The sequence below is a fragment of the Mastacembelus armatus genome, chromosome 5 (assembly GCF_900324485.2).
Source record: "Mastacembelus armatus chromosome 5, fMasArm1.2, whole genome shotgun sequence".
Classification (NCBI taxonomy): domain Eukaryota; kingdom Metazoa; phylum Chordata; class Actinopteri; order Synbranchiformes; family Mastacembelidae; genus Mastacembelus; species Mastacembelus armatus.
The window spans coordinates 25,680,311-25,943,772 of NC_046637.1; the positions used below are offsets into that span (position 1 = coordinate 25,680,311).

General features: G+C 41.2%; 13 protein-coding genes and 1 long non-coding RNA gene across 23 annotated transcripts; 7 read left to right on the top strand and 7 right to left on the bottom strand.

Moving 5' to 3' along the window:
* Nucleotides 1-50,513: 50,513 nt before the first annotated feature.
* LOC113130868 (protein FAM72A) lies at nt 50,514-54,941 on the bottom strand. The gene is made up of 4 exons (XM_026307822.2): nt 54,227-54,941; nt 53,934-54,011; nt 53,106-53,230; nt 50,514-53,010 (listed from the first exon to the last, which is right to left on the bottom strand). Exons 1-4 carry the CDS (start codon nt 54,376-54,378, stop codon nt 52,916-52,918), a joined length of 450 nt encoding a protein of 149 aa, XP_026163607.1. The 5' UTR covers nt 54,379-54,941; the 3' UTR covers nt 50,514-52,915.
* Nucleotides 54,942-55,479: 538 nt separating this feature from the next.
* srgap2 (SLIT-ROBO Rho GTPase activating protein 2) lies at nt 55,480-104,579 on the top strand. Of its 5 annotated transcripts, none has more exons than XM_026306682.2 (23): nt 55,480-55,996; nt 83,261-83,453; nt 87,989-88,151; nt 90,802-90,864; nt 91,990-92,205; nt 92,549-92,677; nt 93,284-93,505; nt 93,603-93,704; nt 93,808-94,005; nt 94,142-94,226; nt 94,753-94,780; nt 95,022-95,052; nt 95,670-95,730; nt 95,960-96,037; nt 96,153-96,287; nt 96,374-96,479; nt 98,066-98,290; nt 99,216-99,298; nt 99,653-99,851; nt 100,576-100,713; nt 100,864-101,080; nt 101,178-101,288; nt 101,371-104,579. In XM_026306682.2, the coding sequence occupies exons 1-23, from the start codon at nt 55,930-55,932 to the stop codon at nt 101,935-101,937; spliced, it is 3,417 nt and encodes a 1,138-aa protein (XP_026162467.1). In that variant the 5' UTR covers nt 55,480-55,929; the 3' UTR covers nt 101,938-104,579. The 5 variants fall into 5 exon arrangements, with proteins under 5 accessions (XP_026162467.1, XP_033181105.1, XP_026162470.1 ...); XM_026306683.2 differs by having other exon boundaries at nt 55,481-55,996; nt 99,671-99,851; XM_026306684.1 differs by lacking the exon at nt 55,480-55,996 and adding an exon at nt 81,847-82,015.
* Nucleotides 104,580-105,483: 904 nt separating this feature from the next.
* On the top strand, nt 105,484-117,557 carry ikbke (inhibitor of nuclear factor kappa B kinase subunit epsilon). 2 transcript variants are annotated; one of them, XR_003295732.2, is made up of 22 exons: nt 105,484-105,814; nt 106,378-106,477; nt 106,723-106,860; nt 107,461-107,590; nt 107,665-107,846; nt 109,552-109,712; nt 111,943-112,053; nt 112,166-112,345; nt 113,024-113,220; nt 113,522-113,580; nt 113,695-113,786; nt 113,900-114,001; nt 114,259-114,316; nt 114,845-114,957; nt 115,034-115,110; nt 115,202-115,241; nt 115,353-115,454; nt 116,017-116,113; nt 116,360-116,451; nt 116,532-116,603; nt 116,713-117,160; nt 117,540-117,557. XR_003295732.2 is itself a non-coding variant. In XM_026307760.2 (21 exons), exons 1-21 carry the CDS (start codon nt 105,801-105,803, stop codon nt 116,774-116,776), a joined length of 2,181 nt encoding a protein of 726 aa, XP_026163545.1. In that variant the 5' UTR covers nt 105,484-105,800; the 3' UTR covers nt 116,777-117,471. The 2 variants fall into 2 exon arrangements, 1 of the variants encoding a protein (XP_026163545.1); XM_026307760.2 differs by lacking the exon at nt 117,540-117,557 and having other exon boundaries at nt 116,713-117,471.
* Nucleotides 114,320-118,159, bottom strand: LOC113130833 (uncharacterized). Its single transcript, XR_003295733.2, has 3 exons — nt 117,873-118,159; nt 115,297-115,403; nt 114,320-115,055 (listed from the first exon to the last, which is right to left on the bottom strand). It is a non-coding gene; the product is annotated as an uncharacterized LOC113130833 (long non-coding RNA).
* A 358-nt stretch (nt 118,160-118,517) lies between these two features.
* rassf5 (Ras association domain family member 5) lies at nt 118,518-144,173 on the top strand. 3 transcript variants are annotated; one of them, XM_026307117.2, is made up of 6 exons: nt 118,518-119,387; nt 132,122-132,249; nt 140,426-140,539; nt 141,088-141,421; nt 141,511-141,626; nt 141,797-144,173. In XM_026307117.2, exons 1-6 carry the CDS (start codon nt 118,637-118,639, stop codon nt 141,938-141,940), a joined length of 1,587 nt encoding a protein of 528 aa, XP_026162902.1. In that variant the 5' UTR covers nt 118,518-118,636; the 3' UTR covers nt 141,941-144,173. The 3 variants fall into 3 exon arrangements, with proteins under 3 accessions (XP_026162902.1, XP_026162904.1, XP_026162903.1); XM_026307119.2 differs by lacking the exons at nt 118,518-119,387; nt 132,122-132,249 and adding an exon at nt 134,763-135,831 and having other exon boundaries at nt 140,429-140,539; XM_026307118.2 differs by lacking the exons at nt 118,518-119,387; nt 132,122-132,249 and adding an exon at nt 134,766-135,831.
* A 2,045-nt stretch (nt 144,174-146,218) lies between these two features.
* On the top strand, nt 146,219-156,206 carry dyrk3 (dual specificity tyrosine phosphorylation regulated kinase 3). Its single transcript, XM_026307431.1, has 6 exons — nt 146,219-147,001; nt 148,790-148,899; nt 152,177-152,382; nt 152,486-152,789; nt 152,911-153,327; nt 153,431-156,206. The coding sequence occupies exons 1-6, from the start codon at nt 146,959-146,961 to the stop codon at nt 154,160-154,162; spliced, it is 1,812 nt and encodes a 603-aa protein (XP_026163216.1). The 5' UTR covers nt 146,219-146,958; the 3' UTR covers nt 154,163-156,206.
* A 14,263-nt stretch (nt 156,207-170,469) lies between these two features.
* Nucleotides 170,470-195,637, top strand: mapkapk2a (MAPK activated protein kinase 2a). Its single transcript, XM_026306668.2, has 10 exons — nt 170,470-171,209; nt 185,872-186,011; nt 191,658-191,722; nt 191,923-192,002; nt 192,170-192,296; nt 192,427-192,502; nt 192,596-192,720; nt 193,337-193,422; nt 193,550-193,630; nt 193,842-195,637. The coding sequence occupies exons 1-10, from the start codon at nt 170,970-170,972 to the stop codon at nt 193,989-193,991; spliced, it is 1,170 nt and encodes a 389-aa protein (XP_026162453.1). The 5' UTR covers nt 170,470-170,969; the 3' UTR covers nt 193,992-195,637.
* A 3,681-nt stretch (nt 195,638-199,318) lies between these two features.
* il10 (interleukin 10) lies at nt 199,319-201,674 on the bottom strand. Its single transcript, XM_026306669.2, has 5 exons — nt 201,339-201,674; nt 201,104-201,163; nt 200,785-200,949; nt 199,868-199,930; nt 199,319-199,758 (listed from the first exon to the last, which is right to left on the bottom strand). The coding sequence occupies exons 1-5, from the start codon at nt 201,657-201,659 to the stop codon at nt 199,648-199,650; spliced, it is 720 nt and encodes a 239-aa protein (XP_026162454.1). The 5' UTR covers nt 201,660-201,674; the 3' UTR covers nt 199,319-199,647.
* Nucleotides 201,675-211,700: 10,026 nt separating this feature from the next.
* il19l (interleukin 19 like) lies at nt 211,701-216,347 on the bottom strand. Its single transcript, XM_026307203.2, has 7 exons — nt 216,288-216,347; nt 214,192-214,272; nt 213,728-213,904; nt 213,253-213,315; nt 212,924-213,076; nt 212,751-212,813; nt 211,701-212,402 (listed from the first exon to the last, which is right to left on the bottom strand). Exons 3-7 carry the CDS (start codon nt 213,878-213,880, stop codon nt 212,310-212,312), a joined length of 525 nt encoding a protein of 174 aa, XP_026162988.1. The 5' UTR covers nt 213,881-213,904; nt 214,192-214,272; nt 216,288-216,347; the 3' UTR covers nt 211,701-212,309.
* A 49-nt stretch (nt 216,348-216,396) lies between these two features.
* On the bottom strand, nt 216,397-222,929 carry prelp (proline/arginine-rich end leucine-rich repeat protein). Its single transcript, XM_026307202.1, has 7 exons — nt 222,795-222,929; nt 218,872-219,313; nt 218,601-218,786; nt 218,330-218,487; nt 217,996-218,192; nt 217,298-217,373; nt 216,397-217,140 (listed from the first exon to the last, which is right to left on the bottom strand). The coding sequence occupies exons 2-7, from the start codon at nt 219,301-219,303 to the stop codon at nt 217,050-217,052; spliced, it is 1,140 nt and encodes a 379-aa protein (XP_026162987.1). The 5' UTR covers nt 219,304-219,313; nt 222,795-222,929; the 3' UTR covers nt 216,397-217,049.
* A 10,755-nt stretch (nt 222,930-233,684) lies between these two features.
* LOC113130643 (lumican) lies at nt 233,685-240,384 on the bottom strand. Of its 3 annotated transcripts, none has more exons than XM_026307427.1 (5): nt 240,353-240,384; nt 237,292-237,623; nt 236,768-237,092; nt 236,038-236,349; nt 233,685-234,806 (listed from the first exon to the last, which is right to left on the bottom strand). In XM_026307427.1, exons 2-5 carry the CDS (start codon nt 237,595-237,597, stop codon nt 234,655-234,657), a joined length of 1,095 nt encoding a protein of 364 aa, XP_026163212.1. In that variant the 5' UTR covers nt 237,598-237,623; nt 240,353-240,384; the 3' UTR covers nt 233,685-234,654. The 3 variants fall into 3 exon arrangements, with proteins under 3 accessions (XP_026163212.1, XP_026163213.1, XP_026163211.1); XM_026307428.1 differs by lacking the exon at nt 240,353-240,384 and adding an exon at nt 240,189-240,330; XM_026307426.1 differs by lacking the exon at nt 240,353-240,384 and adding an exon at nt 237,721-238,185.
* A 6,461-nt stretch (nt 240,385-246,845) lies between these two features.
* On the top strand, nt 246,846-249,149 carry fmoda (fibromodulin a). The gene is made up of 5 exons (XM_026306350.1): nt 246,846-247,211; nt 247,665-247,787; nt 247,894-248,034; nt 248,313-248,580; nt 248,998-249,149. Exons 1-5 carry the CDS (start codon nt 246,846-246,848, stop codon nt 249,147-249,149), a joined length of 1,050 nt encoding a protein of 349 aa, XP_026162135.1.
* A 3,184-nt stretch (nt 249,150-252,333) lies between these two features.
* On the top strand, nt 252,334-257,208 carry slc6a14 (solute carrier family 6 member 14). Its single transcript, XM_026306365.1, has 15 exons — nt 252,334-252,425; nt 253,121-253,265; nt 253,359-253,490; nt 253,882-254,043; nt 254,296-254,401; nt 254,491-254,623; nt 254,915-255,055; nt 255,133-255,268; nt 255,414-255,506; nt 255,598-255,723; nt 255,828-255,946; nt 256,040-256,139; nt 256,216-256,325; nt 256,599-256,766; nt 256,922-257,208. The coding sequence occupies exons 1-15, from the start codon at nt 252,360-252,362 to the stop codon at nt 257,075-257,077; spliced, it is 1,893 nt and encodes a 630-aa protein (XP_026162150.1). The 5' UTR covers nt 252,334-252,359; the 3' UTR covers nt 257,078-257,208.
* Nucleotides 257,209-258,355: 1,147 nt separating this feature from the next.
* On the bottom strand, nt 258,356-261,197 carry LOC113130062 (acidic mammalian chitinase-like). Its single transcript, XM_026306349.1, has 11 exons — nt 261,173-261,197; nt 261,007-261,036; nt 260,719-260,920; nt 260,512-260,568; nt 260,259-260,424; nt 259,844-259,968; nt 259,629-259,752; nt 259,317-259,499; nt 259,093-259,212; nt 258,865-259,003; nt 258,356-258,782 (listed from the first exon to the last, which is right to left on the bottom strand). Exons 1-11 carry the CDS (start codon nt 261,195-261,197, stop codon nt 258,502-258,504), a joined length of 1,452 nt encoding a protein of 483 aa, XP_026162134.1. The 3' UTR covers nt 258,356-258,501.
* Nucleotides 261,198-263,462: the final 2,265 nt, after the last annotated feature.

Consider the following 263,462-nt stretch of genomic DNA (forward strand, 5'->3'; position numbering starts at 1 on the left):
GTAGGTTTAAACTTGTGTGTGTGTGTGTGTGTGTGTGTGTGTGTGTGTTGGGGATGGGGGGGTTAACCAACTAACTCTAAAATAAACAAATGATGTAAATAAAACATGCAGTGAGCAGAAATTTCAAAACAGAAAAACAGGAAAAGGATGGACAATGAACAAGTACAATTAGAAGTGGGACAATATAATGAGATGTTTATGCCATAGAAAACACCAGGATGTGGAAAAAGAATACGTAAGAGAGGGATAAATGGTAAAAGGGGAAAGAGAGAGAAAGGGAGGAGGTGGTAAAAGATGAGCAGCTCAATTTATCAAACCCCTCTGCTGGGGGAGACTAATTAATTTGTTTGTGTGATTGCGTTTCCACACAGTGCATCACACATCACTGTCACCAGACCAACCTGATGGACCTCAGCACACACTGTGACAAAGTGTACAGCTCTCTCTTTCTCTCTTTATCGTCTTTAATCTCCCTTTTAATATCTGGCTCACCCTCACTATCTCACTTTCCACTTCCTTGTCTTTTGTTTTGTCTTCCTCTCATTAATATCCACATTTCTTTGCCAAATTAAGCCTTTAAATGATCTCCCTAAGTCTCCTGCCCTGAATCGCTGTGCTCCATAAGTTTATTGAGTAAACTGTAATTAGCGCGCCTTGCAACAAAAGTAGATGCTCAAAACAGAAACCTTGAACCCTTCCTTTGCACGAGATCGACCTCAGATCGAAGACGCACAAACAGAAGGAAGATGATAACAATTAAATCTTTTTCTTTGGTTCACTACTGAACATAAATTTCATAAAATAAACATTCAATATTTTCCTGCACAAAATAACCCAATTTATCCGAATGTCCAGAAGAGCAAATATTAATAGTTTTATTAAGGTATTACTATGGTCAATTTGCCCAGCAACCTGAATTGTTTAATAAGAAAATGTAGCAGCCTATACTGTAAGAAAAGCAGGTGAAAGAGGGGGTGTTGTGTTTTTCTTTGTTTTTTAAATAATATTTACGTATTTGTAGAGCACCTTCGGATGTCAATCAAAATATATTAAGGTTGATTTCTCAGAGTCAAATACAATATCTGCCATCATTTTATAATGTTAAAAAATAAGTTTTCATTTTCAACCTACCATTTTATTTACTACTTAAAATTTATGTGATATCATAAATGCGAAAAAAAAAAAAAAAATGCCTAGAAAAAAGTTAAAGTTAGTTAACTTTGAGCAACAATAATACCCAAACTTATTTTTGCATTAAATGCTGATGTGAGTCTTCTTGTGTGTGTGTTTTTTCTTAAGGTAACACACGTGACTTAACGTGATGTCTGTTTCATGTCTGATGAACTGACTGGCAGAGTGGTGGTACTGGACAGCTCAGTGGGGATAATGTATCCAATCATTTTGCAGCAGGCCATTTATCATGCTTCAAATCTGTCTGGAGGCACACAAACAGAGGAATTTGATTAATAGTAATAATTTTCAAGGGGCACAGAGGTGGCGTTTTAAAGCAAATCAGAATGGGTCTCATATGTATCTATCTATCAGAAGACAGCGAACTAGCACGCATATATATATATTTTTTTTAACAAGAAACATTTTGTCACAGAACAGACACAGACATTTCAATTCGTCACAGGAAAAGCACAGGTGCTCCTAATAACATTAACAATGATGAATTCAAGTGTCCCGTGACGGTGTGACAGTGAGCTGGTAACACCAGGACACAGAAACTAAATTGGTTACATGGAATTCAGGCATCCTTAATTTTATTATATATCTGTAATTTTCTTTCTGAGATATGTCAAAATGTCTTCTGGGAAAAAGCCTATAGAGGAAAGCATTTTTAAACACTCATACAGATCGCAAATTGCTTCATTTGCATGTATTCATCTGCATTTGTGTAAATTGTGTGTGTCTTTACTGGGGTGTAACTCAGTCAGTGTTATCTCTATGGTACTATGGTATCAAAATCAATATTTTGCATGGCCTTGGCAATTAATGTACTTGCTTTAAGTGTCGCTATCACTGATTTTACTCACCTTTTTATATTGAATTAAATGTTTTACGCTGCACTTCATGCATAGGGACACACAGTGACTGTCACATTACTATTCCATTAAACATTTGTAAAGCAAAATAGCACAGTGTACGAATGAAGACAAAGATGATGTTGACCACAATATGAGAACAAAACTAAAGGGTCTGAGCAAAGGAGAGGAAAATCAACCAACATGTCAAAGTCAGCCAGGTCAATAGAGACTAACCATGGAGGCTGCTAGACACCCAGCAGACTAGACTCTAAAAGCATCCAACCACCCACCAAGGACACGGACACACAAACAACCATAACACACACAATAACCAGCTACCCACCACCTCCACACCCCCTTAATCCTTTGCAGGTGACGGCAGTGTCTGCTGTTTAGGGAGGAAGAGCCACAGGGAGGAAGCTTATTTGAAACATAAGAAGGTGAGGAAAATGTTTTAAGGGAAAATGCAGAAACTACATTAGTTTAAGAACATTTCTACTTAAAGGTACAACTGTGTGTCATGCAGTCATTTTTGAATGTAGTGCTTCATTACACTGCCTGGTTCACATGTCCATATCACTGTCATTCACAAACATGTAATTTCATTTTGACAACAGCTGTAGCAACACCTCAACGCTCGACTGACCACTGTGGCTGCTCTAAGTAGTGATGCCAGCGTATAATCTGCTGAGTGTGGCTTTTCAAAATTACAACATATGACATTTGCCACCCACATCTTCATCTTTTCAATAGCCCACTATCTTGCTCTTTTAACAGGTTTGAACAACTTTTAACACCTCAAGCTGATTGCTTTATTGAATGTAGTTACAGAGTGATCGATTGATCCTGCATGGAAAAATGACATTGAACATATCTCACCTTGAGGGTGTAAAGCACTCATCATTCATACCATACTGCGTAACATTAAGAAAGCTGTAAAAAAAAACAAAAAACATTTCAAATAAATGTAATGTATCATGGATTACAGTCTGATAATGGCGGTTTAATATTTTTGTAGGAGCAGCAGTTGAGCGAGTGTTTCTGTTGTGAGGTAACAGTTTGGAGCTTGGGCACAGTGGTGTGTATTGGCAGCCAAGGTTCATCGTAACATTTTATGTTAAAATTATCTCCGTTATAAACCGTAGCAGACGAGTCAAATATGTTAGCACTGTTGAGTGACAAGTATGGCCCACTGTGTGGTGGTTTCTATTCAGTCCATGGTCATGTTCTCTTGTTTCTTTCTTTAGAGAAATAACCAGATTTTTAAAAAGTACTAGTTTTAAGGCATTTGTAAAAGAAGAAAAATGGAAACTGTTATGAAGAATGAAGATCTGTTCCTGAGCATAATGCTGGGTGTTAAAGGCATAATTATTATGAATTTTTCTTTAAAGCTGTTTAAAAAAATGTAATGGTGAAAAATGAAGACTTTGTGGGAACACACTTTTTTGCAGGCCTGGACAATGTTGCAAACACTGCAAGAGCGAAAGACACAAATATGTACATATATGCTTGCACCTGTCTGGACAGCCCTGGTGGATTATTGTGCTTTGGCCTCTGGCCACAATTTAATTAAACTGCATATCACGATGTTGCACACACAGTCTAGTGCACAGTGAAAGAAAAAACATCTAGTCTCTAGCTATTTGTCTCTCTACATACTGTATTTAAAAAGAAGCTGTTATCCCCCTTTCCACTGTGTTCTGTTTCTGCCACTAGCTCCGCTCCTCTTTTCACCGGCTCCTCGTGTTCTGTCTCTCCCTGTCTCCCACACACATAGACACAGTACCAGCACGCTAAATCATGCAGCCTAAACTGCAAGGTGCAGAAGTTTCTTCTCATCCTCTCCTCTTTTTCTAGTGTTATTAGGATTTCTGGCAGAGCGGAGCAGTGTGTCTTCCACTGCTGGGTTGGAACTGTAAGGTCACACTGCAGAGCTAAAGCCTCCAGCCTCCACTCCACTTCAGATGGACCACTTTTTATCCTGACCTTCAGGATGCTCAGATAGGATAGGTCACAGCTCACAGAGGCCTGAGAGCTATTCAATTTGAAACAAGTCACTATATGTATGTCTGTTTATAATACCAGAAACACAGTGCCAAGACCTCGGTGCCAATCAAATGTGGAGAAGTGTAGTGTAATGAAAGCAGAGGCTTTATCTCAAATCATAAAAACATAGACCGGCACAACTTGCTATCTCTTAACTGGTCAGACAAGCAAAAAGGCATCTGGATCACTTGGCTCACAGCCACAAACAAACTGAGCGTTAATACACACATTCAACATCACACACCTCTGGCCACTGGTGCCTGGGTGAATCAGAGGGGCCATAATTGGAAGCTGGTTCGCTTCAGAGAGCGTGACACAAAACCAAGAGGGGAACCAAGAGCATTTTCGCACTGTTTGTATGCGGGAGTTACTAGGCACTTGGAAAGGGTCAGAGGGGGTGCCTGGCCCTGCCCAGTGAGGCTCAGGGGTGGGGTAAAGGCGGAGAGGGGGCAGGGAGAGGGTTAAGTCCTGGCTGCCATGGCTAATGCTTCAATCTTCTTGCCCCCCTCGCTACAACAACACAGGATCAACAAAGACAGGATCAACAAAGCTGCAGCCAAAATCCTCCGACGCACTGACACAGAAAATTCCCAGTTCTTCCCGGGCCGCACAGGGAACAGCAAACACACACTTACATGCACATGCACATGCACGCAACACACACACACACGTCTCCAACTGCTTAGGGAACAACAAACAAAGGCAGTAAATACAGCTGCAGACGGCTGGGCAGATAACAGCCAATCCCTATCCCCAACTTGTTCTGTGGCTCAGTGGCTACTGACTGCCCTCTGCAGCTCGCTGCCTTGGCCATGCCTTCTACACAGCACAAACACCTGCTGCTTAATGCTTCAACTCACACAACTACAGCATCCCTCAAAAAACTGCTAAGTTCCTATTCTTCTGGTTGTGTAAAACTTTTTCTCCATCCGTTTTTTTTCTGTGTCCGCAGTTGTATGATCTATTGTCAATTTCCTAATCTGTCAGTGAGTATAACCTCATGCACATTCACAATGAGACATGCACAAATTCAGTATATTCAAACTCTTACACATTCAAACAGAGTACAGAAGCATACAAACACACACTAAGCACAAAAAGGGGAAAAAGGCCTTAAAGCCAGTGTTTTAGTGGTGTAGACAGAGCCGGACGTTGCTGTGTTTGTGCATGAGTCTGGATGGAAAGATGGAGAGACAGGATCCCTACAGCAGAACAGATAGAGGGTAAGAGAAGGGCTGAAAGTGATAGAGAGAGAAGGAGGAGGCGGGAGCTTGGGCAGCCCTACTCGCAGAAAGGTGTTTGAAGTAATCCAGGAAGTTAGTTCAGTAACTCCATCTCTCCGTCCCTCAGTCTTAGTGAAGGACAGGAGAAGGAGGGATGAAGGAGGCCCTTGTCTTGAGAGCCAGGGGTTTTCCACATCTGTCCTCCGCATTGTAGCCAGCCTCTCTAAACAGTCCAGGAGTCTGTTATGGCTGGGGGAGGTACACACTCACACACAGCAGCTATGTCTCAGTGAGCCTTGTGGAACGCTTTAACACTGATTGCAGTTAAGCGTTAAATCATCCATACTAAAGTTACCAGTGAGAGAAAACATCGTTGCACAGTTCATAGCTAGGCGATGTCTGTGTTTAGCGCATGTGTGTGTTTATGAAACTCCAGTCACGCAACACTGCTCTGCTTGCTGAAGGGATCCTTGTCTTTCACTTTTCTCCCTTCCTTCTTTTTTCTCTGGAATGCTCTTTAACATGCGCTCGCCTTTTCATTCTTCGGGATATTTGACCCGACACCCTACTCCACACCGTACCACCAACAACCCACAACCTACCCACCAGTACTCCCAAACCCCTCAGCTGTAATCTGGCAACTCTTTCATACTTTCAGTAGATAGGTGCCAAATAAACAAAGCGATGAGCACATCCACCAACACATTCTCTAGCATAACTCGTGCACTCCACTGGCTAGGCTCTATAGTCAGGCCTAAGGCCTGAGTTGCAAGGAAGGAGGATTCATTCAAATCTGCTCATTTGTGCCCCCTGTGGTAATTAAAATCACTGCGTGCAGACAAGGGTTAGGGTCAGGTCAAGATATTCTCCAAATTCCCACAAATGAGATTGTCTTTAAACAGTATAATGGACCAAAAAGGGTGATTCTAGTAAGAAAAAAAAACACTTCCAATTTCAACAAAGTTAAATGTTACAAGGTGTACATGTTACAAGTTACAAGTAAGATTTACTTTAGGCTGTCATAACCAAAGGTTATTAAATGGTACCTTGCGCAATTCTGGGCTATTTATTTCTTACCTAGAAATTTCTGTGTCAGTTTCTTAGCATGGCAGTGGCTCAACATTATTTCTTTCATTCTCTCAATTTCAACCATTTTATGCTCATTTCAGCAGGCTGACATGCCATTGTGGTGGGCGTTTGACAGTCAAACACATTTCAATGTAATTGCCACCTCATAACGTCATAATTACCATAGATGCTACAGCACTCACTTCTGAGAGGCTTGACAATAATGGGAAAGCAGTAATGATAGGTGTGTATCATAGTGCACGCGCACGCACGCACGCACGCACGCACGCACGCACACACACACACACACACACACACACACACACACACACACACACACACAGAGGCCAAAACTGCATTGTTCCCACATGTCTACCCTGGCCCTGGTTTTTTTTTGCCATTTCTCTCCATGCAGATATCTCCCATTTAATTCAATTAAAACTTTTAAACAACCTAATTGGAAACAACTGCCTGGAAAAATTAAATTACATAAACAAAACTATTCTGACAGATTACGTCTAATATTAGGCATCTGGGCCTTATTAGGCTCGAGTAATAACAGCACCAGCACATGGGGAGGACAGGGGAGCAAGCCATTTTCTGCTGTATTAGTTTTGACTGGCCACGCAACCAGAAGGTGGGCTGTGTGTGTCTGTGTGTGTCTATGGATGTGCACCCCACAACAGAACAGTGTTTATTTATTCTCTATTAGAGCAGCAGCAGACATTAAACCCAAACAGGCCCTGAGTAGTGCTCTCCCCATGTCAATTTCTTCTTCCCTCCCTCTGACCCGATTAAGAACATATGGAAATGGGGCACACTAAAGGTGAAAGAGAGGGAAGGGGAACGCCCGTGAAGTACACATATGTGAAGACGTGTCAGCAGCTATGTACACGCCTTCCTAGAGGCTCTGAATTATGGCTTGGTAAAGTTAAAAGTTTCTTCTCACTTACAGGTGTCATGAAACGCCTAATGCACTGACACGGTACATGGCCTGTATATTATCAGCTTTGTTTGCTACCTCCCTCTATAAGGTCTTCCTGTATGGTGACTCTCAGAAAACAACGAGTGGGCTAAGACCTTTACGGTGGCAGGCAGTGACTTCTATGTTGAAGCGTTGTGGCTGTGGCTGCAGTCCAGTGATGGCCCACGCCTTTATGAGGTGTTGCTACAGCAGTTGTCAAGGTCAAGGCTCTCTCTTAAACCTTCTCTCTAAAACTTTCTCTCTGATCTCCACCTGACCCTCAAACTGCTGCCGCTCACTGTCGGGGTTTCTCCCTCTCTTTCCCTCCCCTGCTGTGGTTTCAGGCCATGTCATCACATCAGAGTCGACAGCTCTAATCACTGTGCGGAGCGGACGGGCTGTAAAACATGGCAGGGACTGACAGCAGGGCTCAACACATGCACCTTTCATCTTCCTCTACCAACACTCTCACATACACGCTCACAGATACATACACATAGAAATGTGTATGAGGGCAAACATGGATGTACATAGTACACTCATTTGCACAAATGCGTGTGTGCGCAAACACACACATTACACAAATTCAAGGAGGCCACATTTTTCTGCAGACCCTCTCAGGTGTGTTGTAGTCATGGTTTCCTGGTGTTCTTCCGTAACCCCAAACACAGCATTACTCACGGAGGAGGCAGGATGTGGAGGAGGAAAAAGGAGGCTCTGTCAATCAATGTCTGATCCACACTAATGCTCAGGTAAGACAGGAGCTTTATGACAGAAGACTGTCGCTGGCCAGACAGAGTAAAACACATACACAAACACGAACATCTGACCCTAGGCGGCAACTCACATCTTTAAAATGTGAATTAATTTCAGGTGTCAGTGGTGAAGATTGGCATGGCTGTTCACTGTTTGGATTTATTCAAGGTTTCAGTCAGAAACAAACCACGTAGGCCACAGCCGGGACAGTACATTTTCCACGCATAACCTTAGTAACCAGCTTAAACGAATTACATGAGGTGCACAAACCGACACTAATAAAGACCGGCACAGATATCTGCATGTGGAAAAAAAGAAAACTTTTTTGTCCATTTTGAAAAAAAAGCAGACGCTACATTATTGTCAGTGTGTTAATATGTGTGTGTATGTGCCGACATCAACACAGATCTACAATTTGAGTAATAATAAGCAGTAAGCCCTTTGTTGGGTTGCACAATTGGTTTCTTCGAGCAGCTTGTTTAAACAGCTTCAATTCGTACTGTAAAATAAGTCAAAGCTGAATTTAAAAAAAAGCCTTTTCAATGTTTATCTTGAGAGACAAGGTTTTAAAGGAACGCAATCAAAAATGTTTGGGTATTTATTATGAGTTTTGCCATTCAAAGCAAGCAAATTTCCCGGTTATATAGGTATTCAAATTATTTTTTAAGCTTGGAGGTGGAAAAAGGACCGGTGCCTCTCAAGGTTGGTCTGATTGTAGTTGAAGTGGGTTGGTGTCCTTGCACTGTCCAGTCCTTGTATTCTCTCTAGTGTTTGTGAACTTGTATGTGTGTGTTTGGGTGTGTGACCATGCATGTGCTTACATGCATGCACACATTAATAAAAAAAATAATAACATTTTTATTGACAGCCACTGTGCTTCCAGTACAAAAGAAGTCTGAATTCCAAGTCTGGAATTCATTAAGGACACCTCAGCATTCAGCAAAACAACAAGATCAAATACTGAATACAGGTTGCATGCTTGAAAGTTTAAACAATTTTACTCACCTAAACTCAGGTTAACACATAATAAAATATTCAAGCAGACACAAATAACTCCCAATTAATGCAGCTATTATCTTGTCACAAACACAAAAAACCAGTGCAAAAAACTTCTCTGCCGCATTATTCAAAACAGTTTTTCACAAATATAAAAGAAAACTGTTGACAAAGAACAGAACTCAGAACTGGTTAAAACAACTTAAATTGTTTGCCCTTGAGCATTATCAAGATACATTCCCTGCAAAATACAACCATGAGGAAAGATTGAGATCCTGAAACCACCTGAGCACCAGACAGAATTTCACCAGCCTCCAGTCACTGAAAATACATCACAATCTCTATTCAGGTACTCCAATGGTGACAGTGTGTCTGGTGTTTGGCAGGAGGAGGAGCAAGGCTACTTCACTAACACTTAAAATGACATAAATTGGCAGGAACATCATGTTTTACTTCAAGAGCGGGCACTATCCAAAAAAACTTTCAATATGGCGAAAACTAAAAATCAGTGCTACCCCCAGTGAGTCAGAACCATAACATCTCTCCTGTAATATAACACACATAGGGGACAGTTTAAGCGATGCACGTATCTTTTTCAATGTCGCCCTAAGGGTTCAGTGGAAAACGGGGAGTGAGAGGGTGGAGCAGTGTGTGTGTGTGTGTGTGTGTGTGTGTGTGTGTGTGTGTGTGTGTGTGTGTCAGGAAACAGGATGGCTTCAGAAAATTTATCACTGCTTGATCAGGTTGCGAGTGAGTTACTGCTGTTACCCCCCTTCCCGTGCCCAGGGGGCCAAGGTGGTATATCAGCCTCTATATGACACATGAACACACAGTCAAACACACATACACATGCATGTACACACACGTTGCAGCACAGTATATCAGTGTGTCTGTGACAGACTGTGTGTGTGTGTGTGTGCGCGTGTGTGTCTCTCCCATCATCTGGCCATTAGACAGTAATGGCCGGGACAGGAGAGTAGGGTTTCCCTGTGGGCTCAATACAACAGCATTTATTACACACAACAGAAGCACCATCCTGGCCCTGCCACTCACAGTGGAGATGGAGGAGGAGGAAGCGGGGGAGGAAAAACAGGCCACACTAAAAAGAAGGGAGTACGTAGGATAGGTAGTGTGTCAGCATTTCAGGAAAACGCTGTGTATTTGCTTGTTTAGGTTTTTATCTACAGAGTTTATTGTGAAAAAAAAAAATACAACTTCTGAAAGTAGAAATACCACAATGAAAGGTCAAACTCTGAAGAAATAAAAATGCAGCCTTGCTCAGTAGCTTTTTTTCAAAGCAGATATTTTGACTTGACAGAGTACGAAAAGGACAGGTGTTACTAGTAACATTAACAGTGGGCCAGTGGCATTCAAGTGTCCCAGCAAGACGTGACAGTGAGCCTTGAAACCAAAGCAGCTTAATGGAATTCAACCATTATTAAGGTTATTATTTATACCTATTATTTCCTTGGGACATGCCAGAAGTTCGGCTTTGAAAAAGGTCTATATGATACATTGTGTTGTTGTTATATGCAAAATACACTTTGTAACTTGATCTAGTCTGATGTCTCAATAAAAATGTCTTTAAAGGAATAGTTCAACAATATTTGTATTTACTTTCTTTCCAGTAATGAAAAGCTAAGCTGGCACTTTAACCCTGTAGTCTTTATGCTAACCTAGGCTAATCATACCCTGTCACCAGCACTGTATTCAGTGCACAGATCATACAGAGGCTCTAATGTCACTTTTGAAAGTGACTTTTCAGCAACATACTGAACAGAATCTTTGGAAACAAAGGTAAATTCACTATGTAATTATGTTGCGATCGGCACAGAAGCTACTGTTTAGAAACGTTAAATATATTCCAGCAGAAAAAAGGGGATGAAGACTGACGCATGCACAACTGGAGTTACAGAAAACAACAGCTACACAAAAGGAGAAGGACATGAAGCCGAACTCTTAAAAATATTGGGACATAGCAAACTTAATGGCCAATAATAAATTTCTTCCTGTGCTCCTGATATCATTCAGGTTCCCGTGAGTGAGCCTTCTCTGTAAATCCCACAGCGGGATTAAGAGGCGTAAAAAGAAGAGTTTCACATGCGGGACACAGGGATGTACATCATGTTAGTGTCGCACTAAATGTGTGAATGGGCTGTAATTCCTCAGTTTAAGTCCCTTATTTCCATTTTGTCATGTCTGAGCGCCTGTCATGCTTTTGAACAAACATTGACATAATTAAAATGCAAATGCAGTTTGGTGGTGGAGGAGACAGAGACAAATCTCTAAGCTGATATGCACACAGATACAGGCACATGGAAGGAGAAACGCACACACAAACTTACAGAAAACACACACAAGCAGAAACTCTGTGTGTCAACGTAGCAAACAATGATAAAGGTTTAGAACAAATTTGCTGTTTGAGCAGAAAACTATTGAGGACCGTGTAAGTGGGTTTTTGTTCTGATCCTCTGAGGGAACTGTTTTGTATGTCTGTATCTGTGTGTGTGCACACAGACACACACAGACACACACACACACACACACACACGACTCCATGGGCTCCAGGCTCCCTAGCCCCTGGCCTTTATTAAGAGCAGTTGTTTGATGAGAAAAGGAGCCGGCCTTCACTCCAGGGCCAGGCAGAAGCCTGGGGAGTGGGTAAGTGGGTTAACCCAGAGGCCCAGACAAAGCCTAAGGAATGGATAAGTGGGTCACCCGCCCTCAACTGAACACTCAAAGGATCTACTCTGACTCCTCTCCTTTTTATTATTAGGGCTGGTCTAATGTGTGAAGGGACCTCAGGAAGGAACACAGCACTCATCTCTGCATGAGCACGTGAGCTGTTGTGTATGGGTATGTGCATACGTGTGTGTGTGTGTGTGTGTGTGCCTGTGTTCCTACAGCTAAAGCACAGAAAACGCAGTGGTCCTTGAGGACCCTAAGAAATTAGAAGTACTAAGTTCAAGGCACGGGAATGTAGTGCTGCTATAGTGTGAACAACACTGGAGAAAGTGATACAGAAGTGGCATCTTGTGTGAAGGATGCTCACACCTTGGCCACCATGGGGTCAGGCACACTGAGGAAATGTAGTAGAGAAAGCCCATTATCATGTTGTCAGTGAGTCAAAACATAGATAAACCACTTCTAATAGGTGTTCTAACATGTTTTTATTTTCAAACCTGCAAATTTATAAGAAATCTTTTATTAACCGCAGATCAGAAGACATAAAACAGATCTGAGATTTTCAGCAAACAATTCCAGCTCAAAAACACTTAATGTGTAGAACAGTTTGTATGTATGAGAGACATTTATTCTGCAACTCACACATTGTGGTGCTGTGCCTAAAGAACATCCTGTGGCCTGATGGTGCAGCATTTCAGGTTCAACTGGGATCTTTACTGCATGTTATTGTTTCTTCAGTCTCACCTGTGCTGATACGAGCAGAAATACAAAATATGCAAATAAAAAAAGTTTATCTTTATTGGGACTATGGACTTGGCAACTATCTGCACAAATGTGGCTAATCGCGTATTTGTTAAAACAAGGTCAAGAAGAAAGATCTAGAAATAGGTTTTAAAGAGGAATTTCAAATGTGAAAAACACTGCACTTTCAATGTGCAATGGTTCAAGTATGACTATCTTTTAAACAAGATTTCTATTGAGCTTTTTCAATACTTGACAGTCGTTTGAGAATTTTATATTGGTAAAGAAGAAAATCTTCACTTGGATCCAATTTAATTTGTGCTTTAAAATTAATCAGACAATCGAAACAGCAATTCTGGTAACACTGTAAGCTTACTTGTCTTCCCTGAAAAACTCAAATGTCATCACTGACAGTTTGTACATAACTTTAATTAATTTCATTTTTAATTCGATCATTGTTTTTCCTAACAACCTGACATCCTCCATAAAATAACACAAATTGAAATAAACGTGCTACTGTATAAAATTAGAGCTATTAAACAATTTCATCACAAAGTGTATCAGCATTTTATTCCTTTTGTTAGATATCAGTTCAGATTCAAGTGGCACCCATGGGTCACCTATTACCAATCATCCAGTCAAAAGCAGCGGTCAGTAACTCTGCTGTTATTTTGTGTAACACAGTCAAGAAGTACAGCCCAACTACTACAGTGCACAGAATTCACCACTACTTGGTGCAGCATTATACACACACACGCGCGCACACACACACACACACACACACACAGTAGCACATACTTCAGTGGAGAGATCAGCAGTTGGATCAAGTGAAGTCTCTTGTGTCATGGAAAGGCCTTTGATGAACACAAATGCCGCAACTACACCAACATCTCACACACACACACACACACACACACACACACACACACACACACACACACACACACAGACACACAGACACACAGAACCACACCAATTCACTAATTTCCTTCTAACTGTAATTATGTTCTCACCACAGTCTTAATAAGATTTACTTTTATTCATCTGGTAGCATCTAGTTTCCTGTCCTTCGTAAGGCACTGTAAGATTAATGAATGACTTTTACTATTCTAATTGTGAGTGACATACAACATGCCCTCACACACACACACACACACACACACACACACACACACTAAGTGTGAGTTCCCACATAAACAAACAGAGTAGCTCTTTGTATTCCTCTGCACATCACCATAACACAGATCAACAGTCCCTGAGGTAACGACCAAAATAAAGATCTCATTACATTACTTTACTCTCTCTCTCTCGCTCTCTCTCTCTCTCCATGGCTTGTCAGCTGCCAGACCCTGACGTCTCCTTTCATGTTGGCCAGGCCTCTGAGAGGAGCTGAGAGATGCTGAGAGGCGCAGAGAGCCTCCCAGGGCTTTGAACAGCATTTGATTCCTGCTAGATAATAGCTGGTTCACTGTCAGCCCCAGGATGATCAGTTAAATCCTTAATCACTGCCTGTCCACTTGCATGACAGTTATTTTAGGGCTCTTTTCTGGACCTTCTCTTCTCTTTTTCCAGATCTCCACCTCTGTCCCTCCCTCCGTGAAAAGTAATCCCACAAGAGAAGCAACAGAAAACAACACGCTGTGAACGGGTTTAGGGATGGAGTGGTAGGAGAATAGAGGGTTGGAGGCAGCTTTCTGCAAGAGGGTATATAGTTAGCTGGATAAAAGATAAAAGCGTTAAAAGAAAGAGCTGAAACTTTTGTATGCTGTCCAATTTTAGTCTATTCTTTATGCTTGAAGAGGGCAAAAGAAGAACTGAAACAGATAAAGGGGAAGCGATTGACACAGAGAAGGAGAAAAGACAAGTGCCAAGACCAAACTGAGAAGAACATGTCGTTGACCTGTCAGCATGAAGACAAGAAGAAGGAGAAACGCTCTCCTTCTCCTCCACCTTCTTGTACCTGACTGTTTTAAAAGGACATTCAAAGGCAGGCAGAGACAGTTATGGCGTTGTCTGTCAGCCTGTCCTGTAACAGTGTCACGGGCTTTAGATGGAGATGAGCATTCCATGTTCGTGTCCAATCCAGGGCCTTGATCAAGGCTGCTCCACAGCCAGGTGCTGCCACTGCTGACAGCCTCACCTCCACCCCCACCTTGCTCTGTCTGGAAGATGGAGGGCATTTCACTTTGACAAAGACAAAGACAAAGTTTGGGGGTTGGGGTTAGGATCATGGGGGATACTTAAAGCACATTTTGACTACTGAGGCATCGCAGAAAGTTTTGAACAGCTTGGACATTGATGCAACAGCAAGTTATCTGATCTTTGAAGCCCCCATAAGGTTCAGAGTCAGGCCTTTCGCAGTTTGCTGCAACCAGATTTTGTAATGATTTAATGTGTTCAAACCAAATAGATTTCAGTATTAAATTCATAACTTGAATGAATTTAAACATAGTTTAGATAGACTGGATCATGTTTATGTAGTTTGGGCAATTATTCAGTTATGACAACATTGTGAGAGCAACACTGTACGGCATCCAATGGAGCAAGCAGCCAGACAAAATTACAGGATAAAATCCAAGTTACAATAAACTGTTATCATAATTTCAGAGGTGAAACTGACTTGGGATTTCAGAAAGTTTGACTTCACAGCTCAGTCATGTACCTGCAGTTTCACTCTACAAAATCCATGTCTTCTGTTTCTCTCGAGTCCTCTCTGCTGTTTGTCTCACCACCACTTTCTCATGTGCACCAACGCGTGCACAGAATGACAGCATTGTAGCTACTCTGACCAGACAGACCATACCCAACTGCCTCATTTCCACAAGTCTCAACGTTTGACCTCTTGATTGTAACTCGCGGTACTTTGCAACAAGGCACAGGGAGCCTTTCAGAGAATAGAGTCAGACCACAACTGGAGGTCATAGGGTCACAGATGCACCATGTATGAAATTCTTCAGAGCCACAGAGGTCAGAAGTCACTTTCAATCACAATCAACACTGAGGAAAAACATCAGCAGGCTCCTACAGCCTCCACACAAGAACAGCGGGGAAAGAAGGAGAACAAATGACACGGCAGGGACAGAAAGTTGTAAATGATTAAAAGTGATCACGAGCTGAGCCTCCATGATGATGCAATAAGGCCTGCATCATCTGAACTGCCTCAAATCATGGTGGTGGTGATATCCATGACCTCTTCATTTCTGAGTTCAAGTCAAGAAATCAATTTATATTTTTGAGATATTGCTCTCAGCAGGATGTTTGCTGAACACCAGCACCTGCTGCTCACATGTATACAGAACACAAGCTCGCCATTGTCTAGTGTGTACGATATATCTCAGCCAATAACAGGATCCATTATTACCATCATAGACAGAAAGTGCACACACAGTTGACCTGAGAACAAGTCACCAAAACATTACCTGAAACATTAGCAGCGATGCTAGCTCAGTGGCACATGTCGCCAGAAGACAACGAAGAAAACCTGGAAGAATCTGTTGAGGGTTGAACAGACTTTGCTCAGAAAATGTCCTTTGGTTGTTGTTGAGAAGTTAGAAATACGATTTGTGTCATTCTGGTCCTATGTTGTTGTTGTCAGCTATTACATATAACTTCCTCAGTGACAACAATATAATATGGTCTAAACTATTTGCACATTTATACACTACTTATTAGTGCTAAATGGAAGGTTAAAATAAAGTGAGCTTTTCTCTTCCCTGACCCTTTAAGTCAGCACCCTCTCTGTGATCCTCTTTTACAAATTAAGAACTGGCTGACTGACAGGGTTTGGAAGGTGTGTGTTGGTGTGTGTGTGTGTGTGTGCGCGCTGTATACATGCATATCTCCGTCTGTGAAGAGTCCCAGAGGTGCCCCAGCTGCCTAAGCCACTTCGGCAGATCTGTTGAAAGATCATCAAGAGACTTTTTCTCTCAGTGTATGGGTGTGTGTGTGTGTGCGTGTTTTCTCTGTGGGACTATGGTGGCTGTGCCTAGTGCTTAACGTTCACTTTCATCACGCACACGCTCAGAAGTGACAGTCCCTGTCTCTACAAAGGGATTTAGAACATCACCAAGAGACCTGCCATCTCTTTCCCACTCACACACAAGCACACACACACACAAACATGTAGAAATATCCGCGCAAACTTGCAACAAAGAGATTCACGATGTCACCCAGAGACGTAACTTAGTTCCACATAATTTCCCATTATTCCTCCTAATGAAACTTAAAACAAGATAGTGGCTGTTAAATTACTCTCCTCTCCTCTTTTCTCCTCACCTCTCCTCATCTTCATTTCCTGTCATCTCTGGCAAATCTCCCCTACATCCCACTCCCTATTGACACGTATCCCCAGAACGCACAAGCAAACACCAGGCCCACAAAGGGCTAAGCGCCTAAGCTAACAACCGATACACAAAAACACAACAACAAAGCAGTTGTTGTCAGGTTGTTAAGTCCCTGCCACTGTTTCCAAGGGTCGGGAAGACGGCAAGCAGACAGAATGAGGGAGAACAGGATGAGATGGGCTTTGGAGAATAAAAGCCGGCTAATCCCTGCATTTGGATATGAGAAACGCAGGCCCGCAGGAGAACGCATCAAAGCCAGTGCTAAATTAGCCTACATACAGAGAGTGAGAGGAGGAGAGAAGAGACGGAGTGAGAGAGAGGCCGCTGATTTGAGACAGTGTGAGAGGAGCAGGGAGAGGTAGTCTCCTAGGGCCCAGATTAGCAGCACACACTCATTATTCTCCAGCATTGCTGTTGCACACAAACACGTATGCACACCCACAGCCATGCACACAGATTAGAAACATACACTCATTATTCCGTCTCAGTGGGACACTAAACCCTAAAATCCAGCGCGCTTGCTGGGAGCACTTGCTCAGAGACTGACTGGTGGAGTAACAGGGTCCAACACTGCCTTTGTAGCTGTGGCTTGTTAGCCACATTAGGCACTAGCATAGGGGGTGTGTAAGTGCACAAGCACGTACATGTATATGTGTGTGTGTCTCTCAGTGAAGGGCTGACGAAAGCGGGCAATTAAGACTAGAGGAGTGTGCTGGTTCATTCAGCTCCACAAGTGGAATCATCCAAAGCACATTAAATAAGGAAGTTCGGCAAGAGAGACATTGTAGGTTGTGACGCCTTTTTGTGTGTGTATGTTTGGGAGAGACAGAAGAGTGAGGTGAGGATAGAAGGGGGGACAGAAAAGCTTGTCCAGAGCATGAAGAAAGATCCAAGAAAAAGAATTTCCGTTAGAGCAAAAGTGCTAAAGATACTGAGATGAATCATGTACAATCATGGACACAAACCAAATTTGAATTAGGCTGACCAATGGAAGGAAGCTGAATTAAGGTACAAAATAACATTCAAGAGACTACAACTAAATATAATATTCTGCACCATCTGCATTGTATTGTGGTTAATGAAACATGTACATCAGGGTTACTGCACATGGTGAAGGAAAACAGGTGAAAATAATGCAAGAGGCTCCTTCAAAGTGCTGTATACATCTTTAAGCTCTCTCCTAGAATGTCAAGCAACAGGCCTTATGTGACTGGATGAGCCGATATGGTGCGGTGAGACATGTGCCCACAGCAGCTGCCTCCATCAACAGCCAATTATATCTGTGTGAAAAAACCTTATGATTCAAACAGCAGAAATGATTTTGCCATAGACGGCAACTTGATGCAGCCTATTTCAATTTATTAAGCATGATAGCCATAGCCTGAGGGTTCATCAGCATTAATATGCGTCTGACTGTAATGTTTTCATCATGATTACTTTCGGTCTAAATCATAAAAAAGAAATTCACTTAATCAGCAGTGTGTGGTGTCACTGTACTGTGGCAGGAGTCTGTGAGGGTTTGAATGATGTTACCCAGCGAGCGCCGCACACTTCAAGCACCTGATCTCTCTCTGGAATTTTAAGAGAAATCTTTGATGCCATAATTTTTACAATTAACAAGCACACTGTATTTACAATAACCGTGTTCATGCAACACTTAAATCTTTTCATCAGTCAGAGTAATCTAAGCCTTTGTCATTACAGTGGCATATTTAAGATATTTTCCATGAGCTCAGGGTGTCCTTCAGTTTAAGAGCAGACAAATGAATGTTGGATCAGTAGCTGTTATGGTAAACTTTTATCAGGGCATTCAATTAGAAAATCAGTTGTAAGATTTTCCAACATTAAGAAACTAGCTTTTCTACAGGGTTTAGTAATAAGACCTAAAAAGTTTTTTTTTTCCTATACAATGCAATGATGTCTTTAAAAGACATAATAAAATAACATACCTTTACTTATTGACAGAGAAAAGTTATAGACCTTGCAACAGCTGAAAGGGACGACTTCTTGTCTTGGCTTAGAAAGAAACAGCAAAGCAAAGAAGCAAAAAAAACTTAATGAGCTCTGGAAAATTTGTCAGAATTTTTACAATTTTATCAACAATAGGAGTGAAATATTTATGGGATTTTATATTGTATAAGGAGTAGAATAATGGTTTGATTATTATCATCACAGGCTTTCATTTTATTTTAAGTATCTTTTCTTTATTTATTCCAAAGGCCAAGCAGAATTGTGAATTTATTGTTAATATAATTTTGATGGTTTCTATCTCTAATTTTCATCAGGTTTATTTCCTTATCTCCTCTATCGTCTTCTCCTCAGGGAGTAGTGGTCTATGCTGAAAGGTGCCTAGCAGGTTGTTCAGCCATCCTTGCTCCATCAGACGTGCAGGCACACACACACACACACACACACACACACACACACACACACACACACACACACACACACACACACACACACACACACACACACACACACACACACACACACACACACACACACAGTAGCAATTATGGCAATCAGCAAGCCGACCCAATTAGTGTTTCCTGCTTGTTAAGCCCTGGGGGTTGGCTGCCCAACCACCTCACTTTGCATAACTTAATCTGCAATGACAGGGTGTGACACCCAGACTTCTGACCCTACCAGAAGCTTGTGTGTCTGTGTGTGTGTGTGTGTTCATCAGTTTATGTGTGAGACCCTACTAGTTGTCCAAATCATGTGTGCTTACAATTTGCATTCACCAAATTGCTCCCAGGCTGAGGCAGTCTCAGCCAGGCTTGTGAGTTCTGGATCCAGAGGAGGAGCGCTCTATCTGGGTGTGATTCTGGAGCGGCCTCCCTTCTCCTGTGGGGTTCTCCTCTGTCTGAGTTAGTTAAAGGCTGATGTACAACTCTGTTAATATGCAGCTTGTGAGGAAAGGTAAAACGAGCTCTTTCCTGCGGTCTGTGAGACACACCAACTACACATGCACACACATACAGGCATACCGCACTCACACTCATCTACTGAGTGTAGGTCGAAAGAGAAAAACTAACTCCTGCTGCCATGTTCAAACTCTGCTCCTCTAAGCAAGTGCCACGACAGTAAAATGTGTTTCATGGTCAAACACTTGTGCTGTTATGAAGTGTATCAGAGGCCCTCCCCTTCTCAGTGAGTGGTTGCCCCGTGACACATGTTGCTAGGCATTAAACCTGACAGAAACCATGGTTACAGAACACAAAAGAACTATTGTGGAGGTGTGTTTGATCTCAGTTTGTGTGTGTGTGTCTGCGCGTTTGTGTGTGTTTGAACTCGGTGCGAACTGCATGGAGTCTGCGGAAGCTTTCTGCGAAGGGAACAAAAGCACAGCGGAGTGTGTGAGTGTGGCCATCACCCTGATTGCCGGGAGAGGAAGCAAAACAACTAATATCTTCTTCAGCTCTCCGAGTTTCTCCCCTCTTTGGCTTTTTAATTTTCTGTTTTGCTTTCTTTCTTCCTTGCCTAATTGTTTTTTGTTGTTTTTTTTTTCCTTCTGTAGTTCAAAACTGGCAGAAGCGGGGAAAGCGTAGCAGGGTGTGTTTTGTGAGTATCTCTCTGGTGCCTATTCCATTAAAGGCAGACTGATAAACAGGCTAGGATAATTAAAGGGGAGTGATAAATAGTGCTGCCTTAATTAAAGGGGAGTGATGAGGACACGTGTCGAAATGTTTTGTTAGCGGGCCGACGGACAGATGAAGGAGGAGAGTAATTGCTTTGGATTAATTATTTGGATACGGGCGGCGAGAGGGTACATACATCTCTTGAGGGCTCTTTCAGGATGGAGGGATGGAGAGGAGGGGGAGATGAGGAAAAAATGTAGACGAGTGGGCTGGTTTCAAGGAAAGATTCATGGGCATCCATCCCTCTACAAACCAAGAACAGAACACCTTCCATCAGTGAGAGACAGGGGAGCAAATCAGTATTAAAGTCATGTTGACTTTGGTATTTTAATTTTTATTCATCTAGGGAAAGTTGACTGAGCCAGTCTTTCGCAGCAACACCCTGCTTCACATTTACACAAGCACACACTTTCACACCTGGGAGCTGCCTCGTACAACCGCACGCTTCAACTGGTGTCCACTGAGAAGCAGTTGGAAGGAAATCACCTCACCTTAGCAGCAGTTATTGACAGAGAAAGGGCATTATTCGTTCGCATTTCCCTCTTATATTGTCTCAGGATTTAAAACCCTGTGGGCATGTCTGTGTCTGCAGTTGGGGCTAAACCTTTAATGAAAATTACTGTACCCTGGAATTTTTCCAGAATATGTTCTGGAAATAATCTGGCTAAAATATAGTGCATGGATAAAACACCAAAAATACAACTTATCAGCTCATAACATTTGATTAAAGCAGCAGAAACACGGTCTGTGTGTCATTCTCCTTTACAATACATTTTTGGCTCGAGGTCAATCGATTGTTGTTCTTTGGTCGATGGCGATGCTGATTTTTAGAAATCAGAGCAGCTGACGGCCAGTTTATGATGCTGATTATTACTGGCTGATTTGTTGGGCTGATTTTGTTTTACTGGGTATTCACACTTTCTGTCTAAACATCAGGGGCGATTCTAGGATCAGACTTTTTGGGGTGCTCACCCCCAAAGCAGAATGTACCATTTATATAGAGCCTGATGTCCAGTGCTCCTCCTGCTGACTCCATCCTGTTCTCTCCATCCTTATTTTTTCATATTGATTTATTTTACTATTCTACTTGGGATATTGGGCTGTTATGAGTAATGTGGTCAGATAATGAAAATATGACTTTACTTTCTCATCTGAACCTGGTTTTTGTCTTTCATAAAATTAAATAATTAAACCATATATCCAACTATGGAAGAACATATGTCCAGTTAGTGAGTGTTTGCCCAATGCTTCAATTCACCGCCCATAAATTTATACATATATAATACACATACAAATTACATAGATTTACAAATATATGTAATTGGATGAAAAAACTGAATGGTATGTGCCATGGTTTACTAACTAGCCATGTGCTTGTGTTGATGTATGGAAATAAGCTGTGTGGAGCAAAGCAATCATTCAAGTATAATGTAAAAATAAAATGCATTTTCTTTCATTTGCTAATGAATAAGAATTACTGCACATAAACTAAAACAATAAAGTGCATCAGTTAGCGACTAGGTTAGCTAACGTTACTTTTACGTGCGTGAGGCAGATGCGCCTGCCTACTAACCAGCTTAATATGCTCAACCATCAGTTATTGCAGATTATGTTAAAAATGACAAAAATCGACCCAGTTAATTGGCCAACCAATTAATCAGTCGACCTCTAAAGTATATAGACACCAAGTGCATTTGGAAAGTTCAGTAATGCCGTGCTGAGACAGTACAACAGCAAACATACAAATAAAAGCTAAGAAACTGACATGTTCAGTAAACTTGCAAAGTTCCCATTACAGAAATCAGCATGGTGCCATTATGTTGCTGCTTCTACACTAAGTGAACTAAGCATTTAATGTTATTTGTTTGCCAAGTTTTTTTTTTTATTCTTCTAGCAACTTGTCTAACATTACTTATAAGTCTTTTTATGTAGGCCAATTTGGCAGTTTATTAGGTACATGTTGTTAAATCTAATGCAGTCTAACACAACAGCCCCACGATAAATCTTGGCTTCATAAATAAAGATAATAAAACACACTCAAACTTGTGTTTTCAAATTATGAAATGGCATCAGTTAGTGAATAAATACAATCACAGAGCACTAAAATGCACATACACTATGAAATACAAATAGACACATTACATAGAGTTAATGCTTTGGGGAAGTTATTTCTAGACAAACAGGAAATCATTTGTTTCATATGTTGTTTTCAGTGTGCTTTTTCCTAATTGTTAAGCTTTTTAATTGTTACATTTTGTTTTACATTTTTTCTGTATTTCTTTTTGTTTGCAAATGTGCAATCGCTGAAAGGTTATTCCCATCTTTCCAAGTCAAATCTGGAGGTTTTTGAGTGTAATTTGTCCATGTGCACATTCAAAGCCCTAGTCCTCCTAACCAAGCCCAGAAGTCAAGCATGTGTGACCTCTTCTCTCAGCGGTGTGTACGTGCATCCCATTTACAGGCTTCAATTCACCATTTCCTTTTTAGCAGTGGCAGTCAGGCACTAAAGCCTTAAAATGTACAGCACATACACACACAGTTCACCACGCGTACACTCACACATAAAAACATCTACCTCACCTCTCCACCTCCAGACTCTGCATGACTCTGTGTGTGTGTAGTTGGTGTGTGAGCAGATAGAACCATCTGTGGTGTAGATCACAGCCAGATGTCCCAGGTTCCGCCACCAGCCAGATCACCTTACATAAATACTTTACCATGTGAGGGAATCATTTAGCCATATTAATTGACGGTAAACTTGCCCTGAAACGAAGGCCCCAGACTCCTGCAGACACGCAGACACGCACGCACACACACACACACACACACACACCCAGCCCTGCATCACAGGTGGGTTCCTTCACTCACAGGAGCAGCGAGTGGGTAACCGGTGGTAACCGGACTCTGATCAAAAGGAAGATTGACATAAATAAAGAGCCTGCAGGAATGCATTGTGCAAACAAAATATGAGCTGGGCCCCACAACATTCCCTAGAGGGGAGGGCTGAGGAGGAGGAGGTGAGGGAGTAAGAGCGGAGGGGCAGTTGAGTAGTTTTCTCCTTTATTCCCTCTTGTACTCGACTCTCCTGTCTTTCATTTCCAGACATGTGTCTCAACATTTAAAGACACATGAAAAACAAGAGCAGACCAGGTGAAACTATCAAGAAAAAAAATGGAAAAAGTAGAGAGTGGTAAATATGATAGATGTTTATTTTTAGCAGCAGCTGCAGACCCATCAAATTTAAACTGGGGAGATTATAACACATGTACTTCGGGGCATAGCGGACTGGGTTTCGCCCCTCTAGTGACAGTCTAATGTTCTGCCACCTATTGTTGTCACTTCTAAACAGGACCGAACTTTCTTTAGCAGGGGAGTGATATTTAATCCCCGCTTACTGAACCTTTGATATGGTAGCCATTACCCATGGGCCTCTAAGGTTTATGTACACACAAACACAAAATGACACACACACACGTATGCACACACAACAAAAACCTGTCTCGGGAACTTCCATGTAGCTTCTGGTGTCTGTTTGTCTCCATGTAAGGCTTTAAATCTAGATAGGAAAACAAAGTGACATAGCCCTCATAGACATACACGCACAAAGTGCTGTACACATGGCCATAACACTACCATAAGAGGAGTTTACAGCTGGCACAGCAGGGTCACTTTACCCAGCACTGGGACATTTTTAGGTTTTCTTTCCAAAACAGACCCACAGACTAATATCACTAAATAGAGTATTGCTAAAATCAGCTGCCTGACACATAAACAGAAACACACACGGGTAGAGACATTACTGTTTACTTTAAACAAAACTTTGTGGATGTGCTCTCTCCTGAGTTTGTGACAGAAGATAATGATATTAAAATAAACTTTTTGGTTTACAACTGCTATGTGCATGCTTCTATGAGATTCCATATCCCAAGGCTTCCGGGACCAGCTGGTAAGGAGAAAAGAGACATAATGGAAGAAGGGAACGGATAAAAGGCAGAACAACAATACAGAGATCACAACGCCTCCCATGACGGTAGGTTGCAACCTCAGGTCTGTGGGGAAAACACACACTAACACATTCTTTTTTAACTGCACTGCAGAGACATTGTGTTCTCTGCAGGGACTCAGAAGAACCCATCAAGTACCTGTTCACCCTGAAATGTAACTGCATGTTTGTGTTTTGGGGATTTGTGTGTGTGTGTGTGTGTGTGTGTGTGCGCCCCACAGCAAGGTATACCACCCCTCCAGGTAAGGGTGACACACCCCTCCGGTGGGGTGAGGGTGTTGAGGGGCAAAGGGAGACAGCAGATCCTATTGGTAAAGGCTTTGGGAGGAACCGCAGGGTGCAGGTGTTCCCACAGAAATCAAGGAGACAGCAGAGAGGTGACACTGAGGCAAGAAGAGAGGGAGAATAAAAAACAGGAGGAGAAAAATATTAAATAGGAAATGAGCTAACAAAAGGAACTGGAAAGTGTGGAGCTGGGATTCTCCTCTCCTCCATACTTGCCACTGTGAAGGTAAACTGATGGTAGAAAAACAACTTCAATGGAGTAAGAGAAAGCAAAAGGCAGGAAAGGGCTGAGTGAAAGGAAAGAAAAACAAGGAATGGTAAATCTAATTAAAGAGGCCAGATATGGCACCAGCTTTGGTTAACGCTTGGACAATAAACACTGCTCCCATGCAACCACAGTCTGTGCATGTGTGTGTGCTTGCATGTGAGAGATAAGGACCAGAGACGGGCAACAGGGAAAGACGAGCCTATGTTGATTTGTACATGGCTGCTTCTCAGGCCCTTGACATTGGCATTCCACACATGCCCCATATACACACATGCACATAAACTTAAACATTGGCATTTCATAACAAGTGAAGGTCAGATCCCAGCACACACCCTGTGGCTAACTTAAGTCCCTGCTGCTGGCCCCAAACCGACATGTAAATACATCAATAAATCATAAGAACACACACAAATACACACACAATGACAACATGCTGGCTTTGACATGCAGCAAAGAGCATCTGTGCAGAAGCTCTGAAGGGTTTTTTTAATTGATGCGGCACAGTCTAAGTTGGAATTATGGTGCTTCCTGCCCAAACTCACTATGTCTGCATGTTGTTGTATGTCATCTATCTCACTCCTCTTCACATGAATGTTCAATGCGTTCACAGCAGGTCTAACTCAATAACACCTGCTTGCATGTTTGACTGCATTTGCATGTGTGTGTGTGTGTGTGTCCCAGATAGACTCACACTGTAACCTAAACACTTGTAAGAGGAGCTTTTTATACAACCAGACATTCAAAACAAACCTCTGCCTCAGCCACTATCTGTCTGTGTGGATGAGTGAGACGTTCTCTAAAGGTGCTTTTACCACACATCAGGCATTGGATGCCTCACAAACTTGGTGATCCAGTCCATGCGCACACACATACAGTCCACCCACCCCTGGTACCCCATCCAGGAGGTCAGCATAAGGAGGGGGAAGTGGGTAACATGCCGCTGTATTAGTGCACTTTTACCGTGGATGAAGAATAGCCATAAAAGGTAAAACCATCCTGCTTGGACTTGCTTACTGTAAACAAGCTGAGAGGAAAGTGGAGCGGGTGAGAGATGCCGTCTGGAGAGGTGCAGAAAATGAAAAAAGCAGTGAAGAGGAAAGGAGAGGGAGGGTGAGCAGTGACAGAGGATAGAGGAGGCCAGAGTTTCAGATTTTGTTAAACTTCGCAGGTAAAAACATTTAAGCTTTCAAAAGAATATGCACTTTTAACAACCAGGTTTTCTCCACTGTGTATGAAGTACCTTTACTCATCTACACTGTAAACTCTGCCGATGGTCTCCTCAGCCATTTGCTCCCTTTTTATCTTGTTGCATACAATATAGGCATTTCATTTAAAACAAAAAAAGTTATAGAAACTGTTGAAAATATTCACATTAACATCTAGAGATAGAAAATCTGAATGGGAAAAGAATTTTTGATATCATTCCTCTATTCAATGCATTTTGTTTTTATCTAAAAATGGTCCAGGTCTTCATACACCGCAAGACTCCCTGCATTGCAGCACATTAGACAACAATAAGCAGTTTCCAGATCTCTCACTGGGCTCTCAGTGTATCTATTATGTATCTACTGTATGTTAGGCTTATAATATGGGCTATTTTTCCAGTTCAGTGCAATAAACACTAAGCTTTACTTTTAGTGCAAACATAACTGTACTGTTTTGCCATCTGGAGCTCCAGGAAAAATTTACATGTAAAGGTCAAAGATCAGTGAGAATGTTCTCAGCCAGTCTGTGTGACATTGAACGTATTTCACAGTTACATCACAGTTAATGACTTTTTATGGCACATTTAGCAACTTGTCAATTATTGTAATCAATCATTAGTTTTGACTTAGACTTGTAACGAAAATTTGTTTTAGTCAAGTTTGATTTGATTTCTGTTAGTTGCAGTAAAGGAAAACTAAAGCCATTTTAGTCTCGTTTTATTCTGACTTCTTGACATTCATATCTTCTAAGCACTTTGAGGCAACAGCTGTCACCATCTTTGTTGTGTGCACTTAACATGGTCACGAGACTTTTGTGAGATTAATGGAAAAGCCCTTCGCTTGTTCCCTCAGCCAGTGATTCAGAAACTGGACTCACTCACATAAAATACTGTTCTCTCGAGTCACTTTGAGAGCAGACGCTTAACTGAATAAGACTTTGCATCAGACTGCAAATTCTTCATGTCCCTTCATCGCATTATCTTTCTGATAGATCTTTTTTTTTTTATAGCTCATAGCATCCTCAATGGCCACTGCTAAACAGTGCAACCAGTAATACTTGGATTCTAGGTAAAGCAGGCATAAAATATTTAGATCTGCCTAATGTGCCCACTGATCATCAGATTATATACTTATGAGACAAAAGGCATTCATTTTGTACATGTTATGAGACAATATTTTCTCTAAAAGCTAAGGGTTAAACATAATATTCCTCATCAATAACTTTTAAAAGTTCTACAAATGTTAAATTCATGGCAATGTTAGTTATCTTCCTCCTTTAACTGGGAACGTGTGGGTTTAGTGTTTGCTGTGAGTTCTTAGGACCAAGAATCCTGTCTCCCAAACATTCCTTTAAGATAGCTCTTCTCTCAGTAGGTAGAGTGTGAGTGTGTGTCTGCATATGAGTGTTGATTAAATGCGTCTGGTGTGTAGGGCGTTAGCTGCAGCTTTAGGTTACTACAATAACACCGGCAGGTTACTTACTGGAGCCTTTAGTAAAAGCCTTGTCGAACAAAAGATGATGGCCAGAAATACCTCTTATAAATCGGCTGGGAAAACATGAGGGACATTCTGTATATTTTAGCAAACCTTTTAAAAGAAAGTACAACAGTATCTACTTATTGTTTTCAAAAAGTATAGAGCGAGAGTTGTGACAAGAATCAAAGCCTATACAGATTGACTCAGGGTGAGGTGGGGCAATGTTGTATTAATGTGTACCCACTCCTAATTCACTTCACAGACACAATTTCACCAATTTCCCCTCTTTCAAGGTGATATATACAAATGAATAGATAGAAAGATAAATAAATAACACTTCTAATAGTGAAATGGCACTGACCAAAAGCATTACATTTTAGAGGAGTAATTGCTTTTAGGGTTGGATTTTTTTTTTTTTTTTTTTGGCAGTTTGAAAGGGACTGATTTGTATATGCACACACAAACACACAGACGCACACACAGGTTGGGCCAGGGGCAATATAACAATGCAAAGTGGAAAACAGGACTCGGGCTGTTGAGGATGAAAAAAAAAAAATAATGTCTTCAAATGAATAGAGTAAACCACAGCATATGAAGAGATGCATCAAGGAGGAGTAGGATAAATGAGAGATGAATAGAAGCAAAAGGGTGAAACAGGGAGAGGCTGATTTGCGTAATCCCATCGTGGAAATTGACTTTTAAATGTAATATTCAATTTCTGCACTCCTGGAAGCAAGATCGAGAGACAGAAAGAGAGAGAGAAGAGCTTTTTTGGCTAATAACAATAACAAAATAATGTACTTGAGACATTAAAGCAAATAGAGAAACGAGACTAGGCGTGCTTTGGAAGGTAGAGACACATTTCTGCAGCACACAAACAAAGTGAGACAGCCTTCACTAACAAGGCTGAGAGAATTAGTTCCACCTTAGCCTTTCAGGTTTCACAATCAGAAAAAGCACACTGAATTTCAATAGTACAATAGTCTGTGCAGATATGCAGAATGGACGATGGTGTAGGGCTCAGCCAGCAGAAAGCTATTGGAAAACAAACCTATTCAAGGTGATATAAAGGTGTGTGTGGATCGGACTGAAAACGTGCCTGAGCTGACTGATAACTGCTTATAAAACACGATCACCACTAAAAATTAAACTTAATCATCTTCCAATTACTGAAGTTTCTGTCTACTCAACGAACACTCACTGCTGTTTAGTTGTTACAGTTTGATAATTCAGTTGTCATTGCTAAAGAACACAAAATAACTTAATGGTAACTTAATGTAGTGCAGTAATGACAGGATGTTTATGGTAAGGAGGCATGGCTGCTCAGAGGTATTCGGAGTGTCTCAATTCAAAGGATGTGGTCTACAGGTGTAACGTGGAACCTTGGTAGCCACTGTTGACTGCATAGACTGAACCAACATGAGACAGGCTAGTCTACGGAAGACCTCCTGTTCCCATTGAGTTAAAAAGCACCGCTCCAGTTGTCTAACAACCATGAAAGCTACAGGTGGACCAGATTCGGACAGCACAGTGGACGTTCATGATGATAATGATGAAGCCAAAAATTTTAGTTATTTATTTAGTTGTTTGTTGGTTCTATGTTCTGTTGGAGGAGAATGTACCATGGAAATGTTCTGCACTGGCCGATGTGGAAGCACATGTTCACTAGTTAGACACATTGGGCCTGCTGTCGTCTGCGTGTGAAGTTCGTTCCAGGCCATAATTTGCCTGTAACATCACACATCCTGCAATGTGACCACTGCACACGTGCACACCATGATGAAAATGCTCAAAACGATATCTCATACAGCCCTAAAGGTCAGGGGCTGCTCATTGCATCTGTGTAACTGATTGTTTGCACAGATAAAAATCCCCAGCATTAATGTAAACAGCACTTAACAGATTTTCAAATGCTGTTATGCTATTAATGGAGTAGGAGCCTCCATCATCAGTATGTTCTCAGCATATAATATAAAGAAAAAAAAAAATCTATATCTGTGAGGGCAAGGTAAAGGTATTGAGCTCAAAGATGCTCAGAGAGGTTACTCAGCTATTGTTCATTTAGTGCTCAATTTACATAGAACCACCTCAATGCCGCTTCACTATGAACTTGTAGCAATAATTTTAATTATAACTACATACTGTTACACAAGAGCTTCAACCTACAACTACAACCAGTCCAGAAAAGCTTTAACAACTGCTGGTCACATGCAGAGTATAATGCAGTAGGTGGAAGCATCTTCTAGCACAGAGGAGATGGTGTGCTTATATTCCCAGCAGTTTGTTTTGAACTCACAGAGGACTTGGATAGTTGGGTAGCATAAGCAGTAAACCAAGAAAAAACTATCTCCATCTATTGATTGATCACCTAGACCACTTATTGTGTAAAGGTGTGTGTGCTGGAACCAATCCTAACCAACACTGGGTGACTCTTGATTTTGACTTTAAATAGTCAAAGTGCCGATCAGCACTGAGTGCTGTGTACACCAAGCTTCACGAATATAGATCTCAGACGATAGAGCCCTGGACCACAACATGTGAAAACAACTTCGCTGTTTGGCAGCCACTGCAGAGGAGAACTAGAAAAGATAACACTAACCTGTCTCTATGCTCTCCAGGTTAAACTGTCTATCTGTCAGGAAAAAAGAAGTAGCTAGTGGGTTCATATTTACACCTAATGCTTTGGGCACCTTACACCACTTGGCAGGTCTTCAGAAACTGTCATGGGACCTAAAACTGGCTATGATTAAATTTAGGAGCAAAGGTAAGTGCCTCATTAAATATGTGGTATCATCACTATCCAGCGAAGTATGGGGAATCTGATATTTTCAATACACGTGAAAACTTACATGCCGTTTTATGTACGTCTGACAAAAATTCACCTTCTTAGACTTAAGAAAATCATTATGAAACAATGGATTAACACAAAAATGCACTTTCATTAAGTTTAAAACAACCCAATGGCTCTCACTCAATGCTGGGATACATAACATTTTAAGGGATTTCACAAACAGTATCTTCTACAATCACTAATTAAATGTGTTGAGATGTCCACGCAGCCTGTTTCACATAAACAGGGCCTCAGTCACTGAGTTTGGTTTTTATTTGCAACAATAATCTGCAATATCGGGTCAACTGTGTCAAGGACCTTTGCAGCAAATATTCCTGCTGTTTGCCTTTATTATTCAGTGAATTTATTAGTTATTCAGTGGCAGGCGCAGAACCATCACAAGAAATACAGAGTACTTGTGACCAGAGTCAGAGTCTCTATGAGAATTTATATGTTTTGCGTAGTGAAAATATGGACATTTTATAATAAGACACTACTTGAACACTACTTGAACTTGAACAGCACTGTGCCAAACTGAGATAAAAAACTATTTCTAAAGAGAAAAATTTGATTCAATAGTTTTGATTCATTTGAAAGAATGTTTCATTATGCATGTATCCAATCCATGTCCCAAGGGCATGTAGTCAATTCAATCTTGGCAGTAATGGATATCAAAGGGTGTTACACTGGTGGGTGTATTTTACGCAGTCTCTAAGTTAATTAGACATTCTTAGAATTTAACTTGAAAAAAAGGTGTATCTCAGCACTCGAGCTGTTTAGAAACAATTGTAATTGAAAAGATGGTCAAATGAAAGATATTACTACACAGTCAACGCTTAAAGCACAGGTGCACACTAGGCATCAGTCATTCACAAACATATACACACACACACACACACACACACACACAGGTCCCCAAGCTCTAGCTGTAATCAGTGTGTTTATACAGGGTGACAAGAAACTTGGGTGCTCTGACAAAAAGCATCGGGTGAAATGAAGAATGCCAAGACAACGCTCTAAACTAGGCACACACACACACACACACACACACACACACACACACACACACACACAAACCTGCTGTCCACCACTGGCTATTGACGAGGACTGATAGAGTGAACGGAGATGAGGACAGAGGAGTCAAACAAAGGAGTGAAATATGAAGACAGGAGGAAACAGAGAGCCAAAATAAGAGAGGAGGAAGCAGAGGGATGGAGCACAGGATGAAGCTGACAGATATTAAAACAGCCAGAACACACCGAGAGAGCTTTCTCTTCCTGAGAGCTAATATACAGAGATTAGTGGGGGTGGGGGTGTCAGAGAGAGACACAGAGAATACCATTCTTAAAACTTAGAAAAAGAGAAACTTCTTTAAACCCTAAACGTCCCTTTATCTGTCTTCCTCTGCCCTTCCTTCAAGTTTTTAAAAAACTCCTTTCTAATTCTGATACTAATCAAGTCTGACCTCCTACACATTCAGTTGGCATTCAGCAGAGAAAGCATATGATTTACTTGCTGTTAATGTAAGTAAGTTTTCAGATGATACTGCTGCTAATAAAATAGGCAAAACATATAAACAATTGCACTACTATTGCAGTAAAATCCCCTTTTAAACTGCTGAGAAAATAAGGCCTCTTTCAGCGTGCCTTCAGCCAACAAATAAAGGTGTAATTGATGTGCAGTGAGTTGCCAGTTCGAGGTTGTTTTATGGCTTAGTGAAACGGTCATGGCAGTGGAATCTCACTGACTATTTTCGCCAGTTGTGTAAGCCTCGCGGGGGACTCGAGGTAAATTTGAGACAAGCTGAAAATGTATCTTTTTTCCGCTGTCTAGCTCACTGCACACTGTCTCAGACATGCACAGATTGCACACACACACACTCGAGCGGAGGCACAAAAACACAGACGCAACTCCGGCCTTCTCTAGTATGTGTGGGTGGGGGAAGGAAGGTGGGGGAAACTAATATTTCTCTTGAGAGAGATTGATGTGATCTGTTCAACACTTCATTGTTTGAGGACGATTTGAGCGAACAGTCTGTTCTCAGCAGACCCAGCCATCTGCCTGTGTGTGGTGTGTGTGTGTGTGTGTGTGTGTGTGTGTGTGTGTGTGTGTATGCTTAAGTGTGAGTCAACAGCACACCATGAGCATTAAGGAAAGAAATTGCTCTATTATTTTAGCGACTGCAACAAATCAGTTGGTTCACCTTTGTCCCTCTCAATTGTTCAAGCGAACATGGACAAACTCAGCCGGCACACACACGGGACTGGCTGCTTGTTCGTGCACTGCATAAGCCCAGCTGAGTGAATAGACCCTTTCACATCCACAGATAAAGGGATGAGGGGTAATAAAATGTGTATACTTTACTGCTAATACACTTGAGCTGGCCTTTCATGCTATTCACCCGAGCCATCTCTGAGGAAAACAGCAACACACTCACACAAAACATTATCAGACTAAAGACTTAAACACAATGGAAAAACTTTATTTGAGTTGCCTGGGCTGTTTACTTAGACTAAACCCATTATGTAATCATAATGGACATCCTCTAATCAAAAAAAGCCAGCACTCCAAACAACAGCTTGAGTACATGCTGTAAAGTCTTAGCGCTAAATATTGCTGCCTCTTTCATGATCATAGACAGTATATAGAGAATGACCACTATGTAGAAGTGAAGCCATAACATTGCAAATACAGAGGCTGCGATTTTGCTTTTGTGACACATTTTTATCCCTGTCAGAGGCTGTCAGTCATCCAGTTTTTATAAACAACCTGATCAGAAAAATGGCCACACAAATCATGTGATAATATTTAGCTTAAATGAAGGAATTCAGCTTTTTTAGTTTTGATCATGTAGCATCTGCTAACATCAAGGAGGCGAAGTTTATGACATATACATGGTAGCAATTTAAATAAAAAAAAAAAAAAAAACACACAACTCGAAGTTCTGCAACAGTTTTTTGAACAGATGAAACAAAAAAAAACAAACAAAAAAAACACTCAAGAATTATGGATGTTCAAATTCAGCCAAATGCATCAACACCCAATGGACAACATCTTTCAGCAGCCCAAGAGTTTTTCAGAGCAAAGAGGCTGACGATCCTTGACTGGCTCAGTCAATCAATTAATTTTGATTATGTTCTACTTGCTGAAGACCAAACTGAAGGCAGAGACTGTGTATCTGGTAAGATGGCTATGGGTTGAAGACTTGGGGCAGTCTCGAACTACAAAGGATTTCTAAATATGATGCTTTTGTTTCAGACCTTGGCACTTCATTGAAGTGTCCAAGGTTTTACTTCAAAGTGAATGTGCTGAATCAGAGAACCTGAAGAACATCAACCCACAGACTAATAGTCTGGATTATAACAAAGGTTAGGGTGCAGGGCCGGCTGTGATACAGATTTCAATGTGTCAAGTACTTCACGGCTATCACTTTGAGAATACAGCGCAGCAACAGTCAGGTCAGTTTTAGTCTGTAACACTTCTTAGCAGGACTCACTATGTGGGTGACAGAAGTCTAAAGGACAACACACACTTTTGCAGCATCATGTAACACACAACCGTGAGCACTGCAAATTAAGGACAAATTCAACATTTCAACCTTTCTAATTTTCATCAATAATATATGATATTTTCTACATAAATTAATTATTTGAGCTGTAAGATAATGTCAGCAAAGTTGATCAACCCAATTTATTTCACTTCTGTGAAAGTCTATCCATCCATCCATCCATCATCTGTACCCCCTTATTCCTTAACCAGGGTCCCAGGGACCTGCTGGAGCCTGTCCCAGCTCTCTCTGGGTGAAAGGCAGGGGTCCACCCTGGACAGGTCCCCAGTCCATCACAGGGCCACATAGAGACAAACAACCTCACACACTCACACTCACTGCTATGGGCAAGTTAGAGTCACCAATCAACCTGACATACATGTTTTTGGACTGTGGGAGGAAACCAGAGTACCTGGAGAAAACCCACGCAAGCACAGGGAGAACATGCAGACTCCACACAGAAAGGCCCCTGATGGGTTTCAGACCAGGAACCTTCTTGCTGTGAGGCAACAGTGCTAACCACTAATCCACCATGCTGCCTGAAAAAGTCTATCATTCATTAAATACAATCTGAGCAAACTGCCTGCTCTAGGTTTGAGGCAAATATTTAAAAAATTGGTCTTTGACCATAGTAATTAGCTTTTAGAACAACTACTAAAAGAAAAACACTCCTAACTGACAGAACAGAAGATGATGACGGTGTGGGAGCTAGGAGGTTTTAATCAGGCGAGTGATTAACGTGCGTCATGCACCACTAGTGTGTGCTGCCCTTGAACAACAACAAGAACCAAGCAAAATTTACAGAACTGAATGCTGGTTGGGAGCAAGGTGTCCATTGCAATGCTGTCATTTGCTCTGAATTAAAGATTCGTTTTCTGAGCCAGCAAAGAGCCAACGGTCATGTCAGGAGTGTGACACGCCGACAGCACAGTGAGACCATAGAAACAAGTGAGACGCTGAAACAACTGATCTGTGGACATGAGTTAGGAATTAGTTTGATTTGATGAGAAAAACCCAGCTGCCTTGGTTGATAGGCTCAACTCTTTCTTTCTTTCTGACAGAAAACGATGAAGCAAGCTGGTTAGGCACCTCCGCTGTGTCATTCAGATGACATTGTTCAAAAATGAAAGCAGCTTGATGAATAGGTATAGTGAGGGCAGAGAAGAGAGAGCATACATCAAAACAGGTTGGCAGTACAGGTCACACTGTGTCACATTAGCAAAAGCCACTGCAAATGTTCCTTTTTTGGCATCTCAGTCATTTCAGGTGAAAAGATGCAAATGACAAATTTAGTGCCAGTTTGTGTTAAGGTACAAATCTGCAGCTCAAACTGTACAACTGTTGAACATATTGTTGCAGAGATTGTGCTTTTTGATGTGCGGCGAGTGTCATTAAAGCAACAAGGTAACAGACATGCAGGGGGATAGAAAACGCAGCAGAAAAGTCTGATTTACCAGAACACATGGCTCATGTGTTGAATCCATGAAGAACACATACACACTTCGTTTTGGTATGACATCTGTTCTGCTTCAAATAAAATTAGCTGAATGAAATGAAGTTGTGTTAAGTCACAATAGAACACAACTCTGAAAGAACACTCAACTTTAGACGTTCAGATGCGATTCAAACTTAGTCACACTGGATACGCCACAGTGAAAGTCAGATTTTTTATTATAGCACCTTTTGCTGGTTGAGTAAGAGGGTAAAAAGCAACCCAGCCCAAACACATGCAGACACAGCACTGACATACCAACAAACCAAAGACGGCACCTACATTAAACTAGAGTGCATGTATCCATAAATACGTTTCTCTCACCCCGGTCCATTCAGAAAAAAACTTTTTTCCTCCCCTAAAATTAAGTTTTTGCAAAACAGCCTCTGGCATGTGTAAATCTGAAACTGCTGCTGAGCTTTAGATAAACGGTGTATATCAGTGATATCATGGCAGCAGCTGCCAATTTGTTGTTTTCACAACAATGGCAGACAGGTTTATGCCAGTGTTGCTGTCTTTGTCTACTTTGACACCCTGTTGAGAGTCAAACAGAGCTGTCATGTACGAGCCGCATACCTACGTAGGACAAAATGCATTTTTTGTCAGTGCTACTGTGCTGCATGCACATTAGGAGAGGAATTAAAAATGTTGGTGTTTTAATGCAAGTGGTGGTAAATGCAGAAATGAGATGTTGGTTTGGAAAAGAAACAGATGTTTTAGAATTTGTTTTCAGAGTCCAATCTAAATAAAATGCATTATTTTGTCATCATTTCACTTCCTGCTGAAGTACTCTGACATCCCGAGCCATAATTACAAAAGAAACCTAAGTTATCTGGACTAAAAATAAGTGACATGATTTTTGTTGGCACGTCGTAAAAATTTTAAAATGTGATGTGTCACTTTCTGCCATTGTCCTCATGAATTGTGCTTACAGTGCTTCATAATGCCTTATGAGCAGCACTTCAGGCGAAGTGTTGGTACTCTGTTCTTTTCTCAGATGCGTCATAATAATGAGAAGTGTCAGGTTCCATCAAGCAGAAGAGGACAGGTCCACATTACAGATGCATACATCACTGCTCTCATTTCGATGTAATAACACCTGTCGGGCCTGATGAGGGGGAGCCATGATGGCTTAGTCTGTGAGCAATAGACAGACTCTCACACACACACACCCACACACACACACACACACACACCCACGTATGCGTATATTCGCACGCAAAAATTATGAAATCAACATAAAACATGTAACACATTATACAGGCCACTGAATACGATATTTTCTGTTTAAGCATATTTACATGCATACCAGTAGAGACGCACATTAGATTGTTTTGAGAGCAGACATCTCCATTATGGCTGATTTGTGGTGATGCTGTGTGTGAAACTAAAAGAGCTGGAAACTTGGTTTCTGATGTCATATGTCCTGTTTTGTCCTACGACAACTGCTGGAGGAAAAAAATGACATGCACAAGGTCTAAGAAGTTAAACTAGGCCTCCAAGTTATAACAACATACAGCCTGTGACTGCCCACCATGGAGGACAATCAGAGAAGACACTGTTACAAATCAAAATCAATCAATCAATAAATGTATTCATGTTCTGATGTTAGCTTTAAACAATACAGAACTATGTTAGAGTTAGGAAAAGAAACTGTAAGACTGAATTAACTCTGAAATAAAATGCTCATTTCAGCAGTGAGATGGAAAATGTGCGAGTTTATCAGCAGTTACTATCCTTAGATCATCATTAGTGCCCCCTACAGGGACATATGCAACAAACAGCATAACTGTTAGTAAACACAACAAACGTTTGTTCATATCAAAAACAAAAATGTACAAGATGCATGACGTTTTATGTCTCAACATAAAAAAAAATACAGTAAAGTTACTTCAAAGACTATACTGCGGTACAGTACAGTACACATTAGTACAAAAAGCTGATAGAACAGAATAAACTATTATTATATCCCAAACCTAAAGGTTTATGTTGACATCTGTATAACTGTATGTATCCAAACACATGACGTCAAACCGTATATGCCACAGACAACAACTACAGCAAATACAAACGAGTCACAAACCATCAACCAGCACATGCAAAACTGAAGAAATTCAACAAAGTCTCTGACCCGAACTGTTTCTGCAAACTACTTCACAACAAAACCACTTTAGAGTCCAAAGCTGCGCGTTTACACACGCTGGTCTCAACCATCACGAAACCAAACAAGACGAACACACAGAAAGGATTTGACTCACCTCAGCTGCCGTCGAGGTGTTTTGTCTTTGACGTAGATGGATTTTTATCCCACTGCGTGTTTTGCTGTTAGCCAGTCTAACGCTAACCAAACTCCGGAAAACCAGCTCCCTCCTCTGGTCTTCATTTCGGTTCAGTCCTTAACGTTATGTTGTTTGTTTTGGCTTCACCCTTCACAGAGCAGCGGCCAACACCGACAGGTCAAGACTCGACTAATCGACGCCACCAGTGATTGGATTCAGGTGGACTTGTAATATCATGTTTAGGCCTCAGGCCTCAGGCCCACAGGTACAGTTCTTACAAGGGGGCACTGTTGACCTGCACTTTGTTTGTTTGCTGTTTGTTTGTTAAAGGCATACACTCACATATCATCCCCTTTCATGGCTTTTATTTTGAATGGTGTTTTTGGTTACCTGGTGTTTTTTGTTACCTGGTGACTGTAAGTCCAATATTCACCCTCCTCCTTCCTTTGTTTTTGGTCTCTAGAGAAAAAATACTTGTTGCCAAAATTATTGCTCGAGTGCTTTCACCAACTAGTCTCTCGACTCATGTCCCCCTGCTGTTTGGTGCCGAGCAGGAAGCCATCAGTGGTTTTTACAGAGCTTTTTCACCACAACAACACTACAGGAGGGGTGATCCAACAGAGCTTCAGCTGCAGCTAAAGAAAATGGCTGAAATTTGCTAGAACGCTCCAAAAAACCAAGGGCAGCTTCAGATTCAGGTGATAATTATTGTTTGATAGATGCAAAAATTATATCTGATTATAGCAGGTTGAAAATCACAGCGATATCTATTTTGTATATAGTTAAAGTCCCAGCTTACTGTGGTTTTTCACTGTATTTGGAGAGGGGGCACAGAAGTGTACAAGCTGTTTGGACCAGAGGGGACTGCAGTCCCACTGGCTGCACACAGAAGAACTGCCACAGGATTTGGATTAAACTGACTATGGTCTTAATCAGCAGATGCAGGTGTCATTTTATGACCTAAGTGTTGAAATTTGGATGTGATAAAAAGTGATCATATGGAGTGTTAGATCAGTAACCAATGGACTTTATATAAGCCTGCTCCTTTCCTCTCAATGATCAAAGCACAGAAGAGCAGGGATTTGGACAATCTCGCATCATTTTCCTGGAGAACATGCTACACAACTATAAACTCTTTATTAGATTATATGACACAGTGTCTGTCAAGTTATTCTGATCACAGACGTTTCTCTTTATAGTAAGAAATAGACAATGTCAGGGAAAATATATAGACCCACTAATATGAGACACCACACACAGGTTTATATCAAACACAGAACTGATCTGAAAGACGTGTCTGACTAACATGTAGCTGTTACCTGCAGTACAAAGATCATGTGCCTGGCGTGTTATGTGCCATTTCCACAGCTTAGGTTTAGTGAAATGTGACCAACAACAACAACGGGTGGGTAAATCTGTGGATAAGCCTGAAGCAACTCTGGAATAGAACAAATAATCTTTCTCAACCTGCCAGTCATTATCATGTCACTTCCCAGTGTTGTATATAGTAAAAATTAAATAAAAAGAAGGGAAAACATCAGCTGGGCCAACTCAAACATTCAGTTGCATTTAAAATACAGCTTAACAGACTCACATTGTAAAAAGGGAAATAAAAAGCAGCCACAGACAGTCACCACCACTTCTGTAATGAGTAATGCCCTGCAGTCCATTTCCAACATTAGAAATTAAGTTTAATGTCTATTTTTATAAACAAAAATGTGCTGAAACAAGACTCCAACAAGTTAATGGCAAGTTTAGTAATACACACGCATTTCCAGTGGCAATGGCTGCCTTTGCCATGTGTTTAAAAAATCATCAAAGTCAAAATCATTGGGTTAAACTTCCACAAAAATATAACACATATATTTCATTATTAAAAGATTGGATCTTGCTGTGGTGAGCTGAAGGGAAGCAAATGGAATAAAACAGAGTTGGTTTGCTAATGGACTTCGTACTGTGGCACACTGGTTCATAACAGTCAGTCACTCCTTGCTGCTGTCACAGGTTTTAAGCTTTTAACCAGGCTGTACGCACCAGGAAATAAAACCCCCTCCAGGAACAAAATGTGTGCAGTACTCTTTTGCAGAGTAGTAATACATGCACACTCACACCTTACTCACATAAGTATTTCCACACATACACTCATACACACAGCAGAAGCAGTAGAACAAGGCATTACCATAAATTCATTAGAGTGGTTGGGCAGTATTTATAAACACGGAGAGATGCTGTTTACAATGTCTGACTGGATGGATTACACATCTACACAGGCTAGTGAACGAAACACTGTTTACATTGGGAGAGAGACAGAGAGAAACAGGGTTTTGAGTATATTGCACCATGAGAGTGGCATGTTTTACAGAGCGAAATAAACATCCAATAAAATAAACACCACTTGGCTGTGCTTTACTGACATGTTCTGTACTGGGACAGCACAGAGAAACGTCTGTGTGCGTCTGTATACTCTACATGTATACGTGTGTGTGTGTGTGTGTCCACAGGTGTGAGATCAGAGGATAAGATCAGTGCATGATCATTTTTGATTTTTTAGAAATAAGCACATGCAGACTAACTTATTTAATAGTAATGACAAAAAGAATTTTCCGTTACCACTGGTTCTGTATAACAATAAAGGGATCTATTGCAATTAAGTGTTTTAAAAAATATTATTTAGGCCCTGTGATGGACTGGTGACCTGTCCAGGGTGTACCGCTGCCTTTCACCCAAAGAGAGCTGGGATAGGCTCCAGCAGATCCCTGTGACCCTGGTTAGGACTAAGCGGGTATAGATGATGGATGGATGGATGAAAAAATACTATTTATTTGGCATAAAAGTGGGAAATGAAATTCTACCCCTGTGGATATACTGTAAATGCATTTTTGAATTAGTCCTATCTGATGCAAAATAAAAACAATACTTCTCTTTTTGTTGAGAGCTAGAGGAGAATAAACCACCCCCTTATCCAGAAGGTAATGAAGCTATTACCAACCGCTGGCTAGCTTAGCTTAGCAAAAAGACTGAAAATAGGGGGACACCACTAGGTGATGACAAGGCTCAAGGAAGTTACTGATCCCAGTCAAGAAATAGTTCGGCCATAACCCCCTGTAAGGCCTTAGATCTAAAATGAATTAACAGTCTAATCTAACATTTGACGAGAAAGCGAATATGCATATGTTTCCAAAATGTTGAACTGTTCCTTTAAATACATTTGGCTGGTGGTTTTCCTCATGATGTGAAACAAAGCTTTCTTATTCACTCATACTTTCACGTTGTTATGGCCCCAAAGACTGTGCTTTGGTTTGTTGACATATTTTTTTTCATTTATAACTTATTCATTTTGACTGATTAAGCCATTCAAGATTACAAAAATAGTATGCAGCAACTGCCAAAAACTGCTGGTATTTCCCTTTAAAACCACACAATGTTCCCAAAAATACTACAATACAACTATTTTATTTGAATTACTGATTGTATTGGCTTTGACACAGGGTATAATAAACCATATCAGGGCAAAAGGAGACAGAAAGGATCTGCAGAAAAAAATGATAAGGGTGTTGATGGGGCAAAAAAGAACAGAAGATGAATTTATTGCTTTGTGGTGAAGCGTATATAGAGGAGATGTGAGGGGGAGGCAGAGGGGGGGGGGGGGGTGGAGGGAAGAGGGAAATCAGACAGGTTGGACTATGAGAGCACACACAGACGCACTCTGTTTAATGTCTCGCTGACATTTCTGCTCTCCATCTCCTCCCCACCGACCCTCTCTCACTAGAGACGATTGGGCAGAGAGGAAAAGCCAGGGGAGAGATAGAGGAGAAAGAGCACAGACAAGAGTCTGGGACGAGACGCAACACTCTGCCTGTACTTCAGTCAAGGTCACAAGCCCCAGACAAAGTCAAAGGTCAGGGTTCATGAGAAGGACAGCCAATCAGAAGGTGGGCATTTCTGAATGAGATTAGGTTTCACTGCCAATGAGGCTCTCTGACAGTCCTGTTATGCTCTGATGCAGCTTCCTCTACTGTCTTTTTGCTCCTGGGTCATTCTCGCTGACCATCTTTTTGCCTTTTTTGATATTGCTATCTCCCATTCTCGCCTTTGATAACCCCATACCTAGCCCTTTCAGCCTTGCATAATTTTTGTTCTTGTTAAGGAGCTGTAGATGTGTTACAATGTGAACAAACAAACAAGCCGAGCTGTTGAAGGTTCCGCTGGGCAGTTTTGAGGCTGCCTAACAGTCCACTCCCTGAGTCCTTGAGTAAATTCCTTCTGGATTCCGTCACTCCATTAACCCATGCAGTCAGGGCTACATATATGTGTGTGTGTGTGCATGTGCATCACCAAGTCTTTCACTCACTGTCATTGCTCTGTGTGTGGTGCTCATTTTCATTGCTCTAAACCAAACCATCTGTGTATTGAGCGGCTGGAATTTCCTCCACACACACACACACACACCGCTGCCTCCACACCTCCCATCCATTGACCCAGCCCTAAATGGTGGTGTCCATATCAGCAGATGAAAGATGTTAGCTACCAGCTTTCTTACTGACACCCATATTTATACATTAACTCAGGCAGCTACTTATCCCTTTTACACTGCAGTAAGTAGAAAACTTGATGTTCAGCTGGACTCTTATAGCAAATATTCACAATTAGACAGTAACATACAAAAATCATTACTTCTGCCCTTTATTGCCCCTTTACTGGTGATAAAGCATTTCTCCCCACCCGTTGCATTGCTATTTAGACAGTCCCAGAGCGGTCTGACCGGGTCAGTTGGATGGAGTAATGCAGCTCAGTGAGTTACAGTGACAACAGGCAGCAGTGTGTGGACTCCTAGCCAGGCCTGAGAACACTTTACTAACCTGATCAGCACCAAGACAAATAGAGGGGTGATTGCTTCCCCGTGGCCCATCTGGCTTCTTTTAGGGTGATGGGAGGGAAGAAGCAGGGGTGGGCGTGTGTGTGTGTGTGTGTGTGTGCTTTTAAAGGCTGCCACTTTACATAGGGCATTTCAAACACACTGCTGACTTGCCGTCCAATTACAGCCAAACGTTGCTGTCGGCCCAACTGCTTTCTCCCGTCAATAAAAACATTTTGGTTGGGACTGCGAAGGCCTCTCTGGACCACAGCCCAGCCCAAACAAATGGCTCGCTTGGAGTTCTGACATTCCAAAACGGAAGCAGCAGAATTCCAGTACAGTCAAATAAAGATCTCTGTAATTTAGCAGCGGAAACCGAGGGGTGAGTTTAGTCCTGGAAAAGGTGAAGGGGGAAATGAGCTGACCATGTAGGTGTAAGTGGGTGTGGGAATGGTTTCTACACAGTAGGTTTGTGGCTCCCTTATGTCCTCATAGCTGTTTTAAGTTCTTGGCAGTGTTCCCATTGCACAGTGATAACCTGTGGCAGCCGCCCCAAACGCAAAAAACTGATCCAGTCAGGACCACCGCAGTTCCACTGGGACAGACTAGACCGAAGCAAATGAACCAAAATGCTTCAACCTTCAGGCCAACACTAGGCCCAGGTTAGATTTCTACTCCATGACTGACTGCTACCCACAACCCCACCTACTGGGAAACCAGAGTACAACAGACAAATAAACAGACAGTCCTAGACAGTTCCAGGCCATTAGCTAAAACATATGTTTAATATAAGGCTCTTTTTGTATCCGCTCATCTCTGCTTTCTGTGTCTCTGCTCTCTGTCTCCTTCTTTGTGTTTCTCTCTATTTTAGCTAAGAGTAAACAGAGATGCAACAGCCTGGAGCTGTCCAAACAGCAGCAGGACAATAAAAATTGTTTGTTGTCACCACGGATACACACTTTCATGTCTGCCAGCATGTGGCTTCTGTTAACTGTATCCAAGCAATATGCAGTACCTGCATACATACACTTTCACCTCCAACCTTTACCTCCTCAAACACACTCACACATGCATACATGCAAAAAACAGAAGCCTTAAAGCAGTTACCACCTGCAGATATACCACAGCACTCTAAGGGTTAATTTTGTGTTCTTTCAGCTCAATGTGTATGTGCCTGTGTATGTAGGTGTGTGTGTGTTTGTGTACATTTAAAAGTGTGTGAGTTTGTGTATGTGCACGCGTGTGCATAGGCTGAGGAATGCCCTTCTCAGTTAGGGAGCAGGGGCCCAGGCTGGGGGCTTTGAAGAGGGGCCCTGTGTGTGCGTGTGTGTGTGTGTGTGTGTGTGTGTGTGTGTGTGTTAGTGAGTCAGTGGGAGCTTAGCAAGGGGCCCTGTGTTTTGTTCTGTTCCACATCAATGGGACGTCAAGCCGGGTTTGGGCCTGACAGCACCCGGATTAAAGGTTTTCTACCAGACACTCTCTACCCCTCCCCCGACACACACTAACTCTCACACACACACACACACACATACAAAATGGCCTGAATGCACAGTCTTAACTCTTGGAGTACTAAATTGTAATTTACAGGTGGCTACAGGCAGTTGGACAGGCCCTCCCAAACCCAAATCCAACAGTATCACCTTCATGAAGGCAACACTTATTGGAGGATTATTGTATTGGGCTACCTTTCTATTAGTTAGATATTCCTAATAAATGCTAACTGCATGTATCTGTGTAAGTATGTGGATGCACAACAACAAATGGGCACAACAAAATCTTACAAGACATTGCTACACTAATAAAAAAAAATTCACAGCAGCGTTTTGTTTAAACTTGCTAATAATCTCCCAGCTGACTTTCCTTCTGCGTCCAAAGCTGCTCATTCATATATAATTTGATTTAGGATGAAACAAATAATACATCTGTAGCTAAATAACTCTCATTAATATAACAAAGACTAGGGAATTAAATGAGATCAACAGAACTGGGAAGAGAAACAAACAACTGCATACATGCAAGTACATTTAAACTTTTTTGTGTTGTAGAAATAAAAACTAAATACTAAATGATGCATGCATGAACTTAAAGATTGCACAAAGGCCAGAATAACACAAGGACAAATTACAATAAACACGATTCATCACCATGAACAGAAAAATTAAGAATGGCCATTACACTTTAAACTCAGTGTGTGTGTGTGTGTGTGTGTGTGTGTGTGTGTGTGTGTGTGTGTGTGTGTGTGTGTGTGTGTGTGTGTGTGTGTGGTCAGCCACAGTTGTCAGTGAATGACATCACACCACCTAATACACACTTATGTAATATATATTAATTCAATGCAAAGACACGATCAGTAAATCCCATACACCTAATACGCATACTTGCATTTCTGTATTCTTAATTCTCACAGTACACATACAATCACAAACACACACACACACAATTTTACAGGTTTAATCTCTTCATTGTCTACTGAGGTCGGAGAACAAACAATAATGATGATGCTTCAGCAGCAGTTATTCAGAGCTGTGACCGTGAGGTAGACAACATTCCACTTAACCATAGTTAGTAACACCATTCTATGAAATCCCTATTGGTTTGTATTTGAAAAATGATAAGTAACACACTGACCCTGACCTGATAGACAGGTTTGCAATTTGTCTGATTTTACAGTGGATATTCAAACTCTAAGGTTCTTTTTAACTGTCCAATTTTCATTGCACTGAGGAAAATAAAAACCTCTTTAATCAGATTTATTTTTCATGGTGACCAATTAAGGTCAGGCCAAAGGCTAAAACACAACAAACCTTTACATTTCACTTTCTGTTTTATTATGTTTAGATGTATTTAATTTTTGTATGGACCTGCCTGGGTTCACCTCTTGATAGAGATACTTTGCACTACTTCTGCGAACATGTTCCAGTATAAAAACAGAGACTCTTTCTGCTTTGACACACAGTCGGTGGCAGTGTTTGTTTCAGACAAAAATGGCATGTGGAGCATCTTTCTAAGCTCTGCTCGGAGCAGTGAGATGGTGGTAAGAGGGGAATAGACAAGCCTGTCAGTACTCAGACTAAGAATCTGCAACTTCTGCCTCTTTTTCCCAGGTGGCTTTGCAGATCCAGCGGTTCATGCCTCTACCGGACATTCAGCTGACAATAAACACGTTTGATGCTGACTGCTGTTGGGCTGTAAAGTTCCTGCTAAACCCCTATGGTCTGGACGTTGGGGAACACATCCATGCCGACCGACTTGGATCCCCCATGACTTAATTAGTGCGCTCTGATTCTCAGCATTAGTTTACTGTATAGGAACAACTTTTATCCTTAACTGTAATCAGCTTGCCCAGAAGAATAGAACACAATAAGAAGCTTGTTTGAAGTTTTCTTTGTGTTATCTCGAGCGCTTCAACAAAAGCCCGCCGCAGCTTGCCTCAAAGTATAATACCAGGCCAGTAGGCAGCCCAGTTGTTGAAAACCTGCACTGTTGTCTATGGAACCTGCAGTTCTGTTTCCCCAGACTACACATGCAAAAATTATTGTTTTTATTATGCCTTAATTATAAAGCTAATGTTCTGAAGCTTGTGGGCTCATTAGTTCCTAAAGGATTTGTTGTTTTTTGTCGATAAGTGATTATATTACATATAAAATTGATTTAGTTAAATTATTTAAAAATTCAAGTAGCCTGGCCCAATAGTCTCAGGAAAGTTTCCTCTTCTGATTAAAGGGATTATTCCTAAAATGAATGAATTCTCCCATTTATTACCATTTGCCCTCCTCACCCACTGAAAAAAGATTTTTGTGATAAATTCTTGAGGTGTCATTAATATGCATAATCAGCCCAATCTGGACATTAGCCTAGCCTTTTAGGTCTATTATCAGGAGATGACCATGACAGACTGCAGAGCTTTTATGAACCTCCTTATATTTCTTATAAAATATTCGTTTCCCTCTGATGACCAAGGTGACCGCTAATTTGATGACAATCCTCTTCATCTGTCCTAGGAAGTATGATAATTACATCTATTTGGAGTATTTAAATGCAAAATTATTTTTATTCCATGTGAAAAGAAAATTCTTTATATTCCATGTGATTTTTTTATGCCTGGCCTTGCTATAAAATAAGATGGAATGATGATTTGGGCTGAGTGAAATCTTTTCAAAAATGTACAGGCCAAACAACCTGTCCTCATCAGTATTCAGATGGTCTTGGTTTTTAATTTTACTGAGTAGTAAAAGAAAAATGTTTCCTTTGGAGCTTCCTGTCATTCCAGAAATAAATCATTACTAGTAGTGATGTGTATAGTAAATATAAATATACATTTTTAGAGGTGATTAGTAGTCTTCATTCCAGTATGCTTCTTTGGCATTGAGGTGTTGTATCCAGCTGTCGTTCTACCCACAGTGTTTCATAAATGGTCCAATTGCCCCATCTAGTGCCAAGATCCCAATGAAATCCTGGCTGTGCTGAGTCCATTAACTGTTCTTTAGGAAATGTTAGGAAAACATGCAGTAGTAAGGGAAGTAACAAGTAAGAAACAAATTTGTTTTTATTTAACACTGATAAGTGATAGGTGGGCTAATCAACCGCTAATTAAATCGTTTGGAAACCACATCTGCTTAATGAATTATCAATGATCCAAATATATACAAACAAATGACTGGTAGAAAATTGTTATAATTAGGATCAATTGTAAAACATTTTTTATTTTTATAAGTCAACCATGTGCCAAGAAAAACATGTAGTCTACATGGTCCGAAGGTCAGACCTTTAATGTGGTAGCTCTGACAGGCTCAGGCCTGTCGTTCGATGTTTTTCCAGTTTTTATTGGGTAGATGTTTGGTATTACATTGTCTTTTGATAACTGTGTTCTACTTGGTTTACTTCGAGTCACTGTTTTATCTGTTTAGCCAATAGCAGTGTCTCTGTCAATGATAATCCACTAATCTGCAAAGCTGTTTCAAGCTATTTATTTTAAAAATCAGTAAGTAAAAACCAGATTCTACATCTAACATTTGGAAATCTCTGCTGCCATCTACAAAATGGGATGCTGCATTTTTGTTTTTATAACATTAACTTACATATGTATTTAATATTGGCTCTGCAATTTACCAATAAATGTCTATTCATTGTAATGTGGCCTTGGTATTATTTTGACATAGTGGGGTTTTCTCTATTTCACATGTATTTTGTTTTGGTTGGTTTATTGCTCCCTGCTCCCTATTGGTTTATTTTTAATCATGGAAAAGTCCTTCCTCTGACAACCTGAATTTTGACAATAATAATGGGGGAAATGACTGAACAACTGAAGGTAAGCTCTTTTTTTAAAAATCATTATCTCAGATTATCTTTTTTCCCTTACAGGCCACCACAGTACTGATGAGAACCTACAAAAGCTGTTATTGTTGTGTGTATTGTGTGTGGCGTTTATAAGCAGCAAGGTTTTGCCTTTAATTATATTTGAGGAGGATCACACATTGATGAAAATCCATTCAGCAGCAGTCCATTAAAAGAAAAGTGTTGTCGTGTTGTACTGTAAAAGGAACCCACTCTATTCTCAGTATACACATCTGGAAAAAAATGAATAGACCAGATCTTTGTTGGTGGACTGTTTCTGTTGTCTTAAGTCTGTGTATGCCATTGCACTTTATATCCAACAGAGAGCGCCATAGCGTTCTCACTGTGACTGTCCATCTAAGTTTTAGGTTATGTATGTGCAATACTATAATGACGCATTGCTGAATAGTGTGGTTTTGGCAAATAGACAATTTACAAACAAATAGATGATTTGACTTATTTTGGGCAGTCCAGACCTCCTCATGAGACTGTGTCGGCATGTAGGCTCTGCTTAATTGATACCTTCCTCATTCACCTCACTGTGTAGTTTTGTTTCACCTATAAGTGCAGATCTAAATACACCTTCATCTTTATTATAAGCACACAGAGCCTTGTGGACTAATGTAACTTTAGCATGGCTTTGATTTGATTCTGTTTAAACAGGTATATTTGGCAGAATCTGGCCATATTATTAGAGACCAACATCCCCAAAGTGAAGTCTTCATTATCTGCAAGAACTATACTTTTTTTAAAGATGAAAATATTTTAAATTAGGAGATTGTACAATGTGCTTGCTTTGTTTTGCCTGTTCTGGAGGAACTGAATATTTGAATGGCTTTGTTTGTGTCTAAAGATGCAATATGAAAAAAATACTGTAATTCTGGACTGTTTTTTGAGACGATGTCACCTTCAAATCATAAACAAAACCTACATTTGATTCCATTTTGGTCACATATTTTCCAAATGTACTTCCCATGAATCATTAGCTTGATTTGCTAACGTGCTGCTAAAGGATGTCGACTGTTCTCCAGCTGGTTGCAAGAGACAACATACTATAATTATACACTAGATACTTTAGTTGACCACTTATTGCCACTGGGCCATGTTGATGTAGTTGGTGTGACATGGCGTGATCTGTCATAGGCCTACTTGTATTAGCTTGTTGTTCTATAGGTCTGATTAATCAGCTCTGGGGTCACTGAAGCAGAGAAGCAATAATCTCTATTTGTTTAGGAGAAACACTCGTGCACACATTGCATATTATTGTTATGCATACATTGTTGTATTCAGCAACCCCCTGCTTCATATTCATTCAGTGGCTTACAAACACATACCTGGGAGCGGTCCAGAACAACCAGTGTCATCCTGTGGACCACTTAGAACATGTTGACTGGTTGAGTGTTTCTTTTCTGGGCAGTGTCTCTGAATATAGTTCTCTGTGTACCCAGGAGAGTAACCCATGCTGTAGGAGAGTGGGACAGGAAGAACATCCAAACCACAGTTTTTCCTGACTATGACCTTTCGCTCTGGCAATCTGTGGGGAAGTGCATGAGGAAGTAATCAAGTTAGAAAACAACATGTTGGTACAGTTTGTGAAATGGTGTAAGACACAAACATGGAGCTAATGTTGTATGGGCATGATTTGTAGTTTGGGCAGATGCTACAAAAACATGTAAAAACAGATCATGCCACAACTATTTGCTTCTGACATTACTTGCCATCTCTAACTAAATTGCCCTGTACATGTCTCAACAACATCAGAGACTTCTGGAGGAAAAGACATGTAAAAACAAAATGCTAAACTTCAGTCGGACCATTACAAATAGTAGCAGTAGTAGTTGGTGTAGTAATGAAAATGGCTTATACTGTCTCATCCTGAATGGAAATCAGAATTATGGACAACTGAAACATACAGGACACAGAAATATCCAGGCTTAAAGTATCATTTACAGTTTTATGTATTGTATATGCTTACTCTACACGTCATGTCACGCATTTATTTTCAAGTCTTTGCCCATCCAGAAAGAGGGAACCTAATTTTTCTTGGTCTTTCGAAGTTTCTCCACTTGTTTTCTCCTTATTCATCAAATCAGGCACAATACAGAGGGTGAGAATGTACGAACTATGAAGCCCTTCAAGACAAACTTAATGCATTGATGATGTTGAATGTGGAAAACCATTTTATAATGGCAATGTTTGCAAATGATATCTTTTCCCTTACTCACATAAGATCTTGTGTGTATCACAGGGTGATGAGGAATTTTTAAACTAAGATACAAAGGTCACTTATACTGAAAAATGTTCATGACAGTCTATAGTTTAACTTATAAGTCATGTCATGTTAATTTATCAGAACTGTCCTGTGATAAGTCATAGATATAGTTACCAGGGATCTAAATAAAAGGAATGTTTTAAAAAAAATCTATTTAATCATGGAGATATTTTGAAAAAAAAAAAACTTTATTAATTTAACAAGCATACAAAACAACAAATATTTTTTTCAAACTACCAATGCAGTTTCAGTGCAATTCCAAAATATACATCTTCAGCAGGTCATGTTAATCAGTTATTCACATCAGAAACAGCCATTTAAATAATTTCGATTATTATTTGACAATTGTCCTAGCCAGAGGAAGCTCACAAATGATACCTTCTTGAGGTAAAACCGTATACATCCAATCATTTAACATACAAAACAGAGCACTACATCACAAATAAAATGTTAAATACATCAACAAAAACATAAGTACTATAGCGCAACACAAACCAGTGCATTTGTAAACAAAGTATGTAAACAAAGAGGAAGTATGTGGTTACAGATATTTGGTTTGTGGATTTAATAAATACATAGCTGATGCACCATATCCTATCAGATTACCACTTAAGACAGTATTTGGTGTGCCAGTGAAGCACTGTCAGTTGTAAGTTTAAAGGTGAAGGATGAGAAAATTTGGAGTGTTTATATACTATTTAAGGGTAAAGCATAAATAAACATATATAGGCCAATTATTGATAATAAAAAGACCAACTTCCTCTATCCTTCAGTTGTGAAGTGACATTCTGTGTTTGGTTCTACAGCAATATTTAATAATACAGGCAGAACTCATCCACTCACAAAACGACTGTTACTTTAAGACAGGATCAGAGTATTAGCAGGGCACAGCAGAGTGCACGAACAAGCGCTTGAAAGTGGCACTGCCAAAAACTGATGGACTGATTTGAGTTAAGTCCCTTGTGACTGGAGGTTGCTGAATCTTGTGTCTGGCTCAACAGGCTAAGGAGGAGGCCTGATCAGTTACTGATGACCAGCTAACAAATAATCAACCCCAAGTCCACATTTAACAAAGGTTCATTGTCAGTAATCACAGCATAGCTAAGGCCAATAAAATGCTGAGGGATGGCCATCTGAATCAACATAAGCATTACTTCACAACAAATTACTTAAAAATGTGAAATGCTATTCCATCAACATAAAATAACTATTTAGTGGGGTAGCCCGCCTCTATGGTCAATACTGATATATTCCATGATTCTTTACAGTTGACTACACTTTTTTCGTCTCCTTATGCTACAATTATGCTGCTACATAAATGGAACCGTATGGGCACTAAAATCACTAAATCACAATTAGTGCTTGTGTTTCCAGTTCTGCTTAATGATCCATATTGCAAAGTTGTGCAGTCTCAAAAATGTGCACCTTTACTAATTTTCATTTTAACTTTCCTCTGTCATTGATCCATTAAGTTTTCACAAATTTGAGGTCTGAAAAAAAGTTAAAATACATATTCAGTTGCTCCAGGAAGCACACCCTATGCATAAGTTAGTATGTTAGTACTGGATACCGCTACAGTCAGATTCATTTCAGTGTTAGACACATACCGTTGCTGTCGAGTGTGTAACAAACACTGTACTGGCTTATAGAAACATCACTGATAAGGAGGTCAGATTGTAAATCAAACCTAAAGCTAATATGCCCTTAAAAGCAAGGAACTCACAGATATATATCATTCAATAATTGTGCTATTACTCCAATACCTGGGATTCAAAAAGCATTCAAACTTTAAGTAAGCACCCAGCCACACTAACAATATAAGCCTTTAGGTCACAACTGTTAATGGGTGTTTTTGCTTATTACAGCATATTCAATGTACAGATTACTGTATAACTGCTATTAAAAAGAAGGTAAGTGAATTGTGGTCATCTTTTCAAAGAACTGGACTTATGTAAATAGCATGAAAAAGCACAGCATTAACCGATGAGTTCCAGTGAATTGTCACATTACACTCAACTTCTCATGAGGCTGATCAAAACCATAAACTCAAAAGTAGAACCAAGGACTCCAGGTGTCTGTTATTTTTTTCAGGCTATTTCAGCCATGTTATATTCCACGCAAATATACAAAAGAGAAATAAAATGTGTGAGTGTGTGTTTTTGTCTGTGCTTTTACCAGTGAAAAGTGATGTGAAAAGGCATGGTCACAGGTTAAAGGGTAATCACACTGAATCATGGAGTGCCACAAACCTCCCCTTGTGCTGTTCTCTGTGGGTTCAAATATTGGAGTATGTTGTGTTTATGGCCACATGAAAATCAGTGATGTTAGAGCAGGTGTTCTCTATCAGCTATCAAAGGCAAAGCACCTGCTGTGACGTCATTGTTTGGGGGTGTGGACAGAAGTGTGCCATGGTTTAATCTCTTAAGCAGATCAGTATACCAGTACTTTGCGATTCAGTGTTCAATTACCCTTTAAGGCTCCTGGTTTCTCTTTCATCTCTGCATGATTTGTGCACTCTTTTAGCTCCGCCTCTCAAATGTTACCGCTCTAGGTCTCACACAATGTCCATTTTCCCTCTATCTAATGCACTCCTCGTCTGATGGGGTTTCTGAGTCTTCATTATCACCGTCATCCAGCTCGGGAAGATCTCCCCACAGGAGCAGATTCAGGCCTGCAGACACGTTGTAGAATGACAAACACAGCACACAATTAACAGACTGGATTGGCAGAGAATTCCAGTTATATCGAGCGGGTGCTTATACTAACCCGTTGCATCCAGCCTGTTGAGAGTAGATACAGCATCACTATTGAACATCCAGAAATGACCATTGTTACAGGAAAGCAAGCAGGGTTTACAGGGGGCCACAACATGATAGCCCACCACATTACCACTGGGATAGAGGGAGAGAAGAAAGAAAAAATATGTGTCAGCACTTTACTAGGAGCACTGAAAGGTGCTAAATCCACTACTGGGTGTCTATTATCTAACAAATGTTTGTCATGTGTACAATAACAAAAGCTAGAGAATACAAAACTGGCTCCACAGGCCTCAGTGTAGCACCAAACAACATTAGAATAATATCAGAAATAAAAGCCAAATTACAAAATGTTTTTTTTTAAATACAGGTGTATAGAACTGCAGCGATTAGCTGTTCTGTTAACATCAACAGAAACCTAACTAAACTTAACCAACTATTTTGATAATTGATACAAAACTGTTCAAGTAAAATAACCAAATACTGTCTAGCTTTAACTTCTCAAAAGTGAGAATTTGCTTCCTCTTTCAGTTTTATTTCACTGTAAATTTAATGTCTTGGAACTGGACTGAAAACAAACTGGAAACTATACATTCTGAAAAAATGTGATGGGCATGTTTTACTGTTTTCTGATGTTTACTACATCAATAAATTGATTTTCACTAGATCAGCTGATTAATCAAGAAGATAATATCAATCAAAATGATTGATAATTGTTAATTACATATCTAAGTGTGACCTATTAGTTTGCTGTGCTTTGTCTTAACATTTCACATCAGCAGATGGTCTTCCTAAGCATGCTGTAAAGCTCTGCAGCATATAAAAGAGTTTCACATACCACTTCAGACAGGCGATGTCTCTCAGTTTGCATTTGCAGCTTTCAGTGGAGTAGCAGCTGGCCACAAAGTCAACAGTTCTTGGGGGAGGATGGAGTAATGACAACATGGTCATGAAAGTTTCCAGCCCAAACAGATTTCATAGTTTCATAGAATAATTGCAGATAATCCCTGTAGGTCTTGGCGTCAAAACAGCATCTGACTTACTTTAAAATGAACATTTAGCCGTCTGTTCGCTACAGGTTTTAAACCATAAACAAAGGTCAGCAGCGTTGCTAACCAGATCAGCACTTACCTGTTGGGAGGTATATCAGTTGAAAAAAGCTCGACCTCCGTGTCTGCAAGAAGTACTGCTTTCATGCCTCTTGTGCAGAGCAGGCTGTCACAGAAGATGCAGTTCACCTGTGTCACACACTTGTTTTTGAAATTAGCGTTGGATGTAGACATCGTTTTCCTCTCGCTCTTTCCGCACCCACACGGCAAATGGGACAAAATAAATGTTGCTGTCTGTCCGTTTAGCTCGGTAACTTCAACGTTAACGCTATAGCTCTAACGTCCTTGTGCAAACATTAGCCTAACGTTTCTTCTAACGAGAAGACGAAAGGCTGCTAATGTTAGCTTGTGTAGGAAACGCTCAGAAAAACATCTACTTCCGCGAAACAACCTCTGTGTAAGTAAAACGGTTTGATGTAATATTAACAAATACACGATATCAGCGAACAACTGGCCTGTTCCAAACAACTGGCTCAGCTTCCATCAGATGTAGTTAACAGCTAACTAAATAGCTGTCAGCTTTGTTTACAACTTCCTGGTATTTAACGGCACTTCCTGAAAGTACATTTAAAAGACCCCAGACTTGACTTTGATTGGATACACGCCATAGTAACCGACACCATTGGACGCCTTTATTACAAAATATAAATTTGATTGGCTAAGAATGTGACTGACGACACCCACTTTCAAAAGCTCTGAGACGCGATTGGTCCGATTGCTTGTTATTCAAATTCCGTTCCTCCAATCGCGGCGTGGGAAGTGTAGCCCCTGTCCTACAAAATTAGGCGGGGCTGCGGTTTGAACAGTAAATAAATAAATAAACAAATAAATAAATAAATAAATGTGGCTGTGACATTACAGCGACTCTACGTTAATTTGTTAGAAATTGTTAAGGTCGAAATACGGTGTCTATACATTTAATTCCCACTGTGCTATACAATCTTTGTGTTTCCTATAAATGTCTATATTCGTACAGTTAATGGTAATAAACTATTAATAAATTATTTTCACTTTACATCTGACCTTTTATCCTAAGTACCCAAGAGAAAATATCTCAAATGTTCTTTTCTGTAAAAACTCAGTTTTTAAAAGTTTGCGCTTTGGTAGTTAATTAATGAAACTGTAGGTCAAACTATTCACACACCTGTCGGACTTTACTTTTCCTTCAGGGGTTTGTGTGCAGCAGATGCGGTTCCTGTACTAACATGAGTGCCCGTCCTGCTCTCTGGGCTGACCAGCAGCCAGCCCCTCCATCTCCACCCGGCTCTTCCTCTCTCTCATTTCAGCAGGAGGAAGAGGAGCAGTTCAGTTCAGCTGCAAGACCAATAGCCGCTCACAGCATTTCATATTTGAAAAAGTTTCTGGAAGCGCCGGCTGACGAGGTTTCACTGTTTTTTAAGAGGGGAATGAATCTTCTTTCACTTGCAGTTGTTTGCACCATAACCGGTTTTGAGGAGGCAGTGAGGCGCGGCGGCGGATGGGAACATAGAGGATCAGCAGCAGCAGCAGCGCCAAACTCACAATGCGCCCGGAGTGAACAGAGGCGAGGACACAATACTGATCCACGGGCACACTGAGGAGCTGCGATCTCTCATCTGGGCTCTGTTTTCCTTCTTCCAAACCTCGTCCACGGTGGCATTTCCTCCTCCACGGCCGATTTATTGATTGATTGAGACAAAACTGACTTCGTGACGAGAGCAAGTGGTTTGATCTCCAAACTCAGCCATGACGTCTCCGGCGAAATTCCGAAAGGACAAGGAGATAGTGGCCGAATATGAAACTCAAGTTAAAGGTAAAACTTTTTTTTTTTAAAGCGTCCCTCAAGGACAAACTGAATATGCCTTTAAATCTGCGTTTTCTTACTATACGGTGTGTTTTCCTTGACTTGGTTCATTACATTGGTTTTCTATAGCCCACCCTCTCCTTTCACGCGTAAAGGATCCGTTTGCCTTTTTATTTCCGCAAACATTTATGAAGGTTGACTGTCGTTGTGCAAATGTTGCATATGGGTAACATATCAATAATCGCAACCCTTATCTTGATCAGCGTGTTTTCAGTCGCTGTGTTCGCTCGGCTTTAACGCAGCACGCAGATGGCCAACAAAGACAGGGAAAAAACGTTCACAAATCAGGATTGTTATCCAGATATGGCCTGATATGGTCTCTAAAGAAAAGCTTAGGTGCATTGGTGTGTGTATGTTGTGCAGACTACCCAGAGGGCCGGGGTTTCGCCATGGAATAAGGCAGGGCGTTTTCTCTCCCTCTCTGTCTCCTGCGTGTCTGTGCTGCTGGTGTGCACTGCCGTTCATGCTGTAAGCTTGTGTGTGTGTGTGTGTGTGTGTGTGTGTGTGTGTAAGGCTTAAACACAGATTGCAATTAAACGATCAATTTGTGTTGTCCATTGATCACAGTTCATTGCTGTTGCATCTTATGGATGATAAAGGCCATCAGAGGTGAGCAGGGTTAGGGGAGCAGATTGTAGTGGTTAGAGAGGGGCGTTCAGATGTTAACTCTTTACTGGCTGATTAGTGTGTGTGTTCCTGTGGCCAGACTGGCACATTGTTTTTCATTTGGGCCCTTTCAGGTTGAAGATCTATATCTATATATTCAGATCTATAGGTTGAGTGATGCACAGTAGGCAGGGGGAGGAGTGGGAAAGCAGAGAGGTGGCAGGAAGACACAGGACAGGATATTGTCCTCCTCGGGAACAGCATGTTTCCACTGCGGCTGCAGTTCCAGATCACTAGATAAGATGGACCACCACCTTCTTAATTACCACTGCTTCTCATTTCCAATTAGGAACAGGACACTGACTCTCTACCTGGCTTTGTCTACACATTGTCACCTCATGACTCTGTTGTGTACAGCCAGCAAGTCAATGAGAAACAAAGTGCATGTTCAGAGTGTTATCATAAATCTGTGTGTTGTCAAACTGGAACGTCTGGTGTTAATATACAGATGGATGACAAATTGAAGGAAAAACCAAGTGTTGTAGTAAAATATGGAGCCACCATAAGCTGCCAAAACTGCTTTAGTGCCCTATGGCTCAGATTCAACAACTTTCTGGAAATCTACTGGAGGGATAAACATAATTCTCAGAAATAATATGCACAGGTGCCCAAATGAGTTCGAGCTCTGATGATTGCAAAATGCAAATCATATGATTGGCAGCAGTTTCATACATATTGAGCTTGTGATTGAGCCCTATAGCATAGCCTTTTAATTTGATATCACAATAATATTGGCAGAGATTTAACTATCCAACTCTAAGATAATCTTGTCATCTGAATTAGCAGAAAGAGTAATCCAGGGTAACTGTTTACCACCTCTTATTAACAGCTTCCTCTTCTTAATCTGCCGATCTGCGAACTCCTTTAGCTGTCACCACAGTAACATTAGTGTTGTTGTCTCAATGTCCCGGTAGAGCGCTGTTTGGGCTTGGCAGCCAGTGTAAAGTCTTCCTGCCCATGCTGCATTGTGAGGGCTGTCTGTTTGTTAGACTGTGGACTTAATGTTTGTCCATCGAGCCTCGGCATCGATTCCTCCTGTCACCTACTCCACTGCTCCCTGGTGAACAGCTGCGTTATGCTGTCTCTCCATGCCTCACTCTGTCCGCACGCTTTTCCACATACCATCTTCCCTATCTGTGATGAATGCATGGCAGGGTAAACCTGTGTATCTGCTTAACTGCTGTGTGTGTTTCAAGATGCTGTTTGCTTGCTGTGGCATTCCCAGCATTCTGCCCCCTGTAGGAGACACAGTCTGTCATTACCCTGTGCACTGCTATTAAAGGTTCTTTAATGGAGGGTATCGAGCAGCTACATGTCACATCTCTGTCTCCTTTGTATTTGTTAACACACGTCTGTCCTGTTTTCCAAATCTTGATTATATCTGCTCTGCTGTTTAAGTCCTGCAAGCCGAAGAACCAGAGACCTGCTCTCTGCTCTAATCAGATGGCAAGTATAGCCTTTACATGCTGCAGCCAAACACTGCAGTATACATACAAATGGCTTATATAAGTAAACTTCTGTAACAGGACAAGAAGATGCTAATACACACACATTCACATATACAAGGGCTTGACAAAGCAACTCAAGCACTTGATCACTGCATTTGCACTGATTATTTTAAGTGTTAACACACTTGGCTCTCAAAATAGAAAAGAGCTCAGAGATAAAGGTGGATTTGTTAGGAGAACAAATCAAAAAGTCGTAGAAGAACAGTGTGTTTCATATTGATCATTTAAGATCCTCCATTGGCATATGTTGTGGTTTGTTTGGCTAAATTTGGCTAAATATACCTCCAGGTTGGTTGGTGATAGGCCTATCGTACACTCCCCTTCCAACACTGTACTAGTTTCAGAATAGTATGACATATGTATTCTCATGAAGTTTTAACATGACAGTCGTGCCAAGCAGACAGGAACTTAGGTGAGATTGAGATAATTTAAGGATTATTCTGTCCCTTGTTGTTTTGACCACTAGACTTTTACAGCTGACAAATACTACTATTTTGTATTTAATCTAATCTGACCTGTCATTTTTCATGATGTGTCGGTTTTACTTTGACTACCTCCATGTCTTTCTGCAGTGCAACGTTTATGTGAATGGCTCCATAGAGTAGGAATGAGGCTGTTACTGGACACTCACCTGTTGAAGCTGATGAACATGGCTTTTGTTAATCCATGAAAAAGATGACAGTATTCAAGCATTAGGGCTTGAATACTGTCATCTTTTTCTCCGTCTGTCTGCTTTCACACAGAGCAGAGGGCTGATACTGTACTGTGGGATTCTGGCTGATGTAAGGAATGTTCCTATTGCTCAGGAAGAGGGTGTGTGTGTGTGTGTGTGTGTGTGTGTGTGTGTGTGTGTGTGTGTGTGTGTGTACGTGTACACAAAGACACAGTAGGACAGAGCAACTGAAAGGTGAGAGTAAGAAAGCAAGAGGAAAACTAGAAATAGAAAGTGAGACACATTTAAAGGGGGACAGGAATGTTGTAACACAGATGCAAATGGTTATACACTGTGCTGAAATGGAGTTAAGGAATGAGCTTATCACCGACCATTTGTAGTTCACAGAGCATTTATTTGGAGTTGATACCAGAAAACTACTTTGCTATTAGAAAGCTGCCAAATTACTCTGAGCTGTGTCACTAACACGGACTCCCTAACATTTATCCAATCAGTGCACATCTACCAGCTATCACGATCTCAAGTTTACCCGTCAGCGACCTCGGCACATTACTTGAAGGGAAAGTTTTAATTCGTACAATGGGACATTTTTAGTGCAAAATTAGGGTGCTGTAGAGTGCTGAGTCTTTAAAAACATTTGACAGATGTTTTATTTTTCATGTGCATACTTCAGCATCTGTCGGGGTTTTACACATCTGGGGAGGTTAAGAGGTTGCCTTTGCAAAATAGCTACCACTGTTGCCGCTGATAAAATGTATTGATTGTGGTGTGTTTGTGGTCTGTCAGAGAAATACAAAGAGGCATGTATGGCCATTCACTCTGATAATGTGCTGAATAACTTATTGATTTTTAGACTAAATACTGACAGATGTACACACACACACACAAAGAGTCGAGCAGCATCAGCACAGGGCTGTGAAGTATTATAATTGTCAACTCATTGAGTTCGCTCTGCAGATATGTTGTTCTGTCTGCCTGAAGAGGAGCGAGTGCCTGTGGACAAAAACCAAGACTGTTTGTGTGCTTATGTGTATGTCACTGAGCTGAGTGTTTATGAGGAAGCCAGAGAAACATATGACTTAGGATAAATGGCTGCTTTCACTTAGACACAAAGGTAGTGAGATTTGTCTGCAAGCAGGATTGTGGGTCTGTGCCTGAATGTGTATGTGAGGTTCTGTGTCACATGAATTGTTATTACCTGATGTGTGTTTGATCAGGAGGAGGAGGGACACTGCAGATAGGTGTTGCTCATTCGTTAAAATCTATGATGCGGTTTGAGACAGAAGAAAGAGAACTGTCAAATCTGGGGGAAGAGAGGAACAGCATTCAACACTGACCCCTTGGCTGCAGTTGCCCTCACATCAGCCACGTGTGGTTGGAAAGATGTGGGAGGACATCTTTAAGCTAATCAATTAGAGGCACTTTGAGGGCTTTGTGTGTGATATTAACTATCCTGTGTCAATTAGGGTTGGACTGTATTGACTGAGTCCAGTGTAGCAATTACCAACCACAAGTAAATCACACATATCTGAATGCTATGTGTGTTTCTACTCACTGTATACTGTACAAGTGTGTGTATGTCTGTCAGGAGGGCTTCACTGTCTTTTTGTTTTGTGAGCTGAAACAAAATTGCTGACAGAACTTAAAACATTTATTCCTGATTGATTATTTTATGTGAGACCGAGGTTCAGGGGTCACACACAAAAACACACTGATTATACAATGAGTGTGCACTTCCTGTTTAGGTCCATAGCTTTGTGTTTGGGGAAGGGGATCAACTATCTTTCACATAAAATACACATGCATACAGTGCGACTATGCTTGGTCTCTTCAGTCAACAGATGAAGGTGCAGTTTTGTGTGTGTGTGTGTGTGTGTGTGTACAGTAGCAGTCACTGCTGTGTCAGCACCACACACAACATGGCTGAAAACACTCATTGATTTTTTTTTTTGTTCCCTTCTACCGATCTGCTTCCTCATTTTTCAGCATTCAATATGACAGTTTACTACATGGATCCTCCTGCACCTGAGTGAAAACACAATGTACTAACGCTGTGCAGAGTTGGCGTCCTTCACTGCAGACACACACACGCACACACACACATACACAGAGTTCTGGTTACAAGTCAGTGAGTGTGTTATTGACATTTGGATTGAGTCATTTAATCCATCTCAGCCCCCATCCCTGCATTCTCTGTACAGTCTCTATGGTATACAGATCAGTCACTGTAGTTGTACAGCAGGCCCACAGTTCATTATTGTGAACAGCGAGATGTACCTTAGATAGACTGGGCTGGAGGATGAAGGGAAAAAAATTCTAACCACGTGGCTAAGAAAAAGGCGGCTGATGAAGCCAAGTGGGTAGGGTCAGAGTTCAGCTGCTAGATGTCTGCTGTTCATTGGGACCAGATGTTCCAGATGCTCTGATTGGGCAACAGATGTTCTGTCTGGCGTGGTTGGCTAATCCTGAAAGTCTGGCTGCCCCCCTTTACTAAGTCTTCAGCACTGTGGAATGTGGGGATTGGTTGAAATCCACCCTCCCTCTTTTCAGGTGCTGCTGCATTAAGGTTGAAGAAGTTATGAGGCTTTTTTGGCTCAGCCTGACAACTTGAAAAAGCTGTTTGAGGGTTTAGGTTAAAATTAGCCTACATTAGGGTTATGGTTGGGGATAGGCATTTAGTTGGCTGAGGTTATGGTTACAGTTGGGGAATGCATTATGTCAATGAGTGTCCTCACAAAGATTAAAGTATGTGTGTGCAATGGTATGTATGTGTGCACTCACAGAAACACTGCCTCTTTTACTGACATTTTGGAACATGATGAAACTGATGTCATGCAAAACACACATATCTGTCCAGTCTGGGTGGCTTTTACCTGCTGTTGGCATTTTGCATAATGTCAACTGTAGCATTCCACCCACACTATTGTTTTCTGTGAAATGAAGCTGCACATTGTTGTGGTGAAGTAGACGTTACGACTCATTCATATTTGTATGTATGTGTGTGGACTAGAGATGCTCAATGCAAATAAAACATTTTTTTATACTATGTGTTTTATATTACGATACAGTGCATTTTCTAAAAATTCAATTAGCAAATGTTCCTATTGATAAAATAACCTAATTAGAGTGTTAGACCTTGTGTATATTGATGTTTCTGTTAAACACACACACATACAAACATACACATTGCAACAGCAGAGCAATTGGTGAAAGTATGTAGAAATATAAAAAGCAGATCCATGCTCTCTACCTCTTTCTCTCTCACACACACACACACACACACACACACACGCAGAGTTTGTCAAACCCTTCTCTCACCCTCTTTTTTTAAAAAATCTTTTTCTTTCTCCCTGCCTACATCCAATGAACAATCAGACCATTGTGAGAAGAAGTGCTGGTCTTCAACTCAAACTCTGTTTTTCTCACTCCTTTTTCCCTGATGGTTGTCAGCCATGATGAAATGTGACACACTCATTTTTGACTCGCCTACTTTGGCAGCTTAAACCAACAAATATCAGTTTATCATTGCAGCAAACATATGTGACACACATTTTGTGTGTGCATGCAGGCGGCCCTCCACCGGACGCTGGCGCACAACCGGCTGAGAGGATGTTTGTGTGTGTAAAGAACATCTTTGAAAGATATATAAAGCCGGGCAGGGAAAAACCCTGTCATATCCTCAGTAAAACAATTAATAGGAGAACAGACATCAGCTGTACATAAATAGGAGAGAGACAGAAAGAAGGGAAGGGAAGAAAACACAACAGTAGAAAGGTTGGATAATGCTCCCAAGAGACAGCAGAGGAAACAGGTTGTGTTTGAACAGTGCTCACGTGGCCAGAAAGCTGAAGGAGAAAAAGTCTGACCAAGGAGGGAAAAAGATGGGGGGGAGTGAAAGAGGAAGGTACAAGGAGGAAAAAGAGGAGGAGGGGATCTGGGAAACACAGCAGTGAGGCCTGAATAGAAGAGAATTTATGAGAAATATAAGGAAGGGAAGAAGCCCTGCGACTTTTATCTGTATGATCCATCTGCTAAATTCAGTGTATATGTGTGTGTACAGTATCCACTTGTATTATCCTTCCTCTCTCCTTCCCCCTCCATCAGCAGCTTCTCTCTGCACGTAGGCAGAGTTGGTTGCTAGGGTTACTGAATTGCCCCCATTTTTCTGGGTTTGTGAGGAGCAGAGGGAAAATCAGAAAGAATAATGTAGATTTGTCTCCCCTGTAGGGCCTGGGTAATCAGGTTACCACTATACACATCCGCACACTTTGATTCCATTTTGAACCTTCAGACTTTGGTCTTTTCAGGTTTTCTCTCTTTTGCTTTCTTGCCTTGCATCCCTGTTCCCCTTATTTGCTCCCCTCCGCCTCCTTTATTTCTTCTTTTTATTGCTGTCTTTCTCCATGGTGTCACTGCTGTTTCCTCATCTCCCGCAGGCTGTGGGGTGGTATGCTGTGTGTGTGTGTGTGTGTGTGTGTGTGTGTGTGTGTGTGTGTGTGTGTGTGTGTGCGTGCGTGCGTGCGCGCGCGCGTGCGTGTGTGTGTGTGAGATGAAGGGAAGTGCAGTTTGGGTAAAGGAAAAGCAGAATCATACTGTTGTTTCTTCAAAGTAATTTGCCTTGTCACTGATGCGTTAACCTTGATATTTATGAAAGCCTGAGGTCACATTTTGAGCTTGCGTTAACATCAAACACTATATATGAGTACCAACTGACTGAGGGTGGGTGGGTTTATGAGGGTATCAAGGAGAGGAATTCACTGTTGTGACAAGTTTAGTTTTTGTGTGTGTTGGAACTGAGCAATCACTGCATGCTGGCACTCACCGTTCGGGTTAACACCTCTGCTAATGCTGTTTTAATGAAGCCATTCATCACCTCATCTCGGCTGAGTCTGCCTCACTTACACCCTAACACAATGACTCTCGCTTTTCTCTCCTCTTTCCTTCTATATGAATGCATGTAAGGACATGGTGTTCTTCCCCTGTTTGCTATGTTGATGCACCAGTTCTATTTTAGTTATTCCCAGCATCAAAGCTGTTGTGGTGCAGATTTCTCCCAGTTTCATCCAGTGCTTGTTCCTGCATTAGCGCAGACATGGAATGACCTATTTGAAACACTGAGTCCTAGCTTTACTTTAAACCTACAATGAATGTGGGAACACTCTAGTTTTCTTTGCCACAGACATCGTGCACATATTTTTTTTCCTACAGTGTGATGATAAAAACAGCACACACTCTTGTATGTGTATGTAGCTGCCCTGATGAAGAGCATCCTTTGCTTTCCAGAACAATAAGGTCAGCCCTTCCCTCTTTGCCCTAACCCTCTCCATATGTCCTAAACCAGATGCACTATAATCCACACTGAACCCCATGTCACTGCACTACAGCATGTAGACTGTGTGGGGTGTGTTTGAGTGTGTGTACTGCTAAACATGCTGACCTCAGCTGAAGGTAACACTGAGGTTACCTTTAGCCTGTTATGTAGCAGCAGGAAGTAGATGCAACTTCCTCCTGTCGGATTCCTTTTTACTCATCCATCTCTCTCATAAGCATTCACCCAACATAGGTTGAAAGTGAGTTCAAGCGAATGTAAAAGTGGCTTTTTGCATAGAGACATTTTATGGGGTGAACAGTCTACAAAGAGCAAGAAAGAGCAACAACAGAAAGACAGTTATGGAGGGTGTGGTTGTATTGGCATATCTAAACGCTAATCTCTGTGAATGCATTTATGTATTTGTGCATGTTGGAATTAAATGTTAGCGCTGGTGTGACTGAAGCCACTCTGAAAATGTTTTTTTACCTGCAGCAGATCTGTTGGATGTTGGTTGGATCTGTTTAGAAGCACCAGCACATACCTGAGGCTTGATATTTATCTCACTGGTTTGCAGACTCTTGTTCTGCCTCTCACTGAGCTTGGCCAGGGGGGCAATGGTGTGTGTGTGTGTGTGTGTGTAGAGCATACTGATATGTGCTCTTTACTCATGCATGTTTAGGCGTGTGCTGAGGCTGTGAAATATGTACTGTCAAAGTCAACAGATACAGTTTGTTTCTGTGAACAAAACATCTGGGACGCAAGGATGGCATTATGATAATGACATAAGTGTACCCTTAATTAGGAAATGTCATTAAATACAATACCGTATGTATGTAATGTACTCAGGCTGCTGTTTGCTTTGCTCTGTCATTGAAAGAGTTGTCATACTTCAGAAGAAACACAGACCTGCTGGCACAGGCATATTTGCATTTTTACTAAGTGCCTGAACTACAGTAAGTGGACATGTCCCTATTCTATTGCAGGGCTGACATACAGAGACAGATGAACATTTCTTTGGACTGTGGGAGGAAACGGAGAAAACTGGTGTCATGCTTGCAAGCTGCAATGATGCATTTGCAGACTGTTAGTCAAGTGAGCCAATAACAGTGTCAGATGATGTCAGCAAAAATCCCACATAATGAGATTGAGTGGATGTTTTATGGCCTGAGTCCACTGGACAAACTGTGTCATCTTCAATGCCTAAATAGTCGTAGTCAAAATATTTTAATTGAGCAAGACAGCAAGGGAGAGTTTAGAGTGCTTAATGAGTCAGTGGCATTCCATCACCAGTGACGATAAATTACAACAACATGTGTCGACATTTTTAAATAATTATCAATACAAACCACAGTAATAGATTCACATACAAAGTAAGTACTGTAGGAATCAACTTAGATACAGTTGTGCTCATGAATTTATGAACTATCTGAAAACTATTGGCTATTTGGAAAATACAGCTGAAGATGCAGAACATGTGTCTGCCTGATTAAAATCATAATGGCAACTATAATTACTAATGATACTATCTCACCACTTTGCTTTGCTGTTTATATCTTTTTAAAATGGGCCGTTTGTGTCAAGAGTAAATTTATAAGCACAGCTGTATGTTCAACAGGTGAAGTGTTGATGTTGTCATCTGTCAGTAGGTAAAGCTCAATATGGTGATGCCGAACAAGCGTTTATTGTATTGCTCTATTCAGGCCTGTGATTAAAAGTGATTCCCTGCCAGTGTCCCCCTCACTGTGCGCTGTGTAGACCACGTGCTGACCTATACTATGGGATGCCCCTCTCAAATTACCGCCTTCGTCTGTCCCCTCATCCTCCCCCTCCCGTCTTACATTCCGACTCAGTCCATGTGCTTCAAACAGAGTGGAAATGGGAACATCCCTCCCCTTATACATTCACACATACACACAGTCCTGTTGTTCAGTGTCCCATACAGGACAAGAGTTGTTGTGGAGCTGGTGGTTGCTTTCCATATAGATTATACACAACATGCTACACTCTATATTGTAACTTTGTGAGCTGAGCACTTTGTTGAAGAGGACATATGCTTTTTCTTGGAAATAAGTGAAGACAGACCTTGGGTATGTAAAAGATGGAGAAGTTGATGGGGAAGAAAAGAAGAGGGGTTACAGAGGTGGGATGGCCTGTAGCACAATGAGCCTTCCCATCCATCACCTCATCACATTTGTGGCCCAGCTGCTTGATGCAAGCATGTTCTTCTGCCCCCCCCCCCCAACTCTTTTTTCTTCCTCTTCTTCCCTGAATCCTCCCTCTTCACTTTCCATTCTCTCTGTGATTTCTTTCTGTCTGAGGGCACTGTTGTGTGTTAAAGGTTGGTGTCCATGGCACATATGCACATACACACAGGCGTTCTCTGTGTTAAGGTTGCAGTGGGAGGCAGCAGGCAAAGTGACTGAATGAGTGACTGGAGCTCTTGTCATGTGCTGGTGGTGGTATTCCCTCTGAGGAATGTGGAGGAGAGAGTTTCGCAGTATGGAGTGGCCGATTCCCACTAAGTATAAGCCTTTAGGAAACCTTAGTCCTTTTCAGACAGCGATCCCAGTATAGTGCCATTAAGCTGACCCATCATTAGAACTGCTTTGCTTATTTAGAGTAAGGCAAATAAAGCAGGGAGGATGACACCGCAGGGTTGTTTTTACAGAGCTGCTGTCATCCCAGCAGTTGTGGTGTGACATTTAAAGCGATGTCTGGCTTGACGTATAACACGTGTCGGAAATGGGAATCATGCTGATGTTGTTTTGTGGATCAGCTGAGAAGATATACCAACATATACAGTCAAACTCTTAGCCAGCCTGTAGATACATTAGTGCATGTTGGTTAATAACAACGTGTCATTAGTAACTTTATAAAATCACTATGGCTATGTTAGCCTCTAGTTGCAAGCTAAGAGCCAATATTACATAAGGTGCTAATTACATCTACCAGTCTGAGTCTGCTAATTACCACCAATGGAATCTCAATACTCAATATTCCTGACTTGGTAACCTGATACAGTGTTTTCAGTGATGTACCTGGCGGAAGCAGAGGTGGTTGCTGTTGTGCGATGCCGGTGGTAATTTGCATATATTTGACTATTAATCAATTTTATTTAATTTACAATGAAGGACAAAGACCAAATGTGTCTTGGGGCCCTTTTCAGAGGTTTATTGGACTATTTTGTGAAAAAAGTTGCTTTTTAATAATACAGGTTTAAGAGTTCTGTTTGTGAACTTCATCTTCTATGTTGTGTACAACTCTTTGATCAAATGGTCTACAATGCAGGACTGCTGAGAGTAATGTTATAAAAAAGTAGCTAAAAGGCCAAGATGTGCAAAAACACTGAATTCAATGTAAATAAAAGGAAAACAAACTTACAGCAGTGTTTTTTTTTTTTCAATGTTTATCCTGTTTTAAAGCTGCTATTGTATCGTCACACAACACCCTGACTCTTAATGGCCATTGTCTTTGTTGCTGATGATGGCCAGGAAGGCTTACAGTATGTGTGAGTCAGGTCCCTGGCTGTATCTCGCACCATTGTGTCCTGCTCTGGCTGGGGTTTAACAATGATGGCACTGTCCTTTGAGTGAAATACATTGCCGTCATAGCTTACATTCTACATGGTCCATATGCATGGTTGTCAGCTGGCCTCACCATGGATTTCACAGCATCAAGGCCATTTTGAATTCATGAATTATTTTGTTGTCTATGGTACAGTGGGGAGAATGTGTCCGACTGGTAGCAAGGAGGGAGGGAGAGTCTGTGATTTTCCTTGTTATGTGAAAAAGTGGGAGCAGAGAAAGAAAAGGAATTAGCTCTTCTCTTTAGCGAGTGAAAGAGGAGCGTACGCCTGATGTCTGGGAGCAGGAGACTCAGAACAGCAGGACTCTGCTCGATCAAACAGGCTTCCGCTGTGGATAAGAAAGCGAGGCGGACGGAGAGAGAGAGAGAGAGAGAGAGAGAAAACCACAAGTAGTGATGGGATAAAGGATAGAAAGGAGAGAGTTTCAGAATAGAGAGATTTTTTACAATAAATGGCATTAATGACCATATCACCTAGTGTCTGACTCATAATGGTCTGTGTGAGTCCACTGAGGCAAGTTTAGAACAGGTGTGGGCCACATGTCTCCCTGTGCTCTCCCATGACCCTTCACCTCTTGTCTTCCCTGCAAGCCACAGACTTTCTCTGGGGATCTGCTGAAAACATTAAAGCCCACTGTTAAGAGGTATGATCATTGTACAAGGAAATGTAAGATCCCTTTGGAATTACCAGGTTATAAAGGTAGCTGGCCATAAAATGTGATCTGATATACATCAGATCACATCAACATGCTAAGTGAGAACAGGTCTCTTCCACAGTATCTCTGTGTTAAAATCTGGGCTCTGACTGCACCACTCCAGAAGGCACATTTTCTGTTTTTGAAGTCATTCTGTAAATTGAATCCAACTGAATCCAACATCTTCTGACCTTCAGCTTGTGGACAGCCACTCTGACATGAACCTGCATGATGCCTGGAGAAACTTCATTTATTCCTTCATTATCCAGGGGCAGTAAGACAGTCCCATCATGATGCTCCATCCACTCCATTTCACTGGTAGAATGATGATTTGTGTGTGCATGCAATATGTCGTATTTATGCCCCATGTAGTCCTGCTTGGTCTTCCCAAACAATTCAACCTTAGTTTCGTCTTTTCACAAAGCCTTTTCCCAGTAGCACTGTGGAGAGTCAGGCTGCTTTTTGGCCAAGGTTCAGATGCATGGTGATGTTGTTTTGGAGAGCAGTGGCTTCCTCTGTGGTCAGCACTGTGATTCATGCAACCATGCACGAATGCATGATATGTGGATGATAACAGATGTGAACTGGCTCCAATGATTTCTTCTTCAGGCCTTTGGCTGTTACTGTCTGTTACTTCCAAAGGGAGTAGCTACACGTCCAAATACTCCACATTTATAGACAAAGTTTGGTTGAAATTTCCAATTCTTGCATGTAAGTGATCAGGTGCTTTTCGTAAGTCCAAGTAGCTCTAACCCTCCACCTCTCCATCTTGTTTCATTGATTGGACTCCAGGTTTGCTAACTCCTGACTCCTATCAGCTTCTATTGATGCAATTAGCCAAGGGGTTCCCATATTTTCCAACCTACACGGTGAATGAAGCCTCATATGGAGAAGAAGCATATATGATTTGTGTGCTATCACTTCCTACAATAATACTAGCTCCAACCGTAAATGGCAGTCTATTTTAAAGACCACTACTTTTCCTTCCACCATGTTTGCAACAAAGTGACGGTGCCAAGTATGTGTTTATGATGCAGAGATTACGCTTTGTGTCAAAGTGCTCTCTCTTGTCGCCCTTTAACTCTGAGGCAGCATCAATAATTCAGCAACACATTGCAGAACAGTGATACACACAGCATTGCTTTTTCTCTCTCTCCGTCTCTCAATTCCTCAGTATTTATATCTTCTGCCAGACTGTTTTTATGCCCCAATTTTGTTTCCCTTGCAACACACCCTCCCCCCAAGTCCGCTCAGTTCTGCCCACTTTATCTATTCTCTGTCATGTTTCCACTGCTACACCTGAGGCTGTCAAACCCCTCACTTTTTTTTGGCTTTCATTAAATGTTTTTTTTATTTCACTTTTTCTTTTTCCTTACTTTTTTCTTTATCAGGGATGTTGTTTTTGATGTGCCTTAGTGTGTGTGTGTGTTTCCACTCTCTTCTCTCTCTCCCTTTTTTTTAATGTCTTGTCGAGGCAGTTTTGAGGGGCTGGTGAGGAGGCCGTGGTGGGGAGCTTGGAGGAAAGGGTGTGGCCGCCCACACTGCAGCAATCTATTGTTTTGTGCGCTGATTCCGACACGTCCTCTCTCCAACACACACATAGCATCACACACTAATTTGGACACACACTCTGTGTAGAGTCATCAACCCCCTGTTCCTCTATCCACTCTTTGGAGAGGCATTTTCTCTTTGTATCAGAGAAGCCTGTTCCTGAGTACAGCCAGTACGGAGCCTAGTACAGATTTGTTTTCCGTCATGTGTCCAAGGCTCATGGGACACCAGGCTCCCATGGTGTCAAAGGGCAGAGGGACTGAGAGAGAAAACTTGAGCATTAGGATTTAGCTACCAAAGCTTGCCACAGGGATGTTAGATGGAGAACGGTGGACGTTTAATCTAACAGTCTGATACTTCCAGAGATTTGTCTCATAATTGACCCTCGTTCACAGGGAAGTCAAAGGTCAGGGTCAGCTACAGAGCAGCCACTCTGTATCCAGCTCACGCCCATTCTCACAGATGCTTGTGATGTGTCATTGAGGACTGAACACTGGCTTTCTGAGTCATGTACGTGTCCTTAATCAATTGACCGCCTGGCTCCGCGTCCAATAAGTTAACTAAGCTGTGTGGGTGTTGCTGCAGGTTCTAGTAAGATAATTAAATATGAACCAGGAAGTCCAAAAAGACACTGCTCAGCAGGTTGTACTCCTGAAGTAGGATTTGATAACTCAATCATGAGAGCAACAGTTATCTTCTGTTTGGGAGGCTAATGGGGGAATTGGCACAATACTACAAGATATTATAATATGTCTGGACAGTGTGTTTCTGAATTGTGTTGGACTGTGCTCAACAAAGTTTGAACCAAGATCATCAACATTTGGTGACCTTGCATTTTCTTGATGAAGTCTGCTGTGGCAGCACCTACGCTGTGCCAAAATTGTGCCCTTATTCACTTACAAAGGATAAGCAGTTCTCAGGTGAGCCTGGGACTCAGTTGGTTCAGTCTGTGTCGTGTTAGTGAGGTCTGTCCCAGTGTGAGTCAGGCTGCACAGAAGTATAGTCAATGGTGCATCTCTGACTGTTGCAGTGAAGATGGTTGTTATGACCCATGAGATGGTGATATCTGAGTGGCAGGGACAATCATGTGGGTGGTATGTAATGCTTGCTAAGTAGACATGTGTGAGAAGGCAAAACAATAGCCTGTATGTGTGTGTTTGAGCAACACAAAGGCTGCATTCATTGTGTGTTAGGGTATCCTCAGGCTGACCTCAGGTGTGTGTTCCTCACCCTGCAGCAGTTCACAAACATATCCTCAAAGCATCGTCTCAGACCTTTGCACTATCAGGGAGTAGTACTCCCAGCTTCCTAGTCAATTCCTAGCTCTGACTTGCATCGTTGTGGTTTTATTTTTTGCTTTCCAAGTACTGATAAGAGGATCTTGAGCTGTCAGTTTTATTTGGGCAGTGATCGTAAAATGACCCAGATTATCAAGCAGGAAGATCAGTTTAATCACACACCTGCCACTGCTCACTGCCTGTTTACTGCATTAGATGCCTTCTTACGCATGAATTGATTTTTTACTTAAAAGAGATTATGATAAAGAAGCTGTAACTGTCAGTCCTCATGTCTGGTTTTGCACTTTTTACTGACATTTCACTGACACTGGCTTCAGGCTGTGACAGTTTACTGAAATGTAAAAAAAAATGTATACTGCTGGCCTGGTTTTTGAGTTTTTTTTCCTCCACTTTCAGTGAGATTTGGCCACTCAGCGGACGGGTAATGTTTGATGTAACATAATGAAGTTTAACCACTCTGTCTCTAAGCTGCAGCTCATCCTCTTAGAGGAATTAGAAACAACTGTAGTGCTTTAATTCTAAAGCCTGCTTCATTCAGTCTGCTGCTGCATTAATAAAATGTAAAAACCTCATTGTGCGTCGAAACAAAACCATCCCAGTTTGACACTATTCACTTTTATTACTTTATTTACTGAAGTATACACTGTGCAGAAATGTGTTATTCAGAAACAATATTAACCCAAATAATAGGTATGATTATTACTTATTATTAACGACTGGCCTGTCTGCATTTTTTAATACTTTGTCTATGTCTAGACACCCAACATATTGATTAAAGTGCCAAACTCTAATGGAAAAACAAATAGAAAGTGCAGTTCATAGCCTTGTAGTGTGAACAGAGTGAGTGTCTATGCAGATGTTCTTGCACCATCCATGTTCATAATGCAAAACATCATAGCTCATGATGTCCATAAATTACAGCTACACATAGATTAGGAGACTTCCTCTGCTTCTTCTACTTCCTACTTCTTTTGTCAGAGGATTACTATCACTGTTAAATCTGAACTGTTTACAACCGCTTTCACTGTAAAGGTGAAAGACCTAGTCATTGTGTGTTTTTAGAAATGAAAGGGAGAAACAGACTGGAACAGGAGCCAATGATATTAAATTACTCACAAATTAAAACCAGTAGAACAAGTTAGATAGTAGCTTTCCCTCTTCTGTGAGGCTTTATTGGATCAAGCAATGCACTTTATGCTTCATGCGTCTAAGTGTGCTTTCAAATGACAGCAACAAAATAATGGATAAAACGTTTATCATATAATAGCTAAGTGAATGAAGCTTTCATGTATCGTGTGTGTGTGTGTGTGTGTGTGTGTGTGTGTGTGTGTGTGTGTGTGTGGTGTTAACAGAAAATCTTTGTTCATCTTTTCATTCTCCTTTGGTTGGGCTTCCTCAGGAGAACTGAGTTGGTTGTTATTATGAAAGGAATAAATGTAAAACCAGCTAAAGGTTGAAGAATGCTGCAGAGAATCAGAATAAGAGGAGCAAAGCAAAGTGAGTATTTTCCTGGATGAATCCCTGGAGTTGTTCATCTGCTGCTCAACAAAACTCTGTTGCTGTGGTTTGTTGTGCTGAGGTGTTGCGCTGTTGTTTAGTTGTCTTCCTTTCTGGGGGCCTCTTGATGCAGCTTGGCCCAGTTTCCCTCTCTTTTACACCCCCTGTTGTCTCTGCAGCACTCAAATACCTGGGTGGGTATATGAGCAGGTGGGATAACAAGTGAGGAGGTATTCAGCTAGCTAGGCAGGCATAATGTGAATATTGCTGTGGGGGAAAAGTCGATGAATAAATGGCTCTGTATCACTGACACACCTATGGCTCTGTAATCCCCCCATTTCTCAGTGACACTAGGCTCTATACCTTTACAATGGGATAAGGGGCTTGTAGGGCGGGGCTACGATCTGTTCTGCTGCCACCTGGTTTAAATTGTGACAGTATTTCATTGGCCAACCTGTTACTGCTGGAAACCCCTGCTCTCTGAGCTGCGTCTCTGCATGAGTCATTACACAGCAGCGTCCCTAGTCCCCAGTGTGCAAACACGCACGTACGTGCAGACGTATAGACATAAACCGGCGTGAGAATGAGTTATACCTCTGGAGCAGTGGGTTGGAGAGAAGGGTAAAACAGAGTCAGAAAAATGGAGGGGGTGGAATTTGTTATTGCAGTTGCTGTGTTGACTGATCCTGATTCAGCTTTTTCTTCTCTTAGGGATGAGAGCCAAACACTGTACTTCTCTGACTCACATGCTACTTTAATTACGATCTACCACTTTTACTTCCATTATAACATTAGCTTTCATAGCTTTACTATACAATTTAATCTTTATTAGCGCCTACAGTAGGCAGGTTATTTAATGTTTGGTTATTTAAATTTAGGGCTGCAACCAATGAAAAATGTTTCTTGATGGATAATTTGATATGTTAATACTTGCATGGGGGTCTACTTTACAATGCCAGGTGTTGTGAGGGCTAGTCGGCAGGTTAGCAACCCGTCCCTGTAAAAACCAAAATTTCTGCACGACATCAGTGACAATGACTGATTGCAAAGAAATTACACTAGACCCGCATGTGCCTGGCAGCCCTTCCACCGCATCAGTGTATCTTAAAGACAGGCCCCATAAAGTCTCGTGTAGCCCTCTCCTCCGTTTGGGGACAAGGGTGTAGTTGAAGACAGCGATGATGTGGATCCGATGATATTATCTCATGTTATCAGCTGCTGTTCTGGGTCTCATCCTTTGTCTGATGGAACATATTCCACTGCTCTTTTCTCTTGGCCTTCTTGCTGCTTTCCACTGGCACCCTGATAAGGATCGGCAGCCATCAGCAGATACAGCCTTTAGCTCGCTGTGCCGCTGCTCGCCCTCTCATCTCGACTCTCACTACATCCTCTATCTTCATCTCTGCCATTTTCCTACAGACATTTTCAGCATGCCACCGATGTCTCTTGGAATGCAGTGATAAGAGTTTACTGCATAAGGGCATACAGTGTAACAGCAGTTACATCTACATTCATTATCATGCATCTTTTTCTCCTTGGGGTTTATATCAGCCTGAGTGTCTGTAGAGAGTTTGGTCTGCGACAGATGCTGCCATGCAAACCTATCACACGCTGGGATGCTGTTGCACATTGTGTTAGGCTTCAAAGCACCGATGCTTCCTTCAGGGGCCCTTTACATACACATGAGTCTTTGAGTTGAATCATTGGTGCTGACCACTCTGAATCTGACAGAGAAGTGTAAGAGACATGAAGAAAAAATGAGAAGGGATGACTGACTGCTTCAATGATGTTTAATCTAGGGAGTCATTACACATTTTCACTCATTCACTGGAATGATGACAAGTGTTAACCTGCTAATATTGATGGGAATGAATCTTTACCCACCCAGTGACGTGTCTGAGCATGAAGGCATCCACGCCCATCTGTCGCTATTTGAAAGTCTTAGATGATTATTGTAATGCTTGATGCTTCGAGAGGGTGCTGTCCTTGACGGTTAAGGTTGATTCAATGTGCTACACACACTGTCACACAGACCCCTCACGCAGACAGACACACTCAGTGGGCTACTTCTCATGCTTGTGTTGTGGATTAGTCAAATCCCCTGATTGACTGCTAAGCTGATTAAGGGGGGTTATACACTGACCATTTGGAGGAAAAAAAACTAGAAATGTTATATGACACACACACACACACACACACACACACACACACACACACACGACTGTATAGTGATCTACACCATCTGTCTGAGTAGGTATGGATAGGTATCAGGCAAAAACGCATATAGATATCATACCATCCTGGGGCTGCAGGAGAGACAGTATTAAGCTGAGCTGTGTGACAGAGCGAAAGACAAGCAAAGGGAGGGTGAGAGAGAGAGAGAGAGAGAGAGAGAGAGCGAGAGAGGTGAAGGCTGTTGGAACAGACTGAGGCCCAGATGGCTGTGTCCAGTGGAGAGAGGAAATAGAGGTGACACCAGGTGGATGGTACTTTTTAATGAACACACACACATTCACACAATTTAGCCCAGAGGGCAGTAATTCAGGAAGGCCTGTCGCAGAGTAAGGTGATGAATTGCAAGATGAAAAAGTCCACCGATAAACTTGCTATAAATTAGTTTATTGAGAGACAGAAAATTAAGCAACTTTAATAAACTATTATATTCATCATTGATGAAACCAGTGTGCAAAATAATTGCTGGCTTTTGTTTTCTATGTTTTCTATTTTACATTGTCGTATGGCAGCAATATGACTAAATGAATGACACATTGATGAGGGATAATGAATAAAGAAAATAATTGTTAGATGCAGCCACAATCTAATTTGAAGTCCTTTCATCCATCTCTCCTCAGTTCTTACTTGTGTGTGAGAAGTACCCCCTCCCCCAACACATGCTCTCAGCTTCTTTTCCAGACTGGGTTAGTAGAGCAGACAGGGGCTGCAACTGGCAAGTAGCTAGTTAACTTTTGATAAGCAGACTATTTCATTATGCATAGATACCCCAGCCCCCAACCTCTTACTCCTCTGGCACCATACAAGAGGAGCATGTGATGGTTGGAAAAGGACGCTGATGTCAGGAGAAGTACACTATACGGCTGGAAAGAGCAATCATATTTATAACAAAAGATTATGATATTTATAAAAGGATGCATTCAGGCACCATCTGTAGTTACAGATACTGAAACTGAGCTTTATTGTTGTTGGTGTTTTCCGCCAGTCGGTTAACATGCAAGACTGACCCCCTCTGGTAGCCTTGTGACCCCCTGACCTCTGACCTGTGCTTTGAGCTCACACAGTGCAAGGAGCCCTGACGAGAGTGTGGACTGCAGATGCATTCCTCTCTCTCTCTCTTGTTGCTGTGTTCCTTCAGCTGCAGACAGAGCCTCTCAATGGCTAGTGAAGGGTTAATGACTTCCCGATCTGAGGAGGTGTGGAATAGTGAAGAAGAATTCACTCTTCTACCCCCCACAGTTACTCGCCCTCTCACTCCCTACCTCCTTTTCTCTCTCCTCTCACCCTTCTCCTCTGCCTACTCTCTGAGTGGAAAAGTAGCATGGAAAAGTAATAGTAATTCCCACATGCATGAGTATATTTTACGGGAGTAGGTGAGATATATAAACAGGACAAGTCACTCAAATTATTTTAGGGTTATTATGACATGCTTCCATAGTAATATGGCATGCATTTAATACTTTTCCATTTTTATTAAGTTCCTCAGCATTTCCTTGTTGCCAGTTTTTTGGAAACAGCTTCATACTGTGGTTGCTCTTCTCATCTAAGAGGAATATTTCCCAAAATTTGGCACTGTTCCTTTTAGGATGTCTGCTCCTTATTTTCTAAAACTGTCCTCATTCATCGCTATTAAGATGTTTACATATGATTATGGGGAATATTTCCTGAAAGCCATTTTGTGGCCTTTTTTTCCCCTCCATAATCCATTTTTGGTTTAATTGGTATTTTCTAAGAGTTTATTTGTTTTTGTGTGTTTATGTTTGTTTTTGGGCCTGGCTGAGTGCATCCTTAGTACTCTGTTCTCCATTATGGAGTTGAGTCCAAAGTGACATCTATTCAGTAGCAGAGAAACAGCCGTAACTTTTTCTATCACCCTCTGAAATCTCCTGTCCTCAGCGCACAGCATGGAAAAGCATTTCTTTCTGTCATATCCTCTGCTCTCGGCCTGTCCCCCTCTCTCCACCCCCCTGCCCTGCACAGTAGGTCTGCTATGGTTTGGCCTCTGCAGAGTTTTCCATGTCTAAAAGTCACTAAGCTCGTTAACTTGCCTTCCTAAGATGACACTGCTTTTCCTAAAGGTTTTAAGCTCTGGGTGAGAAAGGAAATGCCTATATTAGTTTTAATGTGTGTGTGTGTGTGTGTGTGTGTGTGTTTTGTTTTCAGAGGAAAGGTCCAGACCTAAGGAAAAGACATTGGCGGGAATATTTCCATTCCTGCCATAGTTTTTCCTCTAACACTTAATGCAGTGTAATTCTATCTTTTCCCCTACTCCCCTTTTCACCCGCTCGTGCATGTGTACAGTGAAGCATTATTAGGCAGGCATGTCTGGAACTAATAGATTCCACCCTGCTGAAGAATCTTATTAGAAAATACTACCTGCAACCTGAGGCTTCAGACTACCAACTCAGTCAACTGCCTAAAAAAAATCACCTCACACACCATTTGCCCTATTTAAACCCAGCAAACCCCTGGCCCAGTTTCTATCCCCCAGTCTCTCTTTCTCTCTCTCTCCTCTTTTTCTGACCTGGTTCAGGTTTGGAGAGTGATATTGGCGAAGTCCACAGCTGCCTGTTTTTCTTCAGGCCCTTTCATTTGGAGAAACAGACACTCACACACACCTCAGTCCAACCCCCCATCCTACTGCAGTCCGCCTTTATACACACACACACACACACCCTCACACACACACACACACACACACACACACACACACACACACACACACACACACACGCGCGCGCTTCCTGTAGTTGTTTTAGTATGACCCTCCCCTCCTGTGTGCTCCCTACTGGCAACAGACTGGTCTTACTGGCTTCCCGTCTCTCTGTCCTCTCTTCCTGTGTGTACAGGAATGAATGGACATATTATTCACAGTGACGCAGTGCAACCCCCCTCCCCCCTTACTCACCCTTTACACTGCTTTCTGTTCTTTCTCCTTTTCTCTCTGTTTCTTTCATTCTTCTGAGGACAATAGTATGAGCTCACAGTGGTACAACTCAAAACCATTACCACCCCCTTCTGCTCCCCCCTCCTCCTCTCCGCCGCTCTGTACTGCAGTATCAGCCCCTGGAGCAACAAAGACCAGGCTTTACTGCATAAACACTGCGTGCACATGTGCTCACACTGGAACACAAATGGAGCAAGAAGAATGGCTGATATTGTACCTTGCTGGTGGCCGCAACTTCTACTTGAATGTCTTTCATTTCTTAGAACTCGATTGTGGGAGTTGAGTATATACGTGTGTGTGTGTGTGTGTGTGTGTGTGTGTGTGTGTGTGTGTGTGTGTGTCTGCATGTTCTCGGTTCCCACTGTGGTCAGTGATTACCCAGACACTCACACCCACTGCTGACAGTTTTCAAAGGATTATCCTGGATTTCAAGTTTGTTGCTTTGGTCACTGTCGCCATTGATTTTGACAACATACAGTATATCTGCCAGTTGATCAGATCGGGGAATCCTGCGACGTCAAAACAGTTACAAACAGGACAAGAAAGTTTCTGAGCTGAAAGCCAAAATAGCCAAAATGTCTGGACTATTTCCTCTATTCCAAATAAGTTTGACTAACCTTGAGGTTTCCTCAAACCATTTGGTCACTTGGCAGCTCTGGTTTCCTGCCCTCGTCTGACTAATTTTTAGTTAGGTTGCCATGTTCTCAGACACAATAGAGCTGTGATCTGAATTCTCATTTATAAGCTCTGTGGGGTTTCTTACTGACTTTGTAAGTCATAGTTAACTTCTTACCTTATGTTACTATGTACATATTGTCAAAGAACTGGGTATTTTCTGCTTCTGGTGTTCCTCCTTTCTACCAGTAATTAAATTGTGAGAGTTTAACATCCATCTAAGATTCAGAAGTGCTTCACCTGCTGAGAAAATTGATGTGACGTTTAGTTGCAGAAACAGGGGCACCTGAAATCACTTTGCAACTCTGTTAACTCCATGAACCACGTGTTATAAACACCATTAAAGCTATAAAAAATAAGGTTAGACTAAAGTGAAACTATCCTTTAAATGAACTCAGTTGTCGTTCCTTTGTTGTTTGTACCTGCCCTCACGCTCCCTCTCCAAGTTCTTCAAGCTTTGTCTCGAATACTCATAGCGTCTACTTGTAAACAGTTTCCATGTGTGTTGGAGTGTGTATGTTTGCCTGTACAAGCCCAGTGCAGTAATGGAGTAGGACAGATCTGGGGTGGGGCGTCCAGGAGCAGGCTGGATAGCTACTGTCAGAACAGCTCAGACTGACAGTTTGGACTTGTGGTGTCACATTTTGTGTGTTGTGCCCATGGCCCAGGGTGTTTTCAGGTATAATGAGTGCTTGCAGCAATGTGTGCAGCTCTTGTAACTAGGCCAGCTCAGAACAGCATCCAAGCCAAATGTCATTTCTGTCAGCTCCCAACAAAACAGCCTGTAGCTGGTGGCATGTTTGCTACGAAAACTAACTTTTGCCACAGAAGGTGATGTTACAGGAAAAACATGACTTTCTTGCTACACATTGGTCTTGCCGAAATGGGACTCAAGTATCATGTAACTGGTTGGTTTGCCTTTCAGGAGTTTTTTTATTTCCTTTTCTACTTGCACTTCCTTCTCAGTATCCATCTTAACATTTATCTGCAGCAATGTGTCACACTGGTTTGATTTGATGCAACCCAGATCAGCTGCCTTCAGCCTCAGCCCACAGCAAAGTTAAGAGCAAGCACTGACCATGGTGGTGACGTTATTTTAGTGTGGTTACATCATCTCTCACTCTCTATTTTTGTCTTCTTTTTTCTAGGTTGGAATAAGCAAACTAATGAATAATGGATGAGGAGGAGGTGCAGGTTTGGGTGAAATGGACTAAGGTTAAAAAAAACACCTGTGATTCCTCAGATTTCTGCCATTTTCTGTCAGTTTGTAAGGTTGCTGTGTTTTTTAATGGACAGACATATAGATGCATTCATTTCTTCACATGAACCCACCGATTCACCTACACTCCTACACTTAGTGCCAAACAGGTTAACAGGTGGCTGCTGTGACTGGTAAGAGTTGCCATAACAGAAGGAAAAACAAAAATGCTGTTAGAATCAACAGTGATCGAACGGCATGTGGGACTGTCTTCACATGTTGAAGCAGAAATGGACTTTTGTGCGACACGTTCATAGATGAATGTAGCTGTATAGATACAGTGTGCACAGTAGCTCTGCACCAAGGAAGTAATGTTACACTGAACATCCCTTGATAGATGCCTGGTCATGATTAGTTTCTTTCTGTGAATGATGTCAGACATTGGGTTATGTGCTGTCTGCTGCACTTGCCACCGAGGAGGAAGTGACTGCAGTGACTGTGACAACACATGCATCCCTACACGTCGACAAGCACAGGATGTGAGCTGGTTTTTGTTTCTGTGAAGGCACTAGAATATCTACCAGAGAAAAAGAGCTGGGTGTCTTCTGGTTCTTGCTCTGTTGGAGTTTTTTCCTCTCCACTGTCGCCAAGTGCTTGCTCATAAGGGAATTGTTGGGTTTTTAGTTTTAGTTTTTGTAAAGTGCCTTGAGATGATTTGTATTGTGATTTGGCGCTATACAAATAAAATTGAATTGAATTGAATTGCTGTGGTGTGGTGGGGCTGGTGAACAAAGTGAGATGTTTAGGGACAAGGCTCGTGCAGACAGAGCCAGACAGCACTCAGCGCTATGGACAGGGGAGGCGGAGGAGGATGAGGGAGGGAGTGAAAATGGAGAGGAGAGCATCAGTAAAGTAGATTCCCAGAGCCAGATTACAAGACCTGCTCTCATCTGGCTGGAAAATGTGACTGGGTTGTCTGGAGGGGATGAAGGCGTCACATTCCAGTTCACATCGCACTTCTCATTGGCTCAGGAGATGATGACCATTGCAGAAAGACGAGACGGAAAGCAAGACCTGCACTGATCTTTTCAGATGGGTTCTCTCCTCTTTGCTGTGCCACCATTCTCCATCCATTTGTAATCATCACCCTTTATATGAGTAAAAATCATTTTTGTTTTCCAAATCCCTCAAAGAAATTGGGGTTTTGCAGAATTGTAGTAGTATCCAACATCAACATTATGAGGCGTGGAGAGCTTGAGGTTAGCTTTGGTTGGGTTACACAGCCACATATTCTGGAAATGGAGGACGCTGTCAGAATCACTCTTCATCCTTACGTGACTGTTATGGGCCCAAGAGGGGGTTTGAGACTCAAGCAATGACCCCCACCCCGCAATTTAATTTTACTCCCACAGAGGTCACATGAAGCTGCTGGTGGTTTTTCTCTCTACACCCCTTATAGATGGTGCTTGTTTTTTAATTGAAGTGTTTCTGCATGTGTTGTGTGTTGTCGTCTCGGGTCATGTAATTACAAGGCCGCCATCTTGAGGTTTTCTTTCGCAGCCCTGAGAGGTGGGACACTGACTCACTCTCGATCACTGACAATGCTGCGTGATGAGGAAATTACACACATGCACACACTACAAGACAATAACACATTTTGTCAAAGCAAATATTCACACCAGGTCATTATCACAGACACAGGCTGTGTGTATGCAGTTATCTTGTTGCACATGTGAGTGTTTGCGCCATAGTGTCATATGGCTACAAAACTCCTCTGCTCAACATTTTTAATGGGTAAAGAATGAGTGTGAGTGGCCACAGCCGTTGGCACAATGTTTAGGTCTGTGTTTACAAGGGAGAAGTGGGAGACAGGGGAGGAGCAGAGTGGTCACGGGCACATTTAGATATGTCCCACTTCTCTTTGTGGTAATGAGAAACTGCACTCTCAGCTGTTAAACACAAAGGCAGCATCACAGCCACTGTCGTCTGGACAGACGGCAGACTCTGCCTGCTCATGAGGGTGTGTGTATGTGTGTGTGTTTGAAAGTGTGTGTGTGCAATAAGTTTATTTTGCACTGCAGCAACGATGGAGGCCAAAACCATCCGTTTTCTCTACAGCCAGCGTTGTAAAGGTAAAAGCTTTGGTAGACTACACATGATGGTTCTGTACAGTCAGACAATTGCAATGTACGTGTGTGTGTGTGTGTGTGTGTGTGTGTGTGTGTGTGTGTGTGTGTGTGTGCATGTGTTGTTTTTAACTCTTTAAAAGGGTGCATGTGCAGCCTAGTCAGCATTGGCAGGCAGCTATGAGAGCATAGCATTAATCTGTCAGCTGTCAGCACGGATCCAGCTTATCACCATTGTGCGTGTGTGTGTTTGTACATGTCTTTCTATGGTTGTGTGGACACGTTTTAGTTTGATACCATTCTTGTGTGGACATTTTGGGGTTGCTGGATGTTCTGGCTGGACCTCACAGCTTCAAGTGGGAGTTAAGACTTGGTTTAAGAGTTAAGGTCAGAATTAGGGTTGGGCTAAGGTTTGAGTTTAGCTATTTCACTGTGATGATTAAGATAAGGGTAAGGGTTTAGGGAAAGTATTATGTTAATGAGTGTCCTCACAACTATAGTGAGACATGACTGTGGGTATGTGTCAGGTGCGTACATTAGTGCACAGTTTCCTTTGGACACTTTGTGTGTCCTGGTCTGGTCTATAACTGCAATGGACAGGACTCTCCAGAGGACTGTTTTTGTAGCCAGTGATTGAATATGGTTACTGAGTGTGTCTGCACTGAGTGCACGCTATTAATTTGAGGCCAGACTGCAGAGCAGCATGGAGGAGGGAGAGAGGAAGGCGGCAGGAGGAAAATGAAAAGCGATAAGCTGGGATAAATGACTACCTCTGGAGAGCTCTGTGTGTGGAAGACGATGTGTAGAAATATGATGATGTAGAGACACATGCGCTGTGTGTGTGCTTTGTGGGCTGGTGGGAAGGGAATGGATTCCAGCCAGGGCTCCAGACTGATGTGTCAGTCCTCTGCCAGGTGTTTTCACTGCATCTAAATTCATCCACATCAGCTGTAAAGAGGAAGCTGCTTTAGAGTTACACATTGTCGTGGCATGCATCATAATGATAGCACTGCACTGTCAACTAACGTATGCAGCCTACTTCCAGGTTGCATGGATAATTGCATGTAGTTAACATTTTTTTAAAGGAACGAGGCCTTTGATTTTAAAAGTGCATGGAAAGAAACATTAAGTGTAGGATGTCTTTTGTGGCTTCACTGTGTTGATTACACCTGGAGCTTTTTAAACTAATCAAGTGAATGACAAATTCCAACTCTTTCTCTCTCCAACCCTGTTTTTTTTCCCCCCTGGCAGAGATCCGTGCCCAGCTGGTGGAACAGCTCAAGTGTCTGGACCAGCAGTGTGAGCTGAGGGTGCAGCTGCTTCAGGACCTACAGGACTTCTTCAGGAAGAAGGCGGAGATTGAGATGGACTACAGCCGCAACCTAGAAAAGCTGGCTGAGAGGTTCCTCACCAAGACACGCAGCACCAAGGACCATTTACTCAAGTATGACACACACATAATCCACTGGCACACTGGGCTTCATACTTATTACAACTTCGGGTATTGCATACATTTAATTTGAAGTACCCAAGACACTGTCACTTCAACACACTTCCATTTAAAACTTTCAGAATGCCAATTTTTATATTTAGCCGTCTAAAAAGTGTTGGGGATTTCAGAGACCGGTGACCTCATTGCCGAGAAAAGAGAAGTAGCAGCAGGCAGGAAAATGAAACAGAAGGATGGCCGAGAGGGATGGGGACAGAGTGTGTCGGCCTGTAAAACACTAACTTACATCACTCACTGCTTCCCAGTTTGAGCTAATGAAACACCAACTGGTTTCATTGTTGTACATTTCATTAAGATGCTCATTTCAGTTATGGTTGTGTGTATATGTGTGTGTGTGCATGTAATTCTGTAACTTTTGCCAGCAATGACCAGGTGGTGATTTTGTGCTCTGACTGTTCTGCAGTGTCTTGCTGTGTGGATAACCTTGCCCAAAGGGGGATTCTCTGTCACAAAAGGCCTCTCTCTCTCAGTCTAGCTCTCTGTTTCTCGCTCTATCACGCACTCAAGCTCATCAGCTTCAGCAGTGTAATGTGATCTTGTATAATTTACCTGGTGGGAGAGAGCAGTGTGTGGATACACTGAACTGCTAGCACACAAATCCAGATACTTTGAGGGTGTTTTTGGTTGAGCTGCGTCCTTGCTCCTCGATCTTTTATCCTGTGATATATAAACTGACCAAAGTCTATTATCAGTGAGATTGTTTTACTACTTTAAATTCATCTTGGTGAAACAGAGACTTGATTTGGGTGAGAAAACACAGGTGTCTGTTAAGCATCTGTTCATTGATTGATCATTACTGCTGATCTGTAAGCTTCTGCAGTCATCACTGCATGGTAATGCATATTTTTTTGCAGTGCTGTGTTTTTTTAAACGACCCATGGAGAGCAGCTGCACCAAATGTGTCATGATTTGTGGGAAAGCTGTACTTCATCATTAATTCTATACTCATCAAAATGATGCTGGAGCTGGACAGAGGTTACTCCTTTGGTTGATAACTGATCATACAGCACCATTCATGTTCATAGGTTTAGTTACATGAGACAATTATTGCATATGTTTCTCAGAGAGTAATTAGGATTTTTGATGCTTATTTAATTTTACCTAAGAGATATTATTCCAGTAAGTGATTTTTTTTTTTTTTTTGCTGCTGAAGCGAAAAGATTTTGATAGACTGGATTTTCCAAAAATACCAAAACTCCAGAGGACTGGACTTTGTCCTCCTCAGCTTATTTTCTCTCTTCTTTACTTCCTGTTAACTGTGACACTTCTCTGCAGCCACCTTCCTCTTTTCTCCTGCACTGTTCTTTTTTCTTACGCATCATGCACTTTTCCAGAAATATTAATTAATCTGCTGGGGGCGGCCCTCATGCTCCCCGACACGCACGCTGGCACAGACTAAAAGGAATCGATAGGTCCTCTAAATGAAACCCAATTCCAGCCAAGAGGACATACCCACTCCAACAGTCACACATCTACAAACACACACACACACACACACACACACACCCTCCAGCTCAGATCAATACTCAGGCAATTGCCTGTGTGTTTCCCCGAGTTGCATATTGGGGGAGGGAAGGAGAGCAGAAAAGAAGAAGGGCAGAAGATAAAGAATACAATGTGTAGTAGAGCAGGTCAGCTACTGCAACAATAAAACACACAGTTCACTGACTGACAAGTGTTCTTACTTTACTGTTCATTTGTTTTCTGTTCCTCGCCCACTATCTTTTTTGCGTATCTCTTTTTCCAACATCTGTGTATCCAACAGTCTCCCTGCATCTGCTGCTGCTCAGTCTGGGTGCCACGCTGGAATTTCAGCTATTTTCCGGTTATGTGTGTGTATTTCTGTGTGTGTCTGAATAGGTGTGTGTGTATGTATGTGCCTGTGGCTTTTTCTCCATACAGATGGCCGTTGATGGTGCTCCAAGCAATGTGGGGTGTGAGGGTTGTGTGTGTTGATCCCGTGGAGACCCCTGGTATTTCTGCTATTTGGCAGGCTGTATACAGCAGTGGTGGGGGGTTGCACAGTTTAACTGCATTGTGTGTGTGCCCTGAGGTTGACAGGCTGATTGGTCACATGGAGAAGCCCTCACAAGTTGCATGCTGATTCAAAGCCTGCTCTCATGCTAAATATTAGGCCAGTCTCTCTGTTAATAAGGTGCAGCTCCTGACACAACCCATAGCTACACATTGCTTCGTTGTGGTTTTTGGGATTGTATGACCACATGGCCTGAAAATGGCTGTTTTCCATCAGTTGTGGCTATTACTCATTTAAGTCTGTCCACTGCATTTCCTATTTACCCTCACAACAATGTTTGTAGACCTGAAAAATACACAAACAAAATCAAAAATCTGAAGTTTTTTTTTTAATGCAGTACATCTTTATCTGAGTATCAAGAATTTCCTCAGAATTGAAAATTTACTGTTTTCCTTCACTTCAATTCGTTCAGAAACATCCATTCTGAGTCAGCTTTTTGATTTGGATTTGGTGCTCTGGTCCACTCAGCGGTTTCATATGCATCGCCAAATCTGAAACTGAAGTGAGGACTAGGAGGTGATAGCCTAGCAGATCAACATTTAACTGTGATGCAGCTGTTAAAAACAGGAAATGACAACATTTAAACAGTACTGCAGTGTTAAAACCACTGAAAGTCACACAATACAGTATGTAAATGATGATAGATGGCTTTTTATTATATTAAGCTGTGCAATTTCTGTTCTGTTTATACATGTACCTGCATTTCATGAAGCCAAACCTGTCTGCTGTCAGTCAAATTGATGAAGCATGCTGCAACACGTGTATCGTGTTGTCTTAACAGGGCGTTTGCTGCCAATGTTCAATATTCAACAATTAGCCTGTTCAGTTAGCATCAGTGATACCAAACTACCAGCAGCGAGGCCCCCTTTAATACTGTGTGCCTTGATCCCGAATGTAAACAACCATTTGGCATTTTCCTTCTGATGTGAGTCACTTGGGACATCTCACATTAAGGGGCTCACTGTATTGCCCGCGTACACCGTATAACCTTCAGAGGGCCAGTGACATTTCAGTGTTTACCTTGTGATAGTTGGGGGTTGATAGTGGGTGTTGGAGCATTTCACAGCAGTGCCGTTGCCATGGCTGTGATCTGTGGTGGGTTGAGGGTGACATGTCACATGGAGGTGGAGAGCCGGACCAGCAGATAGAGGAACTGTCACCCTGCTCTGATGAAGGAAATTGTTGTGCAACCAATGAAGACAGACACAGCGGAAAAGAAACACACAGCAGGGAGAAGTTTGAGTAGAAAGTGATACAAACACTCATGTGCCTGTGTGACCATTGCTCAAGTTTTTCACGAGAAGTTGTCAGTATTTTGGCTTTTTTATGTGCGTAGGTGTATTCATTTTTCTTTTCCTTGGAATTATTATTATAGTTAGTCAGTCAGTCAGTACCAGTATATCATGACACGGTGTAGGACTCATCCTATCAGATCCTATTTTCCCACACACACACACAGCCTTCCCAGTGGACACCACCTCTAGCCTAGATACCCCCTCGGTCAAAGACTTTGTGTCTCTCTGACCCTGTGTGCGCTTGGGTCACTGCTCTACTTCTCCTGACGCAATGTGCGTGTGTGTGTGTGTGTGTGTGTGTGTGTGTGTGTGTGTGTGTGTGTGTGTGTGTGTGTGTGTGTGTGTGTGTGTGTGTGTGTGTGTGTGTGTGTGTGTGAGAGAGAGAGATGTAATTGCCTTGCAGCCCTTTGCTTTCTATATCCAGTTAAAGCTGCTCTTAACAACACAAAGACCTTCTTTCATTCACGTACACACTCATAATCCATTTTACCCACTAGATTATCCATGGATCACCCATAACGCATACTGTATGCACACACACGAACTGCATGCACACACTCTGAAAGGGGTTGTGTTGTTCTGTAAGCACAGCATTGACAGGCTTGCGTTTGTGTAATGGCTTTATGGATACTTGAGAAAAAACAATGAAGCAGCTACTAAACTGAGCTATTAAACTCTTGGAGAAATCATTAGAGTCTTTAAATCCTTCTCTTTCTCTATTTTCCTCTTCTCTCTCTCTCTTGCTCTCTCTCTCTCTCTTCTTTTTCTTTTATTACTCTCTGTGACAGCTGTGCTTGTGGGGAGTCCTACTTCTTCCTGCTGGGTTTTGTACCCTGGCTGAATCCACTGTTTGGGCTGGCTCATTGGCCCTCGTGTGCGTGTGTGTGTGCGTGTGTGCGTGCGTGTGTGTTAGAGAGAGCATGGCTCTTTTCAGTATTAATCTGTCTGGATATTTTCTCCTGCCTTGTCAGTCGAACAGTGTGTTTCTACATTTTACATTAAAAATCTGCTGTGTATATGAAAATGGGAATTTAGAAAATAAGAGAGCTTTATGCTAGTAATTTATCAGAAATTCTGCATGGAGGTCCTTGAATAATAATAATACAATAATAATAATATTTAGTCTCTCTCTGTTGTAGGAAGGAGCAGATCATTTTATCTCCAGTGAACTGCTGGAACCTGTTGCTGCTTCAGGTGAAGAGGGAGAGCCGTGACCATGCCACACTGTCGGACCTCTACCTCAACAACATCATTCCCCGCTTCGCACAGATCAGCGAGGACTCAGGACGCCTCTTCAAGAAGGTAACACTCAAACACACATAGATACTATTATTTAGTATGTCCAACCTGCACAATGTATGGATAACAATTTGTGGAGGTGTGTTTTGAAAAGTTGCAGCTGGTAGATGGGTGCTCCTCCTTAGACTAATTCAGACACTGAAGGTGCAAGAGAATGCACCAGCTATAGCCTGATGTGATATATCCACATCACATTTTTACCCTGCTGTTTTCTGTCTTGTCTGATATATTGACTGACAGCTGAACCTCAGGCCAGGAGAGTTTATGCTGTCTGGTTTTCATACACTAGTCTTCTTGTCTCCTCTGATCTCTGCCCTGACAGAAAGAAAGAGAAGGGAAAAAAGTGGTGAGGAAGCACAGAAAAAGAAAATACCAAGGGAAGAATTGGAACATAAAGAAGGCGTGTCTTTAGAATACAAGGAAAGAAGGGATGAAGTGATGTCTCTGGAGATCAGACCTTAGTGTGACCTTGTAGAGCAAATACCAGGCATGAGTTCCCCCTGGGACAATCATTCATCTTTAGGCTGGATATATTAGATCAAATACACAAGCTGTAGGGCAATGCATCACATGTAGAAAGGAATAGTAATTTAGTGTGTGTGTATGTTTTTATACTTTGAGTCTCATTTTATCTGTATGGTTGCAGAATATTCTTTGTAAATGCATAAAGATAATTACATTTCATGTTTAGATTTACTTGCATCATTTGTTGTTCTGCTCATATTGTGAGTGAGAGTATTTCTCCAAGGGAAGATATTTTTATCTCTTCACAGGATGTGTTAACTCATATTTGATCTGCATTTAAAATTAGACCTGGGCTTAGATTAAATTATTTATTTAGTATTTTTTATAATTGCTTTAAGGTGAAGATTAAATGTAAGCATTTAGTGAGGCCAGCTAAGGTAAGCTTCAAGAAAAGAATGTAATCTAATCAATTAGAGCAAGATGTGTGTGTGTGTGTGTGTGTGTGTGTGTGTGTGTGTGTGTGTGTGTGTGTGTGTGTGTGTGATGGCAAAGTGAAGCGGTCTGTGAGTGGAATGTCTTTGATCTACATTTACAGTCTGATCGAGAACACACACAAACCTAATTTCACTGCCTGTCTGAAAAACCATTACAAGAGAAATCTTTTTTTCTCAACTTCTCCCTCTTGGTTCAGCCATCGACACTGATTTTTATTTTGCTGATGTCTGATTAAATAGATAATGAGTTAATTTAGAACATTTCCAGTGGTGGAAAACTGTGCAGACTCACACTGTTGTAACAGCAGGAGTCTCAGAGAGAACGCTCTAATCAGTCAAACTGTATTAATGAGGACGTGGTGTTAACCTGTACCTGAGACATCAGGGCTAGTGAGGCGTGCTAGTGGCTAGTTTATTTTGTGCTCCACCTAAGGCACACTAGATGACCACAAGCAAGATGAGAAGCGCAAAAGGTCAAGATCTACGGTTGATAGATAAGCGGGCTCAGTCAAAGCTGATCGCTCTTTGATTGGCTGTAGTCTGGCTGGTTGTCACCTAATACGAGCTTCCTGCAGCACTTTAAAGAGAGAGGGCGGGACACCCTTGGTTATGCTTTCTCCTCTTTCATCTGTTACATTACCCTAAATCTCCCCCCATGTCACTTTCTCCCCCCTGCAGCACGTATCCTTTTGTTCTTGACCTTTCTGCTCTCTCTAGTTCTCCCACATAAATCCATCATAATGATTTCTACTTCCCTTTTCTCCACATCCCCACCAGTCTCTTTCTTCTCACCACCCTTTTTTTAATCAACGCACCTCTGACACCTTGCTATATAGTCCATACCTCTTCTGTGACAGATGCTCAACATGCGCTGACGGAGTCTATTCAAGCTTTTATTCTGCTTATCTGTTTTTGAGTTGACTTTGACTTTTCTCTCTCTCTCCTTCTTTCCCCTCATACTTGCCCCTTGCTTTCTTTTACCTGCCTGCTTTCAATTTAAGTCTGTTTTATTCATATACCTCCCCAAATTATAAATATGTATCATGTCTACATGTCTGAATCAGTGTGCACACATATCGTAGTTAGTTTATGCATCTGTTTTCATCATTATTAAAACACAGTTAGAATAATGTTGTTTTCATAGCTTGGTAAAGTCCACACATATTTATGCAAGAATATGAAGGCATCTGTGTGTATGTGTGTACATTTGTGAAAGTGTGCGGACTCATCAGTTACTAGTGGCTCCCAGCAGTTATGTCTGGAGACTGGTGCTGCCTGTGGTGCTGCCTGTACTCCCTGTCTGCCCACTTTGTCACTTGGTATCTTTCTTCTACTTTGTCATCTCGCTCTCTGTCGTCGGCTTTTTCATCCTCTCGGGTCCTCTGTCTTGCTCATTCTGCCTCCCTGCCATCATTTAGCAATCAGTATCTGTAACCTCCTCCTCTAACTCCACATGCAGCAAACCCACTACTGCCTTGCTCATTTATCTGAACTAGCAACTCGTCCACTACTGTTCCGCCAAATGATCTAGTGTTGACTGATGATGGGGCAGTTGGTTGACCACGTGTCTGAGTGGGTATGGAGGGCGTTAGTTGACAGAGATATGATTGAGTAGACAGCAGAAGCTGCAGGCACTAAGGTGGTGGCTGAAACTTTTCATTCACATTAATCTCTCTCTTTTTCTGCCTCTTCAGAGCAAAGAGGTTGGTGTGCAGCTGCAGGAGGACCTGATGAAGGTTCTTAACGAGCTTTACACGGTAAGAGAACCCAGTTATATTACACTCACCTTATGTGAAGCCATGAATCTGTATTGTAATCTCTTGTATCTCATACAGCTCAATATGCAGAGCATTGCACTAATGCGACTGCCAGGGTTAGCACTTTTCTTACCATCAGCTAAGCATTTTTTCATTCTGCTCACCACTTTACAGTCTGAAAATATCTGATTTAAAGAGTGAAGCTACACCAGCTAATATGTTTTTCTTATTTATTGATATAAATGAGATGGACAGAATAGGAGAAACACCTGTTTATATAATGTAATTCACTTCAGCAGCACAAACCGCATCTTCAAAATTTGTTCATAAAGTTTAATCAACACCTTCCTAAAACCTTTTCAACAAAAACTGAATATGATCATCTTTATGAAGGGAGGACTGCTGAATTAGACTGCATTAGCTCTAGCTGGCTGTACCTAATAAATTGCCAATTGAGGCTTTAGTCTTCCCACACTGTCAGGGGCATTTTATGTCTGGCTACACCTGTCCATGGTACTGCCAGAGAGACTGTGGCAGCACCATCAGGTCGGGTTTCACTGTCTGTGCATGTGTGGGCAAAGGGTCCTACTACAGCATGACTCTGAGCAGCAAGCAACCATGTAGCTTCAACTCAGCCAAGCCCATAAAAGCATGTCTTATGCTGTAATTATAGCATATCGTAAGAGGCAGAAATAGGTTTGGTTTGAGTGACGCGCACATGCTCACGTGTGCTCATAGACAGACTAGAGTGTCTGACGGCTGCGTTTTGAGGAGGGTTTTAGCAGTTTAATGATGGCTCTGGTGGTGGTCACCAGAAGAAGGCTGACACTGCACACACACACTTGTTTCATGTGTTTACCTCTGCATATTAAAGTCATACCACCATGCTCAAACACAGTAGTGTTGTACAGTAGAGGGGGCTGAGTCATACACAGCCAGTGCCAGCGCTGGAGGTTCTTTCTAAAAAACATATCCGTCTGTGTTGTACTGTTCAGTGCTCCACTCTCCCCATGGTGCTGACTGGCATAATCCAACGCTTGATACAGAGGCAGAACTGGAGGAGACATACAGTACTAACAAACCAGACATTTACCATTGCCCACAAATCTCAATCTTTGTTCCCAGGTGATGAAGACCTACCACATGTACAACACCGACAGCATCAATGCCGAGTCCAAGCTGAAGGAGGCGGAGAAGCAGGAGGAGAAGCAGATGGGACGCTCCAGTCGACAAGAAGACCGACAGACGCCACGCTCCCCGGATGCCGTGGCCAGCATCAAGACCGAGGAGAAGCCTGTCCGACGCTCCAGTGTCAAAAAAATTGAGAAGATGAAAGAGAAGGTGAGCAGGTCTTGGCCTGGCAGGGGAGGGGAAATGGAGGAGAAAAGAAAAAATGTTTTAAAAATGGTTCATCTATTGTCACACGGACTTATGTGTGTCTAATGAATGATTTATGAGTGCATGACTGGCTCATTGCTAACCATGTCTGCTACAGCTGGAGCCTGTCACAGCAACATGCTTCTTCACTTCTTATTATCTATAATCAATACTTGGGTGCTTCTCTAACACCTATTATCCCTCTCCCTCCTGACCCTCTCTCTCCCTGTCATTACCTTTGTTCTTTCCTTCTGCCCTGATTATATTTTCTTCTGACTCTTATCCCACATTCTCACCCTCCTATCAGAGACAAGCTAAGTACACAGAGAACAAGCTGAAGGCCATCAAGGCCAGGAATGAATACCTGCTAGCTCTTGAGGCTACCAACGGCTGTGTCTTCAAATATTATATCCATGACCTCTCCGATATCATTGACGTAAGTATAAACACACTCTGTTACTCTGTTGAGTAGACCTGTTATACTTTGTGTGTGTGTGTGTGTGTGTGTGTGGTAGCTAGTGGTGGCCTCTTGGTCAGTGTCTTCACATTAGCTTCAGTGCACTTATTAAAGTCAGTAAACTGGTCTGCCTGTCTCCATGTTTTCTCTTCTTAGTCATTTTGCTTCCCAACATTCCAGCCACTAGTGGTGCAGTGGTTCCCCATAGACAGCCAGCGGCCAAAGCATCTAGATAGCATGGAAACACTTCATTGTTCAATAATAACGCTTCACTGCCTGCTGGGCTGATGGCCCAGTCAGAGACAGGTGTTCATTCCCTCACTCTGAGTGATGGTGCTGACACGCTCACTGAACAAATTGTGCTCTGATGCACCATTAATACACTGACTCAGTCGTTTTTGTTTGTTGTAAAAATGTTTTCGATTTTGCTGTAGAGCCGTTTGACAGGTGGAGACAATGCTAACCTGTACAGGAAAGTGTCACAAAACTGTGTGTGACTCTTTTCTCTCTGTTACATTTTTCTCTTACTGAACCAGTGCTGCTTACATTCGATGCCATGTGTTTCTATGTGTATGTGTTTGGCAGTGCTGTGACCTGGGCTACCATGCCAGCCTGCACCGTGCCCTGAGGACCTACTTATCTGCAGAACAGAACGTCGAGACGTCCAAACACACCGGCTTGGAGACACTGGAAGGAGCTGCAGAGAGTCTGGAGCCCAACGGGGACAAACAGAAACTGATGGAGACCTACAACAATGTTTTCTGTCCACCTGCTCGTTTTGAATTCCAGTCACACATGGGAGACATGGTACAGTTCTTGTGTTTGTGGTTCTTGGAATGGGGGCATTTTTAAATGTCAGTGTTATCTTTGTTAATGTTCTCTATGTGTGTGTGTGTGTTTGTAGATGGGAGTGATGTGTGCACAGCAGCCGCTGGAAGGGGAGCTGCTCCAGAGATGTCAGCAGCTGCAGTCCCGCCTCTCCACACTTAAAATTGAGAATGAAGAGGTCAGACATCTTTTGATCTCCTCTAATATTAACACATCTGTTCTCTTGTGCTGATCACATCTTTTGACTTGAATCTTGTGTTCTCCTCTTTACTGCCTGTCAGGTGAAGAAAACCATGGAGGCCACACTGTCCACCATCCAAGACATGGTAACAGTGGAGGACTACGATGTATCTGAGTGCTTCCACCACAGCAACAGCATGGAATCGGTCAAGTCCACTTTCAGTGAATCATATCTCAGCAAGCCTAGCCTGGCCAAGCGACGGGCCAATCAGCAGGAGACTGAGCAGTTTTACTTTACGGTCAGTGCCTTTTGTTATGGTCATAAATGATTTCTCAGAAACATTAATGAGCATCAAGGCTCTGACTGACAAAGCTGTAATCCTTACTGCAGTTACACGTGAGTGTGATGTGACATGTGTGTGTTATATGTTGTAGAAGCTGAAAGAGTTTCTGGAAGGCAGGAACCTGATCACCAAGCTGGACTCCAAGCATGACCTCATCCAGAAGACCATGGGAGAGAGTGAGTGGGACTGCCAGTGTCCTTCATACCTTTTCGACATTGTCCTTGTGTCGTGTTAGTGTGGGTGTGTGATGGCGCTGGAAGGAGACGGTTTCAGGAACACTGTTGTGCCCAGGGGCAGATTAGGGATCAGAACAGAGATATGAATGATGCAATGGGACACATCAGAACTTGTATGCATGGAAGCAGAATTGAAAATATCAGATAATCACAAGTGTGTGTTGAGTGTGTGGAGGATTAGGTCACAGTGACAGTGACCATATGTGGATACAGCTGTGTGTTTAAGTGCAAGGAGGGGGGGGGGGGGGTTGTTCCTCCGGGCTGAATGTGTCTGATTTTCCACAACCTTACAGGAAAACTGTGTATAGCTTAAGTGGAGAGTTTGTTTCCTTGTCTCTGTTCCATGTGAATCAGTCTCCTCATGTCCTCCTCCTGTTATTACTGCCTATCTCACTCACGCTTTTCTGTCACAACCTCCCTCCCCCTCTCGCTCCCCTCCCCCTCTTCCTGTTTCTCCCTCCTTTAGGTCAGAAGACTGACTGTTGCCTTGCCAGGTAGGTGTGGTGAAGGAAGGAAATATGCACACACTCACACACTTGCATATGCCATAGCAGTGTTTCAGCTTGATTTCTTGGCAGCAAGGGGTATTATTTTCCCTGTCATGCTTTATAGATGCTCTCAACACATGTGCATATGTGTCTGTGTATACAAATGGAGTATTACCAAAGTTGTGAGTATAAATAGGCTTTCTCTGGAGACATAATGACAGAGTGCTGTTTCTTTCTCTCTGTGTAGTGGACGGAGAAACTCGACAGTACGGAAGCAGGTAATTATCAAAAGTGTGCATATGCTTGTTTCTGAGTGGCTGTTTGCTTCTGTCACTGTAGCAGGATGCATGGACACCTGGAATACACACATCTATATTAACAGTGGAGGCAGAACAGTCTGTTGCTGTCCTGCAATCTAAAATAACACATTAATGATTAAAAGAAACTTCTCCCTAGGGAAGTTTCATGTTTGTGGCTCCCCCTTGTGGATGATTTGTGTTTTGGACTATAGCTCTGACTTCACAGAGAAATCGGTTGCTCATTTCAAAATTACAGTCAAAGTGCGACATATGAAAGTGTAATTCTGTTTGCATAACAAAGGGTGCATATACAGTCCAACACACATTCCCCAGCCTCACCTCCCAGAAATTTCGAGAAACCCCAAACAAACAAAGGGGAAGCTGGAAATGCACTGTCTCCTAGCAACAGCTGGGGACTGCACCCACCCTCTCGCCCCCATGTCTGATACCCATTCCTCCTAAATGTGTGCATCGATGCATGTGTGTGTTCAGATGTGTGTGCAGAAATCGTCCTGACGTGAAGCGTGCCGTGTTTCAAACCAGTATGCTGTCTCGTCTCTATTAAACTGGAGTAATTCCTCTCCTCCCTGTTTTAGGATTCTGGTGAGGCCATTCCTCTGATGGTTGAGAGCTGCATCCGCTTCATCAGTCGCCATGGTGAGCAAAATTCTCCAGTGAAGTGATAGGTTTAGCATCAGCGTTTCCTGTGCACTGATTGGTTGTATCGTTATGTCAAGTGTGATTGGTTCTTGATAAAATTATACTGGAAATTTAATCTGAACTTTTTAGCTTAAAACTACAAAAACATAAACTCTCCAGGACTATAACATTCTGAAATTGAAAGCAAGTCTTGATTTAAAGCACCTCTTTATTTTTGTTTATGCAGGCCTGCAACATGAGGGCATCTTCAGAGTGTCAGGCTCTCAGGTGGAAGTCAACGACATCAAGAATGCATTTGAGAGAGGTACAACTACAGTTTCTGCAAGAAACAAGCATTTTAAACAAAGCGTGTTTATTATCGCTTCTCACCCACTCCCTCCTCCTCCCTCCTCTCTCCTCTCTCTCTTCTCCGGATGTAGGTGAGGACCCGCTGGCAGGGGACCAGAATGACCATGACCTGGACTCTATTGCTGGTGTCCTGAAGCTGTACTTTAGAGGACTGGACCATGCCCTCTTCCCTAAGGAAGTCTTCCATGACCTCATATCCTGTGTTTGTAAGTGCTGTGCAGTTTTGTCTCATTTTGTGTGTGCTTGTTTGTGTGATTAATCTCTTGGGTGTCGTGGCTGTGTTCTTTTCCAGCAATGGAGAGTCTGCAGGAGCGAGCAGTCCACATCAAGAAGGTTCTGCAGTCTCTGCCGAGCAAAACCCTCATTATCATGAGATACCTGTTTGCCTTCCTCAACCAGTGAGTGGCAGGACACATGCACACACACGGCAAGATACCAGAGCTAAGGAAATGATAAATAATCAATGTATAGATGCTCTGTCATTAAAATGATTGCCAGATTCTTGTGGCTGTAATTTATTTATGGCATGAGATGACAGGAAAACGGTCAAAGAACTGATTTACAGTTACAAAGTCAGTAACACATTGTATTGCTATCAGCAGTGTGTCAGTACGAAAATATGGTAATCACCAATTTTTATATTTGAGTTTCTGAACATCCTCATGGCTGAAGTGTACCATCCAAAAGACGCAGCATCTTCTGATATATTTTCAGACAACAACCAAAACATGCTTAGCATGGACAATTTATATCAGGAAGACCGCACAAACAATTCTATGGTACCAAAGTAGTAGCTAAATATCAAAAGCTGTTTTCTCAAAAACAGAATGAAACCAGCAAAAATATAAACACAGTCTCGGGGGACAAACTACACGCTAAAAAGTTTGTGTTACTGTTCCTATAATATTTATTAAATCTCTGCCACTAGACTGTTTTTGATCAGTGCCTATGTGTCACAGTAAAATATTCACCTCCAGTATCAACCAATGCACATAAAACCATCTTTCAGTGTGCGTTAGTCCTCTTGCATTAATCACCATAAACCTCAAAAATGGTGCTATCACTTACAGCATATTGATCAAATAAATGACTCTAGGCTCAGTGAGATCAGTACAGTGATACATAATTTAACATAACGAGTGAAAAACCTGAAGCTTTCTTAGCAGTTTAGTAATAGAGCCTCCTCTCTCTCCCATCTACTAACCCATACACATGCAATAGTTTCCAATGAGATCAGAAGGTCTCCCTTTGCCCTTCTCACACCAAATCTAAACATCCTTTGACCTTTGTGGGAAGTTAGGGACTCTAATGAAAGTCCAAAGTGCAAAGAATGTTTCTATCACTTTATTACTCAAGGAGTTGGAAGCTTGCCTCTCTGAGAAATAATCTCTCTCCCACTTTAGGTCGTGTTTATTTGCATAGGGTAATATCATTTACAGTTTCACATCAGGCACAAACCTTAGCTTTTTAAAAAGACGAACAAAACTCACATGGTGGAAAATCAGCTGAAGTAATTATGAATCAAAAGTAATATCAGAACAACTTTGCATATGTCCTTGGACATTTTATACACATTTCCAGCACACATTCCAAGGTGTCCACTCCATGACAAAGCCTAGCAGCAAAGGGACGTAGCAAAAGGGAGTGAAAGTCATAAAGAATCAAGAGAGCTGAAATCTGAGCCTCCTTGGTTAAGTCAAGTGATCCCAGACTGAATGAGAGCTGCTTTTGGTGAAGTGATTTACTCTGCTCCTGCTTTTTCTTGCACATTGAATCACACACACCCATGATCGGTGTCCGTCACCTCATCAGATAAAAGAAATGAATGCTACTTTCAGAGTATATTTACAAGCAGGTGGTGCTGTAGGCTGTAAATACCATGTGATGGTTGTTTGTGTGCTTTGTTGGTTTTGCATAAAGTATATGTTTAGAGAAAAGAATGAGATAATGTCGCAAACGCAACTCTGCTTTCCTTTCTGCCCAGCCTGTCTAATTACAGTGAAGAGAACATGATGGACCCCTACAACCTGGCCATCTGCTTCGGTCCCACCCTGATGTCTGTCCCTGAGGGCCACGACCAGGTCTCCTGCCAGGCCCACGTCAATGAGCTCATTAAAACTATCATAATTCACAATGAAGCCATCTTTCCTGGATCACAGGACCTTCAAGGCCCCATCTATACCATCCCTGGATCAGGAGATGACTTTTGGTGAGGGCTGGGGATGAGACTGTAAACAAGAGGGGAGTGTGATACACTTGATGGGTATGAACTATGAAGCTCCCATGTCCAGTCTAACCTGCAGTGACTATGAGATGAGGAGGAGAGAATGGGACAGGGATTTAGGAGTGGCTGCTGTGGAGTGATGGTGGGCAAAGGGGGGAGTTGGCTCAGCTTGTCTGCTCCGCTCAGGGCCAGGGGGCCACATGGATCAGCTTATCCTCCAAGAGATTAAAGTACCACCTGACCACATCAGGCCGAGACAGCGCAGCAAGCACACACTCAGCACAATGTACACAAGGGCCAACTTTCAATTTTACTGCAATGACAAGCCCTGGCTCCAGTTATGATTGCAGCCAGTCAGTGCATATGTTTAGACTATAAGTCATGCTAGAGGAGCAACATTCAGCCTGGACTTTATAAAGTGTAGACAGAAAATATTACCCCTCTGGCATCGCTGGGCTTTCTTACACCCACGTAGTTTTGCAGTATTGGGAGTTTGCATGCATTTTCAGATAATTCACATTTAGTGTATAAAGGTCTGATTTCTTTATTTTAGACTAAAAAATATCATATATTGCTAAATGAAGGTTTTTCGATTTTTCAAGCAGAAAAACAGGTAGAACAGGCTTTGAGAAACAAAGTGGGCATCCATGTTGGAGGAGGACCCTGTGGCATGTGGGATAGAACACAGAGAAATCAAATAGTTTAAAAAGGATTTAAAGAGTGATTACAACTAGGACACTTTCCTTTTGGTCTCTGGTGCCTGGGGCGGTAACGACAGCCAGCAAAAGCAACAAAAGTGTGACTTAATGGAGAGATATGAGCTCAGGCTTTGAGTCATCAACACGTGTCGTCAGGCTGAGACTTTTTATAGATGTATCCTATAACCTCTCCTGTCCTCTGTTCACCTTAGTGACAGTCCACACTGTGAGCCCCCCCTTGTGGAAGAGCCTGCACCTGACACCACCTGTGTCAGCCAAAACACCAGCGAGGATGGTGAGTAACACACACATATCACACACATATTAAATCTACTCCATGGCACTAGTTTCCTCTTGAGACGAGTTTCTGCTTCTCACCAGTTTATTGGCTCTCACCCTGCTTTCCTCACCAGTTACTGTGGCTTTAACCTTTTAAAAAGCTCACAATCCTGCTCACAGTAAACTTGTTTATTTTGCTGCTTTGTTGCTGCTCAGCGTTTTTTAACCTCACCAAATACAGCAGCGTTAACCTGCTAGGCACTAACCTGGCCCCCCCTCTCCTCCACCTCTCTCTTGTCTGTTGCTGCCTCCTTTTGCCTTCTGCTTCCCTGTCACTTCCTGTCACTGTCCACCTTCCTCTGAATCTCAGGCTCCTTGGCTGTTTCAGAGTCAGACCCGATCGAAGCCATCGCTCGGTTCGACTACTCCGGGCGGACCAGTCGGGAGCTGTCTTTCAAGAAGGGCGCCTCTTTGCTTCTGTACCAGCGAGCCTCTGATTACTGGTGGGAGGGACGACACAATGGAGTGGATGGACTGGTGCCACACCAGTACATTGTGGTGCAAGACATGTAAGATATGTTCCAATCCTAGTCTTCATCAGAAATCTCACACTGTTTTTAAAAGGAAATTGATATTAATCATAATATTTTTAATTTAGGGGAAAGTGAACTCTGGGCAAAGAGCCTTCCACAAAAAAACATACATAGAAATCAACTGTTCATTAGTCTGACCAAAAATAAACACAGAAAACAGTGGAGTGGAAATCCCCAAGCTCTGGTACGAACTGCATATCGCAGCAGATCAATTTCCTTGTCAGCTTTACTCCGTGTATGTTTGTGGGCAGTGTGGTCTGTTTACTTATGTGTAAGGTTTTTTTTCACACTTGTGTGCATGCTAGCCAGTAGCAAACACAAGTAAGGTGGTTTAGCTCCCCAGGTTTCCTGACTGAAAAAATAAAATTACATAGTACACACTGCACTGAGACCCCAGCTCAAGAGCTGCGTGAATGTTAATGTGAGGTTGAATTGTTGGTCTGCATTTCCCAAAACTCTACAGTACACAGTGAGTCAAATGTTATCTTCACTAGCTGTCATAAACTATGCAGGAATTCCCCTTTAATTGGTGTTCATGTTTGAATTATTCACCTACTGCAGTAGAAAAATGGTTTATATCATCGTGTTGTCGATGTGAGTTAACAATAGACCATTGAGTGTTTGCTTCCCAGAAGTAAAGGTGCAATAAAGCTTTCTCTTTCCTAGCAGTGGTTTATAAACTATGGACTGTTTGTTTCAGGGCTGATGGGGGACGGGGAAGTCCAAAACCTGATGTTGACTCCAGGGACCTGTTGGAGGAGAGGGTGTCCACTAGAGGCAGTGCTGCCTCTCCTACTGGAGCTCATGTGGCTGACATCTATCTAGCCAACCTGAACAAGTGGGTTTACTGCTGATTTGATGGATAAATCAAATCAATCATATTAAATTTAATTGTACTTCCAAAATCTGTTGTGGTCTTGACCCCTTAAAGTTGATCATGACACCGAAAATAAATGAAAAATGTAACTGAAATATTTCTTTCATTCAGACTCAGGAAACGTCCAGAGCCCGGGAACATTCGAAGAACTTTCCGCAGCTCAGACAGTGACAGTACGAGTCCAGGCACAAGTGGAGGGGGAGGAGGGGTGAGAACAGCTTCTCTTCCTGTTGGCAGCGCTCTAGTGAAAGAAACTGGAGACAAGCGACCCGTCAGCGCTCACAGCATTCTGAACTCGGTCACACGCCACTCCTCTCTCAAGACCAAGGTACTGTAACCCTTGTAATATTATTTTATGTGTCTTCCATAAAATAATATGGTGAATGGACCGGTTTGTTGAAACTGAGGACGTTATGAACATTTAGGTGGAGAGTCCACAGTTAAGGAAGACAACTACAGCAGGGCGCTCTAAGAGCTTCAGTAACCACAGACCACTGGACCCTGAGGTCATAGCCCAGGTGGAGCACAGTTCACCGGTACTACTCTCACTTACTAACTTTCCGCCTCGTCTGTAACTTCATTTAACTGCATTTACTTATTGTTCCTCTTATGTTACAGGATATCGAGTCAACGATGAGCTCCACCCTGAATGAGCTCAGTAAAATAGAAAGACAAAGCACCTCCAAACATACACATACCCCTGATGTGGTGCTGGACACACTGGAGCAGCTTAAAGGTGTAGGGGGCGGTGGAGGAGGTGGTGCCTCTGAGCCATCTAGTCCACTCCACTCCCGTCTGATGCGAGACAATGAAGGAGGGTCCTCAAATGCCCACCCGCTTCAGCGCAGTGCCTCTTCTGCCAGCGATGTACCCTCCTCCTTCCGCCCCGCCAAGAGCCAGCCGCGGAGCCCCCTGCCCTCCTCCACATCTCCCTCTGTGTCCTCTACCTCCCTCTCCTCCTCTGTTCCTTCCTTTAGAGAGCTGCGCCCTCCGGCAACAAGGCCCAAGCCAGTGGTGTTCCCAAAGACCGGAGGAGGGAGTGGCAGTCCAGCAATGGGCTCCCCAACTTCCACTGTCCCCCCTACACCTCCTCCTCCACCAGCAGGCCACACACACTCCCTCCCTCACACTCCTCCTCCTCCTCCACCTTCACCCCAGTCTAACGACAAATCCTGCCCAGCCTAGGACCCCACAGTCTGAACCACTACACTGATTCTTACAAACTCTTCTCACAATTCTTACTAGGTGCTAGAAGCACTTCATTTGTGTCACATAAGACCCCTAACCCACTACTCATGTGTAGCATTCACCTCTTGGTGTCCAGGTGAGTACTTAAGACACCATGTTCCCTTCTAGAGTGTCAAGATTTTTTTCCTGTTTTTTTTTTTTCCTGGCAGCTCTGCTTACAACAGGTCAGCTACCACATGACGTAGATTAGTGATCATCCCTCAGATACTTCTTTTTTTTTTTTTTTTTGCCACCACTGAGATTCCAGGGATCACTTCTTTCACAAGGGAACAGGACTCAGGATGGACACCTACAGAAATACAGCACCAGGAGCTTACTTACACTAGTTTGTGATGTTTGAAATTGTGTTTGAGTGGGCATGCAAGAGTGTTACTTGCCTTTAAACAGAGATCTAAGTGAGGAACAAAAAGCACTGTTTGATTTTTGTATAGTAGAAACATGACAGGTTTTTTTTCCTTTATAATCACCCCATAACTAGAGGACTGGAAGTGAGTGTTTGATTCCTGAGGATAGACTGTGAAATGCAAAGCTTTCGCTCCGTGTAGAAATGAAACACAACTGACTTGCTGCCTCAGGGGGGGAGGACCGCAGGAAAAGGTGGACTTTTAGGTGATGAAAGGAAAGAAAACTGGGCCAAATATCAGTGCAAGTCATGATCAAGAGCTTTATTTTATTTGTTCCTGCAGTGTTTGATATGTTGATGATTTTTTTTTTATTAATTACTGTTCAGTACTTGTGCCACAGCAGGAGCATAACACCTAACATGGATAACAGTAATTCTAAATCCATATATAGCAATAAAATGATGAAAGCTGGTGGTTTGAGGCATGATGCTGCTTCTCTCCTGCAGCTCTACTATGTGTGTAGGGGACCACTGAAACCCAGCATTTTTATATGTAATGTTGGACTGTACACATACACACACAATTTCCCAGATTTGTGTGTGATGGTGTTATGTGGCAGCTAAACACCTTTCAGGTTTACCTTGCATGCTGGGGCCATAAACAGCAGCCACAATGGCAAGCTGGCTGATTGCATCGGTTTATATGTATCTGCAGTACCAGCTATAGAACGACTTCAAAATTACAGCTTGTTCCTTTAACTATATACGTAAGACTTAACAGTAAAAATGTTTTATTATTCTAATGGTGTGTATGTATGTTTAATAATCATGATGATAACTGGAAGCATGGAGCTGAGGATCCTTCTGAGTGTGTTTAGATAGGAGCACAACCAACCACCTCATCCAGTGCGGCTCTTAAGCAAAATTTCCTTTATTAGTACTTTTTTCCACAGTTGTTTATTACTGCTCAGAATCTTTTATGGTGAAATGTGGAAATGTGTAGATGTCTGGGTGTGTGCATGCGTGTGTGTGTGTGTGTGTGCTTCAGTGTGAGCATGCATGGACGTAGAGTATGTATGCACCTCACCCCACCCCTGCCCACCCATCATAAAGGGATGCAACCCAACATCAACAATTGTGTGGAGACACAAAGAAAAAAAACACTTCTCCAATGGGCTGGAGCAGCAGCAGCAGCAGCAGCAGTCTTAGTGCTGAATAAATATGCACTGTGTACATGTGAGCAGATGAATAGCCTGCAGGGATACATGAAATGTCTTGTCTTCAGTCACTGCTGTGAAAGCACCAGTGAGACCAGCTTTAAATGTAGAGGGGATGAGAAAACCCAAATCCTATGTCTTAATTTGTATGCATGTCTTTTTTCTGATGTGTCTCTAATTCGATCTAATGATGAATTAATGAATTTGTGAATCATTTTGCAGACACTGATTTCAAATATGGAGACCTGCCTTTAAGGGTTAACTTAATAAAGCCTAGTATTTCACCCTGTGGAAAAAATATTGAACTAAATTGATGCAGGTGTCCTTCTGTCACGCCTTTTCTCTTTCCTCAAAACAAAAAAAACAGAAAAAAAACAGCATATACTGCATTCCTGTAAGTTTTCTACCAGGTAATGAGTTATACTTGTTAAGGTTATTTTTAATCTCTGTATAGTATTTGTGTTTTACCTGGTTTATTTGTGTTGCTCATACCTCATCATGACAGCTGGAGGGACTGTGACTGTGAGAGTGTTTGTGGTGAAAGACGAACTCAGCTTATCAACACACACACACACACACACTCTCACACATACAGACATGCATGTTGGTGGTTGGTGTGTTTTGTCCTAGCTGTGCTGTCAAGGGGAGCTGGGACTCTCTGTGATCTCAAATCAATCAACATGCACTTGAACAACTTGGCTTGCGTGTGGACTAACTGCGTGGGGATGATATGTCTGAATTAAATATTGTTAAATATGCATTTTTGTGTCAATTTGAAAACAGCAGAACTAAAAAAAAAGACTGTAATGTCAAATCTATTTATAGCTGTCTCTGTATTACTGGAGAATCCTGTGTTCAGATGTACTTTGTATATACAATGTTGTACATTACAGAGGTACACTCTTTTTTTTTGGTACAATATTGTACAGTAATAGCAATAGTAGTTTAATCAAATAGGCCTTATATAATTCTATGTGTAGTTATTGTAGTAGATCTGTTTTTTAATAAACATTGCTTGCTATAAATACTCTATTTTTCATGTTTGTTGCAAAGGGCGGCAATGTGGTGGTTCTAAACCCAGCAGGGGCTTTTCTGTGTGGAGTTTGCATGTTCTCCCTGCGCTTGCATGGGTTTTCTCCGGGTACTCCGGTTTTCAGCAGATCCCTGTGACCCTGGTTAAGAATAAGCCGGTATAGATAATGGATGGATGTTGTGATAAAAATATATTACAGTGTAATTCAGAAAACAATTTATGAAAATAATAGTAGGGAATAATAAATTCTGTAGCTACAGTAATAATGAAGTCTTACTATATCAGATACCAGTTAAGTGTTTAGCATAATGACTTGTGAATAATGTTAATTCAGGGATTTCATCGACCAAAACGTTAAGCAAGTTGGAAATAAATGCCAAACCTGTCAGATCAACTAAGTACTGTAATGCAGGTAAACAGGTAGAACCTGCAATACTACAGCAGAGAGAAAGTGTGTGTGTGTGTGTGTGTGTATGTGTGTGTGTGTGTGTGTGTGAGAGAGAGAGAGAGAGAGTTATATATTATTTTTATTAGATATTTAAGTCTAGTTTTAGTGAGGCTATTGCCCCAAAAGTTTGTCCTCTTAAGGAAAAGACTGTTCCAGATTACTGATATCTTTAATGGGAGTTATGTCTGGTGCTGTTACACCATAACCAGTGTGTCTCTGTCTCCTAGTGTCCTCTGTAATACGTAAAGAGGCACCAACATGTGACCAAGCAAGGGGAGGATCAGTATGGTGTCCACCTGCTATAACCTGGGACTGGTGGTTGTGGTTAGTTCAGGTGCTGTTGACGTCAGTGTGACGTTGAACAATAGGGCGGGTACTAAACTCAGAGTCAAACTATGAAACTGACATTTTTCTGTATTTCCGCCATCAAACAAAAAAAAAACAAGCCTCTTGTGAAACAGTGAAACAGTGAAACACAGAAACACACACTTCCTAAGTTCAGCGTTACGGAAAGTTTCGCTGCCTCCAAACGCAGCATCGTACCGTCTGACAGCGCAGCCTCCCACAGGTACATTCGGCTGCTTGTCAGTTCCGCATGTAGGCGGCAATTGTCGTTATTTTGCTTTCAGACCAGATGGATTTACCGTAAACCCGGGGAGCGGTTTGACCGGTGGTGGCGAGAAAAAGGTTGTTTGTGACCCAGATTAGAGGCTGCGAGGAGCCGCATACATGCAGCTAGCGTTAGCGCTAGGCTAACTCATGGCTAACTCCAGGTAAGCTAACTTATCTCCAGCACTTACTTAGGAGGGAACAATGAACTTAACTAATTTATTAACGCTTGAGTTACATATCCGCACATTTTAAACAAATATAGCTGGTTAATATAAAGAACTGAGTAAGTGTCATGTTGTCACGTAGCTAAGGCTAAAGAAATCAGATGTTTATCTAACAGAAGTAACTTTTGTTATTATTGATTTGTACCAAATGGTGATGTAGTGGTAAGCACATGTAAAGACGTTTTCATGTGTTAATATACAGTATTCTGTGAAGACACACTTCATTTAGCTAATGTGACGTCTGTTTGTGCTGAGTTATAGCTCTAAAATGTGAAGGTGCTGCGTATATTGTAGGGCTCCAACAACAGTGTCATTATATTATTGTTGTTTGTGTTGTTATAGCCTTAGCTACTGCTTTTATTAGTGATTCACAGTGTGTACTTTGGATTTTTGACATGAGTTGGCTGACACTTATCATCACCCAAAGAGGCCTCATCTGTCTTCCCTCTATTATTTTTCTATGTCTCTGTGTAATTATTCTCTGTCTCATTATCATCCAGTATGTCAGGGATCACAGGCAGTACAACAAACTATCTGTGGTCTTTGCATGACGTCCTCGGTCAAGGGGCCACTGCCAGTGTGTACAAAGCACGGAACAAGGTAAGCCACAGCCACGATAAATTTGTCGTCATAATTTATCAAATTCATCATCAGGACACACTTGTTATTTTTCGATGAGCGGCTCAGTTTCATCACTGCTGCCATGATCGCAGATGTTCCTGACTACTTTTTGGTTTCAGGGGTGATAAGTAAAGGTTGTGGTAGCAGCGCTGGTGTGTGATCTGTTGTTGATGTTTGGATGTGATTCTGTTATGCTGATGTAAATGTGTGTGTCTGTGTAATAGAAATCGGGAGAGCTGGTAGCCGTCAAGGTTTTTAATGCTGTGAGCTACAACCGTCCCCATGATGTCCAGATGAGAGAGTTTGAGATGCTGAGGAAGCTCAACCACAGCAATATTGTCAGGCTGTATGCTGTGGAAGAGGTAAGGCGACCATCACCGTGTTTGCAAGTTACAGTTGTGTAACCTGGTAATCATGGAAATTTAATTTCCTGATATGGGTTTCTCCCAGAGAATGTGAAATTTTTTGCTATGAATTCAAGAAACCAGTTTTATGGTTTACTTTTTACAAATGCGTAAAAAAACGATTGCAGACCAGGAAAGTAGTCCTTGGATGATGTGCCATCATATTTAAAACAATTCCATCCAAAACTCAACTAAAACAGAAAATAATAGGAAATAGAAGCCTGAATAAGTCATTAGGTGATAATTGGAGGAGATGATTAATTTACTTTTTTCATCATATAGCATTTGCACCCTTATAGAGGTACATTGCTGGATGAGTTTTCAGTTTCTGAGACAGTCAACCAAGTTTCCAATACAATCCAACAAGCTAGTAAAGCTAACAGTCCAAAATGATAGACACAGACAAATTATGATTTCTCCAAGACTTTGCAGCATCAGAGAAATGAATTCATTATTTATTTATTATGGAAACTCAGTGAGAAGACCTTACTAATATTTTTATAGTATTCACAATGTACAAAATACATGCAGCTGATCTCCTTGTCCTGGTCTCTCTAGCTGCCCTCTAAACAGAAGGTGCTAATAACGGAGTATTGTTCAGGAGGAAGTCTGCTTAGCATTCTGGAGGAGCCAGAAAATGCCTTTGGCCTGCCTGAAACAGAGTTCCTCACTGTATTGCTGTGTGTAGGTGAGTGTATCTCATTTTCGCCCAGTAATTTTATGTGCCTGTTTTGGAAATATTCTTCCCTCTGCTCTATTCAGTGCAGGGGATGAACCACCTGCGGGAAAATGGGGTGGTACACCGGGACATTAAGCCAGGCAACATCATGCGACAGGCTGGGGATGACGGCAGGTCTGTTTATAAGCTGACTGACTTTGGAGCAGCAAGAGAGCTAAAGGATGATGAGAAGTTTGTTTCTATCTATGGAACAGAGGAGTATCTGGTGAGATAATATGCCCTCACATAAACCTGTCTGTGTTCATAGTCTAGAATGATATTTTTGAATAAAGCAGATGAGTGCATGTTGCAGCCAAGGCTGCACAAGGTTTTACTTTTTTTAAATACTGAATATACAGGATGTAATAAAATTCATTGATTGGATTAGTATCAAAAAGGGCATTTACGACAAATTCAAAATAGCTGAAAATGCTTATAGGCAAAAATTAGCAGGGAATTAAAAAGAAAGATTTTTCCTCAACTTTTTGCCACATTTCAATGAAAGGAAATCTTTTAAGTAGAATTTGATATAACCTGCTAACCAAATAGGAAACTGCTCTGAGAACATAACCCACTTTGAAATGTTTTTGAACATACACATTGTTTTGACTTTGATGTCTTAACAGTTGTGGTCTGGACATTTGTTTCCACCGTATGTTGTTCACAGTGTGTTGTTTTATCTTTACCACAGACCAGCCTAAAATCTAGACTACAAACTCCTTGTAGTCTATTCATTCATGTTTATGAAGATTTTATGAACAGATCTCAGTGGGAGGACCTTGCTGAGAAACTGCATTCACGCTTACACAATGCCCAGTGGATGCATAAACACAACCTGACTGTTGAACTGAACAGCTAAGCAGCTTGCATTATCAAGACTGTGTATCCCTCTAGTGGACAAATGAGTAAATATATTTCCATAAAAAAAGATGAGTCCAAAGTGTATGATAATATTTGTCACTGTCACAATGGACTTAAGTTTTGTTTTAGACACTCGTGGCGGTGGAGTAGAGCTAGCAGGTAGACAATGAAACTCTCAGTCTCACTGGAAGTCCTGTTAGTAACAGTGGACAAGGGGAGGAGGTTAAAGAACAGCTATCAGGGACTGACTGGTTTGAGGAACCCAGGCCCACTGGACAAGTATGGTGACACTAAAATTGTGAATGCAGGAGTTTTGATGGCATGGGAAAGCAGAAGTGATGGAAAAAACGTAGAACAGCATGAAGGATTAAAAAAAGCATATGAGGGAGCGTTTCTTCTTCATTGAACTTTTGCCAGAGCTTCATTAGTTATTATGGGATTAAATGATCGAGCATGGAAGAGCTGTATATGCAGAGCAGTTAGGACAGACTGTCAGGAATAGACCTATGTGACGTGACTGTGTATGTCTGCCCCAGTTTAATTTATATTTCTAACAGATAAAAACATATCTATCATGGCTACAGGATTGGAGGACTCAAATGTAGAGAGGCTTTTGCAGTCAGCTGAATTTACTTACAAGTTACAGGTAACAGGGACAATATCCACACATGCACAACATGCAGACCATGGAGAGCATGGTGAGTGGGTGAGCAGTGGACATTTGTGACTTTTACATTTATTTTTCCATCTAAGAAACTGGTTTTACAGCTGTTATAGTTATTCTGACTACAGTAGGATTATGTGAAGGAGGAATGTCCAGAGCTGTGCAAAAAAGAAACTACACCAGACAGGCATCCGGCTAAGCAGATGATCCCTGATTAAAAAGAAAGAGACTCTTGGGGAAAAGAGTACATGTTATGGCAAAACACTGCTTTCACTTTACATTATGATTATGGCTAAGATTAAATCATAATCTTCAGTACTGTTGACATACTGTATCAGTGTTTGTCTATATGACAGCCACAAGAGTGGAATTTGCTTGTGTCTTATCTGAGCGTTTCTTTATGTAGCACCCAGACATGTACGAACGTGCTGTGCTGCGCAAGCCTCATCAGAAATCCTATGGTGTTAGTGTTGACTTGTGGAGTATTGGTGTGACATTTTACCATGCTGCTACTGGGAGTCTTCCCTTCACACCTTATGAAGGGCCCCGCAGGAACAAGCCCACAATGTAAGTTAATGTAGTTAGGTGTGAAAAAGTAAATCACAATTGTCTGTTTGAAACTCCATCCCTTCATCCGTAGCCTAACCTTAACCCTAAGGTAATGCAGCAATCATGCCAGTTATGCCATGTTTTTTTTTTCTTTCCTAATTCTATAAAATTATTAAATTTTTTACATATTCATATAAAATTCTGACATTGAGTTTGGTCTGAATCCAACCTTTCTGTGTGGAGTCTGCATGTTCTCCCTGTGCTTGCGTGGGTTTTCTCCAGGTACTCTGGTTTCCTCCCACAGTCCAAAAACATGTACAGTGGGTACGGAAAGTATTCAGACCCCTTTAAATTTTTCACTCTTTGTGTCATTGCAGCCATTTGCCAAAATCAAAAAAGTTCATTTTATTTCTCATTAATGTACACTCAGCACCCCATCTTGACAGAAAAAAACAGAAATGTAGAAATTTTTGCAAATTTATTAAAAAAGAAAAACTGAAATATCACATGGTCATAAGTATTCAGACCCTTTGCAGTGACACTCATATTTAACTCACATGCTGTCCATTTCTTCTGATCCTCCTTGAGATGGTTCTGCTCCTTCATTGGAGTCCAGCTGTGTTTAATTAAACTGATTGGACTTGATTAGGAAAGGCACACACCTGTCTATATAAGACCTTACAGCTCACAGTGCATGTCAGAGCAAATGAGAATCATGAGGTCGAAGGAACTGCCCAAGGAGCTCAGAGACAGAACTGTGGCAAGGCACAGATCTGGCCAAGGTTACAAAAGAATTTCTGCAGCACTCAAAGTTCCTAAGAGCACAGTGGCCTCCATAATCCTCAAATGGAAAAAGTTTGGGACGACCAGAACTCTTCCTAGACCTGGCCGTCCAGCCAAACTGAGCAATCGTGGGAGAAGAGCCTTGGTGAGAGAGGTAAAGAAGAACCCAAAGATCACTGTGGCTGAGCTCCAGAGATGCAGTAGGGAGATGGGAGAAAGTTCCACAAAGTCAACTATCACTGCAGCCCTCCACCAGTCGGGGCTTTATGGCAGAGTGGCCCGACGGAATCCTCTCCTCAGTGCAAGACACATGAAAGCCTGCACAGAGTTTGCCAAAAGACACATGAAGGACTCCCAGACTATGAGAAATAAGATTCTCTGGTCTGATGAGACCAAGATTGAACTTTTTGGCGTTAATTCTAAGCGGTATGTGTGGAGAAAACCAGGCACTGCTCATCACCTGCTCAATACAATCCCTACAGTGAAACATGGTGGTGGGAGCATCATGTTGTGGGGGTGTTTTTCAGCTGCAGGGACAGGACGACTGGTTGCAATTGAAGGAAAGATGAATGTGGCCAAGTACAGAGATATCCTGGAAGAAAACCTCTTCCAGAGTGCTCAGGACCTCAGACTGGGCCGAAGGTTCACCTTTCAACAGGACAATGACCCTAAGCACACAGCTAAAATAACAAAGGAGTGGCTTCGGAACAACTCTGTGACCGTTCTTGACTGGCCCAGCCAGAGCCCTGACCTAAACCCAATTGAGCATCTCTGGAGAGACCTGAAAATGGCTGTCCACCAACGTTCATCATCCAACCTGACAGAACTGGAGAGGATCTGCAAGGAAGAATGGCAGAGGATCCCCAAATCCAGGTGTGAAAAACTTGTTGCATCATTCCCAAGAAGACTCATGGCTGTACTAGCTCAAAAAGGTGCTTCTACTCAATACTGAGCACAGGGTCTGAATACTTATGACCATGTGATATTTCAGTTTTTCTTTTTTAATAAATTTGCAAAAATTTCTACATTTCTGTTTTTTTCTGTCAAGATGGGGTGCTGAGTGTACATTAATGAGAAATAACATGAACTTTTTTGATTTTGGCAAATGGCTGCAATGACACAAAGAGTGAAAAATTTAAAGGGGTCTGAATACTTTCCGTACCCACTGTATGTCAGGTTGATTGGTGACTCTAAATTGCCCATAGGAGTGAGTGTGAGTGTGTGAGGTTGTTTGTCTCTATGTGGCCCTGTGATGGACTGGGGACCTGTCCAGGGTGGACCCCTGCCTTTCACCCAAAGAGAGCTGGGATAGGCTCCAGCAGATCCATGTGACCCTGGTTAAGGAATAAGCGGGTATAGATGATGGATGGATGGAGTTTGGTCTGATTCTACGTATCTGTTCTCCACCACATATGTTCCCAATGTGTTAGCCTGACTTAACAGAAACAAATGGTTTGTTGTGTAGGTACAAAATAACTGCAGAGAAACCTATGGGAGCAATAGCCGGAAGACAGCGGGTGGAGAGCGGGCCGATAGAGTGGAGCTACAACCTACCTCACAGCTGCCAACTGTCACAGTATGTCACAGATATACTATGTGAACATGCATCTCACTGATAACAATGTATGCTAATTTTTCCTTCATGTGCTTTTCAGATGAATCATTAACATCTCTCTGACTGTCTATAGGGGTCTGAAGGTACAGCTAGTTCCAGTGTTGGCAGGTATATTGGAGGTGGACCAGAAGAGGTGCTGGGGTTTTGAACAGTTCTTCAAAGCCACCACAGACATACTGCAGCGTCAGCCAGTTCACCTGTTCTCGCTGCAGCAGGCCATGCCTCACTGTGTCTACATACATCACTACAACACGTAAGTCTGGCTCAAACACAATATATGCTCTTCAGACAATCAGACTGTTTATAGTGTAACAGACTGAAAGCATTTTATTGCCAATTATCAGACTTCCAAGAATCTGTAAAACCTGTAGGAAAGAGAACAAGGAGAACATGGAAATGAGTTATATCTTATTTTGTCCAAGTTTCAAAAATGTAGACCTTTACCCATATTTGTCCAGATTTCACTTCTGAAATGATGCTGGTGCCACATGAAAGTGTAGGAATTGTTATATTTCCATGACCTTTAAATGAACCCTGGTCAATTATTTGGTGTTATATTATATTTATATTTACTGACTTTACAGTATATCTCAACACTGGGAGGGAGGGAATTTAGAACAAAGTGCATTAAGGCCAATAAGATAGAGCATGCTGCAGACTTTACAAAATGAGTCAGGTAAGCAAAGATACAATAAAGTAAAACTTTAATAAACCGCAAAGGATTAGTGCAGCAATTGCGTAATTGTGAACAGTGTGTATAATATGACAATGCGAGCAAGTTTTGCTGTGGGCTCAAGATAATATGTAACCCTGAATTGCTTGTTTGAAGACTTTTCTTATCAATTAATTGATGCCTGAGTCACACCTGTAAATATTTTGCTTACATTTTATAGTGTTGAATTAGGAATTAGGTTTCCCTCCTCTCGCCCAGGGTGTCAATCTTCTTTGAGGAGGTGGCGTCTCAGACCGGTATAGAGGTTCAGCAGCAACATCTGCTGTACCTGGGGCATGAGCTGCCCCTGGAGAGCAACATGAAAGTGGTCAATCTCCCACATACTTCACCCGCCAGGCCCCTTGTTCTGTTCAGCTATGGACCTGAATCAAACACCAGCCTGCCTTTCAGAGAACGTAAGACAAAGAAAGACATGTAAATCTTTGCTTTGTTCATGTGACGTCTTGTGGTTTTCTTTTGCTTCTTTGAACACATCCTGATATGAGGTGTCTCATTCGAATCCTCAACACTCAAATACTTTATGAATCAGTTATGCAAGTTGTACTGAGTAATATTTCTTTGAATGTCAGTCCCAGCAAAGACAATGAGTACATAATGAAATTGGTTAAATAGGAAGGTCATATATTTATGAGTACCCAGACAAGTGTGGTTTGTTTCCATAAATCATATATTTTTTCTCTTGTTTCTTCTCTGCAGCAGAGACTCCTGTCATCCCACCCAGGTTTGACGTGATAGCAGATTACAGTTTCTCCAAGGTACTGCTGATGTTCTGTCCCAGCCAACTGTTATGTTCATTTTATTTTTATTTAGTTTGAGTGAGTTTTGTTTAACATAAACCTTCACCTCATGATTTATTTTTTAATCTTTAGGTAATAGTAGGAGTAGTCCACCAGTATCTGAAGATGGTACAGTTGCTGTGCACACACCGAGATCTGCTTTTGCAAGGATACTACAGCTACATGTGAGATGAATTCCGGCTAAAATAATTAGTGTCATTGCACTGAGCTGCATAACTACTGCATTATAAGTTATATGATGACTCCATGTCTCCTCTATGTTTCCATCTTTCTTTAGGATGGCATTGGGAAAGGAGTGTGGAGAAGCCATGCAAAGTATTGCAATGATAACCATTAGGCTGCAATCTTGCCTTAACATAGGGCACAGGATTCATATGATGTGAGTTTACAGTGAATGAAGTTGAAGTGGAACTTTTCACTGATAAATTAACTGGCGTGTGTAAGACGAGTATTATGATACATGACAGTAAGACAAAGGGAGTTATACTTGTACTGACCAATGAGCCTTAGTCTTGTCATATGAATATAGTTGCTGCTGAGATATGTAATTTGTTGACAGATGTAAACACAATAATATTTCTGGCAGTGTCATAATCTAACCTTAGAAATTCCTCTTGTATCTGTTATGATTCACAGGGGCCATTACGCTTCAGAAAGCCAAGGCTCAGCTGATAACCATCAGAAACTGCAGCTGGTGAGTTCCATCAACAAACAGCAGCACAGGCACCAGCTCAGCTAATGTGGTTGCTGGGAGCAGTTCTGGGAACTGGGTTGTGGAAGTTCCCTTTTTTGCCGTTTCTTCCTCATTAATCATTATATACGTTCAGTTTGTAGCTTACTGTGAGCACTGAACAGAGACCCCTGCAGTCTAATAAGACATCCTTGCAATAAATGCTAGTCTGTTTCACTTTTTGTTGGAACTGTTTTAATGACGAGTTGATTCACCTTCATGGTCATTTTGGAGGCTGCAGTTTGTGCTGCTGTAAAATTGTATTGCAATTTAAGGAGTTGTCTAATATTTTGTTCACAGCTTAACAAAAACATTTGGTGCTCAGCTGCCAGAATTCTGACAGAGCTCTCTTCATTTTTTTTTTAAGTGAAAATTGAACTATGAGGAACAAGAAAGAGACAACATACAGATTATGGAGTGGGAATCATGAATCCAATGGCAGACTTGTCTTATTAATATAGGAGGTATAAGAGTCTGTTGCTGTCTCTACAGGTCCATGAACACCTGCCTATATACGCTGCAAGCATTCGAGAATTTCAGAACCGACTGGACCACCTGCAGATAGAACATGCTAAGTTGGCAGAGACCCTGGCCAGTGACAAGAGGTAGTCTGGGAAAGCAGAGAATCAAAGCTTCAAGTGGAGTTTTGATGTTTAGACTTGAACCTTTTTTTTCTTACAGCTGTCAGAAGATGGAGATGCTCCTGCAGAAGATAACAGCAATTCATCAGCATTATCGCAAAGACAAATTTACAAGCAGTATGTGTGTTTCTTTGTCAGTGTGTACTCTGGATTTATTGATGTTAATGTTTGTATACAATTGACAGAACTTCACTTATTTTCACCACAGAGTTGGCATATAATGATGAGCAAATCCACAAGTTTGAGAAGTGAGTATGTGTCTTTGAAAGATTTATCTGTCCATGCAACTGCTGTCCTGCTCACCCCTATGAAGTTATTCTGGGCTCTCCTGTAATCTGCTTGCCACTCTCCTTTCCCAGAATCCACCTGTTGTCCCACATTAAGCAGGTGAAATCTCTCTTCAGAGAGGACTGCGTGCAGAGATACAAAGAGGTTTTGGGTTCAACAAAAACATGGAACAGGTTCTCAACATATTTAAACTTAAAACTAACTTTAGACACCAGATTCACTTCAGGTGTTAACACTGTGACTATTCATAGAAATATAACTTTTAGTTTAAGAGGTGATGCAGGTTTATAGGAATATGGTAAATATTGGACATGAGGACTGTACTAATCAACAGTCCTGCTCAAACAGATAATTTGGTAGTTTACACATCTTGAATCTTGTGACATTCGCTTATGAAGTATTGAAATTACACATTTTGTTGCATTACAATTTGATTTATTTAAGTTTGTATAATATGATTGGTTTTATTTTTGTATTCTTTGTTTTCTGAAATTCCTAAAGTATGTATTGCAATTGTTCCAATCACTTATTTTGCTTAAGAAATGTTAAAATATTTGTTATTTTGTCAACACATTATCCAGATTATCTGACAGCACATTTAAAATAGCATCACTACAGCACATTTCACTCTTTTAGAAACCTTTTCCCCTTTGGTTTTCTCTGCTAATTAACCTGAAAGTGGCACAATGTAGATGGCAGCTTTGACTAATTGATGTGTCCTTCCTGTGTTTCTAGTGTTTTACTGGAGATGCACACCCGACTGCAGGACTTCAGCTCTTTCTCCATAGGCTTGTTGGCAGACCTGGAGATGAGTGACGAGCGCCAGAATAAGGTCAACAATTCACATCCCTGACTTTAAATTGGGTTCTCTAGGCTGGGTTCTCTGGGTTCTCTCTTTTCTGTTTGTGGAAAATCAAGTCTCTGCCAGCATACGGTCTAAAGTGTGTTTGTCACTGTTCTTGTGAATGTTTTGTTTTTGTTTAATAGATTTGAGAGTATATATATATATATATTTGTATATATGTCTTTCACGTAGCCCCTCAGTGATGTCATGAAACATCTTGTCTGCCTTTCTCAGGCTCTAGACAGAATCCTTTTCACTCTGCAGTCCGAAAGAACAGGACAACAGCCTGGAATCCCACCAAAGGACAAGGACTACATGGTCGCCAGGTGTGTGTCTGTGTGTCCTTGTTTGTGTGTGTGAATGCAAAATAGAAACAGTTGCCCAACAACATCTTGCTTCATTCTAGGATGCACCATCTGAAGGAAGAAATGGAGGTTTTGGTGAGGGAACTGCAGTGTAACAACGGCATTATAGAAAGGTCGGTTGAGTGACCAGCTTCCTGTTCATTGTCTCTGAAAACCTCTGTCAAAACTCCCAGTGGACGATACAATATGGTGCTGATTGTTTATTTTTGTTTCGTCCTGTAGTCTGGGGGCTGTAAACTCTGCAGCAGCCCTGAAGCCGAACCTGACCAGACCTTCCACACTTTGACAAATGTGCAGCATTTTTGTATTTTAACTTGCTTAACAAATTTAGTCATAATTTCTCCTACAAACACCTCATGTTAACTGCCTCGATGAACAGTTGTGGACGATGCACTGGATCTTCTTTCAAGGGCAGACTGCTGTGATCTGGATGGGAAGCAACTGAAGAGGATCAATAAAATGTGAAAAAAAGATAAGATGCTCAGAATGGACAGGGAGGAAATGCTGCTGATGGGTTTTTAGTTGGTATGTTTGCGTGCAGGTGTGTGTGTGTGGTTGGCAACTGAGTACAGCAGTTCAATATAAATCTCATCAGTGCCTTTAGTGTTGTTGTATTTCTAATAGGCTGCCACAGTGATGGACTGTCAGGAGAACGAGAACTGAATGCCAGGTCCGCTGGTATAGTGTTTTCTAAGACTGTGTTTCTTCTTTTTTCCCACAGAAGAGATTGTGGAATCTGGGGTACTTTTAATGATAAGGTCAACCACACTGACTCTTTGTGTTTGTATGTGTGTCTGTGTGTGTTTGACTGTGTGTTGACTTCCTTTCTAGATTTATTTCAAGTAACTCATTGTAATTTCAAGGTATACTGATGACTATGAAGCTCAGAAGCTCCAGGCACTGTAAATTTCAATATTATTACATTTGGCTCTGTTCTTGGTCATGGTTTTTGTGGTATTTTTGTATATTTTATTGTGTTTTTTTTTACTGTAAAAGAGAAAAAATAAAATTGGGGAAACTTATGACATCTTTTTTTTTTTTTTTTACAGAACTACTAAAGGCTACCACAGTCCACTGACATTATAGAAAGGTGACAGTAAGAAATGACATCAGCTAGTGTAGTTCCCAGTGTGGGGAATTCCCAAGGTTTGTTTTTGGGTAATACATTGTGAAAAATATAAACCTTAGTTTACTTTTACTCTTTCATGTTTTTAAATCTTGTTTTTCAGAAATGATATGTTCTGAGTTGATAAAGGCTGAAAAATGAAAGTAAGAATCATTTGATATCTGCTGTAATGTGAACATAGAAAACCTCTGAAATGCCAATGAAAACAAATTACACTTCCCCATTCAGTCTTTATTCAAATAAATATTGAACTTACTTTAAGTTGCTTGTTAGTGAAAGGTCCTCCTGTAAAACAGAAAACATGCGAGCTGTTCTGACATTACAAAGCACAGAAAATGAAATCGAAAGTTTTCTGCCCACTCTGTGGAGGAGTGGTTTGGGTGTCCCTGGGGGCTTTCTTGACGTAGGGTGGGGAGAAGTCAACTGTCTTTGTGGTTTTGTTCAGCTCATATGACATGTTTTTGGCAAAGTGGAAAATTTTAGGTTCCTACCCCACACGAACAAGTGTGACATTGTGCTTTTACCACTTTCCTCACACTTCTACATCGGGTCAATATACACTGCTTATAGGTCTTTGTGTGTCGGCCCTGTTTCATAAGCAGCCCTGCATTTCAGTTTCATTAGATGGTTGTTGAGATATTTGGTTGATTGTTTTAAAAGCAATATTTCCTTGATCACGTGTCCTCCCTATGTTTTCCATGTCACACAGCCTTTATGTTTACTTTACCTTTTAAAAGCCTGTTCCTGTTTAAACACAGAGTCAGTGGCAGCCAAAGGGACGAAGAAGGAGAATAGTTCACTGCCAAATCAAAACTACATGGAGCTTGAAATCAGTGCGCGCTCCTGTCGCTTGGTCGGGAGCGCGCCCGCGGTATTAAAGCCGACAGGTCCCTTGCGTCACTACTACACGCTTGTCGCGGGCGTGAGTTGAGTTTACATTCAGGGCACGGAGCGAAAACACGCACTAATACACACTCCGAGCAGCCAGACACACACACGCATCACAAGTGGGACAGGACAATGGCGTCTGTGAGTGTGGTGGGGCAGCACCCGGCTCAGCACAGGCTGGACTCGGAACCGCAGCTCTTTCTGCTGAAGCTGACCGGCGTCAGGAAGAAGATCAGTCCGCTGAGGAGGTCGTCCAGAGAGAAGATGTTGAGGAGAGGCTCGGAAACTCAAGTCTCGTCTCCAGGACCAGCGGAGGAAACGGGGAGGATGATGCCCGCTGAAGGATGCGGAGCTCCGGCCGTGCCTGCTGCGCCACGTAGCTCAGACCGGGACAGAGAGGAGGGCAGCACGGACTGCGACAGGCGCATTGGGGCCACGGTCCAAGAAAGTCGAACCGGGCACATCACCAGCGACCGCAACAGCAACGTCTACAGTGACCAGAACCGTAACACAGGTGGTCGCAGGGGGACTTCTCTCAGGAGCTCGGGGAGCCAGTCGGTTGCGAACGGTCACAAAGCAGAGCACCGGCACCGGGACGCGTCACGCAGGGACAGCGGATATCAGAGCATCTCCTCCGTGTCGGCGCAAGGAGAAAGTGGTGGTCTCCCGCTGGAGCGGCTTACGCAGGGCAGGACGGGAGTCGTGAGGCTGGCACGCACCGGGTCTTCCCGCAAAGAGGCCTGGTCCATCTTTCCCCAGGGGGTGGACCCCCGGGTAAAGACCGAGAGGGGTGAAGGACACCGGTTCGTGGCCAAGCCCGTCACGCAGGACTGGTGTGACGTCTGTAGCCGTCAGGTCACGGCTCAGACACTTAAGTGTGAAAGTAAGTGCAGCCGTCCTACATGTCTGTCTGTGTTTACAGTGGGAATTGATGAAATATTGATCACAGCCATCTATTGGTGATGTGAGTCCAAACATACAATACACACATTTCAGCTGTTTGTGTGTTATGTCCCTTCATAAACTGGTGCAGAATAATAGAACATGTGGTGTTGTGAGTTACAGGCCTGTGTCTTGGTTCTGGGAAACTACTGGGTCATAATGTGAAGTAGCCCATACTGCTGTCTGTGTGTTTGCACAACAAAACAAGAGTGTGAGTCGGTGTAATAGGGAAGGACATTTCCAAGAATTTCTCCATCTGCACAGCCAGAAACTCTTCCATGGAAAGCTCATGTTCCTCTCTTTCAGGCTTTGTCTTCCAGAGTTCTGTCTGTGATTTGAAGCCTGAGCTCAAAGCGTGTGGGAAACATTACAGGCGTGTCTGTAAAGGTCACACGTAATAGTGAGTGTGCAGCAGGACTCCATGTCCTTTGGTGTTTCAGCTTGATGGGGATGTTTTTCTCCAGATGTAATAGGGGACACCCTTGGAAAACATCAGACCTCCATGATTGAATATTAGAAAATACACAGTATTAGATGGTATTTAGTGCTTTTGACTCACGTATCTGAGTGTACTGGGCTTCTGAGAGCTGCTCAGGCTCAGATGACATCATTCCCACCTGCACTGCTCTTAGACACAGAGTTTGGGCCAAGCCAATTTGACCTGGCAGTGTGGATGAGTGTTTAATCTGGATTCAGTACACACACACACACACACACACACACACACACACATATGCACACACTTTTTGCTTGAAACAGAGCTCAGCCGTCAGCTCAGACATTTGTGTGTGTTCTCTCTGCACATACTGTACATGCATGAACTCTGTGTGTCTTGTTAATTTGTGCGGCTGCTGAGCTGGCGTTGTGTCAGCAGCACTCTGCCAGGCTGCGGCTGTAGAACACCAGGAGATAAAGAAACTGAAGGGACTGAAAGCGAGGAAAGAATAGAGGGAAGAAAAAGACAGATAAAGCTCTGACTGGCTGCAATAGGGGAAGGAAACTAAAATGGGAAGGAGAAAGGGTGACAAGTGGTTGGAAACGGGGACTGCAAAAGAAGTGGAAAGTCAGAAGGGGGGTTGAGGGAGGCAGGGTGATAAAAATGAGGAGAGATGGAGAGGAAAGAGAGCTGAAGTGAGGGAGGGATAGGGGGAAAGAGTCAGAGTTTGTCCAGCACTGCAGAGCTGTCTGATTTAGTGTGCTATCAGCAAGAACTCAGTGGAGCGAGAGAGCACTATTCACACACATCCTCAGACAAACACACACACACACACACACACACAGTCATGAGTTTCTTTACAAAGCAAGAACTTAACTAAGATGTTTTTCTCCAGCAGTCTCTCTGTGGGTCCAGCTAGCTGCAGTTTTATGCTGCCAGTAGTTTTTCTGCAGAGCAAACCATCTTGTCTGCGTCCTTTTCCCAGAAAACATCAGGGGTGATTGCAGTCATGGGGTCACCAGGACGTTTATGACACGCGATACAAATTTAAGTATTTCAAGAAGAAACACAACCAGAGCTGCCAAAATAGAAACAGCTCACACACACGCACGCACGCATGCTCTTCTTTCAACTACACCCAGCAAATGACAGGGAGGGAGAGACGGAGGCCTTACGACCACAAACAATCAGCATTTTGTGCCTTTGTCTTGTTGTGTGCCTGTCCCTCTGCCTGTCTTTAATTTTTCACCCTGTATCTGTGTTGGTTTTGTTGCATATAAATCTTACAGAAACAGCCGTGCAGCCCCGGGGCCCCCCTGGGACAGTCGTGGGCTCTCAGGGATTGTTGTGATGTGGCCTTGCCCTAGAGTGGAATCTGTCAATCCAGCCAGAGCTCCCAGTCTCACAGTCGTCTGCTCTGTTGTTGCATAGTCGTCTGAATTTATTCCTCCTGCTGGCTTCCCTCCATGTACATGCTGTTTTTTTATTTCTATGGCTCCTCCTCAGAGTTAGATTTGGACTTTGATTTGTGGTACCTCCATGCTACACAGCAAATACCCCCCCATCTGCAGTAAACCCGACACATATACAGACAAGGGCCAGGTGTAGCATGAGGCTTTAATGGGGCATTAAGGAATGAGCAACATGTCTGATAAGTGTGAGGTCTAGACATGTATGAGCTCCGTTCGTCTGTTACTGACACTAATCTGGATCATTTAGAGACGTAACCTCTGCTCTTCACCCTCCGTTGTTTTGTATCTAAAATTCAAACACCTTTATTCTTTGCACAGAAAGAAACATGTATAAAATATGAATAAAATAATGAATACATACTTGTAAAATACAAATCTATTTTTAAACAACTCTATACCACACTTCTCCACGTGTGACAGTTATATATACTCTAAGTATACAGTTACTTTTAAAGTTGAGCAGTGGGTTTTTGTTTATCCTGCCAGAGGTTGTTGTTTACTGCTCTTCTCATGATTTCATTTGGGATCTGTTCACGCTGTGCCGTTGGTCAGCGAGTGCAGGGAGCGACGGGGAGGATGGCGTCCTCCATAATCCCAGCTCTTGCTGTCTCTCCTCCTCGGGATTATGTCTCAGCCTCAGGGAGGGAGGTTGGGATTACAGACGGGCAGAGTCAGGCATCAGATTATTGTGCAATTAAACCTTTCAGGCAGCCTGCTGGTGTCAACCACCACTTCTACAAGCAGATTTAAATCCACCTGAATAATTACATGTATTTAAAGCATTAATGATGGCTTTGTATATTGTGCTGTCATTTTTTAATTAACTGTGTCTAAGTGTGGATCTTGGACAGCCAAAACCTTCATGTTCCAGCTGCTCATTTTGTCTGATTAAAACCCCTAATTTTACCAAACAGAAGAAGCTATAAAGTCAGAAGAAACCCCAAAGTCAAATAATCTTTAGAACTTGAGCAACTAAATTTTAATACAGTGGATTGTTTGTAGTGGCTATGTTTGTCTTAATTTGTAATATCTTCACCCTTACTGTGAACTTTGGTTTATCGCTGCTCTTGGAAGCTAGCCTCTGGGTCTCTGAACTGTATTGACAAGGCAAATACCCCAGAGATCAGCGTTTCTCCAAACGATTTCACCACAAGAAGAAACATTCACGAAGTACAGCTCACATAGATTTGACAAAACCCCTTTAACAGCATTTGTGATTCAACATTTGCAAACAGAATAGAGGTCCTTGTTGTTATAGTGCAGATGTGGGGGCTATGTGACACATGGCTGCCGGGAAACCCCAACATGCATGAACCTTAAAACACACACTTGTGCAAATGTGCCACAGATCGTCACAGTTACGCTTTATTGTAGTTTTCGTCTCTCATGGTGTTCCTGAACTCTCTAGGGGATGTTTCTTCTCTTAAACTCCATCTCCTCCTTATTTCACTTCTTCCTCTGGTCTACACAGTGCAGGCTTTGTCTCTGGATCCTTCTCATCCGATTCATATCAGTCCTGTCAAAGCTCCATTCACAGTGGAAGTAGAAAACATGGGAGGAGGGTTGTGTTAAATCGCCCATAACCTTCTTGTCTTGGTATACCACTGCTGACTTTCAGCCAGACCTGAGATGTATGTAGTTTTAAACAGACTACAGCAAAAACATTCCTCCAGAGCTCATATGTCTCTAGCTGGGGGCAAATAGACTGTGAATACAAAGCTGCACTGAATATTAAAGGAGAGATTGGGAACAGTCCATCTCACTTGTGCTGTATTCTTTAAAGTCTGTTATGGTTTTTTTTGTTTAGTTTCTTAGACGCAAGTGTTACGCATGGAAAGAGTCCTCACCCACTCAGGCCACTGACATTATCTGATAAATATAAGAAGTGACGAGAGAGGTCATGCAAATAAGGGTTTTGTTCTTGCAGAAAGACCTGCTTGGGGTTTTGTTGCTCTCCTCTCTCTCTGTACATTGCTTCTCTGCTGTATGTATGACAGGACAGCGGGGGATTTTCAAGCAGGCTATAATTAGGTTGCCCTTGGTGGATGGTGATAGCAGAACTGAAGAGGAAGAGTTGGAGAGGGCAGAAAGGACAGGACATAGACTTTCTTAAACACGTTAGTTGAGCACAATTTGGATTTTGTTATATCCAACCTGCACAAAAACATCAGGCACTGCAGTGATAGAAGAGGTGACATCAGAGCAAAACATTCTTATGTCATTGCTTGTGATTAGGTCATATGCTTGTGAGCAAGAGTGGTGAGCGTATCGTTCCTCCAAACCCCTTTATTATTAGAAGTAGGACAGGAGGCGAACTCCCAGTAGTCTCTCTGTCTCTCCCTTTCTCAGTTTAACGGAGCTCAGAACCAACGGACTGTGCATCACCTCAGCCCACGCACGCAAGTGCCATGCCTGTCCTTCACACTGACTGTATATGTCACTGTCGTGGGGTTAGACAGGATGGCTGACTCATTTCCACTCAACTGGGCTGTGAGGTTTCACACCAGGGAGACAGAAAAGGGGGAGAAGTGATGAGGCAGCATCAGTAACCAGCGCTGCAGCAGTCTGTGCCATTTATGCTCTAATGTATGGAAAACCCACTATATCCTCAGCGACTGAATGAAGTATGTACAGTCAACCACTGAAGGAAGGAGAGTGGCTGCAGTTGCTGGAAACAGAGGGCAGATCGGAACGGAGAAGCCGGGATTGAGGTTGTATTTGGGGGTGTCTGTCTCTTTAAGCTGGCTATTTGTTACTGCAGAGTGTGTGGGTGCTGCAGTAGAGGCAGAGAGGGAGAGAGGACGAGGGAGGATGAGGGAGCATTGATAACAGATGTTAGAGAGGAATAAGTAGTGCAGCAGAGAATCAGGGCTCATGTCCACACGCTGAGTTGTGACGGAGACCGGTCAGGTTGACAGCACAGGAGAAAAGAGTGAGGCAAGTAGAGAGGTGAGAGCTTTAGGGAGTGTGTGAGGAGTACAGGTGGAGGGGTGGCAGAGCGAGCGGAGAGGGGGCTGTTTATTCGGAGCGTGGCACCGGTGGCAGAGTGGCTGCGCTGGGATGGCAGAGGGGGGAACTGGGGGGGCTGGCGCTGGGGCAGCCCTCAGAGGGACAGGGGCAGCCGTGGGCAGGACAGGAGGGCCAGCGAGGGTTACGCGCACAGGACAGTGCCTGCTGGATGGTGCCACCATGCTCCATCTATGGCACAGATAGCACCTCTTGTCCCACAGTTGGAGGAGGCAAAGGAGGAGGCAGGGGTGGGGGTCAGGTCCAGAGGAGTTGAAGCCGTCAGAGTGAGCAAGACATATCTTGGCCAGGTGTCGCTGCATCTGGAGGATGTCAGGGGTGATTCAGAAAGGGAGGCTGGCAGCGCCTGCTTCGGTCAGGTGTCACGGCGGCTTGGGCGGCTGCTGAAGAGGCTGCCCAAGTCTCGCTCTTGGAGTGACAGCCTGCGGCTCATCCGACGATCCCCTTCTAACGGATCGCTGCTCAACTCCTCAGGTATGAAGAGGAGCACACACACAAATAATACAAGCTGTGAAATGAGACTTAGAAGTTAAACAACAATTTGAGGTGATGAAAAGAGGGCTCCAGACTTTGGACAGAAAAAAGATGAGTGGACAGGTTGAACAGGGCTGGCCTCCAAAGCTGGCACTGGGCCAAAATATTTGAGTATTGTGTGCATGAGTCTGACTATGTGTGAACACTGTTGCCCTCAAGCTCTTTGTCTATGTCCCCCACAGTTTTTGTGTGAGAGCTCACAGTGTCTATGTGTGAACAGTGAGGACTGAGGCTGCAGATTGGGTGTAAGCAGTCGAATAGTCCAGTAAAAAGGTCAGATGAAAGCAGTAGGATCCACAGTTTATTTTTGCTCCAGATAGCTGTCTCTTTCACATACAGACAGAAAACCTACACATTTATCCGATGTAAGTGGATTATCATATTGACTTTCATATTTGGATCAGGAATTTGAGATAAGAGTGAGCCTGCTGGAGGCTGCATGGCATCGATTTTTCCTGTGTTTTCTCCAAATAGAAGACTGTCTAATGCAGTTTTGTGTGTGTGTGTGTGTGTGTATGAAGTGGTGGTGGTGATGTGTGTGTGTGTGGGGGGGTGAATACATAATGTTTCATTAGAGTGACGTGTGGTTGGGGTGAAAAGAAGTAAAAGCAAAAATGACAACTGCTACAGATTTATCGATTCATTCACAGCAATAGAGTCTCAGCTGATTTAAAAAGATATTACAGTAGGTCTTGTGTGTGTACTTGTGTTGCTCATGTTGTGGGGGGATAAAAAATTGGTTTCTTTCTTTTCTCGACAAAAAGCAAGTCTCCATAAAATAGATCATTAAACTTTAGGCCTTTGACTTGGTTTAAAGGTAGGTTTAGGGTTAGGCAAGTAGCGTTTATGCTAGCGTTCAGTGTTTACAGCCTAGGCTAAGTCAATGTAATGTCCTCAGAAGAGTTGGTAACACAATGTGCTGTGTGTGTTGTGTGTGTCCTGTATAAACCTGATAAGACCCTGACCAAGCATGACTCAGGGAGCAGCTCACCCAGAGCTCAGCAGTCCACCTGAGTGACGTCATGCTGCAGCCTCAACAGCATCCTCAGCTCCAGCTCCCACAGAGAGATAATAGGTATTTTTAACTGGTGCTCCCTGTAAGGAAACCCATTTAATCCTTTTAAGAAGGAACTGGCCCAAACCAGATTCCTCAGTTCCTCTTCTGTTGCATGTTTTATCTATAATTATCTTCTACCAAAGCGTGTCATAATTGTGGATGACGCCAGCTGTCTGGAAATTCTTCTCTAAACTGCTAAGAATATAATAACTTCACTGAGGTTTCTGCATCTCAAATGTGGTTGGAGGGATCATGTGTTTTCAAGGAGGACTGCTGAGCTTGTAGGCCTCAGTTTGGGGCCTAGGTTAAACTGTTGTAATTGACACAACTACAGTTCATAGTTCTCTCAGAGGAAGACTTTTCCAATACTTGATATATTCTGACTGCAGTATTACTGTGTATAAAGTGTTGGGGGTCGTATTGTGACGACACGTTTGTGTTGTGTTATCATTTTACAAAGGTTTAGGGTCCAAATTTAACATGTAACTTAGCAATTTGGAAAGCTTAGATTGTGCTTAGAGATTAAAATGCCTGTGTAACAAAATAGAAAATGGAAGATTTGGTGATTTTGGTGCTTGACTCATACTAGGGCCTAAGAGCTGCTCCAACCAAGCTTTGTTTAATCTGTGTCTTGTGATTCTTCCAACTTTATGGAAGCGCGATACTAAATTGCTTGAGGACATTAACTCAGGCAAAATGTTTTTAAAAACTAAATGGGTTATTAATGCTGTTCAATGAAGATTTGCTTGATTGGTTTTTACTGAATTGCCCTAATTTTGCTCAGTTGTCATGGAGATGGTTCAGCTGTCATCACATGACCTAAGTATGGCGTTTTCATCGCCATCAAGTGATTTTTAAATGGGTCTCGTCTCAGACATATCACTCTGTGTACTGGCACACAGATGGTCAAGTGTTAGAGATGTGAATACTAATAGGAGAAGTTGCTTCAGTTAGGTGTCAAAGCAACGTGGTGATCTTAGAATAAAGAGACATTCTCCCAGTTTTACTTTGGAGATTCAAATCCTGAGCAGCATGTTTGTGTGAGGCTGTCACAAGAGCCATACTGCTGTTACACACGTGAAAGGTCTTGAAAATTCTTTTCAAATCAAATAATGTTGCTTTTAGCTGTATAAAATAAGACAGAAAGCAGCTGAAAGTTGCAGCTGCGAAATGTTAAAAAAAATCCAATTAAAACCCTGTTCTGCTGGTGTTTGTTTGGTTAATTCGGCAAGCATCTGCAGCTGCACAGATGGAGGTATTGAGAGAGGAGGCTAGGGATGCTGCAGTGATGAAGATAAGCTATGCCAACATCACATAGGAAATTACTTTTCACACAAATATGCACAGATGTCAACGAGAGGGGTCAGATCTTATTTAGGTTGTTACAGATCTTTTTAGTCACGTCTGACAGGTCAACATATGAAATGATTATCATAGCAGCTCGCTGACTTGGTGTGTGATTGAGAGACAGTAATCTGAATGGCATTGTGTGTGCCTGAGCCACACACAGTCAAACAACATGGATACTGCAAATGAGCTACGATGGGATCAGACTGGCTAAAGCCCACCAGAGACCCCAAAGTTGCTCTTAATTCCTTCGTAAGACCTGCAGAGCTCACTTTAGGCTCATTAGTGACCGTGTCAATATCCTCGCCGATACATTATAGCCCCCTAACCCCTATTTACCCCATCCCTCCTCACCCAGACAAGAATAAAACAAAATGTTCCTATCTGTTCCATACAGATATCCTCTACTGACCTGAGGAACACTGGTAATCTCTGTCTTTTTTACTGGCCACTGCCTCCCACCCCCACTGTCACACAGAAGGAACAACCACCCACATCCCTTCTCTTCCAATTCCTGTATCTTTCTTTCTCTCACACACGTTTGTTTTAATAAACCTAACTTTAACCTTGAACCAAGCTGTCATCATAAAATTCAGTGATTTTCATGGTGGTGAGCAGGTTTTGGTTCCCTGGAACACACACAAACACAGCACTTCCCGTCCAGTCCAGCCCATCTCAGGTTACAGGGGACGAAAATTGTAATGGGACAATTTTCTGCCTACTTAGGAGTACCTTACTTGGAGAACAAGAGAACAAGATGACAGAGATTTTAGGAGGTAGGAACATGAAAGTGAAAAATATTTTTTTTAGCAGTCAAGGCATTCCGTCTATTCTCTCCCGACTGCCCTGGCAGCGGGCATTATCGATCCAAGCGCATCAGAGGAAGTTAACACAGCGAACACATATAGATCTTTTCACACTGTACATCTAAGTTGATCGCTTTCCGCTGCACTGATGGAGTTTCCTAGTGCTCTTTCTTTCTCCATCACCATCTATTTGCATCATTATCCGGCTCTTTGAGTAGGCACTGTCAGTTTAATAGCAGTCAGACTGAAGTGAGGGGCCTGTGCAGGGGCATTAGAGACCAGTCTGCCATGGTGGCACCAGAGCCTTTCTTCTTGTGGGAGACAACACTCACAGAATCTAGACATTATGGCTCTGTGCAGGGGAGCAGATGCTAAACAGTGTTTATGGTTCAGCTTCATTATAGTTATGTCTTGGTGACCAAATGTCCGGGTGCATTCACTGTCATTAAAGACTCACTGAGGTTAAATATCTCTTACAAGAGCAGCAGCACATAGAAGCTAGCTGTTGCAAACCATAACATCCAGATTTAGGATTAAATAATTTTCAGGTCTTTTTAAAATTAAATAAGATTCAGGTCTGAAGGATTGTATTAAATAGTCTCAGAAATATAATATTGGCAAAGTAAGAAAACCCAATTACACAAGAAAATCCCCTTATAAAATGGAGTAATGCAATCAGTTTAATCTGTTGAAAGGGATATAAAGTATTTTAAAAATTGATGGTTTTGAAAAACAAACAAAGCAAGTACATGGAGTAAAAGGTACTTTCTAGGTAGTAGGTAGAGAGTAGTAGGTAGGTAGGTAGAGAGTAAGTAAGAACAATACAAAAACATGTCTATACACGTGCAGGAACCTGTGGTCATGGTCCAAAACATGTTGCTGCAATTCCTGTAAGTGGACCTGAACACAGCAACTTCTAAAATTCCAGCAAATAGGAATCGGTCGCACTATGTTTAACTACAAGGAACTTCCCCATGTGATAGTCTGTGTAATTTATAAAGAATAGCAAAAGGGAAGCTGAGCAAGTCCTAACTTGGAGTCTAGAGGGGGGATTTTGTCTCAGACATTCAAACCATTATCGCAAAACAAAAGCCAAAAAAAAAAATCTGGCCTTTTTGCTTAATCGCTTTTGCTTTCTCTTTTCCCTCACAGTTATCTGTGACTGTGTCTGTGTCAGCATGCCTTCAAAACCTTCACAGTCTCTTCAGATTCACCACTGACAGTTTCTCTACCTGCTCTTTAGCACTCACACATGCGTGGTACTACATTTCAGGGAGGTACCCCTAATGCTAGGTTTCAGTCTGTGTATATATACAAGAAAAGTCAACATTACTTGTGTTCCTCATTTAACAATATGGCTTTGATTCCAATGAAAGCAGAACCATTTACCTTTATTCTAACATTTATTTAAACGCTCGTGGTCACAAAATTGTACCAACGTGTGACAGAAAGTGTGTCTTGTCTGTGTGAGAATAATTTGGATCCCAGCTGAACTGTGGCCTGCTGCCAGTGGAGCATCATACTGAAGGTGTGGAACAGGAAAGGTTCTCTGCCTCTGGGTGATCCTCCCATTTTCCTTGTAGTTTTTTTTTTTTAATTTTGTTTTTTTTTGTTGTTTTTTTTGTCATCAACTTTAATTATCAGAGGAAAGGCCACAGCCAGTGTCCTCTCTTGAGACTAGCAACAGAAGTGTAATGGTATTGTGTAAAACTTTTTATGTGAGTGAATGTCAACAAAAGTGTATACACACACACACACAATACAAAGAAACACCAAGGATACACAAGTGCATTCTGGTGAGTAACACTGGAGGTAAAATAACTTGGTTACAAAGAAAACTCCTCAGGACATATTTAAAGTCAAATTCAATATTTATGAAAATATGCTTATTCGTGTTGTTGCCAGGAGTTGGATGAGAAGATCTCTGTCTGCCAGCTAGATAAACAGCACATAGACTGGAAACAGCCCTCCTGGCTGTGTCCATTGGGAACAAAATATGCCTGCTGGTATCTCTAAATGATTATTTATTGTTAACTGTTTTATGCAGGTCATGAAGGTGGATTGTGTTACCTCTGCTTAATGCCAGACTAGCTCCTTCCCAGTGTTTTCAGTCCTTGTGCTCAGCTGAGATAGACAACTTCTCATGGAAGAGTCACAGCCATGAGAGTGAATCTTCTCATCTAACTCTTCAAGAAAAGCCAATAAGAGCATTTCAGTTTGGCCACATACAGAGGTAGAGTCACAGTCTGTTGGATGGAGTGAATGAAACAGGACAGGAAAGGTGTTTCTCTTTTCCCTTCCTCTGTGTTTCCTTTCTGAATCTCTTTCTGCAGTGACCTCTAAACTGTCAGGAGCAGAGTATCTGAACTACCCTCTTCCCTCGACACATCGCTGCCGTCAGCAAGTCATCTCAGCCCTTCCCTTTCACTCTCTCTCTCTGCCAGCCTGTCTCTGTCGCACTCAAATACTTACATCTGTGTTCATCTCTTAATACAGTGATTTCTAAAATATCATGAGCAAAGAATCTTTCACGTGAACATCCTGCCAGTAAACCCTGCCCTGTCTCCTTTTACTCTCCTCCCCTTTACTTCAGCATAGACATGGACCATTTCATTCCCAGACACGTGACTGTAAAAATAAAAGTCTGGTTATCGAGCTGAAATTTACAGTTAATAAATAACCAAAAAATAAAACTCCCCTTCACTGACAGTCTTCTACCAGTAGCCTCAGGTAATTAAAGCTGCTTTTTTCTTTTGACAATGGCTATCAAGATGCTTGTTGCCATGGCTACAGCGCTGATGCTGAGTCTGAGAGATGCAGTGGTGTCCCTGTCTATGCAGGAAACAGACAAAGGCACAACAGATAGCAAAACAATCAGGCTTAGCTTAGCTTATTCTGACTGCAGCAACAAAGAGGTGCAGTAGAAAATAACGTCTTTCTTATGAGTAAATATTTATGTTTATTTATGAGTAAACATGAGAATGTGTAAATGGTTTTATGCTTTCATCCAGTATTGCAATTTGCATGTAGCTTTGAGCATGTTATTTAAGAAGCTTTCCTTTGATGACCAGAAAAAGGATCTGACTCAGAGGTTCCCCAAACTACAGTCCTGTCTCTGCCCGTGCGGTTTTAAAATCTCCCTTTTCTTTAGCATGGATTATCTCACCAACTGAGGGGAAGTGAGATTTGAGGCTGTATGGAAAACCCTCTGGCCACAAAAAAAAGTCTTAAAAGCACAAACAAGCTGAGGCTGTTTTACATGGAACCAAATAGAAATTAAAGAACAGCAGAACTATTTTGGTTAGTTTGAGGGAAGTACCCATATCACTAAAGTCTTTTCCAGCTTAGCAGTACAATGGCAATTGCTGCCATACTGTTACAGTTTGTTCAATGTTTACCTCTGCTTATTCATTATCATACATTTTTCTGTATTTCATGTTGTAAGCTAGAAAGTATGTTGTGTCCATTGCTAGACATTGTACAATATGCCCATTATATACTGTGTGCACCACAAGATGTCATATTGCTTTTGATAGTCTGGTGATGGTTGTAAATGTAATATTTGCTGCCATCTGGTGGCTAAAATTTCAAAAAGTATTCAATTGCTGGATTATTTTTCCTTATAATACATGGACAGGTATATTATATGTGTCCAGGGTCCTTATAGAATTATTTTCAAGTTAAACCTTCTTTATAAAAATGTATTTTTGTTGTGTTTGTTAAGCGATTCTCTCTGTGCACTGAAAAGCTTGTAGGTGTAAGTCTGGAATTAGTCACTAGAAGGTGCTAGTTTTCTGTCTAACTAAAACATTTGTATGACTGTGTATATTTTGTGTCGCCCTTAAGTTTGTGAGTTAGAAACAGGAAACGTCACAGAGTAAAGTTCACAAGATTAGATCAAACTTTGATGATGTTTCATTCGCTTCTGGTCATTAATCAGCTGTGTCTTGCCGTTTGTGCTCTTATCACTGATTGGTGTGTTTTTGTGTCTGTTAGACTGCAGCTACACCTGTCACCTGGAGTGTGAGGACCGGGTTCAGCTGGACTGCAACCAGAGGGACAGAAACCCTGAAGAAACTCCATCTCCCAAAAGCCACTGCTCTGCCACCACCCCTAAGCACAAGGTAAGCATTTCGAACATTACACCAGTAGACTTAAGAAAAGGGTCTTTCTGGTGTGTTTAGGGGTGCTGGGAAAAATCAGACAGTTTTAGTTTATAGGGGTGTACACGAGTCAGGAGGGGTAATGTCATTCTGCATCATCGCTCCAAGCCTGCACCTTAACATAACCACCAACCTCTTTCACAACAAGCTGTACCTCCTACTTAGCTGTCTACTTATAAATTTATATATGCGCTCATTTGCTTTTTTCTTAGCAGAATATATTTGGGATAGCATTTGCTACATCACATCAACATGTTATGTGCCTTCCTCTCTGCTGCTTGATGTCTCTCCTGGCCTCTCTTATCCCTCCCTGCCTCTCTCTTATTTCTCTCCAGCAGTATGGTTTGATTTTTTTCAGTCAGTGGTGGATTCTAATGTTCTCACTTCCTCAGCTTCTGTCAGGTGCAGGCAAACTAATTAGGTCAATCACAGTTGTCTGTAGGGGCCTTCATTATGGCAAAGCTATACTGTTAGCTGTTCTCTATGTTTATGGGACACATTTAGTTAGTCCAATACCTCGAAATTCAGAACCAGTAAACCCTAAACTAAAGAAATTCAGCTTTAACTCATACTGTATGAGCCACAAGATATCCAGTGATGAAGTGATTGTGTAAAATTCATCCTCAAAATAGCACTTTGAGCACACTGCCCACTCTTTGTGAAAGTACCTGAGAGAGTGCACACACACACTCACTCACTCTCATGTAGCTGTATGTGTGAAACATACAGCTACACATCATGCACGAGGGAAAGCTGGATAGCCCCACAGGCCTGAGACAGAATGTTGGCAGCTGCTCCATACACAGGGGGCAGATAACACAAAATTAGACCCCTGGTAGTGTGCCAGGTAGTACTCCAGTTCTAGAGAGCATGCACAAATACACACAATCATGCTGCCCTAAAGCATGTTGATGGGGATGGTGAGAACTGGAGTGAGGAATGAGGGATAAACAGGCTAAAACTGGCCAAATGTCATTTACCAAAAGTGTGTTTTGCTTGTTTGGTGGCCAGCAGCAACTGCTCAAACTACAGTTCAGACAGTTTACCTAAAACATGCTCATTTCTTTTAATAAAGCAAATCTACTGGAACAAAATAATGGCATATAGAGTCATTTTTAGTTTCACCACTGATACTCTCAGTGAGTTTAATGACTGCATAGTTGAACATAATGAGCTGCAAGTCAGAATTAAGTGAGCGTTCATGATGTCTGTCTTGGAGGTACAGTATGAGAACTCTGTGTTACTAAGGCCTGTCTCACACACACACACACACACACACACACACACACACACACACACACTCCCCCATTTGTTTTATGGAGCATACAAATACTGCAGACAACAGGAGAGATGACAGTTCATTTCCTGCAGTCCCCTTTCTTCCCTCTGCTGTGTTTTATAGCTGTGGCCGTACGTGTGTGCGTGCGTGCGTGTGCGTGCATGCACGTGTGTGTATGTATTTTTTCTCTTCTATCCCTTTACAGGTCCTTATTGTGTGTGCATCAGCAGAAATTGATTCCCTTTCCCTGCACAATATGTGCATGCTCAAGACTAACCAGGCTTCATCGACCTGAAGCCAGTAAGCGTGTTGTTCAGTATGCATGCCTGTGTGTGTGTGTGTGTGTGCGTGTGCGTGTGTGTGTGTGTGTGTGTGTGTGTGTAGCTTCGTACCCCCCGCACCCTGCCCTCTCCAGCAGCGATTACATTGATGGAAGTGAGGCACAGAGCTGCAGGTAATCAGTCTTCAGCTCAGTCACACCCTACAGAAAGGCACCCGATGAATGGGTGGCACACTTTCTGTCCATGCTGCATCTCTCCTGCAGCATATAGGATTACCTATGTCATATCGCAATTTTAAATCATATTGCACACACAGAAACAGCATGTGCAGACAGTCACACAAATACTCGATCAATCTCAGCAGTGACAAGGGCATTAGCTGCTTTTTGATGGGTGGGGTCTCTGCCAGAGTCAGAGGGCAGATTGTAGGGCCAGTGCAGGGTTAGAGGTCACTCTATCAGTCTCTGTTCTGAGGGCAGTCATTCATTATTTTCTTAATCTCACCTCAAGCACAATTAGCCCACACCACCACCAAGAAATCAAGAGTGAGCCAGAGGGGTTTTTTATTGTTTCTGTCTCCAGTTGCTTTGACTGTGAACAGTCCTAGTTATGGCATGGTCTTATGTAAAAGCCACATGTTTATAGTGGTTAATGGTTTCTAGTTAACCGCTGTATGCTGCAGCGGAATGTCAGTAGCAAAGCAGCCATCTTCCCCAGCCTCTGAGATGCTTCCTGTCCTTGCTACTCTGATGTATGTAAAACAGGAGCCGTGAGGCTTCATATCATTCACTCATCAGTGTTTCTCTTTCTACTTAGCCATGCCTCTCTCTCACTGTAAGAGGAAGTGTCTATGCTCTGCAGGGTGCAGTCGCTTGCAGGAAGAGAGTGGAGGGAGAAGGGGGAGGGTGCTTGCAGGCTGGTAGCATACACAACCACAGATGGTTGAGCAAGACTGCAAGAGAGAGAGGGAGCAAAGCGGGTAAAAACAGACTGAGAGAGAACGGGGACCGGGTGACAAATAGAGAGAGGCTGAGTGGGAGGCAGCTTTTTGATAGTATTACCAAAGCAACGGGAAGAACGGGAGAGAGGAGATAGTACCGGTTTGTGAGCGTCTTGTTGCTGCAGCAAGGGGATCTTCTGCTGCTCTTTACTCCGGACTCAAGGGAATGTACGGATGCTCACACACATAAATGCCGGTGTAACTGAGCTGCTGCTGCAACCAGGATTTGAATTGAACCTACAGCATTGGGTCTTTACAGAGACACAGAGCGAGACGAAAGCAGGATGTGGTATTGCATGCATTTGTTTATGAGCGTTTGTCTGTGGGTATAACAGGTGCTCTCAGGTGAGCAGGGTTAACTTGAAACCAGCCTGTGAAATGACTCCATGACACCAGTGTGTGCTTATGTACATGTGTGAGACGGTTACATGCTGTGTACATGCGTGTATGTCCAGCTGCAAATGATCAGGTGCACATACTCTATGGTGTGTGTGTGACACCGGCGTCAGAGCATACACACATACACGCATGAGGAGGAAGTGACACGTCTGTGCTCACTCTCAGATTTCCTGGTCTCCGGTGGCACGCTAAGGTCTGAATCTGAGCCGAGTTCACCTGTCTTGCCCGCACAGGTGGGACTTAAACTTTCTGGATGCATCAGAAGAGGAGCACTTACTTTTTCTGGATGAGTAAAGGACAGTTAGATGTGTGTAGACTCTGACTGTGGCTGAGCGTCACATCAGTGCTGCCTTTCGAAATAAGCCAGCACTTCCTCAAGCTGTCATCGTGCCGCTCTGGTGCTGTTCTAGTGCTGGAGGCCGTCTGTGGACCTCTCCATGACTGTCAATACAGTGCTGACCCCCTCCATGACCAGCAGTAACAGCATGAGCAGCGGGTACTGCAGCCTGGACGATGAGAGCGAAGACTTCTCTTTCTTCACAGCCAAGACATCATTCTTCCGCAAACCCAGGCATGCAGTGAAGGTACAGAATCAGGATATCAGTCTGACTGAGAGATGTGCTTCTGAGAGTAAAGCAGACTTACATGGGTCAGATGGCTGGTATTTCAGTTGGGCTGGGAGACAGGCCGGCATTTATATCAAAAACATACAACTGAAAAGCAGAAGTATAGAGAGGAAGTGGTGTTTGTTCATGCTTAAGCAGGTCTATAGAAGTGTGTGTGTGAGTGTGGGAAGAGGTTACAGTCATACAACTGTTGTGTAACATTGACCCACTGTCCTGTCAGCTTTGTCCATCAGCCTTGGTGCCTTTTGGCAGCTTGTCATGCGAACTACTGGCATAGATTTAGCATCGTAGTCTGTTTTGACACTGAAGACTTTCTCCCGTGTGCTTTCACTCCAGAACGTTAGCAAGAATCAACAAATATTATGTATTTCTAATGTTTAGCAGAGATACACAGCCTGTGATGTTAGCCTACAGAGTCCACAGTGGCTCGTTCTCTACGCTGCGTGGGAGATGTTTTTGTAGAAAGAAAGCTGATACTTTTGCACCGGCACAACTATGTGTGTATGTAGAACAACTACTTAACTGTAAAACACAGTTTTCCTAGTTACTATAGCAACACATGATTTTGCTGGCACTCTTTGCACACTGCCTGAGATTTGGTTTGGTCTACTTTACATTAGGTTACGTCACATATTATTAATATATCCAGTACTTATGCTCCAAAGGGATACGTGCTATATTTTGTAAAGCGAGTAAAGGGATGGATAGAAATGAAGTGTTTCTTGTTGCCTTCGTGCTCTGGAGATGAAACTCCTGAAACTGAAAAAGACATTTGCATTCATGTAAAACACACTGTCCTTGTCCTGGCAGTGTCTTTGGTGTCTGACTTGGAGACGGTATAATCTCTGAATAATTGACCAGCTGTGTTGTCAGCGTGTGGAATTAGGGCTGCTGCCATGCTGAGACAGAAGGTTGTCAGGGTTAGTCTGGGTTGCCAGCTCAGCCACTTGAGGCAAATTTGTGATTTCTGATATTGACTGACTTGACTTGAGTCTTGAGGAACCACACAGAAATATTGTGCAAATAATATTAATAATAATAAATAAAAACTATCTATAAAATATCAATAATAATATAGCAGCACAGTAAACATGGGATAGAATGGCCCAACATCCTCAATAGTGACTGCCTCTGGCACTAATAGTCCTGCAATGTGTAACATCTTCCAAGAGCAGAGAAAGTGTCCTGTTTTTTTTCCTGTGTTTGAATATGGAAAAGAGATATGCAAAGATCTGCGTGGCATCATGTTGCGTAGAGACACACAGGGAGACACTTAGATTCATGAAAACAGTAGAAAGGGAGCTCAGATCCTCTTTTCTTTATGGTCTATGTCCATAGCTGAACCCTAATGTGTTTTATGTGTGTGCATGTGTGTACCACTGTAGACCAGGAGCTGTGTGAAGGCTTTTCACCACATTTTACATTTTACACAGTCATACACTACACAGTCATGCTCTATGCCCAGCGGATAACAGTGGTGGGAAACAGAGTGCCTGTTTGTTATTGAGGGACACTTACTAAAGTACTCATTATGGTACTTATGTATTGTGCAGCACTTAAATAGAGCTTTCTATGTTGTATTATGTTGCACCTCAGTGTTTTAAAGGGTGTAGTTATCTCTATCATAGATAAAACCTGCACATACAGTTAATACTAAACTGAAACAGAAGCTTTTTGTTTTTCATACTGATGTTAAGTGAATCTTTGAATTCGCAGCCTTAATTATTTGTGCGGTGTATATACAGCATTGTATGCACATTCTACAACAGCAAAAGCTCCAAATATTCCCACCATTGTGTAGGACTGTGTGTGTTTTTGTGTGAGAAAACATTTGAAAGTGTGTCCTGCTGGCAGGGCTGGCACCCTGTGGTCTCTGAGCTGTGTTCTCAGTCACACTTCTCCACCCCGACACTTGTCACAGTAAAGGCATTCAGGCTAACACACACTATTATCAGTTTATCAGTATATCAGTGTGTGTGTGTGTGTGTGTGTGATAGTTTAATTGTGGTCATAATTTTTGGCTCTTATTAATAGTTTAATTCAGACAGGGCTCATGATGTCCTCAGATCTTTAGGCCAATGGTAAATGATCCCACAGTCTAGTGTTTCCTGAAGATCATGATGTCAATCACCAAAAACACACATACTCACACACACACTTACAGGTTTGACTGACAAAATCAAGAATGAGTTCAAGTGTAAGGAAAGGTGGCCAGGTTGTGCACACATACACACAAAGGTTTGACGCTTGGTTTAATACTGACTACTTTGCAGTGACATTGCAGGCAGTTGTGTGACGCCTCTTGTCTGATCTCATTAGGGTGAGAACATCAGTACTTGTTCATGTCATCCTCAGGGTGTGTGTATCTGCATGGCGTGTGTGTGTGTGTGTGACCCTCATGCAACACTTTCTAATTAAGCCTTTCACCAAATGATCAGAAATAAACATAATGTTGTAGACATGTAGAAACTGAAGCCTGTGCAGTTGGTCTCAAATGTATAAAGCACCAAGAAAATCTTTGAAGGTTACCCATCACTTATATTGAATCAATGATACTGTGTGATTATATATGTATGCACACACGGGGCATACAGTAAAAACATATAGTCACTCTTATTACCTTGCACAGTTATTGCTATGGCAACACTCCATGAAAAGCGTGTATGTGACCCAGTGATACACAGTTTTATGTCATATTTTCATTTCTCAAGCTGTTGATCAAGCTGCTAGTCCCACAAAATGTTGGTGTTTTCCTGTAACCACAGTCCAGACTGCACAAGCCTTTTCAGTGTTTCCGTGTCTTGCCGGTCATTGGCTCCCTCCTGACCTGCTGTAGTCGGAGCAGTGTCCCAGGACTTTGTGGAACTCTCAGGGGCGGAAACTGCACTATTGTCCCTCTCTATTGTCCTTCCACCACTCTCACTGGTATGCAGAAAGGGAGGCCAGGGCGCTGCCTCTGATACATTTAGAAACTTACATACAAACACAGGAATTCCTGTAAAGCTTTTTCACTTTGTTGCTGTAGACAGGGAGGATTTTAGCTACAAGTCAACTCTCAATGCCCCTCAGATTCTTTTCTTAACTCTAGATTACACTTTTTCCATTTACTGAGTTTCATTAAATGTATGTGTTTGTATCTCATTATTTTATTAGCCTCTTTATTAGACGCTTTTACCTCTATAATTTAAAACAGACAGTAATTAACAGATTGTGTTACTGCAACATGGGTATTTCCCATGACAGTAGGGCTGTAATTGCACAGAGGAGTAGATGAAGATAAGTGGAAGGAAGAGATAAAAGTAGCAGCAACAACAACAATAAGCTACTATTTGGTAGATCAAATCAAAAGTCTCCCAGTTCTCTGAGCTTCTTTTTCACATATGGAAACATATTTTCAAACATAAGCCTTGAATTTTAAATGTTATCACCTCCATTTGCTAAATGTCAGCCTGGTGTCAGTGAGGATAAGCTAGGCTTCAGTTGTGCTCCAAGTGTGTGTTGTCTATAACCACAATCTGCTTCAGGACATATGTGCACACACATGCACCTATGCTCACTGCATCTGTATTGAATGAAACAGTGACTTCATCACACAACCTGAGGATTCCCTTACAGAGACAATTCCTGCCCTGCATTTGCTCTCTCTCTCTCTCTCTCTCTCTCTCTCTCTCTCTCTGGCCCAGAAAGGGGCAAGAGAAGGAAAAAGCTATTGTGAGATAGAGAGGATGCATCCCACTGTACTAAAAATAACCCAGTTGCTAAGGCTGGCTCAGCAGCCACTCTTTCATCAATTCCTTGCCCATTATTCACTTTTTTCACTGCCTCTCTTCCCCCTTTTATTGTTTGTTCCCTTATTCTCTCCCTCTCTCATTCCTCATCACAGAGGCAAATGTGTAATAGGGACAGGGAGGCAACGCTGTTAATATTCTTGGGTTGTGATGCTGAATGCATGATTTGCTCCATTCACAACATTTCCTGTTCCCATGTAGAGCTGCAGAGTTGTGTAACCATGCTGAAGGAAGAAGAGATAGTGAAACGTCGAGGAGAATTTTCATCAGCTACAGCCAGGGCAGCAGATTTTCTTTGTGAGAGGCAAAGATGAACGACAGGAGACGCAGATGTTGTCACAAGCAATTTGTAGTGAGAGAAACCAAACAGTGCAGGAACTGGCCTAGATGCTATTTAGCCTTATTTTTAACTACATATCACACCTGCTGTGCATGCAACTCAGCCACTCATCGTCTTAAAGGGAGTGCATGCAGGGAGGAAGGATTTCTCTTTATTAAATATAAGATATCCATCCATCCATCATCTATACCTGCTTAACCTATTTAGGGTCACAGGGATCTGCTGGAGCCTATCCCAGCTCTCTTTGGGTGAAAGGCAGGGGTACACCCTGGACAGGGGGCCGGTATTTAGATGTCTATTCATAAATTTTAGCAAAGCAAGAATCAGTGGTGGAATCAGCGCCATCTGCTGGTTAAACTGAAACATTCGTACTATTGGGGCTAGTATTTCATTGCTGATATTTTCTCTCTCTCCTACCCAACAGCAGAATGAAGCAAAGGAAGAAGAGCAGAGAGGAATTAAAGACCTGTCAGAAGATGAGGTGCGCACCAGGATAGAAGAGTACAACGCTCAGGTCTCTGAAAATGGCATGAAACTGGTGAGTTTTGATCACTGTAGGTAGTGATAGTACCGTACTATATAATGTTAACCGAACAATGACAATGGTTTTTTAGAGCTTCCTTGCTTTCTTTATTTTATGCATACAAACAGGAAGTTGAGCTGGGACATAATGTAGCATGCAATCATACAAAAGAAGGAAGGAAAATAAAATATTAGTTTAAAAAGATAAGAAGGGCGTGGTATTGATTGGTCTTTCTATGCACTGTAAATGATCACAGGGAAATAACCACAAAAGATGCATTATTTCTCCAAATTAACGGGGGAAACAGCCAGTCTGCCTTTGTCCAAAGGAACTATTTCTCAGCTGGTACTACTATTGCTGGGTGAGAAATGTTGTTACCTTTTTGTTTTTGAGACAGATCCAGGCTAGGGGTTTGTAGTTTTATGCTAAACTAACTAACCAACTGGAGTGTGCTTCCAAAAATGTTGAAATATTTCTCTAAAGAGCCACATACAGTACTTCTTTCCAGTCCTGCTGTAGCTCACATATGAATGCTGGTTGTCCCTCCCCTCTATGTGCTACAGGCTTCAGATGGTGCCTACACTGGTTTCATTAAGGTCCATCTGAGGCTCAGTCGACCGGTCACAGTCTCCTCTGTAGAGGCGGCAGGCTCAGAGGTAGGGTCCAGGCAGACGGGCGGCAACAATCGAGTACCATCAGAGGAGCAGGAAGGGACGGACTGTGGGCAGAGTGAAAAGAGGACGTCCTTCTACTTACCATGCGACTGTGTGAAGCAGCTCCACATCAGCTCTCTGACCACCACCAGTGAAGTCATCCAGGGCTTGCTGAAGAAGTTCATGGTGTTGGACAATCCCCGAAAGTTTGCGTTATACAGGCAGACACATCGGGACGGTCAAGGTGAGACCAACACACAAGCTCATTGGAAGAAAACAGAGGTTACAGAATGTGTTTCATTAAATTACTAATATGTTTTAATGTGTGTGCAGATCTGTTCCAGAAGCTCCCTCTGTGTGAGCGTCCTCTTCTGCTGAGATTGATAGCAGGACCAGACCCAGAGCAGCTCAGCTTTGTCCTAAAGGAAAATGAAACTGGGGAGGTGGAGGTGAGAAAGAACAGCAATGTTATTTACATATGCACACACTTAGAAGTGTAAGGCTTAAAGGCTTCTGAGGCAATATGGGATAGACATTTGTAAAAGGCTGTTAGCAAAAACTAACTTTTTGCAGTTGAATAATCATTTCTTGATCTTCTTTTTCTCTCCTTCTCCAACAGTGGCATGCATTCTCTGTCCCTGAGCTACAAAATTTCCTGGTAATCCTTGAGAAAGAGGAAACGGAGCGTGTGCGAGCAGTGGAGCAAAAATACGCAGTTTATCGTCGGAAACTACAGCAGGCCCTACAACAACATGACCCATGATCCCTGTACCTGCTACATTATGACCTCATCCCAGGGAGAGACTGACTCCTCAAAACCCTGTGATTCATTTAGAGAGTGGAGTTAAAGCTGAACTTGTTTCCACCCTCCACACATACACACAAGCATATACAGTACATACACACACACACATCACACACAAATGCATACCCTTTCTCAGGACGCATGCAAGCCGCCCCCCCTCACCACCACCATCCATATATCCACTGCCCGTGGAGACAATCAGGGGCTGAAAGCGACATGAAAGGCTGCAGGGTGTGTGATCTGCTGGCTGATTGGACTAGTAGGGTTTTCATTGCCAAGGACACACACAGAAACATCTGAAACTCCAACTTGAGATCTGATTGAATTAGTGGTGTTTTTATAGATTCCCTCATCTTATGCTATTGCTGCTGCTGCTACTGCAAGTGTTACTTATGCATGAGTCTCTCTCAGCTCATCCCCCTCAACATAGAGTTAGGCTTAAAACAGACGTCATGAATACAATTTCTTGAATCTCTTAAGGATGGAAGGACAATCATACTGAGTGGTCTTTAATTATTGGACTTGATGTAAAGGGTTATCACCAGATGTATTATGGAAGATGGGAATTTTTGAGGGAGCTATCTAAGTTCAAAGTTGGATCACTGGCTCTGTCAGAGGGAATGAAAGGATAGCAAAGCGAGAGCCATTCTCTGATTTTTCTCAGGGAACACGTGTTGAGCAAAGAGAAAACCTAAAGGAAGAAAAGAGAGCCCTATTTTAGAACATTTATGTCTGTTCCTATTCGACCACCTAAATGCCATTTGAAAGACGTGTGGAGATGTTGTCAGGTGCTTCACTCACAGATAGATCTTCAGTAAATCGCATATACCCTCCCTCTTCTTGCTCTTCTAAATAGACACACAGTCCTAACCTCTTCTCAAATGAAAACTGTGAGTTCACTTCCATTTGCCCTCCCTACATTAAGACCTAATCAACCTTGCATGAACGCCATCCACAGATGAAGCCTACGGCAGGAGGCAACTCACATACCTTTACAGATTAAACATGTCACATACACTGTTGTTGCAAATGGTTTGTATTTGAATGTGAGATGATCTTTACACCAAAGTTTAAAGGGACAAATCTGCTGAGAGGATTTTAAAGGGATGAGAAAGATTTGGACGTTTTTTTAATTAAAGGCGGTGTATGTAAAAATTAAACCGGCTTCTGTTTTGCACATATAGATGCAGGTCACTGAATGGCCCACAACTCCGGGGCTGGGCATGCATTTCTGTTTTCCCTTCATCCCCACACCTTTCACCCAAAAAGAAAAAGAAGAAAAATATCTAGAATTCATGATAATGGCTATAATGTACCAATGATGTGTTTGCAAAACATTTGTATTGTGTAGACACTGGAAAAAGAGTGACAAGGTTTCACTTTGTTGTTGTTCTTATGAATATTAATAATCTTTTGGCATCATTCCTACTGATTGGTCTATGTATGTGTGTGTGCTCATGTAGGGCAGTGAGGAAAATGTGAATAATGTTTTAATGAGTGTCTGTGTGTCATCAGCGCTCCCACATTGGGTCTAAATGATCAAGTATGAAAACATGCATTGAGTGCACATGTAGTATAACAGATTACAACTGCAAACTAGATCGTTTGGGGGAAAGTACTTTGTGCATGTATCATATTATGAATGCATTTAAGTGAATCATTAAAAAAAAAAATCTTTCACACATCCTTAACATTTCATCGGTCGTATACATGCTGATGAACAAGCACATGCTTCTCAGTGAACCCAACCCAACTCATTTTTAACGCCACCACCCAAAGCCCGAGTTGTTCCTGCTGGCAGTGCCTTTTGTTTCATGTGCCCCTGTGTATCAGTGTAAGGTGTTTCTCTCCACACAGGTGCCTGAGTGTATGTATGGGTGCTTTTCTGTTTCTTCGGTGGCGTTTTAGCTTTTCTTTCTGTCCCCTACCCGTCAATCTCATGTGTCTATCCAGCAAATCCGCTGTGTGTTTGTGAGTGTGTGTGTGTGTGTGTGTGTGTGTGTGTGTGTGTGTGTGTGTATGGTTATTTATTTTATGGTTCACACCATCCACATAATATTATGTCAAGGATATTGAGACTTAATGCTTTTTAGCAACTTATTTTGTTCTATTTGAAGAAGTGTGCATAAAAATATCAGTAGAATTGTACAGAATATAAAAATGAAATAAAAAGGTCATCCCTTTATGGAAATGTTCTTGTTTTGTCTTGTCTCTGGGTTATACGTGGTTTTACTAAACGTATTATTAAACATAACATCAGTGAGACCGGCATTTTTGGAAGTATCTGCATTTTAGGTAATCTCAAATTTCAGTATTTCTGTATTTGTCATGCTCATTTATGTCCCATCACATAGAATATTTCACACATAGAAGCTGACTTACTGAAAAAGTTACAAACTAATGAGGATCCCACAAGAAAGAGAGACAGATGCCTCTAAGTTACCTTAAATGATGAGACATTTCTTCAGGTTGCTTTGTCAAGCAGCTCTTAAGAGACACAGATACATACCACTCACTGCTGAGCTTCGTCTCACAGGAAACTGCCTCGCATTGTTTCCTAATCGCCAGCAGGTGGCACTATTTTGTTGCAAATGCAATTACTGTCCTTCCATGCAGAGTGTATGCTGTGTATATCCATACCCAGATAGACGTGTGATTTGAGTTTCACATGCTCTCAATAAAGCATTTAGGCTTTGCTGTGACACTTGCAGATCCACAGTAGCTTTCCTGATGTGGCTGTCTGTAGGCTGATTTGTTTACAAAGGACATTCAAAATAATGTGTCAGACCAAGAAACTCACAGGTGTCAGTGTCTGTCACAGACTCTGAGACCAAATAGAGTAAGAACCCCCAAACCGTCACAGGGACCTATAGGTAGTTTTGCACCTGGTCTCACTTCTTGCTGTGGTTGTAAATTCCTTGGCTGTGATTAGACTTCACACACTTACACCTTGAACCCTTTTGAGAGGAAAGTGCAATAAGCAGATCAGTTTATAGGTATTGTCACCCCACTCCCTCCATACACCGCCATCTTAGAATAATCAGCATGATTGAGTTGGCCTTAACGGCTGGCTGCTGCCCAGTGGGCTGCCTAAAACTGTGTCAGTATGCTTATTTATGGCAGCAAATATAGACAGACCTGTCTTCTCACCACTGAGAAAGAGCTAAGATTAGCATCACCCTCTGTCAAGCATGTATCACTGTCTGAATTTATCCTGGCCCCCTTCTCATGCCTGACTGGTTTCGCTGCATCTGTCCTCTGCCCTGCCCCTAACTATATCTAGAACTGTACAGAGCTACAAATCCTCCAGTTTCAACCCTCTTCAGTTTTCCTGACACAGTATAGATAATGAATGACCAGCAGCACTGTCTACTTAACCCTATAGGGCTGCAGCTAATGTGTTTTTTAGCAGTTAAGCTGTAGATCATTTTCAAGATTAGTCAATTCTTTGACCAATTGAAAAAAATGGCAGAAAATAGTAAATGAATAAAATAATAAACTGACTTTCAATGTACTGTGATAGAGACCTAAGACATCCAGTAAACATTGATATTATAGAAGTAACCAGTCTACTTTCAGCACTTTACTAAAGGTGAATCCAAACAGATTAATATGAATATACCTATTTATTTAATTGACTGTTTCAGTTCTGCTTTGCCCCTTTAAGCTTGAAAAAACAGCCTTTATAAAGATATAGGAGGGATAACAGAATTTATTTACTGCACTTTGTAGCCATTAATATAGTCAGTTTTGGGGTTGCCAGGTTGTGGATGGACATTTAATGCGTCTTTTGAGATATTTGTCATGTGATGTCTGATCCTTTGGAAAAGTCTTGAGAATCTGGGCCAGAATTAGTTTATTACGAAACTGTCACCATTTGCACATCAGATCTAACAGTTGCAGAACTATATCTTATTAATTATTGCTGTAACATAATGAACAGTTTTGTTACATTCAGTTATGGATTATCAATGAATGATTTGTCTTTAACAAGCTCTGATGCACAGTATACTCAGTCTTCTGCCATCATGAACTCAATTGACGGTGTGCGTGTGTGTGCGTGCGTGCGTGCGTGTTTGAGTGTGTGTATGCGTGTGCGTGCGTGCGTGCTTGAGTGTGCGTGTGTGTATGCGTGTGTGTGTGCGTGTGTGCGTGTGCAATACTGCGGATGGCCGCCGCGGGGCGCCCTGCAGCCTGGTGTCCGGGTGCCACCTTAAGCGCCGCCCCGCTCCTCCCTCTGTTTGCCTGCTGGCTCCAGGCTCAGGGAAGACGCCCTTAGCAACAACACACAGGCTGCGAGAATAAGAGACTCCTGCGGCGGAGCAGCGGGATTAAACACTGCCGTTTTATCGCACCGGTGCAGGGGAAGCCTTTCTGCCGAGGGCAGGCTCCGGGTGTCTCTGCAGGGAGCATGGGCCATCAGCGCAGCTTAGAGAGCTAGCCTCCTCTTGGCTAGCCGTCCCCGAAGACGAGGCGGATCAGCCCCGAGCTCTCCCGAAGGAGGACAAATCCTGGGAGGGGGGGTCAGCGAGTGGTGACCCCGCTGTTTGCTAACTACCGAGTCAGCTAACCGGGAATAAACACGGGAATGGTGCTCTGGATCGACTCGCTGTACCGACAGAGAAAGGCGAGGGGCACACGGGTCAGACCACCAAACTGTGATATCTGGACTCAGACTGTTTTTATCACGGGGAGCGACCGTGTTTTTCGTGGCTGTACGAGCTAGCTGGCTAGCAGGCTGAGGGAGACGACCCCCACCGCCTCCGCCGAGGCTAATGTTAGTTAGCCGGGCTCAACCACACTCACACCCGGGAGGAAAGACCCGCAGCTGGAGGCTGCTGGGGCTCCACGTACCAGCAAACACCAACGATCCCTGCAGACTTATAGATGCCGTTAGCCGAGTCTGCGACGTGACTCTAGCTTGAACCTTTGTTTCCACCAACTTCGGATGCGGGCATCACATTTTCATCACAATCATGATGATCATCAGCAGAAAACCAGAGGGCCCAATTGCAACAGGTAACCACGACAAAGCGTCGCAGCCTGTTGTTGATTTCTGTGTGTTTGAGCCCAAAGAGGCAGATTTGTCTCCTCGGCTCGAAGTTTCACGTCGTGTGTTTCCGTGGGCAGATCGTGTCGACGCGGCGTGTAAACATGTTTTCTTTTGCTTTGCATCTCGGAGTCGGTGACCAAGCTTCTGCCTGGGTGTTTTGGTGGTGAGACGTTGTTTTTTACGTCTTCCTCGTAAACATTTCTTGATAAGCTTTTTAAAAGTTTGTCACAAAGGTCGTTGTTATTGTTTTATATGTTTATAGACGCAGAGTTCACCTTTAATCTGTCCCCGGGTATTTCCCTTCAGGTCTGTAAACTTTTGTCACATGGCTGTGACAAACGTGCATCAGGTGTCGTAACACTGGAGGTTTTTTTTTTTTTTTTTTGTAGGCAAAACAGGAGGACGAAAGCTGTGACTTTACCCCACCACATCATCGTTCACACGTTTTGTGACACATGATCTGCTGTAAAACTTGTTTGTTTGCTTGAACCTTGTTCCCTACCCTTTGCTGTGCGGGGGGGGGGGGGACACCAGCTGGACAAAGGAGGCTGGATGTTTGGTTACATAGAGAAAGTCTGCATGGACAACAGAGTCAGATGTTGTACAGAAAATGCTGAACCCCCACTGAGGCCTAATAGGGTCTGTGCCTGCCTGATACTGTGTGTGGAGCCCTAATGCCTCTGTTTGCTGTGCTGTGCAGGTCTAATACGTCTGTATCCAGGCAGCAGGTCTAATCTGTCCCGGAGCCGCTCTGTTGACGAGCTAGCACTTAGGGACATGGGCTCTGACGCACCTGCACATGGTTACAGCGCTCTCAGGAGCACGGCATCAAGCCTGCCACAGTTTGAAGTTATTAGTTATGAGCCAACAAACACCTATACACCTTATACCAACTGGCTGTTCAACCTTATTTGAGGCTTCAACTGACACAGAAACCTGAGTGTATCCTAGATGACTGTTGAGGTGGACAGTTGGCTGATGGGTGTTTGTCATTTGAGTAGCTGGCTTCTTCCTACAGTCCCTAAAGCTCCTCTCATCCATCTACTCTTGTCTGTATCATCTCACATTAGGTGTTTGGCTTGATGCCACAGAGGTGAGCGTGCACACATAGCACTATTGAATGACAAGCACCCGCGTCCGACCATATGAGCTCTATTTTTGAGCACACCTGGTGTGTGCACTGTTTGACTGGGCCTGAATGGACAGATGGACAGATGGAAAGATGCTGTCGTCACAGAGGCATCTGTTACCCCCATTAGGCCATTAATACCACTTGCAGCGCTAGCTATCTGGGACCCTAAGCCCTATCTAAGCTGGTCAGGTCGGAGCCCTGCCCTTGGATACAATGTGTTGACAGTAGATACAATGGCATCTCTGCTAAGAATGGTCTTTTTGCTGTAAATGTGGGTTTTGCTGTTGAGGCAGAGAAATATGCGTCCCTAATGGTCTACAGAGAACAGTGTCATGACGCTGCCCTGCTGAAACTGGCTCTAGGGAGTTGTCACAACAAATCATTTGTTTTAGTCTCATGGCCGTCGGTAGGTTGATTGATGAAATAATCGGCGCTTCTATGATTGGTTATGAATAAACAAGGGAGAGTCCGCCTCTGTGGAAAAGACTAGATTGCATTCTGTAGATGTTATGCCTGAATGCCACTGTCAGCTTTGATCCCCAAGTGTGTCTGTTTTGCAGATTTTCCAATTGCACATTATGAAACTGATTTTTTTTTTTTGTGTCCATTTCTGTCCCTTCAGCGCGTCATGGTGATGGTCTGTATGACTCCTACATGAGGACAGACCACATCCTTAAAGACGAAGCTGATACAGACAGTCCGTCTGGGCTGCCCCCTATGCCCAAACACACAGTGAGTATACAAACACACACCTATGCCCAAACACACAGTGAGTATACAAACACACACCTATGCACAAACACACAGTGAGTATACAGACACACACATATGCACAAACACACAGTGAGTATACAAACACACACATATGCACAAAACAAGCAAATCCCTGTTTCCTGTGCCGAATGCACACTTTGTCTCCAGACATCCTGTTCCTCAGAGATATTCTCCACTCAGTCCTGTCATTATTATGCTCCCATTTACAGTGTTCTTGCTTAACAGGCTGGGTAGCTTAGCTAATGTCTTTTTTCTCTAACCTGTGTAATAAAATAATCATGTGTGCAATATTGATTGACTGCCCAAGGGGATATGAGTCTGTTGTGTTACACAGAGCAAATCTTCATGACCATATGAGATTAGCTGATGTGAAGTAGTGTTTGTGTGCCTCCAGCTAAAGTAACAACAGAAATCCAACAGCAGTTACCAGCCCCGTGAATCTTTTTTAATGTGCAAAATCTTTAATAGCAGTACTTTTTAAAGTTACATACAAAAGTCTGTACTTGCTTGATGCATAACTCTGCTCAGTTGCTCAACTGACTTGGCAGAAGAACCAGTCATAAACAGTTTTTTGTCTGCAGACATAATCCATGCTGATAACATGACGTTTATGTGCTTGAGTAGATGAATCCATAGATACCACCAGTTCATTTTGTTGCCAGGTTTTGGTTTCACAGTTTGACTACCTATTTGGACTGTTGGTTAGAGGTGATAAGAGCACTGATAACTTTACCAATGATTTTAAAATGTTAAGTAAATCTTGCTACGTGATTGACAATTTTTCTTCTGAAGTAAACGTTAGTTCCTGCTGTTTGCATCTCTGAAAAGCCTCTTTGGCAGAAAATGCACATGCACAGACAAAGGTGCTCCACAACCTCAGGCTCCAGCAGAGGAAAAAGGGCTTATCTGATATATTGTGAAGATTTATTGGGCTTGAAAATGTGACCCACAAATAAAATCACCAGTCAACATTGACCCCCTCCTCTTCTTGCACAATGGACTTGCACAGAGGTTAGGCCAAGTTTTCTATTCTATTCTAGTCCTGTCCTTCTTTCTTTGTATTTTCTGTTCAATGTGACTGACAGTAGCTCGCCCCAGTTCAGCATGTACAGTGCTCAGAGTTGACTTGTGCTCTATTAAAGTAATAAAATGATGTCATCCCTGTTCTGTCAGAGGAAGGGACAAATTAGTAGAATAAATAATAGTAGCACTTAGTTCTGGGTCATAATACGCAGTTAATGAATGGCAGACTAGGCAGCTGTCCTCATCACTATTTTTGTTAACCCAACATATGTGTCTGTGAACACGATTTGTTGGTGTGTGGGGTCGAGAGAGGGAGAAAAGCATACTTAGTTGTTTTTCCACACAGCAAAGAGATTAGCTCTTTCCATCTGTTGCACCGTACAGATTTACACAGAGAGGACTCTCCATCCTCAGTACTACCTGTGTTAAAGAAGACCCATACTCTAGTTTCCATTTGTTTCATATCATTTCATGTCATTACAGTTAGTGCCTCCTATGTATAAGGCTTTGATTTTTCTGCCAACATTTGTGTCTGTGTATGGGCTCAAACAATGACATTCACAGTTTTTGTACGACAGTAGCTACATGGGAGCCTGGATCAGCAGAGGGGATGTTGTACTGAAAGTCTGTACACCCAGCCATATTTTTGGATTCACACGCTACATCCTGGAATATGTCAATACCTACTTCTCAAGTATGTTTCCCTGTGTTGTCTGTATCTGCTGACATGGTTTCAGCCTTAGAGCTGCTCAGCTTTGTGTACAAGCTGAAGCCTATGGCTTTACAGGGAAACATGAACAATAGAGAAGGAAAAAAACTGAATGAGGGAAAATCAAACAACATCAGAATCTCCCTTCCCTCTGAGGGGAGAGACCTCTTTTTCAATAAAATAAGTTTTTATGTGGAAGAAAGGCAGCTTAAAAAGATCCAGTAAATGTTTCTAGCTAGTGTGCATTTGTAGGATGGCCATGTTGTCTGTGCACCTTATTAACAGCCACACTGCTTGTGCAGTTTAAGAATATAAGCTAACTTTAATGACTGTTATTTCCCTTGTGCTCCATAATCTTGCGGAGGGTTATTTCCGCTGGTGAGAGAGAGAAGAAGGAACGGGGAGTGAGAAGGAATGTATTCTTGGGGTTGGTGAAATGAAGCTGTTTACTGCCAGGAGCAAGACTAAGACTATACTCTTGTAACCTTGCAGGTCCTCCCAAGTTTAATGGGCGGATCTGTCACTTTTAAAAGTTTGTGGCAAAATAAGTTCCAAATGGATTATCAAAATCTAGCGATTGTCTCGATTCAGATGTAATTCCTGTTCCCCAGTTGGAATTTATTTTGATTATTTTTTTCAGCTGAGTTTTGGGTTTTATGGATCAGAATGAGTCTTTAGTCTTTCAATCACAAAGTTCCAATCACATTTCACTAAGTTAAATTCTGGACAAATTAAAGGACTATTGCAGTGTTTAGCCAAAGATTGTTTAAACCTTTTACCTAATTGCTAAGAACTAGAAAACAAAAAAGTAGGCAGGGATGTGGGTGGTTGTTCACGTTTTGGGGGTGGGCCCGTTCTTTCATTTCCTACTGGACTAGATCTAGATCCTGTTGTGCAGGTTCATCCACTACATGCTCCAGCTCTGCAGTGGGATTGCTGCCAGTAACTCTAAAGTTAGCTGCTGGAATATAGACCTGTTTGATAAAAGACTTCACATCAGCATACTTAATCTTGATCTGCTGACTAGTTGTGCATTCAACTTTTGTTTGTGGAATGGATCTTGAGTTTGTCAGAAATCTCTCTCTGTAGTCTTTCCTTTAACGCATTTTCTCCAGCCACAGCCAAATCACTTACACCGAGGCACCTTGTTAGTGTGTAGTGGGGATGTGTAACTAGATACAAAGTGCCACCTTTTGTTCTCTGTACCTGCTTGAGCTTGAAAGACTTAGCCTTATAGATTGTTTAGGAAATATTGAACTTCACGAAAAACGTTTTATTTATGCAGCTTTTTCAAAGACACTTTATAAAGCAAACAGCACAACCTATTTACATAAAGATACACACATAAATTCATATACCACCAGGAGCTACACATCTTCTACACAATGAAGTACAATTTGCACAACCTGTTCACAGTCTCAATAAGCTACAATGAACAATGGAATTGATTTCTAATCCCTTTCTTTTTGTCTATTGTCACTGTCTCACTTGTTTCTCTAATAGGTTGTGAGTAACAAGACTGTCATGCGGGATCAGGTAACTGTACGAGGTGGCCAGCTGAAGGTCAAGTACCTGTATGAAGACTCCACCAACAACAGAAAGATCAATGCTATAACCACAGCGACGACTCAGAATATTGGGACCACTGGTCAGATGCCCAGTAAACCTGCCCCTGTCTCCAGCCTGTCCAAGGAGCACAGTGCAGAAAGGTGCTTACATCAAGACAGCAAAACATCTCTCAAAGCATGTTCAGCTGCTATCACGGTAAATTCATACGCAGCAGTAACACCACTTCGTGCTTGTTTTCCACAGCACTGAATCCAGTAAGGGCTCCACAGAATCCTCTGGCACACATGGAAGTGGGAATGGAGGGAACAGTGGAAAGCTGTGTGGCCCTCTCACTCCTGACCAGGCTCTGAGACTGTATCGGTCTCAACTGACCAGCCTAGAGCACACAGAGATCCACTCTTACCCAGACATCTACTTTGTGGGACCCAATGCCAAGAAGAGGCCTGCCGTTGCTGGGGGCAACAACAACTGCGGGTATGATGATGAACAGGGCGGTTACATTCATGTCCCCCATGACCACCTGGCTTACCGCTATGAGTTCCTCAAGGTCAGACACTTGTGTTTCGATACATGTTTTGCAGTTATAATTGATTGTATTTAAAACTAATAATGTTTTTGCTGGTTTTTAGTGATATTCAGATTCTTTATGTCCTTTTTGCCCTCTTTAGATTATTGGTAAGGGTAGCTTTGGCCAGGTGGCCAAGGTATATGACCACAAACTGCAGCAGCATCTGGCTCTGAAAATGGTGCGTAATGAAAAGCGTTTCCACCGGCAGGCACAGGAGGAAATCCGCATCCTGGAGCACCTGCGCAAGCAGGATCGTAATGGCACCATGAATGTTGTACACATGCTTGAAAACTTCACCTTCCGTAACCACATCTGCATGACCTTTGAGCTGCTGAGCATGAACCTGTATGAGCTTATCAAGCGCAACAAGTTCCAAGGCTTCAGCCTGCCACTGGTCAGGAAGTTTGCACACTCCATTCTGCAGTGCCTGGAAGCCCTGAGCAGACACAGGATCATCCACTGTGACCTCAAGCCAGAGAACATCCTTCTCAAACAGCAGGGTCGTAGTGGCATCAAGGTATGACACCCATGACATTCTCAGATGTCTTGTTAAACTATGTACAAGCCCCAAAACAGGCTTTGTACATGTGATTTTGATGTTGTTCTCCTGTCTCTGCCAGGTGATTGACTTCGGCTCCAGCTGTTTTGAACACCAGCGAGTGTACACCTACATCCAGTCTCGTTTCTATCGGGCTCCAGAGGTGATTCTTGGTTCACGTTACGGCCTTCCTATTGACATGTGGAGCTTCGGTTGCATACTGGCAGAGCTGCTGACTGGTTACCCACTGTTCCCTGGTGAGGACGAAGGTGACCAGCTGGCCTGCGTAATGGAGCTGCTGGGCATGCCTCCACAGAAAATTTTGGAGCAGGCCAAAAGGGCAAAGAACTTTATCAATTCCAAGGGTCACCCTCGCTACTGTGGAGTCAATACCCTGCCCACAGGGGCCACTGTGCTGACAGGCTCTCGCTCTCGCCGTGGCAAGATGAGAGGCCCTCCGGGCAGCAAGGAGTGGAGTGTTGCACTCAAGGGCTGTGAGGACCCCACCTTTACTGACTTTATAAAGAAGTGTTTGGACTGGGACCCCTCATCTCGTCTCACCCCTAGCCAGGCTCTTAGGCACCCTTGGTTGTATCGCAGGCTGCCCAAATCTGTACCTGGAACCGAGAAGAGCCAAGGGGCCACAGTGAAACGGCTCCCTGAGCACCACAGCACCTCCTTCCCCTCAATCTTGGCCAAAGGGGGACCTGGCTTAGGCACCGCAACTGCCAACAACAAACTGAGGAGCAACATGTTGGGAGATTCAGGGGAAGCCATACCTGTTCGCACAGTCCTACCCAAACTTGTCTCATAGACAGACAGAGAGAGAGAGTCAGCTAATCTCCTCTCTCCTTCCACTTTCTCCTCAGCTGTGCTCCTCAGGAGGAGGCAGCATAGGAGGAAGTGGAGCTTAGGTTTTAAAACTTGTTTGGTTGTTGTTTTATTTGTTTTCCACTGAGAGGTGTCGACACCCCAGTTCCTGGTTTTTAATAATAGCTGAACAGAGAGACACAATAAAAAAAAAAAATAAAAAAAACTCTAAAAAAAGTTTTTATACAAAGGATTTTCTTCAGTGGCTAAGGAGTTTTACAGCCATTTGATAAGGTTTGATTTAGATAAGGCTTTTTAAGATTTCCTCGTGTGAGTGGACAGCTTCATAAAAGTGCAAACATTTTTAACCTGTGTGTGTTCTCACTTGAGTGTTGTGTCTAGGCAAAACACACTCACCTGCACTTGCACTGTCACTTGCCTCAACTTTACACTCTTATTGCTCGTTAGGATGCCAGCCTTTCTGGGGAAGTGTGTATATGAGTGACACTTAAAGGGCTACAGAGATTACTCAGCAGTTTAGACATAGCAAAGATTTGTTCAGTCAACATGAGTTAATAATAAAAAAAAAACTATCATGCTTTAGTTTTTGGGCTGCACACACTGGCACAGCGATCCCTCATGCGGTATATTACAGCATAAATGCCTTCACACAGGTAATGAGGGATTAGCATTTGCAGTGAATATTTAACAAAACACGTTTTAGCAATAAATCTTCACTTTCTCATCATTTCTTATTGTGCTCCTTTTCTACCTTCCCTGTTGCCTAGTGCTTGAGTGTCAGCTCGGTATGTGACATTAGAATGTGTGTGTGCTTTAGCTTCGTGGTGCTACTGTGGGAGACAGATTAAGAGGGCATAAGAAAACCAAATTACAGCCCCTTTCTCCTCCTCCCAGCTCCTCGATTTGACTGAAAAGAGGGGCGTGGTGGGGACAGTAGCACCACTCGAACTATGTCACTAAGGTGTCACCATCACACTCGGTACTTCGCAAACTGGTTTGTATGAAACTGCTGTGTGAGGCCAGCTCACATAAACTGATAAAAACAGAACGAGGGAGAGCTGCAAGTCAGTGCACTTACACACCTGTGGGGTGATTGCCAGGAAAGTTGTGTTTGGAAAGTTAAGGTTTGCGTTAATGCCATCTCCCCGTGCCCCCAACCCTTAATAGCTGCTGTGATGATCGGCAATGCAGCTTTAATCCTAATGGAAGAGTAGTGAGAAGAAGGGAGAAAGCTCATGGGATAATATGAAGGGCAGTATGTTTGATGTGAGCCAAGTTATTTTTTTTCTCCGAGGGATGGATAGAGGAGTTCACAGGATGGGCCAGTGTCAAAAGTGGGTTTATATGGTACAAAAGAAAGAAGTGTTTCTCAGGGAGACATACTTGATACATCCCTTAATCGTATATTAACCGTGTTTCACTTACGGTCCTCTGTCCCTGCTGTGGATGGACGTGCATGCAGTTCTGTTCACTGACAGCGGGAAAATACATACAAATTTGTATCTGCTAAAGGGGCCTGCATGCTTCACAATCTGACCTAGATTTTCTCTCCTCCCCCACCACGTCTTGTTTTTCTCAACGTTTCATGTAGGGCAGGGAACCTCTTAAGCTCACACACACATATATAGTGAATTATGGTGCTGTCCAAAATACGCACACACAGAAACACATCAGGTGCATGTTGGTATGGACCACACCGCTCAAAGAGTTCTTTCTCTTGTCCCTCATTTTCTAAGTGAAACTGTCAGGGATTTCTACTCTGTCTCCATGTTTTTTAATAGAAGTGGTTTCTATTTGCTAGTCAATCCACAATATCAGAGGGTGTAAAATGAAAAAGTGGGTAAAAATGCAAGATGTATAATCTCATGTTGTACTAGTGGTGTGTATTAGTAGGAGGGTGTTTGGTGTTCCAGCATGAAATCACAACCTGTTATCAGACTGACTATGAGAAGAGAAACTGTAAGTAACCAAATGAAGTTGTGATAGTTTCTTTTTCTAAAGAAAATAAAAATAATTGTTAACTGAAACAAGTTGGTTTTGGTGATTTCTAGTTTTAAACAAATGTTTTTTAAAAAAAAAAAAAACTGGCTAGGTTACAGTATAGAAGTGCAAATGTTCCCTTTTTATGTCAAGATCTGCCAAATCCAGTTTGTTCTCTTCAATGATAGCCTGATAAGATTTTATCCATGAACCTTTCAAAGAGTTTATCTGATTTTCGACTCGCGTCGGAATGTTCTGTTCTCTGGGGAGAATTGCTGAGATAGTGAGACAGTAGATCAAGAGTCACTTTGATTCAGCTGATCAATCCCCATTTGTCACCTTAAACCTGAATGTCTTGTAATCAGTTCTGTTTTTGCTACTTGACTCCTGGAGCCTGTTGGAATACAACAAAAGTGTGTACCAGCCCCCTGGTTCCTCTTCTTTATAGTCACCTGGAGTTCAGCCTGTGGTTAGGTTACACATTCAGTGAACACCAGGATCCTGATGAGTCACAGGCCTGTGAGACAATTTCAAGGTAGCGTGTGATACTGACACTGCCCTGTTATTATGCAAGTCCACAAAAGTCAGAAAGAATACAGAATAAACTGAATGAAGCATGTAACATGTATGTGAGAAGATTTTCAGTCATCCAGCTCGTAGGATATTTTCTTGGAGTGCTGAGGTAAAGTCCCCAGTTGCCTCCTACTTACATAGAACTTAAAAGTAATACCTAAGACGTGTACTGTAGTAATACTTGAATACATTATTCTAGTGGGACTCTTTACAAAGGTGCCACAGCCAATAAAATTAGTGATGGGTAAAGGTTTGTTTACAGTGAGCTCAAGAACAAGTGTTGACAGTACTTGGTATTATTGCTCATTTATAACTGCAGCTGCGTCACCTTGCTGTCACATGTGGAACAGGTGTGTTGGGCATGTACTGACGTCTCTTCCAGTCTGCTCAGGGGCTCAGCGTTGTCAGTCTAGTAAATTTTGAGAGAGCCAGACTTGCGTTGTGACATTCTGGCACTAGTTGACTCCCCGTACAGTTCCTCGGTTCTCAAGTTGGTTGGAAAACTGGACTGAAGCAGGCCTGTTTCAGTGCTAATTTAATATGGGTTCCTACCAATTCAATCAGTCTCGTCTCCTCTTTCTGTGCACTGGCCATATTCATCTTGTTTTCACCCAAATTCTGTTAGTATCTATCTGGGATCATCTATCTTTGATTCATTATGTTCCTCTGCTTTCTTCTTGTCCCCCATACCATCCTGTGTCCAACAGAACGGTTTACAGAACAGATGCCCAGCAGTAGCAGAAATACTCCTGTGAAGAAGAGTGGGAAAAAATGACTTCATCATAATGATGACGTTGGACTGATCATCTCCTGTAACACTGATGATTCAAATGTGTTTATACACACAGGCTGGTGTGAGGGAGGAAGAAGTCAGGTATATATGTGACAGGAGGAGGACCAGAGGAGAAACCGGCTGAGCAACTTCACTCACTGAAGAGTTGCTGCGTGTTGAGTGGGTGGTTGGGAATGTGTAGGGGAATTTGACCCAGGTGGCTGATGCCAGCTGATCTTGAATATATGAAGGATGCCTCTTTACAAAATGACGTGTGTGTTATTTCTCATCAGTCTGGGTGGGGCTCACATTTTTCATCAACAGCGAGTCAGCATTCCCTTATTATACTGTTTATTTGATTTACAATGAGATCAGATTAACCATATAAGCAAGCAGAAATGTATGAGAGAGGACAGACATTAATCTATTTTAGTGAGATTAATGGGGACTTGAGCTTTCAGCTAAAGGCGATGTGCCTTTATATTGCTGTATTAAGCTTTGTAACTTTGTAAAGCAGTTGTGCCATTAGTAGCATATTAGTTCTATGGAATTGGTGTCTATACATAATAACGTTTAATGCTTTATTCCTACTAAATTCTAGTTTTTCCAGAAAATTTCTCGAAAATGTCTAAATGATTCTGTCTTCGCTCCTTCTCTGTCTATTAATGTAAAAGTAGATTAGATCAATCCCATTAGACACAAACCCAGTCACCTTGTGACCATATGGTCTAAAGCTCTTCTGTCCCTACATCCACTTTAGCACACTAACTTCTATTCTGCGATCCGTCATCTGATGGATCCTCTCCCCTTCCCTTTGTAAAGGAAGTTTTCAGCCAGTCTAAGCCTGCCGACCATATGGAGCCTCAGCAGGATGTGGACAAGGAGGCGGAGAGTGACAATTCTCTGATTACCCTGCAGGTTAAAAAATCTTGACCTGCTTGTTACTTCATCTGTGGTTCAAAGTGTAAACATCTGTTTACTTGTCCCTCGATTTCTTTCATTTTCTTGCTGATGTCGTTGTGCTGATGCAGTGTGATCAGATTTGATTAGTTGTGACAAGACACTGTGTGAGATAACTCATGGGTCAGTGCACTAGGCAACAAGAAAACTCATTTTTGAAGTTAATTCTCATCTACCCCAGTTGTGTCTCCATTTAAATGGTTAAATAGTAACATTGCACTCAATGCCACTGTGCAGTGGATATGTCACAACCCAGAATAAATAAACCCAGAATCGTCCTCATCACTAGACACCAAGGCAAGTAAATGAAATATTTTTTTGTTTTGTGGTAATTTTGGTAAACCATTTGTTTTATGTCATGTTTTAACCTACTGAATACAAATACCATTGCTGTAACTGTGATGGTATAAACGTATGTGCAACTAGAACTAGAACTTTGTACTTTTCTTCATTTTCCTTGTAAATGTTCTGTGGCCGAAGACTTTCTTAAGCTGTACTTAGGGATATGACAGTCACAGATGTTTCTTGGCACACCTTCATGTGTGGTTAGTTGACATTTTGTTTCTTCCCTTATTTGCATATCATTTAAAAATTCTTTACATGGTTTATTTGATGTCATTGTGAACACTGTCATGATTCTCAAGAACAGTGACTTACCTCTTCACAGCACACCAATATCTTCTGAATTTCACTTTTACATTTACATAAGCCTTTTTTCCCCCCTTAGTGTCGGAACGGTCAATTCAGACACACACGAAACTATAAACACACACAATCCTGGGTCACAGAGTGCAGACACACTGCAGAGCTATGTGTGTCGTCTGGCTTCAGCCCACTGGGACAGCTGAGGTACAAACCAGGCGATGGAAGCAGCAGGAGAATGTCACATTAGCCCTCCCTGTTGCACCGACACACACAAACCAACACACGCAGAGAAACAAAACACATGCACCCACATGCACAAAAGCAGAATACAGCATATACTGTTTCTTGCTCATACACACAATGACACATTCACAGCTGAGCTCACAGTAGTCACACACACAAATGCACAGCTGAGCACATGTCTGTACAGGCTGAACAGATGCAGATCCTTGGGAGAGGCAGGGCTGCGCTCCAGCAACATTTGCCCACCCAACCCACCAATCTACATTCCACACAAACTGCAGGGTAGAAGAACTGGGGCACACATGCACACTTTTTTTGCCTGTTTTGACAAAAATCATTTTGTTGATACCTTTAGCTTCTTAATGCATGAAAGCTGTCCTTCTTACTGTATTTGGCGCCTGCACATGCAGTCTCCATAGTTTGGTTTTCAGTTTCCTTGTCTTGTTTACATGACCTGGCTGGGTCACAGTTGGGATTGGAATAGAAGATGACTCATCTCCTTTCTACTGAAATGAATCAGACTGTCTGTCTGTCTCTATATGTGTGTGTATGTTTGCATATGTCTCTCCAGTTCTCTTATACACTTTAGGTTGTTATAGCAACATGCTAGGAAGATGCTGCAACAGCACATTAAAGTAATCATTTTGCAATATGTATGAACAGCTACTGGAAAGCTCTGCAGAGGTTCTGATCATTTTTGAATAAATGAACAGAAGCAGATCAATACAGTTTACTTATTATTAAACATGCATTCCAGAGTTTTATTTTGTGATTGATTAAAATATTGTTTTATAATAATACTAATACCACTGCATGTTGTTATATTAATATCCTATAATATACTATACCACACAAAAGCACTCCAACTACTTGTTCACTGTTTTCTCTCTGAGCCATAAACAGGCACATAGCTAATGTTTCATACATAACATCACATGCATCTCTCTTCCCCCAGTGTCTCTTACATATTATATATATATATTTATTTAATTTTCTATTCTTTTCCCATCCACTACAGGCAGGGTGGCATGCTTTTATATATGACATCTTTCAACAATTTCACATAACACAAATGCACCAAAACAGAATATTAAAGAAGCAAAAGGGCAGATATAAAAAGGATTTCAAAAGAGCAAAGTGAAACTACAGTGCGGTAACACGTCCATGAAAGGCAGAAGCAAACAGACAAGGGACTCTACCTAGTCCCTTCTTCATTGTATTTTTATGCCAGTATGCAACTTCTTAGCTTGACCTCTGTGATGAAAGGCAGGTGGGGAGTGTACGAATGTCCTTATATGTACTCCATTACCTCTGAAAGTCACAAACGGCCTCTTTCAACCAGCAGTGCCAAACGACTGTGCTCAGAAGACTTCATAAAACACAACTGAGACAACACTGTGCCTCCTCTTTCTCTCTTCTCTCCATCTGTTATTCTCCCACACAAGCATATCACCCCCAAACCTTCAAGGTTACAGTTTGTACTGATAAGCATGCTGATCCAGGATTGTCCACTGTAAATGTACCACTGTGATGCACCTGTGAATCTGCCACTTCTATGCTGCAAATCATTGTAAGTTGTACTTGGTATGAGACTGTTACTGGCAGGATGAGACTTGTGGTTCATCTGTGGTGAAGCTGTGCTCTCCTATTGTATGGTAAGGCAGTAACAGCCTGGACACTGTTGTTACAACCTTTCTGTTGCTATGTAAATTTGATATTTATGGTTGGCTTCAGGTTTCATGGACAAGACAACCTTTCGCAGGGAACTCTGGGAGTTTGGGAGACAGTGATCTGCTGGTATGAACCTTGGCCCTTGTTTATTTCTCCTTCCTGATCTCATGTCACAACAGGTCATGATATTCAGGTTATTCAATGTTAATTTACATCTGTATAACCAAAAAGAAAAGAGCATGCACATGTCTGCTATCTCTAGTTTTGTGGACTTAAGTGTGCACCATTGGATGCTCAGAGTAAACACAGACTGGTTTGCTCTGTCGGGTTTGTATTCTTTACTGAAACAGCTTTCCAAGTTTCAAACCAATATGTGTTATTCATCAAAAGGAGATTAATTTGTGAAGATTTGGTAAAATTTCTGTTAGACCAGACCAACATCTGTGCACATCTGTGCACCAGCCATCTGTGCTTTGAATTCACCCATACCAGCGGTGGGTAGTTGCTAAATCAATTCAAAGCTGATTATAGTAAATTTAGTCTGAAGGCAAAAGACTACCACTACTTTGTCACTCAGGACAAAAGCTCCATTAAAATGTTCCCTAAAATGATTAAACAGCACATTATATGGCAGTGCTTGCAGGACAGGATGGCACCAGTAGACTACACAATAGATGTCTATGTATATGTTTATATGTTCTGTATTGGTGGAAAGCCCCATTGGCCTCTTTCACTCCGTTGTCCTCTTTCTCTCACCTGTCCCTCTCTACTTTGCAGCAGCTGCTGGGTAAATTGTTGTCCTAAGAGCTTTTTCCATGGCAGAGTGTGGAGAGCCAGGTTTTGTCTGCTGCTGACAGGAAACACACCGAGTTTCTCTCAGCAGCCAAAATGATGATCATACTTTTCTTTGTCCACTTTCATTTTTTCCTTATATTTCCTTCTCTGTTTTTCTGTCTGGCACACACACCTACACATACTCTAAAGGAGAGATGGAGAAGGAGAAATGTTTTAACACACCCCGAGCATCAATAATTCAGTCGTTCCACACTGTGTTAATGTTTGTGTTTCACTCGTGACTGAACACAGAAACTGTGTGCTATATTAAGACCTGGAGCACAATGTTAAGAGGCAAACTAGCTGCTTTGAAAACCAGCACAATACTACTGAGAGCCTTAGGGGTAAAGACATTTCTGAAGTGCTAAAATAATAGAAGATGCTTTTGCAGGGGACACTGGCCTCCAATGTCTGACAGACGACTCAATAGACGAGTAGTTTGACATTTTGGGATGTACGCTCATTCACACTCTGTTTAGGACAAGGCGAGCAGTACCACACTCATATCTATCTGTCCAACATGAGACTACAGTCACTTGGTTGGTTAGCTAAGCTTTCTTACCATGAAGACTCAAAAAAGGGGGAAACAACTATCCTGACTTTCTCCACAATTATCAAAACCTGCCAACTAGCAAGTCTAAGCTCACTAAATAACACAATATGTGCTGTTTCTTTAATTTGACACTTTATGGGGGTTGGGGGCTGAACTATTTCCTTGGCCAGAAACAGTAACTAAATCAAGTATAGCCAGTGATGGCAGCAGCACATTGATTATTGTTATTTAAAAGTTCAATGTGTAATATTTAGAATGATCTATTGTATTCCCATACTATTATCTAGCATTCATAAATTTTTTACAGCAGTACCAAAGTATTAACATCAGAATATACCTGATGTATCAAATGCAGGGTGGCTGTTTATTATCAGCTTATACTTCCTGATGCATTGTGTACGTCATTTGAATGTTGAAGCTGGTTAAGGTGGAGCTTATTTTAACCGCTTTATCTGGGTTTTAATTTGAATGACTTCACTGGGTTGTTGTTAATGTCCCACTGCACAGTAATATGTCATGTGTATGACTAGATTTTGTATTATTCAGCTTATTATAAAAAGTAAGCAGCAAATAAAGTTATCAACTAAATGTATTGGGGAAAAGTGCACTATTTACCTCCCAAATATGTGTGAAATAGCATAAAATGTCAATAAGTAAAGTACAAATACATCAAAATATAGTTACTTTCAACCACAGCAAATACCCATATTAGCAGATATAGCAATGGGAGTAATGTTCCCATCCCACTCTCCACCAGAAAACAAAAGAGTGTATTTTCCAGAATGTCACACTTTCGCTTAAATACCCATCACTGACCCACAGAAGACTGGGCCCCTGTGTTCATTTTTGAGAAGGGTGAAATGTAGCTCAGGGTGGTTACATGCTGCACACAGTCAAGGTCAAAGTCAACAGTTGGTTTAGATACAAACACTGAGACAGATACAAAGGAGTGGGAGGCTTGGTGGATTGAACAGTGGTAGTCCATCCACTATGTTCCCTGAGTGCATTAAGTCCTGAGTTCAAGAGTTCAGGGCTTAACGGTAATAATCCTGTCAGCTGGTGAAATATACACTGGAAACACAAAGCAGTGCCATATTATTTATGTTCAGTATAAGGCAGTATATTCTGAAGGTCCATAATTACATCTATTTATGTTGCTTATGTAAAATGGCATGGGTTCACGTCTTATACATAGGCAGATGGCTGCGTGCTGCATGTGCATGGGGACACGCTGTATGTCAGGTTAAGGACAGTTAGAAGGCGTAAGCCTTGATACTGGCTGAGGTGAATATATGTTTGAGGAGTGGGCTCCAGGAATGGAAATCCACACCAGTTGGGCATGCTAGTCTGTGGGTCATACAACCGTACAAGGGCATAGTAGAAGCAGAGGACCATCATACCAGTCCAACACGCATTTATGTGTGTGCATGTGTGTGTGCGCATTTGTGGTGGTGGGGGGAGGAGTAACACGATGGTAGTGCCAGCTGGGCAACTTAAAAATAGTGCAGAGTGCAAGATTGCAACTGCACGGGACTCTAGGAACACATGACCACCAGTCCTTTAGTAATTCACTGTGGATTTCTCTCAGCTTTGTGATGACTGATGTGACAAGAGAGAATGATTAAACTGAGCTGTCTGTCTGCAACAATTAGACAGTGGTAGTGGTGAAGTGCGACTGCTTGCAGTTTAGGGCTTATGTTAAAAGTGTCATAGGTAGGGCTGTGTTAGAGGTGTCACAGGACCAGTAAGATAAGGAGTATGGAGTCTGTGGTGAAGCACATCGAGCAGACATGCAGGGGCAGTGGGGCAGTAGGTTGAGTGTAGGAGGTGAAACGTGATGGGGATCAGACTGCCGGGATTAAGGAGCACTGACCTTTAATGATGCACAGAACAGAGGGGAGAGATGAAGAAACAAGGGGAGGCTGCAGGAACAGCTGCTCATTAAAGAAGTACCAGCACACTAAGCAACCACGCCATTTCCCACCACTACACATACTATACATGCTCATGTTCCTTAATATGTATGCACAACAGTGAGTGTGTCCATGACAACATGCACGAACATAAACTTATGGTACTCTAAATTGAAGGATGATCTCAAAGTGGCTCTTTCACCTCACATAATCTCTGTTTAGATTATCATGGATTATTGGATTACAAGGGAGGAGGGGGAGAGACAGACAAAGGTAAAAGAAAGATGGGACTGAAACTTACACTTGGAGAATATAGGAATTCAATTATTTCTAAAACTTTATTATGACATTAATATTATGAATCTTAGGTTTTAGGGTACATGATGGTGGGGCAGTGATGAGCTCTGTCACTTCACAACACTAGTTCTCCCTGTTTCTGGTGGTGGGTTTTCTCTGGCTTCCTCACAGTCCAAAGACAATTCTAGGTTGACCAAGACCTGCTACATGATAAGAAGTACAGCTGATGGATGGAAAAAGTGTCAGCCGTTACAATTTATTTTGTTTCCCCATTGCAAAGCGTGTCTACTCATATAAATCTGTTCTGTATTTTTTGTTTTATGTTCTGCTCTGACTGTGTGTTATTAGTATATAAAATAAAGAACAGCAATACGAGAAATACGAAATTGAAATGAGGGGAAAACATTGTTACACGTTAATACTCTATATGGACTTGACACGTGTGTGTGTGTGACCTTTGTCCATAGACAGAACTGCAACAGTATATGTATTATCCTCTTTTTATACACAAAAGTGATATTCACAATGTGAATATTTGTGCGGATATATATGAAAGACAGCGTATAAGCCTCATATGTCCATCATAGTTTTGTCCAACACAGTGAAAGTGTGATGAAGCTTGTTTGTGTCTGATCAAGTGGCTAAAGAGACACAATTAAGTTTCTGTGTGAGTGTAGCTTCTATCCAAGACTGGGTCAGTGGCCTGGACTGAATCATGGAGAGAAAAAGCAGAATGACATTGTTGTGTCTGTGAGGAAGCCAGTGTTATGCCAAAGCACCAATAACTATAGAGGCTCTCTATGTACAGGATAATTGGAGCATCCTGTTGCCCCATTTCACTGGGTCTCCAAGTGAGACCTGCGTGTCTGTGTATGTGTGCAAATCTGAGAAGGAAACAAGAGATCGAGAGAGCTGTGAGTATGTGAGTGAAAGAGAGAAGTGAGTGCAAGTGTATGTGTGTGTGGTTGTTTGTTAGCAGGGTGGAAATGAAATTAGGGCATTCTTTACAGCTGAGTAGGACATAAAAAAGAGCTGGCAAAAGAAATAGGGTAAATATGATAATCATCCCCTGTCATCAAACGAGCTCTTGTTTATTGGGGGGCAAGTGGGGGAACAAAAATGTCCATGTGACTAAAACGTGAGAGCAACTGCCTGCACATAAACTAACAAGTTGCTGTCCCACTAACCTCAAAACAAAGACAGAAAGTTATGCTTTGTGTTTCTAGTCTATTTAACCAATTTCTAATGTCATTTTACAAGGGTTCCATTTAAGATCAATTCCACAGTTCCCTCCATGTCTCTGTGTTTTTCTTTCAGTCACCCCAAACTTTCCCTTTTTGTTCAGCTCCACAGCAGGCCTGGGGTCAGCTTAAAAAAAGTCAGCACACAAGAGCAGTGAGGGCCCTTGTGTCTCTGCAGGGACCTCTGTGGCTCAGTCTGTACTTGCACATGAAAGGCAGATTCCAGTGGTGGTCACATGCTCACTACAGAGCCCTAGAGGAGGCCAGCCATTTCATGGATGACACACCATACATGGTTTCCTTTGTGTGGATGCATGTGCAGATTTCTACTGCATTGTGCAGTTCTGTTAAAGGCGAATGGTGCAGTATGTGTTCCTTTTCATGTTTGTCTTCACACGTGCAGCTGTATGGGACTGAAACAGGGAGACACTGCATGAGAATAATGTAAATGAAACACTATTGCAGCTATACATAAATATATATGAGCTGCACTAATAAATTATAGTCAGTAAACGCCTCCAGCACATAAAAATCACAATAATACCCTGTGGGCTGTGGTGCTCTTGCACCTCCTGAGGCCTGTGATGAAGATACTGGACATGACTTTGCATACTCTGTATCACACTATCACAGGACTGCATTGCCTTGAAGCTGATAGTGTCTGTGGCTTGTTGCTGGGATTTTTACGACTTTTATGTATGTGTGTGTGAAAATGAGAAGGAGAAGGGGACTGTGAGAAAAGATAAGGGAGGTTAGTTGAAGATGGGGCTAGAACTGGGAAACCACCGCTCTTGTCCTTAGAGAGTTTTATCATGCTTCACTGAGGTGAACCAGGCTGCGAGCAAATCATGACGCAAATAGACGAACAAGTTAACAGGCTGACAGACAGAGGGGCTTATAGAAAATATTTCTATAGTTTGTGTTATAGTAAGTGTTTTTTAAGGATAAGTTATGACAGGCTTTGTGTAAACAAATGCATTGCAATGGTTGAAGGACTTAGATAAAGCAGGGTAAAATTAGATCATATGTAAACATGGGTTCTTGGTGCTCTGCATAGCAATTAGAGAGAGACAGAGAAAAAAAGAAAAGAGCAAGAGAGAGAGTGAGAGATCATACAAGGGGGCCATAAAGGGTGTGCGTTTCTGCGTGCATCAGAGGGGTGAGCAGGTTCAACAGGTCCCATGTTGGGTGGGAGGCTTGCGAGTGTTCAGGTGCTAGAATCCTATATCAGAGCCAGTGCTGACCATGGGTCTATATCTAGAGGCAGCTAGGGTTTCAGCCTGGGCGATGATGGAGGATTATTCTGAGAAAGACGGGTTCTGGCCAGCCTGAAATAACTTATCCAAACTCCCTCTGACTTATGCACACTAACGAAGAACAGGAGGGAGGAGGTAGAAAGATTAAGGGAGATGCATCTCCTGCTCCTGAGATTTCCTTCCTGTCAGGAAGTTAAAAGAAGTGCAGTGAAACAAGAGAGGAGGCATCAGGGGAGCATTCTGGGAAAGAGTGAAGAAAAGGAAAATGTCAGCAAGCCAGATTCTGTAGCACTCTGCACAGACTAGGCATCCCTGATGCTCGTAGACAAGGACAAACCTTGGGACACTGGTGCATAATCCATCAGTTATGAACAAACGTCCTCCATGTACAGCTGGTGTGATATGAGTGTTCTAGTGCCTGTGATGATAAATAAAGACATTAAACATCTGAGCCATGACATTTTCTCCAGGTGAACAGTGTAATGACCAGGTCATCCTGAGTGTCTGGGGAGCAGCTGTAAATATGCTTGGAGCTATGCCAAATACCATTGTGTATGTGGGAGCATTTACTCACATGACATACATACATATATATGAAACATATGACGACATCTGATGTGCTACATAAGAAATATAAAAAGGCCATGCCACTTCTCCGCACTGCCAGTAAAATCCTCCATTTACAATATATGTACCACTGTATCTGTATAAAAAAAATCCTGTTATCGTGATTGTGTTATCAGGGTTACTGTTTATCACCTTGGGCTTAGCTGGAATGCAGTCTAACTGCCTTGGGAGGCTTAAAATTTTGAGCATTTTTTGGATCTTGACATGTACTCCAGTAGTAAATGTTTCATGGATGTGAAATACGCAGAGTACTTATTTTTACTTATTTTATATGTGGGTTGTATCAACAAAACAGTCAGCAGTGACCTTTCCTAAATGTTATCTTTAGCTAGAGAAACAATCACTGGTGTCTGTTTCACTGACACTTTGACAGTGGCTGAAAACACATATTCACATATGTAACTTCCATCCATCCATACATTTTCTATACCCTCTTCTTCCTGAATCAGGGTCACGGGGATCTGCTGGAGCCTATCCCAGCTCTCTCTTGGGTGACATATGTAACTTATTTCAGTAATTTTTTATTTTGTTTCAATGCCATAAAATGTTTTTGGATTAATTATAACAAGACCTAGTAGTCAAGAAGAAGTTCTTGTAATAGACTGAAGTGTGTTCCCATAGGTGGTGGAGCTCAGTCTTGGCCTGTCCATCCTATTTATATATTGCATTACACACACTAGACTAGACTAGTGACTAGTGTCTAGTGGCCACAAAATGGCCATATCTCTATGTAATTCTGCAAACATTTCCTTGATCTCTATAGGGTTTCATTGTCATATCATTCTCCAGGGTGTACCTCTGCCGTTCACCCAAAGAGACCTGGGACAGGCTCCAGCAGATCCCTGTGACCCTAAATAGGACTTAGTGAGTATCGATAATGAATGGATGAATGGATGGACAACTGTAGACACAGTCTGCAAACAAACAACTGAGTGTACTGCTTGGCTGACAACAAAAGAAACCAAAGCACGTGCATTGTTGGGAAATGAGAGGTGCAGACACGTTTTACTATTTTTTCAGATTCGGTTGGCAATTACATGTAAACAACTGTGTTATTCTCCTACATTCTGTGGTGTTTCGGCTGCTATTCACCAGCAAAGTAGTGAAGCAACAGTTTGTCAACAGACGTGCCTGAAAATCTATCTTCACATCAGTGTTACCTTTTTTTTTATCAAGACTGGGGTGTTTGGAGTGTATTGCAGCAGACAAATGTCAGACAAATGGTCAGTGAACATGCAGCACCCTAGTTTTAAATGAATTTTAATTTTTTTTGTGATTATATGACTCACACCCTGCTGGCCTGTGTGGAAGGTCTATTCATATGCTATATGCTGAATAGTCAAACTCATTCAACTCTAAAAGCATCCACATTAAGGATTTGATTATGAGAAAAAAATTAGACTGGTTTACCATCTAGTGGTTATAAGAGGCGTTGCATTTAAGTCCATGAAACAGCAGAGCAAATGTTAAATGAATGTAAACAATCCAGAATGTCAGATGTGTGGACATTATAATGTGAAGTAAGAGGCTACAGGATTAAAATGGACAAGCAAATCAATATATTACTGTGATTACTGCAATCTCTGATGATTATACTGGAAAAGTATCTATCTAATAGTCTACATTCTCTAATTTATTATCCCTAATAATTTAACCTTATGAATCCACATTAAGACAAGAGGGTATGATGACACTGGAATCAAGGTATTTTGTCACTGTATATCTTTATATGCTGATCCAGCTTATGCAAGGTAACACAATAGGTTGACACAGTATTCAGATCCAGGGCAATGTTAACCAATTTGTAACTTAAGCTAAAGGTTATTTTCCATTAAACCTGTCAAAAAATGAAATGCAAAAGGAAAATGTAACTGATTCATTTATGTTATTGACATAAAGGTATAATTATTGATTCACAGGTTATATGCTATGACTTAAATAAAATATTCACAGAACTGACCAGTTCTTTGTGGTCATTTTGCGCTCAGATGGCCCAAAGCCCTTTCCACAATGCCATAGACATTAATGTATGGGAATAACATGTATAGAAAGCATAACAAAACAGACACATTTACAAATGAAATACATAGAGGGAGGGAGAGCAAGTTTGTGTGTTTTTGTGTAAATATATAAGCATGGGAGGACACTCAGATTGATGTCCACTGAATTTCTAAAATCCCAGCACCCCTGCAGATGCAAAAAGTACAGTACTAATTTTATAGCGGTTACTTTACTTATACCTGTAGTGTTTAGTAAGGAATGAATTGATTGATTTATCTGCCTGTTATTTTCTTGATTGATCTTGAAAATAGTGAGAAATGCACATCATCATTGCTGGGAATTGACTTATTAAAACATCATGTGTACAAATTGATTAATCAACTAAAGATTTCAGCTCTACCTGAACGTATTTTATATATTACGACTAGATATATTATTTTTTGTAGCCTATGTAAAATCCTAATTTAAAAAGTAACTAGAGCTATAGCTCTCAAACAAATGCAAATAGTAATATTTCCTCTGGAATAGGAAATGAAAGAAAACCTCACCTTTGGGCCTACTAACAGACTTAAGTAATTAATACCAAACTATAAATAAATAATATACGTAGCGCGGGAATCAGGCCCCGTCGTTTTATTTTCGTGAGGCCTGTCCCCTCGGTTTCCGGTGCGCTCGTCTGAGTACTTCTCCTTTAAGCGCTGAAAAAGCCCCGGCCATGACGTCAGCAGTAAAACCTGCTCCGGCTGGCCGTCCGTCGGAGAGCGAGCTGTGTTTGTGCCGTTGCTGTCGGAGTTTTTCCTGTTTGTCTTTCGTTGAATGTTTTTCGTGTTTTTTTTTTTTTAAGTTCATTCGTGAGGTTTTACGCTGTCGATTCAAAAACCCCGCCCTTTAGCCGATTTATGCGATGTTTTAGAAAAGTTCCTGAAGTGCGCTTTGAGGAACCGGTGGCCGTGGGACACCACCGGACATGGATAAGCTAACCGACAGCGGGGTTGTTAGCCGAGACTCATAGGTCAAGAATAGGATCGAGCTAGCATGCTAGCAGCTAGTTAATCTAGCTCGTATCGGCTAAACCTTGTGACTTTGTTACCGTGTAACGTCGTGTTCCCCCGGTTCTTCCTCGGGCCTGGCTACCACACAGCCAACAGTTTGTCAAGGGCCAGCTAACCCAGGAAGAAGCCCGAGAGTGTTATAAGGCAGAGGAGTATTATTGAGACCAGCACCATGCTGTCCAACGCACAGAACCAACCACTGTTTCCCAACCCGGCAGCGCAGCAAAACCCGGCCGGGCAGCAGAACCCAGCGGGCCAGTTCCTGCCCTTCCACGCCAGACCCACTTTACAGATCAAGAAAAACGCCATAACAGACGACTACAAGGTAACGAGCCAGGTGCTGGGGCTGGGCATCAATGGCAAGGTGCTTGAAATCTTCCAGAAGAAGACCGGAGACAAATATGCGCTGAAGGTAAGTTATTTTTAATAAACACCACTAAGTCTGGACCAGAAATCTGGATACTCTGTGGGGAAAAGTGGGAATCTTGTACTCAGCTGTGGGTTTCTGGACTTGTAACCACTTGAAATTAGGAACTATTTAAGCTACAATCCTGAAGACTCCTATAAATATTAATACAAAAATAACAGAGCTGAAATTTTAAGTGGAGTGACACAAAATTAACCTTCAGCAATTTAGAATATTTTCTGTGTAACCTGTTTTTAAGGAAACTGTCGAAAGCGCATTTTATTTTCAGATGACTGTGTGTCAGTATTTACCTGTTTTCTCAGCCTTTTGTAATGTTAAATACCTTCAGGGTTTGAACCTTGAAGACATCACCTAGAGTTTTTGATAAGCAAATGTGATTTATTTTTTAATTTAATTTTCTCCCTTTGAGACATTAACCAACAAAAGAGATAAAAATCTCCACATTAAGTTTCATGATTTATTGTCCTGTGAGAGCCACAGTGACCAGGTCTAGTTAAAAGCTGAGATGCAGAATATTAATTTAACTAAATTATAACACGTACTCCACCTTCTCAGGTGTCACTGAGAGGTACTAACAGTAAAGGCCTGTGCGTGTTTCGGGGAAGGCTATGCAGTGTTTACTTTAATCAAATCTTCTCAAGAATTTTTGCATTATGCTTTGAAGATCATACACAACTTACTGTAATAATTGAAAATTGTGATAAGCAAATATTTTGGTCTGTCAGTTTGTCGTCTGTAGATTTAAATGAACGTACTCTACTGTGACCTGTAAATTAGAAAAAGCTTAGGGCGGGCGTAAAGTGATACTACCTTATCAAGAGTTACCTGTCGAGATCATTTTCTACAGCAGTCAATGATTGATAAAGGACACATGTCACAATAGCTGATCACGCACAGGTAAAGTGAGACCTGTCCAAGTGAAGCCATATATTACCTAATTCAGTTTCCCCCCCGTCATTATAGAAGGGATTGTCACATAATTTTTGTTCAGACACGTCTCATGGTCTATAAACAGTCTGTGAAGTGGTTTGGATTTCTAAAGCTGCTAGATATGTAGGCGACCTGGGCTGACAAAGACAGGAAACACAACAAACCTACTTTACCCTTTGAAAGGTACTATCCCGCCGCGTATGCAGAAAGCCAAAGATTGCAGTCCCGAACTGATTGCACTATCAGACAAGCTCCTAAACAAGCCTTTCGCGGTAATGTTGGTTGAAAAACCAGCTGTGCTGGGTAATATGTGCCTTTTCTGTCTTCGCTGAGTTATGTTATAAGAACCACACCGATGATGTATTTATTTTTTATGTGTGATGTAAAACTGAATATACTGCTGGTATAATTCTGCAATAGCTAATATGTGCATCATAATATGTTATTTTGCGGTGTTTATATACAAGCATATTGTTAACCTGACGCAGCAGATGGTTTGTCACGCAGAACCATCTGGGAGGGCACCTAAGACACCGTTTGGAAAGGGCACGCACTTTGAAATAATTACTTGGCAGTTGATTGGGTAAGCCATCTGTCAGTCACTGGGTAATACCAAGTAATTTCAAAAATGATCAGAGCAACAATTCACATGATGTAGTAACTGTGCCCTGAAGATTAAACGCAACAAATTGCTGTGAAACCATCGATGCTAACAAGCTACGGTTGCTAGCAACCATTGTCAGTGAACATGTTGGTTTATGATTTGTTGTTTTTCTAAGGTCAGTATGCACATAAAAGGCACGTGATCAAACACAAAACATTGTTGTTGCCACCATTGTAGTTTGAAACAGTTGCTTTTGCTGTCGTCACCTTAGGCCATTGTCATGCACCTAACTGATCTGATTAGGTCTCACCACTGGCAGCTTGGTCAAATTGCACTGAGATTTCTCAGGACTTTGTGAATTCAAAATTTTGCGCGAATCCAGCAGCTGTGCAAGGGTAAAAATATTGTAGAAAATATTAAATTATTGATTCCAAAAAATAAATTGTAGTTTAGAACCTTAACAATCTTTTATTTGATTTATTTAGGAAGAAACCCTAAAACTTAATATAAAGAAATTTCAAAATTAAAATGTTGGGAAATAATGGGTGTGGGTGTGTCTGACTGCTACTGTGTAGTCACGTTCTGAATTTTATAGGAGTGGTGAGGGAACCTTGACTGAAGATGGTCATTCTTTCTGCAACACTTGCCGAACTAAAGTTGTTACAAAAACAAATCATCCCTACTGTCTGAAATTTCCCAGTCATCCAGGTGAATTTATCTTCAGGCTGAGTCATCCTTACTCACCTTTCCAATCGCTCACTCTATAATTTGGGGGCCTAGGAGTCAGGGAGAATGTCTTGGTTTGTTTAACTTGCTAATAGCTTGTTAATGCAAAATGAAGCTTTGAGTGTTACTTAGCTATTTTTGTAAAAACATAATTTGTTCTGTATGTGTAAATTGTAAGTCTGCAGACTCTATTCAGCCACTGCACACTAAGACATGATTAATCATATTAATCATCATATTAAATCATGCTTAATCACCAAAGCAACATATACATATATTTTTCATTTAAAATCGGACATTTATCAGTTGTAAAAAGGCTCCAACATGAAACCCTACACATTTTTATGCTGTACTGTGTAAACTGCCCAAAAATTAAGGGAACATTCAATCATAGTATAACACCAAGCCATTTAAACCTCAGGGATATCAGTCTGTCCATTTAGGAAGCACAAGTGATTTTGAATCACCTGCTTTGGTGCAAATGAAAGTGACAACAGGTGCAATGGAGAGGTAAACGCAAGACAACACCCTGAAAGGGAATGGTTTTGCATGTCGTGGCCACAGACAAATGCTCTGTCCTTATCCTTCCTGTCCGATTGTTGTCAAGTTTTATGTTTTGCTAGTGTCCTTGTCACTACTGGTAGTATATAGCAGTACCTGCAGTTCTATCAAGTTGCACAGGTAGTCTAGTTAGTAGTCCATCATGGCACATCAATACGTGCAAGAAGGTTTGCTATGTGTCCCAGCACAGTCTCCAGGAGATACCAGGAGACCACCTGGAGTGATGGACAGGGCTGTAGAAGGGCAAAAACACAGCAGCAGCACCGCTACCTGTTCCTTTATACAAAGAGAACAGGAGGAGCACTGCTAAATGACCTGAAGCAGGCTGCAACCTGTATTCATAGCCCAGCACTGTGCAGCTCGATTGGCATTTGCCAGAGAACATCAGAATTGACAGGTCTGCTATTGGTGCCCCAGTCTTTTCACAGGTGAGAGCAGCTTCACACTGAGAACATGTAACAGGTGTGAAAGGATTCAAAGGCGTTTATTGTCATTCCAGTCAGTTTTTGCAAAAAAAGCATCAGCAATAATAATAATAAAAGCAAACACTAGATAAGAAGATTTAAGATAAAAGGTTCTATATAAATAAGAACAATTAAGATGAAAAGTACTGTATACAAGATTAGACAATTCTAGGGCACAGTGCTGAGCAGCAGATAGAATACAATTAGTGGCATGTGTGCCGAACAGCTTCGTTTAGAGAGACTGGTTAATGTTACGGTGCCTGTAGCATCACTGAGCATGACTGGTTTGGTGGTGGGTCATTGATGGTTTTGGGAAGGTATTTCCCTGGAGGGTCACACAGACCTCTATGTCATAGCCAATAGCACCCTAATTGCTTTGAGGTGCCAGGATGAAATCATCAGACCAAATGTCAGACTTTATGCTGCTGCAATGGGCCCTGGGTTCCTCCTGGTGCAGGACATGTGGCCAGAATGATGAAGACGCTGATGCCATTTACTGGTCCTCACATTCCCCTGATTTAAATCCAATCAGCATCTATGGGACATTATGTATTGGTACAGCCGACGCCGCCAAGTACTCCTTAGGTTGTCCAGGAGCTCACTGATGCCCTGGTGCAGGTCTGGGAGGAGATCACCGTCTACTTACTCATCAGGAGCATTCCCAGACGTTATATATGAGTGTATACAGGCACACAGGGGCCATACACACTTCTGAGTCACATCATGAGTTGTGGTGAAACTGGGTGAGCCTTTAATTTAATGCTTTTACTTCAATTGTCAGTATGATTTTGAATACCGCCCTCTATACGTTAATGATTTTGGTTTTCATTGTCCGTTATCATCTTATATTGTTCTGAACAATTATACAGTTTACATTTATAAAGATTTTTAACGTGAATAATTTGTTCATGAAGAACTGATGTGTGATTTAAGTGTTCCCTGAACTTTGAGTTGTATATTCGTGTCATCTATCAGGCTCACTGTGTCTTTTGTCATTATCTTATTCACTCATTTGTATTATGTGCTCAAATAGAGACTGAGACTGTGTGAGACACAGACTGTGTGTGTGTCACTGAGTGTTTGTGTGTGTGTGTGAGAGAGATAATAATTTGCTCTTCCCTTGTTTAGAGTGGGTATGCAGCAGACAAACCCAGTAATTGCATTTAAAAGCACATTCTAACAATATGTCAATGATACTGACAACTGTAACTATAATTCCGGTCATATTGACTGGGATGATGACTGATTGACAGTGATATTTCAAAATTCAGCAGGCATTGAGGTGGAGATGTTATGGTTATATTGAGGGAAAGTGACATTCCAGTCTTGAAGAAAATTATAATAATATATAATAATCTACCTTGTAGTATTATAAGAAGCTGGAGTTAAAAAAAGAAAAAGATTTCTAAATCACGACACGCTGACCGAGACGATGACCCACTGGACCTCAGTGCTGGTCAACCACAGTTGAGTTTCTATTTCTCAACCATTAACGAAAAAACAAAATATTTGCTTGTCTACAGTGAAATATGTTACTGTTGATAAAGGGATAAAGAAGCAATAAATGATGATGAAAACCGATTTCTTGGCTTGTAGGAAGTGGGGAAAACATTTCGATGTTTGAACTTCTGGACAACATCTGTGAACTCCCTCACTATTTCAAGCTCTGACACTGAAGTTGAAAATAATCTCTATCTGTAAGATAACTGCAAATGTAATGTAACTACACAGACATGCCTGATACCAAGTGATACATAATGTGTTTGTGTATGGCCTTTCATATCATTTCCTTCCATGTTAAGTGCCTGGAGCTGGCACTTAACATGTTGGGTTTACTGGTACTTTCTCATGCAATTCAGACTGACGTAACCAAATATACCTTCAGTGAATGAACTCATGAACTAATGCCCTTTTTGTTCTCTTCACTGACGTCAGCTGAGTCAGCCCTATCTCATCTGTTGTGTTTATTAGGTTAGTGGTAGATAGAGTGACCAGGAATCTATTGGCCTGAGCCAGGGTTATACCACTTTGTAAATCTTTTGCCTGTCTTTTGGACCACATGTTATGTTAAGTGTAGCTGAATATCTTGTAAGTCTGAGGGCCTGTAGGATTGTGAAGGAGTAATGAAGAGTTCCTATTTCTTGAAAAATGTATATATTAGTATCTTGTAAAGCATTATGCTTGATATAATCTGCCACACAAATTCAGTAGATTTTTCCATATGGTTTCTCTGTCGAATGCTCTGTACCCTATTTATTAGGGGTGTACACACTGATCAGACATAACATCTTGACCGCTGACAGAGAAGGTTAGTACAAACCAAAGTGGTCTAAGGAAGGACAAACAGTGAACCAAGGACAAAATTAATGGGCACCCAAGGCTCACTGATGATGAGGTTAACCTACTGTAGATCAAACCTAAATTTCCTTGATTTTGGATATTTGTTAAAATGGTTGAAAAGGTACTGTATATTGGTCTCTCTGAAAAGAAACATTCGGTGGCTGTTGTGGTGATATCACAACCAGAGCTGTTCAATTTGTGAAGATTTTTAACTTATCCTCACGACCACTTTTCACCCCTTTTCATCTGTTGTTTCACTGAGTGGTAGACAAATGTGTGTGCTTCCTGACAGTACAACTATGAGAACAAATGGATGTGCAGAACATGCACATTGAGCTGCAGAGTGACACAAGTGCCAACCAACTGCTGCATTGACTCCTGTATTAGGCACGTGTTCATAACGTTATGGCTGATCAGTGTCTCTCTCTCTCTCTCATACGATTTGATTCTGTTACAATCCGCCACATACTTCCTGAGTTTGGTCTCTTAAATTGGTTCTACTTTCTGTGTAGCCTTGCTTATGTTCTGCTGCTCATGTTTACTTACCCTGGCTGTGTTCACCTGTGTCCTATTAGTGTAGCTCTGCATTTATACCGGCTTTTCACCATGGCCACCTGTCAGATCCTCGTCATGTTGCCAGTGTTACCTTTTGTTCCTGGACTTCACTCTCAAGTTCATCTGCCACATTTCTGGCTCTAAAGTTTATATGATTCCACCTTTTGCCATTTATGTTGCTGAAATGAATGGACGACTTTACATGGGTTTTTATCTTTGTGTTTTTGGATAGTTTTCAGTGAATGTACTCTCAAAGTAAGTGCTACAACTGTTACTTGACTGAAGCTGACAGCTCCTGCAGCTGAGTGTACTATGGCATTTTATTACCTCTGATTCAACACTGTGGCGCCTTCTTAAGCAAGAGGCTAGGTTTGTTCTACTCTACTCTACTACGGTGCTTTGCAGTTTCATCCAGAATCCCTTTGTTGTATTTGCAGTCTAAAATACTTGCAGACCTAGACCTAAGGCTAGCTGGTGTGTTTAACACTGGCCTCTGAAATCTTTTTGCCTTTTGGGAAAGTTTTTTTTTTTTTTGTTGTTGTTTGTTTTGTTTTTTGTTTTTTCTCCACTTCTCCTCTCTTCTCTGCTCAGACGCTGAGTTTGCTAGAAGTAGGCATGGGATGGTAGTGGAGCATAAAGAGAAGGAACGTCTCCAAAGATCAGTGTATGGTCTCCATATCCATTTAATGTTCATACCCCTCGTTTGGCTCGCCTCAAGTGTCCTGCTGCACACACACATACTCAAATGGTGTCAAGCGTCTGCCAGTATCATCTTACAGTGACAGCATTAGATGCACACAGTTAATACAGTTACTGGAAACAAACAGGTTAAGGCCACATTTTGACTGAAAATAGTTTCTTGTGGCAATCCTGTCCTGAGTATGTAGTAGTATATTTTTATGCTCAAGGCAGGTTAATTCTTTTATTAAATAAAACAGAGTTTATTCCTTGCATTAGCCTGATAATCAGGGAAAAAACTTGTTACAGAAGAATTTTTTTAACAGCTCTGATTGCACATTTTTATGTCTGAACCACCACAACCCACTGGCAAATGGTTTCTTTTAATCCATAATCCATGTTCCTATTATTTTGTTAATTTAGTTATTGCTAGCATACAAAACATACCTGCTAGACAAAGATGCAATTTGAGTTGGGCAGATGAAAACTGCATTTCTCTGCCTCTGCTGTGATGGACATTATCCAGATGTTTCTGCCCAGTGCAGGCAATGTTGGCTTCAGTCAATGTCCACAGCTCCTTAGCACTTTTGTGTACATCAAATGGAAAGTAGAGGGGCACGTATTACAGTCATCCTGCTCCAGAAAGTGCTTCAGCATGTGATACACCTATTCCATAGAGATGCACCGATTGACCGCCCAGTGATTGGAATCGGCACGTCACACTTACTGAAAAATCTGAATCAGCCAAGAAAATTGCAATTGGTGCATTTTTACTGTTCCACCTTGCAGGAATGTCATACATCAGTTGGTGTTCTGGCAGCTGCAGCAGCCTCTGTTTTCCTTTTAGTGCACGGTTCACAGTGGTGGGTTTTTTGGTTTTTTTTTTTTTAAATACCAATAAAAGATGTCACTGTGCATCAGTACTGCATTGTCTGTATTGATGTGCATATTGGCAAGGAATTATCAATAATACATTGCCAAATTGATATTTAAATATTGGTTAATCTATTGGTTGTTACTCCTGATATTTGGAAAGGTGTGCAAGTCTCTGCACTGAAATGAACACCTGTGGTTTGGTTGAGTAAAGAGGAACGGGAACTAATGGCCAGTTCAAATAGACTATTTTCACCTGGTTTATTTGGTTTGAATTTCGCAATTTCGTCTTGGTGCTGCTGGAGAGAAGAAAATCTAGACTTGTCAAAATGATGTGTGACATGCAACATAAATTCTTCTGAATTTGGCATTCACACAGTCAGTTTGATAACAGAGATGCAGAGCAAAAGCTTAATGAAGGAAAGGAAGGAAAAGGAGGGAGAGAAAGAGGAAGCAAGACTTTTGCTGATGGTCCTCTTTGAGTAGTTTCTCCACCCCTTTTGTCTAACCGTACCGTTATGAGACTGGTCCTTTGTTTATTGCTGGAACAATATCTAGTGTTGTACTTTCACCATAAAATTTGTTTATTATTTGTCATTTTATCTGTTGTGGAAAATGAGTTTTGACATCACGGTATTGACAGTTTATATATTACAAATACTGTCCTAATGTAGCAATGATTAGGAGTTCAGGAGGAATATTGTTCTTTGTAAGAGAGACTGTTTGAACAATTAAGCTATTCTAAAAGAAAATATTGAGTATATAGTGTGTGTGTATGATTGATATATAATATATATATATATATATATATATGTATGTATTTGAGTAATCAATTAATCAGCGTTTTTCTTTCATATATAATATTAAACTGCTCTATAAAATAGTCACTTTCACTATTATATCAGCAGTTGATCTATTGAGAAAATGATTAATTAATCTAAATACTAATCATTTTTCATAATTAAATGAAAGTGTTTACATTCAGCCACATGAACACAGTCTTTACAATTTTCCTCTACAACTTTTACAATAGATAATTTGACATTATTTGTGAGTCTGTCTTTGCATGTTCCCTGCTACAGATGTGCAGATCTGTGCTGGATGAGAGTCTTTAAGTTAATTTCAACTCAAAAGTTTTTATTTATTGTCCTTGCGTCAGACACTTCAGAGTCTGCCACACTTGTCAACACTAATTCCACCTTTCGATAAGTTGTAAGGGATTCATGACTGAGCAAAGGTCCTGTAAGACTCTCAATCTGATTGACTTAAGTGAATGTCTCGATTAGGAGAAAATATTTGACATTTGTCATAAACAAGTAGATTAGCTGAAATAAAGCTCCTTTGGTAAACATTTATCTTGGCATTGTAAACTCCTTTGACATAATATGACCTATTGGTTTGCAGTTTACAGGATACCATCAATGGTGGTGTGCGGAAGCCAGCCACCCCCCATGCACTGACCTTGTCTTTCTGTTACCTCCCTTTCTGGTGAGGGAAATGTCGGTGGAAGGATGTGGTGTTGTGGTTGTGATACAGTAGATGGACACAAGTCAACTCTCTGCTACAGAGTGATTTCCAAGCTGATGCAGAATGCTGTCATATTCAAAGAGCACTTGAATGGTTGTGGATACATAGTGAGCTCTCTGTGGACTTTTCTTTAAAAAGTGTAATTTCATATCTGCTATATGTTCGACCTGTACCCACTCCTTTTAGTTGCATGCATTCTTTCTGCTCAAGTCTTGTGACCAGTTCCTAATGAGGAAGAAATTGCTGAATAGTGTTACCAGTAAAGGGAAGTTGATGTTTTCTCACTTTGAGTTCATTCATTCAAAACATATGCTCTGTTGCACAATATATACTGTAACTTGAAGCACTCGGTTTATAAAAGCTGTAGTTTAAGACAAAATGTGGATTCTTTTATTTATTAATAAAAATGTTAAACAAATTGCTGTCACCAATTTAATCACTTAACCTAAAAGATTACAAGGTATTTGTTTCAACAGTTACTTTTTTAGCCTCTAACATGGCATGCCATGAGTTTTTACAATAAAAACCTAGTTTGATGAGTATTAGACAGTTAATAGTTTGAAGCTTGTTTGTTTAGTAAGCATATTGAGACATTTTGGGAAATAAATGTATTTGTAAGATGAGAAGATTAAATTCCTCCTCGTATCTTCACGGAAAATATGTAGCTGAGCCAGAAACCGGTTAGGTTAGCATACAAACTGAAAAGAGAGGGAAACTGGCAGCTTGTGGGAGGGTATGAAAATACTTCTATCAGCACCTATAAATTTCAATAGTGAACATGTTATCTCATTTGTTTAATCAGTACAAAAACTGAAGTGTAAAATGACACGATGTACTTTTATAGGGTATTATGTGTGAGACTTTGTCTTGGTAGGGAACTTCCTGAAGGCTTTGCTGGTTGCCTGGTAACTGAAACACCAAATCACTGGCTCACAATGTTAACCTGCTGTCATTTGAATGAAACCGATAACGCACCAGTCTGTTTGTATTTGTTCATTAAAACCACAAGTGTTGTCTGATGCATGAGGCGCAGAGGGGGATTTACACCATGAATCATAAGGTGTTAGTGAGGGTCAGAGACAGACTTTCAGAATTTGGGGGATAGAAACTCTCAGAAAAATGGCAGGTGCGTTTAATTTGTACTGCACTTTTTAGCGATAGTTTTCTGTTCACCATGTCCATTTGTGAAAGTCTCTCTCAACCCTGCTGTTCTTCTTGAGGCTTTACTATTTGTCCTTCTTTATTTCCCTGCTGGCATGTATCAGGAAATGAGACGGCTGCCTCTGTGTGTCATACAGATGTATTCCTCTCTCACTTCCTCCCACTTGTCAACTACTCTTTTTTTTTTTTATGAATGTCTTGTCTGTGTGCTTTCACACCTGCATGCTAATTATACTCACCTGCATCTGAGCTATCTGGCTTGAGGGGTTGGACATTGCCAGTACTGATAGAATCTTTATTCTGACTCATGAGATCTTTAAAACATGGGCACTGTTTTTCAAAAGCATACTCATAATTAGCTTTGACCTCATGTTAATGGAAATTAGCTGGAATGTTTTTACTCTCATTGAGATGTTTTGAGCCCAAAAGGTCTGTTGTACTGACTGGGCAAACACTAGCTGTATGCAATTGTATCTGTAGTGCCAGCTGTATGTGTTTTTGTCAGGCATGATTGACAGATCTCACCAAGAACTCCATCGGTTTCTTTTATTTCCTCTCAGTACCATTTAGTTTCTCCTCTTTTCTCTGATTATTCTGGAAGTAGCACCATGCAGCCTGCATATGGCACAATATTCTCACAAAAGTTACTGAATTTTCATTTGTGTGCACCATTAATTTAGACCTGAGACCTCAGTCTTTGTGTTGTCTTTATATGCAACTCTAAAATTCACTTAACCTTCAGTGTGCACACATTCACATCTCATTGCACTAACTTTACATGGTTCCCTTTTTGTAGCTACATAAAACAGTGTCACCATGACAGGGATTGAAATACACATGAACATACACACACTAATATTTGAGGCTCAGCAAGTGTCTTTGATCAGATCATGTCCTGTGGACAGACAAACATGTTTGCTACTTCGCTGTGTGCTCAGTTAACGTGTCACACACATGCAGAGATAACACGTCTGGTGGGTTGTTTAACCCTTGATGTCACGTTGAGAAGCTTTTCTAACTGGGTCAAGCTAAACCTGTCATCCACCTATAATTTCTCTCCTTCATGAAATTTCACCACCCATTTGCCAACACTGATATTTATGTGCTATCACAATAAAAGCTCTGGGCTTTTACTTGTCTTGTGAGTGACAGGTGGAGGATGGGTCCTCCCCCAGTTTACCCCCATCCCAACTCCCACTGTCCTGTCCCAAGCTGGAGAGCTTTTGTGTTGGCTGGAGGAAGTGTATTGTGTGCCCATCTGCCCCCGTCATCTCCCCTGCTTCTCTTCAGGCTTCACTGTTTAGCCTCAAAGGCCCAACAGCAGATGTGGGGGCTACGCAGTCACAGAAGCACCAACAGAGAAGTGACAGGATGTGTTCTGGTGGTGCACAATTGCGCATGTGTGTAAAAAGACAGCATGAAATCTTTGTGGCGGGATTTTTACTATGTTTAGGTTTGTTGATATTATTTTTGGATATGATTTGTAATTTCAGCACATGCATGTACATATAGTACATCGACTTTTTTGTTCCTCTTTGACAATTCAGGCATCAGGATAACAATTGATGTAATGGGACAGCAGATGTTGAGAAAACAGAAAAGGATTGAGATTCCAAAGATTTTTAAATTTAAAAAATTGACAGCACAACAAAGTGAGCTGAAACGTGCTGCTGAAAGTTCAAGCTAGATGAGTTGGTATAGAGACAATAGCACATGCTTGTTGTATACGTTTATACACAATATGGCTATAATAGTACACAGAAATCATGCTTTAGTGTTTACCTCGGTTTTGATGTCATGGTTTGGTTCATTTTCCCTGTTAACACCATTGTGTACAGATCATAGATAGAACAAGACATTTACACTGTCATAGCTAATGTTGTTTAACTAATGTTTAGTGAGTTGAAGCAAATATGTCTAATACAAATATCTATCTTATCTAACTTATCTAACTTATCTATCTTTCTATCTAGTGGGTGTGTGTGTGTGTGTATATATATATATATATATCCATATCCATATCCATAATCGCTTTAAATGACATGTGACTTGGCTCATGGCATTGATGTCAAGTGTAAAGTTTAGTTTGTCAGGTCTTACCCTAGTGTTGCCTGAAATCTTTGTTTCTACAGGTGTCTGGCTCTAGTCTAATGTAGGAAGTAAAACCCACCCTTGTTTGTTCTGTCTTAAAGGGTGCTTGAACTGTGCTGTGAGTTCAGGGATGAGATAAAGCACAGAAAGACAGCACTACTCCATACTTTTGCTGGTAACAAAGCCAGTCCTCACACTGTTCGTTCTTACCTAAACAAATCATCTTGTTTGTAACATGCCACTATGTAGATCCAGTAGCCAGTATTAGATCTTATGCTCTTATCTCTCTCACCCGTTGGTCTTGTTTTTCCTGACTGCTCACTAAGGATGGTTACCAAATAACAGTATTAAATTAGCACTGGAGCTAAATTATTAAAAACTGTTGTATCAATAAGCCTGGACATTATTGATTCCACTATTGGTACGGGATAAAACAAATTTCCTATTTATTATTGCACACACAGTGTCCCGTTCAGCAAATACAGTCAGCCGACATAATTACACCACTTAACTACTCGAACTTAGCCTAAGTACAGTCGAGTGGACACTAACGATTGTCCATCATAGGTGGAGAAATGTTTTGTTTTCATCTGCCTAGCTCGTAGTTCATTTCTGTCTAGCAGGTATGCCATGTATGTTAAGTAAGCAGCCTGGAGCGTGAGCATGGTCTAACTTAAAATAAAGGAACAGGGATTAAAAACAGGTGAGAAAGCAGAGGCACAGCATGAAAGAAAAGATCTAAATTGGTAATATTTTATAGCTGAATGTAGATTACTTGTAATGCTGAGAGACAGCTGTACCTGTGCTCTCACTGCACTATTAGTCCTTTGGCATCCATCAGCACACACAAATAAAATTAGAAAGCAGATTTTTTTACCAGTAATAGTTAAAGTTAGTCAGTTAATAGTTAGTTGAGAGCCACTGTCTTATGGGAATGTAAGTGTTCAGTGTTCGGTCCAGGCCCAGACAGCAGACTGTATACTCCGGCTCTGTCAGCTCTCATTGCCTGTTGGAGTGAAGCCCACTGTTGTGTTGTGACCGTGGGCAGGGTTGGAATGTAATACACGACGAGATGGATGCTGCTCACTGTCAGAGCTACAAGCCTGAATTCTTTCCACTGACTGATAAGGATATTCTTAGGCTTTTATGCATGGGATTATATTTTATATCGTATAATTAAATCTGTAAGCAAACAGAGTTGTTTACTCAACATTAAATTTACACTACTTCACAACTTATACTTTCTCACATTTGAGGACCTTAAAGATGAACATCTATTTAACTTTTATTACTCTAAGGGAGTTTAGTAAGGCTAGTTTCCTGTGATAATCTGCATTTTATTTTTTAATCTATTCTTTTAAATGGCCAGTCATGACCCTTTCCAGAGTGAGCTTACTTACTATTACTAAGTTCCCAGTTTACAAAACGATTTACGACTGCTAAATTATTAGGTAACCTCGATGAACGTAAAAGCACTGGGTTCCAGAGTAGAAAAAAATATATACCCAGAAAAAAAATGTCTGTTTAAATTCAGTACAGTCAGTAGTGCAGTACTTGATGTAATTACAGCCCACCATAAGGCCTGAGTCATACCAGACACCATAAGGCCAGATAGTGTCCTTGAGCTGCGTTCTGCTGGGAATTTGTTTGTTTATTTGAAACATTTTAATGCAGCTAACTTTCATGTTTGACTTCCTGGTATAGAGTTCCATAGTAACAGGTGTTTTGATGTCAAGGAGTAAGCAATACCAGCACTGAATAGATAGATAAGACACAGTCATTTACAATGAAGGTGCTGTCATTGAATGGTGCACAGACCTTGTGTCACGGTCAGGGGGTGCTACAGTCACACACAAGGACAGGGTTAGAAAAGCAAACCGTCACTTCAGCATTTTGCCAGCTGATGGCAGCACTGCACTTCTGTCTTTACGATTGCTGGCGTGAACTACTAGTGTTGGTTCCCTTTAATCTAGCAGAAGACCACAGTTTAGTAATTCCACCATAAGACAGATTGCACTATGTCTCTACTTTATTATGGGAAAACATGATCAGTAAAACAGCAGTGTTTCATAATTTATAATGGTTTGTAGTTGTTGCTAACCAGCTTCATCCTCCCTGTCTCTGTTATTCTATCCAGATGCTGCAGGACTGTGCCAAAGCCCGTAGGGAGGTGGAGCTCCACTGGAGGGCCTCACCTTGTGCCAACATTGTGCGCATCATTGACGTGTATGAGAACCTCTACCAGACGCGGAAGTGTCTGCTCATTGTCATGGAATGGTGAGTGCACGGTGCCTCGGTGACAAACACTAAATAACATCATCATAAAGCAGTAAATAAAATCGCCACAAATTAGTGCAATTCATTATTGTCCCAAAACATTTGCTGCTACCTGTTGGAGTTTAAGCACTTATTGACTCAGTGAAAGCAGATAAGTTTGGGATGGTCAAAACTGTCCAGGCACCCACAGACAGATACGTACGCTATTTGAGTAAATGTACAAACCTGGGGTGAGGCCACAATGTTTGGATGCTTGTAATTCAGTAATGGGAACACAGTTCATTTATCAAACACCTGTTGAATAAGCAGAACACACTTCATCTGAAATGTGACATCATCATTCTCCCTGAGGTAGTCACAGCCTGCTCCCGGTTCACCCACTGAACACGTGGCGCTTTTTAAATTGTAGTGAACTGTTCTGAATGAGGAATACCTATTCTTAAAACAAGTTAATGTTATGTAACAGTTGTCTCTAGTGAGGACTATAAAGATTAACTTGTACCGATCAGAAAATCAATACAGCTGCATCAGTTCAAAACCACATATTGGAATCAAATTTTTTTTAAAAAAAAAAAATGTATAAAATCGACATAGATCTCATGAACTGATCCCTGGCAAGCATTTCTGCTAGCATCTCTTTGCATGCCTACTTCTAGCAACACAGATGGAAACTAAAAACATTCCTACAAGGCAAAACTTGTCAGAGGTCACTGTCTTCCACACACCAGCTAGACTAAAGCCACAGTGTGGATAATTTTTGGATTATACTAAAACAATGAAGGCATTGTCGATAAATCACCTTTAATACGCATAACATCCAGTTCTTGTTGATGGTGTTGGACCTTGTGTGTGTTTTGTTTTGTCATGTTGAAAGTTGTCCTTTACACTACTAAAATTAAGTTTTAAAAATTTGTGGTTACGGATGCTGCATTGGCTTAAGTTAGTGTTTGATGAATCAATGTAAGCGTGTGTCACTCATGGTTTCTTATGTAATGAAGTTTCTACTCTGAAGTAGAATCTAAAAAAAAGTTCCTGATAACTGCATTCTAAGAATTACTATGGTTCTCATTTATTGCGGGGTGGATTCGCAAAAAAAGCGGAACTTTTCTAAAGGTTTTAAGAAGTACAAAAAGGTCGGAAGATATGTATTGCCTGATGGCTGCAGTTGTACATCTACAAAGCTGGGTTTTCAGTAACTGTAACTCTACAGACAAGTACAGATATAAGCACGATGTCAGGCCTGATCTCCACTTAAAGCTGACATCCATTCAGCTGGACATCAAGACTCGGACAGCTGCTTCTCTATGTACTAACATTATCTCTTCTCTTTAGATCAGTTGTGTAATAATGTGCGATTTATATCAGGTGTATTGAGAAACTGCAGACATGGCCTTGTAGAGATTGAATCTTTTATTAGTGTCACTTTATAGGCTTGTGACTGAGTGTTGTTTCGCGCCTTTACGCCTCAAATATTAAAAGGCAGTGGGATGAACTGTACTGACTGCATCAGAGTGTGAGGGTTGAAAAATGAGTGTTGGCTTGATTCAGCATTCAGATAATATTTTCTTTGTGTTGATATTGGGTTTGAGATTATGACATTTTATGTGTAAACTTCTTATCTAGTGTCAATGGCTTATTTTACAAAACTGTACATTCAATCAAATATTCTGAGTACTGTTTGAATTTTCATGTACAGTCTGTCTTACCCACTCAGTACATGTTAGCAAGGTTAATTATTGTAAATCCATTTTGTATGACCTTTGTTTAAAATGACCCATTTCTTCTAAATCAGCTTGGTAAATTTTCCTTGCATTTGTATTTCCACACTGCAGCACTTTAAACCACCAAACCCCATTTTGTCACACGTGCGCTCATTAGGTTTGTGGTTACCATTGTAGTGCAGGGCTAGTGGACCTGTCTACCTACACTCTTACATGGCAAATGCATGACTAATTTCCTTGTCAAAACCAGCTCGAGATCAAACACCAATAAAAAAAAAAAAAAAAAAAAAAAAACTGTACTTTTGTAGAAGAACGAGAAAAAAAAAAAAAAAATCTTCCTAGAATAGACACAGCAATACAGGGAGATCTACATATTCAGACTTCTTTTCATCTGACACAACAGAAATTCAGTCCCGTGACCTGTATTCTGCTGTTTATTCTCCTGTGATCAACCTTAAGTCTAATAGAAACTTAAGGAAGAGAATATGAAACCTACTAGAAATATTCTATATTTTTATTGCCAAAAAATCCCATAAAAAGCACAAAAGCAGTGATCCATCCATCCATCCATCCATCATCTATACCCGCTTATTTCTTAACCAGGGTCCCAGGGATCTGCTGGAGCCTATCCCAGCTCTCTTTGGGTGAAAGGCAGGGGTCCACCCTGGACAGGTCCCCAGTCCATCACAGGGCCACATAGAGACAAACAACCTCACACACTCACACTCACTGCTATGGGCAATTTAGAGTCACCAATCAACCTGACATACATGTTTTTGGACTGTGGGAGGAAACCAGAGTACCTGGAGAAAACCCACACAAGCACAGGGAGGACATGCAAACTCCACACAGAAAGGCCCCTGATGGGTTTCAGACCAGGAACCTTCTTGATGTGAGGCAACAGGGCTAACCACTCAGTCACCGTGCTGCCCCAGCTGAAGTACAACTTAGCAGTTTTCTCTGTGCCATTGACAACAACCAATGGAGTCACATCATTGCACTGCCACATGTAACACCACTGGGTGACAACATTTTATCCTTGAACATGGGAATGGTATTATTTTGTCAACCCTATTCACACATCAGCCTGAAGAATATAAATACTTGATGGTGCAACACCACATGCATAATTTAAAACTAGAGTGTCCAGCTGTTTTATGAAACGTTTTACTCATCCTTTTTCAAGAAGAGGAGGTTCTTGGATGTAGTGAAGGAGGACATGAGTATAGTTGGTGTGGGTGAGGAGGATACGGAGGATAGGGTTAAATGGAGGCAGGTGATTCGCTGTGGCGACCCCTGAAGGGAGCAGCCGAAAGGAGAAGATTACTCATCCTTTTGCACTATGAAGTAACAAATATATTTGGGATTAGATCTATAGAAAACTGAAAGTCTGAGAGATGGGCTGATGCAATTGTTTTGTTTTTAATGCAATTTTTTTTTTTTCAATTTTATGCAAATTGGTGTTGTGCTGTTGATTTCTATCACATGATGCAACACATTTGGGTTGCCCAATTTCACTTTGCTGTAGTTTTCATGCAAACACTATCCTTCGAGGTGGTCTACAGACAGCCATGTGCTTTTACTTCTTGGTGTTCTCGGGTATCTTTTTTTTTACCAACTTAACTAGACTAAATACTTGGTTAACCAGAAAAAAGCTAACTTAAATTCAGAGATTTGCCTTTGCTCATGCTTTTAATGTGTGATCTCAAGGCAGAAAACACATTCCTAGACAATCAGTGTCTAGGACACATAAGTGTATGTGTGCATGTGTGTGGTTATATATTTATAAGCAGTTTCTGCTAGCAGGGTGTTTTCACTAGATAGGAAAGAAAGTAGGCTGAAAATGTGTAAGGGTGTTTAGTGTGTCTGCTTTGATCGTGTAAGATCTGCACTGTTTAAATGTACATTCTCATCAAAATCATTAAGTATCAATTCTGCTGAGAAGTCGCACATCAGTTATACACGTTTTCACGACAGACCTCAAGTTTATCTGTAACTTTCACCACAAAAGAACAATTGTCAGATCAGTGTGAAAAAAAAATTTGCTGAATTGAGGGATTGCCTCACCTCTCAAGGTTTCTCACACTGCAGTTAATTTGAGGATGTGAAGGGTTGAACTGTTGTCCGTTTCTCAGTATGCAAAATGTGAGTGATTGAGAAGGCCTCAAGCGTGCTGTGGTTTATCAGGGCATTCCCACAGCTCTGTCTGCGGGCTCTGCTTCCATTAACACATGCCTGAAACATCATTCGCACTGTTCTGCAGCTTTAGTCATACGCACACAAAATTGGCATTGATGATTGGACCTGAAACCCATATAGTCATACTGAAGAAACCGATTAAATGAAACCTGTTAGTGGATCAGGGAGTACTGAGTAATACTAGAATAATTAATGAGCTATTCAGTTGTTAGTCACATGTGCATGTGCTTGTAACGTTTTTCTCAATATTAAGCATAGCATTACAACTTTACCATTCTTTAGCAGATCACTGCAAACTTTTCTGTGCTCCTGACCAAATACAGAGAGGACTGAAAAAAACCTTAGTGACCAGAGCCGCCTTCTCCTTTCCAGCTCAATGAAGTTAACTTTCAGTGATCAGTATACTTCCACACTATAACATGTCACAAGTCACTTGACACACACAAAGTGCAGAGGAAACCAGGTTCTGGCTAAATGGCCTTACAGCTCTTGGAAATGCTTGATTTCCTGCTTCCTGTTCAACATGTACTTCACATGTTCTGTCACTTGTAAAGCACACTGATATCAACAGCTGCTGATAAATCTCTCTCTCGCTTTCTCTTACTCATGCTCTCAGCAGCAAGTTAGAATTGAAAGTTGCATCAACCAGTTTTCTGAACTGTTGAAAAGCTGTATGTCACAATTTTTTGTCATCATTTTACTATAGAATATACCAGGGCTGCCCAATATACCAGGGTTGCTCAATCCATGTTCATCAAGGGCCACTTTCCCCACCATAGTCAGGTGTGTTCAGTCAATCAGAAGCTAGAAGATACAATTCACTTTGTCAATTTCCACTCCACCCTCATCTGAGATGGTATCTTCCAGCTTCTGTCTGAACACAGCTGATCCAGTTAATCAGCGGTGGGTAGGGCAGGGATAGGAAAACAAGCAGTACAGTGGTGGTCAAGGACTGGGTTTGCCCACCGCTACAATATACCTTTTTTTTTTTTTCATATTTAATATGAATATACTTTGTGTCTTTGACTCTGCTAGCACTATGGATATGTGATGCACAAATTGCAAAAAATGTTTGAGATTGACATCTTGGCAGTATTGGCCTTTTAATGTCCAGTGGAATACCTGAGTAAAGTACAATATGAAAGTAACATGCAGAGACAAGTTTAAGACATTAAAAATAGCTGGGGTGAGACCTTAGTCAAGTCATTGATGGCTTTCAAGGTAATGTGACTTATCAGCAGCTTATGTAGACTACAGATTGCTGACCTGGCCTGTCGCATGGTTTTATTGGTATGCAAGAGGTATAGATCAGTCACCGACCACAGACCACCTTTACCAACAAAGAGGAAGAGATTTAAAAAAGTCTGCATCCTCTTTGATTTAAAACAGCTGGCATATATTTTCTCTGTTACTATTAGTTCACCACTACAGATGAGCTCAGTTTCTCATTTGTGTGTCCTGTCAGTTCAACAGACCATCATGAGTGTGTCTGGCTGAGACCTCTCTTAATCCAGAAATAAGTCAGTACTTGTCTGTACAGCGATGTGCTTGTTGGCTTCAATTTGCGATTGAGTGATCTTTCATGTGCATTGAAGCTTCAAGATTGTACCTAAATAAACTAGGCTTTGCATGAGAAATATAATGAGGATATCGTTTATCAGAAGATCAGAAGGGTGTCCGCTTAAAAAGCTCACTCGGACTTTTTTTTTTTTTTTTTTTTTTCCAGCATGGATGGTGGTGAGCTTTTTAGTCGAATTCAAGACAGAGGAGACCAGGCCTTCACAGAGAGAGGTAACAAGCTTATGTTGGCTTAAATAATACAGCATTATTGACCAACTGGTTCACATATATCACATCGTGCATACAGACACGTAAATACATCTAAGGATTACTTTTAAGATCCACATCATGTAGTCCCTATTGGTGACACTCTCCATATATGGGCAGATATTTGTGATCTCTGAAAGAGTTTTTTTGTCTCTTTGTTTCAGAGGCATCTGACATCATGAAGAGCATAGGAGAGGCCATCCAGTTCCTGCATGCAATCAACATTGCACACAGAGACGTCAAGGTTTGTGTCATAACTGTATTGTCTATGTTAAGAAATTCACATGTTCCTTATTAGGAAATAACATGAGAAGAAGGTGTATAGTATGACTTTAAAGTTGCAGTAACTAACATCCTCACTAAGATAACATCAACTTTAATTCTGACTCGATTCCTGATTCCTCCTTGCAGCCAGAGAATTTACTGTATTCGTCAAAGAGGCCCAGTGCCCTGCTTAAACTCACAGACTTTGGCTTTGCCAAAGAAACAACCTCACACAACTCTTTAGCTACACCCTGCTACACACCCTACTATGTTGGTAAGGACCTATTTTTGTATGTACTCAAATTCTCCTTCTACTCCTTGTTTATTATTAGATAAGAGACATAACTCTTTTCTCTCCCCTTCTCTCCAATGTTTTTCCAACATGTCTCTCTTTCTATTTGCAGCTCCAGAAGTTCTGGGCCCAGAAAAGTATGACAAGTCATGTGACATGTGGTCATTGGGTGTCATTATGTATATTTTGTAAGTACATCTTTTTGTAATCTCACTTCATCACATATGACTCTTTATTACGCGCCAAGTGTTACTAAAATGGCCATGTTAAACGTTGAACAGGTTGTGCGGGTACCCTCCTTTTTATTCCAACCACGGTCTAGCTATCTCTCCTGGGATGAAGAAGAGGATCAGGATGGGCCAATATGAGTTTCCCAACCCTGAATGGTCTGATGTATCAGAAGAAGGTAAGGCTATGGATGTAAAATGGCCCCATTTCATAGATGTTTTATACATAGTGTATAAATTACTGCTGCATATACGAACTACTGACACTGAGTGTAAATGAGGTGAATTTCTACCTATAACTGACTGAAAATGAAATTGCGTGATGTGTTAATTCAGAATGGATTGTAGTACTTAAGCCTGAGTCATAGTGCTGACAAAGAGAGAAGCACCTGCTGTGTATTGGCGTTAACTGAAATACTTTCATGTAAGTCAGAAATAACATTTCCTCACAAGATTATTGTTTCACAAACTCCTGCAGGCACATCCCCACAGTTTGATAAGCTGATCTTAACTTTCTGACCTAGAAATTGAAACTAATGCAGGTGTTTCACCTCCTGTTTCCTACTTTTACATTCACTACAGTTAAAAGCTGTATCTTATTTCCTGAGTAATATATTTGTTTTGAAGAGAAAAGTGATGCTAGTATTAATAGTCCAGCTTGTCAGAACTGTGCAGGGTTCAAAGTCTCTACCTGTGGTTTCTGAACCCAGGCTGATCTGGCATTCTGACATTTTAATAGTACTGTCGGAGAACCCAGGCCTTTTTCTTCTTGATGATGTAAATTTGTGTTTGCAGCTAAACAACTGATCAGAACCCTCCTAAAGACTGAGCCGACCCAAAGGATGACCATCACAGAGTTCATGAATCATCCGTGGATCAATGTAAGAACATGCAATGTTTTTCCTTTTTCTTGATCACTTTCACACCATCCTTTCATCTCTGTTACTCTGGCTCATATTGCAACAGTGAAGTGAAGATTTGGGCGTGTTTGTGTTTGTCTTTTTAAAGCAATCAATGGAGGTTCCCCAGACCCCACTACACACCAGCCGTGTGTTAAAGGAGGAAAAGGATGCATGGGAGGATGTCAAGGTTAGATGTGGTTCTCCTTTATTTGTGGATGTGGCTATAGTTATTCTATATGCCAACAAAGAGCGAGTAACACTGAGCTGACTTATTAATCTCTAACACCTGTTTCATTAGCTCGTCATGCCAGGCAGCAAAAAGTGAAAATGCCTAAAAACATCAGACCCTGGATGGATAAAGTAAGAGGCCTAATGAACTTATTTCCTTCACATTTCAGGAGGAAATGACCAGTGCCTTGGCAACAATGAGAGTTGACTATGAGCAAATCAAGATCAAGACCATTGAGGACTCTACCAACCCACTGCTAACGAAAAGGAGGAAGAAAGCCAGTAACACCATGGCAGACCCTCAGTCAGCTGCCCACTGAAAGATGCACGCATGCATGCACATGTAAACAGGTTGTTAAAAGGAAGCAATAATTTGTCGACGTGAGTCGCATTGCATGGATTTTCTCAGTATTTTATTTTTCATGGCAAATTCTAATGTTTTGTAGGAGTGTTTGTTTTTCTTACTCTACCATTTTAACAACCCCACCACTCTGTTCTAGCAGAGAGGATACTGGTCTGTGTTTTTACATCATTAAAGAGATTATGAATTCTAGTGGGATAGGAGAGGAAGTGAGAGGAGAGGAGACAGAGTCTGTGAACTCTCTCCTTTCCTCTCCTCTCCTATCCCAATATCAGGTTGGCTTGAATGTTGGATTTGGACGTGGAGCCTTAGTATTAGCTGTAATTCCTACATCGCACAGCCCTGTTCTAGCTCAGTCCCTAAACTTGCGAATGTTAAATCAAATGGCTAAATCCCAAAAATAAAAACAAGGGAAGGTTTCTTTTACATACATGCAAATTAAGCAGAGGTATTTTGAACTGACAAGTGGAATGTAAGGACTCTGAGCCTGACTGTCTGAATTAGCTGGAAATAGTTGTTTATTTCTGGGACATGGGCTGGGAGCGTCAGTCAGGTTCTGTCTGTCCTGGTGAATGTTGAGCAGAGGCCTATGCATTCACACACGAGCCAAGTGCCATTCAAACAGAGCACCTCACTCATGGCCCCTCTCCTACTTTAATCTACACTTGTTTTTCAGGTACATAGATTTAGGGCAGAGGAGGACAGCACGTTTAAGAAGAGAAACTGGCTCGTCTTTCTCCTGCATGTAGCTCATAGGAGAGTAGGAGCCAACCGATACTGTATTTTTTCATGGATTTTATGAACATTTTAGCATAGGCCTTTCTGAGTGTTGCTAAGCAGCAAATGACTTTTATCCCCTATCTACTATTTGGTTCAGGCTTTCACCACTGTTATGCTTCAGAATTTATGATACCAGATTATACTTCAGGTAAAGGCTATGCAGATGTGTTTGTCGGCTTGAAGACCTTTTTGTTGGTGTTGATTTGTGCTTGCAGACGTGTTGCAGACGTGTTGCAGAGAGGTCGAGCAGATATAGGGAGCATTTGTATGTGTATATTTAAGCAGTAGACTCCTGGTTCGGGCCAGTCATTTTAGAGTCACTGTTGGTTGCACCAGCTCGACTGTCAGGAGGCTCATTGTGTTCTCCAGCACTTCACCTCCACACTTATTGGAAGATTACGAGGGAGTAGAAAGAATTCAAGAGCTGCTCCTGTTCCCTGAGCAGAATCTGACGTAACACCAGCAAGCTATCGTCACATTTAAAGAGGATGTGATGGTTAGTTCCTCTTCAGTGTACTGTTGTTGGTGCAACAAGACACTTCCCAGCTCACTTGGGATCATGGGAAATGGTTGTTCATTTTGTCAGTTTGGTCCACTTTGTAAAATCACATCTACCTAACCTATTGCATTACACCTAGAAATCTCTGTAAAAATGTTCAGAGTGTTGATTTGGGTGTTTTGTTTGTTTTTTGTTTCATCTTGACACTTTTTTGTGGTGCAAGCACAAAAAAGTTTTTTTTTTGTTTGTTTTTTTTGTTGTTTTTATTTCCGTCATTAAATCTGTTCAGCTCCACCTGCTGTACTTTTGTCTGCTTCAGCTTTGGATTAAAAAAACACATGAAACACAAACCTGATAACCTCGCATTATTTTCTGAAAACAAAACCACTTTGGCAAGTGAAAAAGGGCTTTACACCTCTTGCACTATCGTTTTTTTACCAAGAAGTATTACAGCACTTAAGTCACATGAAGTGCAATATATTATCTTTTTTTTAGGGCTGGGACTGGGACAATAATGCATTTTTTCCATGTTGCCACAGAAAAGTGTGATTAAATACCTAATTTTTTTAATACGTTATTGTTTCTGTAATTAATTAACCAGCATTAACACATTAAAGTACCAGCCCTACTTTTTTTTTTGTGTAACATTTTTAAAAACCACAGTTGTAGATATTGTTAAATTTGAGTCATAATTTCACTCATTTCATATGGTTGCATCTAATTTTAAATAGCTAATTTGTTTGTTACATGTGCATAACTTTCTCTGAGTTGTTAGGCATGGTTCTGTAATAAAGTACATGTAAATGCATTCTCCATATTTAGCCCTTGGCTCCACGTTCGGAGAATTTTTCAGTTCAGTCTCCAGCTATGACTCAGGTTGTCATGCTGGCTTGGGAATTGTGGCTTTGACACAGAATGCACAGACTCAACTCGTGACAAGCGTCTGTCATTCTTGCTTGCATGAGTGACTCCTGGAATATACACATTTGCGTAGCTGAACAGTGTGGTGGCATTGAGTCAACGCAGATTTGCCAACAATGGGGTGTTTAGAGCAGTTTACCGCCAATGCACAAAGTTCTCTTCAGGTGCAAGGCAGCCATAGCTTCCAGCTTTGAGTGTGATGAAACGTACAGTCATCTCTCAGCTGTACGAGCCTGTCAGGTTAAGTGAGAAAGGGGGTAAATGGGGCTTTAGGGGGATTCCCTTATGTGTGGAGGTCCTATCCCCTTACTCCGCCTACAGTGAACCTCAGGAGACCTGCCCACCGACCACGCTCTTCACAAAGAGAAGGCCTCTCCGGCCTTTGGCATCATATCATCTATGGCGACATGGTGTAAAACTCAGTACGTCATAGGTAAGTAGAAGTCAAAACAACTACAAGTATATGTGTATGGTTTCTGAAATATTCATATATTAACTCAGCAGTTAAATATTGCCACAGGTTTCCATCGTCAGAGTAAATCCAACCACTTGATTACTCACCAATATAAAACCAAGAGATAAAATTAATTTTCTAGGTTAGAAACTTGTCAGCGTGTTGCCCCCAGTTTATTTTTATTTTCTGCACCGTTTTGAAAAGTTTATAGGAAAATGAGGAGGATCACTTTTCAGCTGAGGTGAGACGCACCGCTCACACTTCTTTGAAGTGGCACGCTGTTGTGATTCTTGCACATGAGCACACACCCTCAGACAAGACAAAGTGATTGACCTGCCCCAGACAAGGTAGCAGTAGTGAAATGCCACACATAACCTCAGGAAGAAAGCAACAGCTCAGAGCGAACCTTAGCATGAGCCTCAGACATGATCAAATGGAAAGCCTTTTGTTGTCAGCTTTAAGACATGTACACAAGCAGTTGCTCATCTCACATGTGCTGGAAATCTGATTCTTCTTACTGTCAGGTAGTCTTGTTGGTACATGTGGTTGCTTTGATTATTTTTTCTCTACTTTCTTTCTCTTCCTTTTCCTTTGCTACTTACTTTAAAAACACATTTTTGCAGAAACCATGTTTTTCTTCTAAGAACAGCTCCAATATAGATATATTTTTGTGTACACACACAGACATATACATGTATATATTTCATATTCACATACTGTACATATGTAGTATTTGCCACAAAATTTAAACTCAGCTCTTTTACATTGTTGCAAATAATAGTGAGAATTAGAGGCTGGACACACTTGATTCAGGAAATCAGCAGTGGGTAGGGCAGGAATAGTTGGAAGACAAGGCCCTCAAGGAACATGTGATTCCACATATCAACTTCATGACATTGTTTCTCTTTTTCTAGGGCGTTTTTAATGTTTTAGACGACAGTATATCTTCATTATCATCAAAGTTCAACTTTGTCAAACGTTGCGTGTCCACAAATGATAGAATAAAGTAAAATGAGCAAACAAGATCAGGAGACCATGTCTTCAGTGTAAGTAAAAAGAAGTTCACCTTAGAGATGAACTATTGAACTACTTTCTTGTTCACGCTAGAATTACACAGTATCATCAATTACTCGTCATCTAGGCACTGTGTCACAATTACAGCGGGGTGAGGGAAGTTGTCACCTTGAATTTAAGTGTGTCCACTGAGAACAGCGAAAAACACCAGAAATTTCTGCTGTGGTCACACAGTCCAGCTCAGTTTAAGCACAACCTGATTCAACCTGTCTTTTTTGTGTAACCTACATTGTCAGGAGGGCAGGGGAAAGAGTTGAACCGTTTCATCCTTACATAATTTTGCTTCTTTTTTTATCAGTCCTGGGTCTCAACCTTCAAAATTCACTTTTTTGATATTTTTAGGAGAATAATGTTATTTCTAAGTTGTGTGAGGTTTGAAACCATATTGATAACAGTGTGTATATTTTATAAATCAAATTTAGGATATCAGGTAAAGGTACATGGTACATGACAGTATTAACTGTCAAGGGGAAAGTGGCATGACGGATCCATGTACTAGATATTAAAAGTAACTGTTTTGGCCTTTAATCGTGATCATTCAAAGCACTGATTCGACATTTTGAATCAAGATTCTATCATGTGGAAGCGTCTGCAACTCTCTTTCGTTCTCACCATGCCTCGAAACCATTGCACCCTGAACAGAAACAACCAGTCATTACATAACAGCCAGAGCCGATCCTAACCAGTTAGCAGACAGATGATTCAAAATGTAAACACTAGTCTTACGGGAGACTAACAAATCTACTGTTATTTAAGAAACCAACAGTGGTCAACAAGACTGATCCTTAAGGACACTGCTGTTGGCACTGGTCATAATAACATGGCCATGCTCTATCACACAGATGTTATGAATGATTTTCTTACATAAGGTACTGTCATTGCTGGAATGATACTATTCAGACCCTCCCACGTCGACTAAATAAGTGACTAATTAATTGTCAGAGTAGTTTCAGTGCAGAGACCTGAGTCAAGTCAAGAATCCGTCAAATCGGGAACATTAGACATTTACGTATGTACGCTGAAATATTATAACAAGCTGTTGACTGTGTATGTGCCATTTTTGTAACATATTTTCTTACTGCTCAGATTTGAATTTATTGTGGCACAGCTGATGAGTCGACAAAGATAGCTGCAGATACCCCTCTAAACAACATATGCACAAAACAGTATATACAGCTACAGAAATGAGTTTTTAAATGCACGGCTGTTCTATTCTGCTCTGTGTCGTAGTTCTGCCTAATGTGTTTCTGTGTGTGACTAAGTGAGACTGCACATGTGTGAATGCATATGCAAGTGTGCATATGCCATGAGGGTGAGGCTGGTTAATTACAGTTTTACGGTAAGTTAAGATACGGCAGGGCTGCTGCTGGTAAGTGATGTATATGGGTCACGTTTGAGGTTAGTGCATCAGCCTGTTGAGCTTACACTCCAGTGATTCCCCACATATAGACTGCAGTACTGCAGGATGTTACAAATTCAGTGTTCCACTATTTACCCATTCTTGGTTAAGAAAAAAATGTATCTGACAATTAAAAAATGGCACATCAAAACAACTATATCATTTTCTGCAGTAAATTCATTTATTCATCTTTAGCAGTACAAAAGTAGTAACAATAAATACAAAAATACATATTTTATATGATAGAAAATAAATATGACAGCTTTTTAACGGCCAGTTTTGGTTTTAACTTCATCAGAGCAGGACTCCTAAAACAGGTCCTCAACATAAATTGTCCGCAGGACAAAAACATACAGACAAGTCTCAAACAAAGACATCACTTCAGCAGGCTTATGAAAGAAAAATAAAACATTCATACCAAAAAACATCGATATGAAAGATGCACACGTCAAGGACAAAGTCACATTTTGATTAGAGTCAGCACAACTTTACATAGAAGCCCCTCTGTTTCCTCGACGTTTAGAGGCCAAGTATGTCTCAATGTAGTTGAAGAGCACATCCAGCTCACTTACGGCCTTATACAGACCCTTACTCTGCATCTGTGGACAAACACGTGGTTGGTTAATTAAAAGGACACAAGCTTGCACACATCCACACTGTACATTTTTACACACATTTTACCACTGAGCATGAAAACCTGCCACTCACCTGAGTGTACGTAGCGTTTAGGTTTTTGATGTCAAAATGGTTCTTGCAGGAGAAGTAGTTTCTCTGTAAGAGGAAAAAAGAGATGATGTTACCAAAGAGGTTAGAAGTTTGTTTTTTTTTTTGGACTCTCGTGCCTCTAATTCAACACCCCCCGACCCCTATCTGAGTCTCCTAATCCATAACAAAACTGCAGTTTCTGCAGCCTGGGAGGTCACGCTCAGGGCAAGAAAACTTCTAAAGCAGCTGCATGCCTTCCTTTGTCTCTTCCCCTTTCGAGATGATGCACACGTTAATGTAAGCAGCAGCTGCAGTATAGAAATCATTGATCAATGCATTACTAGGATGTATCTTGTGACCCACCACCAAACTCTTGTCTTTGCCATCACAGTAAAAACTTTGAGGAATGCTGCGACACATTCTCGATGTAACCCACACTGGGCTCTAGAGAACAATGCAGGGCAGGGGTCTAGGGGGACCGGGCATGCCTGACCCGGACTATTGTTTTAACAGTGACATCTAATCACGTGTGGGCTGTTCCTGAGACGCACGACAGCCTGACTGGTAATGGAAAAACAGAAACCGACCTGTACATGCACTTTGTGAGCAAGAACTGGCCCCACTGATCCAAACAACATCGTAAATCCACAAAATTTAATTACTTCAAATGTTAAACCATATTAGGAACCTCCAAAACACATATGTGACACTTTTAATGCTGCTGCTGCCTAATGTAAAGTTTGCGGACCTACTTCTGATCATCACACAAATATGCAGCAGCTTCGCTTGGACGAATTTCGCCGCGTATCGCGCCCTGAGCGCTGTAAAACTGTGCCGGAGCCATCGGCTGCGCTCCATCCGCTCCATGCGTATTGACATTTTTATTCTCCCGTGGGTGTAAACACGTGTCAGCTACTCACACATTTGATGACATCACATTTGACCTCGTCGAAAATGTGCTGTATAGCCTCCATGTGGGGCTTCAAGTTCTTGGTGTCCTCCGTCACTCCGGCCATGGCTGTCGGCAGCACAGTGCTCAGGTAAAAGTTCAGGATGCTGCTGATGGCGTGGCAGGCAAACGGGGTCTGATGAGGGAGGAAAACACCAGCCTGGTCATGTGATGTCGTTTAGCAATTTACTGCTGTGAACGGCGCTCGCTTGTCGGTAAGTTTAAGATATGGCATGGCATCCTATTATTTTTACGCATAAACTTCTTGGATTGTTTTTAGCGGAACTTACTTTGAGAGATTCTTCGATGCTCTGGTCTAGCAGCGCTGTCTCCAAGTCGTTGTTTGCTTCCTGCAATCAGAAAAAGCTTGAGCTCAGTGCGCTGAGAGACAGCAGCCACAGATGCAAACAAACAGAGGCGAGAAAGTGCAGCATCACCTGCAGACAAGAGGCGGAGGGGATGTCTCCAAATGATGCTGCACTGACTCTCAAGGTAACACAGAGCAAATACTCTTCTTTTACTCACGTAGAAGTCTCTGATCTTTGAATAGTTCGCTCTCAGCTTCCTCAGCCTGACAGGGAAGTTATCCACGAATCGGCAGCAATGGCTGTTGCACATCGGAGTGCACCAAGCAGTGCTAAAGAAGGACAGAAGAACCAGGACGGACAGGAGGAGAGACCGGGGAGTCATGCTGCTGGACGAGCTGCTGAAGTCTTGTGGCTGGAGAGAAGTGCAGGAGTGCAGATGCTGCTCGGTGTCAGAGTGGACGAAGATGAAGTTTTCTGACTTCTGAGAGGAGAAGCCTTGGGATGATCTTGCTGAAGAGCTCAGAAGAGATAAGAGCATATATTTGTGCTCATCTTGTGTCTCAATTTATAGCCAGAATTGGGACAGATCCTTGAGGGAGGAGACTGAGGGGAAGTGAAATGGTTAAACATGCTTCATACATGAGGGGATTTTCTTGTCAGAATCATGCCTCACATTTGGACTGCTCCTCCCTCGAACATCTTGACCTCTCAAGGAAAAAAAAAAAAAAAACCTGACACAGCAGGCATGGAAACATGTTCTGGTTTCATTACATAGAAACATGTTTTAGCAGTATTTTATAAATGATCCTAATGCTAATAATAATTATAATATTAATAAAGCATAATATTATTTCTCTCTATCAATGTCTATAGATATACCTGTCTATGTATCTATCTATCTCTCTCTCTCTCTATATATATATATATATAGAGAGAGAGAGAGAGAGAGAGATTTCTTTTATCAATTTTATACTTTTATTTATTTACTTTTATTTTTCAGTAATAATAAGGTGGGTTGTAGTGTCAGAATACCCTGAGTGCTATTAACATTTGAGCTTAACTTGCATTGAATGCAGTAAATCACACTTTACAGTTTGATGTCTAACAAAGGAAGCACTGCCACACATGGAAATGGTATTAAGTTGTGGTTTGACTTTGAAGCCGCTGCGGATTTCTGCTATGTCAGACATGCGTAATAAGTATTGACAAGGCTGAAGACACATGACAGATACACGTCTTTGCTGTTTATTGTGAGTAGGTGATAGGAATCATGGTATTCTCTCTACTGGTTCCATTATCACACTCAGAGAAAATAGCTGGTGAGGTTTGCGTATGAATGGGCAAGCAAATATTGGTAAAATAAGTAAACACTTAGAGAAGTGAACTGGGACTCTTAGTGGTCTTGGTGATGGCAGAGTAAGCAGTAAATTCCCCTCAGTAGTTTTTCTTTTTAATGGAATGTCCATTTATCACAGTGAATGCAGCAGGTTCTGTCCATATCATAGCCTACTTTGTCTTGGGCCACTTATATTGGGCAACACTGGTATTTTGAAAACCGTCGCAGGAAAATCATTCAAAATAATCATCTCTGCACTTCTAGACTTCACAGTCTGTACTAATGACCTGCCACAGTTCAAATAAAAGTTGCTGGATTCAACTTGTCTTACATTGAAGCTAACTCTGTCCCCTGTAGAAACTACACAAATAAAAACAATGGCATGACCTAGTGACTACCTCCTCAGCAATGCAGACAAATTTGAAAAAAAATAGTACCCCAATAATAGACGTTTTTTAATTTAAAAAATTATTTTCTTCTTAAAAAGACTTGAAGATGGCCATCTTACAATACGTAAATAAAAAACCAAAAATAAAACAAAATCAATAGCATCCCTTCAGCCGCTTAGCTCACAGGAAACAGTTTTAATGTGAAAAGCTGTGCCAAGGCTACAGTCGGCTCATGTCAGCAACCTGCCATAAAAGTCTATATTTACAAGGGCAGCATTGATACCTTGATACAGGTGTTAATACCCCATCAATTGGTTCTAACAACAGATTAGGACACATCCCACTGGTACACAGACAAAAGGAAACAGTTACAGGTGGGGCTGGGAGAAGGAAAAGGTCACAGAGAAGTCATCAAATTAGTTCCCATTGTGAAATCCAAGTAAGGCCGAACCAAATGAACTGCAGCAATACGCAGAAAATGAGGTTATTGTACTTGCACATGCAACTAACAGCAGCCAATGGATTGATATAAAGTGAACTTTATTCTGTCACATTTATTCTGAAATGTGAAACATGTTCACGTGTCCTGTTTATTTGGTGAGATGTATAAATTCACACGTAAATAAGTGAACATCCAGTTGTACATATGTACATTTATATATGTATATATGTGTACTGCAGTGTTTTTTGAGAAGATCAATCAACATATACAATGACATTTGATTTAAAAATAATTAATTTTAATTATTTATATATAAATAATAAAATGAATTTGTGAAATTTTAGGTGAGTCAGCAGTAGCCTGTTTATGGGAAAGCCCTCTTTGGTGTGTGTGTGTGTGTGTGTGTGTGTGTGTGTATATGTGTGTATATCCGTGTGTGTGAAAGAGAGAGAGAGAGACAGAGAGACCATGAGGCCCATTGTGGTTTAGTTAGGGATACTTTTTTGTCATGTGTCATTTATTCACACAATAACTCAGTTTGCATCTGTGTGTGTTTCATCTTTGCCCACTCAAAATAAAAACCAACATACCAGAAGTGACCAAGTCATTCGTGAATAAAGTCTCACTCTCTCAGTGAGGCTTTTAGACAGCTGTTCACAGAAATGGCATGTCATCAAACTATCAACATTTCGTCTTTCATTTGTTTGGCAGAAGTGACACTTAGCAATAGCTGTACAAATACTAGTAATCGTAATAGCATTGTTCACCCTGTCATATACATTTTTGTACATTTATTTCTTGGTTTCATCACAGCTAACCACTTAACAACTAAATTTTGCTGCTTTCCTCTAACTTTATTTCTCTCAGATTTTACCATTCATCAACACCAAAGTGAAACAAAGTGTAAACTGACAAAAAAGGTTCTGTTTCTGATCTAAGAGTGTGTGATATTATTGAAACTACTTTGATTAAAATATAGTCCATAATCTCAGTGTGAAAACATGTTGACTCTGTGGAGGCTTGATGTGAGTGAATTAATTTTCATTGTGCCCTTAAGGACTGAGTAGTGGCTGATGCCGATGCCAGGAACCAGTGCCCCTCTCCATGTCCTGTACACATTGCCTCTTCGAAACAAGGCCAACGCTGAATGAGACAAACCTTATCTTACATGTATGACTTTGCTGTCGATCAGTGAGTAAGACGTTGTCTGCTCTGGAGATGATCAGGTGCTAATGTGGCGAGGGTGTCTCTTTGTTCTCGCTCACTCTTGCCCCCTTACCTCCTAAACTCAGTTTCTGATGTTGTCACTAACCAGTGCTCAGAATCTGCAGTCAGCAATGCTCTAGCACATTATCTGAAACCTGACTGCTGATATCATATCCAGGCGGTTCAGCCTCTTCACACATGAATCACTGTGATTAAATTTAAACGATCAACTACACACTGACATCAATTTCCTGTGGATTCAGGTAGCCGTTGTCTTCTTGATCCTCGTGCTTTTCAGACCAGATAAGCTGCATGATGCCTTTGCATCTCTTTCAACTTATGTGTCACATTTTCTGTGTTTTTGTGTGCATATTCTGTGCCTGCATGTACTTGCAACTGTGACCTTTAGAGGAAATCTATCTGTCGTTACAAATATATTCACCACATTCCTCTTTCACTTTCATACCGTTGATCTGCTGAACGCCGCGTGTGTACGTGTGATTTTGTGTATCACTGAATCCTTCAGAGACGTGTTTCTGTTATTGTTTATGTTGAGTGGCTATTGTTACATAAACATGACTAATATTAATAAAGTGTGTTCATGTACTGGTGTTTGTGCCTAGTAAGGCTTCACAGATGCAAAGGAAACTATGAGTGAGAAATGTACATGAGGTGTTCTAAGATCAGTACAGCTGTCCTCTCCCAACCACCTACTCATACTGTACATACTTGCTAATGATGTTCTGGGATGTTGCATGACAGAAAATATCTAGGTGGGCGTATGCCCATTCCAAGGAATATGCAGTTAAGAAAAGGCAGCATTCTTGCAATTTCATCTGTGTTTCCTGTGAGGGACTTAACGTGACGCCTCTGAATCTCACATTCATTCTTTAGTCATTTAACCTTCATTTCAGTTCAACCACCGTGAATGTGAGCCATCATCCAACTGATTCATTCTTCACCTTGTGGATCTTAACAACTGTGTATCTGTGGAAGCTCTATTAACGTACCTCTGATGTAAATAAAATGGCATGCAAATGTGACCTTCAGTACCTACAACAGACTTCCTCAGAAACATAGTTGCTGCAGAGCTGACTAAACACTATTAGATGCCTATATTGATGTAATCTGAAACTGAAGTAGCCCTATCCTCCTGCTGAGCGAGCATCTTTCTGGGAGGAGACAGAAATTTTAAATTCCCTCTGTCCACAATGTTTGACCTCGGCATTATCAGTAATGTTCGATTAAATTAGCTTAAGGTTCTGGTCCAGTCAGGAATTGCAACGCTCCAACGTGATGTGTTAAAAAGTGTGATACTTCATTCTCCATACAGTTTTTATGTGTGTGCGTAAGCACCTGCGTGCGTATGGCCATTCGCATATGTGCCTGGGATGGTGTTAACCGCAGTTATGTAAGTACTGCTCATTGTGACAGCTCACATTTTCCCATGATGGTTAATCATTTTTATGCTGAAGTAGTAAAAGTAAAAAATAACACAGTTTCTTAATGTAATATGAATGATGAATCACAGTTTCACTGATTTGTTTAGATGTTAATTTGGTTCTTGGTATGCTAATGCTCAGATGTCAATTATATAGAGCCTGGTAGAAGAAATGAATAAAGAAGCTGTAGCTTCTCATGTTGTATCCACATGCTGCTGCTGCTGATTATGATGTTGGCTGTGTTACATTTGCTCACCTGCACTGGATCAAAACAGTTTTTAAATGATCACTACCAGAGGTTGACACTGCAGCACAGCAATCACTTGCCCTGCACTGGTTGTAAAGATGCGATGTCTGTGTCCATTATATGTTGGAAAACAACCAGTTTTAATCTCTCTGGCAAAGTCCCCAGGTGGCTGTTAAAGATGTCCCACACGGATCTCTGCAAAGTCCCTTGCTGTTTACTCTGTATGTGTCTAAACATTGCAATGTCCATTTTTGATGCTGATGATGTCTTGCTTTGGAAAACACCTGGACATCTTCAGTTATTTAAAGATGGCTTTAGACACCAAAAAGGCAAATATGTGAATTTGACATGAGCAAAGAAAGTTTTTAATTGCTGTCAAAATTACATGAAAACAAATTGAAAAACAAGAGTTAAGAGTTAAGTTAAAATGTGTAACCTGCATACTTTAAATATGTTGCTTCTCAAGCAAATGACACTTAATAGTTTTTTTTTACCACACAAACATCTTCTGCTAATTACAAATAAATTCAACAACTTCAACGCTACAGTAGATGCTGCTGTGTCTCTGTCCGGTCGGGAGTGTGATTTCCGGTTGAGTCCTTTCTGCCACTCCAGCACAGTGCCCACTTCATGCCTGTTTGTTCTGACTGGTTTATTGGTAGCTGCTCGGAGTGAGGGAGAGAGAAATGACAGAGGCAAATGTAAAAATTTGTTCTAAAATAACTATGACCAAACTGAAACTCTTTTTTTATCTAATGTGTTCCTGTGAGTAGGTTGTTACGTGTGTTTAGTTATGGAAGTTTGAGTTAATGCGTTTCTGTGGGGTATTAGTTAGACACCTTACAGTGTATTTTCCACTTACCGTGATAAATGATTCAACCATCAGCAATTTGGCATCTGCTCTTTTTTTTAGCAGTTTAATTACTAAATCATCCCCACAAAGAAGAACTACATACACACACACACACACACACACACACACACATATATATATATATAACCAATCTAAATAAGGCTTGGGTGTGTCCGGGGTGGATCCCAGTGTCATATGGGATCGGCTCTAATCCCCCCACCAACCTTATTACAGTAGGCAATACAAATGGAGAGCTCAAAGTTATTAAGGACCTCCAGGCAGCAGTTTTCTTTGAAAGATATATTAAAAACCTAACATGTAATCTGACCATTAGGAAAAAATTATGTGATATTTTTTGGTAAAACACAAACTATTTGATGAATAATATATGTATAATACAAAAGTATGAGCCCTAATACATGTAAGGGCACCGTGTTCAGGACACTCAGAGAAAGTACACAGATTTAGTGTTTTTGTTTGTCACATCTTTTTCTTTTAGACATTTTGGGTGAAATCTATAAAGCTGCTTGACAATTTCAAGGAAGTAAAACAAAATGCTCCTGGAGCTGACTCCTTAGCACCCTCTCCTGTCCACTGTGGGAATTTAAAACAAACAGATGTTTGTTACTATATGGTGCAGTGCAGGGGTGGACAATCCATGTTTCTCGAGAGCCACTGCCCTGCCTGTTTTCCATCTATCCCTGCACTATCCATTGCTGATTACCTGGATCAGGTGTGTTCAGCCAATCACCAGCTGGAACATACTATCTGAGATGATGGTGGAAGTTTCAAAAGTTTCAACATACAGAGAATCGAAATCTTGTTAACCTCAGACCCTTGGTGCATACAGACAAACACTAAATACTAAATAGTGCAGTGTAAAAATTACAATAAGGGAATGCAAATATAAACTTAGAAAAAAAAAAAGGCAATGGGCACATGGCAGCTGGGGGAAGTGGGGGAAGACAAAATGAATTGGTACCTTCCAGCTTCTGATTGGCTGAGCACACCTGGCCCAGATAATCAGCATTGATAAGGCAGGGATAGTTGGAAACCAAGCTGGGCTGTGGCCCTCAGTGCCCACCTCTGGTATAGTGAGTGGGTAAGTAAATCAAATATGTAGTAACACAGCAGCAGATGCAACAAACAGCCTACAGTGTCTGACCCTCCTGCTGGAGACACACAACTGCAGCATCCTCACATACTGTTTATGGAACTTTGAGCAGGCTATGACTTATAAGAGAAATAATGAAAGACTTAGACTGAATTTAAAAATGTCTCAGCCATCAAATCATCTTTTTTAACATCTCAACATACGTTAAACTCAGAGGCCCATCTGAAATTTGATCACATGGGCAGGTTTTGCAATGTTGGCACAGCGGGGCAGTGATTAGCACTGTCCCCTCACAGCAAGAAGGTTCTGCAGGTCAACAATTGTCAGGTTTGAATGAACTGGGTTGATGCTACATTACTATAATATAATATAACTCACATAGAAGTCTCTGATGTGTGAATAGTCGTCCATGAAGTCATCCATGAATCGGCAGCACTTTTTGTTGCACATGGGAGCAGAAGCGGTGCTGATTAATGACAGAAGAACCAGAGCAGAGAGGAGGACAGAGAGTGGATGGAGCGGAGTCATCCTGCTGCTGGACGAGCTGCTGAAGTCTTGTGGCTGGAGAGAAGAGTGGGCCGTGCAGGAGTGCAGATGCTGTTCGGTGTGGACGAAGATGAAGTTTTCTGACTTCTGAGAGGAGAAACCTTGGGATGATCTTGCTGAAGAGCTCAGAAGAGATAAGAGCATATATTTGTGCTCATCTTGTGTCTCAATTTATAGCCAGAATTGGGACAGATCCTTGAGGGAGGAGACAGAGTGAAATGGGAAGTGAAATGGTCATGCCTCACATTTGGACTGCTCCTCCCTCGAACATCTTGACCTCTCAAGGAAAAAAAAAAAAAAAACCTGACACAGCAGGCATGGAAACATGTTCTGGTTTCATTACATAGAAACATGTTTTAGCAGTATTTTATAAATGATCCTAATGCTAATAATAATTTGAATATTAATAAAGAATAATGTTATTTCTCTCTCTCTCTCTATCAATGTCTATAGATATATCTGTCTATGTATATATGTACAGTATCTCACAGAAGTGAGTCCACCCCTCACATTTTTGTAAATAATTTATTATATCTTTTCATGTGACAACACTGAAGAAATGACACTTTGCTACAATGTAAAGCTCTATGTCATCATGGAGGAGTGGAAGAGGATTCCAGTGGCCACCTGTGAAGCTCTGGTGAACTCCATGCCCAAGAGGGTTATGGCAGTGCTGGAAAATAATGGTGCTCACACAAAATATTGACTCTCTGGGCCCAATTTGGACATTTTCACTTAGGGGTGTACTCGCTTTTGTTGCCAGCGGTTTAGACATTAATGGTTGTGTGTTGAGTTATTTGGAGGGGACAGCAAATGTATACTGTTATACAAGCTGTACACTCACTACTTTACATTGTAGCAGAGAGAGAGAGAGAGAGAGAGATATTTCTTTTATCAATTTTATACTTTTATTTATTTACTTTTATTTTTCAGTAATAATAAGGTGGGTTGTAGTGTCAGAATACCCTGAGTGCTATTAACATTTGAGCTTAACTTGCATTGAATGCAGTAAATCACACTTTACAGTTTGATGTCTAACAAAGGAAGCACTGCCACACATGGAAATGGTATTAAGTTGTGGTTTGACTTTGAAGCTGCTGCGGATTTCTGCTATGTCAGACATGCGTAATAAGTATTGACAAGGCTGAAGACACATGACAGATACACGTCTTTGCTGTTTATTGTGAGTAGGTGATAGGAATCATGGTATTCTCTCTACTGGTTCCATTATCACACTCACATAGCTGGTGAGGTTTGCGTATGAATGGGCAAGCAAATATTGGTAAAATAAGTAAACACTTAGAGAAGTGAACTGGGACTCTTAGTGGTCTTGGTGATGGCAGAGTAAGCAGTAAATTCCCCTCAATAGTTTTTCTTTTTAATGGAATGTCCATTTATCACAGTGAATGCAGCAGGTTCTGTCCATATCATAGCCTACTTTGTCTTGGGCCACTTATATTGGGCAACACTGGTATTTTGAAAACCGTCGCAGGAAAATCATTCAAAATAATCATCTCTGCACTTCTAGACTTCACAGTCTGTACTAATGACCTGCCACAGTTCAAATAAAAGTTGCTGGATTCAACTTGTCTTACATTGAAGCTAACTCTGTCCCCTGTAGAAACTACACAAATAAAAACAATGGCATGACCTAGTGACTACCTCCTCAGCAATGCAGACAAATTTGAAAAAAAATAGTACCCCAATAATAGACGTTTTTTAATTTAAAAAATTATTTTCTTCTTAAAAGATGAAGATTGAAGATTGAAGATGGCCGTCTTACAATACGTAAATAAAAAACCAAAAATAAAACAAAATCAATAGCATCCCTTCAGCCGCTTAGCTCACAGGAAACAGTTTTAATGTGAAAAGCTGTGCCAAGGCTACAGTCGGCTCATGTCAGCAACCTGCCATAAAAGTCTATATTTACAAGGGCAGCATTGATACCTTGATACAGGTGTTAATACCCCATCAATTGTATATATATGTTACATATATATACATATATATGTATATATATGTTACATATATATATACATATATATGTAAATATATATGTATATATATGTTGTACATATATATACATATATATATGTACTGCAGTACATATACATATGCATATACATAAATAATGAATTTTTCTTTTTTATATATAAATAATAAAATGAATTTGTGAAATTTTAGGTGAGTCAGCAGTAGCCTGTTTATGGGAAAGCCCTCTTTGGTGTGTGTGTGTGTGTGTGTGTATATGTGTGTATATCCGTGTGTGTGAAAGAGAGAGAGAGAGAGAGAGAGTCCATGAGGCCCATTGTGGTTTAGTTAGGGATACTTTTTTGTCATGTGTCATTTATTCACACAATAACTCAGTTTGCATCTGTGTGTGTTTCATCTTTGCCCACTCAAAATAAAAACCAACATACCAGAAGTGACCAAGTCATTCGTGAATAAAGTCTCACTCTCTCAGTGAGGCTTTTAGACAGCTGTTCACAGAAATGGCATGTCATCAAACTATCAACATTTCGTCTTTCATTTGTTTGGCAGAAGTGACACTTAGCAATAGCTGTACAAATACTAGTAATCGTAATAGCATTGTTCACCCTGTCATATACATTTTTGTACATTTATTTCTTGGTTTCATCACAGCTAACCACTTAACAACTAAATTTTGCTGCTTTCCTCTAACTTTATTTCTCTCAGATTTTACCATTCATCAACACCAAAGTGAAACAAAGTGTAAACTGACAAAAAAGGTTCTGTTTCTGATCTAAGAGAACCACTTGCCCTTGCTGTATTATATTAGGGCTATGTTAAAAAGGAGAACAGAGACGTCTAAATAGTTAATAGCTAGTGGAACATCTGGCTAGAAGCTATCAATAAATGTTTGAAAAGAACAAATAAAAGTGGTCTAATGTATAAATGGAAAAGTCTTGGATGAACTAATGAATGGGCTTGTAATGGTTATGGTTTTAAATAACATCCTTGTTAAAAAGAATTGAAGTGGACATAAGGTTTGCATAAAATAGAATTTTTTTTATTTATATAAATGTTAACAGCTTTTAAATAAAAAAAATGCATTATCAAAATAAACTTTTAGAATTAACCCATTTGTTTGAACACATACAATACCATGCAATCATAATTTTAAAAATATAAATACATAAACTCATAAATATTTCATCAAACAATTCAGTCCACAAGTCAGTGGATAAAAAACACAAGTATTAGCTAGTAAAACAGAAATGGTACTGATCCATCCATCCATCCATTGCTGGGACACCCTGGACAGATTTCTAGTTTCATACTGGACTAATTTATAGAGACAAATATTCACACAATCATCTTTCTTGTGTTTGGACTGTGGGACACAGTAACCAAGGAAACCCAACAGAAACACAAGGATCACATGCAAACTCCATACAAAAAGGTCCAGGGTTGAATGGAGTTTGAACCAAGAACTGTCTTGTTTTGAGACTTAACTGCAGCTGCTCCATGTTGCCAGAAATGGCACTGATGAGACATTAATGCGACATATTCACTCTCCTTATAAGTAACAGTTACATGTTGGGACTTCCTTTAACTTAAGTCACTCTGACGTTGCTGAGTCTCAGTCTGATTATGGGTGTATTTTGTGGACGAGTCCCTCCAGCCACTGGAGCAGAGTGTCCAGTTCTCCCACAGCTTTCTGTGCTGCCTGGTTTACTTGTAGCTGCTCAGAGTGAAGGGAAGACAAAAGGAAAAACAAGAGAAAAGTTTGTTTAATGATGAGCAACAAGACATAGAAACAGTTTGTGTTTGCTGAGTTCAGTTGTTGTTGTTGTTGTTCTGTAGCAGACTTTGAATCTCTCTCTAGGTTTGATGGCTGTTTAAAATTGCCATTTCTTTGTCTTTGGAAATGTTTTCACGCGATATTTGATATAATTAGTTAAATCTAATCGCAATTGAATTTGATTTTAATTTAGAATAGCTCACAACTGCTGAAACTCAACACAATTTTTATGTTAAAATCTAATAATTTTAAGTGTTGACTGCTGAGGACTGTGTAGTGACTACATACCTTGATAAACTCAGCATGCAGGGAGTCGATCTTTCTCTGGGTTTCTTCTCCACAGTGGCAGTGCTGCACAGAGCAGAGCACAATTATCAACACAGTGTACAGCTGGCATCAAAATCACGTCTTATTATTGAACATCTTCAACATCTGGGTGGAACAGCGAACAACTAACTTACACATTTATGAATGTCTCTTCTGATGCTGACAAAAGCATTGGCCAGAGCGCTGGAGCAGCGTTGCTGCTGAGGCTCAGAAGAGGCGTAGTTGCTGAACACTCTCTCAACGTAGAAACGCAGCAGAAGACGCATGAAGCAGCATGTTTGCCCCTCCTGACAGAGACACACAGAGGTCAGATTAAAGCTGCTGTTTCACACTCATGTTGCATACCTATATAGGCTACTGCTAATATACTGGTCTATGGCTTGGAAATATGTAAAGTGAATCCAAAGGGATGATGGAAAGCACATAACTATCACCAATTTGCATAAGCAACATAAAAACTCACCTCAACATCCTTTATCAATGATTTGTCCAGAAGTTTTACTCCAATCTCACTGTCTCCTGTGATCTGAAAAAACAAAAGATTTAGAAGATTAAGAATGTTACAGATTAAATATAAGATCAACATATCTAAAAAATATTAAAGAGGAGAGAAAATCATTATCACATCTGAGGAGTGTGTGTGTTTAAAAACAAATAGTAAGAACAAATGGCAAAAACGTATTGTTTTGTTGTGTGTCTGGAGTAAATAAGCTGTTTTTCCCTGTTTTCCACTAACATAAATGTATCATAAACAGTGTGTGCTGTGAATCCACTACTTCCTAATATTTGCATGTGTATTTGTGTGTAGTAAAGAGATTGCCTGTGTCCACATGTTAAGCTGCTTGAGGCAACTGCTTTTGTCAGTTTCTGTGATTTATTTTGATTTAGTGCTTTTGAGGGTGTGTGTGTGTGTGTGTGAGTGTGTAATTTAAACTCACCGCATTTGATCGTATGTCGGAGTAATATTTGCGCAGCTCATGTATGTGAATATTGACAGAACAGGTGTCCAGATGCACAGTGCGGCTCTCCAGTCCACTCAGGCAGCAGAGCAGGAGGAGCAGGCAGAGAGAGCAGCCGAACAGCATCTTCATCACTGTGGTGATCTGGTGGCAGAGCTAACAGAAATATATTGCTGGTTAAAATCTATTCTGATAAAAACTTCTATTATATGTGTTACCCAAAGATTAGTTTGATAACAGATCATTCTCTTTAACATTTCTGGTCAGAAGCCAATAAATTGTCAATTAAAACAAAACATACACAACAATTTCTCATGCTTTGTTTAAATGTCCCAAAAACAAACACAAACACTTTATTCACATAAATACTAACGATAAATATGAACCAGTAAACATATGCCATCTTGCTTCATAAAGAAACAGGCACCTTGGTTTAGACTCACCTGTGTGTGTGTTAACCAGAGGAAGAGTCCTTGGAAGCTTGTGTCTCTGTGTCACCATGCTGTCTCCTCTTATACTGGAGACTGAGGAAAGGGAATTTACACAGTTTACATAGACACATACAGACACACGCACCTGCATGTGCACAAATTAGTTTACAGGAGCAGGAAATATGTTGTCATTAAAGGAACTGTCTGGTGATGTCACATAATTGGAAGAAATGAAAAGGAATAATTTCCTCTTCATTAATTTGTAGCATGGTTGTGGAAAACTACCTTTTGAAATTTTTATTTTGTTGAGTTATTCATTAGACTGTTGTCATTCCACTGCAGAATTAACATATTCTGCTGTTTTTCCCTTTAATAAATTTGACTATGTTGGACATATGTGCTTTTAAAGTGTGTTAGCTATTGTTTAAGAGTGGGAAATAGGTGTGTTTGGCATCAACAACAATGTGCTTGAAGGAGTACTGTCAGACATGCACGTTTGACGTCACTCCTCCCAGAAACACCTACTGGACCTGCTCACCTGGTTGTCTGGTCAAATTAGCTGCTGAAAATATACTTGCCGCTCAGAACATTTAGAGCAGGAAAGTCCAGTGGAAACAGGAATAACCCGTGCTCATACAATAATATGGAGCCAATCAATTACAATATAACTGCAGATGGGGAAGTGCAAAATTTTGGATTTCCCTCTAGGAAGTTGCAGAAGTGTGTCAGAAAGTGTAGTTAAAAATAGCTGACAACACCTTTCAGCTCTGGAATAATTAATGTTATTTTAACCACTAGAGGTCATGTAAGATGGAATTTCTAGTGCTGTGGCACTACGTCATTAGTTTGGGAATGTTTCTTTTACCATGCAGACACTGCAATTAAAGTAAAATTAAAAAGAAAAATATGAAAAAATACACATTTATGTAGTGGAAATATTTTTTTTTATATGTCTTATCATCTTCCAACTCCTTGAATTATTTTATTACTTAGAGGTCTGTGAAATAAATATCCTGTGACCATTGTTACTCTTTGCTACTACTCTTTGTACATCTTTGCTTTATTCATTTTTTTTTAAATCTCATCTCAGGGCAATGTAAAATAAGTAAATAAGTAAAATAAAAAGCCAGATAATAAAATCCTGAATTCTTTGTCAGCTTCTTTGTCAGTACAAAGAAGCTGGTGTCCTTAATATGTCAATAACAATGAGTTTATGTGTATTCTGCATATGCGTTTATTTATATTCTGCATGTTAATATTAAACCCTGTGATGGACTGGTGACCTGTCCAGGGTGGACCCCTGCCTTTCACCCAAAGAGAGCTGGGATAGGCTCCAGCAGATCCCTGTGACCCTAAATAGGAATATGTGGGTATAGATGATGGATGGATGGATCTTAATACTGAAGTTCTTGTTTAACTCATAGACATATATTGATGTGACTAGTGCAAATTTACAACAAAGTTTTTTTGAAAGATCCATGTAGCGTTGTGGCCTTTTATACAAAAAAAATGTTTACTTTAAAAGTTCCAAGTGATTTATTAGCAGAAATGGAAACTACTATTCATAAATATGTTGTCATTGTGAGTCATTGTGAGTCTCAGATCTGTGACTGCACGATAATGTCAGACCTCAGAAGCTAAGGAGGTCAGGGTCTGATTAGTAGTTAAATGGGGGACCATTTAACTAGGATGGACAAACAATGGCTGTAGACAAGGAACCATGTTTTGTTTTTAAGGTGGCAGCCACTGTGCCCTCCATCCTACCTCTCACACTATATGACACTAAATCTTTCTTATTTTACACAATGCACCTTTAATTGTTTCTAACTCAAAACCACTGTGTGAATCCTCAATGCCTAACACATATTGACTGTGTTAACCTCCTTATACACCTTTCATAGAAACAATTTGAAAAATATTATAGATTGTAATTTGTTAATATCCATTGTGCTGAGGAATAGCATAGTGTGAAAACAGCAACAGGAATGTGTGTCTCATCCACCTGTTATTACATCAAACAAAACATAGCTCCTTAAAAATGCCTGTGGTCAAAAACTACAGAGTGAACCTTTAAGAAAAATCTGACTGTAAAATTTAATTTTCCTCACCTCTGTATATCAAATTTCCCCCAAAATTACTGACATAAGTTGGTGTCCATTGATGCAGAGGTATCGATACAGCAGAAGAGGAAGTGGTAAGAGGATCTTAATGAATGAATAAAGTGATCAAAGAAAAGTTTTTCTTTTGTTATTATTTGTACAAAGCTTATTTATACAGAAGACTAAGAATAGAAAGAATAAAATGACATTTTTACATTGAATACCTTCAAAATCACAGTCACATTTAAGCACATTTGGGACAGTGTCAACATGGTAGTCATGTTTTAAATTGGTTCTTCTCACGTCCACTACAGGTTTGCTTGTTCCTTGCAACAAACATAACTACCCTCCATATCTGTAGCATGTCTGTCAATGTGTCTGTGTTTTCAGGCTTTAAACCATTGTAGTTTTTTCATTGTAATTTTATAAACAAAAAATGACTGATAGTCCAACAAAAACCTAAACCTAAGTGTCTAAGTGTCTTTGTAGAGCCACAGTTTACTGGTTTGAACCAATAAAAGCTTGAAGAAAAAGATTTACAGTTTTTCATGTATCTGGAGTCCATCCTTCAACAATGCATTTCCAGAAAAAGTCTGACTGGATATACTTTAAACTTCAATGTGCATGTTTTCCTTGAATTCACTTTAATGCAGTGTGTGTTTGTGTGTGCATATGTGTGTGCGTGTGTGTGTGTGTGTGTGTGTGTGTGTGTGTGTGTGTGTGTGTGTTTATGTGGGTGTGAGTGCCCCCAGGCCTTTAGGCATGTTTCTTCTAAAAGACAATAGAGCGGAGGTGTCTAAAGCACATGATGACATCCATTGGGATGGGGGGGTTCAGGTGATTTCCATCCAAACGCAGGTACCTGAAGTAACAGAACATGCCGTTAAAATGATTCCTGCCTTTGAAAAGCTCATTTGTTCCTGACATAATTTTTGAGTTCCTATTTAGTTCCTGTCAGTCATGCCATTGTACCAGTTTGTATTGTTGATGTTGTCAGGATGTTGCATAATGTGCCATACCTTAGCCTGGGCAACAGGCTGAAGTCACTTGGGTCGTCCTGCAAGCTGTACGGGCAGATCAAGGTGCCGTTGATGTCTGCCAGGAAAACACACAGTTGTAAATGCCAACCCTGGTTTAATCTGGGTAACATATTAATCACTTTTAAATCTTAGCCTGAAGCACTAATGCTGCACTTTTTTTCTTTCTGGCCATATGGGGGCAGTAGAACCAAGCTACAAAAATACACACAGTTGCCTATTTACACATTCAGCATATTGCTGAGCAACTTAGACATTTACTTTGGTTTGTGTTCCTAGCCTTCTCACAAAGAGGGTCTAAGTCTCCTTAGGTTTTAAACAATAGCTGAGAAAAATATTTGGGTGTTCAGCTGCTTAAATGCTCCACTAGTTGCCAGCATTGTCTGACTGCTGCTTGGTGTTACGCAGGTAGCATGTAGTGGGTTTGTTAGAGCTGTTTCACCATAAACATTTGCCTATTGCATCTGGAAACATGAGACTGAGAGCAGTGAGACCGAACCAAAACTGTGAGCTGAAAGATGCTAAAAGGCTCCGTAGGGCTCAGGTTTAAGAGCTGTCCATTTTTATTGAAATAATATTGATTGAAGCTGAGTGTTGTTGCCATGTCCTCTACATTACATACATACATATTGTGAGTATTCCTAAAGTGTCACAAACCCTGAGGATGGTGTTGGACTTACTCTTGATGTTGTTGTGGTTGAGGTGCAGGTGCTCCAGATGGCCATTGAACGTAGGAACAGAAGTGAGCTGGTTGTGGGACAGCTGCAGGTCTAGCAGGCTGGAAATGTTGAACACAGCCTTGGGAACTCCTTTATCACTGAGCTGGTTGTAGTTGAGCCTTACAAATGCCAGGTGAGTGAAGTCTTTAAAGTAGTCTCTGAACAAGAGAGCAACAGAAGGAACATTTCTCAGATTTAACATCCAGTACAGTAACGTGACAATTCATGCAGTGTGTGTGTGCATGTGTATGTGCATCAGCTACAGTATGTGACAACATGAGCTCTGTATACTTGCTTTGGGATGTCATCTATACGATTTCTGTCCAGGAAAAGCTGAATGAGGCCACTGGGTACACCTTCAGGCATCTTCTTCAGAGTGTTTTGTGCCAGATTGAGCTGCATGAGGCTCTTCAGGTCCTTGAACAGATTCTTTCCCAGGTCACTGTCACTCAGCTGAGAAGAGTACACATTGTACATTATGTTATCAGTTGCACCAGAAACTTGTACAGGTGGTTCTCCATGTAATTCGGATGCCCACAAAGATCCTTTTACACAGAAAGGCTTACTTGGTTGTGATAAAGGTCAAGCATAGTCAGGTTCCCCATCTTGTTGAAAGCACCAGCAGGGATCTTAGAAATCCGATTACTACTGAGGCGGAGCTGTTCTAGGCTTGCAGGGAGCCCTGAAGGGATCTCTTTTAGCTGATTATGGTGCGCATAGAGGTAAAGCAGTGCTGGAATCTTCTCAAATACCTACATGAATGATACAGTTCATCCAGAACTTTTAGATAGTTTTATGTTTTGAGATCATGAATATTTATCATGAAAACAGTCTGACCTGTTTGTCTATTCGATGAATGCGGTTGTTTGCCAAGTTGACCCAGCGGACAGCAGTGGCATTGATAAATGGCTCTGCTGTCACCTCAGAGATGTAGTTGTTTTGCAGGTACAAGTAGTACGTTCTGGGTGGGATGAGAGGGATCACACGGATGTTCCGGTTCTCACAGTTGAGTGAATTTGGATAGTCTGGGGAGCATAAACACTCTCGGGGACAGTCGGGAAAGATGGAGGGTGGACCTATGATAGGCGGGGGGAAGTCTGTGGGCTCCTGGGGCTCTGGCTCTGCTGGTAGAGCAGGCTGGGGGAGAGAAGGCTTCCTGGTGGTGGCTGGGCGCTTGGTGGGCCTCTTTGGCCGAGGTCTCTGGGCAAACACTGTCCCCAGCAGGAGGAACAGAGCCAATGCAGAGAAGAGTCCCGCGCCGGCCTTCATCGTCCTTCAACTGAACATTAAACAGAGGTAGGTGCCTTTCAGATTGTATACTGCATATTTAGTAAAGAGGGAAACATGCCCCCCCCCCCCCCCCCCCCCCCCACTGCACAATATGTCATTGCGGTTCTGGTGGTTAGCCAGTATGGTCGGCTAATTCTAAACACACATACATTAGAACAACTGCAGTGCATTGGTCCTGTTGCTGTTTCCTACTCTGTGCAAGCTCTTGTATAAAACCCACCTTCTTGATTGGCAGACATTTTGAGCTCAGTGCAGATCAATACAGTTGTCTGTGAATACATGGAAAACTTCTGTGTGGCTGTTTGTATTTTCCTCTTGATTGTTGTTATTCAGAGAAAGCCTTGGGGAAAATATTCCCAAACTGTTGGTTTTTGTTCCCACTATGTTTTCAAATAGAGCTTTCAGGAATGTACTGGCCAGAATAAGTAATGAGGCAAACATGAAAAAGTTTATTTTGGATCCTAATCATGAAAGTATTTAGCATTTGTTTTATTTTCTTACACGTCAACATGAAAATAATTGCAATATGTACACTACATCTGGTTAACCAAGGCTTTCATTTATAAAGTTTTTCTTAGTGTTTCAGAATCTCTTTAACTCTGCATGAAGAAGATGTGTGCAATGAATTGAGTATGATAAAGTAATATAGTACTACTATAGTACATGATGAAATGAAGTGTTGTGTAGGCGTGGCAAATACTGATATACTGATCCAGGAAATGACTTCTTATGAAGCAGAGGAAAGAAAAGGTTTAGTGATAAAGGCTCTATTGTCAGCACTGGTCCAGAGGGAGAGTCAGGGAGGGGAAGGCTGTAGGTCTTTATAATTAAAGCTCTTTGCCCCAGAAACTGGAACAAATCCCACTGAGATTCTGATGGATTCAATCTGTATCTTGACTGTACATTTTTTTTCATTATTTTTTTTAACTAGGAATATGTTTTCAGTGTGAGCTAGTATTGTGAAATTGTCTCTATGATAAGGTTTTCACATTGCATAATTTAGCACGATACCCAAGAGTTTGAACTTTCACCAGCGGAGCAGAGAGGAGATGATTGGACTTTTTAAAACATATACAACTTAGATCAGCTTCTTGTATATGTACAATGCAATGATGCCTATGGCCTCCACCTGAGAGACTGAAAGATAGACTGAGACATTGCAGATGTTTGACTTACAGTTATTCTTTTGGGCCATGCTGACTGGATCCCTTCATTCTAAAGTTTCTGATTACACAGAATGTCTATTTGTGTGCATTTCTTTTTTGTTGTGTATCTCACAAGCATGGTCCTACTGTAAATAATCATCACACAGCTGTCACAATACATAATGTTTCAGCACAAATAGGCTACATCACTAGTTTCCAATCACTTTCAGCTAGAAACGTCTCTGGCCAGTTTGATAAACATTACTAATGAATCACTGGGCAGGAATGAGGCTTAGGGCCAGAATCTGTCCTGCCTGGAAAAATAAATCTGAACTTTTCTCTGACGGTATTCCTGGCACTGCCCTTCCTTTTCCCTTTCACACATTCAGAGTCTCTGTGCTCGTTTCTCAGAAGCAGAACCAGCTCTCCTTGCTCCAGTGCTGCTGTCGCCATGTTTGGCAAACGACTGAAGACTGAAAGTCAAAGAAGGCAGATTCATTGGTTTGGTTATTATTGACATCATGCGTATCAGCATATCAGCATATCAGCTCTTACTGATGTGGGCCAGAAACTCTGAACTCTTATTAAGTACTTAAAAAAAATAAAATTTGCTTTTAACACAAAAAAAATATTTTAAAAGCAACAAAAAGCAGGTAAAAATAAACAGTATGCAACAGGTTTCAATCATGCACTGGAGTTAGCTCAATGTTCATGGAAATGTAGAATTAGTAAAGAATAAATCTGCACAATATTATGGCCACGTTCTGTTCTATGACAAACTGGAAAACTTTATCTCCTGATGAAGGTCATGTAAACTGATAGAAAACTCCTGAACACCTACTGACACCTACTAAATAAACGTTGTGGTGTTTCAATACCAAAGATCAAATTTGACTTTTTTGTATAAATCAGTTCTGATTATCTTATTGTTTGCCATAACTCTATTAACATACAATAGAAGCATATTTACTTTTTCATGCTTTTTGACAAAATGTTATTGGCACATTACAAATTCAGCAGCACCTATTTTTGCAGGTGAAAACTGTAGTATTACTTCTATTCATAGTTAAAGCTTTTTAAAGAGACAATCAGAGGTTTAATAGCTTCAGTCAACATCAGAACCGTGACTCCTGACTGTTGTTGATAATTCTCATTGTTGAATAGCAGTCAGTTGATTTGTTTTTGGGCTGAAGTGCTGGAAGATTGAATAAGAGTCATGTCATGCATAGCAGACTTCAGAACTCTGACTCAACATATCCGAAAATATGTGACTAACAAGATATTATACAAATATTTCTAAGTACTATTCAGCATGTGCATGCTGACTTGAATGATATAGTAAATTATATAATACATATTGCATGTTCTGAAAAGTTAATTTAAAAGTTCAGGTTAAAATCTGCACTAGAGAAACATAGCAAGAGTTGTAGCAGAACCATCCTTAACAGCAGATATTTGGCACTAGTGCAAAAACATTTCCTCATGTGGGTGTGGCTGTCCAGCAGTGGCTGTGCAAAGCTCTACATCTATGGTATGTCGATGTGCAAATGATGCACTGACAAAAAATAGTTATTAAATGAAAATATAGTGATTATAATCTAAACTAATTTAAGAGTACAGTCAACAAAGTCCGTTCTCCTGGCTGCTTGCCTGATGCCCTGACACTGCCAACTCTCCATATTTGCCCTGATCATTTGCCATCAACTTAGTTTAAGCAATGTTTTCTTTTCATTCTTCAGACACTGCAAAGATGGAAAAGTTCAACCCATTTGTGATACAGTGAATCAGCACAGCATACTTTTTGAAAAAATGTTAGAGATGCCAGCTTCACAGCAGAGTAAGGGAAATTAGTTTTCTACAAAACTTGAGCATCACTTTTATCAAGTTGCCTGAAAAACCTTAAGGATCCGTGTGATGAGGTGAGACAATAAAGATCATTTTGCACCAGCCAATGTGAGCCACAGGGTAGTTTTTATAACCAAGCTTCAATCTCCCCATAGCTTCATTTTCCCACAGGTAGCTCTCCTCACTGACTGATGGACAAAGCAGAAATCAAGGTGAGTGTGCAGGAGCGGAGAACAGCATCAGGATCGAAGTGTGTGGCAGCCGCCTGGAGGACAGAGTACCACTTCGTATGGCACAGCGTTTCTATAGAAACACACCAGCATGGCCAGCTGTGCCAGTGCCAGAATCCCCCCTTAGTCCACAAACACCCACATTGCTCTTTCTGCTTCTCTCTAGCTCACTGTTTCACACAAAATCATTCTCCCACCTGCACTGATATCTTATCGATCAAGTCTCAACAAAAGAATTGGTGTTTCTTACCTGCCTCCGGTACCTGCCCTCTTTTGTTAAGCCACAAGTCTTCTGTCTTTTCTTCTCTCTGCCTCTTTCACTCTTTTTCAACCCCTGCCTCTCTCTCTTCTGTTTCTCTTCGTCCCCAACCCTCCCCTCCCTCTTTCTCTCTCCTTTGGTGGACAGCCTATTGGGTTTGTTCCCTGGCTTTTTTCCCTCTGAAGGTCGCAGTGGTTCTTGCTCCCCCTCTGCCTTGTTCAGAGCCAGAGAGATTTAATCTTAATTCCTTCTGGAAGACTTTGGGCTCTTTCATGTGTCCAAACTGTGTCACAGTTTGTTATTTAGTTCTATTGCAGTAGATCATGAGAGCGTTTGTCTGAAAAGTTAAAAAAAAAAAAAGCATAAGGATGTTTGTATGTTTCTGTGTATGCACAACCATATGTTTCAATATCGTAAGTCTTTGAGAAACGTTCTGAACACTGTGACCTCTGTTAGGGAAAACCCAGCTGCATGTCTCTGTCTCCCACCCACTCCACCATTGTTTCAATGACAACACACAGATCCAGTCATGTGCTTTTCATTAGCAGCATCTCTCTATTGCATCCTCTCTTATACACAGGAGGGGCATCAGTTAAATGCAAGCTGTCTGATTACTGAGGTCCAGCTGAGGCATGGGGAGCTGGAAGGGTCTTTCAGGAAGTGAGACTGTGTGGCACTGCAATTAACAAGTGTAGTCTGTGTATGTGTGTGTGTGTGTGTGTGTGTGTGTGTGTGTGTGTACATGTGTGCTTGTGTGTCACTAGGGGTTAGGAGTTTGATGTGTTTGCTGCCCTGCATTCCTGCAGAGTGAGCTACAGCTGAAGAATAACGAGGCGGACATATGTAGGGAAAAGACTGCAACACACATGTACACATGTGGCTCTTTCTCCCACTTTCCCTCAGGTTTGTTTCTTTATGTGATTTCTCCCCAATGCACTCCAGTCTCCTATACACTCAGCCACCAGAGTTGGGATACTGAGTTCAGCTGGGCCAAACATCTGGATCAGGCTGGTCCCAAATACAAAAAGGAAGCATACTTTAACAGAGAGAGAGAGAAAAATGGGAATAAGTAACAAATAAATCACTTTTTAGGTGGCTGCTTAGAGAGAATGCTATATAATGACTCAGCTTCACTGATCAACTACAAGAACATTATTTCCCTGTAAACTGTTTTATTTTGTGCTGCCTGCAGGGATGACATCATTGGAAATAGTTAGTTCATTAACCGCAATGTTACACGATTTGTTTGAATATTTCCAGTATCATGACCATAATCTAATACCATCAGAAATCAAACGAATGTAGAACAGCATATTAAAAACAATTAAAGCAAAGGCATAAACTGACTCATATTAATATTTGTCTTTGCAGAATGGAGGAAGTTCTTCTGACTCACACAGAAGGAAAAGAAGAACCATGTATTTGTTTTCTTGTAACTTTTTCATCCACACTACCCTGCCCTCTTGTAAACCTGTTATTAACATTTGACTTGACTCACATGTTTACTTTAAGAGCATCGCCTTTTTTTTATTTCCTTACATAAAAATCCATCCTCTATACTTGGCATTTAATTTACCTGAAGTCAGCAGCCTGTCACCCTATGATGCCTCATGTCCATTAGCCCATGGCACTACTTACTCTGACACTGTACAGGGTGGTCAACCCAGGGATAAAACTGTATGTATTATGTTTTTCTTCTTGTATTTATTAGAGTTTGAGTAACTAACAGGGGAAAACCGGGTGGTTTGGATTTGCATGTGAAAACTAAGTCATGTGGTCTGTGGAATGTAACTGTTTGGCCTGCAGCGCGCCGTCACACCAAGTCCGGACAGAGACGGTCGGACGTCAGCGCTTTGTTTTTTAGGCCTTAATTCAACCAGTTTATTCGAGAAGGGAGAGGTGTGCAGGCAGACAACCAGCTTTTACTGCAGGAAATATTTAAGCAGCAGACCTCTCCAGTGCTATTACACATTGCAGAAGCTGTCTTCCAAGCAGATGGAGAGAACGAGGCAGACTTAGGCTCCAGCCCAAAATGACTTGGTGTGTATAATAATCTGAGAATTTCCAAGAACGGTCTGTTCTGTCATCTACAGGATGATGTGGATGATTGAACTGTTTGGCTAAAAGGAGACTCACACAAGTTTCAGTCAAAAATGTTCTCAGAGGAAATAAAGCCAGAGCAATGCTAATATTCAACTTCCAAAGTCAAGTCAAAATTCACAGGTTTGAACCCTCATCCTGGCAAATATTAACAATCTTTCCTAAACCCAAGTTCAACAATGTTCTCATTGTCTTTGCCCTTGAAAGGTTTCATAAAAATGTAACTTTATTGTCTCATAAATCATTTTATTATACACAAATGACACGGTTTTTGCATTAATCACTATTGAGTAAACTTTGTAATTCACTTAAAACAACTCCATGGGATTTACAGCATCAATGGCAGAAGTAAAAACAAACACTGAACACTAACATTCACTGCTTATTTTATCTACCAAAGATAAAGTGTACTGAGATTTCTTCACTGTTCATGGCTTTGTCCATCACCCAGACTAAGGCTATGACATTGCTGGTGCATGACATCACAACAACTCTTCATCACAGAAGTCAGGGAGCTCAAAGGTCCGTTGCTATTTATCTATGAAGTCAAATGGAAAATATTTCTGCCATTGAAACACTGGTAAAATTAGTTTCTTGAGTTTCTGAGAAAATGTACCATTTTATGAAAAAATAATGTAATTGTGAAATACATGGCAGCAACACGTCTCAAAAAGGTTGGGACAGACATTATGAAAGGCTGCAAAAGTAAATGGCACTAACAAGGAAGAGCTGGAAGAACTTCTTGCAACTAATTAGGTTAGTTGGCCATAAGTCAGTAACATGATTGGGTATAAAAACAGCATCTTAGAGAGTCAGAGTCTTATAGAAAGTAAAGATGGGCAGAGGTTCACCAATCTGTGAAAAGCTGCGTCTATAAATTGTTGAACAATTTCAGAATAATGTTCCTCAACTCATCACCGACAGAACATAATGTCATCAGAAGTTTCAGAGCATCTATGTGCCCTCAGATGATTCTGCATTAAAAACAGGGATGAGCTCGCTGTGCCATCCAAAAGTGCAAGTTAAAGCTTTATCATGCAAAGAAGAAGCCTTTTATGAAGAACTGTTCTGTGGTCAGATGAATCAAAATTAGATATTCTTTTTGGCAACAACAGGCGCTGTGTCCTCTGGAGCTGAGGGACCTTCTGGTTTATGATCAGTGCTCAGTTTAAAAGCCTGCATCTCTAATGGCATGAGGGCACATTAGTGCCTATGTAATGGGCAGCTGGCACATCTGGAAAGGCTCCATCAACGCTGAGAGATATATCCAGGTTTTAGTGCAACATAGCCCATCCAGATGATGTATGATAACTGTATCTATGACAACAGCATGGCTTTGTAGTAGAAGAGTCCAGGTGCTGAACTGATGCTGAAGTCCAGACCTTTTACCTTTTGAAAATATTTGGCACATGTTTAGACAAAAAATACGTGAAAGAAGACCCAGCACTGTTGAGCAGGTAAGACTGGGACAACATCACTTTCCCAAAACTGCAGCAACTGGTTTCTTCACTTCCCACACGTTTACACACTGTTGTTAAAAGAAGAGGGGAAGCAACACCGTGGTAAACATGGGCCTGTCCCAACTTTTTTGAGACGTGTTGCTGCCATCAATTTCAAAATGACCTTTTTTTTTTAAATGGTAGATTTTCTCAGTTTAAACATTTATATGTTTTCCATGTTCTACTGTGAATAAATTATGAGTTTATAAGATTTGAAAATCATTGCATTCTGTTTCTAAGTTGATTTTACACAGCGTCCCAGCTTTTTGGGAATTGGGGTTGTACGTCATTCTATTATATATAAACCATCAGTCTTTTGTATACAATATGAGTGAAATGAAAATGTTATAACACACACAAAACACCATTAGTAACTGTGGATCCCCAGGCAGCTGATGAGACTGGGAAGCATTGCGTCATGTGTGAAATCATTCTACATTTGCTGTTAATTGAAAAGCATTTTGTCAACTAAGCATGTTGTCAAACAAACCAGTAGAAAGATGCCACCTGGACATTTGGACAGGGGACATTTCCAAATCAAAGCACATCCCCTAATGTGTTAAATCAAACATTGTCCAGCAGAGACAAACTTTAGCCCGTACACTGAGACAGTTTTCTTTGTTGATCGCTCTGGATGTGATGAGTTGGCACTGTCAAATCAGAAACCTGTCTGGTGAAATGTTGCTTTGTTTAAAGCACATGAACCATATGGGTTTTGCAGCCTTTCAATAAAACGTCATCCAACATGTGTCAGCACCATATGGTCCGGACTAATTTTCACGTGATTCAAGCACCTTCTTTAGTTCTTCGGTTTCCCGACATTATTTTTGATTCGTGTGTTTGGTGGAGAGGTGGTTAGCACTGTCGCCTCACAGCAAAAACTGTTCAGGTTTGAATCCTGCTCGACCTGGAGTCTTTCTGTGTGGTTTGCATGCACTTTCTCTGAGTACTCCAGCTCACTCCCAGAGTCCAAACACATGCATTCGGTGTTAGGTTAATATTAATAGGTGACTCTAAATTACCCATTGGTGTAAGTGCCTAAACTACTTACTGATGCTGTTCACCGCTCCAGCACACTCACCTTGATTTCTGCTTTGTCCATCAGAACTTACTACTTAGTGAACTGTTGAATTTACACTAAAAGTAGTGACTGAGTGAATGAAATTGTGATTTACAACCCGATCACACTGTCCAGAAAACATTTGAACATTTCCAGCAGACTTGTTTTTAAAGCAAGAACCCTTAGGCTTAAATGTGCACTATACCTACAGTCTGACCCGACTAGAGCTTTCAAACTGCACATTTGTTTCTTTGTTTGTTTTGTTTTAACCATAGACTGCATAATTTTAACATGACCTCATGAGAAGTAGTCAGAGAATAAAACCTGTCCTGGCATTGGAAATAATGTGAGGTGAAGATTCCTGTTCAGGGGCAGGATTTAGTTAACATGCATTTTCGCTGTATACTAATTTGGAGGCAGGAAGTAGTGATGATTTTTATGCAGATGGATTCTCTGACATTAAAAAAACATATTAAGCCCATACGCTTTATAACATGTGGTACTGCAGCATGTGTATGCATGTGTCCATATTGTGTTGAATAACGGGCATGTGTTTTACATATGAGGCTGGTACTCAGTTAAATATGGAATGTGTGACACAGACTCCATAAGTAGTGAAACTGTTCTCACATGCAAACGAGCATATTTTGTACGTACAATGTTCAGTCTGGACCATACACTCTCCCTCCCTAATGTTTGGTCAGCAACCTAATGAAAGTGTCAACAGAAGAGCCACAACTCCTCTCTCTGCTCTCTGAGTTGTGTTGCATTATCAGCTGCCTAAACATGGGAGATCACCCAGTCCACTGTGCAGGGACTGTGGGAAAACCTCAGAATATGTTGTGGTAAACAGTCCTGTTCACTATTATTACAAACTCTGCAGACTCAGGAAGTTTACAGACTAAATCCTCAGTCTTTCTGTCAAGTTAGATATCACACTTATTGCAAAAAACTACATGTGAGAAGAAAACCTAGATTTAGCCTTTTTACCAAAAATGCACTTTGTTAAAGCTGAAATTAAATGCAGCCACAACTAAAAAAACATGAGCCTTATCACTTTTGCAAAAATTAGTTTTTACTGTACCACACTGCATGTGTGTAAAATAGTAATGACTCTCTTCAGACGTTAAAGGAAATACAAGACAGCAGAATCAGCATCTGTGTGTGTGATCATGTGTGTGTCTAATGAGAGGGCTGGAGGTTTTAGTCTTGCTTGTAAACAGGCCTGTAAATGAATCTAACGGCTTCCTCAGTCATTCAGCCAAAACCACAATTACCATACAAGTCTGTGATGGATTTAGAGATGATTTCTCCACCCACCACCAGACTTTGGGAGGTCTTAGCCTCTTTTTATATCATTCCCCTGTTAGTCAGTTGGTCCATCAGCCTGTCCAAAAATTTGGTTTTACACTTATTTGTCTTATTTGTTTTTAAGAAAACTGCTCATGTATTCATCTCAGATCTAATCCAAAAATCAATATGCTTTTTTCCAATTCGGTATCCTGCAGCTACTAGAACACTTCACTTGAAGTCAATCATGATCTCAGTATAGCAGCAAGTAGCATTAAAGCCTTTCAGTGCCTGAAAGTCAATAAACTGAAATCTCAAACATGATCCATCAGCTACTGCTAAAAGTCCACTGATTATCTTGGCTTGCTTACACCCACTATCTTTAGCACATAAGCCTACCATTGGCACTGTGTGCTAGGGTTTGTATTAAAGAGGCAGCTTAATTAAATTCCAAACCCCAGCTGCTAAACGAACTTTTTCTCAAAATGTTCTGACAGTTCCTAAACTTAAACCAGCATTATTGGATTGTTAGTCATTTGGTGGCAACACACTTACACAACATGAATTCATCTTCACATAAAGCTGAATACTGTGTAATACTGATGTAGTCTACTGCAAACAGTTCCTGATGAACACATAAAGCAGGTATGGTGCAAAACGAGCACTGACTCATTTTACGGACACAAGCATGAGGAGCTCAGGTGTCATTAGATTACAATGGCTGCAGCCTATTTATGTGTCATGGTATTGTGCATGAGGTTGCTGAGTGACACTGGTGTGACATTTAATGGAGCTCAGCTCTTGTTAATGATCCCAGGCTTCTAAATTTCTGCCCTATTATCTCAGCAGTTAAGATTTTTCTAGAGAACAAATCAAGAAGCAACTAAGAGCCATCTGGCAAAATCAGCAATGCTAATACAGACCACTGACAAATGGGTTCATATCAAACCTCAGCAGAGGGTGTTGTGTTGTTGGAGAGTGGGTGTCTGTGGACAGAGGGATGTGACATGTGATGGCTTTGGAGCTCTCTATGTTGCTGTTATGGCACCACTGAGAGCTTCATAGCAGATTGTTTTGGCTGGTGGTTTCCAAGGCAAGGTTTGCCTTAGAGAAGAGAAATGGATGGAGCTTTAATGTCTCCACCAGAGTTTCAGTCTGTTTTTAAGTTATTGTAAATACAGGCCCTCTGACTATAAATAACCTCTGAACTAACATGAATTATTTTTTTCTCTTACAATCCAATTTTAGGGAAGAGAAGTACTGCTGCTGTTAATAAATGTGTGTTTCACTGTTGATCACTTTGCTTCATGGTTCTGAAGGTGAGGAATGTTGCAGGAGTCTGGTCTAAGTGTTTGAGGATGACTGATTCACAGACCAACAAAAACCATAAAAACACATTAGTTGTAGTTTTTGATGAAAACTACAGCAACACCACATAAATAAAGGAAAGCATGCAGGTGACACTGAAAACATAAAGGTGTCAGAGGGGCTCAGGATGAGTTTTAAGGTGTTAATAGTTGACCTCTACAATAGTCACAGGGATAGTTGAAATTGATTGTTTCAGTAGTTTGATGTACTGAAATTCTGTTTTTTTCATAGTAGCTTCACATCTTGAGCTTGTCATCTAACTCTCAGGAAGAAAGTGAATAAGATTATTGATATTGATAAGATTAGGGCAAAATGTCATGCAGTTTTTTAAAGACGCATAGCAGCTGGACTGCTTGCATTGTGCTTACAGCCTCTCAGTGGCAGCATGGAAGCAGGGAACTTTTTCCATCAACTTGTCTCCTTCCATAGTGACTTTATACACAACTGGTCATCACTGGAACAGACTTTAATAGACTTATGGTTAATATTCGTCGTCCCTAGAAGGAAGTCCGTCTGAATGACTCCTTCCTCTGGTTAAAGTGGGTCCAGACATAGCACAAGTCTGATCAGACCATCAAACACACTCATGGTGTTTATAAGACATTGTGTCACCTGGAAAATATGGCAGCAGCTTTAGTAATGGTACATGGGACAAAGACAGTCTCACACACCCACAAAATAAGTACTGTGTGTAGTTATTAATAGGTAGTTGAGTATTTGAATGAAAAGTATTATGTGTGTATTATGTATTACTCATGTGTCTTCACCTAGAGGAAAAGTATATCTTAGGAAGCCTATCTTGTCACACTTTCACTGTCATTTATTTTTCCACATGTGATTATTTTATCAGTGTGTTATATGTTGAAAAAAATTATCATTAAAAAAAGGATGTTGCAGTTTCCATCCATGGAATTTGAACTGTCAAAGGGGAAATAATCAAAGATATATGTATATTTTTATAATCACATTTATTTTCTTGCGTCTTTCAGTAAAACTGACATTTTGGATGATGTAATTTTTCAGTAAATACAGTGGGTACGGAAAGTATTCAGACCCCTTTAAATTTTTCACTCTTTGTGTCATTGCAGTCATTTGCCAAAATCAAAAAAGTTCATTTTATTTCTCATTAATGTACACTCAGCACCCCATCTTGACAGAAAAAAACAGAAATGTAGAAATTTTTGCAAATTTATTAAAAAAGAAAAACTGAAATATCACATGGTCATAAGTATTCAGACCCTTTGCAGTGACACTCATATTTAACTCACATGCTGTCCATTTCTTCTGATCCTCCTTGAGATGGTTCTGCTCCTTCATTGGAGTCCAGCTGTGTTTAATTAAACTGATTGGACTTGATTAGGAAAGGCACACACCTGTCTATATAAGACCTTACAGCTCACAGTGCATGTCAGAGCAAATGAGAATCATGAGGTCGAAGGAACTGTCCAAGGAACTCAGAGACAGGATTGTGGCAAGGCACAGATCTGGCCAAGGTTACAAAAGAATTTCTGCAGCACTCAAGGTTCCTAAGAGCACAGTGGCCTCCATAATCCTCAAACGGAAAAAGTTTGGGAGGACCAGAACTCTTCCTAGACCTGGCCGTCCAGCCAAACTGAGCAATCGTGGGAGAAGAGCCTTGGTGAGAGAGGTAAAGAAGAACCCAAAGATCACTGTGGCTGAGCTCCAGAGATGCAGTAGGGAGATGGGAGAAAGTTCCACAAAGTCAACTATCACTGCAGCCCTCCACCAGTCGGGGCTTTATGGCAGAGTGGCCCGATGGAAGCCTCTCCTCAGTGCAAGACACATGAAAGCCCGCATAGAGTTTGCGAAAAAAAACATGAAGGACTCCCAGACTATGAGAAATAAGATTCTCTGGTCTGATGAGACCAAGATTGAACTTTTTGGCGTTAATTCTAAGCGGTGTGTGTGGAGAAAACCAGGCACTGCTCATCACCTGCCCAATACAATCCATACAGTGAAACATGGTGGTGGGAGCATCATGTTGTGGGGGTGTTTTTCAGCTGCAGGGACAGGACGACTGGTTGCAATTGAAGGAAAGATGAATGCGGCCAAGTACAGAGATATCTTGGAAGAAAACCTCTTCCAGAGTGCTCAGGACCTCAGACTGGGCCGAAGGTTCACCTTTCAACAGGACAATGACCCTAAGCACACAGCTAAAATAACAAAGGAGTGGCTTCGGAACAACTCTGTGATCGTTCTTGACTGGCCCAGCCAGAGCCCTGACCTAAACCCAATTGAGCATCTCTGGAGAGACCTGAAAATGGCTGTCCACCAACGTTCACCATCCAACCTGACAGAACTGGAGAGGATCTGCAAGGAAGAATGACAGAGGATCCCCAAATCCAGGTGTGAAAAACTTGTTGCATCATTCCCAAGAAGACTCATGGCTGTACTAGCTCAAAAGGGTGCTTCTACTCAATACTGAGCACAGGGTCTGAATACTTATGACCATGTGATATTTCAGTTTTTCTTTTTTAATAAATTTGCAAAAATTTCTACATTTCTGGTTTTTTCTGTCAAGATGGGGTGCTGAGTGTACATTAATGAGAAATAAAATGAACTTTTTTGATTTTGGCAAATGGCTGCAATGACACAAAGAGTGAAAAATTTAAAGGGGTCTGAATACTTTCTGTACCCACTGTACCTCTGTCATAATAACTACCTTAATAACAGGAAAGTGGTAGTGCAATTATCAAGTCTTCACCACATTATTAACAGGAAGTATTGTCATTATGAGAAAAGCAACACAAGATTATGATCAGTATGATTAGATCAGTACTCACGCCTTTTTGATTCATGGTATAGAAAGGAAATGTAGATGGTATTAGTATTATTATTATTGTGCAGGTGTTTTATAACTCAATGATTTTATAGATAGAAGCAGGTTATGATCCACTTAACGCTGCTCCAGCAGACAGAAACACATATCAGAATAAATTCATGTCTGTCATAGTTATAATGCGGAATCTGACAAGATCTGGAGGCCATTATGATGAGATATGTAAATTATAATAATATTCATTCCATTTCTGTCTTGTTCTTGTTGAAATTTGCTGGAGTTTTTGAAAGGTTCAAATCAAACTCCCGCACGTCAGCGGTGACGCTGACATGTGTGACACAAACTAGATAAAGTTTGTGTGAAGTGACAAAAGATGACATTTATATTGTGAAGTGACTAATTTTCACTTCCAGCAGTTTGTGTCAGGATTTTTCTTTATCACTGAGATCTGTGTGTCTCTGCAGAGTATGAGCTCCTCCTCTGTCAGCTGGACCCTTCCTCCAGTATAATAAACTGAGATGACATCCTGACAAAAAACAGGCTCAAAAACTATTGAGCACAAATGTCGGACACATAGAAATCAGCTAAGGAACAAATGCTTTAATACAAATGTCAAAGTGCCAAAAGACAGTACAATACTGAGCCTCTGCTGCTACATGGGTCTTTTTTCTTTACGTGTTTGTTCTTTCTTTTTTATAGTACATGCACATTTAACTGTATAACTTTACACAGAGGCTTATATTTACACTGTATGATTTGTTGTTTAATGTTTAGACCCTGGAGTCTTCTTGTTACACATATAGTATTATTAATTTGTTCTGTCCATAAGGTAGACTATAGAAAATTTAAAAACCTTCATTTGGGGAGTTGATTGTTCTTCAAGTCAAACAATTTATTAATTTATTTAAAAGAAAAACAAAATCTAATGAATATATAAGGAAATTTTCTCACCTTGTTTTAATTTGGGCTTTGACTTCATGTCTATTGTGTACATTCACTCAGTTTTAAATATACATACGTATAGGATTATGCTGAACTGCATTTCATGGTATTGTCACATAATGACACATAATGAAAGTGACGGAGACCAGTTTCCAAAATGAAGTTTGAATTTTACTAAGCTGTTTTGTGACAGAGCAACTTGAAGATTTCTTTGAATAATTTTTTTCGAAATAGTTTCGTGCTGAACCCAGCTGCACATGTGGACTGTTTAACACTGTCCAGCTACATAACTGAGTCAGATTCTCTCGAGGGAAGCTACTGAATTTAGCCATTTATACATAGACAGCCCAGTTTAACCAGAGTGCATTACTCTGTGCCGTCAGAAATAAGACACAGTTCTTATCCAGTAACAACACACAGATGTACGATCCTGCTGAGGCTGCAGAAGATGCAGTGAAAGGGAGAAACTCATGGGAATGGTGGTATGACGAATGCTTTGATCAGAAGTTTTGGCATTATGATAAAATAACACTGGTTTAGAGTACAAATTCATGCACTGGCATCATTTGAAGGTCAGTTTTCCCATCAGTGCTTGGCAGCATATCTACATATTAAAGACATAACAAATTAGCTTCTTCTTTTCGAGTGTGTAGCTTTAAGGCTCCTTTGTTTGAGTTCACAAATAGAGAGCTGGGTAAGTGAATAAAAATTTAAGTTGAGTCACGTTTTTGTCTTAGAGGAGGTTGGCCAGCCACACACAGTAAACCCTTCTTAGATGTTCAGAAAGTGGAGTCAGATGTAAATACTTTCAAGTACTCTAAGGCAGAAGACCCAGTCAGGGGGCAGCTGGTGGTAGAATATTTTGTTTCCATCCAATCGCAGGATCTTCATCCTGGAGTAGGACAAGGGTCCCACCTCTCTGCAGAAACTAGTCAAGGGGAACTCTGGTGAAAAGACAGAAAACAGGCTTTTTGTTTTCAAACAAGTAGAGACTATGTTTTAGTATTAGAGATCCTTTATTTACCAGAGTAACAACCATCTGCTAATTGCTGTCTAATCAAAGCACAGTAGACATTAAACCACACCCAAGGTTTGATTTCACATCATGTACCATGTGTTCATCATGTGTAAATTATTATGATGAAGTCATTCGATTACTTGTCTTATTTACAAGGCCATGTGCAGTCTGCAAATGTTGCTCTTCTCCTCACACACTCTGAATTTACCATTAGCTCTCTTGCAGGTGTTGTGAAGCAAAGGAGGGCAAGAAAATCCTCAACACCCTCTTTTGCTGCCCTACTTTATTTCAGTAGTAGAGCTTCTTTCAGCCCTGTAGGCTTTGGCAGACAGAATCACAGTAGCTGTCAGGCTGCTAGCTAGACGATGAGGTGGATGTTATTGTGTAACGGTCTTGCCATCTGTCTGTCCTGTTGGTATACAGTTCCACTGTCTGCTGCATCAAACACTTAGAAACAAAAACACAATTTTATTTTTCCAAAGCCCATGAGCCAAAAGTGCACAGTCATTGCTGCTGGATGCTCTTGTGAGTCAAACTGTGGCTCTTGGCTACAAGGCTCCTGCACTGTGATACAAATCCTAGCTGTCTGAAAAGGGCCAGAATGAAAGGACAGAGAGTAAAAGGAAAGGGGAGCCTGAAGAGGGGAACAGCATGTGCTTCTGGCTCATCTGGCACTCTTACCTCTGAATCCATCACAGATGTTTTCATACCACTCTCTGCTTCTTTTCCTAGCTTACTTTCCCTTCCTCCAAACACCCAACATTCCCTCCTTCTTCTCTTCTCCACCCTCTTCTCACTTCTTTTCTTTCCATGTCTCCCTCTGAGTCCCTCCACTCCCTTCATTCTCTCTCCCTCCATTTCTGACTCGTCTTGCCTGCAAGCTGCCCAGTCCTTGCCCCTCCCATGTCCATATGCAGAAAACTGGGTAGGATGTGTAAAAGGAGGAAGGGGCTGTGCAGGTCTCTGTACAGTTGTTTTCCAAGTTTTTCACATTCCTTCTTGTCCCTCACAGCAGGGTTTGGGTATTGGACCTCCCCAGGTGGTCAGCCACATACCTTACCAATGCTCTGCTTACTGTCACATGATATGAGTTTGTTGAATTGTAAAATGTCCATGACTACAATGCTCTGCATGAACAGTCTGAGTGTGGGCCTCACCTTGTATTTCATTGGCCTCCATGTAAAGGTACTGCAAGGTAGTGGGGACTGTGGGAATGGTAGTAAGTTTGTTGTAAGAAAGATCCAGTTCAATCAAGCTGGAGAAGTTGAAGGCCTGTGGGTGGATGCTCTGCAAACCACAGCGACTTAGACGGAGGTACTTAAGGTTGAGAAGCTTCTTAAAACTGTGCTCATCCAGCCCAGAGAGAGAGTTGTTAGACAGATAGAGCTGCTGGATGAAGGGAGGTAAATGCCTGGGGACAGTCGAGAACAAATTCCCACTGAGGTCCAACAGGTTCAGACTGACCAGACCTGTAAGACAAAGGGCAGATACACGCATACAAAAAAATACTGACAAATGTGTGACTAATAGAAAGGATCAGATGGATGAAAAAGGTACCATGTTAGGTACAGTAGCAATCATTGACACCGGTCTGTGCAGCACACTGAGCTGGGGTCCATGCACAATTTCACAAACACACTTCTGTCTGATAAAAGTTATCACATTAAAATATAGAGACAATGTGAGTTGTTGTGACTCATTACAAATTTGCTGAAAGACAAATTCACTTCACGGCTGAATTAAACACCGTTTTTATTTCAACCTCCTCAGATGTGAGCAGCTATAAGACAGCAGGGCAGAGCTGTGCTGTATCCTGATTTAACATCCAAATTATGCATTATGTATAATATATATGTGAGAAAGGAAATGACACACACATTACACTACCTTTAAAGTCTCCCTCTGTGATGGTCTGCAGTCTGTTTCCCTGCAGCAGCAGCAGTGTCAAGTTGTGTAGGCTGTGGAAAGCCCCCGGGCTGATGCTGCTGATTTGATTGTGGGCCAGTCGCAGTTGTTTGAGTCCAGCTGGTAGAGCGTTGGGCACTGAACTCAGGTGATTGTGGTTGGCAAAGAAGTAACACAGCTGGGCCTGGTTCTGCAGCACAGCCTGGTCCAGTCTGTCGCTCTGTAGCTGGTTGTGGTCTAGGATAAGCCACCGCAGCCCAGTAATGTTGGACAGAACAGAGTGTGATATGGATGAGATGTTGTTGCCCTAACAATAACAAAAAACAACAACAAAAACATGCTTGATGGATATGTCTTTTCACACTTCCCCTTGTAACATATACAGTATAGCACAGTGATCACCTACTGTGGAACAGTACACTGTGAACAGGAAATAAAAAAGCACTGCAGGGTCATGACAAACCATAGTAAAGACAACACACATTCAGTACCTGTGTTTTTCCTACCTGTAGGAAAAGGTATTGAGTTCTGTCTGGCAGGCTGTCTGGGATGTCAGCCAGGCCTCTGTGGTCACAATAGAGTGCTTTGGGCCACTGGATGGGGCATTCACACTGCTGAGGGCAAGCCTGAGGGTTGTTGGCTCTGAACCAGGCTGTGTCTATGCGACCCTGCAGGCTTAGTACACTGGGCTCATCCAAAAAGCGATTGATCCACAGTGGAACACCTCCATAGTCCATGTCAGACACAATGGTGGCTAAGGCAGAATGAAAAACACACAGCAGCACCAACGCAGCACAGCAAAGAAGAGCCATTGGGACAGCTGGTGAGAAATGTATTCCTGCAAATTAAACATCAAGACAATTTTATTAAATGTGAACTGTCAAACTGTCAAAAATGTGAAATGTCAAAGTTGGTTTACTAATCATGGTGATTACCATAAGACTGCAATTTTGTATAATGTCTTCTGTAGCTCTGGAGGAGCTTTGTCAAGTTGATGACTTCAAATGATTTATGTCTGAATATGGCAAGAGAACCCTACAAACTTTGGGCACTGAGTTGCTGTCGGCTCCAGTAAAATACGTCTGCTTTCTGAGAAATATGTCTAGTTCAGTAAAATATGTCTGGTCCAGTAAAATACGTCTGGTCCAGTAAAATACATCTGGTCTATGAAAAATGCATCTAGTCTAGTAAAATACGTCTGGTCTCTGAAAAATACATCCAGTCCAGTAAATTACATCTGGTCTCTTAAAAATAGATCTGGACCAGTAAAATACGTCTGGTTAAGTAAAATACATCTGGTCTCTTAAAAATAGATCTGGACCAGTAAAATATGTCTGGTTAAGTAAAATACATCAATACAAATACATGGTCATTAAAATATAAAATGCATGTGGTTTTTGAGAAATATGTCCGCTCTCTGAGAAATATATCTAGTTCAGTAAACTATGTCTGGTCCAATAAAATACAGCAGGTCTCAGAAAAATACGACTGGTCTCATAAAATATGACTGGTCCAATTAAATATGACTGGTCTGAGAAAAATACGACTGGTCTCTGAAACATACAACTGGTCCAATTAAATATGACTGGTCTCAGAAAAATATGACTGGTCTCTGAAAAATATGACTGGTCCAATTAAATATGACTGGTCTCTGAAAAATACGACTGGTCCAATTAAATATGACTGGTCTCTGAAAAATATGACTGGTCCAATTAAATATGACTGGTCTCAGAAAAATATGACTGGTCTCAGAAAAATATGACTGGTCCAATTAAATATGACTGATCTCTGAAAAATACGACTGGTCCAATTAAATATGACTGGTCTCAGAAAAATATGACTGGTCCAATTAAATATGACTGATCTCTGAAAAATACGACTGGTCCAATTAAATATGACTGGTCTCTGAAAAATACGACTGGTCCAATTAAATATGACTGGTCTCTGAAAAATACGACTGGTCCAATTAAATATGACTGGTCTCAGAAAAATACGACTGGTCTCATAAAATACGACTGGTCAAATAAAATACGACTGGTCCAATAAAGTACGACTGGTGTCTGAAAATACGACTGGAATTAGAAGAATACGACTAGTCCAATTAAATATGACTGGTCTCTGAAAAATATGACTGGTCTCTGAAAAATACGACTGGTCCAATTAAATATGACTGGTCTCTGAAAAATACGACTGGTCCAATTAAATATGACTGGTCTCTGAAAAATACGACTGGTCCAATTAAATATGACTGGTCTCTGAAAAATACGACTGGTCCAATTAAATATGACTGGTCTGATAAAAATACGACTGGTCTCTGAAAAATACGACTGGTCTGAGAAAAATACGACTGGTCTCATAAAAATACGACTGGTCTCTGAAAAATACGACTGGCCCAATTAAATATGACTGGACCCAGAAAAATACAACTGGTCTCATAAAATACGACTGGTCAAATAAAATACGACTGGTCCAATAAAGTACGACTGGTGTCTGAAAATACGACTGGAATTAGAAGAATACGACTGGTCCAATAAAATACAACTAGTCCAATAAAATACGATTTGTCCAATAAAATACGACTGGTCCCTGAAAAATATGTCCGGTCTGTGAAAAATACATCTTCTTCTTTTCCTTTCGGCTGCAGGGGTCGCCACAGCGAATCATCTGCCTCCGTTTAACCCTATCCTCTGTATCCTCCTCACCCACACCAACTATCCTTCACTACTTCCGATCTCTGAAAAATATGTCTGCTTCATTAAAATACATCTGACTCTGAAAAAAACAACTGGTTCAGTAAAATGTGACTGGTACCATGAAGGCATACATGGAGCACATACTGGTTAAACTTAAACAACTGAAAATCTTAATTTTAAATAGTTTCAGTAAAACTTTAAAATAAAATACAGTTTTATTTCAGTCTCTTTCAATCCCTGAGATTAATCAGTTTTGAAAACATTGAAATTGTATGGCACTATTTAAAATGAAACACTAGTTGAGGTGGTTACACCTGAATTCATGTTTTTATGCAATGAAATTTCCATCTATGAGAGGAAAGCATATAATTTTTTTTCCCTGCATGCACAATTGAAAATGGTTACGATAATTCCCACAAAGCTGGTTTGCACAAAAGCACACACGCAGACACATACTGAGACGCTCCGCTACTGTATAACACGGAAGTTAGTAAGAAAGGTTTGCGTCATCAGGAGGTTTGACTTGATCAGCATGTTTGCAATCTTGCATTTTACTTTACAATGCACCACATGCTCAAAAGGCTGCCAAGAATTACAGTAGCTGTGATATGCACAGGTCATCAAACCAGCTATGGGTTTGGACATTTCTAGTTTGGCTTGTCTTGTACAAAGAGGAAATGGGAACAGTCAAGAAACAAACAGACACTTACCTGAACCACGACAGGTTGTTTCAAGTTTCCAATAAAACCTCGTGAGCTGTATGTAACAAAGTGGTGTTTCAACGTGTCTGCATTTATGTGTGTGTGTGTGTGTGTGTGTGTGTGTGTGTGTGTGTGTGTGTATGTGTGTGTTTCAAGCTACCAGCTCAGTTTACCCACTGTCTAATACATTCCTCCTCTTCAAATGCTGCCCACATCCCTAACCCCAGACCTCCTCCTTAAGTTTCCCCTTGCGCTCTTCTTCCTTTGCTTTGTCTCAGCCATCTGTGACATTTGTACCCACAGCATTTGGTGGAAACATGTTTGCGTTTATCACGGAGATGCACAAAAAAAACACACAAAGAGACTGAAAAAGGGAAGAAGGAACAGGACAGGAAAAAAAATCAATTTAGGGCAACAAATAAGTTGGAATATGAGAAATGTCTGATCAGCAGTCAAGCCTTTTATTTTTCATGTGTGGGTATAAATACATATGCATCTGTGGTTGTGTGATTGGGTCTACAGTATGTGTTCTGCCTGGACTCATTCAAGCCACAAAGTACCTGGGGAGCCAGAGAGACCATTCTCTCTGTATCTTTGTGTGAGCATCTGTGTCCATCTGTTTGACTGGGCTGGTATTGCTCATACTGTGGGGACACAGTCACACTGTGGGGACTTGGCATCCTTATGGGGACAAAAAGCAAGTCCCCCAGACCTAAATACTTTACTTTCAGGACGACAGGGTCAATTTTAGGTTTAAATTAATGTTAGTGTAAAGGTTAGGATTGGACAAGTAATGGTTGCATTTAAAGTTCAGGAAAGCCTCTGGGAAAATAATGAAAGTCCATGTAAACTAAACTAATGGAAACCCATGGTGTGTGTGTGTGTCTATGTGTGTTGAAGGAAGAAACTTCTGTCACGCATCTGAGCAGAAGCAGAGGAAAACAATTCCAGATTGACCCTGCCCCCCTTCCCAAATTATGAGGAAAAGCTGTGAGAAAAGAGGCAAAGTGGAGATGAAGAGGGAAAAGCAGACAGTGTGTTTTGATCAGAGCATGGAGAGAGCTCTCTCTGGGAACAGCATGCGGAATTACAATTAAGCCAAATTTATTACATAGGCTTAATGCTTACCTTTATGTGTTTTTGGATACAAAAGATGTGAATGAAAGGAACATTAATTATTACAGTGTATGAAATTCAGAAACATGTGCTAGTGGCTAGCAGTTGTTAGACACGTGTGACATTTTCAGTACAACCGCATTAAATCTGAGAATAATACGAATTTCATAAGTACTGAGATATTTAAGTGCATCAGTAATAATTCTGACCTGGTGCTGGCTCTTGATGACTAATTTAGCACACTTGGTGATCCACGTGTGTCACCTTTCACAGCGTCTGAGACATTTCAACCTGATTCCTCATTTAACATTTAGTTTGGTGACGTAGATAATTAACGAGATACTAAGTTGAGGTCGTGACTAAATAATGAGATACTTTAATGAGTTAGGGACATTTTAGTGCGTAACAAAAATTACACAAGACACAACACAGTGTTATCTCCTATTACACCAATAGTACCGTAATATAACGTCAATTGTTTAGCAACTTTTGAGAAAAACATATTTCACAATACAAAGATTAATCACTTGGTTTATGCAACTTGCAATTGGATGAGATTTCATGTTTACTAATTTACACCATCTCACCTATGGCACAGTTTCCCTATGGTAGTACTACTTTAGCTCTGAGATGACTTAGAGCTGATTAATGGTTAGTTAGTGTTATCCATGGTTCGAGTGCAGGCATTATTTTGTACCATGTTTGTGCCTCTGTAACTTTGGTTCACTACCTTGTTTTCTTATTCTGACTTTTTGGTTGTAAAATTAAAGGTTGTAACAAAAATGACTGAGCACTAACATTTATCATGTTGGTATGTGAGCTTATGCACAAAAACAAATGATGGCTTGAAAGGGGTTAATATATTTGTTAGAGTCATCATCTTTTAATTTTTAAATTTTTGCCATTTTTTAATTATTATTCTTTGACAGTGATTAACATTTCTCAGAAAAGACTTTGCCCGCAGGTGGTTTCCTGACTAGTAGCTGGCAGGTACAGCAGATCCTCTGAGTGCTTGTCAGATATTGTAAAGGCATGTCTAAACCAGAGCGCTGAAAACCACTGAACCCTCCCTTCAAATACTTGCTGTTATTACAGATGGTATTACACTTCTTTTCACCTGCTCTGCTTCACATGTGCATCTTAAAAGAAGGGGTTAGACATTTTAAAAGAAGCTGCCAACATGCCATTTTATCAGTAATTACAGAAGGCAAATATCTGTCCTCAAATCTCTGTCATAACATGTAATACAATATAAATATCGTGTTTGCATGTAATAGCATGTAATTTGGATGCTGGTCCCAACTTTTCTGCTTGTCTGATCAGCTTCAAACTTGTCTTTACCTTGAAAACAACTGACAAAATGATCTTGCTTCAAGGTTACTGGCTGCTGCTTCATCATGATACAGATGTTCAATTTTCCACTTGAGTTTGTATTTATGTGTGTTTCAGTAAGTCAGTATAAACTCCCCATGAGGGATGGAAGCAAAGATTTGTGTGATATTTCTTCAGAACAGCCAATAAGTGGAACTTGAAACAACATTATTACCTGTTATCTGTCATCAGTATTTAAAAAATACAGTTATATATATTTTTAGAATAAAACAATTTTATTTAACTTAAGGCTGTTTCTCTTCCACATTTTGTTCCTCCCTTTACATGATTCCCTTGATCTGCTCAAGAAATTTTTTTCCAATAATATTTCCTGTTACAGACACTAGAGGGCTCCATTTCATCAATAATCAACAGCACACACAAGGCTGCTATAGTTTGGACTAAACTAAGGTCAAAGTCTGTTTTTGTACACTTAGGATCAATGCATTAATACTAACAGATGACATATATCTATTTTGAGGATGGGATTCATTTTTATAAAGAAAACTATTATATATTATATTATACCAACTATTTTAATAATGAAATTCACTTCAGGGTTGCAACTAGCGTTCTTGGTTGGAAGTATTGTCATGTTGCAAAGTAGAGATGTCTAGCACTTGTGGGGTGGCATTTGAATGCATCTCAGATCAGATGCCCTACAGTGTATTTTTAATATTTCAAATTTAGCATTGGTCATATAAAAATTGCTACGACACTACACTGATTTAGATCAAACCTATAACACTGTTACCAACATACAGTAAATTGACAGTATGTTTTTTTGTATGTGAAAAAGATTAGCTTGATGTGGTGTAAGAACATCTGTATGTGATTTATGCATGAGTGTGTGTGTGTGTGTGTGTGTGTGTGTGTGTGTGTGTGTGTGTGTGTGTGTGTGTGTGTGTGTGTGTGTGTGTTTGTGCACGAACATCTGCTTTGTATTGCATGGTTCATACTGCCCCTGTGCCCTGGGGTGCCATGGTTCAAGTTACCTTAAGGACACATTTTCCAGGGACCAGAGCAACCAAATGTGTGCATCTTCTAACTGAGTGTGTATGTGTTATTTTATGTAGTGTAATGTTACATGACTAAACAATCTCTGTGTGTAAGTTGGAGTTCAGAATATTTACTGTATGCATACAGTACATACATGCCCACAGCATACTATTGAACTGGTAGCCACAGGGTGTGTGTAATCATAAATCACATTGTGGAAACGAACATTTGGCTCCCACAAGGTTAACCACTAAATAATAGAGTTTGGGTTTATGTAATGTTACAGCAAAGGTTAGGGTTAGTGTCTTAGAAACTAAAAGAAGTCAATGCAACATCTTCCCAAGTGCTGAAAACAGGTTTTCTTGAGTTGAGGAGATGTAGTGGGGGACACGCAAACATAGTAAAAGATACACTCATGCAGACTGCAAGCTGGTAACAACTGAGGCAGGGAAAACCATAACTAGATAGTAGATAATGGTAGTATTCTCATGTGTTACATACTGCTTATTTTATTGTGATGCCGTCTGTCTTATTGAATTTTCAGCTTTTTTGTGGCAAGAAACAAAACACATTTCCATGTCGTTTACGAAGAAGAACACTGCATGCTTTTTTTATGACGCGTTAACATGGTCATTTCATCCTGTATGGATGCCATACATCCATAACAAGAACATTTAGTTCATTTCGAGCCACATGATGGTTTCCAAACAAAGTGCATTTTTCCACAATGATCTGAGTTTTTTGCTGGAGATTAAAACATTTTTGATGCCCTGGACAAAACTAGATGTTTTGTATAGTTTTTGTCTATTTCTGCATGTAAGTGACTAAACTAATGGAAACAACTATGTGTGTAAACAAGTCATCTAAAGAATGTAAACACCTGTGACATTCCTGGGTTTATGGCTTAAGTAGAAAAAACTGGGTCCTCTGATCTTCTGATCCCTGCTCAGAACTAATCATGACCCAGACGGGGGTGGGGGCTGAGGGTGTTTGGGGCAACCCAGAGTCAACCATAGGCCTCTGCCTTTGAAGTTCAGGTCAGGAGGAAGCTGTGGAAGCTGGCAGGGCCTGGAGCCAGTCCAGAGTGGGATGTTTCCAGGCACTCAACTGCAAAAATACTCCAGTAAAAATCACAATGTGTCATTTTACACTTCGGATTTTGTACAGATTATACATTACCTGTTGACTGGTGAGTGTTACAGATACTGGTATGTTGTCTTTTTTCACTTGTTTCCAGTTTAGACTAAGGGATTGTATGAAAATGGTTCAAATGGGAGCAAAGAACAGAAACTTTTCTTTCAGTCATATATAAGGCAGTGTAACATTTATGTTGTGAGTTTTGCCTGGAGGTTGTTGCAGTTTTTTCAGACAAGTGTAGGTTTCCCTCACTGTCTTGTGGCTCATTTCTAATTCATAATTAGGACTGTACATTAACATGAAATGTCACATCTAAAGGAAACACTTTCTTTACTGTGTTTGTTGAACAATCATTATGTATTTTTTCTCACAGAGAACTATTCAATGTTGCCAAATGCTAAATAAGTCCCAGACACATCATCATCCTGTAGGAACATATTTATCTAGTCAACAACACACAAACGCTCTTCCCTTGTCACATGATAACATATAACAGAATGAGCTGAAGAGAGGAAGAGAGGATCAAATGTTTTGGACTGTTTGCAGAGATGAAAGATAAAAGTGAGTTTAAACCCCTGATTTTGATGGAGCTCATGTCAGAGAGAAGATGCAGAGGCAGGAAGAGGCCCACATTAAGACCAGACAGACAATATGAAGGGACTGACACATGTTTTCATTTAACCCTTTATCAGATAGTTCTAAATAAATAATGGTTACAGCTTAAGCATTGTCAGGAATGCATTTCTTACAGTATGAGACTGTTAAAGACAGCTTTAATACTGTCGCCATAGCTACAACTTATCTCAGAAAACAACCATCAACATGGCTGTGATGTTGCACAGTCACAGTTTCCTTCCGATGTTTGCACCTAATTTCTATTGATTTTCACTTTAGTGCTATAACTTCAATGGACAGTCTGTTTATGCTGTTCACTGTTTTTGACAGAAAATATCAGTAACTTAGTGTTTGAGATCCACTGAAAGAATCAAAAACAAAAGAACAGTGGCCTTTTTAGGGTGAGGTAATATTGGGGTTCAGCAGAGAGGAGCTGTATGTGCTGTGCACAGATGGGAACAATCCCTCGCAGCCACTGCACCTCACATCAGTCAAAAAAGAGGCTCCCATCCAGGGGTGTGGGGCGCACAGGGCTGTGCCCGAATGAACAAAATGGGGTTCAGGTGGTTGGATAATGGGGTGGGAAAAAAAACAACAGTAAAGAGAAAGAGAGGAGGGTGGAGAAAGGGGATGGCAGAATGTAAACGAGAGGGGAGGAAAGTTTTTAACAAAGTGTTTGTCAGAGTTCCTTCCAGTCCTGAGCACATTCAGAGAGAAAGAGGGGAGGAGGGCCAGTCTCTTTGATCAGGTAGGTGTGGGCCCCGTGTGTGTGTGTGTGTGTGTGTGTGTGTTGTTTTTTTTTTTTTTAAATAAAATCTTATAGGAGATGAATACACACAAGAGGGTAGACTCATCACTTTGAACTTTTTTCTTCTGCAAAATCAGAGGGTACCTATAGGATATTTTCCCAGTTTCATTGTTGTGGTGAGAGCCACTTAGAAATCTTGCATTCATGACTAGGTTTTTCCTTTGCTCAGTGCTTCCTCCCTGGATTCCCCGTGGATTAATACCCCTAAGAATGCACCCCTCTGCACACAGTTATTTTTCTGAAACAAAATAGCTATCTGTACTGCATCTCTGTGAGATTGGCGTTGTGCTTAAGAGAAGGTATTCTTAACAGCTACTAGATTGCTCTTGAAAGATGTGAAAGTTTATGCTTTTCCAGAGTTTATTTCTTGACATTTTAGAGACTGAGAGACGTTTTATTCATTTATTTTTGCTAATTTGTCACAAACAAAGAACCTGTCCTCAACGGTCAAAGGGTCACTAGAATACAGACTTTATCATTAGTTTAATCTAAACTGTATCTCGTTCAGTGTTGTGGTGTGAATGACTTTTTCTTTTGGAATTTAATTTGAATTTGCTGTCTTTCTGTATTTTCTCCATGTTAGGAGATTCAAGATTCGTGGAGTCAAGATTCTTGTGAATATGACACTGTGTCAGGTGACTGTTTTCCTCTTTGCCCTGCTTCCACTCTCTCTCAATGGACAAGATCCCTTTGCCTGGCTGTATGGTTTGCAGGGCCAGAGATACTATTCTGACTCCCTGCAAACAAACACCAACGGAGGGGAGTGTCCTGATGAGTGTGACTGCCCCCCCACATTCCCTATTGCCATGTACTGTGATGGGCGGGGCTTGACAGTCATGCCAACTGTTCCATCCCATGTCAAGTATTTGTACCTCCAGAACAATGGCATCACAGCAGTGCCAGACTCAGCTCTGAATAATGCAACCAGTCTGGTGTGGCTTATGATGCACAACAACCAGCTGACATCTGAGGCTATTGGCAAAAAGGTAAGGTTTGGTGCAGTGATGCTGCGCTCAGTGGCTGTCAGATGGTGTCAGGCTGTGTAAGAAAAGAAAAAATAATTGCTACATATGTGACAAAATTTGGATTTTTTTTATATTATTGGAAATGCAGTTCTTTTTTAGTCCACCTGAAATTAACCTGTTTAAATACACAGAGTAGATGCTTTGTAAATCACATCCATGTAGTTGTGATTAAAAAAATCTAAAGACTAAAGGTAAAAATGTATATTGGTTCTAGCATTGTCTTTCCATGAATTTGTCATGGAAACTCGTTCCTATAAACCACATATGCATAGCAAGCTGTCACTATTATAGACTGTTCTTTTAATAATGAAAAACTGTTACCATTAAAATAAAAACAACACTTTTTCTATTTGAGTGTATTATTGAATGCACATATTAGTGAGCTGTTGATACTCCATATCATGTCATTCATAGGCATTCCTGAAGTTGGAGGGACTGGAGCGTTTTTATCTACAACACAACAATTTGACTAGTATTCCTCCCAACCTCCCTCGTTCTCTGCGAGACCTGAGAATCAATCATAACAGGATTGAGAAGGTAATGTTTGTCATATTTTGGTTTATGCAGCGCTCCTTTCTGTTCATGTTAAATGCTTTGGCATGTCAGAGATGCTAGACTTTAAATGATTGCCACTGTTGCCTAGGTAACACCTGTAGACCTAGAGGGAATGGATAACCTCACTATCCTGTATCTCCATGACAACGCTGTCACAGATATGAGCTCTTCGTTACAGTCACTGAAATCCCTCACACTGCTGGACATCAGTAGCAACAAGTTGACAAAGGTAAAAGGTCTGTGCACATACTGTCCCATTAAAGGTGCAATGTGTAAAATGTGGCTGCCTCTGTGAAAGGAGACCCGCTCACTCTGAAGATTTAAAAGGCTTATTCTGAGATTAAGAAAATGCAAAGGTTGATATTTTCTGGTGATTACTCACTACACATTTATGAATACTATATTCCATTTCTGCTAATAGATCATTTTAAACATAACACACTGAACCTTTAAGTGAGCAGATTATCTGCAGTCCACCCACAATATTTTTATTAACTGATCCCATAGGTCCCAAAGGAACTTCCTGAACAACTGCACCAGCTCTACCTGGATTCTAACTCCATTGACTCTCTACCAGAGGACTTCCTGGGCCATTTAACTCAGCTGCAGTATATCAGGATGGCCCATAACCAGCTCACAGACAAGGGCATCCCTCCCAACACCTTTAATGTGACAGGACTTGTGGAACTGGACTTGAGCTTTAACAAGCTGGAGAGAATCCCTCTAGTCAGCACCACACTGCAACATCTCTATCTGCAAGCCAACCAGATCAAAGGTGAAATACTCACATGGTTTATATAGCAGTTATATACACACATCTTTTTAGAAAACATATTCAATGCATTCAATATTTTTTAAATGTATTAAAGGCCCTAAAGGCATATTTTCATTTTTTTTCCTACATAAAGGAACACATGTTAGAATAGTTTGTTTATGTCACATGAGAGATTTTAGGACTTTCTCTGTCCTCTTGTCACTGGTTTGAAGTGGTTGGGGTTTAGTTGTGAAAAAGCGAAGCTTCCTGCATCCATGTACCAGCTGGGAACAGTTGATGACAGTGAAAGTGGATGTCTGGAGTAGTACAACTGGAGTAGTATATTGCATTAAACCTCTGGATATTTGACAACAGTCACAGATGTTAAAGTACAAACATAAATTCATTACCACCTATCTCTCTGTCTTGTGAATATAGAGTTCACCCTGGGTAGTTTCTGCAGTGTTGTGGATGTCACCAGTTTCTCCAAACTGCAGACGCTGCGGATGGATGGGAACGAAATCAGTCGTGAGGACATCCCTTCAGAGGCATCGCTCTGCCTGCGTCAGGCTTCCAGCATTGAAGTCTAAATATGTGGATGACACAGTTTGCAGCACCAACACAGCTCAAACACGCACCAACAGTGTGGCGCTTTATTTTTGTGACAGGTGCTAATACCAAAGCCCAACAGGGACAAGGATGTCCCTGTTGTTTAATACCAACAGTAGGGGGCAGTAGTTAATATCCAATATTCACACCATAGTGAGAGCAAAGACTTTCATACAGTATGTGGCAATGACCAACAGATGTTACAGAAGCTTTACCAGACATTTTTCTTAAAAATGCCTTAAAAATGCTTCTTAATATCTTAATAATTAGACTGTTAATCTTAGTTGTTATTATCTCACTTCATTTGGTAAATGAGCCTTTATCAACTAAATCCACTATATAAGGTATATAAGACACATGAGGCACACATGATATTTCATTATTAATAATAATCTCACCCTGGTCCTCCTTGTATGTTGCTGTGAAGATCAATGATCTTTGTAACCAGTTTTAAAGTTTTTAAGCTGTTAAGTTTTTATCTCTCCCTTTCCATCATTGTGTTGCTTCATGCCATTCATTATATTGTCTGGTAAGCTGATGATAAACATACAGTATGTGTGTAGCATGTGTAATGTGATTTAATATTAGTAGCTATACTGTATAATACACTAATACACTATACTATAGTACCTGCTGCATGAAAATACATTATTGCAGTGTGGCACAGTGGGCCACACTGTGTTTTTTAAAGCTGTGACCTCTTGTGTTTCTCTAGAAATGTTACTTTTCATTTTGCACAGTGAAATAAACTTTCCTTAGATACATAGAAAGACCTTGGTACCATAAAAATATCTCTGTTCTGTACTGCAATGAATCAAACATACAGAGGTATTCAACTGTTATGATTCTTGAGTTACTTCATTGCATGGATTGATTATCTTACTGATAGTAAGAGTATATGTTTGTGAGCCTATTGCAGAAATGGATGAAAGTTGACCACTGCACTTTTTGTGTTCTTCACACAGCACTATATTTTCATGTCTTTGTGTGTGATGTTGGTGCTTTTGTTCAAGAAACAGACAACGTGCAGCAAAGACAACACTGAAGCTTTTGTTTATATTTTGTTTACAGCCATTTCTTAGCAGAAACAGAATATAGTATTTATAAATATGTTGTCATTAGGTTGTAATCACCAGAAAACACCAACTTTTTTAATTTTAGGATAAGCCTTTAAAATCTACATATGGAGCAGGTCTCCTTTCACAGAGGCAGCCATGTTGTGCTGCCATGTTTCTACAGTAGCCTAGAATGAACAAACCAAATACTGGATCTACACAGGAAATCATGTTTAGTTTTTGGGCTATAGTGGGTTCAGGTGGATTTAACTATCCCAAAAGAGACCAGAGCAGCATGAATAACACCCAGCTGAAATGTTAGGTCCAGTGCCACATCTTAAATGATCAAGTCTTTACACATGACACCTTTAAATGATACAGCAATTCTGCTATTATTTGAATTAAGGGTGAAGTATGTGGATATGTTCTGTCAGTGTTGCATTTTAACACATAGTGTTAAATCCACATAGTGTTAAATCCACAATGTAATGGAATCTTCAATGTGATAGTGAATGTGACCAGCTTCATGAAATATTGATTAATTGTTTATACAGTTGATTATCATTGAGTCTCCTATTGGAGATGTAAACTGCTGTTGATGGAAATGTAGCAGGAGCCAATTTATTGTTACTTTCTTAATCATATGCTGTCATCTGAATTTAAAGACTGGGATTTGTGCATATGTGTTAGTCAAACTCTGACACTGTGACAGGTGATCTCTTGGATCAGGGCTTTACTCTAGTTGCAGTATTTCTCTCTGCTGCTATGTTTTGTAATCTGCGGCCACACCAGCAGATACCATCATTACGGCTAATTAAGGGTTTGGAGTGTGTAGGTTGTGGCCACACGTCACTGACCAAAATGTACCCAAAAGAGCATCAAAGCAGAGGTCATTGCACACTGAGCAGAGATAAAGCCTACGCCCTGTGTGTGCAACTAACAAGAGGTCATCAGTATCATTTAACACGCATAGAATCTAGAGTGATTGAAAAAGCAGAGCAATGACAACATGTGACGCACCTGCACTGTTTCTCCAGTGTGCATTTTATTTGCAGATTACAGCCAAGCAGTTTTAAGTATAGGGTTAGTTTATACATTTATTAGATGGAGAAATTGAAGAGATGATAGAAAATGGGCTGGAAAATTAGAAGTGACAGAGAGAAACCAATTCAGATGCAGCAAAGGCCCCATGCTGGATTCAGTCCAGGGACGTGGCAGATCATACTCACAGCTTTGTCACTAGGGTGCTGCTTTGTTACTGAAATACTGTTCATAAGTCTGTTCCTTCTTTGTCACAGATATTTAAAAAATAGATCAACTGAATGATCCGTACAAACAAAAGTCTAATTATCACCCAAAAAACTGACATTACTGGTATATTATATAATGTGGAAAATTAAGTTTGTTAATATATAATATATATATTTGTTATATATAAAACAGCTGCAGACTAAAATGTTACAAGTCCAACACACTGTGTCACTGGTCACATCATCTCACAGTGTTGTGGTCACTTCATCAGGCTGTGATTACAGGTGACACAAACATGCACACGCTAACAGTATAGTGATTATGTGGAGATGCCGTTGCCCAAGTTGAGGTCTGTCTATCATCAGTCACACAGGTGGCTTTAGGGAGTAGCTGTGAAGTCACTCTCCTGAGTCATACATGCACAACACAGTAATTCACTGTGTCGGGTCACTGGACACTGAGCAACAGTCACAACTACACTGCTTTGTCTGTTTTGTTAATGCAGACAATTTAATGTTGTTTAACCCTGTAACAAGCTGAGATAAGGAGTTATATATATATATAACAAGTATGCACTTGATTAAAAGCATGATATTGTAGAGAAAGCAACATTTATCTGCTTTATGATAGTAAGTGGGTGTAGATGTCACTGAGGTTATTAAGAGTGAGTGTTAGTCACATCCTTTTTTAAATCACGATTCCAGTTAAAAAGATATTAATTGTGCATTTGCACAGCGAGGTCTTTGGTGTTGTGGGGCAGGGTTTAGGTGTGTGATTGGCTGGAAAACATCACTCCCTTGTCTGTTGAGGTTGGGGACTTTAAAACAGACATGTCTTAGAGATTTGAACTTCTTCTACACAGATTTAACCAGCAGGTGAACGGACATGAGGAAATACGGCTGGAACAGTTTCAAGGATTTAATTTTCAGAAATCCTGCCGTTGCCAACCAGGTAGGACAGCCAGACTTTCACCTGATAATTTAGACTATATAATACAATGAATTAGAATGAATGAATTAGACACTTGCCTGTTTTTCCAGTTAGAAATACAAATTAAATACTGTTTGCTTAGTTTAGTGTGTAATTTAGAAAAATCCTTCATTTTCTTGTAATGAATTTAGATTTTTAGTGCAAACGTTTTAATCCATTACCCATCCATTGAGGCTTTTAATATAGATTATATAGTTTTCATTTATCAATTAAATTCATACAAAGTGTAATAAAGTAAACCAAACCTAAATCTAATCACTGTTTGCAGCTCTCCCCTTTGCCCATAAACCAGCAGCAGTTTTCTTTGTTTTGACCTGCACACAGTTTCTCCTGGTACTTTGCAGCACCTTTACCTTAGATAAGAGTTTAAAACACCTTAAGTGCTTAAACCTTCTGCACAGCTCTGTATAATATGACTATAAAAAACTGGCCACTGTAGAACTAATGCCTTAATGTTAATGGAGCTGATATGATCTTTTCCTTGCAATGTGAGTCAAAAACAGAACCTTTTCCTAAAATATCAGTAGAATATTAGAGTGTTGAGAAATATTTACTGTAGTTGTATTTCGAAAGATGTTACAGGTGCACTAGATCAAATCAGGAACATTTTACAGCTTTTCCCGCTTTAATAGGCTTTCAATCATTTCACTGAGCAGGACCCACATGTGAATGATGGGGATGAGAATATTGAACGTGGAAACTGGGCCAGCAAGAGGGAGTACATCTTGTCCACAATTGGATATGCTGTTGGACTGGGAAATATCTGGAGATTTCCATATTTGGCCTACAAGAATGGAGGGGGTATGTTATTGGTAGGAATCCCATTTGATAGCATTGCTTGTTAGAAATTATCTTCTTTTATTCCTCTTCCACTCACTCTTTCATTTTGAACAGGTGCCTTTCTCATTCCCTATTTTGTGATGTTGGTGGTGACTGGAATCCCTCTTTTCTTCATGGAAAGTGCCTTCGGTCAGTTCTGCAGCCAAGGGCCAATTAACATATGGAGAGCAGTGCCAATACTGCAGGGTAAGAGGCTATTCACTTTCTGTAAAAGATCAGTCGGGTACATCTTCAGATGAAAATGTCAAACGTGATAGATTTAATGCGGCTGTTGCTTAATGGTCAATAGTGCAGCCAAAACCTTTATGACCACCGACTTCAGAAGAGAGCTTGTTTGTTTGGTTTTAAGGCTTTAGGGCAAAACTGTTGATTACTGTGTATCTATGACAATAAAATATAATGTGAGTCAAGTAAGACATGTCTGACATTTTAGCACACACTCTGTCAGACAGCTCCTGTAATCATCCCCAGTGCACACACACACATACCGCCCCAAATGAAGCCTTTCAGCTAGAGCCTTAACAAAGACGTTTTTACAAAGCAACAGTTCCTTAAAATGTCTCTTTTACCTCTCCAGGTGTTGGTGTTGCCATGGTTATGGTGACTCTAATAGTATCAATTTACTATAACGTCATCATCGCCTACAGCCTGTACTACATGTTTGCCTCCTTCCAGTCTCCTCTGCCGTGGTCCAGCTGCCTCAGTTGGGCTGACAGTAACTGCAGCATTACACCTATAGGTGCCGTTTTATAATCTCCTATTGTTGGGAATAGGTGTTCATCATATCTGCTGTTTGGTGGACTTTTATGGACTTTTATGGGATTGAGTGATAACAGTAACAATATATCAGAATGAATCTGACTGTCTGAAAGACTATAAAGTCTTATTAATTGCACTTTCAATTAACTGTCTTCCTCCACTTCCAGCTTCTGATTGGCTGATCCAGGTGTGCTTTTACATGCAGTAGAATTCACATCCTTTCCTTTTCTAGTGAACAGTAGTGTTTTAGTGGCCAACTGGACTCAGGAAAACACCACTTTCTCTTCGTCCAACATGACCACAGTTCCAGGGCAGAGTCCGAGTGAGCAGTACTGGGAGTAAGAATCACATGTTCGTGCCAACAAGCATAGATACAGACATTTGTCCTGCTGCTGTGGCTGTACAGTCAGATGTCTCTCCTCCCCAGCTGTGTGGCTCTGCAGAGATCCAGCGGTCTGGGTGAAACGGGACGAGTAGTTTGGCACTTGGCCCTCTGTCTGCTGCTGAGCTCCACACTTGTCGCTGCAGCGCTCATCAGAGGCATCAAGTCATCAGGAAAAGTAAGTCATCATCCACTTCAAATCAAATCATCATGGCAAATCCTCATCCACAGTTTTGTACGTCAGGACCAGGGGATATATCAGACCTACTGAAGGAATCAATGGCCACAAATCAGTTTCGTCAGTTCTGTCTGAAGAGTTTTCTTGCAATATAACACAAGCAACTCTGCACTTATCTACACGGCTTATAGCATTTACAGTTTATGCTTGAAATGCCCATTCATCCATGCAAGAAAATGCAAAGGACTTCATTACTTTTTTATAATGGAAGCACATTGCTTTTGTCCCCAGGTTGTGTATTTTACAGCTACATTTCCGTATGTAGTGATTGTAATCTTGCTGGTCAGAGGCGTGACGCTTGAAGGAGCAAGAGATGGGATAGAGTTCTACATCGGCTCCCAATCCAATTTAACTAAACTGACTGATGCACAGGTAGGAAATGAAGTGTTCAGGTACAACACATGGAAGTGATGAACATAACAGATGAAAGCATGACTGTGTGTTTTTAGGTGTGGAAAGATGCAGCAACTCAGACCTTCTACTCTCTCTCTATTGGCTGGGGTGGAGTCATGACGCTTGCCTCCTATAACAACTTCCACAACAATGTGTTCAAGGACTCATTTGTTGTAACACTTACTAATGCTGGTAGGAGCACAGCTAGCAATATTATTTAAAGGCATTTAATATATATATTTTATAAGAAGGGATATGTAAAGTACATTTTTACCATGAAACAATTTAATGAATGGTTTCCTTTTGGCATTTATCACTCGGTATTTTCATCTCTTAGGAACCAGTGTGCTGGCAGGGTTTGCCATATTTTCAATCTTGGGTCATATGGCTCAAATCTACAAAATGCCTGTTGAAGAAGTGGTGAAGGAAGGTCAGATAGAAACATCATCTGGGCACCATTTAGCAAAAATGTAGAAGACTGCCAGGTGGCGTCTGATGTCTTCTTTTTTTCCTTTGTGAAGGATTTGGCCTGGCATTCATTGCGTATCCAGATGCTTTGTCTAAGCTTCCTATTTCCCCTCTGTGGTCCATTTTGTTCTTCTTCATGCTTTTTACTGTTGGTCTGGACTCTCAGTTTGCAGGAATAGGTGAGATCTTAAGTTGTCCCTCACTGTTTTGTTTGTATAACTTTCTTATGGCTCTTATGGCACACTGCTGTAACTGCCGTATTCTCATCTCTCTTGTTTATTAGAGGTGATCACCACCTGCCTACTCGATGCCTTCCCTAAAACCTTCAAAACCAAACGTGCCTTATTGACTATAACAACATGTGCCATCCTGTACTTCCTGGGCCTACCGTGTGTCACACAGGTAACCCTGCCAAAGAATAAGTTTAAGTTGCTATTGTCTGACATAAGTTAATCTGCTGTATGTGTTTGGTTTGGTTTGGTGTGTTTGAGATAGGCAGGCATATACTGGGTGACCCTAATCGACCAGTATGTCGCCAGCTGGGTGCTGCTAATTTTGGCCCTCCTGGAGATCATTGGTGTCTGCTACATATATGGTAAATTTGATGATTAGTGGAAATAAACACAAATAAGCTGTGTACTGTACATGTGTATCCTTCTCATACTTCACAGGAGGGAATCGTTTTATTAAAGACATTGAGATGATGCTTGGAAATAAAAGTTTCACTTTCTGGCTGTGGTGGAGAGCATGTTGGTTCTTTATCAGCCCCTGTATCATAGTGGTGAGTATAACCTTACACAATACTCCTATATGTTGATCAGTGTCAGTTTAATGAAGAATTATTGTCTCTAAAGCTAAACAAAGATCATGAGAAGTGTGCCCCATTATCTGCCATCACCTTTTGATTAAATACAGATTTGACGTTTGTTTGTTTCCTTTTGAACAAATTAAAAAGAAGTGAATAAATAAATGCACCTACATCCAGATGTGTACGTTCAGATTCAACCTCCTCACACATTGCATCATGTTCTGATTATGTTTGCTGAATGTCTAGGTGATCCTGGTCTGGTCTCTGATGGCGTTTACACCACCCTCCTATGGAACGGTCCCATTTCCAGCTTGGGGCTTGGCTCTGGGCTGGTGCATGGCTGTACTGGTCCTGCTCTGGATCCCAGCCATAGCTGTGTATAAGCTGACAAGAGGAAAGGGAAGCCCCTGGAAGGTGTGTGTGCATGTGTGTGTGAAATATAGTAGATTATAACACTGTTCTCGTCTTTGTCTACATTTTTTAAAGTGCCACAAAGTTGTTGTCCTCTGATTTTTTCCATAGAAGCCAGTGCTCTCTAGAAAAAAATCCTAATTTCTCCCTTCCCACAGCGTCTGAAGTCATTGTGCTCTCCATCTGAAGAATGGCATCCCTATTTGGATGTCCATCGAGGAGAACGTTACTCTGAAGAACGGTGTCGTCACAAAAAAAGTCCTAAAAGAAGACCAGAAGTAAATGTTACTGTAATCTCTAGCTCATGGCTCTAATGGGCATTTTTGTTTACATGTTACTTTTTTCCTTTTATTGAAGCAGTGTGCTGCACCAGCTTAAATATGCCCTGTACTAAAAGATGAAGTTACTTAAAGCGATACTTAAACTCCAGCAGGCAGATAATAACTTAAATACACATCTATAGGAAATTGCAAATATTTTATAATATTAATATTTTACTTTTCAGAGGCCAAAATTCACTTTTGGCCTACTACTGTACCTTCAGTGGAACATATTTGTCTCTTTAGCTCTTTTTCCATGTTGTGTTCTACTTCATTACCTGCTGGCACAGGTAGCATACAATAAGGTTATGTGAGGTTGTGTGTTAACAGTAAAACAAGTACAAACAAGCAATGAACTAAAACAAAGAGTATTGGGTGAAAGCAACAGTAATGACAGCAATACTTTAGGGCTTCAGAATCAGATAATGTCTCTTATTTTGTCAGTGATCCATGGACTTTTTACAGTTCTGACTATTCTATCACTAATGCCTGTGTGTAGCTTTGTGTAAATTAACTGAATCCTCTGTTCATCATCTCTGATAATCTGCAATAAATATCTTATTTCTATTTCTGTATATAATCACTAGTCATTACAAGACTGTGGGAACTAATTTTGTTTTTGAAGGCACATTAAAAACACCATGTGAAAGGATTCAACTCTGCCTGTAATTAAATAGGCTGGGATCACTACAGAAGGTTCCTAGACAAGTAAACAAAACATGACAGTTAAACATGATTAACTTGACAAATTTACACCAGTATCACAAATCCAACCCTGCTGTGCATCACGACGGAGAAGGAAAGCAACCCAGACGGATTTTATTCATCATAATGTGATCAAACAGTTGTTTGTTTTATTGATTATTTGGTAGTACGGTCAGTTTAAATAAAAGTCTACAATCAATATTAGTTTGTGGTTGTATTATATTATCTATAATATTTTGTCACTTTGCATTTGATGTGATGATTACATGACAGTCTCAGCTCTTCTCAGCTCTCTTCTTTTTAAAGGTTGCAACAGTCGCTGCATTTAATCATCTTTAGGACAGAGGGAAACCTGCAACATCTTTTATTTTGGGTTCAGTAGTTTTGAGCTAATTTGCTTAAGTTGTTTGTTGGATTTTTCCAACAATCAATAAAATTAGCAAATTAGTAATCCATTCTCCCTATGTATTGCATGAGCAATCGTGCAACCTATTTTTGCTGATTTGTGGTTTTATGATTTTACCAAAAAAACACACAAAGAAAAACATCAGAGCACTGAAGTTGCTTTAAATGCCATATTTATTTAGTAGATCAGTCATGCATGTTAGACAACTGTTCTTGCATGGGTCTTAGTTGGATGGTCTTATGTTACATGATAGTTGACCCAGCTCGTAACTTAAGAACAACTGGTATAAAGTTTGGTCAAGGAGCATCTAAGCCCAGTTGCAGCACTTGCAGCTGTTATCGAACACCAGGCCGACAGCACAGTGTTGGGTGTAGGTCTTTCCCTGGTTGCACTCATAGAAGTTGTTCTTGTTGCTTGGGTCTGGGTAGAGCCCGTTAGCCTTTCCAGCGCAGAAGCCAGATCCTGTGCTTCCACCACTGCTGCCACCACTGCTGCTGCCACCACCGCTGCTGCCACCACCGCCAGGCTGGGGCTGAGGCTGATGGGTTGGTGTGACTGGAGGCAGAGGGTTAGGACGAGAACTGCAGGCTGAGGAGGTAAATGAAAAAAGTTAAAAAATGAAAACAACCTCTTTATGTTCATGATCCGAGAATATATGGTTCATACGTACAAGTTCCGGTTCCCAGTCCACTCTTGATGGTGTTGATCAGGGGGTATCTTCCCTGGCCACAGAAAGTGCCACTGAAGTCATCCAGATCCAGACTCCACACCATGGCTCCACCAAAACCGCTCTGCTTCAACCACTGAATCTGTAGTGGACGAGATGTGAAAACAAGTTGTCACCACACCCTCAGACACAGACCTCGGACACTTCTCTTAATGATCTTTGATTTTATACCTTGATCTGGAAGCTCTTGACATTGTCATATCCAACCCAGATTCCCTGGTTGTAGGCATATGGCACATCCTGGGGGTCGTCCCAAGCCTGGGTGGCTCCCTGCTTCAGGAAAGTGCAGATCTGATGGCAGGGAGAGAATTAAAGTTAACAATTTACACAATACCCACGTCCTGCCTTATATACATATGCACGCACAGAGGGTCAGTAAAAAAAAAAGTGCATACCTCATAGTAGGCCCAGAAGCCACTCTGACGGGTGAAAGGTCCAGCAGGTCCGGGTCCACTGGCAGGAGCTCCTACAGCTGTGTTAGAGGAAGCCAGACGGAAGGTGTGGCCATAGGTGGGGAAACCAACCAACAGCTTCTCTGCTGGGGCACCATTGCTCTTCCAGTAGTTCATTGCATAGTCCTGTACATGAGAGAGCACAGACTAGTGTGAGTGTCTGTTCCTTAATGTCAATTTTCTGTTCCTGCACAGAAGAAGAAAAATGTTTTAGATTAAAAAAAAAAAAAAAAAAAAAAGGATCCCTTCACTCACCACATTGAAGTAGATCATGGATCCCTGGTCAGCAGGGCCCTTGTACAGAGGACTGTTCTCTCCAACATTCTGCTCCCAGGAACCGTGGAAGTCATAGGTCATGACGTGGAAGTAGTCCAGCACACTGGCAGACATGAGGATAAATGTTTATCAGCTAGGTACTGTGCAAATTATGTAAGGATATGTAATGTTTGCATGTGTGATCAGGTGCTTACGCTCCAATCTGGGCAATCTGGTATCCAGAGTCGATGGTTCCCTTTCCAGCAGAGACAGCAGCCGTCAGCAGCAGACGAGGACGGTTGGTCTTCTTACCCTCTGCCTCGAAGGCACTCATCAATTCCTATGGATGCATGCAGAGAGAGAAACGTTTGCAGTTGCTACTGTACATGCCTTTTTCCCCACACTGAGAATGTTTTGTACTTATAAGACTCATTTTAATGGGATCTGAGAAACAACATGTAACTTGTTCTGATGGATTGCCTGGAAGGATTTATTAGCAAAAGTGCTTAGAAGGTGAAACCCTTTACGAACATTACAGTCTTACATATACAGTATGTATATAACTTACAAAACAAAAATGTCTGAAATGGCCTCTAATTGTATATGAGAAATTATTTATGTATCACCAACCTGGACCAGGACGGTGTAGCGCTCCTTATCCTGAGGTGGGGAGCCACGAGAGCCAGGGTACTCCCAGTCAATATCCAGACCATCAAACTCATACTGACGCAGGAATGTGATCACGCTGTTGATGAAGGTCTGACGATTGGCAGCAGAGGAAACCATAGCTGTGAACCTGTGGACAGTGAAACAGTCAGAGCGCTCCTACAGTACCCAAGTTCCTCTTGAAGTGAATACTGATTCTCGTTTCATTGCTGCTTACTTCTGAGTACCAAAGTTCCATCCACCAATGGCCAGCAGAGTCTTCAGGTCGCTGTTCCTATAAGCAGCAAGAACAGGCACTTTTCATACTTAATCTCTTTGTTCATGTATGTTTATATGCACTAAAGTGTGTTTTCATGCATGTTTATAGGTATTAAAGTGTGACGCTGGAGTCATATGTTCACTATGACCATGTGTGTGTACTAACTGGTTCTTCAGGGCCTGGAACTGTCCATAGAGTTTCTCATCATCCCACTCGTAGGTCTTGATCATGTTGTTGTCCATTCCAGCAAAGGCATAGATGAGGTGGTCACAGAGACATGGGTCGATGTTGGTGGGGAAATACTTTCCTGCTCCAGGACGGTACTGTCCCCAGTTAGTGAAATAACAGGAGAGGATGTAGGATGATCCTGCAGCACATGGAAGAATTGCTTTCACGTTATGTTACCAACTTGAGAATCTACAGCAACAATGCGTGGAAAGAGGATGCAATTACCTAGCTGCACGTGCAGCAGGAGAGCCAGTCCTGCAGAGAAAAGAGACAATTACAGCAGGTGAGGAAAATGCAGAATCAGTGTTCATGATGTACAAAACAAAATGAAGTTAAAATGTCTGTACTAGCAAAATCTGAAAGATTTTTTTGAGCAAGGAGCTCATCTTACCAGCACAGATGAGTAGTTTTCCCATTTTGCCTCTGTACAATGAACTGAAGACCAGCAGGCTCTTTTATAGTCCTTGCTTCCACCCCATATCTGCATTGCTTTTGAAATATATCTGATGTTGTTTGACTAATCAGCAAAATAGTAAAGTCAAGATCATTCATTTGTTTGGGAAAGACCAGTGTTTCTCTGGATGTATGGAAAATGATGATAACCTTCAAATGCCTTTTGATAATGATATTAGTTTAAGTGAGATAGTTTCAAGGTTAGTTATGTTGTGAGGACATTTTACATGTTCGATATTTTAAATTAAGCTTTTAAATATTAGGACTATGACTTAATATAATTATTGAAATTTACAAAGTCTGTACAACTTTTTATGACATAAATGAATTTTTAAGTATGTAAGTTGTTTGATAGTGATGTTTATTGCTACATGGCTTATCATGTTTAGACACTGATTAATTTCACATATCTTAGTCTGACATTTAAAATGGAAATATGCTTTTTGTCCTTTACTGCCCTTGAATCTGCAGTTTGGTGATTGTTATACAACGTGCATTGTCAAATTGGTCTTATAGCGGCTGTGTATCGCAAAATCTTCATTAACAGGCACCAATTATGTTTAATGTTTCACACTGAAAGTGCCAGTTACGCTCCATCTGTGAAAGTTCAGTTACTGTTAGTTCATTAAAGGGAACACATTTTCCTCTAAAAAGGTTGATAAATTTAAAAGCCAACTTTCAATCTACGAGCAGTTTGACGTTTATCTCTATTTTACAGCACACCAGTCATTTAGAGGGAAACAATCACTGTTTAATTTATCAGCTATAAAAAATGTGATTTATAAATAAAACTTGATAAAAACAAATCCATGTAGTATTTAAATAGTTATAGGGATGGAATGGGCTCAGGCACTGGTGGCAGTAAAAATTAAAGGGATGACCAAAGTCATTAGGATTAATCCTCTGTGGGTGTCGGGTAATGGTACAAATCAAGTCTGTTAAAGAGGTGAGTTGTGTCTCAGTCTGGACCAAAGTGATGGTCTGGCTGACATTTCCATCCCCAGAGCTACACCACTAGATACTAGGTACATCGTCAACTCTGACAGTATTTGCAGTGTTTACTGGCATCATGCAGATTTTCATACAATGCCGCTAAATTTCATTTCTAATACACGACGGCTCAGCCAGCCTTTGGCTTCACAGTTAGTTCTGTCCTTGCTTTCAGTTCTTATACCCATTAAATATCATTTGAATGGTGACACCACACTGCTCAGTACTAAACCGCTTGATAAACACTGGGCGAAAAACTTATTGCACAAGCGTTTCAGCATGTTGCAGCTCATTTAACCCATGCTAGTGTATATATTTTCATTGTTCTGTGTGGTTGCAGTGCTGTTGCATCATTACTCATATGGCAATGCTCTAAGGGGACTCATTGTAAAGAATTTAACTTTTTTTAATGTGTACTTTATCAAACTCACTGTAGCGTTCACTGCTGTCGGGGCACTGCAGGTTTTTGAGGGTGTTTTGAAATGTTCCTTTGGGGTTTTTCTGTCAGTAGAACTTTTATGAATGTTACTGAGTAAATGTTTAGAAACACAACCTAAATTCAGTTGTCGGTTTACAAGATACACCAACATGAAACTAATGCAATCCTCTAACAAATCAACCCTTTACCAAGATGATAATGTTAAGTTTTTGTTCAAACTGTCTCAGGGACGTGTTGATTCACCAGCATGATCATTTAGGAGGCTCCAGTTTGCTTTTGAACTGGTATTTAGTTTCTGGTATTTAGTCTACGTGATGTAAATAGAGTGGACAACATAACAGAAATGCCTGTCAGTATAAGACAATACAGTTTAACAGCTTTAGACTGAAATCCAGTTTGGACAAAAAACAAAGAGCTTCATGAAGAGAGGATTTATTACTGCGCTGTTGTATTAGACTGCATTAGTTTTAGATACATGTGTCTAAAATACGCCAACTGAGTGTATGTACAGTACTTTAGTAAAAACACTTTTATAAAAAATTGCTCATGTACTGGCTCATGTTAGATGCAATACCAAATCCCACCACCAGAGAGAGTCAATAAGCTGTGGAAGCCTGGATCCATTTTGTATAGACAATTTCTTAGATCGGTTTAGTTTCCCCCTCAGTGATGTCTTCTGCTCTTTGAAATCCTCAAAACTTTAAATCAAGCTTCAAGCAGAACAGGCCTCAACCTCTGCAACATCCCATCCTGTTCGTCTTTTTGTAAAGAGACAAATTACATTGAATTTATTGAACGT

Excerpts from the sequence above, each read along its gene's own strand:
- LOC113130868 (XM_026307822.2), bottom strand. The coding sequence starts at position 54,378 with ATGTCTACATCCAACGCTAATTTCAAAAACAAGTGTGTGACACAGGTG. Across the intron at positions 54,012-54,226 it reads ACTGATATACCTCCCAACAG|AACTGTTGACTTTGTGGCCA; the intron begins GTAAGTGCTGAT and ends TCCTCCCCCAAG. Across the intron at positions 53,231-53,933 it reads GACATCGCCTGTCTGAAGTG|TGGTAATGTGGTGGGCTATC; the intron begins GTATGTGAAACT and ends CCTCTATCCCAG.
- srgap2 (XM_026306682.2), top strand. The coding sequence starts at position 55,930 with ATGACGTCTCCGGCGAAATTCCGAAAGGACAAGGAGATAGTGGCCGAA. Across the intron at positions 90,865-91,989 it reads TTCTTAACGAGCTTTACACG|GTGATGAAGACCTACCACAT; the intron begins GTAAGAGAACCC and ends CTTTGTTCCCAG. Across the intron at positions 95,053-95,669 it reads ACTCGACAGTACGGAAGCAG|GATTCTGGTGAGGCCATTCC; the intron begins GTAATTATCAAA and ends TCCCTGTTTTAG.
- ikbke (XM_026307760.2), top strand. Across the intron at positions 114,002-114,258 it reads GGGCACAGGATTCATATGAT|GGGCCATTACGCTTCAGAAA; the intron begins GTGAGTTTACAG and ends TATGATTCACAG. Across the intron at positions 115,242-115,352 it reads CAAATCCACAAGTTTGAGAA|AATCCACCTGTTGTCCCACA; the intron begins GTGAGTATGTGT and ends CTCCTTTCCCAG.
- rassf5 (XM_026307117.2), top strand. The coding sequence starts at position 118,637 with ATGGCGTCTGTGAGTGTGGTGGGGCAGCACCCGGCTCAGCACAGGCTG. Across the intron at positions 140,540-141,087 it reads CTGAAAATGGCATGAAACTG|GCTTCAGATGGTGCCTACAC; the intron begins GTGAGTTTTGAT and ends TATGTGCTACAG. Across the intron at positions 141,422-141,510 it reads GACACATCGGGACGGTCAAG|ATCTGTTCCAGAAGCTCCCT; the intron begins GTGAGACCAACA and ends ATGTGTGTGCAG.
- dyrk3 (XM_026307431.1), top strand. The coding sequence starts at position 146,959 with ATGATGATCATCAGCAGAAAACCAGAGGGCCCAATTGCAACAG. Across the intron at positions 152,383-152,485 it reads AAGGAGCACAGTGCAGAAAG|CACTGAATCCAGTAAGGGCT; the intron begins GTGCTTACATCA and ends TGTTTTCCACAG. Across the intron at positions 152,790-152,910 it reads ACCGCTATGAGTTCCTCAAG|ATTATTGGTAAGGGTAGCTT; the intron begins GTCAGACACTTG and ends TGCCCTCTTTAG.
- mapkapk2a (XM_026306668.2), top strand. The coding sequence starts at position 170,970 with ATGCTGTCCAACGCACAGAACCAACCACTGTTTCCCAACCCGGCAGCG. Across the intron at positions 171,210-185,871 it reads GAGACAAATATGCGCTGAAG|ATGCTGCAGGACTGTGCCAA; the intron begins GTAAGTTATTTT and ends TATTCTATCCAG. Across the intron at positions 192,003-192,169 it reads TTGCACACAGAGACGTCAAG|CCAGAGAATTTACTGTATTC; the intron begins GTTTGTGTCATA and ends TCCTCCTTGCAG.
- il10 (XM_026306669.2), bottom strand. The coding sequence starts at position 201,659 with ATGCTCTTATCTCTTCTGAGCTCTTCAGCAAGATCATCCCAAGGCTTC. Across the intron at positions 201,164-201,338 it reads CAAAGATCAGAGACTTCTAC|GAAGCAAACAACGACTTGGA; the intron begins GTGAGTAAAAGA and ends TTCTGATTGCAG. Across the intron at positions 199,759-199,867 it reads TAAACGCTACGTACACTCAG|ATGCAGAGTAAGGGTCTGTA; the intron begins GTGAGTGGCAGG and ends GTTTGTCCACAG.
- il19l (XM_026307203.2), bottom strand. The coding sequence starts at position 213,880 with ATGAAGATGCTGTTCGGCTGCTCTCTCTGCCTGCTCCTCCTGCTCTGC. Across the intron at positions 213,077-213,252 it reads CATTGATAAAGGATGTTGAG|GAGGGGCAAACATGCTGCTT; the intron begins GTGAGTTTTTAT and ends TGTCTCTGTCAG. Across the intron at positions 212,814-212,923 it reads GAAGAGACATTCATAAATGT|CACTGCCACTGTGGAGAAGA; the intron begins GTAAGTTAGTTG and ends TGCTCTGTGCAG.
- prelp (XM_026307202.1), bottom strand. The coding sequence starts at position 219,303 with ATGAAGGCCGGCGCGGGACTCTTCTCTGCATTGGCTCTGTTCCTCCTG. Across the intron at positions 217,374-217,995 it reads CAACCACAACAACATCAAGA|ACATCAACGGCACCTTGATC; the intron begins GTAAGTCCAACA and ends TTTTCCTGGCAG. Across the intron at positions 217,141-217,297 it reads AGCCTGTTGCCCAGGCTAAG|GTACCTGCGTTTGGATGGAA; the intron begins GTATGGCACATT and ends CTGTTACTTCAG.
- LOC113130643 (XM_026307427.1), bottom strand. The coding sequence starts at position 237,597 with ATGGCTCTTCTTTGCTGTGCTGCGTTGGTGCTGCTGTGTGTTTTTCAT. Across the intron at positions 237,093-237,291 it reads CTCAATACCTTTTCCTACAG|GGCAACAACATCTCATCCAT; the intron begins GTAGGAAAAACA and ends TGTTATTGTTAG. Across the intron at positions 236,350-236,767 it reads CACAGAGGGAGACTTTAAAG|GTCTGGTCAGTCTGAACCTG; the intron begins GTAGTGTAATGT and ends TTTGTCTTACAG.
- fmoda (XM_026306350.1), top strand. The coding sequence starts at position 246,846 with ATGACACTGTGTCAGGTGACTGTTTTCCTCTTTGCCCTGCTTCCACTC. Across the intron at positions 247,212-247,664 it reads CTGAGGCTATTGGCAAAAAG|GCATTCCTGAAGTTGGAGGG; the intron begins GTAAGGTTTGGT and ends TGTCATTCATAG. Across the intron at positions 248,581-248,997 it reads GCAAGCCAACCAGATCAAAG|AGTTCACCCTGGGTAGTTTC; the intron begins GTGAAATACTCA and ends TTGTGAATATAG.
- slc6a14 (XM_026306365.1), top strand. The coding sequence starts at position 252,360 with ATGAGGAAATACGGCTGGAACAGTTTCAAGGATTTAATTTTCAGAAAT. Across the intron at positions 252,426-253,120 it reads ATCCTGCCGTTGCCAACCAG|GACCCACATGTGAATGATGG; the intron begins GTAGGACAGCCA and ends TTCACTGAGCAG. Across the intron at positions 254,402-254,490 it reads CCGAGTGAGCAGTACTGGGA|CTGTGTGGCTCTGCAGAGAT; the intron begins GTAAGAATCACA and ends TCTCCTCCCCAG.
- LOC113130062 (XM_026306349.1), bottom strand. The coding sequence starts at position 261,197 with ATGGGAAAACTACTCATCTGTGCTG. Across the intron at positions 259,969-260,258 it reads GCTACACCGTCCTGGTCCAG|GAATTGATGAGTGCCTTCGA; the intron begins GTTGGTGATACA and ends ATGCATCCATAG. Across the intron at positions 259,004-259,092 it reads TCAAGAGCTTCCAGATCAAG|ATTCAGTGGTTGAAGCAGAG; the intron begins GTATAAAATCAA and ends CGTCCACTACAG.